Here is a 217357-nt window from a genome sequence, read left to right as displayed (position 1 = left end):
TCTCAGTGGGAGTGTGCTCCTCCGAGGTAGGCGTCTCAGTGGGAGTGTGCTCCTCCGAGGTAGGCGTCTCAGTGGGAGTGTGCTCCTCCGAGGTAGGCGTCTCAGTGGGACTGTGCTCCTCCGTGTTGGTGCAGTCATACTCGGTGCAAGGCAAGGTCACAGTGGTGAAAGAGGTCTGTGTGCACTCTTCGCAGTCCTCCTCCTCGGTGGTGGTAGGCTGGGGCTCCGGGGTAGTAGTGTGCTGCTCCTCGGTGGTGGTGGTGTGAGGAGTGCTGGTCTCTGGCTCCTCGGTAGGGGTCTGCTCCTCGGTGGTGGTGCATGGAGTGCTGGTCTCGGGCTCCTCGGTAGGTGTCTGCTCCTCGGTGGTAGTGCATGGAGTGCTGGTCTCGGGCTCCTCGGTAGGTGTCTCCTCCTCGGTGGTGGTGCAAGGCTCGCTTGTTGAGCCATGCTCCTCCTCTGTGGTGGTGGTGGTTGTGCAGGGCTCCTCCGTGGGGGAAGGCTCGTGGGTGGCCGTGTAGGTGATGCAGGAGCAGACGGACGAGACCTTGTGGACATCGTGGTGGCAGTTGACGTACTGTGTGGGAATGGCCTCGGGGGCGGTAGTGGTGCCGGCGAGGAATTCGAAGCAGAAGTCGACGCCCATGTCTGCAATGTCTTCGCGGACCATGTTGCGGTAGCAGTTGTTCTGGCTGCAGTCTGGCCACTCGGTGGCGGAGGCCAGGCCAGCGGCCATGGCGACGAGAGCGAAGGACTTCATGGTGGATGAAACGACAGGCGCCAAAGGGGTCTGCAGAAACGAAACGAAACAGCGACAGATATTCAAAGGGGTTCAGGAGAATGTGATCCAAGAAAGACCGAACCCTTTATGAAGCGAGTGTTGGTGCGGTATCTGGGTACCCAAGCGAATGTATGAGGGACAAGAGAGAAGGAGATGCACACACAAGTCGGACAGCAATGAGCCTGGACCAACAAGAGGAGTAAGAGGCCGCAGGAATAGTCTACTGATGCAGGATGGCTCGTCTTTCTTATAATGGCACTGGTCGACCGTCGTGGTGCTTGCAGCCAAGCGCTGTCCAGCCTCGGGCTTCCCCATCGAGCATCGATCCCTCGTCCAAGGTGTGGCCGGGTCGTACGTGCGTATACGACATGTCAGGCATAATGATCAGGTGCGGGAATACGTAGCCCCCCCTTGCGCAGTAAAAACAATATTGCTCTGGTCGGTAGCGACGGTAGGTTCATCCTGTTCTGACAACAGGGCCGGCGGTTTCGACTGAGCGGTAGGTCGACCCCCTGATTGGCCACCGGGAGCCCCTGCGTTGCGTTGGCGCCGGCCGGGGCTCCAGTGGTGGAGCCGCCCCAGCGAGCCGCGCTGACTGGCCCCTGGCGCAATCTGTCAGTCCCCAGTCTTTGTTCCGCCTGTGCCCCTTTGTCGCTGGTGCTACGGATATGTACTCCGGAGAGTTTGTTTGACTGGAGCCATTGGTGCTGGTGTTTAGGCGCCATGGGACCAAGATCAGCGCCCTTCTCCATCCAGACCGGACGTCCCTCGCATGCAAGACAACAAAGCTTCCAGTGCCAGCCGCCCTGAGGTACGGGCGCTTCGCACGATGAGCATTGCAGCGGGAGGCCAGGGCCAATTGCTGGCTCTGTGCCGTTCAGTGCGAGCTTAATATGGCATCAGTGACAATGTCAGGCAGGCAGACAGACAGACAGATAGATCCAGCTTCGGCCGATGAAAGGCTCGTGCGCCAAGGGCAGTTGTGGCACCCACTCATTGGGGGTTGAGTCCTGGGACTGGGGCAATGGGCAGCTTTTCTTTTGCCACATGCATCTACTGCATGTAGCCGGTGTAATAATAAAGACAATAGCCATTGGATCGATCCGTGTCCGCTACCACTTATTACACTTTACGCACCATTTGCGCATCATGCAGAGCCGGGCTCGTGTTGCACTGACGGGTGGCAGGGTCACACAACTCCTCACAACCACCGCAGGGCCGCAATCTCTGTGCGCTCCTCGACTCGGCTGCGCACAGGCAGACCGGATGGTTGCTTCTCATATCCGTACCCATTGGCCTTTTTCTTGCAATTCGCAAGCCATCAAGGATGCATGCGACCCCCGACGCCGTGGAAACTCCCAGTCTCTTCAAGTCGTGTTGGGACGGACTCGCGCAGACTGCCCGCTATTGCACTACTATTCCGTACCTCGACCCGACATGAGATCCCCCAGTGCAGTGAGCCAGATCGATCGAGAGCTCATCCTCCACACCACAACCCTTTGCTTGCTGGCTGCAAGACTAGTACCTGCAACCCAATGCCTCACCACCTCGCTCCTCGCGTCCGCTTTCGTGAAGAGTGCGAGTTGGGAGGCCATGCACTGACCGAGGCAGGGATGGAGCCTCCACCTGACGATCCGGCCATTCTGCCGAGCCCGTCTAAAAACAGGTTCCTGAGTCCTTGCTTGACTCAAAATCGTCCACGTACAGAGGTCATTATTCTCCGTCGTGCCTTTCTTGTGGGGCACGAAAGGGGGCTATCCCACTGCACCTACGCAGGCGGCGCTGCGCTGCTGCCCTGTTTCTCTCCAGGTCAAGACATTTCGATACGAGACATATGGAGACAGCCGGTTGATTGACACGATCAACGATGCACGGTTGTGGGAAATGCAGGGCTAACTAACAATGCATGAAAAGAAACTATTAACCATTTGACATACGGACGGCACTGTGCTTTGGTAATTACAGCCAGGTAGCATGCATGAAGCAAAGTGCGGGCACTCGAGCCAATATTGACATGGGTCACCCACTGTTCACTCCCGGTGGTCGCAGCTGCGCATTCCAGCAGGCCAGAAACTACCGAGACAAAGACTGACAGATAAAGGGGCCGCATTCCAGTGACTTCTTGAGCTAAAGAGGACCTTGCTTGTGAGGCGATAAGGTTCTCGCCATGTGGCCCCAATGGCACGTGGCACCGCCCAGAATCCGCCCGTCTCGCCCGACCAGACTTTTTTTCCCTCTGGCGTGAAACATGTCCGCTTGTACCGATGAGGTCTAACGTTGACGTCTTCCGGGGTCCATCCGATCCTTTGCTTGCATCGATCGTCGTTGAGAGCGCCAGAGTGACTAGCACTGCAGAGTATTGATTGAGTGACGCAACAATTATCAGTTGTCTTCCGTTTTGCGGTGCTCCGTTATCGTGCAGTGGTGAATACGAGAGTCTTGGCCCATGGCTGCCGGATGGCTGTGCAGTAGTAATACCAGACGTGACGGACATTGGCCGGGGGGCGATTGGTGAGGCAGGCCTATTTCCATATGCATAATACGCGGGACCATGCTTATAATCCCCGGCCTGGGCTTCGTGCATAAAAGCTCCTGTGAATACTCAATGACCTACTTATGAGGTGGATGGCCGCGTCCATCGCTGACGGCACATTCTACGCGGATTGCTTCTCTTCTTCTAGCAGTCAGCCGTCGTGACAAAAGTTCTCGGGGATCGGCGGTTGGCCGCCAGCCGAACGAAAACAAATGTGACCGCGTAGCGGCGTGTCCAACTGCAAGCTGGGTCCCTGGTGCTTGTGGGGAATACTGCCCTCCATCAACGTCGCCGGATGTTTCACCCACTGGTGATTGACCTGACATGTTGAACACGGGGAGGCATATATTATACTCAGAAATTTTCGTCAACATACAGCGATATTGAGGGCGTTATTTATACAATCGGGGCCGTATTTCTGGTGTTGGAATATTGCTACAGTATTTGGATACAGTGGCGCAAATTCGCAATGCGAGATGGTCAGGGTCAGGGAGAGTGGCTCAGCCCCAAGAGATTCTTGGCACCCATTCCTTGGTATTTTCTTTCGGGGACAGTGCACGATCCTTCATCATGTTCTCGGGTCCAAATTAGCCACAGGGTAGGTCAGAGGTCGTTCCTTATGAAGAACGCCGGTGTGTCAAACTGTCAACAGTGGAAGTAGTCTTTCAGCAGCTGGCACGTGCTCGCATTTATGTGGCTTGTCTCGCTCATCGCCGCCCATTCTCGGTATGCGTCGATGGCTGAACCATATCGTCGTCAACGTCATGGTTCAATTAAGTAATGTGGCCTTATTCAGGCCGTTTCTTCGTGGTATCCGTAGTCCACTCTCTGGTCACATGCATTGACAAGGGAAGGCCGTTATAAGAGGTCTCTAGACTCCTTGTCTTTATGTGCCATTCCACAGCCATATTCGCCTCGTCGATGCATCGGACTAACTCATCATTAAGCATTTCTTGGAATCCGCGGATCAAGTCCCCGTCGGGCACTGGGTTGGATCCCAGCACTACGCAACTTCCTCGCAGTGCCGATAATTGTGCACCCTTGAAAGCCAGGCTGTTCTCCGCATCCATCACGATTTCCACAATCTTGCCGTTGCCCGTGGCAAGCCGTCGAGCCCCTGCGGCCACCAGTCTACGGATGGAACTATTGTCAGACACGTGAAGCAGTGCATCGTACAGAACAGTCACCCCTTTGTTGTTGACAGCGTTCAGCACGGCTTGCAACTGACCGGCCCTCGCCAGTTCTGCCAGCATCGGTCGCAGACCTTTCTTTGCCTTGATCTGATAGTGCAGTAATGTCTCTCCCGTGGAGTCGCAGACGCAAGCATCGGCTCCATACTGCAAGAGAAGCCGCAGTCCCGGCACACTGCCTCGTGTCAATATGGCTTTCATGAGGCAGGTTCGCATCTCGTCGTCTGAGTCCTGCGCATTGGGATTCGCGCCATAGCGGAGCAACAGCTCCAAGCATTTGACTCGATTCGCACGGATGCAGTGCAGGATCGGGACGTGGAGCTCACGCGGCAAATCGGCTTCAAAACGATACCCATTGGGATCAACGCCGGCTGCCAACAAAGCACTGACTTTGTCGTGCGTTGTGAGAAACTGAAGTCCGGCTTCAACATGATCATCATCAGTCGCACCGTCTTGGAGGGCATAAACAAGTGGAGACTTGCCAGCGAGTATCAAACCGTTGAGGTCCACACGCTGCGCGACATCCAAGAGGATCTCCAACAGGGCATTCCGTGTGATCGATGTCGTCTTGAAGAGAGCGAGCAGGAATTTCTCAGCAGCGTCCCGGAGACGCGGAACACTAATGTCTATTATGGTATTGCCCGTGAGTAAGTCGGTGGATGTGTGTATTGGCAGGCCTAGCATCCGGCCAGGCATCTGCCAATACCGCCCGATGCACACGAAGTTCTTCCAGCGAAAGTGCAGTAGCGAGTACAGCCGCATGGTCCGCGGAGTGTCTTGATGGGATGGAACTTGGAATGGGCTTATTGAAACGAGGGGAGGGTCCAGTGGCCGATGTCCTTGGAAGTGGCAAGTGACCAGTGGCCGGTGTCTTTGGTCGATCGCCCAGTCGAGACCGTCACTTTGGTCTTTTGCTGAGCTTGCGAGCACGCGGAGAGGATCGTTGCCCTCAAAGATGGACCACCATAGGGCGCTACACTTGTCGTCCAGGGCCATGTCGCGCGAGAGGGCTATATAGTTTGCTTTCGCATACGAGCGAAGACCCCAGAGGTCAGACTGCGCACTGCTGTACCCTAGAGCGCTGCCGACCACAACGGCCATGTTTAGGGTGTGGGTGAATGATCCATCCTCCTTACACTTGGGCCCGTACATGGACATGAGCCGCCGCCCGAGACCGCTGCTTTGCGCAACTGGCTGGGCTGTCACGTGGAACACTCCTCTCTGTGGCCCGTCGGCGGATTTCCTCCTCAGAGAAGCCAAGTCGGCCAATGCAGGCATGTTGAGGTATGTCAGGCACACCATGGCCACCCGCTCCTCAGCCTGCTCGTATTGAAAGTGCATCGCCGAGGCGAGCTCGTTGTGCGGCAGCCCGCACAGGTGCAAGGCAACAGTCGGATGGATGAGGCGGACCTGTCCGTCTTCCGGATCTGTCTCGAGCAGGTAGCGCCCAAACTGCCAGCAAAAGTCGGCGGGAATCTTGCTCGAATGCAAAGGCCTCCATTTAGTGTCGCCGGGAATGACGTTCGCCGCTATCCTGAGCTCCTTGAATGCCAACGGTGGTTCGGCGGCAGTCACCAGCTCGAGCACCGCGCGCGCCTTGCCACCCTCCGTCTCTGCGAGGTGCACCAAGGCCCTCGCGTAGATCTCAGAGAGCTCCTCGTGTAGTCTGGCTAGCGCGCTCGTGAGCTCGAGATGCGAGTGCTCCAGATCTTCGCGCAAGAGTCGCAATTGTAGGCTGAGCCACAGGAACATATCCTGCCACCCGGCAAGGAGCTGTTTTTGAATGAGATCCTTGGCGTCACCCAAATCCAGACCCCGGGACTCCCACATGGCAAGCTCACTTGCAATATACTCTTTCGCTTCCGCTGTGCGATCCGTGTCCTCGATCATGACAGTAACAAACGGGCTAAGCAGGGTATCACTGGCCGTACGAAGCTCTTTCCAATTTAGATGCGAGGAGCAAAGCAGGAGGACTCTTCGTGTGGCCGCGAGACGCTTGAGTTCTCGGAAAATGGTGTGCACCTCGCTGGATGCACAGTTGCCCAGACCGTCGAGGATGATGAAGAGCTTGCATTCCAGTGGGACGACGGCAATGAGCAAGTCTATGCAAGAGTCGTCGGACAGCTTCACCGTTTCGAGTCCACCAAACTTCTGCAGATGGGCATCCAACGCAGGCTCCACCACCTTGCTATGCAAGATCTGATATGCAATGTTTCCCAGGATGCTGGTGGCGGTGACGGCGGTCTTGACGCCCTTACGCCAGAAGTAATGTGCAATCGCGGAATCTCCAGTCGAGCTGGCCTTTTCAACGCGGAACAGATCCATCACAAGGGAGGCCAGTATAACAGACTTGCCAGATCCAAGTTTGCCTGTCACCCATAACGTACGTGAGGCTGAGGACTCTTGCCATTGTCTGTATTCGTCCCTCTGCAGCATCCACGTTGAGGTACCCTTTTCACAATAGTACCGTAGATCGAGCGTGTGCTTGATATCGCCTTTGCTAATCGTCTTTGTCACTTTGTGCTTCCACAGATCCCGACTGCCCTGTGTACTGACTAGGTCCATGCCCTTGAGTCGACCCATTATCTGCCCCAACCTGCTTTTGGTATCCTTGTGACCTTCTTGGCTGAGACTGATGGCCTGGGTGTTGGCGGCTTCGCTGATGGCGGACGCAATGGACTGCAGATCCTTCTCCAGAGGCCCAAACCTTGTATCGAACGTCGAGCCGAGCGCAGACATCAACTGTGAGGGCGCCGACTTGTGGGCGTACCGGATGACTTCGGTGCAGATGGCAATCAAGCCAGACAAGTATTGGAAAGCAAGTGCCTTGAGTCGTGGGTCTGCGGGGAACAGTACGTGGTAACTATCGTTGGCATGTGTGAAGCGCCCAATCCGCGACAGCATCTCGGAGAGTTTATCGTAGAAGAACATCAAGGTCAATGAAACCTAGTGCAGTCAGTAAATCTCTCTTGAAAGAGCACAGTAGTCACGCACTCACATCGATAGCAACACGAAGTGCCCCCCATGCACCGCTCACGGCCATGTTCTGCGCGCCCCCGACGAAGACATCGCCTACAGAGGCAAAATCCTTGATCCGTTCGAGACATTGTCCGCAGCGTCTCGCCCACTGGTACGAGTTGACCGGCTGTTTCTTGGCGATGCTGTGCGCAACTTCTTGAATCGCCGCGTGGATGTCGGCGGCGTCGAGCCACCCGTCGCGGTGCAAAGCTTGCTCAAAGTCGCGGTGCAAGTCCCCATTGTACTTTCGCAGCACGCTGCTGAAGCCCTCTAGAGCCTGCTGGTAGCCCTCGCGAGCTGCGTCGACCCCCAGTTGTACTCTGGCCGCGCTGCTGGACAAGGCGAGAATTCGAGGGGCGCCCACGCGGCTCACAGCAGAACTCGACGCCATGGTGGCATGCGAGGCGAGCGCCGATGGAAGTGGTTGGGCCGCCCATCATGGCCGATGGACAGTTGGCACGGAAGAGGGAGGGCGGGGAAATGCGCCTCAGCTCAGGTCGAGGCATTCTGCACTTTGAGGTGCATGTGGGTGGCGCAAGGCTCAAGCCGGGGGAGGGCACGGTAGAGGAGGGTCTTTCCTCGAGGCTGCTCAAACTTCACAGTATTGACTCATCGAGTGCGCGACCTGTGGAAACATGAAGCTTGGAGCAAATAACCGTAGCAATTGATCTCCCCGAAAAACTAACTATGCTCGATGTACAGAACCGACAGAAGAGCCTTTCATGACTTCTTTCCTGGCTTTTCCACAGGGTATTTCTCCAATGCCTCGTACCAAAGCAGCGCACTGCCGATGAAGAAGGCAGCAGACGCCCAAAGCAGGGTGAGCTCGCCCTGGTACTCGCACCAGCTCGCGGTGCAGTACCCCAACGATGCTGACAGCGTCCAGCCGACGGAGCCGATCATGTTCCAAAAGCCAATGTGCCATCCGAGGACGCGCGGCGCCGGGGTGTACCAGTTGGGCTGCGTCTCGAGCATGTAGAGGGCGGAGGAAAAGATGAAGAGAATTCCACCGACAAGGTACGTCAGCCAGTATATTCCCCTGGCCACGCCGAGACTCATGTTTTCGTAAATACCTGGCAGTGCGCAGATGCCTGAGACATAGAAGATGGTGGCACCAAGAGAGAGGGATGTCGAGGCGACGAAGCCAATCTCGCGAATGTAGTGCGTCTTGAGCTCGTACCAGGATGGCCACCACCTCCATCGCATTTCCGACGAAAAACCATTCGCGGAGCTTTTCTCCCCGCGGCGGCGTTGGTGATGGTGATGACAACCGACGGGATCTTGCTGGGCTAGCATCATACCACCGTGAGGGGTGCTGTGTCCATCCTGGTCCATTTCGTGGAGCGCCTGATGGAGAGCCCATCCAAAGCAACCAGTCTTGTCCTCATTGCAAGCCTCGAAGACGAGAAGGACAGCCCCTATCTGGAAAAGGGTGGCCCCAACAAAAGCCATTATGCCGCCCGCAATGGTCGATTCACCAGGGAACTCGTAGCGGGAATCGACCAGAGGGAGCCAGTAGAAGAGACCGCAGACAATGAAGAGGAGGCAACCAACGGTGAAGGAGACGGCGACGAGGTACGAGACATCCCAGTAGGGGCACTCGGTGGCCATGCGACGTAGGCCTCGGAGGACGGCTCGCAGCGTAGCCGTGTGAGCAGCGCCGCCCTTTTGCTCTTTGCGATCGATGAGGAGGGTATGTCGTCCTGCAGGGAGCGTGAAGATAAAATGTCAGCTTGCTTCTTCAGGTTAAGCGATGTGTTGGCGACTCTTGCGCAGCACAAACCTTTTCTGTTGTCTCGCGAGCGCCAGCGGATATGGGTTCCGGGGATGAAGATGTCGGCACCTGGGACAGCCTCTCCGGCTGTGGGCTTCCAGTCCTTCTGGGCGGACTTTTTGACGCGAAAACGAGCGTCGGTCGGATTGAAGAAGGAAAGGGGACCGTTGATAGTTCGGTCGTCAACCTGGAGGTTCGCGTCGCTTGAGAAGGGAGCCGGGCGACCAGGCGAGGCGAAGGCCTTATTCCGCGGCATACTGCAGCAGAAACGATTGCGACCGCAGATTTGACGGTATGGTAGAAGAATGAGACGGGCAAGTAAAAATGTCTGCTACTCGCGTTTGCCAGTTGTCTTCACGTGAAGCAGTGGCTCATGGCGGTCGGCTTGCCAGGGACTCTAGGCGATTCTCGCGCAATTCGTCGTTCCAGCATCGTCAGCGCCGTTGATTGCCAGGAAATACTGCTGTGGCCCCCGTCCCAGTCTTCGGTGTAAACAAGTGTTCTCGATCATGCATGTGACCATGGAAGGACGTCAAGAATCGAGGAAAAGGTTGAGGCCTCGGACACGTCATAATTGGAAATCGGCACGTTGCCGCGTTGCGGAGTCAGACTGGAGCATTGGAGACCCCGGACTCGAGGCCATCACCAAGAGTTATCGGATGACGTAGGTTTCACCAAATCTATCATTTTCGTAAAAGACGATGCTCAGCCCCCCAGCTCAGGGCGCCTGGCTCTCCGCCCACGCCGCGCGTTTGCGGTAAATGTCGTGTCGAAACGTCTGCTTCAGCTCAGCGATCGCCTGCCCATCCACCGGCAGCTTGGCCTGCATAGCGCCTACGCCGCACAAATCATTCTTGCGGTCGATGAACCATGCAAACGTAAGCCCACCACCCCAGCTCAGCGTGTGTTTGCCGTACCAACCCTCGACGTCCTCCAGCGTGAGCAGGCCACTGAGGCCGTGGCCTGCCTCGACATCGAGCGCGGTGCCGACTCGGGTGAAGGGGCCCAGCGGCGTGGAGGACACGGCTTCGAAGGACGTGGCGGCAGCTGGCGAGAGGTGGTTTTCAAACATGTCGTCGACCGTGGCTGGTTTGAGGAGTTTGCCGTCATTGGCGAGGATCGACTGCAGGAGCTTGAGATAACCGGGCGCCGTCATGAACAGCCCATGCCCCCCAAAATCTCCCTTGGACCACCTGTTCAAGTCACCGCTGCCACCGAGGACCGCTCGTCCTAGACAATGCGGATCGTCGGGGTTCAAGTCGACAAGGCGCTCGCGCAGCTTCTCATCTAGGACAGGGTAAAACTGTGCATCTGTGATGCCCAAGGGCGCAAACATGCGCTCGTGCATACGTTCACACAGCGTCTTGCCCGTGGCCCTCTCCACGATGCGGCCAGCCCAGTCAAGCCCGGGCCCGTACATCCACCCTTCGCCAGGCTGATATCGTAACGGGTACGAAAAGCTCTCCTCGACACGGAGTTTTGCGTCGTCCCCAGAAGCAGCGGGCCTCGAGACAAACTTGTCGTGCCAGCGAGCGAGATCAGCATCGGCAAACTGGTAGTTGAGCCCCGCACTGTGCGTCAGCAGCATCTCCAAAGTGATGGGGTTCCTCTGGGGTTCCATCACAGGCTCGTCATCGTCAGACCACCCGGTGAGGACCTGCTTGTTTGCAAGCTCGGGCGCCAAGGCAGACACATCGGCCCGGAGGGTGAGCAGCCCATCCTCGACGCACTGCAGCGCGGCGATGGCCGTCAAGAGCTTGGTCGCGGACGCGAGGTACAGCACGTCGTCCGATTGGTGTGGGCGCTTCTCGCCCGAGAGAAGCGTGCGTTCGCCAAACAGCTGCTCGTAAACGAAGCGGTCTTGAGCATCGGTGGCACTCAATAGGGCACCGTTTATTTTGCCTGCTTCGATCGCTGCCGGAATGCTAGTGTCAATGCCATCGGTGGCCATGGTGCAGGTGAAACGTGAGCGAAATCGTGACGACATGTCGAGTGAGCTGCCACGTTAATGATGGGTTGTATTCCACGAGAAGGTAAGCGTTGCAGCGATGGGGTTTTATTGTACGGGGTAGATACGGCTAACTCGCGGCATTTCTTTGGATTTTTGGACTCTGCCATTAGCGAGTCGGAGAGCCAGTATTGCGAGGCAATTGATAAATATATATGCAATGAAGCAGAAATGGATATCTAGCGTCGGGGTTTATTATTTACCATGGCCGGGACATGGCTCACAATTTCAGAACCTGGAATGTCAGCCGCAAGACGCATTCGAAACCGTTGCAAGACCAAAGTCACTCACCATGTCGTACCAGCCGCCCCCTCCAAAGTTGCATGGGCTGGGACCGAGATTCTTGAAGCCAACACTCTCATAGAATTGTAGAAGGTGGTCATGCGCGATGATGGCGACGCAGTCGGCCTTTTGGTCCAAGTTCCTCAGGTACTCGAGGTACTTGTTCAGCAGGGACCGACCGAGACCTTTCTTTTGGTGCTCTGCGACGATGACCAGACCATGGACGCCGATGCCACTTCCATTCGCGTCGTTGCCAATCACCAGGCCATCGTCAGCTTTGACGACTTTCCGCGAGCCGTCCCAGTTTTGAGGCATTTCCATAGAGCCATCGGTGACTCGATCTGAGGTGATTCTGGTGGCTATCACGTGTCCAACGAGCTCGTCATGGTCGTTTTCCTTGATGAAAAGCCCGAGACAGAGTTCAGACGATACAGCCAGGCGGTATTTGAACTTTAGAGAACGAGTGTGAGTGTGAGTGTTTCTCGGGTCACCATGGCTCACGCCTCGGCAATGTTGAACTGACCTTTTCCTCAGAGCATCGCTCTGGCTCTGGGAAGGTGGACTCGACGCGAACGCAAGCATCCACATCCCCGACCGTCAGAGGCCTGACAAAGGCCGTTTTGTCGCTGAGGCCAGGAAAATTGACAGTCTCCATCGTTGCGCTTCAGGCCTGTTGTTGAGCGAGCCAGCAAGATCGGTGCTTTGGAGGTATAGTGGCGCGCTTAGCTAATTGTGACACCGAGGACTAGAAATTTCAACACCTGCTCCAAGGCGTTGCTGTGCAGGTAAACTTACTGTGGAAGAACGATTGTCATATATTGAAAAAGTGTGAGAAAACAGAAGCATGTAACTATCTGTTGACGTTCGTGACGATGCCTACCCTATGTCTTCCCGATTCCCTCGGACGCAGCCCCTCTTTAGATCACGTGCCCACCTACTTGCGCTACACAGCCTCCCCTGAACAGGGTCTGCCGGCCAGCTGCTCTCTTCCAAAAGGTTGGAATTTGGAGCCACAAAAATTACTCCAGCTCCAAGATGCAACCGATTTATGGCGAAGGACATACCTGACTTCTGAAAACCCCACGCAATAGACAGTGTAAATATCCCCAACCCGGGAACATACGCTGTGTCGCGCTCGCGTGGCAAGCAGCCAGGCGAATCGCGTCTCAGCGCGAGAATGAGGGAAAAGAGGAAGACCGATGGGAAAGCTCACTCTTCGGACGAGTCTGAGGCCGAGGATGAGCTTGCCTCAGGTTAGTCCGCAAGATGCGTTGAGCCTTTTTCTATTGGCGTTCGTTTAGCTAACGAGCAGACGCCGTGGTTCTGCACAAACTGTTCGACCGCATGGTCGTGCTGTACCCCGACAACACTGTCATCAAATCAGGGGATCGCAACCTACTCGGAGAAGCAGAGGCGCTGAAGACGGCCGCGCGCTTGGGTGCCTGTGCCCACTGTACACGAGGCATACACAGCGCCAGACGGACGAGTGAACACATGCATGGAGTATGTCCCAGGGGAGTCCCTCGACAAGCAGTGGCCGAACATGTCTGCTGACGAGAGAATCGACATTGCGCACCAGCTACGGGCGATTCTCGAAAGAATGAGATCCGTGGACCCGCCTCGTCATCTCATCAGTGCCTGTGACGGGACCGAGATCCGAGACTCGCGTGTGTACTTTACGTATCATGCGTCCGCTTGTCGTGACGAGCATGCTTTTAATGAGTACTTGTTGTCGTCTCTAGAACCTTCCACGCCGCCACCGGTGCGGGAAGCGCTCTCTCGAGGATGACGGACGAACCATCGGATTGTTCTGTCCCACTGCGATCTCGCGCCACGGAACATCATCGTGCAAGAAGGGAAGATCGCCGGACTGGTGGACTGGGAAGACAGCGGATGGTACCCATAGTATTGGGAATACGTCAAGTTCTTTAAACGCCCTTCAACCCACGAGTGGAGACGGTACGCCGAGCATATATTTCCAGAATTCTACCACGACGAACTGATACAGTACTTTGCCATGTCGAGGTGGCAGAGCTCTTAGCCAGCATTTTCTTGAATATGACTGAGACAACTAGAGCTTCTCTTATCCATGCCATTTGCCATGTTCGGCTTGCCATTCGCAGTTGTCCTCGCGTATCCCGAGACGCTGTACTGGCCAAGTGATCAGTAACAGAATCTCAAATACATACGTGAGATTATTTTGATTCCCGATGGAGCTATTGCCGCAAAGTCGTTTGGGTTTTTGCTAGCGAGTCCAAATGACTACAAGAGATCGTCCACGACGTAGTCCCAAAGTGGCACTTCACTCATGTTTGTGATCTTGCGCCTGATCAATGCCGTCTAAGCCCTGGCCATGACGGCATGTGTGTGGGGTCTGGGTTTTGGGGAAGTGGGGATTGCTTCGGGTGATCGACACGATGAACGATTCAAGGTAACTCAAACTGCAATTGTGGAAGGCATATATATCCCCCCCTTCCAAGACGAAAGAAAAAATCCGACTGCACTATGAGAGCGGCCCTTTTGGATGAGCCAGAACAAGATACTTATGTTTCCATTGGAGCGCAATGTTCAGATATCTACCAGGCTCTGACCTCGTCATGTCTGTCCCTGCCAAGCTTTGGAAGTGTGGGGTATAGCTTGCTGCGATGGAGGAGGGGATGGACAACATTTCACCATGAACTATAGCATTTCTCTTGAGGTACAATAGCTAACCTCAGACCCCAAAATGCAACTGTGTGCGTAGGTAATTAACCCCGTCACATGGTAATCCCCGAATTTCGAGGGTAGAAATCCAGGAACCAGAGAACTATGACGGCATGGCTGGCCGTTCTCGAACATTGAAGCGCGGAGCATCTGGTCCGCCACCGCTGATTCGCCAATGGAACAAACCAAAACTACCTACCGAAAACGTCAGGTACCTGGCACGTCATCTATGCGTAGCTCGGCTACCATCGTCATCAGCTCACCTGGTCCAGAGTACAATTCTCATTTATTTCTTCTCCCTTTTCTTGAACTGCACTCCTACCTCCCACACTCACTCCCCACACCTCATCACACCAACATATCAACACCACCTCCGTCACCATGATCTCCTCCAGAGTCGCTTCTCGCACCGCCCGCCAGACGGCGATGCGCTCCACGCGCCTGCCCTACCGCCAGCCTGTTCGCTTCCAGTCGACCGCCTCCTCCTCCTCCTCCTCCTCCTCTGGTGGCCCCTCCTCCAGCGGACACCTCGCAGCTGGTCTGGCCGGCGGTGTCATTGGCGCTGGCGTCTTCTACTCCCTCTACACCTTCACCCCCGCCGGACGCACTGCTTCCACCATCAACAAGACCGCCAAGGAGGCGAACAAGAAGTACAACGAGGCTGCGCAGAAACTGCAGGAGAAGACCCCCAACGCCGACCAGGCCGTCGACTCGATCAAGCAGTTTGCATACTCCTACGTTGCCTGGATCCCTGGAGGTCGCGCCTACGTGGACACTGCCTTTAATGACTGGGAAAAGGTCCGCCAGAACCACAAGGAAGAGGCGGACAAGCTTGTTAGCGATGCGTACAAGCAGTTTCAGGATATTGCCAAGTCCGGGCTGAGCCTCGAGACGGCGTCCAAGGCCTATGAGGTTCTGGCTGGCCTCGCTAAGAAGGTCGCCGACCTCTCGGGTGATGCCTTTGCCGACATCCTCGACAACCACCCCCAGGTCAAGGAGAAGCTCGGCAGCAATGTCGACCAGCTTAAGCGCATGGGTGATGAGTATGGGCCCGAGGCTAAGAAGCAGGTGGACGAGACATGGAGGCAGCTCAAGGACATTGTCGCTGGTGGCGTCAGTGTCAGCAGCCTCGACAAGGCACGCCAGTTGATTGACGACAAGGTCAAGCAGGTGAAGAAACTGGGTGACGAGGCCTGGAACAAGGCCTACGAGCAGGCCAAGCCTACCCTGGACAAAAACCCCAAGGTCAAGGAGATTATCGAGAACAACGCCGATGCGCTGAAGCAGGGCAACGCCAAGGAGCTCTTCGAGAAGGCCAAGTCATCCATTGACTCGGGCAACGTCGACGACCTCAAGAAATACGTCGACAGTGCCGTCAGCAAGGCCAAGGACACAGCCTCGACGGGTTCTGGCGGTGGCGTCTGGGGCGAGGTGGGGAAGTACGTCAAGATGATTCCGCAGGCCGACGAGATCTTCCCCAAGCTCAAGCAGCTCAGCGAGGTGGCCGAGAACCACAAGGAGGAGGGCGAGAAACTGTTGCGTGAGACGGCTGAGGACCTCAAGAAGCTTCTCGAGGAGAAGTCGAAGAAGGGCGAGGAGATTGTCGAGAAGGCCAAGAAGGACGCCAAATGAGAAGCGCGTCCTGAAGATTAGACTACTGTACTCTACAAATTAGCATCGGCCGGCGTTGGTGGAATACAAACTGGTATTTTGTCAGAATGAAGAGTTCATCTGTCTAATGGTCCTCTCTTTTCAGCTTGGATGTGGCTTCCCTAGCAGTAGTGCGCATAATTTTGTTACGCTAGATCTTGTGGATGACATCTGTACAGACGCGAAATACAGCAACCCCTTTTCAACGCCCATGATTCTTAGTTCCCAAGGCTGATGTAGATATCACCCCCATTGTCCCAACCGTAGCACCCTCCCTCAGGGTTACCATTCAGCCAGCCCGTGCCAGAATCGGGGTTGACGTCCGGCGTGCATCTGAGCAGGTCATAGGAGCCCGACTCCCCACACTCGCTCAGACCATTCTTGCACTGAAACGAGCACCAATCCATATCAGCCAGACAACCTGCCACACGAACTGACTGTGGGTTGCCATTCATGTTGACAAGTCGACTGACATTGATCGTCGCCGACCCTGGCCAGCCATTGCCCGTAGTAGCCTCGCCCCAGGTGTTGAAGATCTGACCCCAGCGGGAGAGTGTCGTCTGGCGGTTGTTGAGCGTAGCGTAGGCGAGCGTGATGCCGCTGGCGACAGAGATGGTGACGGAGCTGCCAGAGCCGGGGAGGGAGTAGGAGATTTTGGGGCGGCGGACGTTCATAAAGGAGGACTGGTAGTCGCCGTTGGCAAAGTCCCACAAGATGAGGGTCATGGGCACGCCGCCCGTGTTGGTGAACCGGAACCTGTTGGGTCCGTCGTCGCCGATCCAGATGTAGCCGTTGTTCCAAAAGGGGTTGTCGCCCATGCCGGCCATGCCAATGTTGTTCATGTGCAGGCAGTCCTCGAAGGACAGGCCGGCCACAGGGGCGTTGCAATCGGCTGCTTGTAGGGAGAAAGTGCTGTTTCTACAGGCGGTCTTAGCAATGGACGGGGGGGTTGGTGGGTAGCAGCGATTTTCTGATCGTACCTGGAAGAAACGGAAACCGGTGTAGTGGCAACGAAGCCTGCCAAAGAGGCCAAAGATAGGAGACCAGAGAGCAACATTGTAATGAGTGAGGGGTGACGGAAAGTAAAGAGTGACAGTCAATGGAGTAGATCCAGCAGTTCAAAAAGTTGGTAAGAGGCTTGCCAGAGCGCATGGCTCTCCAGCAACTCTTACAGCATCAAGTCTCTCGTTCTTTATACATTCCCTTGGAGCACCTGGTTACTTCTGAACAGTCTGAGAATGATACACGAGCGAGTGCCCCTGTCTCGTGCATATTCCTATTGCATTCCACGCCAAGCTTCCTTTCAATACTTCGGCAAGGACCCTAGTTCTGAGGAAACGTTACCATGTTCCTTACGTGAAGCCTACATCCAAACTCTAAACCAGGCAAAATTCCTTTGGAATGCTTGGAAGGCTTGGGAAGTCCACGAGAAACGTTGTTGAGTGACTATGCGCGTGGACTGCAGGCAGAGACGGCGGTAATTTCCGGGTGGTAAGGGGTCGATCCTTCGACGCTGTCAGGTCCATACAGCAAGCACATATCTGGCACGCCCAGCCGAGGTATTCATGCACGATAAGAACTGACAACCTAAAAGGGCCGGAGCTCAGCAGCCTGTCGAGCGTGGGGGGTACCAATCAATAATATATCGAACCCTGCCAGGGGTCGAATCTGACAGAACAAAAAACTTGCTCAGGATCTACCGTATCCGGCCGCTACCGAGCACCAGCACCAGCTCCATGTAAGTGGTATGACTGGAGACCATATATGAATTCAAAGCCTTGAAATTCATATACACATCTGTGCAGAGAGCTTCGTTGATCGCTTCAAGTACTGGTTACAACCATCTTGTCAGCCTTGACGTTCAATCCGATATCAGGGCCGGATCACAACGCTCTTCCGCAGTCTAGATACAAGAAGCCGAAAGGTGTATTCCAACAGGAAGATTGCCAGGGGGGCTAATGGAGAGGGGGGCTAAGGCACACTTGAGGTGCTTAGTACGGCCGAATGCCAAGAGATTAGATTATTCTGGTTGCACGCCACTGTCGCATGGTTCCCAGGGCATTCCGTGGCCACTCAGGTTGATGGTCTTCTTTGGCTGATAATAGGGTACAATACTGTACTATAAAGACGTTCTCGGTTGCTCGCCGTAAGGTCATCTTGACTCCCTAGACCACGAGCCTCTCCTTTCTCCCTACGCCCCGACTTGACGGCCCATCTCCATTTCACTTGCCTCCAGTCTTCATCGCCATGTTCAATAGTTTCCTTCCTTCCGTCATGGTTGTGGCCATACTCACGCCCGGAGCCATATCCAACTTGATGATCAACAATTATTGCGGAGCCGGTGTCAGCATGGTCAAGTCCAAGTATGGAAGCTGTGACCACGGGCCCGATGGCCGTTGCATTAGAGACGGTGGAGTTCCATGGTATCTCCCCCGGGGGACTGGGCAGTCCATCCTCAGTCACGCCTGGGACGGCGAAGCGGTCAGTCTGAAGCTGTCCAAGGACGGTAGTCCGCCTGGTGTGCTCCAGTTCGAGTACTCGCAGACCTTTGGCGAGTGGGGGGGTATCTGGTGGGATCTGAGCGACCTCGACGGGAGCGGCCATGGCCTAGTCGGCACCCCGTTCCGGAACGACAATGTGGGCGTCACACCGACGGGCAGCGGCTCTGGCCAAGGGACATGCGTCAAAATTCGCTGCAGCGCTGGCAGCGTCTGCCTCGACAGCTATCAGCATCCGGACGATCCCAACACCAAATACTGTCCTCTCGATACGGGCGACATGTGGCTTGATCTGTGCATGCCGCCGGATCTGTTCTACCAGCAGAGAGTTTTGGTTCTGGATGAGAAGAACAAGAAGAACTTGACGGATACCAAGCCGCCGCCGAGCTTGGAGGATTGGGCTGGGCCGGGCGGGGATCATGCCCGTCGGGATGCTGGCTACAGGATGTATTTCGAGTCCTAGATGCTTCTTTGGGTTGAATCTGTAACATTTCCAGCTTCCAATGTGGGGATGTCCCCTCATGATCTTTAGAGATCTCAGTCCGATTTTTTCCTTGCATTGATGTCTCGTGTGTAGTAGGTCCTTAGAGGTCACGTAGTCCAAAGGGGTGTACTACTGAGCCACCAGCTTTGCACAATGACCAGCATGACGCTGAGAAGCAACCCCAAAAAGTAATCGATTGACTCGAGTAAATTCAATATCTGTTCAACGCGTCTCTTCATATTTGCTATCCATGGCATGAGTGCGCACCTCTTCAGTCTCGGGGAACTCGGGATATTCAGAGTATCTGGCGCCCCTAGTGACCATGATAGTGATTCACCGGCTTCTCAGAAGCGACCCACTGCATTCAATGCAGTGTGGAAGATCTTGGGTAGCCAACGCCACGCCAGAACAGGCACATGGGCCTGACCACTGAACTGACACAAAATCAAGATCTCCAACTTCCCTTGCGTTTTCTCTCTGTCACATACTCTTTCCAGACATATCGATCTACCAGAAGTCACTGACAGTTGAGCAGAAAGAGGTGCGTCACCGGCATTCCATTCACGAGTACTGCAAGAGACCTTAAACTCGCGACCCGTGTAGGTGTGTCGAAGGGTCCGAGTCCAGACTGCTAGTTTCTCGTCGTCTTTGCCAGTCTTGAACTCGTCATGACCTGTTCTGCTTCAGCTCGTCACGACTGTCAACTCCCAACTGTCACCAGGAAGTACAAAGGCTCCTTGCCATGAGCTGGCATGACATTTCGAGTCGAGCAGACCCCCTATGGGCTCTTCTCCTTCCGCTCTTCCTGTTCTCTGTTCTGGCGGTCGTCGGCGTCTTGACTACCCTGTTCCTAGCCAAAGTGGCTTTTTCGAGCGTAGACCTTGGTCTAGTCTCTGCAAGGATAATCTCTCCGAGACAGTTCTCTATCGTTGTCAATGGGTGCATGAGGCCTAGAGATAAGTACGCATCTCCATACATTCGGGGATTGGAGGCTACTTCCAGGCCGGATGAGACGAGTCGTGGTTTCGTCGATCAGGGGCCAGGGACCATAATGCCTGATTAATAAGGGCAGATAGTTGTCAAGGCGGTGGGTGGACTACCTTGGGATTACACACCATGACCGATTCGGATCCGCGACTCCGCGTACCTAGTCGTAGAGGCGCGAGAAGCCGCAGATTCAAACCAGCCTAGTCAAGTCGAGGATCCGCCGTCTTTTCACTTATCAGTCTATGACAGCAACCGGGGACCAATCAGCGGCCGTACAGCTGCCATGTACGTATCTGTGGAGATTGATGACGAAGTTGAATCGCGGGCGGCGCTCGAGAACTTTTCTGTCTCGAACATTTTTTGAGTTTGGACGCGGATGTGGGTATCATTGACATCAACCACTTTTTCCACGGCCCGTCCGTGAGCCCAGTCCGATCAATGCCTGAAGGCTCTGTCTGATGCAGGTGGATTACATTCTCTGTCGCGAGCCGGCAGTCTAGCGCCGTCTCTCCTCGTGGTGTTAGCGGACCGAACGCGAACAGACGCTGGCCTCCCTCCGTGACTCCGATGACGAGGCAGATGCAATGACGCCAGTGCTCGGTGGACGGCAGGCGGCCTGAGAGAGATATAAGTGTCAATGGCGACCCATTGTCCAATCTCCTGGTGTATTCCTCCATCACTCTACAGACCGCGTTGAACACTCTACCAACCAAAACACCCGAACACCACCATCACCCACCATGGCCGAAAACACCAACTACGAATTCAAGGGATGGGTCGGCGAGGACCCCTCGGCGGCCGAGGGCAACATGAAGTGGAAGACCTTTGAGCCCAAGCCCTGGGAGGAGACAGACGTGGATATCAAGATCACACACTCTGGCATCTGCGGCTCAGACCTTCACACCATCAGCTCCGGATGGGTACGCCCCCCCTCTCCCCTTTCCTACCTCCCTCTGTGCGACAGACATGATGGCTAACAAAGAGACAGGGCCCCGCTGACTACCCCTGCGTCGTCGGCCACGAGATTGTCGGCGTTGCCGTGCGCGTCGGCTCCCAGGCCGAGGGTGGCATCAAGGTGGGCGACGTCGTGGGCGTGGGCGCGCAGAACGACTCGTGCCTGGGCCGCGACGGACCCTGCGACGCCTGCGACAACAACTCCGAGCAGTACTGCAGTGGCAACGTCGGCACCTACAACTCCAAGCACCGCAACGGCGGCAAGTCCATGGGCGGCTACGCCCTCTACCACCGCTGCCCCTCGCACTTTGTCATCAAGATCCCTGACGGCCTCGCCCCCGAGGCCGCCGCCCCCATGCTCTGCGGCGGTGTGACCGTCTACTCCCCCCTCAAGCACTTTGGCTGCGGGCCCGGTAAGAAGGTTGGCGTCGTCGGTGTCGGTGGCCTCGGTCACTTTGCCGTCCTCTTCGCCAAGGCCCTCGGCGCGGACGAGGTCGTGGGCATCTCGCGCAAGGCCGACAAGAAGGACGACGCTCTCGCCCTTGGCTGCGACGACTACATTGCCACCTCCGAGGATGACGGTTGGGAGACCAAGAACAAGAGCCGCTTCGACCTCATCATCTCCACCGTCTCCTCCCCCAAGGTCCCCTTCACCGGGTACATTGGCATGCTCAAGATGGACGGCACCATGGTCCAGGTCGGTGCCCCCGAGGAGGCCTTGCCTCTGCACGCCTTCTCCCTCATCCCCGGGCGCAGGCGTCTTGCCGGCTCCATGATTGGCAGCCCCTCGGACATTCGCGCCATGTTCCAGCTCGCCGCCGACAAGAACGTCAAGCCCTGGATCGAGCAGCGGCCCATGAGCGAGGCCAACCAAGCTATCATTGACTTTTCCGCCGGCAAGCCGCGTTTCCGCTACGTCCTCGTCAATTAAGGGGCAGGGCAGATAGGGGGGGAATGTTGTACATACTTGGAAATGGAGGAGTGAATGAGAGATGAATGCAATAGAAAGAAAGAAATTGCACGACTTCGTTTTATACCTGCTGCCCGTATCTGCATCCGCTGCTCACGTTATCAAGTTGGTCAGCTTCATCTTCCTGCGCGACGCTTCCTCCGCCTCAATATCCTCAAACACCTTGTCCATCTTCCGCAAATCCTCGTCTCGCAGCGCCGCCTCATGACTGCATGCTGCGCCATCCTTGTTGGCCCTGCCCTTCGGTGCCTCGCCATGTCGTCCCTCTTTCCCCTCCGACGTCTGTCCCTCCTCCGCACAGTCGCGTTGCTGTTGGGCCAGCGCCATCTGGCGATTGCACCATGATTCCACACACTCCCGAAACACGGCAATCACACGCCATCCAGGCCGGTGGAGGAACCTTGGCCGCAGCAGCCCGTCGATCTGGTCGAGGACATAGTCCCTCTTGACGGGGTTCATGCGCTGCTCCTGGTGCAGCAGCTGCAGCGCCTCGGTGAAGCGCCAGCGCAGGTTGGTGCGCGTCATCGGGTCGTCCGGGTGCTCCCAGCTGAAGGAGCGGATGATGTTGTACACGTCCGACGACACCTTGTCCCGGTTGGACGGGGACCGATTGCGCGAGATCATCATGGCCGTCCACATCTGATGGGTGATTGGTGGCATGGGAGGAGAGACAGAGAGCCATGGCGCGTCCCGTCGCCGCTCTTTATACGGCTCTGGTGAGTTGTGACGGCGCCCTCCCCCCTCCTTGGGAGAAGGGCGGCAGACGGTGCCAGTCAATCACCTGTGCCACGTAGGGTCTGTGTAGCTACCGCATGCAGGTCGGGCCAGCAGACGGTGGAGGCTTGAAGGACGCGCCGACATCGCCCTGGCTCATGGACGAGCAAATCAACGTGAAAAGGTATGCCCGCTCGGTAAACTGGTTTCTATTATCGTTGTCTCCCCCCATCTGGTGCCGCCCTTGAGCGTTTTCCGCTCCCATCACGGCCCCTAGGCACCGTTCCTCCGCCGCCCGCCCCTCGTACTCTTCTCCACGTGCGCCTTGAGCACCTTGCGCGTCTCCACCAGACTTCGCTTCTGCTTGCTCTTGGCCTTGCCCAGCGTCATGAGGAAGTTCTTCTTGCGCGCCTTCTCCTTGTTGCTCGTGCTCTTACCCGCCGCCTCCTTCTTCGACTTGTTGATGGCCTGTGTCGACTTGTGCTCGTTGCGGTCTGGGCGGCCCTCCTTGGCCAGCGCCACACGCTCCTCCTTGGTCAGCTTGCGCAGCTTGGCCGGCGCCTCGATCTGCTCCGCCGTGAGGCCGTCGTCCTGGTGTCGGCTCGCGTTCGCGTCGTCCTTCTTGCGGTTGCGGCCCATGGCTCTGTCGACTGCAGCCGCCGCCCGGAGCTCCTGAAGCTTGGCGAGATCGGCGGGCGTGAGGATCGTCGTCGTGGCCAGCTTGGACAGCCGCTGCTCCTCCGCCTTGTCCTCTTCCTTCTGACCGCCGTTCTCTTGATCAACGCCATCCTCCTCGCCAGCCTTGCGCTTCTTGGGCGCAGGCGCCTCCTCCTCGTCATCGCTCACGTTGATCCAGCCACCCGAGTCGCTGCTATCGTCCGAGTCGACCTCCCACCCGTCATCTTCGCTGGCCACATCCTCCTCGTCACTGTCCGCGTCCTCGGGCAAGCCCTTCTCGACACGTTTGCGCTTCTTCTCCTCCTCCTTCCATTTTTCCAAGAGGTCAAGGCCTTCAATCTCGCCCGTGTCCTCATGACCGAATTTCCGGATCAGCAGTGACCCGTCCTTGAGTGCAATGGTGGCATCCTTGCCACGGTCCTTCTTCTTCAGCAACTCCGGATCCACCTCGCGGAACAGCGACAGCAGACCCTTGGCCGCCATCATCACGCCCTTGTCCTTGCTCTTGCGGTATTGTATCAGATCCTGGAGAAGTGTCTCGGTCATGGCCAGCGGTTGTCGCGCGCAGATCTCGCGGATCGAGTTGAGACCCGCCGCGGCCACCTCGTTCGCGGCCGCTTCTGACACGAACTCGTTGGCAATCTTCTGTATCAGTGGCTCGAGCGCGTCGGGCGGCACGAGGTTGTGCGTGCCCTGCGCTAGCGACGCCAGGAACGACGTGACGGACTGCTGCCTCGGCGTAAGGAACTTGATGAACCACGAATACAGCGTCACCACAGTGAGCTTGTGCAGACCGATCAGGCGGGTCACCAGCTGCAGGACCAGTAGTTTGGTGTCCAGGCTGAGCTTGTTCTTGGTGCTCTGCAGATGTCTCGAGAAGAGCTCCTCGGCAAAGCTCTGCGGGTCGTGCAGCAGATGGAGCGCGGAGAAGTTGAGGGGATGCGGCTTGTGCTTCTTCTGCTCCTGCTTGTGGAGCTTGTCCACGGCCTTGCTATACTGCTTCTTTTGCTTCCTGCTTTTCTTGTTGATTGTCATCTGATGCTTGATCTTGGATAGGTCAACGTCGTCGTCGCTCTCCTCGTCCTCGAGCTCTTCGCGCTCCTTGTCGCCACCGAGGAAGAAGCGCACGCCGCCGACGACGACCTTTTCGTTCTCGGACAAGCACGCCTCCTTCATCACGTCGACGGGCTTGGCGTCTGTCCAGATCTGGCGCTTCCATAGCTCACGCGTCAGCTTGATGGCCCAGATGGCGCGCGGTGACGCGCGGTCGGCGGTCACGAGGTTGTAGAGGACGGTCTGGATCGTGCGGTTGAGGGGGTGGTTGATGGAGCGCGCGTTGGAGTTGCGCATGTCGTTGAGGATCTTGGAGAAGAGCTGTGCGCGGAAGGTCTTGCTCGGGGAGGACACGAGGATGGGGAAGAGGCAGGTGAGGACGTTGGCCGTGTCAATGATCTCCTTGCGTCGCAGAATGATCAAACTCCCCACCAGCTTCTCTCGTAGCTCGGAGCCCAGGACGGCGTGGTGTAGCGATAGCATCGTCTTCAGATCATCGGGAAAGGTAGCCGTCGCCTCGGGGTAGCAGTCGGCAACGTGCGCAATCAGGTTGACCAAGTTCTCGAAATGCTCCGTCGCTTCGGCCGTCGCCGTGGTCGGCGCTACGAGGAAAATCTCACGCTGTGACTCGTACTGGTCCCATTGTCTTCGAAAGTCGTCCACGTACGACTTGGGATCGCGACGGATCTTGTTCTGCAGACTCGGGCTGCAAAAGTGTCAGTGGCGAGCTCACTCTGGAAGTGTTCGTCGTCGTGAGACTCACAAATCGGCATCGATCTTCTCGAGCGCCGCAACCTTGCGTTTCGGCATGCTGGGCAAGGGCTGGATTGAAAATGTACGACTTCTGGAGAGCCGTGAATGGGGATGTTGATGGCGGGGAGCGCAGTGGGAAGGAAGCACCAAGGTGGTGGAGGTTGGGATTTTTTTAGCGGGGCTGATAAGATACGGCAATCGATAGCGCTGTGGGATTCTTCGATTCACTCCTCGAATTCCGGTATTGTTGAAGCTTCCCCTGGATCATTGATCACTGGGAATCAATGGCAACAACGTCAATGATAGCCATCAAACAAACATAAAAAAGCTTTGGGAGCCAATTGCGCTCAGTGCTGCACTTGTGAGCTTGGTGACGAAACTTAGAACTACCACATGCTTCTCAACGCCTTCAGCAATCTACATAAGAGACAGGAAGTTTTGCGTCCATCACATTGCTTCTTTTACACCTACTCGGTCTGTAGTTGCGTAACACAACAATAAGCGGCACAGTATTCGAGTGAGACATGGGCCGGGAAAAACAAACCACCTTAGGTGCTTTGACTTGTTGCCAACCAAGCACTATGACAAACCCGAAGGGATTATCCATTCGCTTCCCCTTGATACTTTAACGATACCAGGACCCTGGACTCGGGTAGTCCACAGTGGACGAGGTCCGCCTTCCAAGCGCGTCAACCAATCAGAGAACCAAAAACCCGACCCTGCGAATGACGGCAACCCAACAGGAAGGATGCTGAACCCTCGTTTGTGCTCTCGTCAGCACCTTCAGCTCCAGTTCAACGCCTTGTGCATGATGCCCCCCAGGTCCTTCTCGACACCCGAGTTCTCACCCCACTCACCAGGATGGCTCGGGGACATTGTTACTCTCAGCACATGTACCTTGCAACTTGTGTCTGAACCGCTTTCAATCACCAGCATCTCAGGCTCCAGCTGTCCAAGTGAACATGAACATGGCAGAAGCAACTGGTCCATCGGCAATTAAGGCTGGAGTCGGACGCTCTGGTCCAAAAGTCAAGTCTGGATGTCGCACGTGCAAGTCAGTCCGCGCCAACGCAAAGGACCACAAACCGCGTCCACTGACCAGTACGACAGGATCCGCCGGGTGAAATGCGACGAAGGCCGCCCTGCGTGCCACAAGTGCGTCTCAACGGGCAGAAAGTGCGATGGCTACGGGATCTGGGGCGGTGGGAGCAACACACCCACCCACCTCACGGATGGTCGATTGGCCCTGAAGCGAAACCCGTTCCCCCTCTTCGTCGACGCCCCCGGCGAGGATGAGCACTGCTGCTTCGAGTGGTTCCGCTCGCGCACCGCCAAGAAAATCCCGGGGCCCTTTGAACCCGTCTTCTGGGAGACTGTTGTTCTGGGCGCCAGCTTTGAGGAACCTGCCGTGCTTCACGCGGTCCTGGCTCTTGGTTTGGCCCACAAGAAGGAAAGCCTCGAAGGGGACTCTCAGGATGTCGCAACGGACTCCCCCGACGAGGAAGAACAATTCATCTTGCGACACTATAGCGAGTCAATCCGTCAGCTTGCACCGCACTTTGTCAATCAGAGCAGATCGTCCATTCGCGTGGCGCTCATCGCATGCATGGTCTTTGTCTGTCTGGAATTCATCCGTGGCAGGTATCGTACGGGCAACGAGCATTTGAAGAATGGTATGAAACTTCTGGGGCAGCTCGCAGGGCAAAGTGTCGCCATTGACCTGAAGGCACCTCGCGACCCGGCCGACACATGGCTGCTGGAGACGTTTGCGAAACTCAACCTGCAGTCTAATCTGCTGGGCCAGGGCACCCGTTTTCTCCATCAAGTCCAGCAAGGTCTCGATATGTATCCTCTACCCGTGTTGTTCAAGACCATGGGGGATGCAAGGAAGCGTCTGGATTGGCTGCAACATGAGATTGGACAATTGGCTGGCGAGCGGGAACATTGCTCAGAGGCCAGTCCCCAGCCTCTTCAAGTCATGGCATGTAGACAGCAGCTTCTTCTGACCCAGCTTATAGCTTGGAAACACGTCTGCGATGTGTCCAGGTCGTCGTTGCTGGCCTCCATGGGACCAATCGGCCGCATCATGTACACTATCCTGCAGCTGTACTATCACATGGCATTCATCATGGCTAGCACATGTCTGGCTGACACTGAGAATGTTTTCGATCAGCACACAAACGATTTTCTGGAGATTGTCGACCAAGCAATTGCGTTGCATCAGTGCATCGCGTCAGACTGTCTAGGCGACTCCCCCTTTGCGCATAGACCAGATGTAGCGCCTTTCACCTCGGACAAGGGCTGGATACCGCCGTTGTACTTTACAGCAATCAAGTGTCGCGCTCACCGGATCAGGCTGCATGCTGTTCGCTTGCTCAGCACTATACCGAGCAAAGAGGGGATTTGGGATGCCCAATTGGCGGCCACGATAGGGGCTGAGGTTATGCGCCTTGAAGAACAGGTCTTGGATCCAACATTGAAGAACAAGGACAACTTTGCGCCTCATTCGGCGCCCTCTGCTGATGAAGCCAGAAGTTGCTTTGCCCCGTGCGAGTCGAGGTTGAGGCATGTGCAGGTCACGCTGCCCAACGGTCGCCACGACAAGACCTTCATCAGATGCATCCCAGGAACGCGCTATACGGCAAACGACGCTATCTTGCGAGAATACAATCCTATTCAGAAAGCATGGCAAGATGTTCCGGGGTCTGCCAATGTCCCCATCGGGTAGCTGGCGTCGCATTTGCTGGCACTCTATTGGTTCGGTCCGGCCCGAGGGTCCAGGGCATACTGCAAGCTACGAGGTGTAAGACGCTCTGGAATTTGAGATGTCCACTCGTTAGGCAAATGGGAGCTTCAGTTTTGCGAAGCACATCTCCATATAGGGACAGTGACATACTAGGCAGCGATATCCCGGACAACAACGGGCTCTCAGATGATGCCGCCGCCTCTCCCAAGGGCCTATAAGTAGAGGTTCAGCTCTGGACACACAAGCGTCCAGCTTTATCACACGAGACCACTCACTTGCAATTTCATCATGTCTACTGCATTCGACCCTTCCGTCGACATTCCCGCCCTCAATGGCAAGGTCATCCTAATCACAGGCGCCAACGCCGGCCTCGGCAAGCAGGCTGCAATAGACCTAACGAAGCACAGCCCAGCTCTCATCCTCATGACATCGCGCGACGAGTCCCGCGGCCAGGCTGCTCTGGAGCAAGTGAAAGCTACAGCCACAAAGGGTACGAGAGTAGCCTTGGTGCACCTCAATCTGGCAAGCTTTGCATCCATCAAGCAAGCCGCCCAAACTGTCATGTCGCAGACAGACAGGCTGGATGTTCTGAACTTGAATGCCGGCATTCTGGGAGCGCCTGCCGGCCTAACTGAAGAAGGCTATGAAATTACCATGGGCGTGAATCACGTCGGCCACGCCCTTCTTCTCAAGCTTCTTACACCCTTGCTTGAAGCGACCAGCACGTCCACCGGGACCCCCTCCCGAGTCCTGAGCATCAGCTCCGTAGGATGGAAATACCTCGAGCAGCCGGTCATCAATTTCGACGCACTCCATACTCCCGACGCCGGCCTCGCGAGTATGCAGCGCTATATGCAGAGCAAGCTGGCCAACGTTCTATACGCCCGCGAATTTGCCAAGCGCCATCCCACCCTCAAGATTGTGTCCTTGCATCCTGGAGAGGCGGACACCGAACTGTACTCGCGTGAGCCTGGCGACGACTTTGTTGTGTACCTGCAGAAAGAAGTTGCGCCGAAGCACGTGGTGCCACTGAGTGAGGGAGTCAAGCACGAGCTGTGGGCCATGACTGTGGTGGACGAGAAGCTTGACAATGGGGCTTACTACGAACCTATTGGCGTAAAGGGACTCCTGGAGAAGGCGGCGGCTGACAATGAGCTCGCTGCCAAGCTCTGGGACTGGACGGACAAGGAGATAGACGGGCATGGTCTGTAATCATTGTCAGTCGTCTTTGCTGGGATTTGTCACAGATTCATGCCGTTTTGCGAGGTTTGACGGCAGGACAGTGATGCTGAACTTTGCCATACAATTGGCTTATTGGTTCAGACAATTGATTCCTAGTTCTGAATAATGCACTTGGACTTTGTCATGTTCTTTGTCACGTTGTTTTCATCATAGCAGATCGTAGCAACAAAAGGTCTAAGAGCCGCGCCTCAAAGCCAAAGGATGGCTCAGAACTCTGAAGGCCACCAGTTCACGAACAACGATTGACAGAGAATGACAGATCCATGGGCTAATCTCTTGACCATGAATCGTTCTCGATTTAAACTACTACATTGCGAAGGTAATAATCTCACACGGAGCTATTGACATCGCCAAGCCATTCCACTGTAGACCGGCTTATTACCATGTACAAACGATCAACGTCAGAGGAGCCATAATACCTCTCCGAGCCGCCGTCCGTTGCATCCAGAAGCTGGCGCTGGCAATGTAAATGCGGCATCAGCTACGGCTTTGGCGTCACCCTCTACTGCCTGCAGTGCGGGAGACCCTACCGCGGGCGGCCTACCAGGAAGATACGAGCTTCCGCAACGCAGTTTGACTATGCCGCATGGGCAAGGCGCAACAAGTGGCGACGGCTCCAAGCTATTCAAGCCATGGAACCAGGCGTGGTACATCCGGAGATGGAGATCTACAGCATCAGCGCCCGCATCGGTGGCAGGACATCGAGTCCTCCGCCCCTACGACGCGTCGCGGAGGCTCATGAGCGGGCTCGACTGCACAATCTTGCTAGAGGCTCGCATCACTGTGAGAAGGACTGCGATTACCCCAGTCAATGTACTGTGCTAGCTGCGGAACACGCTCAGGAAGCAGGAAAACGCGTGCGCGGCACGACTGGCGCCACACATCCAACTTGTGGCAGCAGCAACTAGTCGAGAGGATGCCGGATCACGAAAATGCGTCTCCCTTCAACTGTCTTGCTCGTTAGACAAAACATAACGTACAGAACAGAACGCAAGCCACAACCATTCTCATTACTATACTTTGCATCATACTTGAACTTGAATATGGATTACCACGTGACCGGACCCGAGTGTCGGTCGACACGAATCCAGGTGTCCCCGCGGTGGATGACGCCCGCGCAAGCCTCCCTGCAGTCACTCGTTGCTCGCAACTCCCATCTGGGAAGAGATTACCTCGTCTTCACAGCTGTCCCACACAAGTAACAGAACCAAAATGCGCGCCCCTTTCAACCCTTACAATAATCAAAGCAAATCGAGAAAAGCAAAAGTGCCTCGATTATTCCTCGGTGAGCTTCGCCTTCTTCTTCTGCTCGACCTTGAGTAGTAGCGCACGGTTGATGTGCGGCAGGACACCACCGTGGGCGATGGTGGCGCGAATGAGGGTATCGAGTTCTTCATCGCCGCGGATAGCGAGCTGGAGGTGGCGAGGCGTGATACGCTTGACCTTGAGATCCTTGGCGGCATTCTAGGAGCACACGTGTTAGCGCTTGGAGGAAAGAGAGGTGGGCCGTGTGCGCCCTCCGGAATGACTTACGCCGGCCAACTCGAGCACCTCAGCTGTCAAGTACTCCAGAACGGCGGTAACGTAGACAGCAGCCTTGGCGCCAACGCGCATTTTGCTCTGGGTGTTCTGCTTGAGGAAACGCTTGACACGACCACAGGGGAACTAGACATCCATATTAGCGGGACTGGTACAGTCTGACGCGTGAGATACGGCCAGAGATGGTCGCCTTCGCCCCGACACTTGGGGTGGGATGGGAAGCGAGTTGGCGCGTCATTGAGCATCGTGTGCCAGAGTGTGAACGCCGCGCTGTCCACTTGATGGACCCCACCCCGCGCACGCCAAAGGACAACCGTCGCCGCCGAGGCCTGCGTTGGGTGACTCAGAGCGAGGAGAGCGAGGACGTAAGACTCGCACCTTTCTTGTCGCTATCCTCCACGTCGACATTGTCGAAGCGGGCGGGACGCAAGGCCTATGGTCGGAGACGTGGTCCAGGCAGCAAATAGGTCGATCTGACTCACCTGCAAACCAGCGCGCTGGGAATGGCTCATCTGCTTCTTGGAACCCTCGGCACCGGTCTTGCCACCAGAGCTCTTGCCGCCCGAGGACTTGCCCTTACCGCCAGGCATGTTGATGAATTCGTCGAGGATCGGGTGGGGAAAAATTCGGGTTGATCGACTCGTGACGTGATCTACGGCGCGACGCAGATGATAAACGCGATAAATCTGTTGGAGCGCGAGGAGTCGGTTGTTTTCGAGTTCGCCTCGTGCAGATACTATGTGGTGATGTTGGTGGCGGGTTGGCTGTTTTGTTTGCGATGCAGTGGAATGGGAGAAAAGCCTTCCAAAGTTGCGCTGGGCAGGCTGGGCGTGCTGCACCTCCCGCAGCAGGGCCCTCAGGCAGTTGCAGCAACCCGGAACGGTCGCCTGATTTGTTGTTGTTTGCTAGGATCGCGCTAGTTCCGCATTCGTTTTAGCGTATTCTGTCGTTGAAGCTGCGCGCTAGACGTGGTTAGGTAAGCTCCAGTCCCCTCGTTGTGTGACGAAGGCAGGTATCAGAAGGTCCAGAGTGACGAAGGGCAACATGGCAGTGCACCAGTCCATCTCTCTCAGGTTTCTGAAAGATTCTGATGGACTGTACTGAGATAGACTCAATCAGTGAATGCAATCTACCAAGCTCAAGACTTCTTGCGCCTGGACCATACTGACCTGACTATTGCCACCTCAACCGGGCGGACGCACCAGCCTGTCCAAGGGATGCTGTGCAACAAACTTGAGAGAGAAAGGTAATGAGCCATGTTTGGTAGCATGCCTCTGCTGCAATGCCATGTCTTGAGAACTTCATTCAGACTGTGGCATGGTTGGCTTGCTGCGACCATATCATCGTGTTCGTCTGAGTTTGAGGTCTCTCTGCAACGCAATTTACCTTCACGTCACGTGCGCCTCAGCCACTCACTGCCCATTGTCAAGCCACAGATGCAGACATCATCAATTCGAGCGTTGGTTATGCATGCCGTGCCCGGCCACCTTCAACAACAGCTCCTGTGAAGGACAGACAAGATGGCTTCGCTAATCACGCGAATACATTGTCGCATCCTGCATCACGGCTCTTTACTCTTCCTCTTCCGCTTCCTTTGTTGTCACTCACGCACGTTCGCTCATTGTGAGCCCACTTCCGCAATGGTTGGCTAGAACAGCGCGTTCGCTCCTCGAGCAGTCGGCGACAAGATCCGCACAATGTCGTCGACGAAACAATGGGAGGCCATCACAACTTCATGATCTACACGTATAGCCCGTTTCCCTTTGCGCAAGATTCCTTGTCCGAGCTCGCTATTTTGAGCAACAAAAACCTGGTCGCTTCAGCTTAGACCCGGCGAGCAAGTCCGCCCTTGTCCGCAGTGTTGGTCTTTGTTGAGATGGTTGTCCCAGAGAGATGGACGTCTGCCGTCCATGTTCTATAGATCACGCGGCTGCTGGCCCCATTGCGCGCTCTTGGATTTCAATACTGTCCTCGCATTACCCGTGTCTACTTCAACTGGACCGACTGTATCATTCCGTGATCTCTCACTATACATTGCATTTAAGATGGCAACCACAAACACAGCCACTCGGCGACAAACATCAGCTCTCCGTGGACGCGTGTATGGGAATGGACTTGGCCATTTTCATAATCTTCAGGAGAATCTTGCAGATGGTCCTGCGCAGCTGCCACAGTTCCTTCCTCGCACTAAATGGCCCCAAGATCACGACGCCGGAGGCGAGCATCGTCATGAGAAACGCTTCCACAAGCGTCGAGTCCATTGGTGGCCCCGTGCTAATCACCCGATTAACGATGAAGGAGCCGCCATTCGTGACAAGGTGCGACGCGCGTATCCCCAACTAGAGCCCATGCCTCCCTTTCAAAATGAGAGGACCCGAGACCCCACAGATCCTCGAAACGACAACTTGCACAAATATGAGGATTCCGTGTGGTTAGATCACGCCGCCATTCTGCATGGCATCCTCATGTACACTATTGGCGATCGACGGCGTCCTTATTACCTGGACAGCTCGGAGATTCATCAGCTCCTCACCACCATTTCCTACGGCATGCATCAGAGCATGGCTTGGCTTGAGGCCTGGTCAATCTGTGGTCCTCCTTCCTCCCGCATGATCAAGCATGATTCCCGGGCCAGCCATCATTTCGCAAAGCAATGGGTGCCCGCGTTCGGCATGGAGATGTTCGAGGGCGCGTTCTGCTTCGGCTCCACGGAACCTGGCTGGGAGCATCAGATGCGTACCCGCATCCACGGAAACCGCTACATTGTGGTTCCCATCTGTCAGTTTGAGATGCACTGGATGATGACCATCTTCGACCGCGAGGCTGGACACTTGTACATCTTTGATGCTGTCGAGGCAGATCGAGAGACTCGTGTCGAGGCTGCTGTGCATAGATGGGCTCAGTTCTGGGATCGTCTGGGGTTTCCCTACCACTTTCAGTACTTTGCGCCCGCCGTCAGCCTTCAGGCTGGCTCCTGGGAGTGCGGTTTGATTGGCATTCATTGGGTAACCAACACCTTGCGGCACCGCGTAGGTGGAACGGAGTACCGCGCTGACGATGACAATATCGTCGTCAAGGACTTTAATCTTCGTGACCACGACCATGCCAATTATCCCCTGGAGACGGCCTCTATCCCGGTCCATGACTGGGTCCCTAACAGTGTGGCTGTGTTCGACGCCCTGCCATTTGGCACGGGATTGTCTCTTGCCAAGTCAGTGGAGTGGATTTGTCTTTATTACAAGATTGTCTGTGCAAATGAGCTCGGTATTCGGGAGGCCAGGAGCTTATTGGAGCCGCATGCTACTTTTGGCCCAGCCCAGCGAAGTGTTCCTGCCAATCCCTTCGAACGATCCGACTCTCTCGTTCCGGCAATGCCCAAGCCTGGTCATAAGAGATACAAGCTCCGTGCAAAGCTGAGCGAGTTGATGACCGGCTTCGGTGGTAAAACCTTTGGTCATCCTAAGACTGCCGTTGCGCTCGCCACGGCCAACGCCAAATATTGGGAAACATGCAACAGGAGCAATGCCTTCCCGCTGGACGCAGGTACAGCCACGGCGTACACCGTGTGCGGCGTGAACGAACAAGGAGCCCTAGAGATTCGACATATACTTGACGTCGAAGTCGACGGAGAGAGTTCGCAAATCTCGACGCCCGCTTTGACCGCGGCATTCTCCAACTGGGTAGCCCAGGTGGCACACGACAACCCTTCCCCTGTAGACGCTCAAGTCCATTCGGGACAAGGGAATAGATTCCCTCCCGCGAGAACGTGCAAGCGCACGCGTGACAGCGGTGATACCGGTGGAGTTGGTAGTTCAAGTGAACACCGGCCAGCCAAACGGCTTCGCCGAGCACCTGTCAAGGCCTGAGTGTCGTTGGCCATAGTTCAACGAGTAAATGCTCAAGAAGTCTTGGGCGGTTGAGCAGAGGTAGGTTCGTGGTGCCTTGGGCCAACTGGCATCGGTGAGACACCACCAAGGTGAGAAAGTTGCGACCAAGGATGGGCAATGTGTTTCGTCATCGTACTACGTTGTATTAATCTACGTTACAGATCTCATAATAATTCTCCGTTTCATTCCTTGGCCTGTTTTCACAAAAGTGCTGTATCGCCCTTGTTGGGTGGAATTCCACGCCCTCTTCGCTTTGCCGACCATATCATGTCCCATCACAGCCGACCAGGTGTGATAGCACCGCCCACTGCTCTCCTCGAGCCACTGGCCACCACTTTCTCTGCAAGAAACCAGTTGACCGTCCTATCAAGGCCTTCCTCGAGCTCAATTTTCGGGGCCCAGCCCAGCACTCTCTTCGCTAATCCAATATCAGGTTGTCGCTGCGTCGGGTCATCTTCTCGCTGCGGCAGAAACGTCACGTCGACGCAGTCTGCGTGTCCCATCTTTTCCGCGACCACTCGGGCGACCATGTCCGCAATCAGGCCGATCGGCATCTCGACGTCGCTCCCAATGTTGACCGGTAAGTCGTGGTCGCTATTCATAAGTCGATGCAAGCCCTCGACACAATCCAAGGCATACTGAAAACACCTCGTGGAATTCCCGTCACCATACACAACGATCGAATGGCCCTCCATAGCAGAAGAAATGAAGTTGGGCACGGCCCTCCCGTCATGGAGCTGCATATGCGGCCCATAGGCGTTGAATATCCGCGCAACACGAACTTGGAGTCCGTGCTTGTGATGGTAAGCGTAAGCTAGGGACTCCGCGATGCGTTTCCCTTCGTCGTAGCATGATCTTGGCCCGAAGCAGTTCACGTTGCCTCGATACTGCTCAGACTGAGGGCTTGTCAACGGATCTCCGTATGTTTCTACACATGACTTAGTAGGATGACCTTGTCGCGACGTCTTTACTTCTTGGTGCCTACCTGATGTGCTTGCGATGAGCACGCGAGCGCCACACTTGACACCTAGGTCGAAGATGTTCTTGGTGCCTTGAAAGCAGGTCTCCAATATCTCCACAGGACTCTCTTCGAAACGATCCGGGCTTGCTGGGCAGGCTAGATGGTAGATCTGCTCGACGTGCCCGACGTCTGGCAGTCGTTCTCTGATGTCGCAACTTTTCCAGTGTTAGTCCTGGAACTCGTTCTATTCATGGGCATCGTTGGCATCAAGCGACTTACTGCACGAATGTGAAGCCCAGATGCTGCTCGAAGTGACGGACATTTTTCGCCGAACCCGTCCACAGGTTATCGAATACGACGACTTCCTTGCCCTCTTCCAGCAGCAGCTTGACGAGGTGGTGTCCGAGAAATCCTGCCCCCTATGTGCACACTTTTGTCAACTCTGGCGGATGGTTCGTGTCTGGTGGTGGTACTAACCCCAGTCACGAGAACAGTCATTGTACTTGAGTATGTCGTCAAAAGCGATGCCAGATATTTACACATCGTTCTAACTTTCGAAAATGCGTCTCCCACGGCGTTTTTATATAGCGTCAGGTCCGTCTGAGCCCCTCAACGGGTCTGCATTCCATATCCCAACAGACATCCCCTAGTGCCGTCATCAGCTCTGGATTAGATTCAGATTCGGCGGCATTTACGGTTGAAGCTGGGCCTGTCTTGGCAGCGATCTCCGCGCCTTGCTTTGCTAGCTCTGAGCTGAGTTAATGATGCCCAGTCCACACAGCTGCTGTGATCTGCGCCAAGACTGCGAATGCGCCGCGTCTGACATATTAATCGCCTGGTATATAGGCACGGCATACGCAGATAGGCGTATTGTCTCGAATTTTTTTTCTAGCTCTTCGATCTGGCGCTACATTATTTCGAAATGATAAGGCATCGCACCTGTAAAGTGCGACTGCAGGTGATCGAAAGGCCAATGTTTTGCAAACACTGTGGAGGACATGAAAGCTTCGTAGCGCAAGAGGACGCTCCGTGCGCCCTACGTCATTGTCTCACGCGGGCCTTGGATAGAAGTCTTTGACGGTCTTGGATTACGTGTGGGCAGCAGGTGGCTCAGACATCATTACAAGAAAGTACGTTGGGCCCCTGACCGCAGATTGGAATATGCAGCTTGCTTCTTCTGACTTTGACCGCTTTCAAGCATCGACTCGGGACTTGCCGATGCTTTTTGAAGGTACTATAATTTAATTGCTTCTCAAAGCTACTGAGCCGATCGAGCACACCAGAACCATGAGACGAGACTGATCAACCTTGCTGGAGATGAGTCCAGGGTAGGCAGTAACTAGATCTGCAAAGCATGAGATGGCATAGAACTACCTGGTACTGTGCTCTTGACGTTAGCAACAGCTCAAAACCACATTTCGGTTAAATCAAATTAGCATGACTAAAAATTCCCGTCTTCGTGTAGGCTAAGGCTCTCAGAGGCGAGTGTTTGAATGCCAGTCTTGGTTTTTCGACTTGTGAGTCTGTGACCGCCAGACAGCGAAATTCCCATCCCTGCACGGCTACCGTGACATTCGACACCCCGAGACATGCGCCACGTGGTGCGAGTGGCTTTAGTCTGATGACTGGACTAAGTTCCATGTCCAGCTGAGACTAATTCAAGTTGATCCTTTTTAAAACAAGTGGTCTGGTGGCCAATCCAGTCGGCATCGCGGGCAGACAATCGTCGGTGCGCACGAACAACGGTCGATCAGGGGGTTTGCCATGACGCATTGCCCCGGCGACGATCTCATGGTTTGCGACTACCGTGGTGCTAGCTGATTACAGCAGACTAACCCCTCCGCGGCCGGGCCGTCGCCGGCCGCGTCTGGCGTTGGGACGATTGGGGACACCAATTGACTAGCGGGAGAAACCGCCGCAGCAAACATTGAGATGGTGATACCCAAGACATCGTGGTCAGGAGCACTATCTATCAGAAATCATTGTTAGATCTTGCCAGTGATGGCCGCTTTTGAAACGATTGACTGCTACGTTGCCCACCCTTACATAATGTGGCGCGCACGATCCAGTCTGCTGCACTGAGCTGGAGCAAGTCAGGCACTATTTCGCCACACATGTTTGCTTGCCAGGAAGAAGGACGTGACTGCGAGAGTGACAAACCCATTTTATATTTTGGGCAGTGCATACACAATTATGGCTCGTGTACTGTAGAACCCTGTGATGTTGAGTCTCTTTCCGTAGCACGCCAGGTATCGTGAAACGCATAAACATAGTGTTACCACGAGAGCTTCTCATTGTTTCAGCTCGACAAGCCATCAAGACGCCCGTGCTGAAGTGATGGGTGTAGAAAGTTTTATTACAAAACATTACGCGCAGCAAACCTTGGCAAGATTTCAAGCACGTTAGATAGAGCCACGGCTGGCGAAGTCGAGACTTTCCCATTCTACATTCCATATCATTGCTGGTGGTTGCTTTGTGCGCCACATTCATGAACAGGGCATCGATAAGTGTACTCCGTACAATCACCGGTGAAACTTGTAATGTCCAAAAACCCCTTTACGACGTGCTCATAGAAAGCCACAGAGTGATTATAATTATTGGTACCCATGTTTGCCCGCCGTAGGTAATATGCTACGTAATGTGACGAAGAGGCCCCTGAAGATGGAGTCTCCACCGGGTACTCGGCGGTGGCCTCGGCACTGTGCAGAGCACTGTACCAGACAGGTGCATCCCCACTTCTCCTGCCCCTCGGCACCGAAAGTTCAACGTGATGAGTGCAGTCTCCCCCTGGCGAGCAGCTGCCTCCTGGACCCGAGCCTTCAACGACAAGAGCTAGTTCAGAAGCTCAGTGGGATCGATTGCGCAGATACTGCATGAGTCTACTTGTGAGTCGAACCGGGATCTGATGCGTCGACATGCAACCGCATATGCAGGCTTGATCTCGCCGGATGATGTGCGGTTTCGCATGTTTGATGGACCGTGCATCCAAGGGCACTTGCACACTGTCCTCCGTCATCCCGTTCATCAGCAATAAGTTGAGATCCACGGACGAGACCTCCTTACTTTACCGCACAGCTCAACAGGTGAGTAACATGCGCTCGTAATAAGGGTCGTGGTCCGCGCGCGTCTGATGAGGTCCAACCATTTATTGTCAGCTGATTGAACCGACGGCTGGACGGTTTGCAGCGGACCAGTGCAGACGTCTGGCGACGGGACAGTGGAAAGGCGCTTTGACCAGGCACTTTCAGTTGAACCCCTAATTCCATTCGTGACTGGACTTGGGTACTTGGGTGGCACCTTATTTTGCATCAGGGCCTGACTGGCACCTAACTAGAGTCCCGCCCGGTGCGTGTCTCCCCTGTAGGCGGAACCCCCGCCGGGGTCATTGGCAGGCGGATGCCACTGAAATCTGCGCCCAACTGAAAGCGCCCCCACCGTAATTAGTGCAGTGTGAGCTGCTCCCCTTTCCTTCCTGGACCCTGGAAGCCAATCACAGGGCCCCTCTCCTCTCCTGCTCCCCTCCAGAGTCCAGCCCAGCTCAAGCTTCGAGCGTTCTGAATTATCCCAGGCCTGGCTGGCTGGCTGGCAGTGAAGGAAGGCCCCAGCGCCTCAATTTTCCCAACGCCAGGCCTCTCCCGTCCAGTCCATCCCTTTCCTCATCGCTCGCCTGCCAGTCCCCTTCTCTTTTCTCTTCATCACGAACCGCTCCCCCATCCTCCTCCCTCCCGCCTATTCTCTCCTCAACCGACTCTCACGACACACGAGTCGGGTCCGACCTTTGCAGACGGACAGACCACGCAAAGGATTCCACGTGACGACGAACACCAGGGCTCTCCCCTCTCCCGCCCGTCCATCCACACCTACCTACCTAGATCCTGATACCCTTCTCGCTCCTCAAAAGGCTCGACCTGATTTGCTAGACTAGCCACCGCACCGCCACAGACATCGGCATCTCCAACAACCGCAAGCCGTACGCCAAACAACCTGCCAACCGACCATTCACACACCAGCAGCAGCAACCTGGCTGTCGACGTGACCTGCCTCACCCACGCCACTGTTGCCGTTGCCGCCCTCTTGCGACTGCGTCGTGACTTGATCGCGAGAGCCTGGACTGCGTCTGGCGTCTTGCAACGACTTTCAAGCTCTGCCTTTTGGCTCACGATTCCCACCACTCGACCATCGTACCGGCCGCGCGAGATTGTGGAGTATACAGCTATATCGATTTAGTTTGACGCCGCGGTCTACACTTCGAATTCGAAGAAAAAGTTGGAACACGGCTATATTGCTCTGGTCGTCACAGCACGATTTTGGATTGTCGCTTGACTACTTACTACTACTACTTACTTGTTGCTGGGACGTCTCTGCCGCATCGTACACCGCTCCAGCTGTGGAAACACTGCCACTGTCCATGTGGTGGACCGGCCCGAGCGACTCCATTTACCATTTTTGATCCGCCCGCGCGATATTCCTACGTACCCTCAAAGCCACCTTTTCCTCCAGCCATCTCGACCAACCGCACAGAAATCTTGTCCTACAGCGATGGCACAACCACCCCAGGATATCGGCTACCTCGACTACGGTACGCCCGCAAACCGTTCCCCCGGCACGCGCCATAACTTTGGCCCCTTTGGTGGCCATTCGCTCTCTCGTCAGGCGCAGCGACCTTTTGATGCGCCCCTGGGATCATCTGCCTTGTACGGCGCGCCCGACAGGAATGGCTCCTTCCACCGCGGTGGCATGGAAACGATGTCCGGCAACATCCCAAGCTATCTCCTTGATAGCCACAGCCCGCAACCAGGATGGAACTACAACGGTGCCGGCGTCGCGACAGTCAACGGTGCTGTGAATGGACCCAGCAGGCAGCGCAGCGTCAATCGGCGGGCCGCCCTGCCCCAGGTGTGTTTTCTCCTGCTCAAGCCCATTTTTCCCTTGCCCTTGCTGACCCAAATTGTAGACCTGGACAGATCCAAACATGGGACCATCTGGCAACATGCAAGGCTTTCCCACTGGCCTTCCTAACAGCCCCATGATGAATAACGGCCTCAGAATCGACCATCTCGGCTCGCACGCTTCGCAAAGTGACCTCCGATCCTCCCCATCTGACCCCGAGTCACTCATTCCGACGGCCATCGTCATCAAGAACATTCCCTTCGCCGTGCGAAAGGAGACCCTGGCGTCGATTATGCTCGAAATGCAACTGCCGCAGCCATATGCCTTCAACTACCACTTCGATAATGGTGTTTTCCGCGGTCTTGCATTCGCAAACTTTCAGTCGGCCGAGGACACGCGGGCGGTGATTGAGGCCCTGAATGGCATGGATGTGCATGGCCGGAAACTACGCGTGGAATACAAGAAGATGCTGCCCGAAGCAGAGCGTGAGCGCATCGAGCGCGAGAAGAGGGAAAGACGTGGTCAACTCGAGGAGCAACACCGCGCCCCCATGCTGCACCAACAGAGCTCGATCCAGTCGCTAGGCGCACTGTCACAGAGCCAAGGGCGAGCAGGGTCGCACATTGGCAGGCCTTCCTCTCGTCGTGACATAAGCGGACCCAACCAGGTGGGAGATGTGGACCTCAACGACCCCCAAACCCTCGACTTCTACACCGAGCTGGCCATGTTCAAGCGGGATGAGACACGCGAGGTGCTCGTCTTCCCCACTGGCATGGCCCCCGAACACCGCCGCTCGATCCACATCCTCGCACACCACATGGGTCTCGAGCATCAGTCCATGGGCGAAGCAGACTCGCGTCAGCTTACGGTGCTGAAGCGTCAGCCTTCGCCCACCATCAATGCTCCCATGGCAGCCAACCCTCTCGACATCCACAAACGTGGTCTCAGCCGCGCGGCCACTTTCGACTTCGCCGCCGACCGCGAGCACCGCGGGGCCAGCAACAATTACTCGCACATGATGGGCCGCCAGAACCCGACGTTGGAGATCCCTGACAGCCCAGACGCCACGGCCATTCCCAACAACCTGCGTGCAGCCAAGAGTTTCGCTGATCTCAGATCGTTCACGCCAAGCCCTTCGCAGGCTTCCTCCAGCTACCTAGCTCCTGGAGCCAGTCTCGGAGGCGGCTCAGCCCGCTTCGGTGACTACATGAGCGCTGGTGGTCACCCTGGCCATGCAGGAACTCCCACCGGTCGAGAAAATGGCAATTCGTTGATAGGCGGTCTCAACAGCCTCAACCTTGGAGGCTTTGACGGAAACAGTCTTCAAGCCCAAGCACGGAACACCGCCGGTGCCATTGGCAGCCAGCGCCCTGGCGCAAGCGGAAGCAACAACACGAAGAACGCTCCCGACAGGCAGCCACGCAACCCCGAGTGGGAGAACTCGACAGGGTTTGGCGCTCGTCGAGCCAACGGGCACATGGCTCGCGGTAGCGGTATGTGTCATCTTGACTCGCTTCCTTGCAGCTTGACTAACTTCTTTCCAGATTCGTCCGACAGCGGTGCCCGCATCGGTGCTACTTCAACCGGCTCGTCGAGGTACCACTAAGCACTACGTTGCACCCGTCTTGATTTCCTTTTTTTTGTGCGATTTGACGCATTCCTGCATCTGTACAATTGTTTATGGCGACCGCACGCAAGGCTCACGGACCGCTCACCAGCGGAGAGGCGCCACGCTCTGTTTGCGGTCAGGCCCTGTTTTGACGACGATGACGACGCTACATGGATGAGATGAAGGGTCTGAGGAGAGCGCGGAACGTGTTCTCGTCGGCCTGGGGTAGAGAGACATCTGCCCGAATACCCCTTATTTGGAGAAGAAGTATGGGACAAAGCAATTTTTTTGAAACGCCATATCCTTTGACGATGAACGACGCTTTCACGACCTTACGTCTAGACAACAGCGACACCGGCTATACTACTTGCATCCCACACACCTGTGGCGGCCAGGGGGGAGGCAACAACACACCGCGTCTGACCAGGACGACGACGACAGATTGCCGTCTTGCCACCTTTGGTAATAGCGGCAACGCGGATGGCTATGGATTAGGGCAGCGGCCCGACAGCGGATGGATCGCATCGATATCCTTTTTCTGACATTTTGCTGCGGGGAGGAGGGAGCTAGAAGCGAGGATCATATGGGGTGGCGCCAGCAGTGCTGCTGAGAAGACGGCGTGCGCTCGAAACCAGAAGAGGAGGAAGAAGATGAAGCGGGAAGAAGAAAACGAACCGAAAAGTGTTGCAATGTTTGGGCTGCATCATTTCTGCCATCAGTCACCGTGGAGAGACTGGCTAGAGTCTCTCATGGGGCTGATGTAGATTTCCCAGTGGGAAACCTGGGTGGCGTTGGTTGGGAGGTCAGCATATGCTTGGTTGGACTGCTTTTATTTCCTTTGCTATTTTACCTGGGGCGAGGAAGGAAAGGCCGTGGCGAGAGCTGCATAGTGCGAGAGTAGATCGGTTGTGTTTGGACTATGACTAGCTTGAATATGCACAGTAATTGAGGTTGAGCTTGGGTTGGAAGTTGAAGTGCGTCCTGTCACGAATAGATCATGTTTCTTGGCTTACCATTGCTTCGGACATTCATCAAGTACGTATGTCTTCCCCCACCCTTCATCAATAGTGATACTGACCAGGCAGCTCATGTCTCTCCGAGGCCCGCACACTACCTTGCATCTCATGCGGACGGTTCATGTTCTCCACCATCATCTCGTGCTGACCAGGCACCGCCACCGCCGGATACACCGTCTGGGCAGGAAAGGGATGGATCTGCTGCCCAGCAAGCTCTCTCCGGATCCCCTCACCCCCGAGCTCCAGCTTGTCCTGCTGCGTCTCGACAACCTTGTACACCGACTCAGTCTTCTTGCCTGTCCCACCTGCCGCGGGCACGGCGGGCACGACGCTGACTTGCGAGTAGGAGGGCGGTTGTTGTTGTTGTTGCTGCTGTTGTTGCTGCTCCTCCTCCTCGGAAGACACCTGCTTGCGCCGCCGCGGACGCATGCAAAGCCAGATGCCCACACCGACGAGGGCGAGCACGAGTGGCACGCCAACACCGAGACCGGCCCCGAGAGCAGTGTTGTTGACGCCGCCGCCGCCATCCTCTTCTTTGCTGGCGTCGGGCTCGGCTGTGTTGTCGACCCACAAGATGGACGTGCGGCTGACGATGACTACAAGACACAAAAGAGGATGAGCCAAAAGTACTATTTCCATCTTTCTCGCTAATCCCCCCTACGAAATTTGCAGAGCAACCGCCAGGGGCAAGGCGAGCAGCAGGGACAACTCACCCCTGGAGATGGACGCGCCGTCGTCCTCCGGTTCGCGCGTCTGCGTGGCCACCGTCGTGTCCGTGGACGTCTCCACGACCTGTCCTTCCTCGCCCTCGCTCCCCTCCGCCGTCTCCTCAGCCGCAGTCGTCTTGGTGGCCTCCTCCTTCTCCTCCTCCTCCTCCGTCGCCGTGGTGGTCGCCTCCGTGGCCTCGGGACCCGTGGCCGCCGTGTACCACCCCTCGATAAAGTCCTGCGTGTACCCCTTGCCGCGGCAGTAGCTAGCGTAGTAGCTGCGCATGCTGCTGACGTCCTTTGTCAAGTCGCCCGCCGAGCAGCTCGTGCTCGCGCAGTTGTTAATGTGCTCGCTGACGAGGGTGAGGGAGTCGTCCTCTGTGGCACAGTAGCAGTCCTCTTCGTAGGGGTCGCCGCACTGGAGGGCGGCGCCAATGTCCTTTCTTGCGCCATAAGGTTGCTGCACGCAGTACTGGACGCAGCGGTGGGCGGCGTAGGGGATGTCTCTGCTGAGGGTGACGGTCTGGCCGAGGGCGGCGGGCAGCAGGGCCAGGAGAAGAGGTACGTAGACGGCGATGGAGGGCATCTTGTCTTGTATACGCGGGTGGTCACTCGCGGTCAATTTGTTTTGGAGTGTGATCCGTGAAGTAGCCTGTGATCACAGCAGCCAGCAGCTGCACGAGCTACATATATAGGATTGTCGAACAGCAACGCATGTCCAGCGCGGAGGAGGGAAGAAAGAGACCGATTCCGCTCTCCGTGTCTGCAGCAATCCTCTCATTTCCGCAACAAGGCCATTATCCCACGTCTCTACACTTGAAAGGGACTTAAGCGCCGCGATGCCTGCCAGCTGAAATGCACCTAGACCGCCCTCGCGCCAAGAGATTGACTGCCGTTGGACGGGCGGGTTCAGCCGCACGTATAGCGCGTGTCGCATCGACCAGGATTGCCGCGATCTTCTTTGATTGTCTACATTTGAACTACCGTAGGCGGCTACGTAGATACCTTGATAACAGCCTTGCCAAAGTGCTGTCCATCCCGGACAAAGGCAAAGGCGTCCTTGGCCTCGTCAAACGTAAATGTCTTGCTCACAATGGGCTTGATGCCCTTTTTCGCGTAAAAGCCCAGCATCTCCTCGAACCGCTCCCTGGGCCCGTTGAGCATGCCCTTGAGGGTGACGTTCCTTCGGAGCGCGAGGACGTTGATGTTGAGCCGGTTGACCTCGTCGCCGCTGTCCTCCTTGCCGGACAGGTAGCCGATGCAGGAGATGAGGCCGCCAAAGGCGACGCAGTCAAACGACTTGCGCAACGTCTTGGCGCCGCCCGTCTCGAAGATAATGTCCGCGCCCGCGCCATCGGTGGCCTTCATCACGGCCTCCTGCCACTCCCAGTGCGTGCGGTAGTTGACCGTCGTGCCCGCGCCCAGGTCTTTGGTGGCGCGCGCGAGCTTCTCGTCGGACGAGGAGGTGACAATGGTGTTGAGCCCCGCCGCGCGCGCAATCTGCAGACCGGCGACCGACACGCCACCTGTGCCCTGGACGAGGAGCGTCGGCTTCTTGGTGTCCGAGGAGGACGAATCGGCGGACACATCGAGGTACTGCCCGAGGGGGTTAAAGGTGTTGATCGACATCCACGCCGTCACCGCCGCAATGGGCAGCGTGCTGGCCTCCTCGTCGCTGAGGTAGTCGGGGCACTTGACCAGGCCCTCGCCGTCGAACACGCGGTACTCGGCCAGGACGCCGCTCAAGGGGAAGCCCAGGCCGGAGGCCATATCGGACTCCTTGACCTGGCCCTTGATGTGCGTCTGGTTGAAGATGGAGAGGACGCGGTCTCCTTCCTGGAACCGGGACGACTTGGACGAGACAATGACGCCTGCCATGTCGGAGCAGGGCACCAGGGAGGAGGACTGCGTCAGAGACTGGTGGTGGCCGTAGTCGCCCGAGACGACTGCAATGACATTAGAATGATGCTCTTTGCAGAACAAGATACAGACTCACCCTCAATGTCGCGGTAGTTGAGGCTCACAGCGCGGACCTTGACGAGCACCTCGCCCTGCTCGAGGTCGCCCGGCATGGGGGCCTCGCCCATCTTCAGCTTGTCCACGCCATCGAGTTCCGTCGTCCACTGCTTGTAGGTAGGCGCCATGGTGAAGAATCTCTTCAAGCTTTGCATGTACTGGGTTCGGAGTCGTCGCAAGTTGCTGGGAGGGGCCTTTTATGATGGATGGATGAGATATGTAAAGAGTGACGTCTATGATAGATCCACTCCGGTGGGTTCGACTAGCAAATGTTCGTTCTCCACGTTGAATGGCACTACACTGCAAATGCCGAGGGACGAAAACGCGCAATTAAGTTTGCAGTCAAAGGCGTAGTGTGGTGAGTGTGGGTGTGAGGTGTCGAGAGGCGTGACCATCGGCGAGGAAATCCCGACGAGGCAAGTTTTGGCCCGGAAGCTTTCAAGGTGCCACGCTGCAAGAAACCTTATCGTCTCGACAGCTGCCGTCGCATCACAATGCAAGCAGCAAGCTCATGTCGTCGCCATCGGCACATGTCCCCTTTTCCCGAAATGAAAAATGTCCGCAGACCATTCATATGCCACTCTTTTTCCCAAGTCTGAAGGTTGCGCCATGGTCAAGCTCAACCCCCCTCGTCATTAATAATACTCCACACCCAACTCTTTCTAGTCCATCCTCCCCTTCCCATTCTCCATCCCCTTGCCGCCGGGCACAGCCCTTGCGCGCTCCTCCTCGGCACCGGCCACGCCCATCCTCCTGGCAATCGGCCCAAAGACCCAGTTCTGCACCACGGCCAGCTCCCCAATCATCCACTCGAGGCGCCACCCGACGAGCGGCACGCATGCGCCCACCATGGCGTCCATGAGAAAGTGGTTCGCCGTGGTGACAATGGTCAGCAGCATCATGGCCGGCCAGACGGGCGCCAGCACCCGCACCAGCGTGTGCGGCGCGAACCGGTACAGCGAGACGGCGAAGAAGAGCGCCGTGCCAAAGTGCAGGCTCGGCATGGCCGCAATCGTCAGCTGGAACCGGTTGTTCTGCCACGGGTTGTCGTTTGGGTTGACCTTGGGGTGCAGAATGTCCACAAAGCCATACTCCTCCGGCAGCAGACGCGGCGGGCTGCACCGCCAGAGGGTGACAATGACGAATGCGACCGCATTGTCCATGGCAATCGTCCGTCGGATGCGCTGGTAGGTCGGGAACGGTAGGTAGGTGTACGTGTACACGAGGAACGCGATGCCGACGCAGATGTGCGAGTGGTAGATGTTGCCGAGCACGGACATCCAGTCGGGGTAGTTGCTGAGGAAGAAGCGCTGCACGCTGAGCTCGACGTCGATGCCCAGCAGCTGCTCGATCGAGAGGACGGCGAGGGCGTGCTGCTTCGCCCGCTCGAACACGGACGCATTTTCGGCAATGAGTCGCGCGGACACAGCTCGTAGCCCTTGGTACACCCTGCTCTCCTGTCAGCATCTGTCTGTTGGCTGCAAGCTTGCTGGTTGGCCTAGCAAGGTCTCCTCGGCTGGGGCCATGAACAAAACCCACCAGTATGTCAAGTTCCAGTACCAGATCTCTGGCAAAAAGGGGTATTTCCTCCAGAACCTGCGCAGCAGTTCCCACACAATGTTTCGCTGTTGACCGACGTCCACCGCGCTCAGCGACGGGGACGAGGAGAGACTGCTCGATTGCGTGGACGGCTCGCCATTTTCGTGTACCAGCGGTCGGTTCTCCACGTCGATCGGGGAGCGGCTGTCACGACGTCGGTTGATGAGGCACCCCGCGGTGAAAAGACAGACAATGACTGTGCGTGTTAGCCTTTTGGCTTTTCGAGCCCAGCGTCCCGACCGGGGCATGTAAGTCCATACCTATAGGCTCAAGGATCGTCTTGCTCAGGATGGACATGATGAGCGTAGAAAGGAGCGAATTGACCTCAGCAACAACACGGTCGCGTGAGTACGTAGTATTACAGTACTTGGTATGAAGACGAAGGGAATCAAGTCGAAAGCAAAAAAGACTGTCCGGGATGTGGAGAACCGAAAGGGGACTGGGACTGGAAGAACTCAAAGAAGGGGAGGGCTGCATAGAGGGAAGGCACGCGAGCAGCAGTCAATTAGGTATTGGCGACCGACTGCGCCAGGGACGAGACACTCCCAGCCAGCCATATCCGCCCAGCGCAAAGGCTAACACTACGTGCCCACGAGACGAATCCAGGGCGACATGGAGGCCTGGTCACGCATCGCGCGTTGCAGCATGCAGCCGGCGTAGCCGAGAGAGCGTGAAGTGAAATCCGATTCTGGAGTCCTGGGCTGGCAAAAGGTAGCTCTTTTCCGTTTTGGACGAGTACTTGAATTGTAATGGCGGCTCCGCTGGCAACCACCAGCAATCAGTCGGTCATCGGGGATTACTACCGCGCCGACGCGACCAACGTTAAAATGGTGCTTTGAAGCAGACTGGAGGAGGCACGAGGTCGCGTGTCTGCCTCCCTGAGGCTCAGGCACAGCCGCTAGCGGACCCGGCTTACCTCATCGCTCCATCGGATTAGCGCACTGTAACACCCGGGCAGCCCCCACATGATCGTCATCGTGACAGCCACAATTTCACAACCACCAGCCTGCACTGCATGGTGACACTTCATCAAGCATCAGACAGACGTCTCTCATTCATTCGCTACTACACGTATCAAATACAGCTCAGTGCTCACATCCCCCCCTCACTTCTCCAATCACCGTACGAGGTCAGGAATCTCTCCAACTCGTGACACTCTCCTCTGCTATCGAAAACAAACATGGACCCAAAGCAAAGGGGTGGCTCTCTCCCGGGCCTCCCCCCACATGAGCCGAGAAAACAGAAGGCAGAACAAGACAAGAGCGCGCGCCATGCCATGTGAACCCGTTCGCGTGCTAACAAACAGCCAATACTATGTGCGTGAGTTGGTATGATATACATCATTCAGTCATCGACCCCAGGCTGGTCGGGGGGATCGTGTCCCACAACGAGCCAGCCATGGGACGCCCTCTTCTTCCCTAGTGAAACAGCGGCAGAAACAATCCAAGTCGCCGTACGCCGGCTCATATATGTATGTCGTAGTAAACCAAGCCGCGATGCAATGGTCACATCGTCATTATGCTCAGATCATTCGTAGTGACCCATGGCCGCAAACTTGTGCAGGATGTTGTCCGACGTCCGCACAATCCAGTCCAACTTGTTCTTGTCCACATTCGCCAGGAACGGGTCGATCGGATACCCGGGCTGGATGCCGCTGCTCAGCGCCTGCATGCGCGTCACGAGCAGCTGCATCGTCTGCTTGCCGCTGCGGGCTACGTCGCGGTATGGTTGCGCGTTCCAGTCCTGTCGCCCTGTTAGATGGCTTTCTTGTTCGCCTGTCGCGAGCACCGCAGAAACTTACGTGGTTGTGAATGTCATTGTCAAACGACCGGATGGCCATCTCGATCCAATCCACTTCCTCCTTCAGGAGCGCGTTGGGCTTGATGTCCTTGGAGATCGTAGCAATCATGACAAGAAGCATCAGCGGTGGCAGGTTCTCAAACTTGGAAGGCGGGTAGCGAGACATAGTCCGCTTGAAGATGAGATCCTCATGCCCGCTCTGGATCCATTGGATCACTGCGTCCTGTAGGCGATCCTCCTGGATGAGTTGGTCGATGCGACGGCTGCGCTGCTGGAGATCCTGGTCGGCTTGCGCCTCGGGCCGGTTCAGTTGACTGGCCAGAGTGCTTGCAATCGCCGACACGCTGTGCTGCGAGCCGGCCAGCTGCTCAGACTGCGCGTGAGAGCCGGGAGGGCTGGTCACGAATTGCCCGCCGCGGGCGTACTGGGGGGAGCCAGCGTAGGTGTGCGCGTGGCTCGGGGCCTGGCTGGGCGCATAGCTGGATTGCTGGCTGGGCAGCATGGGCCCCGGCTGGCCGTGAACGCCACCGCCGTAGCTCTGTTGAGGACCTGGCATGCCAGGATGACCCTGCGGCCCTGGGAGGCCGGGAAGCTCGTGCACGGGGGTTTGCTTGAGCTTCAGAATTTCAGCCTGCAACGCCGACTGCGACGATGCCATTTGCGAGATCATGTCCGCCATCTGCTGCACGTGCGTCTTCAGCTGATCAATCTTATGCGAGTCAGCAGCACGCTGTGCCTTGAGGTGCTCGTATTGCTCGTGGTACTGCTGGCGCAGGTCGGTCGACATCTGCTTTGTCGATTGAGTGACGGCGTTGGTGAGCGTCGGCGCGAGGCGCTGCGTGAGCGAGGCCACCACCTCCTGCTGCACGGCTTGCGCAACATGCGGTCCAATGCGATCGGTTACGCTCTGCACAAAGTCATTCGCGCGGAGAGACCGGTTGACAGCTTGCGGCAGAGTGTTCTGGATCTCCTTGTGGACAGCCTTGGCGACATTGGGCTGGAGCTTGTGGTCCAGCAGCTCCGTCACAGCCCGGCCAGCAGTCTCGCCAATCGCAGGGATGACCTGCTCGGTGAACTGGTGGTGAATGAGTGCCTGCAGCACCTTCTGGGTGTTGTCGTTCAGAACCTCGGACACCATGTCCAGTAGCTTGCGCTGGTGTTCATTGAAGCTCACGTCGCGCTCGCGAGCACTGTCGTCGATCTGGGTCTGCAGGCCCTTGAGAGAGCCCTTGAGAGCGTCGGCCAGGCCTGCTGTGATGCGTGTCTCCATGCTGGCGACGGCGCTGTTGAGTGCTTCGTTGGACATGCCTGAGCCGTTTCCACCCTTGCCTGCATTGGGACCACTCGATGCTCCATTCGTTGTGGCGTCCCCCTGGTTGTTCGCGGCAGCCGCGGCAGCAGCAGCAGCGCCCTTCTTCTTACGAGGCTTGCGCTCTGGCTTCTCGGGTTGATTCTCCTTGACCGGGGGCGCCGCGGGCATCTCCACGTCCTTGGGCTCCGGCTTGTTCTTGGTGGAGGTGTCAGGATCAACAGAAGTGTCGACGGACGGAACGGGGGCAGCCGTCGTGTCCTTGGCCCCACGATTGCCGTTGCGAATGGGGACAGGCGTCTCCTTGACTTCGGCTTCCATGGCCTGGGGTGTCTTCAGCTTGGAGACGGTGACGATACCTTCACTAACCGCATCGACAGGGGCGAGCACCTTGTTGTCCTTGGACCAGCCGAGGTCACGTTGCTTGATTAACAGGCAGGCGACTCCCTTGGAGTGCATGGCGTACAGCTCGAACAAGGCGGCCTCGTCAGTGTCCTGCGCTATGGCGGGCTGCGGCAGGATGTCGAGACTGCGGAGGACTCCCCGGTTCTCAAAGGAGTACTCGCGGACTCCACTAATGACAGCAGTACTATCCGGCTGAGGGATGGAGGAGTCTTGCGCAACAAGGCGTTCAATGTATTCCGCCTGCGACATGCTCTTGAGGTTGTACTTGGGCGCCGACAGATGGGCAAAGTAGACCGAGTTGCGGGTTGGGTGGCCGATGATAATCATGCCAGAGGCGGCGTGGTACATGACACTGCACACCGCATCCGACTCCTTGCTGTGCGGCAGGTTGAACTCTTGCACTGGTTTACCCAGCGCGAGGTCCCACAGCTGCAGCGTGTGGTTCTGCTTCATGCCAACAATCATGTAACGCAAAGCACAGCGCTTCTGGTAAGGGCGCTGCTTGTCGAGCAGCAGGACTGAGGTCGGCCACGCCTTCTCGCCCTCGGGTGTGCTGCCCAGTGTCATCAGGGGATCCCGGACCTCCATGGACGTGTGCTCAGGCACAGGGTGGCGAGGGTCGCTGCCGCTCTTCGTCGCGGTCAAGTCACGAACATCCCAGAACTTGACTCGGCCGGACTTGTCTAGCGAGACGACCACGGAATCATCCTGACTGAAGGTGAAGTCCTTGCCGGCCTTACCGGTGTTGATCTTGAGCGAGCACTGCGACAGCAACTTCTCCGTGTCGACAACGCGGTCGTGGCCTGGCTTGAAAAGGTTGTTCTGCATGATGTAGGAGGGCCAGACAAAGTTGATGGTCTTGCCACGGCCAACGGCGAAGAAGCCGGGGTGGCTGGTAGAAGCCCGCGCGCGAGTCTTGAGCACGCCGCCGGGGGTGTCACCCTCCGACGAGCTCATGGGCGGCAAGGCAAAGCCGTATTGCTCGAGGTGCGCATCTTCGGTATGGTCCTTCTCTCCGTCTCTGATCTGCACCCAGTAGACGGTGCCACTGATGCCGGTACCAATGATGGCTTCGCGGTAGGTGCCCTCATAGTCAGCGGGTGTCACCGACATGGCCACGTTGAATATGCGGTCCTTGGTGTCGGTGAAGACCTTGGCGTCCTTCCCATCCTCCTGGCGGATGATGCGCAGACCGCCCTGCTTGGACATGCCGTAGGTCATGTAATTGGGCGAGGCAGTGTACAGGTTGCGGTCGATCTGGTCAAACTCCTTTTTAAGACGGGCGACATCCATAACAGCTTCATAGCGAAACTCTGGACGTGGTTCGGCAGTGCCCGCTAGGAGACTGACCGAGATCCATGGCTTCATGGGGAAGTTGAAGACCTTGACAGGTGGCTCCTCTCTCTCCTCGATGACCACAATCTCCTCCTGGTCTGCGCTCTCCCAGCTGTCCGCCACACCTTGGGCCGTCTCGTCGACAATCTCGCGAACAGTGTCGGCCACCTCACGGGGCAGCGTCTGGTCAAGGGCGCCCTCGTTCTCGCTCTTGTCGAGCTCGTCCTGCAGTTCGCGAGCTACGTTGCGGGCGTTGCGATTGAACTCGGCATCAGAGTCGGCGTTGAGCATTCTGTCGAGCTCGTCGGCGATTTCAGCCTCGGAACGCTCATGCTCGGCCTTGTTCAACGCCTCGCGAGCGTCGCGGTCTGCCTTGGGGCCAAGATCAGTGACAGCTTCCGAGACAGTTTCCTTGTGCTCGGGCGCGCCATGACGCTCGAATTCCATCGACGTCGGAGTTGGCTTGGAGACGGACGCAGACTGGTGAGAGTGAAGTGACGAAGTGCGGTTCGCCTTATGACGGTGAAGGTCTTGGGGGCTCATGGCAGGGCTTCGGTGATCGTGGTGGCTCTCATTTGCTCCACGCTGAGAACCATGATGCTGGGAGCCAGCCGGGGAGGAGTGGTCCTTCATGAGGACCTGGAAGGGCTGACCAGCCACAGAGGCGGACGCAGAGTGGGCGGCAGCACTGCCGTGGGGAGACGACTTTTGTGCCAAGGTTCCCATCAACTGCTGATAGAGCTCGACATTGCCAGGGTCATCCGACTTCTGTTGCTGCTGAGGGTGATGTTGCTCGTTGCCATAGCCTTGTCCGTACGTCTGGGCCTGGTACTGCTTGGCAGCAGCGTACGCATCGACCGAAGTTTGCTGGGAGAATTGAGACAAGAACTCGCGAGTGTGCTCGCCTAAATCGGGAGACTGCGGGGTGTCGTTGTTCGATCGTGACGTCTCGGCCATCATCGGCTGTTCATTCTGGCTCGGCTTGGGGCGATTGAGCAGATTGAGGAGATACGACCTCGTCTCAGGCGGCGGCGAGCCTCCACTGCCAAAGGGGTTGGCTTGGGGCTGTTGCTGCTGCTGCTGCTGCTGCTGCTGCTGCTGCTGTTGGGCAGGCTGAGACTGCTGAGGAGGCGACTGGACATGCTGCTGCTGAGCATGCTGCGAGTGTTGCTGCTCGTGAGGTCGGGGAGCAGGCGACTCAGAGTCATGAGCACCACGCATCAGCGCGGCGAGCAAGCCTTTAGGGTCAGCCGCTGCGGGTGCAGGCTGATGAATACGGTGCTGGTACTCGGCATGCGATTCATGAGCCTGCTGTGGCTGCATCTGGTATTGATGCGATTGCGGCGGTTGCTGCTGATACCCTAGGTAGTGCTGATTCTGATTTTGGTTCTGGTTTGAGTTTTGCTGATAGGTCTGTTGGTAGCTTTGCTGCGGCGGCGACAGTGGTGCGTGATGCTGATGGTGGTGCGGCTGATGCTCGACAGCAGGCGAATGCTGCTGCGACGACTGGGCCGGCTGGGACCCAATGGGCGGCTGCGGCTGCTGCTGCTGTGTCTGCAATGGCTGCTGGGCCTGTTGATCACGGGCACCAGAGCCGCTGAACTTGAGAAGGTTCAGCAAGTTTGATGTGCGATCGGCGCCGTTGGACGCCATGTTGCTGTGCTGGTTGTTGTTTACGGGCGGCGTGGGCGCCGGCGGCAAATGGTCCATCGCAGGGACAGCCGCTAGAAGGTAATGAGAAGCAGTCTCTGGGAGATGAAGGAACTGCTTTGAGGAAGGAGATTTTCTTTGTGCAGGGATGGAGGAAGAGATGAGGTTGGGAGAGGCCAGAGAGGTAAGGTAGATGGAAGGAAGGAAAAGTCGGTGGTGGGTGCAGCAAGGCTAGGCCAGACCGCAAGCTGCAGCGCGCTGGACAGTGGAGGCGCTGGCTGGCAGTTCAGACAAGCGTAGCAGCCCAACTCGAAACCGAGTGGAGAAGTGCCTGTGATGTGGCGCCCGATCAGCCAGTCATGACGTCTCTGATTGGGTGGAGCCCCAGAGTTGCTGCAGTGCCAGCGTGAACATGACCGTAAAGCGGTCACTGAAAAGTTGATGGATGCTGGACAGGGAGAAGAGAGTGAGGACTTGGGTATGAGTTCGCAACAAACTACTGGGCGATGAGGAGAAGATCATACTCAAGTCTTTGCCGTGATGACTGTGGCAACAGCTTCAAGGCAAGGTGCATGCATGCCACTGTTGATGGAAAGCTGACGGTATCGATAAGGATCCATGCAGCCCTGTTCCTTATCTTAGCGCAGCCGTCCGCCCCCCCCGTCCACTGTCATTCGATCCGACCCCACCCCCAATGAGGCAGGCGGTGAAAGCTCCCAGCAGCAGTCTGCCATCATCATGTCTCAGTCCGGAATTTGGGGACCCTGCGACGATATCCTACACCTTCACACGCGCGCGCGACGTCCATGCATTTCCAGCGTTCGCACTGACGGGTCTCACTTGACATTCTGTTTCTCTAGGAGCGTGGTCGAAGTGTAAAAACGCACCAGATCATCAACATGTTCTGCCTCCGAAGGTACAGTAGCACAGCGCACCCCGTTCTACCTTGCCTCTGTACAAACATTGTTAGGTACTGACCTATTCTTCCTTTCTCCAGTTGGCTCCCACTCCTCTTCATTCCGACAAACGCATCGCCCGCATTCATCCTGCTCTTCTTCATCGGAACCTACTTCCTCAACCGCCCATGCGTCTACTGCTCGCTGCTCCTCCTCATCCTCTTCTGCACCTCGTGCGTCTGGTCGGACCAATGCCTCTTTGACCGCGATACATCGCAGTGGTTCCATCCACGACCGGGCAGCAGCGCCGACATGGGCGCGTCGAGTCCTTACCTTGGACACGAAACTATCCTGCCTGCCGTGGTCGGCGGCGCGCTGCGCAAGATGCAGGCCGAGCGCGCGGCAAGGTGGACGGGTCTGGGAGCAGAGTGGTTGAGAAATCTACTGGGAAAGAGGGAATGGACCGTCGATTGCATGGGAGTGAACATACAGCTCTGACGGAGGGGCGTGGTGTTCACGAAGAAGAGACGTATGAAGGAATGAATGAGCAGCGTCATGATTACTCACGGCCGGAAACGTGCAGGTTGAGAGTGTCATAAAACTGTGTTCGATTTTTTCTGGCAACAGTCTAATTACTGGTTCATTGACTCATCCATATAGTGCCCAATCAACGCCAAAGATCCCATTTCGATATGCGGAAAGAAAAAAACACGCTCATAGCTCAACCTCCTGCTCCCCTTCCTCTTCCTGTTCCCTGTCGATGTTCGGGTCAGCTTCACCCACAACCGGCTCAGGGGCTTGATCTAAATCGCCCTCTGGTGCGACAGACGCGCCAGCAACGTCGGGAACTGCCTCAACCCCCTCAACACGAATATCCGAAAAATTCACAATTGTTGTTTCTTCCAGGGCCGAAGCTTGAGGCGCCGTTACAGTACTGGTTTCGAAGGCAGTCTCGGTAACGGTCTCATATACCTTGACAATCTCATGTGTCGACACAGTCTTGACCTCCTCGTGCCCCAGCGACTCAACGCTTGCCTGAGTCGCAGCTGCTGTTTGGGTCACTGTCACGGTAGCCATTGTGCCACTATCCAGCATACTTTGTGTAGCAGCTGCTGTGACCGTCACTGTAGCTGGGCCTTGGTTGATAGGTCTCTCAGGCATGACGACGGCCGGCATTTCCCTCTTCGCCATGACGGGGAAGTTGTCGAAGCTAGCCGCGCTGCTTCCGCCCCGCAACGCGAGGACGAGGACCAGAACACTCATTAGCAGAATGGCCACATTCTTCGAGTCACGAAGCATGACCTTGGTCGCCTCCAATATCAGCTCTGGCAGAGAGTCGTCCCGGCTAGCCGACTGCCTGCGGTCTCGGTACCGAGCGTACTCGTCCGCTACAGGTGGCGGTGGTGGTGTCTGGTGATGATGATGATGGTGCTGCTGCTGATGGTCATGGCGTTGCGTGTATTCGGGTGAGAGTCGGGGTTGCTCGACCACAGCAATGGGGTGGGCAACAGGCTGTGGCGAGGGCGGGGGCTGCTCGACCACAGCAATGGGGTGGGCAACAGGCTCCGGTGAGTGTCCGTAGATCTCTCGCAGACGCTCGTCGTGTTGCCTTTGTTGTTCATCCGCGCTTGGCGGCGCAGGGCTTTCCGTAACCCTGATCTCTGGCACAGGCGAAGACGGAACTTCGTGGTGCACCTCTGTTGGTTCCTCGACATACTCGTGAACCTCTTCTTCGATGTGCTCTTGCTCGGGCATGCACTCCGGCTCCGCTTCCGCCTGGACCTCGACCTCCTCCTCCTCCTCTTCTTCTTCGAGCTGCTCCTGATGCAACTCCAGGGCCTGCTGCTGCTCGTCATCCAGGCGTGCCATCTCCTCTTGGATGTCGCTCTCAACAATTGGCTCAATCTCCACATCAACCCGCTCCATTTCTTTCCAACAAGCCTCCCACGCACCAGCTTTGACAAGTCCGTTGCTCGCGTATACTTTGACGCGGAACACCTTGTCAGCACCAAGAGCGTCGAAGCGAATCTCGGAACGACAAGTATTGCACCAGTGCTTCTTCTCCATAGAGCTCCGAGATTGACGGTGTGAGTCTTCAAAGACACCTTCGTCGTCCTCTTCCTCCGAGCTTTCCTCTAAAATTGTCGTTTCGTTCGCAGGCCCCAGATAATGACCACACTCGAGGATCCGTGCCCTTCTCCTAAGAGGCAGCTCGAGCGCTTCGAGTAGTCGTTCCTCGAGAATCTCAAAGTCATTCTGTGGATGCGGCAGAAGGATGCCACGCTCGCAGGTAGTGTCGCCCATGCGATCCTGGAGCTGTCGCCATGCTTGCTTGAGGCGCTTACTGCCCTCACTCAGCTGCTCGCTGGACGCCTGCTCGAGCACGTCACCCCAGCCCCAACGCAGCGGCAAGAGGGTGACATGCAAGAGAACGAGAGGTGGCGTGGCCCGCCTGAACCTTGGAGGCGTCCTCTTGGGGGAGTACTGCGCACTTGGCGAACCAAGCCTCGAGCCCGAGGGGATGGGAGTCCTGCGGCTGGAGCGACTTGAGCCGATCACACTTTGAGCTGGCGAGGACATCTGTATTGCTTTGACAGACGATGGAGATCTGAACGGTGGGCGGGGCGTCCCCCGTACTGTTGGGATAAAAATTTCGTCTTGGTCATCCGTCTCGTAGTGGGAGAAGTCAGACATGCGATGCGTGCGCGTCCGATGCGTGACATTTTCGCTGATCTCGCGATGCTGGCGATGATCCTCCCCTGAGGTAGAGCCCACTGAGCTTCGGGGGCTGTGGTCGCTGAAGACGTCGTCCTCGTGTTCGTTGTGAGAGCTGTCGGCATTCTCCTCGGGTACAGGCTCGTCGTCGTTCTCAATGGACTGGATCACCGAGTCGCCGCATTGACTGGCTGAGCGATCCATGATTGAGTTTTCGTGATCCTCGAAATGATCAGGGTCCGGCTGGCTTGCCGTATCCAATTCGCGTTCGCCCTCGGCGTTGCCTGTGGCGGGAGCCTCGGGTGCTTGATCGATACCAGGGGCAGTTGATGCAGCATCTTCCGTTACGGGAGCCTGCTCTGGTTGCTCATCTAGGATGGGGGCAGCGACTTCCGCAGTTGTATCAACGGAGGCAGCGACAGTGTCATCGTCTTCATCAATGGTTGATGCTGTAGGCTCCTCGGCTGGTAGCGCGTTGCTGTCTTCCGCCGACGCTAGGGTGGACTCGGCAGCTTTCTCAGTGTCTTCCTCTACAACTTCAGGGGCGGTTTCGACGATGGCCTCCGGTTCCTCCTCATGGGAGGCGACTTGAATAGATTCTGTCGTTTCCTCCGATGTGGGCTCAGCCGCAGGTTCCTCAATAACTTCAGGGCCAACATCAGCGTCGGCTACTGACTTCTCTTCGTCAGGGGCGACCTGAACAGATTCCAATTTGTGTCCCGATGTGGGCTCAGCCGTAGGTTCCTCGACGGCGGGCTCTGGCTCGTCCTCATTCGAGGCGACCTGAGCAGCATCCGTCGTTTCCTCCAATGCAGGCTCAGCGACGGGCTCTGACTCCTCTTCCTTGGAGGCGACCTGTACAGACTCTGTGGTTTCTTCCGATGTGGGCTCTGCCGCAGGCTCCTCTACCGCTGCTGATAGAGGCTCTTCGTGTTGTGCGACCTCGGCAGAAGGCTCGGGAAGCTCCCCTTCTTGATGGGCAGACCTACCAGCCGCAACGTCTTCTTCGACCGCAGACTCGTCGGAGATACTGGCAGGCTCGGGGATTGATTCCTCAATGGGCTCATGCACTGATGTATCAGCTTCAAGCGCCACCTCCTTGGAAACATCAGCCTCCTCCGCCTCCTTGGGAACATGAGTCTCCTCCACCTCTTTGGGAAGCTGAGTGTCCACCGCCTCCTCCTCTACACAAGTTGGCGCGTCATCATTCGCAGCCGCCGAAATGTCGAGTGTCTCCATCGCTGCTTCATCAGCGGGGACCTCGACGACATCGACGACGGGCGAAGGGACGCTCTCGACAATGTGCGCTTCGGCCTCCTTGGCCTCTTGGGCCGATTGTCTGGCGGCTTTTTCCTCCGGACCTTCGACGAGTGCGGCCCAAGAGTCTTCAAAATCATCGCCTTCTTGCTCGTGACCCTCGACCTCAGACACAAGCTCGAGGAAGGGCTCATGGGCGTCGTCAACGACACTCTCGGCATTGCCCGTCAGGTCCTCGCGCACGAGAGAATGTGCGTCTGACACCCTAGCACTGGCCGTCATGGCGTCCTCTTCGTCATCGGAGGGTGGGGGAGGTGATCGTCTCCTAGGTCCATTGCTCACGTAGCACAATGCATCTGAAGGACGAACTCCCATATCTCGAGCCCCAGGTACATACGGCACTTTGGAGTAGTTTTGGCTCGAGGCTCTACTATTGGAGACGTAGCTCTCCGTGAAGTCAGATTCATCGTCATCGCTGCGATGGATCTGGTCGACGATGTTGCGGGCAGCAGCATGGATCAGAGCTTCAGTTCGACCCGAGGCTCGTCGGTGGAGAGAGGAGGATGAATGCTCTGACGTGGTGGAATGATCGCCTAGGACACTGTCATCGAGCGCCGATTGATCCTGAGACTCCGAGTACCTTGACTCTCCGCGGCTGGAATCGGTGCCGTTGGAGTCTCGTCGAGAGTATGAGTCGTCAGTGGCGTCATAGGAGGCGCCAGATTCTCGTCTGGAAACGTTGTCCTCTGTGTAGTTTGCCTCATGCAGGCTGTCTCTGCTCCTCTTCAAAGAGTCGAACGAGTCCCTGCGAGAGTCTAGTGACTCTCGTCGCGAGCTCGATGCACTTGTATTCTTTTTATCCCCCAGCTCCTCCAACATGCTGTCCAAGCGAGCTTCGACGCTCTTCTCGTCATTCTCGGCGCTCGCATCCTCGTTGACGAGGGTGCTGGCCTTGGTCAGGTTCGACTCGGTCGCACCGTTTGCAAAGTCTCGAATGTCGCTGTCGTCAATGGGTGTAGGCTGGTCTTCGTGGATCGTGAAGTCGTTGGCGGCAGCTGCTGCGGCCCTGCCTCGCTTGTTGCGGCGGGCCATTGTAAGACTTGTCTGTGGAGATGAATATCAAAAGGTATCAACGCGGGGAAAGGAATGCTGGAGCAGAATAGCAATGCTGGCGGGTTTTTCTTGTTGGAATGTGGCATTTGCATGCCTTCGTGGCACTGCATGGTTGGGCGGTGGAGGAGTACCTTTTGTTTACGCTGTTGTCAGGGCAACGGCAATCTCCTCGACATCCGGGATCAGGGGGTGACGAATGACGACAGAGGTCTCACTCAGGCCAGCGTCTACCGAGACTATTCTGTAGCAATCGTTTTGGCCGTCGCTAGTCTTTGCTAGTAGTAGCTATTGTTCTTCGGCTCTCCCGTCAGCCTGTGGTTTTCTCAGTCAATGATGCCACCATCACCTTCGCTCGTTCATCAATTGCCGTTGTTCGCCTGCCTAGACGCAGCAGGTTACCCTACGCTCTGTCCCACAAGTGCTCGATCGCCGTCATGAGAAGCTCCCTCGCTCAAAACTTAAATGATCTAGTTCTGTATGGCATCGCTTCAATCATCCAATGACTTTGGTCCGTATGCTCTTGAATATGAGCTGTTGGCGTGGTGGCTGAGACACACCCACCAAAATTACTGTGCATCACCTTTGTACAAAACACTATGCATCTCACTCAACAAGTCTGCTTTGAACGCCCCAAACAAACATATGCAGTACTCCACCTCAGTTGCGAGTCTGTCCCTTCGACTTAAGCACAGGGACAAGTTTATAACAACACACTGTCCGCCTGACCAAAACGAACATCAGGCCAGGAACAGTGTGCAGTTGTTCAATGATCGTGGGGGCGTTCGGATGCAAGCGGTGTCGAACGACTATCTCGAGTTGTCTCCGGCTCCAAATATTGATCTATACCAGAAGAATCTGGTAGCATTCTTCACAAAGCCCGCTTTCGTGAGCCGGCCAGAGTGGATAAGCTGTTGTACATGTTAGGAGAACTGAAAGCACGCGACAAGCATGCATTTCCATGATCGATGGTGCGTGGAAAGTATCAAGTTAATTGTAAAGAACCCGTCGTGGATTGGAATGTGGGCGGGTTTGGCTACGTACATTCTACATGTAACTTACAGCTGGAATGGAGCATCAATTGGTGGCATCAGGCGAAGCCGTGAAACATTGATCTACAGGGACCGACTGGAATGCAGACCGAGACACGGGGCGATCGATGCCACTGTTGATCGACACGGCAAGCGGACAAATACTTTGACAGCAGTTTAGTGCACAAGACAGTGAAGAATGGATGCTGAGGTAGTACTTGGTAGGTGATATGATTTCATTTGCCTCGTGTCCCATATACACACTGGTCATTTCCTTTCTATGTTCATCATCAGGCTTGACACCATACATTGGAGACGTTTACAAGTCCTCGCAGTAGTCGACGGTGGTGGTGGTGGTGACGGTCTCGGTGGGCGTGGGAGCCGTGGTGACGGCCGAGGTGATGCCCCAGCACGAGCACGCGGAGGAGTACTCAGGAGGGTCGTCGCAGGACGAGGCGTAGGCGGGGATGTCGGTGGGCAGGACGGTCTCGGCGCGGTACTCGAGGGCAGCGGCCTCACGCTTGAACTTGGCGGGCTCGTCGGCGTCGACGGTGACGGTGACGGTGGTGGTCCTGTGGGTTGTGCTGTTAGCATCTCTTGTGTGGCCCCTTAGGGATTACTCGCTCGCTCGCTAGCTCAGCCAGCGGCGGGACGGGCGTGGAGGAGCGTACTCAGCCTCGGGCATGACGGTGGCGGTCATGAAGCTGGAGCAGTCGGCCATGCGGGACTCGATGGGGGTGAGACCGGCACGGGTACCAGTGACCTGACGAGCGCAGTTGTTGGCGTTGCAGCCACGCTTCTCGACAAGGCCAGCCATGGCGGCGGCGACGAAAGACAGGACAACGGCGGCCTTCATCTTGACAGACAGTTGTAGTGGAGGAATTGGGAAGCTGGAGGAGTGACTGTGAGATGGTAACAAGGTCGGCGAGTGAAGAGGAAGAGAAGGGAAAGGGGGGCTGGAAGGGCTGCAGGCTGCAACGTCGCTACTTATACAACATGGCACGATATTTCATTACCACTGCCTTGCCGTTCAGGAACAGTTGGGAGGACGGGATGGGGTAAGCTCTCGGCGTCCGTCTGCTATGCACGCAAGCACCCATGCATGCGCTGAGCCTGCTGGCGAATGCTCATACCATGCCCACATTAGCCCATTGCACCTCGCACAGGCCCTGCCACGTCCGGCCCGCCGGGCAGTAAAGATCTCAGCCAAAGGAACAAACGGTGGTGCATCCACCTATCATGTTGGCCATTCGCCGCATGAGGCAGGCCAAGGGTCCTGCGCAGGTCGGGGCTGGGGAGGAGGGGGGCGAGGGTGAGGGTGGGAACATTTTTGCCAGGTCCTTCTGCGTCTCTGCAGCGACTGCACGCAGCGAGCGAGGATCAGAACAGGCGGCGGAAGCGAAGGTGCAAAGGGGACCGAGCGATTGCGCCTCGTGAGAAATCCTGGTCGACCTCCTACCCCCTGTCTATCTGGCGGGGACTTTGGTAGTGGAACCTTGGCCTTGCGCTCCATCCCTGCTGCTCGCATCTCGGATTTAGCCTAGGCCAGAGAAACGACGGACAGCCTTGACAACGTGCTCGCCGTGTCGTCGATTGAATGGTCTGCTGGAGGGGACGTCGATGGGATGGTTCATGGATGCTGGCATTGTGTTGCCCGTGGTCATTTTACAGAGTGGCTCTCTCGATAAACCTATTAATGGTGGGGTTTGTCTAATCAGGAACTTGTTCTCCAAGCGTGCCTGGAATGAAGGAATGAAGGAATGAAGGAAAACGTGGCTGCGGATAGCCTGCTAGCCCTCGCGCTGGAGAGCACCGTGGCGCTCATGGTGTCCGCCGCAGCCCGCATTGTCTAGCGTCGGTCCTGGCTGTCTCGGTTTGAGGAATGGGAGCCTTTCTTTGTGCCTGGAAGGCGGGGAAGCAATCGTCCACGGCTGTTGTTGAGACGAGAGAAGCTTATTTCCAGGGCCTCGTGAACTCCCGGCGCCGGTTATTCTGCCCAGGTGCGGATGTTGAAGCCAACAAATTCAGGCGCCATCGGTACCTCGCCAGGAGTGCAGGACAGCCGACAAGATGGCGGAACAGCGAGGAGGACCACTGTACACGGTACACAGGCACAGGCCGAGCTGCCGCGCCCAGAGATCCCATGGCCTTGTTGATAAATGATAGACACCCCGGTGACGCTTGTCGTTCTTGGCCGCATTGGGTGCCTTGGCTGGCAGTTTAGCCTCTACCAGTAAGCCCGGTCTTTTCGCCATGAGAAGCGGCAATGGCTGAATTGAACCGTCCATCAACCCGTCCTGAGTGTCGATTCGTGGGACAAATGGGCACAGTTCTTTGCGTGAACAATGGCTACCCAGCAAGTCTTCTTGGGCTCAGCCTTGGATTCGAGGCCCTACCGGGACGGACAGTGCAGTCCCTCCAGTGCGCCAGTCGAGCGACAGGCGGGCAGATCTAGAACAGGCACTCACCGACTCCACCGCGAACCGCCCAGCGCATGCATCACCAAATCGGGCAGGCTGGAATCGTCGCTTTCCGCCGCCGAGGACGGGCTTGTAAGCAGCAAGTGGTGGTGGGTACCGGCCCAACCGACCATCTTGCACGTGGCCCTGGACGACGTCTTCTGCTTCCGCGCTGGCGCTGCTGCTCGTGCCCAGAGACGAGGACCTTTTGCGGGCTAGCCACCTGCTCTCTTGGGGGAGTCCTCGCCGCCACTATTTGCGTGTTGCAGATAAACAGGTCCTTGCCAAATTGTCAGTATGGGCAGGTTGTTGAAGAATAATGCGGGTGGTTCGAATCAGGCGACGATCTTGCCAGGTCTTCGGTGAGACCTGGCTTCTCCACCCGTTGGGTCATCAATAATAACATTGGCCATTCATATGTAGAGTTGCACTGCTTGAAGATCCAGCGAGATGCCAGGTCTCATTTTGCCGGCGGATATGGACGACTGCGTCCTACGTGTAGCAGGACGCCACACGGACGGCTTCCACGAGGAACGGCTCGGCCACTACTCATTAATTGGACCTCCCCATTGTCGTAATTGTTCTGTTGCCAAGTCGCTCTGTGAACGGTGAACGTCTTGCCTGTGGACGACAACCCAGCTGCACTCAGCTCTAAGCGCTCGTCCGCAATTGGTCCCATCGCCAGCGACCGTCGTCAATACCAAGCTCGGGGAAACGCGCGACGCAACGAAGCTGCATCGATTCGCGCAGGACACCTCCACCCACCACAAGCTCTCCCCTCATACGCGGCCCATCGCAGAGGTTTTTATCCAGGAACAAGCGACAGGCAGATAATTACCGGCTCCCCCGCACTTTAGACAATGCTGCTCTCGGCTTAATTGCGCCCGATTACTGATTTCCCCGTGGGGTTTATCCTTCTTTGACGGCTCGCCAGTCCTCGTCCTTTGTCTTGCCAATTGCCGATGCCATTCGTACCAAAGCAAGCCGACGAAGACAGACCTGTAAAAGTCTTGACGACCCCAAGCAGACGGGCGGGTGGGTTGTGATAGCTGGGATCGTCCGGCCAAGAAGCCGGATCGGCGGTGATAAGCTCAAGCGCGTCTGACCTTCCAGATCGAGAGAGGCTTTTTGGAGCCCGGGTGGGAAAGATATATACCCAGCACACGAGCCGCTATCTGCTGGTATCGCCCGGCGCCGTGGGCGACCCCTCGATCAACGCGTGAGCCTTATGAACCATATCTGGTTCAGTTGTGCTCTCAATCTTGCGGCACCCTTTGTACCTCATCTTCTTCGATCCGTCCGTCCGTCGCCCCCGCCTTCATCACTTCCCAAACTTCGGGCATCCTTGATCGTAGCACTGTCCTCGCGAATGATACTGCAAAGCGCCTTTGGTGTTGTGAGAGTTCCTCTTCTGCGTTGACTGCAGGCCCGCAGGGTGACCCAACGTCGCCAATTACAGTCCTGGCTCTGCTTCACTCCTAGGAAGATGAGCATGTGAGTGCATGCCACATTGGCAACAAGGTGGCTTGACTCTTAAGAGGCCGGTAGGTGATTCCGATTCCCGACGCTATTGCGACAACTTGACCATTTCGATGAATGGTCATGTTCAGCATTGCACACCGTCATAACACATTAGCCCTTTGGAGAGCATGCGGCGGTGAGAGCTGTGGTATCCGAGACTGCTTATTGGCAATCGAACACTGTCAGAGAGAGACCCAGAGCAGCTCTGGGTCCTGCTAGTCGGAACGCCATTTCTGGGCGCCCAGATGAGAGCTTGTTGCCATCGTGGTCGGACCGACGTCTTGGGAGACAATGGAGTCTGGGGTCAGGCTATCCACCGTCCGGGGTAGATGATCCCCACGACCCTCAAGTTCTCCAGGTGATGTGATGGCTAGGCGCCGAAATTCGACACTCTCTTTTCAGCCATTCAGGACTGATGGGCCCACGCCAATCTCAAGCCCATAGTTGTGGTCGATTGATAGTCGACGTTGATCGGCCCGATTCCCATCTTTAGCATCCTTCGGCTGGTCGCTCGGCGAGCGCAAGGGGAAGCATGAAAGGACCAAGATGGAGATGGTCGAAGAATCGGTCCTTTTGAATGCTACTTGTTGTCAGCTGAGGCTGCTGAGCTCAATATCCCGCACCGGGCTTGCAGCATTTCTGGGGCCCCGTAGTACCATACCACACTATCGCAGCCCAGATTACAGAGTAATTGTGATGTTAAATCAGGTTGATTCAACATACCGAGCAGCAATGCATCAGGTAATAAGTTTGGTGGGTTTTGCGATGTAGTAGAGTTGTGGGCGGCAAAACGCCGCACAATATAGAACTGAACGAGAGGCGGGCGCCCAGTAGTTGTTCACCAGCCTCATATCCTCAGCTGAGCCGCATCGGGCAGACAAGAATATTGATCTGCGCAAAAGAGGCTCAGAAAGCTCCAGATGAAGTGCAATGGAGCGACACAGTCCGCCTGTTCAGCCCTGTGGCATTGTATTGAAAGTGCACAAGTACGCCGCGGCCAGAAGGGCAGCATGCACAAACGCGCGCTTCCCCAGCATCGAGATTCCCGCCGCCCGTCTTCCGCCATTCTGATCAAGCAAGCGACGGGCCCTTTCAGAAGCGAACCTCATGAACTCAAATCAGGGCTGGGCAAGCACTCGCTCTGATTCGATTCGAGAGCTGTGTCCCTGTCTCAGCGTATGGCAATTAGCTCACCTTGCGGCCCGAGCCTCGCCTCCGTGGTAGTCTATCCCTATTGATAGACATAGCAGAGCCTGTGCACATGGTGGCAGTGCCGGCTGGGTCGTGCTTATTGTTGGCTGACGGCTCCATTTGTCTCCGGCACATACAAGCGAAGCGAGATGTTGCTACGTACGTGACAATGGATATATCGGTGGTTAACCATCTGCTGCGCCTCGCCCAGAAAGTCTGACATGGGCGCATCAAGCATGTTGCTGATGCGTGGGTGAAGCAGCCCGTCCTGCACGACGCACGCATCGTGGCCCCCCCAGGCGCTCGCCTGCGCTCATGCTGACAAGTGTTGGTCTGTGTTCTGTTCTGCCGAGGCCGTGTCAGCTTTCATTTCCCATGATCTGGCGTGAACTTCCTTCATGCTTGTTCGTGACACCTAGACTAGCTCTCCAGCTGGCGACCAACAAGAAACTCGAAAGTCAAACCAGGCAGCTCCCATCAAGAGGGCAGTCTTCTGTCGAGCTGCGGTACACTGCAGCTACCCATCCATTCAGCTCAGCAGCATCCTGACAAGAACCCCTCTTTGGCACATCGCCATCTCGAAAAGTCGCGGCTGCCTGCATCTCCCAACTGGCGACACTTCCGATACGACGAACAGGGCACCGAACACAACCGGCACGATGAGGCCACTAGGGGGCTTCATCGTTGCTCTCACATTCAACGTGGGCGCGACATGGGCAGCCGAGATTAGGCATCTCGACGGCATCCACCGCGTCGAGAAGAAGGCGGAAACCACAGCGCGAGCACATCTCCCCTCTGCTGATGCTGTCGTCGACAAGCGTGCCAAAGACAATGGCGAGGATATTTGCGGAACAAGCATGAAGCTGTGCCCCGAGTCCATGAAAGGCGGCTGCTGTCCAGAGAACTACTCGTGCGGTGTGTCGAGCTGCTATGCCACGACCAAGGGGCCGTCGACCTGTGGCACGCTCGTGGGATGGTATGCTTGCGACCAGGTCTACGGTGGAGGGTGTTGTCCTGACGGGTATCTCTGTCAGACGGCGGACAATTGCATCCCGCCCTCGGGGTCGGCATACACTCTAGACTGTCCCGCGAGTCACTACCTGTGCCCAGAGAGCATGAGCTACGGATGTTGTCCCGATGGCATGGGCTGCGCCGTCAACCAGTGCTACTCGATCGAGTCGAGCACGGTCACAGAGGCGGTCACGGTGACGACAACGGAAGATGGGGAGAGGCGGGTGTTCACGACGCGGCAGACAACGGTAGAGACCCCAGCAGCCCCAACGAGGTTGCCCGAGGTGGACGCCGGCGATGATGACGAGCAGTTTATCCTCAAGGTCTTCCCATCTGTCATCGCCAAGCAGACGGCCGCACCACAGGAAGACGACGACGACAATAGCAGCGGCGGTCTCACACAAGGCCAGCTTGCCGGCATCGTGACGGGTGCCGTTGTCTTCCTCATCGTCGTCATCGTCGTCGCCTTCATCATCATCCGTCACCTCAACAAGGTGGTCGCAGCCGTCGCATCCTCCGGCTCCCACCCATCCAACCCGCGGCCCGTGATGAAGCAGTTCCGCCCGACCGACTCGGAGATTGACGCCCTCAGCGTCGATCCGCTCATACTGTCCCCCCGCGTGGCCGCCGTCGCTAAGAATGCAGCCACCACCACCTGGTCGCCGGACGCGCTGAGCTCCACGGACCCGACGCCCAGTTCCTTCAACGGCGCCTACGTGCCCGTGAGTACGAGTCAGAGCCGGCACACGAGCTTTGATAGCCAGGGCAACGTGAGCTCGTACTTTGACGCCATCCCGGGGAGGAATTCTCGATTTAGCACGCAGACTTGGAATCCGCAGCAGTCTGCGGACACCAAGGCTCCATTGTCGAGCGGGAATACGGCCAGCGGCGATTCCTCCGGGACCTATATGCATGTGCGGCATTGGTCCCATGCTTCGGAGGAGGAGGAGGATGTGTCCGATGCGCGCAACGTCTGCGCAGCGGCGGGAACATTGGGGGTACCAGCGGCACCGGCGCCGCCGTCATTGCTCACCGAGCTCGAGGCCAAGTCGGTGGTGCCCGAGCTTGTGGGCTCTCCGACAGGCGAGTACAGACGACGCAGCAGCGGGAGCAACGTGTCCATCTCGGGCATGCTGTCCCGACATTCATCGTCGAACCATCAACGACTTCGCAGCGAGAGCACGGCCGTCACGACAGCGACAGGAGGTCTGGACGTCGTGGATGAGGAGACCAATTCGCCGACAAACATTGCCCGACAGCAGCAACAGGAGCAGACTGGGCAAGACGTCCAACGGCCAGGGTCAGCCCTAAGCTGGCAGCAGGGCGACGATCAGGGCCATGCACGGGCCGGATAAGTATCATGGCGGGGAGGGGAGGATGTGATTGGTATTATTGCAAGCCGGAGTTTTGGATTAGATACCTCAGTCTTTGGAAGGGGGTTGGGCAGCATACGCAACATATACAGGGCGTTGGGCATTAGTCGCTGGTTCACGCAGGATTCAGTCAAGATGGAGCTTGCGAGCAGTTTCTGTATCATTCGAAAGGCAACTAGTTAACTATCGGAATGGCTTCTTCGACCGCCGATTCAAGCAGGATGCGAGTTTTGTGAATCTCGCGGTCACGTAGTCGTGTCTCATTCAACAAGGATGCGCGTCTCCGTTTTTTTGCTGCCACCGACATTGTGCTGCACCCTCCAAACAGAACTAATCGTCATCTCCGCAGTTGGCAGAGAGCGCGGCGCGTGTTGGCCTCCTTGGTGGTGGTGGTGATGGCCTCCCGGTAGTCGTGCACGGTGCGCGACGGGGAGGCACAGCGTGTGCCTGGCCAAAGGCATGGACTAGATCTCTTCTCTAGAGTCAAGACGCATGCACGCACAACACGTTGCACGATCAGTCTCGACTCCTGGATCAAGTCGACCCCCTCAGCCGAACACAATCGCCATGCCCATGTCCCGGCTCACCCGCCTCCACAGATCGCCGCTGCGCCTCTCCTTCATCATCTCCTCTTGCTGCAGGATGATGGCTTCAATCTCCTGCTCGTCCGCGCGGCGCCAGACCTCCTGGACAATGCACCAAGCCCGCTGAATGTTCGTCATCCCCTGGACCCTGTCAATCGCCGTAAAGGTTTGCCGGGCAAGATCCCGATCGTCGAGGTCTGTGGCCTCGCAGGCTGCGACGAAGAGTGGCCACAGCAGCGCGCTCATGGGGCCGTCGCCCGTGACTGTGCCGATGCAATGCGTCAAGCTCAGATGGGCGTGGTGCTGCACGAGGGCGTGGGAGCGGGGGTGCTCGTAGATGGTGCGGTAGAGGTAGACAAAGGCCGAGTGACGGTAGGCGAGGGCGTTGTTGAGGATGCTCTGCAGACGGGCCCTTTCGGATGGCGAGTTGGACTCGGGCGGAGGCGCGGGCTGCCAGTGCTTGAGGGCGACCTGGATGGCGGAGCCGGTTGTCTCGAGCTCGGTGCGGAGGACGGCCACCTTGGACAGCTGGCCTTGTGCCTGCGCGGCGTCGAGCTCGTCCTTGAGGCTGCCGAGGTTGGAGAGTCGATGGATGATGGGCCAGAGGGTCGTGGCCATGCCGAGCAGCGTGTCGACGGAGCCGACGGGGCTCGTTGCGCCATTGGAGTCGAGAGGGGGCAAGGGAGACAGAGACCCGCGACCCGGTGCCGTGGACAGGGGAGCTGTGCCGAAGGACAGAGCGGCAATGACGTCGTAGAACTTGAACGCCCTCTCGAGGAAGACGCCTGTTGGGTCGGTGCTGGCCTCGCGGTTGTTGATGATGGACATGGCGCCCTTGAGGTGGCCGTCCACAATATTTGATCTCTCCTTCTGCACGAGCTGTTGAGGTATGTCAGTCGAAATTCCTTTGTGGCTTTCGCCACACGGCATGTCCCCGAGAGTACTCACAACTTCATAGTAGACAAGGAGCATGATGGCCGCCAGCAGCTCATTCTTGTTCTTACCGCCCCCGTTCTCAATCAACCGCGCCAGCTCCTGGATGGCCCTCCCGTGGAAATAGTCACTCCTCTCCTCGTTCGCCACGCCCCTGAACTCCAAGTGCGCACTCGCCAGGGCATATATCGCGTCCATCACCGCCGGGCTGCCGTAGCTGAGGGGCAGAACAAGCTGCTGGAAGGGGTTTCCATTCTCCTCTCGGAAAACGATCAGGTGCGAGAGGACGTTGCAGAAGTGGTCCACCAGCTGGCGTCGGTTCGTGCGCTGAGAAAATTCGGCGAAGGGGCTGCAGAATTCAAGACGAGGTGAGGGATATGAATCCCGCGGGTGCCTACTTGTTGGGGCCACCGCAGTGGAAAACGAGTGTCGCCGCACGATTTCCTCCACGTCCTCGTCGTCAAAGGTCGCGGTTGTCATGGGCGAGAAGACGGCGGTATCCGTCGGGGTCCATGGGAAGATGCCCAGCGAGCTCAAGCTCGTCTCGTCCGCCGTCTCGGCTCCCCACTTTGGCAGCTCCTGCGGTTGCTGTTCCCACTGCGTCACGGCCAGGTCAGTCTGCGACAGCTCGTCGCATGCCGTGTCAATTGACAGTGTCTGCTCGCGCTTCCTTCGCTGACGCGGGCGGACTGGTTCGTAGACGCATGGTTCGCCGCGTTCGTCGCAGCGTGAGCAATTCGGTCGGATCTCGTCACACTTCTTCTTCTTCTCCTTGCAATAATTACATCCTGGAGTGGTGTTACTCTTTGCTGCTGCCTGGGCTTGTGCGTGCTGGGGGCTTGTGAGGAAAATTGGGGTTGCCTGGCCGAGGAAAAGAGTGGTGGGGGGTAGTTAAAGTTCTCTTCCTGAGCAACGTACGTACCTGCTCGCGATCGTTTCTTGGGAACCTTTGGAGGCGCGACGCGTGTGTAGAGCAACATGGTCACTGTTCGCCCGTGGTGGTTTTGTTTTCTTCTCGTTTGACGTGGCCAGGCTTGTCTCGCTGGGTGTCTCAGGTCGTCTTGGCCTCAGCCGAATAGCGGTATTTGATTCGTATCGTCAAGGTCGCGAGTCGGTCGGTTGGTCAGTCGGTGCAGGCCTGTCGCGGTGTAGAGGAAGAGATGATCATGCCAAGTTGGTAAATCCAAGATGATGTGAGACGTGGAAGAAAATGAGGAGGGCCCTTTCGATGAAAACGGCGGTCGAGTCCCCTTTGGTCGTTGGCTCCGAATATACATCAAACGGGCAGCCATGGGGAGGGGGGCGTCATGCCTTGGCCTCCAGTTTCCGTCTCCAGGTTCCAGTCCCATTTCCCCATCCCGTGAGCCCATCGTGACCCTCCCAGTCCCTAATATGGAGACCGGCACTCCACTGTCGAGCCCCAGTCACTAGACTAGTCTGGCCCAGGCCCCAAAGAGCGCTCCAGTTTCTGTGCCGACACGAGACCACAGGTACTCGTGTACGTACCAAGGACCGGCAATCGCATGGACGAGTGTCATGCCCCAAGCCAGCCGTAAGATCGCCAAGCCCCAGCTTCTCTGGCTCGCGAATCGAAGCGTTCGCGCAGGTTCTCCTCCCCAGCTTAGTCTAGTCTATGTCTAGTAGATGTTGCGGGGTCGGTCCTCACTACGTAGTACTGTAATTAAGCCACGGCGAACGCAAACATTTGGAAAACCCTCCGTGCTCCAGTACCTAGTCTACGTTAGTGGCTTCAGCGGAGAATGGCTAGAACCTTGGGTCGTCGTCTAGCGGCTCTAGCACGCTTCAGCGCACACATGGCCTCCCATGTCCTACAAGCGCGCCAATCAGAGCCCGCAGGCAAAGCTGGGGATGACATCAAATTGAGCCATCGGTATGCAAAGAATCTTGTGATTCCATCCCTTGGTTCCCTACGCCCCAAATTTGGCGGCGCATACCTTTCATTGACGCTGATTCAGGAGCCATGTGACGGTTCGGGCATTGACGACCTGTGCTTAGCCATCTATTTATTTATCTGTTTAGGCCACTTTCAGGATTTCAGTCTCTCGGAGCTATCGAAGCTTCTGGCTGCGAGATCAAATGAGCGATGACAGATACATTCGACAAGCCTCGGCTTACGATCGTGACTCGACTCGGACTCACAACTGAGTCTGCATGAGACCAGGGCCAATACAGTTAACGGCCTTCCGTGCCCCACACACGGGGTGCCGCTGCACATTACTCATGCTTCTCGGTGCGTTCGCACGCATCGCTCGCTCTGCCATCCAAACAATACCGGCACCGCCATCATCCGTGCGGACGCACGCTCCTCGTTTTTCTTGTTTCACCCATGCAGGTCTTGCTGACTCGGTCAGACAACCATGCTGGAAAACCTGGGGAAAGTGGGGATCCCCAGCTCCGTCTGTTTCTGTGGTTGCGGGCGGCAGGTGTCAACTGTCAAGCACGGTCTAGATTTCTTGGTACGCATTGTGATGATGTCAAGTGGTTACCGAGAACGAAGTACCTATGAGATGCTTGGTTCTCCTCGTCGAGGGCCCTGGTGAGGGTGGTCTACATATAGTCTTGCTTCTATAGACGTCAGCTGTTCATCCATGTCCACTTTCGTTCATTTTGACCAAGCATAGTCTCGTTCATGCGCTGAACCAAAAAAAAAGTCATGACCGATGATCTGATCCACGCTGTGGCCACAAAGCAAAAGGCCGTCAAGTACCGACACAAGTACTACCATGTGGCAGGGACCAATTGCATGTATGTATGTAGGTACGTTATCGTAGGTACGTAATGACATGATGATGCCACGGTCCCGGGTAGTCGGATGCGACCATCTCCAGACCGGAACTATCAAGTGAAGGGCTCTCGTCTTCCTCAAGGCAGAGAGAGCCTTGCCAAACACAAGTCTGTCGACTGCTTTCGGCGCAACATGCTCGCAGCCTCGCAGGCGAGTGAGTAGAACTGTGCGAGCTGTACGGAGTACTAATGACTGCGTAAGCGCAGCGCTACCCGAATCCTGACTTGTCCGGGTAATTAAAATACAAGAAGCAATACAATAGTTAATAGAAATTATAATTTGACGAATCAGGAGGGAAGAAGCCAGTCCAGTCGACTCTGAGCGACACCAACAGCGCGTAATTAAAAGCTGTGAGCCGGACAACATGTTGGTCCAAGTCCTGAGCCAATAGACTAGTTTTAGCAATTATTTTGAGATGGTGATGGGCAATGAGCGTCTAGTCGTCCCACCCACGCAATAGAGCCTGATGTGGGCGGCGACCGGACCGGACTCAGGCTGGGCACGGGTGCCCCAATCTCCATTCGCTGCGTCTGTTGGCGTCCAGATGTCCTGGACCGCTGTTGGTCTTTCTCCCTTGAGTCCCATGCCTCACCAGCTTTTTGCGCCACCCACCTCACCTGCCTCGAGTTGCGACCAACGCCTGGCCTTGTCAGCATCCAGGTGTTTGGGGGCACACTCAGCTGTGTACTCGGTCGATGTATGCAGTTCCTTTGCAACCACTCGCTCGAAGAGTGCCTTCGGACTTTGTTCATAGATCGACGACGGCGCATTCCATCTTGTGGTCTCGAGCGACATAGCATCCCTTGCTTGTCTGTCTGAAGTTCCGTACGCCCAACCCACCCCACACACGCCGTCGCTGCACCGTACCACCAGAGGTACCGACCGACCTTGCCTTGCCTCCCGTAAACAACTTAATTACTCCAAACTTGACTCGCGGAAAATCCGAGGCCATGATCAAGTCATGGCCACATCGAAACTACATACAGACAAGTCCGACAACCTCAGCCCCAGCGCGCCGCCCCCGCCGAAACAAATCCGCTTCGTCAACACCCAGGGCGAGCCGGCCAACAAGCGCAGGCGCATCAATGCCGCCTGCCGCACCTGCCACCGCCGCAAGACGAGATGCCTTGGCGAACGACCGACCTGCTCGACATGCGAAAAGTCCGGACACAAATGCCAGGGCTATCCAGAAGAGGGCAAGGCCCCCGATTTCAAGGGCGATCTGAGCGATGAAGACGCAGAAGAAGGCGGCAAGGCCGATGTCAAGGTTGTGAAGAAGGCCAAGGGCGCGAACGCCACCAGGGCAGCCGCCTCGACCACGACGCCCGCGACGACGGCCAAGAGCAGCAGGTCATCGACAGCAGCATCAGCCTCCAGAACCAGCAAGAAACCAGCTGCTGCAATGCCAGCCCCGGTTCCAAGCGCGACCGACGCGTCCGACGCCAACACGAAACCTGACCGTCCGACGACCACCCATCGTGTCAACGTCAACGCCAATGTCAACAGCAACGGGCTCACTTCTCCAGCTCCAAAGGGGTTGGCGAGTCCCAATAACACGGGACGAGCCCAGACTTTCCTGTCGCACACGCCAGACCCCGACTCGCCCACCATGCGGCGCAATTCACAGGCCAACAGCCATCGCGTGCCGTACTTTCGCTACTTTGGTCCTACAGCCATCGTACCCGGGTTCAAGCAGATGGTGGTCTCCGTCAAGGACCGGCGTCGCTCTACAAACGGATCGCTTTCCATCAGCTCTCCCTTATCGCAACCTAGCGGCATCGTGGGAAGCGCCGCCGCCGACAGCGATGTCATCGTCGAGGACCCGCCAGTTTACGACCCCAAAGACCCAGTCCCCGTGCACGCCCTCATACTCAACCTGACCAAGCTCTTTTTTGTCCATCTCGGATGCAATTATCCATTCCTTAAACAAAGCAAGTTCCTCAACCTGGTCAAGGAAAAGAGGGCCGAGCCCATCCTCGTGGACGCAGTGTGTGCCTTGGCTGCCAGATTCTCAGATTCACACATCTTGACGGGCGGGAATAACAAGATGCCCCGGACTGAGAGAGGACACGTCTTTGCTCAGCGGGCCAAGCAAGCCACCGTGGACACCTTTCCTTGTCCGACGGTCGCGGCCGTGCAGGCTTGTCTGCTCATGGCCTACGAGGGGTTCGGCGCGAACCAGGATAGCGCGCTATGGATGTATCTCGGGCTGGCCATCCGGATGGCTGTGGATCTGGGCCTGCAGAAACGGATAGGAATACTCTACCAAGGCGAGAATGACCCGTGGAACGTGCAGCGGAGGGCTACCGAGTCGGCAAGCCCAGAGCTCACCATGGCGCAACCTGATACGCCGTCGCACGAGGAGCAGCGAGAGCTGGAACAGGAGCGCATCGACACATTTTGGTCCGTCTTCTTTCTGGACCGAGTCATCTCCTCCGGCACGGGGCGGCCCGTCACTCTGCGGGACGAAGACTTCGAGCTCGCCTTCCCCAAGCTGAAACTACATCCCAATGTGCGGTGGCCCAGTCCGTTTCCGGCGTTGATTGAGATCGTTCATCTCTACGGCCGGGTGTCTGACGTCTTGAACAACATCCACGACGCGTCCGATCTGACGCAGGACAAGTGGCAGAAGCTCATGGCCATGGAGAGCCGGCTCACCAAGGTGTACAAGGGATGGGATGCGCGGCTGCAGTTCAACGTGGGCAACTTCAAGGCATATCTGGGCATCGGGCAAGGCACGACGTTCATCCTGCTGCATTTCTGGTTCCACGCCCTGTTCATCATACTACATCAGCCGACCCTGCTCACGCCCTTTGGCGAACTGCGGAGCGAGCTGCAGCTTCTGCGTGATAGCCGCGAGCTCAGCATGAGCAGCGCCAAGACGATCTGCGACATTTTATCCTTTGCCGACTTGATCGACCCTAAGAGCTTCATCGGGAACCCATTCACGAGCCAACCCATGTACATAGCCGCCTGCGCGTTTCTCATGGAGTCGAGTGCCACCGCATCACAAGCACCCTCGCCCGTGCGGGAATCATCACCGCCTGAGCCTGCGCAGGCGCCGCCGTCGGGCAAAACGCAACGAGAGCACAGCCACGACAATGGCAAAAAGTCGAGACATTCCCTTCTGGCGTCGGCAGCGAACCAGAATTACCAGCGATGCTACCAGTCCCTCGAGAATCTGCATACGTACTGGGGCGGTGTCAAGTATATTCTCACGGCGCTCGACCAGAAAGCCAAGGGGATATGGGATTGCGAGACCTACACCACAGAGGAGTTTGAGAGCACGAAGCCGAAGCAAGGGGGCTTTGAGGTTGGGCAACTCCCTTTCGAAGACCATTCCTCCCCCAGTAGGACGGGCCCGCCCATTGGGTGGGCGCTGGCTGGCACGGCCAACTCGCCCAACTCAAGCTTGACGCTGATGTATCAGAACACACATTCGCACGCGAGCGCGTTGGAAGATGGGCGTTCCGGGGCCATGTATCCGCCCGCCATACCTCATAACACAACGTCCGCGGTACGGTCATCGCCTCGAAATCACCCTTCGTCCCTGCGACAGTCGAATTTGAATACCCTTTTAGAGGCCGCGCATGATACCGCATACATTGGGCCGAATCAACCGTCCAGCTCCTTTGAGTACGGTGCCTCACCCTCCGTGGCCGATGTGGCCGCCCGCCAAGGGTATTACCAGGACGCCGCGACTCATACTAGTCATAATCACGGCAGCAGCGGCAGCAGCAGCACCAATAACAACAATGTGTACTGGGGTGGAACATCGGGAAACATGGACGCCATCACCTTTAACAGCCAGGACATTGACATTGGCGCCCTGGGCCTGCAGCAGCCCGATCTCATGGGGGGTTGGCTGGACTATATCCCCGGGGATGTGCTCGGTCTATTCGACAACCAGGATATGGAGCATGGACCCGCTCCCTGAAGCTTTGATGTTTAACGAGTTTGTCTGTGTCGCACTGCATGGCGTTTAGGACGGTAAAAAGATACACAAGCCAGGGGGCACGGAATGCTTTCTTGGAAAGGTAACGGCGTATCAAATAGACCGGCATGACGGAGTTGGGACTACACATATATGAACCAGCACTCATAATCAAAGACATGGCTTGAAATTGCCGACTTTTTCGGACTTTCTTCCTACTCTCTTCACTGCTGCTGCATACTTCGCCCCATCTGCCTCGAGTGCTGTAGCATGACGGCGTCGGCCACGGTCAACGCAGCCATGGCCTCGACGATGGGCACGGCCCTGGGCACGACGCACGGGTCGTGTCGCCCCTTGGCGGCCAGAACACCCTCGCCCGTCCCGTCGTACTTGGCCGTGGTCTGGTCTTGCGAGATGGTAGCCGGGGGCTTGAAGGCGACGCGGAAGACGATGGGCATGCCGTTCGAGATGCCGCCCTGGATACCGCCCGAGTGGTTCGTCCTGGTCTTGAGCTTGGACTTGGGCAGGCCACCGGTCAGCCGCGACGTCTCCTCGGCCGAGAGCGTGTCGGGGACGAAGAAGGGGTCGTTGTGGACGGAGCCTTTCATGGCGGCGCCGGCGAAGCCCGAGCCAATCTCGAAGCCCTTGACGGCGGGGATGGACATGATGGCGTGGGCGAGGGTGGCCTCGAGCTTGTCGAAGCAGGGCTCGCCCAGGCCGCTGGGGGCGTTGCGGATGATGCAGGTGACGGTGCCGCCGGTCGAGTCGTGGGCGTCGCGCAGCTCGGCGACGTGGTCCTCCATCTTGCGGCAAATGTCCGGGTGGGGGCAGCGGACGGGGAGGAACTCGTCGACGCGGTCGCGGGTCAGGGTGGGCTCGAGGGCGAGGAAGGAGGGATCGGAGGAGAGGGCGTCGGCGGGGGAGTCAAAGAGGTTGATGGGGCCGACGGACGAGACAAAGGCGACAATCTCGACGCCGTAGGTCTGGCGGAGCCACTTCTCGGCCACGGTGCCGGCGGCGACGCGGGCAATGGTCTCGCGGGCGGAGCTGCGGCCGCCGCCCGAGCTGGCCTTGATGCCGTACTTTTCGAGGTAGGTCCAGTCGGCGTGGCTGGGGCGGGGGAAGAGGTCGATCGTCTTGTCGCCGTAGTCCTTGGGGCGCTGGTCCTCATTGGGCACGGTAAGGAGGATCGGGGTGCCAAGGGTGCGGCCATGCTCGGTGCCCGAGTGGATGGTCACGCGATCCTTCTCATCGCGGGGCGTCGTGATGCTCGACTGGCCGGGGCGGCGGCGGTTGAGCTGGGGCTGGATGTCCTCCTCGACGAGGGGCAGATTGGGCGGGCAGTTTTCGATGATGACCGACACGGATTTTCCGTGGGACTCGCCGGCCCTGGTGTGGTCAGCGATCAATGGATTGAGATTCAGACAGTGTAGAGCTCACGTGGTGACCTTGAAGATGTGGCCAAAGGACGACATGGTGGCGATTGGCGTGTAGATGACTGTTGCAAAGGTGAGGAAATAGATGATGCCGATGTCGCGCGAGAATTTTGGTGGGGGAGGGGCACCACTTGGTGTACGGCACTTACTCCTTCAGGTAGGGAACTTGCAGGGTAAAGATATAGCCATGAGCATCTTGGAGACTATCTGCTGACTATACGCAGTACGTACATGATACTTATCCTGGTGTTACTGTGTGAGTACGCTCAGCATGGTCGTTGATTGGGACGACCAGCCATAATTGATCCTTCTTCGCCGTCACAGCGTGCTTGGTCCGGTAAAGACTTCGACGCAGGGTCCGCGTTTCGGCGGGCAGGAAATGCAGACAGCGACCACGTAGCCTACCATAGGTAATTAGTGTCAACGTAGTCGACTCAGCTGTGTTAAACAAGCAATAAATGTGCACTCATACGAAATATCAGAAACAATTGATCTCAAGTTTGATTGACATCCAGAGTGAAGCCTCTCAGCATGACAATAAGATGCTTGATGTGGCTGTGCACTTGATATGTGGCTGAGCGAACTGTGGCGGACGATGCAAGGCTGAGACTCAAATTTCCGATTCATATTCTCAAGATCAAAGACAACTCGGTGTATTATCTATCCTACTTCGCCAGAGAAACCGTCTTTCGTTAGCGTTTTGTTTTATCTGTACTCATAATTGTAATGATGTTTGCGTTTCCTGCTGGTGCCTCTCGCACTCTTCGCTATACTGGCCTCTCTATCAAGCGCACCATCTTCACCTCATCAACACCATCTTCGCCCTCAAGCAAAGTGCAGATATACACTCTCTTGTCCCCATCTGCAACGTACAACCTATCTGTGGAGAACTATCTCATGAAGGCGACGCCTCCCGACTCAACCATTCTGATCCTCTTCATCAATCGACCCAGCATCGTCATTGGCCGGAATCAGAATCCCTGGCTGGAGACCAACCTCAACGAGTTGCATCAGGCCCCAAGTCATGTCCAGCTGGTCAGAAGACGGAGTGGAGGCGGTGCCGTATTTCACGACCAAGGCAACGTGAATTGGAGCGTCATCCACCCACCCAAGCACTTTGACCGGAACAAACACGCGGAGATGGTGGTGCGGGCGTTGCACTCCCTGGGGAAGATATCGGCTCGGGTCAACGAGCGACATGATATTGTTATTGATGCACCCCACCACAGCCAGAACAAGACATTCAAGATCTCCGGGAGCGCCTACAAGCTCACGCGCCTGCGCGCCATCCATCACGGGACCTGCCTGGTCAACTCTCCTCACCTCGCACGGATAGGACCTTTTCTGCGTTCACCAGCGGAAAAGTACATTCAAGCACTTGGATCTGCCAGCGTGAGGAGCCCAATCACCAATGTCGATGTCTCCATCGAGCCATTCCTCGCGGCGGTCAAAGATGAGTTTACCAAGATGTACGGTCTGCCCGATGTCGCGTTCACGGACCGAGCCGAAGAAGGCATGGCTGTGGCAGATGTACAGAAATCTTGGGAAGAGCTAGAGTCAACTGAATGGACCTTTGGTCAGACGCCCAAGTTCACTTTCTCGACACATCCCACAGAGAACGACACTCGGCCCAGGGATGGCGTGCCAGGCAAGACGAAGATATGGTTCATGGCGAATAAGGGCGTCATCGACCAGTTTCAGATAGATGACGTGGAGCAAGCAGCGTTCAAGGGTATCAGGCTCTACGAACCCTCGCGTTCTTCGTGGGCAGAGAGGCTTCGCCAGACTGGCCTAGACGCGCGAGAGGCGCAGGTCATGGGCGACTGGCTGAAGGGCATGTTGGGAGGTGGCGTCTTTGAGAGGCTGAGCCCACCAAAATACGAACATTCGCCTTGATCTGACAGAGAGCAGGACACAAGGAAATCAACGAGCTCGAGCCACTAGTTTTCTAGTTCAGCTGATCATTATCGCTACTTGGCTGCGCGGACAGTACGTCTTGAGTGAGGCATAGAAGGGTGGCTTAGGCCTGTGCACAGTGCGGTGCAACCTGGTCTCACTTGAGGTGTGCCATTTGAGACAAAGCCCAATTTCGATGATTGCAGGCAGCCACTTGATAGGTTAGCCTTTCCTGTGGGAGGTGCGTCAAAGGAGAGGCTGAGCTGAGCGTCCCTGAACAAGGAATGGGTGCATGTCCCTTTGGCACTCGCTCAGAGCTGATGTCGATGATCAATTGACTTGTGGTCGTCCACTTGTGAAATTACCATTTGGGCGAGTGCGACGAAGCTCTCCAACGCTACAACAGGTGTCAGTATGACTGGATGTTGTGGCTAGATATGCAATGGTCATGTTGAATACCGTTGCGATCCATGGATATCTTGGTTCCGTAAGGACCAACCAGTCTGTCTTGGAAATATTCTTCAAGTTGAGAATTGCCGACACTGTCGACCGGTCTCTTCTTCGGGCGACGCGGTTGCCAACATCTCTTCAATACGTGTGCCAACTTCTCCAGCTCTTAATTACCCCAAAGATCGCTTTTCCCCTCGTCGAATCAGATGTCTAGCCTTAGCACAGTCCCCCGGAAGCAACCGATCCTGAACAGAGCCACTGGCCAAGTCCTTGCACTTTTTTTTGCCCATCAAGCCACCCTAGACCATGTCTCCAAATTGTCAGACGCTGGGATTTTTGCGGGCCGAAAGCCAGAGCGCTATCTGCGATAAGTCAATGGTGAAGCACGGTATCCTCGAGCCACGCAACCACAAGCTCCATGACTTCAGAGGCAGTAGTTAACCCATACTCGCGTTGCGTACGTAGTACACACACGAATCAAACCCTACCAAGCGCGTTTCCCAGGCAGGTTCACACAGATTCAGAAAGGCCTTTCAAATCCATTCTCTTGCCTTTATGGGAATCTTCCTAGCATAAGGGCGACGTGTACCGCATTACCCCCTTACACAATGGAAAGAGTGCACTTGCGCTTCAACAAGTTACTCGCCTGCGCCGCAAACATAGTGACACAGTTCATGAGGAGAATGAATCCTATGCAAAGGTACTGTACACCAAGGCAATGTTTTATCCTAAGAAGCCATCGTGGTGCCCGCTACTATAAGGTCCAAGGAGCTACTCGTTAGGACTCTTGGGTCCGAGCTGTATGACTACTCAGGTTTGTATCAAGCCGCAGTCGGCACACGCGCGCTCGACATTGTCTTATTAATATAGTTTCGAGGGGTTGAACCACCGAGATAAGCTACTAGGCTAGTTACCACGGCCTGTGGTGACTGCCACCCGAAGGCCACTGACATTTGGATAGCGCTGGCGGTAGTGGCGGACTACCTGGTACGCTTGTGCAAAAGATAACCACGGGAATGCAAATAAACCGCGAGGGCTTGCGGTAGATTGCGACACGCTCGCGTGCTGACTTGCATGGCTAAGGAGCCTCTGCGATATCGTGCCTTTTCGACAAATTTAACTTCGGTGCTAGTCCAATAGATTGCCAGAGCACAAGACAGAACAACGCCAGTATAAAAACGCCATAGCGCGAGCCAGGCAGAAAACAGCGAGAATTTGAAAACGCTATCTTGGATTTCAGTTTCCTGTATCTCATCGCTCATCAAATGTTGTACGTGCCTTGGGTTTTGAGATGGCGACCCAACTCCTGAAGTTCCGATGGGGATACGTACTCCGTAATTTCGCTACGCGTCGACAGAACAGGCTGCGGAGGAGCCCCAGAACTGTGCAGCTGCAGTGGAATCCACTAATCCAATCAGAGAAGCTGCCGTGGCACATAGTACCACAGCTTGACCCGCCACCTTCCGTCCATCAGCCCCGGCGACTGGACTGGACTGGACTTTGATAATTGACAATGGCTTATCGGCCATTGTTCGATAATGCCGCAGCATGAGTGCCCAGGGCTTGATGGTTGGGAACCTCAGTTCCGCTTAAAAGCCCTTTTGTGAGCGGTTCAACAATATGCACGACACGAATTAGTTGCCCTTCCGACGACAAATGTCTCATGCAGCGAGCAGACGTTCATCATGATCGGTCTAATTATTTTACTATCCGTACACGCAGATAGCTGCAAGAGTTCACACTGTTGGAAGATCCACTCCAATGCAGCGACTGTCAACGTCAAGACGAATCATGCACACGATTGGCTTTGGAGATCTGCAGCGGAGCCCAAACACAGCGTCCGCACTGTCCCATCGCTCGCCTGGGCCTTCAACCCACAGCTGGGCTGCCGAGCCAAGCCAGCCAAGCGCCTGGCGCCAAGACACCGTCCACCATCACTTGTCCGTTGCGTCGCAATGACGCTATCGCTGCTGCACTGCACAGACATGGTCCAGTCGAGACTTTACCGCGATGCCTTGCAAGCATCGTCGACACATTAGCTGATGTGGGCGAGCGGATATCATGCACCTCGATTGAGCCCAAGGCGTTAATAATTGTCGGGCAGCTGTTCAAAGATAGTGTAGGTCTCATTGGCAGTCGTCCCGCAGATGCTGGGGTGAGAGGCAGGTACCGCTGCCGAGCTTAGACCTGTTCGCCAGTTTCACTCGCTCATTGGACAGATGACGGTGCAGCATCTACCTGCGGAAATCGCTCTTCGCCCGCTAGCTAATTACGTCGCTCCAGTGGCCGTCCCGCCGCCGCCCGCCTGTTCGCCTCCAGTCTGCGGCTGGTCTTCCCACCACCACCCAGTGCCCACCACCACCATCCATCGTCCGACTTGTATCACGCACGATTCAACCACCTCCCATCGCCGATACCCCGTCCCTCGTCTCCAGACAAACAGCTCGTCGTCGCATCTTCCACTCAACATCCTCCCCCGTTCTCACCAACACAGAAGAACCTCATGATGGCCGCCTGAACACCCCATCGCCCCGCCTGGCTGGCTTTTGACAAAACGCCGTTGGTTTGTCGCGTTATCGTCACTTGCAGCATGTCGAACCACGACGCAACACTCTCTACCATAGATTCGCAGTTGCGCCTCCAGCCTCTCCAACCATGGAACCGCCCCAGCACCATCGGCGAGCCTCACCGCCACCGGCCTCATCGCCCGCAAACTCCACCACCACGATGCAGCAGCCAAAGCCCAACAATCCTGCCCCGCATAACCGCCCACTCTTCGCACACATTCCACCCTCATCTATGCTACCCTCGCGGACAAACCACAGCACGCCCATCACATCGCCGGGCTTGTTCAGCCCTACACTGACCAGGCACAATACACAGCCGCCGACGTCGTGGTCCGAATCGAATTCGCCTGGTCCGGGTGCCGACCCCATCGCTCCTTATCTGCATCCGCTGCAGACCTACAAAGTGAGAGAGTAAGTTTGGGCGCCTTTGTGTAAAATAACATGGGCTGACCAAGAAAGAACGACCAAAGCGCTCATCGAATCCGACAACATCACCGGCCGCAAGCTCATTAATCAATATGAGGTCATCGAAGAGATCGGCCGTGGCATGCACGGCAAAGTCAAGTTGGCACGCAACATCGAAACGGGCGATAATGTTGCGATTAAGATCATCCCGCGCTTCTCTAAGAAACGTCGTCTCGGTAAAGTCACCGCCATGTCGCCGCAGGACAAGACCAAGAAAGAGATTGCCATTCTCAAGAAAATCCGACACCCCAACGTCGTCGCCCTTCTTGAGGTCATTGACGATCCCGAGCTGAAGAAGATTTACATGGTCCTCGAGCACGCCGAGCTCGGAGAAGTCGTTTGGAGAAAAAAGGGACTGCCTCACATCTGCCAATATGAGCGTCGGCGCGCAGAGAGGGAGGCTCGCGGCGACACCCGCACCGTCGAGGAGGAGAGATACGATCAGATTCTGGAGCAGCGGCAGATACTCAAAGAGTACAAGCGCGCACGAATGGCTCAGCACTACAGTGGACCGACCGATTACTGGAGCAACGAGTATGGTGCCGCGGACGAACCAAGCAGCAGCTTTGGCCAGTCTTCGCGCATCATGTCCCGTGAAGACTTCGCTGTCAGCGATGGCCCTCCGTCCCGGCCTGGGTCTCGCCAACCTTCAAGAGGCCCGTCACGTTCCCACTCTCTTGCCTCTGTCGCTCGACCCCCCTCCGAACTAGACGAGGAAGTTGACTGGGAAGAGAACATGGAGACCCCCGGACCGATTCGGTCCAACCCCAATTCTCATACGGCTCTCGATGGCATGATGTACGTGCCACAGCTTGAGGAGCATCACTTTCGTGGTCGTTCACCGAGCATGGCCGACTCCATCATCTCCCACATGTCGTCAGTCGACATGTTCCAACCCACGCATGATGCCTTTGCCGACGATTTCTCCTATGTTCCTTGTTTCACCATGGATCTAGCACGCTCAGCGTTCCGTGACACGCTCCTGGGCCTTGAGTATTTGCACTACCAAGGCGTTGTGCACCGCGACATCAAGCCAGCGAATCTGCTCTGGAGCAAGGACCATCGTGTCAAGATTTCAGACTTTGGTGTCTCCTACTTTGGTCGACCAATCCGAGATGGCGAGTTGGATGAGCCAGTGTCCGAGTCGGAGGCTAAAGACTTTGACGATGATGTCGAACTGTCAAAGACTGTCGGCACGCCGGCCTTCTTTGCGCCCGAGCTGTGTTACACTGACGAGGGCAGAGATCATCAGCCTAAGGTCTCGGAGCAGATTGATGTCTGGTCACTTGGCGTCACACTGTATTGCTTGATCTTCGCTCGCATCCCCTTCCTCGCCGAGGATGAGTTTCAAATGTTTCGCAAAATCGCCACAGAGGAGGTGTACATACCTCATCGCAGACTGAAGCCCGTCGACCCGTCAACGTCACCCGTTGGAACTTCGCTGTACAAGAGACACAACGTCCACCCCTATCGCAACGACAACGACCTGGAGTATGAGCAAGTCGATCCCCTCTTATGGGACCTTCTCCGCCGCATGCTCACAAAGAATCCCGAACAGCGTATCAAGCTGAGAGACATCAAACGGCACCAGTGGGTGATGCAGGGCATTGAGAACCCTGTGGGATGGCTCGACGACACTGATCCGGGTCGTCCCTCGTCAGGCCGAAAGATTGAGATCAACGACCAGGATGTGTCGGACGCCGTTGTCCCTCTCACCTTCCTGGAGCGATTGTCACGCAAGGCTGGTAACATTGGCAAGGCTGTGACCAAAGCCATCCACCCGTTGGTCGATCGCAGTGACAGCAAGTCACGTCGTCGAGCCAACAGTAGCGTTGCCAGCTCTGCCGGGGATAGCATGGTGAACGGACCGCCCTCGCAGCATCCCGGTTCAGACCGTCGCCGAAGTGTGCTGCCCGACGACTATTTTTTAGGCGCCGCCGCAAGGGAGCTCTATCCTGGCGCAGAGCCCGTTGATTACGATCCGATGGCTACTGTGCTGCCTCCCCTGGAAAAGGCAAACGCTATGCATGCGGTCTCCGCAGCCCTTCAGGACACACCCCGGACGATGCTACGACATGCACGGTCACTTAGCAAACCAAACGAACAGGTCAAAGACCGGCGCTCAAGGAACTTAGAGCCTCACACCACTCCCTCGACACCACTGCGCGGCAGCGGAGGGCTCGATGAAGATTCTGACTATCTGGCAGGGGAGCTACGCTGGCCTCGCACTCTCAACATCGAAGACGAGGATAATTCCCGGTCTCGCTCTGTTGACAGGGGTCTCTTTGGAGCTGCTGACAAACGTGGCTCCGCGCAAGTCGGTGTGTCGCAAGCAGTTGCGTCTGGCGATATCCAGCGTCCGGCTGTCCACGGCCATCCGCGACAGATGCGCTCTGTGGACCTTGGCAAAGCGCGCAACCGCCTCAGTCTTGCGTCGCCTCTGTCGTCTGCCATGTACACCGATGAGATCAGTGAGCCGAATCTGAACAGTGAGCCCGCAAAGTCGCCCAGCAAACCACCACTACAGCGCAAGCACACGAACTCGAATCCTGAATCCTTTGTGAACTCGCAAGGGTTCTTCCATCTGGGACAGGAGGACGATATGCAGCAGTCCACGGGTACGCTGAAGCACATTGACCCCGCAAGCGTACCGCACACGCCCTCGCCAGACAGCGGTGGCTGGGATCATCATCATTCTGCCGTGGGGGGCGACATGACCAAGGACACGAAGTCATCCAGCACAGACTCCATGGATTGCGTGGGGACCCCGTGCACCGTGCTCAGCGAAGTGGCGGGCCCGGTTTCGGAACCACCCGCACACCAGAAGCGCCATTCCGAGCACTTTCAGTCGGACCCGTCCTTGCCAGCCTTGCTCAGCGGCGCGAGCTCCGTGTCGGCGGACATGGAGGCAGAGCTGCTCGGTCGGCCGGGGGTTGTCAGCAACAGACCATCTCTATTGGAGACAACCGACTCCATGACACCGCCTCTAGAGGGGAAAGAAGGTGATGAGCTTGCTGTGAGTCACGTATTTGGGCATCCACCCGCCATGGCCAGTGGCTCTCTGACGCTCCGTCTTGACCCGGCGGATGACGAGAGTCACCACGACGATTACGATCATGAACGAGATGACGACGGCAGTGGGAGCGACGACGAGATCCTTCTCATGGCGTCACGGAAGAAGCAAGCCCCTGCCTCCACTAGTACGGTATCGCGCGGGCTGCCTGCGGAGCCGAAACGGCGCGATACCAACATCAGCACGACGAGCGTTGAGACGGCGCGTCCGCCGCCCACGACGAATGACGAGCACGCAGCAGACGGTGCATGAGTGTTCAGAGGGAGGATGATACACGATCGCATGACGAGTTCAAGGAAACACATACACCTCTCCACTGCACCGAAAATTTACTGCACAATGTATATAATATCTAGACCTCGGCGAAGGTCCATATGGGAGGTGATCTGCTTTTCCGATGCTTCTGGAGTCGTACGCCCGCATAGCATGGACGTTTGGAAGTTGTGGGGGGTGCTTTATCTGGTAGATGGTGTCTGTCTAGCGTGGAGAGGCATTTTGTATCCGATTTTGTTTTCTTTTTGCACAAGCACGAGCAGCACGGTGTGTAATGGAGCAGCGGTGGGAGAGGGGAAGGATTTCCGACTTCGCATAGCAACATGAAGACGAATTGACAGGCATTTTGCATTGTCACTGTTGTTCCATTGATGTCTACCTTGACTTATCCCTTGACGAGCGAGGCGACGTCCTTCCACGCCCATATGACTCGGTCCTTGGCCACGACGTAGCCCTTGGCCCCACCAATCCCAATGATAAAGGCAATCAGAACAACGATGGCATTGAGGGCCATGTTCAAGAGCGCGGACGCAACCGGCTTCCCCTTTTCCATGTCGGCGATGATGCCATCGAGCGTCTCGGCCATGCTGTCCCTGGAGAAGACCTCGCGCACGCGGTTCAGGCCCTGCTCGCCCATGGTCCTGAGCAGGCCGTCGTTTTGACCGTCGAGGGCGGTGGCCATGACGTCCGTCCAGGCGGCCACGTCGGTCGTGGGGCGCAGCCAGCCCGTCTTGCCGTCCACCACGGACTCGCGCGGTCCGCCGGTCGTGGCGGCCAGGACGGGGAGTTTGGCCTTCATGGCTTCGAGGGGGACGATGCCAAAGTGCTCGCCGGCGGGGGTGTAGAGGAGCAGCCTGGCGTGGCGCAGCAGGGACGTCTTGGTGTCGGAGGGCACGGAGGGGAGGAAGAGGACGGGGGCGTCGTCGGCGGGGGTCGCCTGCGCGAGGGAGTCCGTGGCGGTGACGGTGGTGTGGCCGAGCGAGAGGCTGTCGCAGAGGGAGCGTAGCTCGGATAAGTACTGTACATTCTCGTCGATTCGAGGGTCGTAGCCGCCGGCGAGGACGAGGCGGACGTTTTTGCGCTGGGCCAGCCCGGCAAAGGCCTTTATGGCGAGGGCAATGTCCTTTTTGCGCTCGAAGCGGTTGATGCTCAGCAGGAGCTTTTCGCCGTCGAGGGCATTGCGCACCGCCTTGTTGCTTGTGGAGGAGGAGGAGGAGGAGGAGGCCGCAGACAGGTCGACGCAGGGGTAGACGGTGCGCAGTGTCGTGCTGGCGGCGAGCGTGGGCCATGTCTGCGCGACAATGGACTTTGTGAACTCGGAGTTGACGGCGGTGCTGGCGGCGAACTGCATGGTCCATTCCTCGAGCTTGTCGAAGGGGACGCGGTACAGGCGCTTGAGGGCACTGGTGTCGCGGCCGGAGGCGAGGAGGAGGTCGGGGAAGTGGCAGTAGAAGAGGATGGGGGCGGCGGGGCAGAGGTAGGTGAGCAGGGGGAGGCCGGCGGAGAGCTGGTCGACGATGATAGCGCGGGGTGCGAGGCGGAGGAGCTCGCCGGTCAGGGCGATCTGGAGGAGGAGCTGGATGTGGCGGAGGATGGCGCAGAGGATGATGAGGCGGGAGAAGACGGACATGGGGATGAGGCGGGAGGCGCGCACGCGGACGTCGAGGGTGCCATCGCGACACTCGTCGAAGCAGTGGCCTGGGTCGCAGTGGTTGGTGAAGATGACGACCTTGTGGCCTCGCGCCTGCAGGCCGACGGCGGCGTCGACGATGAGACGCTCTGCGCCGCCGATGCCTAGATCCGGGTGGAAGAAGACAACGGTGCCCTGTTCGTGGTTCGAGGCGGAGACAGCCGCCTGGGCTGGAGCTGGGACTCGGGTGAGGGTAGCGGATGGATTGGATGCCCGCCCCCGGGGCTGCTTGCGGGCCATGATGGCTGGCGGTGGTGGGGGGAAAGGGCTGCGAAGGAGTGAGGAGGGTGAGGATGGTGGAGGAACGTTTCTGTTGATGTTGGAGATTGGAGTGTGGTGTGGGGGCTGCGCATGCAGTCCCTGCAGGGATTAGGAGGTCCTCAGCTTTCCATCAGGTAAGGAAGGTAATTAGGTACTTTCGGCTTACCGTATGCGGGGCGAAGGATGGGCTGGAGCTGATACGCAAGGCGAAACTCTCATCACTCTATGTAGCTCTCGAGGAACAGTTGTTCGTTTGTTGAATTTTTGATATGGAGAAGAGGTCATTGTCGTCTCAACGATGCATCTGATCATGCGGCTGCATGTCTTTATCACCTCACCTCAGCCGTGAAGCGACGAGAGGGTACTGTAGGGCATAGGGTAGCCTATTTTCAGCTACTCCTCACCCACCGAGAGCGAAGCGCATCTTACTTTATCATCTTCAACTTCACTTCACTCCACCTTGACTGATCGTGCATCCTGATCTCCGCCTTCACCATGGCGACACAACTCATCCATCAGTCCTCCACATCGCACGTCGCACAGTCGTCACCGCATCCGTACTGCTGGCACCCATAGCAGTCGTCTTGGCAGCCACCCTCGCCCTTGTTGGCGACGACGCCCAGGTATGACGATGCGTCCTCGCTCGGGTCGCAGTCCTTGGGTTCGCAGAAGCATTGCTCCTCGCTCGTAGGGCCTGACTTGTCAGTACCAGCGCAGCAGCAGCCGTTGTCATCGTCATCATCTGGGTCGTCTGGGTCGTTGGGGTCGCCGCCACCACCACCGCCGGAACAGAAGCCTATGCAGGGGATCTTGATTGGGGGCGGAGATTCGATGCCGGGAGTATCGCAGAGTAGGTTACAGACGTCGCCGCATCCCGACTCACAGGTTGGCTTGGGCCTGCCGGAGCGAGCTGGGTGGGACGATTCGGCGAGCGTTGGGTCGGGTGCCTCCTCGAGTGCCGTGCGGCTCGATGCTGGTGTAGAACCAGATGACGGTGTTGTCGTCGTCGTTATCGTCCGTCTGCGTCCACGGAATGTTGGAGAAGTGGATGATGCTGGTCGTGAGGGCCGGCACGGTGATGACTACCGTCGTCGTGATGGTCGTGTAGACCGCGTTGCCGTCCTCTGTCGAGACGGGCCAGACCTTCTGCACACCCTCCGTCATGGGCGGCAGGGAGATGGTGGTGAAGGACTCGAGCACGAGGGGCGGCAGCACAAAGGTATGGGGCGGGAAACACTGCATCGGCTGGTCTGGGTTCTCATGGATAGACGCGTTGATTTAGACGTAGTTGTAGTCTCCGCCCTGATCACGATGGCCAGGACGGCGCGTCGCATGCTATATTGGTACAGCAACGACCGCGCCGTGGCGGCGACGCTAGGGACCTTTCTGGGGGTGGGCACGACAGAGAAGGGCGGGCAATTCGCCCCGAATGACCCGGCCCAGCTGCAGAACTTCCAAGGTATGGCGGGAGAATCCTAGGATATAAGGGGCACGTGCTGACAAGTCCGTGCAGACTGGCTGGTGGATGTGGTGACCTTTGCCGAGGGTGGCTTCGCGTCCTTTGGCTACAGTGAGGCCTGGCTGATGAAGGGCGACAGCCTCCAGCAGCGCAAGACGCTCGACGACTGGGTCCAGACATGTCCGTCACGCCGGGCGCGCTTGTCGAGAGGCACTTTTCCCGCCGCACGATCCTGCTGCACGAGATGATGCACGCTGTCCGGCAGGGCAAGTCGCCCAATCTCGCCAGTGAGTGTGCTTATCCATAAAAGGAAGAGAGAGAGGGAGAGGTCGTGCTGACTGAAGACCAAGACAATTCGAACGAGTGCTCTCGAATGAGGACGATGGGGGCTTTCTGCGGTGAGCCCGGCCTGCGTGACGGCCATGGTCGTGGCCATGAACTTTCTGGGCCGGGGCTTGACGGCGGGCCAGGATCCGTGGTCGTTCTGGACGGGCAGTGCGATGACGCCGAGCGACGCGAACGAGTGGTTCCAGAAGAAGAAGAAGTCTTGAGGTGCTGGGCGAGCAAAGGCGCACTTGGCTGTCCGTCCATCACTAGGTAGGCAGGACACGTGGATGGTTCGGAGTGAGACGTGGTGCTGTCAACGACTACTAGCGGTATTGATATATCCATCCATGAACGCGACTCGATGGAACACGATGTCAAACTTGTGCAGATGATGATGTGAACCCTGATTGATGATGTGATCAAGTAAAGTAGGTATCTCAACGCCGTGCCGAGGCATCGCCACATCTTCCCCACGGGCGAGTCGGGAGACAGTCGTGAGACATGTGTAATCAGTCGCACCTCACATCACAAATTGTCTACCACACTCCTCCTCTTCACCTCTTCACTCACCCTCGCCTCGCCTCACCTCACCTCGCCTCCCCTCGCCTCACTAGAATGTCTCTCTTCACCATCCCCATACCCGCGCTGGGCACCGCGTATCCCGGCGGCGCAATCACATGCACGACACCCGCGCCCAAGGTCTACCTGCTCACCTTCGTGTCGCCCCCCGACAACCGCCTCACGACGCCCGTCCTCAAGGCGCTCCTCTCCGCTCTCGACGTCCTCGAGTTTGGCGGCCACGCGCCCGGCGTCGTCGTCACCACGAGCGGCATCCAAAAGTTCTACTCCAACGGCCTGGATCTCGCCCACGCCGCCGAGACCGACGGCTACTGGCCTCTGCTCTACGCCGTCTGGGCGCGTTTCCTCACCTACCCCATGCCCACCGTCGCCTGGATGAACGGCCACGCCTTTGCCGGCGGCCTCATGCTCGCCACGAGCCACGACTACCGCCTCGCGCCCTCGCCGCGTGGCTTCCTCTGCCTCAACGAGCTGCTCTTTGGCGCGCCCCTCAAGCCCGCCATGGCCGCCATCTTCCGCCACAAGCTCCCGTCGGCCACGTACCGGACTCTCGTGCTCGAGGCGAAGCGCTTCAACGCCGACGAGGCCCTGGCCGCGGGCATCGTCGACGGCGTCGCGACGGGGCTAGATGACGTGCTGGGCTTCATTGCGCAGAGGGAGTTGGCGGAGAAGCCCAAATCGGGTGTCTACGGCATCCTCAAGGGCGAGATGTACAAGGATCTCCTGCAGATGCTCTCGGGACCGGGCCTGGAGGCGGAGGAGGCGCGGTTCGACGCCGACCAGGCCCGCAACGCGGAGAGGAGGGAGTTTGGCAGGGTCTGGTATGAGCAGTGGGAGAAGGAGGACAAGGCAAAGCTGTAGTCTGTACTGAATAACTCGAATTCACATGGGGTATCATGGTATCCTAACCCACTACTCCTACACTAAGAAATGTATCACCACGACTACATACAATGCATAGCTCAGCCCTCCATGGGTCGCGGCGCCTGGACGCTGAGCTCGCTCCGCTCCGCCAGACTCTCCCTCTCGGCGTCGAGGACAGCCCTCCTCTTGGCCTCAATGTCCTCCCTCTTGACCACCCGTCGGAGACCCTCGCTCGCCTGCAGCAGGCCGTCGATGCTGATGGCGTGCTCCGTCATGTGGTGCCCAATGTACGTGTACGCCGCCGCCGCCGTCTGGCACTGGACCAAATTGCCCTCGTTGAGCTTGAGCAGCGCCAGCGCCACCTGGAAGAGGAACGTGCTGCCGTCCTGCGTGCACAGCACCACGTCCCACACCCGGAACAGCGCCTCGGCGCAGAGGCAGTCGGTGAAGACGGACAGGAACCACTGAAAGGTCATCGTCTCGAGCTCCACCCCCAGGGAATCGAGGTGCGCCGACAGACGCGGCAGCACCACGCCCACGTACTGCCGCAGCACCTGCTGGTCCGCCCGCGACGACGCGAGCGACTGGTCGTAGTACCCCGGCGGCAGGATGTTCTCCACAATCGTCGCCAGCACCCAGAACGCGTCCTCGGCCGACGGCATCACCAGCAGCAGGTTCGCCGTGATCAGGTTCATCCCCTGGCAGTAGCCCACGTGCTTGTTGCGCCGCGCGTATGCCACCAGCACCTCCTTGAGCTTCGGCACACCCGGCCCGACCCGGAAGAAGATGTTGTCCGTCAGCGTCCGGTAAATATCCATGCCAATCTGGCTCACCACCGTCGGGTCATCACCCGACCGGTCCTGCGCCACCAGATCCTCATAGTACCCCGGGATCCGCAGCGCCGTCGCCCCGGAGCACTCGGACCAGATCTTGGGCCGGTACGCCACCGGTATGCCCCCCAGCACGAGGCCCTTGAACTCGTTCCACTTGTTGCGCCCAATCTTGCCCTTGTTGCCAAGGTCCGAGATGCCAATCATCTCCCCGTCCGCCACGCGCGTCTCCGGGAGGATCACCGCGGGGCGCTCGTACCGCGCCTCGGCGGCCGCCTGCGCGGCCGCCACGGCAGCGGCGCCCTCCCGCCTGCGCTCCGCCCGCACCTTGCGCAGAAAGTCGTTCCACAGCGGCGTCTTCTTCTGCTGCGTCGCGTCGTGCAGGTCGTTGAGCTGCTGCAGCAGGTGCCGCACAGGTTCGCGGTCCTCCTTGAGCTCGTCCTGGCCCGCGTCGCTCGTCTCGGGCGGCGGCGGCAGCGTCACCTGGCTGCTGACCGCCACCGTCGTGTTGGCCGACGGCAGCAGGCCATGGTCCGTCGGCGTGATGGACGGGGACCGTGTCGTGTCCGCCTGCGACTCGTTGGGCGTCTCGGGGGCTTCCAGCACTTCCAGGTTCGGCGCGCCCACGCTCGGGGTGTGACTGAGCAGCTCCGTGGGGAATGTCGCGATCTTGAGGTAATCCTGCCACCGTTTCGAGCGAGCCTCGGTGGCCTTGTCCTTGTCCTTGTCCTCCGCACTCACCGGGCTGGCCGGTGCCCCCTCGCTCGAGACGCTTCCCTTGGGGCTGGGCAGGCCTTCGTCCAGCATGTTGGGCGATATGCCGTTTCGTCCGCTGAGAAGCATCTCCGTGCGACTGTCTGCGCGCGTGTGTCGCGCTGCCTCTCGCTGCCGCTTCTTCCGCCGTTGATCGTAGATGAAGCCAAACCGATCGGTCGGCACGTCTTTGCTGCCATATAGGTTGTACAGCGTCGCCAGGGCTGGTGGCTGTGATTCCGGCGGGAGGATGGCGTCCATCTCAACCGGCCCGTAGCTTTCCTGTCGCGCAGCATCGGGCGGACTGTTGACCATTGTCTCCCACATCTCCTGAGCCGGGGTTTTGGTCGTGGCTTGCGGCTGCGCTGACGGCACAGGTGTCGAGCGTCGCATCGCCATCAGCGCCTTGGGCCCTCCGGCCACAGAAGAGGATCGGTGGGAGGGCGATGGGCGTGCCGTGGCCGCCACCGGCCGCGTCGATGCCTCTCTGGTATCTGCGCTGACCGCTCTCCCTCTTGTCTCTGCTTCACGACCACTGATGGCGCCGCCAGCGACGAGCCTCAGGGCAAGGCTAGCCAGCGACCCGGACGCCTTCCGGTCCGGTAGATTGGCTGAATGTGTACTGGACGGCCGTGACGTCGTGCTCGAGGTGGCATGGGCCGTAGGTGGCGTGAACAAGTCGTCGGCAAGGCCGGGCCTTCGATCCAGACTCGACGACGACCGGATGCCCCCCACCGTCTGCGATCCCTCGCTCGGCAGGATGCTGCTGCTGTTCCCTCGACTCTTCTTGGCTGTATTCGTGCCCCACAGGAAATCTTTCCATCCCTTGGCCGTCCCCCGGCTATCCTTTCTGTCGTTCGATGCTCGGATGGTAGAATCACCACCAGCCAGCCGCGTCTCTCGATGCGCATCCGTCGTCATGGTATCGTGCATGGCATCGCTCATCATGCTGCTGAGGCCGCTATCCACCCTGCTCCTTGGTGTATCGTCATGCCTGGCATTGTCCTCCATCACGCGCAGTCTCGTCTCCAACTCGAGGTTGGACAGCCCGCATTCTCGGATGATGCGTCGCAGTGCCTTTTCGCGGTCGTCGGCACGTCGCCGCAGCGCGGTGATTTGCGCGTCGCGTTGGGCCAGGTCCTCGGCAATCTGACGCACAAGACTGACCGCCCCTTGTCGCGCAATGAGCCGCTCAATGAGTCCATCGTCGGCCCGGTGCAGGGCACCCGGTACCCTTGTCACCGGCTCCTCCTCGAAGAGATCTCTTCGTCTCGAAGTGCTCGACAGACCTCCCGTCAAGCTGTCCACGATACTTTCGCTCCTCGCGCCTCGATTCTCCTGCGTCGCCGTCTTGACCCTCTCTTCTTCTTCCTGTTCCCGCGCCCCCTCCTGGTCGTTTCGTGCATCGAAGCTGTCTGTGCTGTGATCCTTGAACGTACTGTAGACCGACAGCGCGGGCGTCGACCCTTGGAAGCGGCTGGCACCCGGCGACTCGGGCGAGAAGCTCGGGAAGCTTGTCAGGGACTTGTCGCTGGGTGCTATGCTGCTCGCCGAGGACGACGGCTGCCGTGACGTGAGGCGCGCGCGGCTGATCTGGCGCCCTTGACGGACGGTCGCGGACCGGTGGGAGCGAAGGGACGTCGTGCTGTGGGTCGAGGTTGATCGCTCGAGCTGCCCGAGGGGGTCCATGGCAGCTGTTCCCGACCGTCTCGTGGCACAGCGTTGCGGCGGACGCAGCGATAGCGTGATGGTCGGATAATTAATTAAATTGAAGTACGGTAGCTGGCGAGCTGCTGGACTGGACTGGACTGGACTGGGCTGGACTCTGAAGGGCGGAGCTGGTTTTGTGGCTGAAGCTTCGAGTCGTCGATGACGGACACGCTGTGGCGTACAGTGTGGCGCTACGCAGCCCACCGCACCTTTTGCTCCGGAGAGGTAGGTACGTCCTTGAGGTACGCACCCTGAGAGCTGAGGATCGCAGTGCTCCACGACGTACTATCAGTAGGTACTCTGTAGTGTTTGTCCAAACCAAACGGAAGAAATCGCGTGCTTGGGCACATGTACGAAAAGTACAAAACCATCACGGGAGCGCCAACGTAGCGCGTGAACGAAGCTAGGAAGCTAACTGCAACGGCCAATGATCGCACGGTGAGGGAGGGAGGGAGGGAGAGAGGGAGGGAGGCAGCTACAAGTGTCCATTCCAACCTATGAGGCTGGATGAAGGCCTGGAATGAGGTTGATTGAAAATTCAAAATTAGCAGAAACGCCATGCTGTAGAGCTCATGTATGTATAACTCCCTCGAAAGATCACGCTTGCCGTCCTTGACCCAGCCCTTCAACGCCACTTTACCAAATGCCTAATCCATTCCACCTTCGTATGTCACACATTATTCCTCCTCGCCCCCAAGTAGGGGCACAATGTCAGCCTCCGTAAGCTTGCGCAATATGTCGTCCTGTGCCAGTGCCTTCTTGGTGGACATTTCCAGGCCGTCCAGCATTCTGAGCTTCTTGCACCTAGCAGCAAACGCAATATGGTGCACTCTCCGCCTCATCTTCATCTCCATAATCAAACGACCTGCAAATGCAGCGTCCTTCTGTGCATCGGCCTCGGGCAAGACAAACGGGTCGTGCCGGCCTTCCGAGGAGAGCGAGCACAGTGGCACATAGAATCCCTGGGTGAAAGGGTTGTCTCGGGTGTCCACGTGCGTCAGGTGCGGGAACATGGAGACCAGCTCTTCCATAACTCTGGCATCCTTGATCTGATTCCCTGCCACCAGTAGCTTCTTCAATCTCGGAATGAAGGCGAGGCACTGAATGTCGGGGATCGAGTTGAAGTTGAGATTCACGCTCCTCAGATTCGGCATCAGCTGGCCCAGGTTGCCGGGCAGGAACTGCAGCCCGCAGCTAGCCAGCTCCAAGAGCTGAAGGTTGAGCATGTCCACCCGCGGCGCAAAGGCACCTATAAAGTTGCCAGACAGGTAGAGCTTCCGTACTTCGTTGGCAGCGGTCAAGAAACTCATGTCGATTGGCTGCTCCCCTTGCTGTTCCCGGAGCGAGAGGCTGTCCAGTCTCCGCGTGACGTCGCAGCCCCGAACATCACCGAACCGGTTGCTATCGGCATGGAAAAGTGTGAGATTCGGCACGTTCGTCAAGTCAATGGACGCGACCTGGTTGTGACTGATGTCTAGATGCTTCAGGCCCGGGACGACACTCTTGAACTCCAACTGGCGCAGGCAGTTCCTGGCAAGCTTGACATGAGCTAAAGCAGGGGCCCAATGCAAGTTGCGCGCCCACATGATGCTGTTCCCTTCGAGGTCGACCTCGGTGACCCGTGCGAGCTGGCACCGCGCAAAATCGGCCTCCTCAATCTCGTTGTCCCGAGCGCGAAGAGACAGCAAGCCTGCGTGTTTATCGAGGTCGTTGATGCTCTTGAGGTGATTCTTGTCGGCTTTGATGCTGCGCAGGTGATGCAGATTGCGGAGTCCAGACAGGCTTCGGAGATCATTTTGGGAGCAGTCAACATACTGCAGGTTGGGTAGATGATCCCAGCTCGTCAGTTCCGTGAGCCGGTTGCCGCAGACCTTGAGCTCCCTCACCGTGGCCGGGATCCCGGCAAGGTTCGAGAGGGCATTCTGGGAAACGTCGAGCTTCACGAGCCTGGGGCAGAATTCATCCAGCTGGTGTATACTTGCGATATCCATGCCGCTCAGGTCTAGCTCGGTCAGCTCCTCCCAGTACGACTCTTGCGGCTCGGCTTGTGCAAGCTTCTCTACAAGTGTCCTGAGGCTGATTGACATGGTCGGCTGCGCGTCATTGCCCGTCTTGAAATGCCGGTCGCCCATCACATAGCTGACCTCGAATCCGAACGACTGGTCATTCTTATGATGGAAGGTAAAGTCGGATAGAGGACTCAGCGAGAGTTTGCCAACGTTGCTTCCAATGATCGCCTCGTCCTCTCGCCGGAGGGACAATGCGTTGTGGCGCACCCTGTCGAGGCCGCTCCCATGGATAGGCGTTTGGTTCAGGACAAGGCTGACGTTGGCATGAGCACCGTCAGGCGTAGGATAATGATGGCTGACGAGACTCTGCTCCGCGACGAGGCTAAGCTGCTGATTCGAAAGTCGGACTTCCGATTGGTGATGAGGAAGTTCCACGGTGCTATCTTCGTCCTGCTCATCGATTCGTGACGCTGGCCGGAAGGTAACCTTGGGCCGTGCTGGCGTAGAGCTGTCGGGTGCTCGAAGCTGCCCCATGTTTGCAACGGTGCTTTCCTTACGTGGCGAGGCCAGATTGAGATGGTCCAGCTCGCGCACTGCGTCCACTGACAGGTCGGGAATACTGGCAAACGGATCGTCCTCGCTATCGCTTTGTGGTACTGGAGCGCATGTCTCTTGAACAAAGCCCTTCTCCTTGACCCACACATTATTCCCCTTGTCCAGACGCATACTTCCAACTCGGTCACCTATGAGGTGCGAGACGCTTTCAGGCACAATGGTTCTCCTGGTGTCAGAACCGCGCGAGGAGCCTGTTCGATAAGAGCCGTTGCTGTGGAGGTCGAATCCAAACGAGTTGTACGACTGCGCCGAGTAGCGAGTATTGGGGTTGGTCGAGATACGCACATTTGGTATGTCGCTCACGATCGCATCCGCGAATGATGGCACCATTGGTAGACGATATGCTCCGTAACTGTCTTGCTCATTGCCAGATCCCTGGCTCCGCGGACTCAGCAGCTCGCGTGAACCAGGGGAGGATGGCTCGTTCGATACGAGCTCATCCATGTCACTAGTCGCCTCCTTGTAGCGTCTCAACCGGGCGGCGATTTCAGGTGTTTGTTCAGCAAAGACATTGCGCCGCGATGGCAGTGGTTCACCTCGACTGGGCGGGCGGGAGAATGGCTCTCGTTCCGACTCTGAGCCCGACTCATAAGCCACACTCTCGTCGCCATGAACTTGGTTTCTAATGGCAGCCATGATCCTTGTGGCTTCATCGAGGAAGTCCTGCGTTCTCTCCTGATGCGTCCGTCTCCTCTTGGGAGTGGACACCTTTTCAGGAGATGTGCGCGGTCGTTTACCCCCAAACTCCACATTGGATTGACTTGACAGCGTCCCGGCACGCTCTCGCCGACGTCGAACGAAGATCCCTGATCCTTCGCTTGATGATGAGCCTGGTCGCGTGAGATGCACCTGTTTCCGCATGTACCCGTGTGATAAACCATCGTCGGTCGGCTTGTGGGCTGAGGACTGCTGGTCTAGCATAGGGGATCGGAGCGAGGTCGTGAACTTGTAGCCGTCCAGCTTACCCGACCCAAAGTCCTCGGGACTCGAGCTGTCGCGCATCTGTGACTGTTTTGCCGGGGTCCGGATGTGAGCCGGCCGTTTCACTGGTTCGATCCCCTCCTCAACCTCGGACGGTTCGTGAGCAGAAGATGTATACGGTGTCCCCTCCTCAAATTGACTGATACGTCGGAGTAACGTCTTGTTGGTATAGGTGTCGTAAGGCCCAAAAAGCTTCAAAGGGCTACCGGGCGCCCTATAGTGAAGCGGACTGAGACCGTGTGACACATCGACGGCTTGGTGCTGTTCACGGTTATCAGTGTCGGACAGCTCTTCGTGCTGGGGAGACATTGTGTGTTCGCCTTGGCCCAGTTGACCCCCCTCATTGTAAGACACAGAATCACGGGGCTGAAGTGAGCCCGAATCTTCGGTTTGCGGCTGATCCCCGTAGGACGCCCCGCTGTCGAATGTGAAGCTGTCACCGTTGTTTTCCATCTCTGGCTGTTGTCGACTTTTGCAGGACATGGTGAACCTGCTCAGCGGTGTCGAGTTCATGATAATGTTGGAATCGTTGGGGTCAAAGTGCGAGGATTGATTATCGAATTGTAGAGATTGGTTAGGAGCTGACGTTGTGCCTTGGTCAGTGTTGGCAGAGGACCGGGCGGCGCCGAGCTCAGAGACATCTTCAGCGATGGTCACCTCGCGCTGTGTGAGTTCTGCGCCGTCGTGGTGTTTGAGAATGCCTGCGGAAGAATCCCTGGCAAATCTCCGATTCTCCTTGTACAGGGCGCTGTCCTGATTGAGGCGGAGTCTTTCCAACCTTTGTGTGAGGTCATGATGCCCCAGTGTCTGCAAGGAACTGGCCAAGCGCCGAGGTGGGTGGCTGGGCCTAGATGTGTATCTAGATTTAGACCCAGGTAGGACACGAGGAGTGAATTGCAATTGACCTGTTGCGTCCTTCTCCACGCCCAATTTTATCTCGCTGAAGCTCTCATTGCTGTCGTTGTGGCCACTATTATTGGCACGCATGTTCCTGCCAGCAGATGATGCAGTGAAGCAGCTCGCGTCCCTGTAAATCCTGACCTCGGGCACCATGGCCTTTGTACGTCCTGCCGCGAGGCTCAAGGACGGTGAGTGTGTATTCTCGTGGTAGGAACTACTAGGGCACGAAGCATTCTGTCGCTTCGGTCGTCGAGGACTGGGACTTGGCGAAGCGAGGCGGTCAAAATCGGGGCTTTCGCATTCCTCCTGCTCCATCTTGAAAACTTCCTCTGCGAGATCATAGCTGGCTCGACGATTTTCATAAGTGGCGGGACTTGTCTCTGGTTCCACAGCGGCTGGGCTCATTGCAATGTTCTCGTCGTTGTCCGCAAAGTCAGCAGGAGGGGGGTTGAACATGTCCTGCAAGCCGTTGGCTGCAGATGAGAACAGATCACGCTGCTCGCCATATTGCAAGCCACCCAGGACCAAGCGACGCTTCCACTCCGGTGTTTGGTTTGACGCTGCGGCAACACGCTCCTCCCCAAGGCCTGGATGGCGGACCACTGATCCATCGGAGGCCGAAGAGTCGCGGCGACTGCCTCTTCTCACGCTGCCGCCAAAGCTCCTCTGGCTCCCTCGAGAAGAGAATGTAGGTGACTTGTTGTTCATCATGAGTATACTGCTGCGCCTGTTCGAGTCATTGGCGCTCTCTTCTCTGAGCACGTGATTGTCAGAGTTGAAGTCGGCCACAGCAGTGTCCTTGGTCTTGTTCGCATTGGAGAATCGGACGGAACCCGCTGCCTTGTCCTGCTGAGGGCTCCTTAAGCTGTGTCGCGACTCGAGCTTTGTGCGTCCAGAGACCCCCAGCGGCGCATCGCGGCCATCTCTGGTTGGGCTATCGATGTTTTCGTGATCGGATGGCAGTTCTCCGTTGGAAAGAGGCGACGAAGGCCAATCCTCGTCAAGGGACTCGAGCCAAGCAGCATGCGAGGCACTGGGAAGTGTTGCTATCATGTCGACTGCGTGTTTTCGGGTTTGACGCCTTGGTGAATGGGGCGCTTTGGCTCGCCGGCGTGCTCGTGCGACGCGGTGCTCTGGTAAAGGATTGGACGCGACTGCCCTCTCAGCTAGGGATGTATGTTATGAGGTCGAATCAGAATCCCATCAGAAAGGGAACGACGGACGAGTCAGGTCGCTCGCGGCGCGCGAAGTTGGCTCGTAGACTGTCGGCTCATATGGTGATCGCAGTGCAGTCGCTGCTATACATTATGCTGCTCCTGGGGCTGCGTAGTGAGATAGTCACGGATAATGTCGGACAATATGCAGTCAATCCTTTAGGACCAAAAGATACTTGTGGCTGGGAGTTGATTCAGGTGGAGGGATGTCTTTAATGTGGCAACAGATTTTGTTGACAACGATCGTGGTGACGCGACAAATGCGCCTGTATTGACGTGGATCATTGTGCGCTGCGGCAATCCTGGCGGGGCTTCCCTGGCACTGCGCCAAAACAAATGCAAAACAGATCGGCGCGTCGTCCTGCCAACCGGAATAGTGGGGTGCCGCAATCGCAAGGTACGTAGTTACTGTCGGAGGTCCTAGGCTACCCTGCACGCCAGCAAGCTCGAGCTGTATCATCGCTCTCAAGTTCACTATTCCGGGTTGAGAGGCCGGGCTTTCCAAGCAATGACAAGTACTCGCAATGGTCCTCGAGGAGTCCCGTTGGGTTTTGTTGACGGTCTATACGTACCTTGATGGTACCGATTCTACTCAAGTCGGTTTGGTTCCTTTCTCCACAACCTCTTGTTCCGCTTGAATAACCGACGACGAACGCCAAAATCCTGTTCATCCGAGAGCATCTATGGAATTTTACCTAACACACGTATTTCCAGCTAGTCGATGAACGGCAAATACTAGCGTATTCGAGTATCGTCTTTGTGTCAGGTAAAACCTTAGGATTACAGAGTACTTTGTGACGAGCTGTCGGTGCAGCTAATAGTTCCCAATGGACGAAAAAAAGCTAAAAAGCAATCCCCAACAATCGAGGCTTGCTTAACAATTGGTTCATGTCGCTATCGCTCTCGGCATGTTAATGTCTGCCGTTGTTTCGTTGAATTGAAAGCAACAGTGTAGCCATGAGCCATGATGCTGAACGGCCACTGGACAGATTCTGCATCTCCAGACCCCCGGTCACTGGACCACTAAGACCCCGCAAACCGGCCTTGTGGACGCTGATGTGGCTGTTGTGCAACAATGACAGTACCACCGGCACGTTCTTACGTACTGTACAGCAAACATCGCCAGCCTCCAGGGCACTCCCAGTGATCGGGACTACTCCGTAGTTGCTCCTCCACATGCAAGGGCCGAGTCTAGTTGCTGCTAAGACATTTGGTGCTCGCGACCGCAAGTACCTTAGCAGACGCACAGACCGCCTCCCTCACCGAGTGCTGCATGAGCCAGTGATCAAAGTTGATCGTTGCATTTGCTAGCTGGGGGGAGATCCCACCTTGCCAACTTTCCTTCATCTTCCTCCACGCACGCACCTCCAAAATACTGCCCACCTGCATCTCCCCACGAATCAATCCAAGCTGGTCTCCCACGCACACTTCAGTCCAGACTATCTACCAGATGTGCTGCTCACCTCATGTCCAGCTCGAATCACGTTCCTGAAAATGACGCACACGCTGTATCGTTGACCCGCGCACGTTCCGTTGATAGTGCCACTGCGTCCGAGGGTACAGATAGTGATGCTCCATTGGCGGACCAGTACGCCGCACCATGCCCACGTCTTGGTGCCCCTGAGGATCTACCACCCCACGACTCCGATTCTGCATCAGAACCTGTATCCTTGCATGCAAAGAACGATAAGACTGTCCGTCCTGTCGCTGCGTCTCGGCCCTCCGGTCCGTCGCTACTAGCTCAGGCCCTGGCCACCGCCCGCGGGATACCCAAACCACAACCACAACCCTCGCACCCTGTAGAGAACGGGGGAGCAGGAAGCGCAGACGTTTCGAAGCATAGTGCCGACATAGCGAGAACTCACCCCACCAACGGCTCGACCGATAAGCCCAGCGACGCACGCGCATCGCAACATGGCGATAAGGACAATCCCAAACCCCGCCCTTCCCAAATAACGCCTGCCTTGACCATGGCGACACAGACCGCAGCGCCTGCGACGGTGATCATTCCTGGTCGTGATGCTGCGAGTGTACCCTCAACCATGGGTCTCCCGGCAATGTTGTCGGGCTCAGAGTTCACTGACATGCTGTCGGAGACGCGCAGAGCCGTTGACCAGGGCCGTCGCAGATCCTCGACATCTCTCGACGTCGATCGCAAAGGTTCTGTCCTGGATCGGACGTCCATGTTCCCACAGCCAACAAGCGCGGACACATCTAAGACACCGACTAGGACCAGCTACTTGACAAGCGATCATGTGGCACCTCGGCCGCCGGTTTCCGAACACCGACATACGGTTGGCCCGGAGAAGACAGAAAAGATATGGTCCATCGGGACCGGTGAGGACTCGGAAGAGGGCGGATTGGTCGAGAAATCGGTCGCTGAGGCGATGGCGGGCGTGGAGCACAACGCGCGCAGCAGAAAGGCTAGCTACAGCCTTCGATTTTTCAAGGAAGGTCTGCCGCCAGGTGATAAGGTTCGCCGCCGCGATACCAAGAGCAGCACCAGGGAGAAGCTAGCTTCCACCTCAGAGGAGAGCCCACAGAAACAGCAACCATCTCGATCGCCTTGCGAACATCACCGTCCACCACAAACGCCACTCAATCTCGAGGAGCCGCCCCTATCCAGCTCGGTCTCGATGCCCCAAACGGCAGCGTCATCCAGCTTGACAGACTATTTCAGTCTTGGTTCTCAACAGCCAACTGTGGGCGAAGACAACGAGACTGCAGCGTCTACAGACCGGCCACAAGCAAAGCGACACCCGACTGAAGAGGGAACATTGGAAAAGGCTCCTTCATCGTTGGCCGGGGAGAGGATTCCGGAACATACTGCTGATTCGGAAACCTGTCATCAGGAAGAATCGGATCGGGATCCAGATGCAGATGAATCTGGTGAAGAGAAGATTTCCTCTGCTGTTTTCGTACCGCACCATGACAAGCCTCGTCCTAGCGATGTTGACAGCTCCAAAGGGGTCTATTCAAAGCCAAGATCGTTGTCTCAAGACGAGACAAATCCCTGGTTGGTGAAAGCCGATGAACCGGAGCCAGAGCTTGTTGATAAGGATGAGGTGTCGAGCCATATCTCAAAATATCGCTCCCGTGAGAGTCTTGTGGCTAACCGCGACGATATCTCATCGGTTCTGTCCGAGGATGTAGCTGTTGAAGGCGATCACGAAATGTCCAATCAGCTGGCGCAAGCTTTCGCTCGGACCGGACTCGTTCAGCAGGATGATACCAACAATCGTCCTTCCCATTCCCCGCAGCCACTCGAAGCCATCGAACTGATTCCTTACAAACACCAAGTTGGAGGGCACACTACACTGTGGCGCTTTTCGCGTAGAGCTGTATGCAAGCAATTAAACAATCGCGAGAATGAGTTCTACGAAATCATCGAGCGTTACCATCGTGACCTCTTACCCTTCCTGCCTCGGTATGCTACGTACTGCAAATTTTTATTCTATGTTGCTGACGTTGGCCCAGGTATATCGGCGTGTTGAACGTGACGCTTCAGAAGCAACCACGACGCAGGAGCACATCTAAAAAGGAAGAAGCCTCTGCCGCTGAGCGCAAGAAAGCCAAAGAGACCATCAACGAGGATGAGACTTCACAAGCCAAGGCTCCGACTGAAGAAGGCAAACCGCCAGGTAGGACGGCGCGAGTTGTCAGCCACTCGATGGGCCGTAGCAGCAGCATGCAGATACCGACAGTGTCATTCGACAACAATCGGCATATTCTTCCTCGCAACCTCCTGCAACCTGAAGTGACCGGCGAAGCATATCGTCGACGCAGCATCTCCACAACGAGGGCTGCAAGCGCGGCCCCTGAACTCACGCTGGATGCCCCCACGACTCGGCCGCACATGGACGAGCGCCCGAACAGCTGGGGCGCGACGACTGTCAACAAGCGGTTGCGGAACGAAGTATTCAATGACGCCTTTCTGAAAGAACCTGTTGAGGTGCACAGGCACAGACCACCGCACCAACGGTCCATTCCTCGCACAACTTTGCAGCGGCTACTTCGGTCGAGTAATTCCGATCCCAATCTGGCACAAGAAAGAACGACATCACCTGCTCCCCAAGCCGAGCAGCTAACAGGACACAATGGTACCCATCACAACGGTCTGCACACGCCGCAAACACCGCCTAGCCTGCACGGATACACGCACAGCGATCTCGGGCCCCGCCATGATCTCTTCGCCGATGGATACAGCGCGGATGGTGTCGAGGTGAAAGATTTGAGCGGGACTAGTGCGCCGGAGTCTGAAGCCTTCAAATGCAGCCCCTTGGCAGTGAAACGGAAACGCAGATATTCGGCGGGAGGGTTGAGACGGAAGCCGCAAGATGTACAGGAATCTCGGGGCAACCTGAAGTACTTTGAAGAAGCCGATGACGCGGGGCACAAGCTCGACGGGGAGGGCATGACTTGGAAAGATTTGCAGAAATCGAATGAAGCGACAGGCCACGTCATCGCCACCATCGAGCAGATTGCCGAGTCCGGGACAGTGGAAGAAAGCTCGGGACTTGACGACATGACAGCCTCAGAGGAAGTCATTGAGAGAGTCCCGAGGCCGGTCAACCCCAAGGAAGCAAAGTGTCAACGTGATCGAGTGGAATACTTCCTGTTACTAGAAGACCTCACGGCTGGTATGAAGCGTCCGTGCATGATGGATCTCAAAATGGGCACACGGCAATACGGTGTCGATGCTTCACCAAAGAAGCAACAATCCCAACGGGAAAAATGCCGCACTACGACGTCAGGAGAACTGGGTGTACGGATATGTGGTCTTCAAGTGTGGAACGCGCAAACCGAATCCTACGACTTTCAAGACAAGTACTTTGGGCGTCGCCTCGAGGTTGGCGATGAGTTCCAGGCTGCGCTTCAGAAGTTCCTATACAATGGTGTCGACCTGCACAGTGTGCTGAGACACATTCCAGTGGTTCTGAAGAAGCTGGCGCGCCTGGAGCAAGTCGTCAAAGGCATCCGGGGTTACCGGTTCTACGCGGCTAGTTTGCTAATGTTTTACGACGGGGATGTCGCCTCGGACGATGCGACGGATAACGACACGGCCAACGACTCTATGACCGATGCGGCGACGGATACGGAGGAGACGTCGCGACACAAGAAGAGAAACAAGCGGGAGATTGATTTCAAGGTTGCAGACTTTGCCAACAGCCTGACGCCCTTTGATCAAGCCAAGGAGATGAAGTGCCCACCGAGGAACCCAAATGAACCGGATGTGGGATTTTTGAAAGGACTCAGGACTTTGAGGATTTATTTTCTACGTATTCAGCGTGACGTACGGGCAGAGCTCGGGCTGGGCCTGCTGCGGAGGACCGATTCTAGCTTGCCCGAGAGTGCGGTCACACTGGACGACGACTTTGACGACGGACTTGCCAGCGACTAAGCACTCATCGAAAACAATGTTTCTCGTACCGGCGAATAGCGGCAGGTAGTCCGCCATGACCATGTTTTATTGGATGGAGTCTGGCTTTTCTCAAGGGATCGGCACGAGATCAAACGGATGGACGGGAAGTACGGGCAACATTCGGGATCTGGAGTTATATGGCGCTGGCGCAAGCATACAGCTGTGCTGGATCAGTATGGCAATGTCCTCATACCCGGTGACTGGCGTTCAGGAAAAGAGGATTGTTTCATGCAAATTTTACGAGTTTGAACACTATCTAGATAATTAGAACCCTAAGCGTATCGTCTGCCACAATTTCGACCAATACCCAAGTGTAATATCCTCATTATTGCACAAGCAATGTCAAACTCGACGTCTGATCCCGCTAAAGGAAGTGAGCTTGTGCATGGTGCCGAGGTGAGCTCAAGGTGATAAGCCCTGTCCCATATTCGAGACCAGCTTCACCTGTACTTGGTTAGTTACTCCGAACCTAGCTTTCACTTCTACAAGCAGCGTCTTTTGCATCGTGCTGATGGCTCATTCTCGCGAGAAAAGCAGCTCCATCGAGAGTTGGAGGCATCTCGTGCCTTCTGAGCACGAGCGAACAGATCCGTTTAGCGAGCTTGAAACCCTCCGACCGGCCACAAGACTTGTAGGGCGACACGCATCGACAGAAATTGCCGCTGACTGACGACTACAGACATACTCCCGCGACTTCAGCAGCGGGGACCATGAGCATAGCCAACATGCCACCATTGCCTCGTTTCATCAAGATACCTCATCCATACAGAGTCGCCCCCCCTCTCGCATCTCCACGACCATCCGCCAAGCAGTGACCCCCGTCTTTGGGAAGGTTGCCGTCAAGCGCGCGGCGACTGTCCTGGGCACCATACGCGAACATGGCGAGCACGGCACGCGTAAACGAGACATGCTCAGGGGGCTTCTCCGGGGAAACAAGCGAAAGAGAAGTGAGAGTCCCGACGAAGAAGTGCTGAGTGGGCAGTTCACAAAAGGGTTGTCTCTTGCGCAAGATGGCCAGCGAAGGAGAATGAATGTGTTGTTTGTCGGCGGGAAGGCGGTTGGCCAAACGAGCCTATTGTTGTGAGTTGGACATTCTCTCCCTCAATCGATCTGTCCTCAGGCCAAGTCGGATGCTAAAAGTTGACAGCCGAGCGCGCTATGGCTATTTTCCAGATGTATGTTGATTCTCAAGTCGTTGCCGGTGACTGCTGACATGGACAAACTGTAGGCCATTGCCATCACACGGACTTGCTACGAAGTCTACGCAGCTGGCAGAGAATACTATGACAGACCTGTCACGTTGGAGATGTAGGATACCTCTGGCGCACCGGATCTGAGCACTGTGCGACGGTTGAGCTACATGGCTTGGGACGCGGTCGTTCTGTGCTTTGACGTGGCAGACAAGATTGGACTGTACAGTATCGTCAGATGGGTAAGTTCAGAATGTCCCTTTTATGCAGCAGGTCTCGAGACTGATCCGAATGTTCCTGTCCAGTGGCGGTGTGCCGTGCACGAGGGCTTCGCCTCCTCAAGCCGATACCCTCCGCTGCTGCATCTTGTGGGGATGAAATGCGACAAGCGCAGCGTCGAGGAGGGCTTGTCTGATACTCGCACGGCGAATCTGGCCGCCTTTCCCACGTGTTGCGTTGAGGTGGAAGAGGCAACATGGCAAGCTCGACGGATCGGGGCAGATCGCTACCTCGAGTGCTCGGCACTGACAGGAGAGGGTGTGAAGAGTGTCGTGGATGAGCTCGGTCGAGAAGTGGTGAGAAGAGACCGCGAGCGAAATGAGACAGATGGCCTCGTTGTGACGAAGAAGAGGAGGCCGTAAGGCCTATGTATTCCTACTCCGTAGTACGTAGGTGTGAGTGACTAAAATTGTGGGTGTATAACTCACAGGCGGGGCGCCAAGAAGCAACTATTCAGACCTCTTAAATACCTACATCTTCATAAAAGTGCGTAGCGACGGCTCTTGAGTTCACTTCCAGAGGATGCCTCCATATGCGCGCCTGTGCTTCAAGGAATGAGAAATAGCTCAGATCTTCAGCACTCTGCTCTTCAACCACGTTTACCCGATCAATTGGGAATGCGGACCTGCGCTGCTCTGTCGGCTTCACACATTCAAATGGGATAATAGCTCTCCGATTATGTCAATTGCGATCGACCGATCAATCTAGGACCGACCATCTCTGCGGACAAAGCACCAAACGCACCCGAAGCCGGTTATCTCTGAAAAGGACAATGATGAAATCTCGACGCGGCCTCTTGCTGGCCACAATCGGGCTTGGAGTTGCAGCCGTATCAGTTCAGCTCACCACATCGAAGCACGTCCATGTATCTCATGTGCTGCTCCAGGTTCTGGTCATTCTCGTGGTAGCTGCACCTGTGGTGAGAACGCCTGCAAACCCAGGGCTGGATGTGGCTGACACCACCAGATTCGCCATTTTGCTGTGTCCCGCCAAAGGGCACGCACGACCATTGAATGGAAGCCAGCAGCTCATCAGCGCGTCGGCGATGAGTACTATCTTTTCGTGCTTGGCTCCGGTGGTCATACCAAGGAGATGCTCATGATGATGGACGACGGACAAACCAACCTTGCCAGAACACACAGGCGGTACATGGTCTCTCGTGGCGATGACATGTCACTGCATCACTTGGAAGAGTTTGAGAGTCGCGTGAGGCTCGAGTACGACGCTGCAGAGACGGGCACATATGATGTTCGCACCGTGACCAGAGCACGCAGGGTGCACCAGCCCCTTGCCACGACTCCCTTCTCTGCATTGGTGAGCCTATGCAATATCATTTTTGAAGTCTTGCTTTCGTCCCCATCAGCAGGAACGCAGAAATACCCGACAATCATCTTTTCAAACGGCCCGGCAAATGGCCTCTTTGTGGCTCTGGCGGTCCATTTCTTGAAGATGGCCTACGCCATTCCCGAGGGCAAATGCGCCTTTGTGTACATCGAGTCGTGGGCGAGAATATCAACGCTCAGTTTGACGGGGAAACTGTTGCATTATACAGGAATGGCCGATGGATTCGCGGTGCAACACGAGCCGGTCGCGCTGCGCTATGGGGTGACCAACGTCGGTCCTTTGGTGTTCAACTGCCGCCGCGAAGTGTAGCGGCCTTCTTTTATACATGATTATCATACAAGCCCTGTACAGTATCCGTCTACGCGCCTTGAGGCAGCTGCGCTGGGGTGTCCACAGCAGCATCCACCTCCACCTCTGGCGCTCCACGATCGTCCGCGTCTTCCATCCCGTTGTCCTCCAACATGTCGTCCTTTGAACTCGCCCTGAGCTCGGCCTGCTTGGCAGCCCAGACCTTCCAGTTCTCAAACTCGTTGTTTTCCAGCTTCATGGCAATGTCTCTCCTGTCAAGACCAAAGTAGGCACCGACGTGCCGCGCTTCCTCGAGGGTAACACGGCGCGCAATCTCTTCCTCTTGGCGCAGACGGTAGAATTCCCGCCTCGTCACATCGTAGGCCTTTTCCTGCGTCATCCCTTCCACATCCATTCGATATAGCATTCGCTGAACGACAGACTCTCCCGAGAGAGGAATACCAGGCTGCCGTAAGCCTTTGCTCCAATCCGTCTTTTGATAGTCCTTGCCGTCCAACTCAACGATCATCCTCGGCCGTGCTAGCTCCCATGGGTGGTCCTTGTAGAACAGCCTTCGTAGCGCGTCCTCGGGATACACAATCTCTTGGGGTTTGTAGTATTGCTTATTGCTCGTACTGTCGACCACATGGCGGGGTCGGACTGTGCGGACAAGTGTCTCGGACGGAGGTGTCGAGCGAAGGACATCGTACCAGGGAGGTCGGGCTGCGCCCTTGTCGGTGCTGAGCAGGTTGGTTTTCAGCAGGTCGTTCTTTGCGCGCCAGACATTGGCTGGGCGGAGTTGACGGGCGCCCATAGCCCCGGTTTTTGAATTGATCGAGGAAGGATGTAGGGCAGGATCAGCGTAGGCGCGCAGTTCGCGTCGTTGAGTGTTGCGGCGAACCAAGAACTCCAAGGCCTGGATGGAAATTTGGCGTTGAAGGGACTTGGCGGATCGGATTGGAGCATGGTGGTCTTTCTGTGGGCCAGGCGCGGTCCGACACGACGACCACGCAGGGTAGGCATATCCGCGCACAGTGATTAAGCACGCGCCAAACCTCACCAAGAAATTTCCCTACTCACCAGCTCTCTCCAAATCGTCACTCGCCAGTGCGAAGCCAAGCTCAAGAACAGCACGCCTGCCGCCAATCCCGAGACGGCCTTGCAGAAGATGACCAAAGACTCATGAAAGTCTCCGGTCGAGTGGATGGCACCGTCTGCAGCGCCGTGTTGTCCAGAAACCGCTCGGCCGCCGCCAACGCCGTTGCGAGCTTGACTGGCGAAAGAATATCGTCCTCGAGCATCGACCGACGCCTATTCTGCACAGCGCACGGTGCCAGTGTGTCCAAGCAAGCATGCCAAGGGAGCGCAAAGCCTGGGCCGAACTTCTTCTGCTCGAAAACTGCCAAATGGTTGCACTCGACTTTCATTCCCTACGACAGCGTTCAGACCTCGTCCCAGCAGCGGAAACGAAAACCGTACAGCACTGCTGCTGCCTCGCAAACCACCACACCCGCCCCTTACAATGCCGCATACCTCCCAGTGCGCGACAAAGCCGTACTCCAGTCGTATGTCCCCTCCGAAAACACAGGCACCGTCGACCAATACTTTGACTACTATCGCGATCCCTACCGCCGAGGCTACGCTCAGCCTGATGGACCCAAGTTACGCATCTCCGAGTCGAAGCACGATGTATCCTATCCCGGGAGAGAGGACATCTGCAGCCCCTCTGAGGGCACCGCGACAAAGTTGGAACATCTCTGCAAGGCTATCCGCCTCCAGATGCGCCACCCCAGCCGCAACACACACGCCGCCATACACAAAGCCTACCGTCAGCTCCCGGAGCCGCGAATGCTGAACTTCACCGGCCAATGGCGGGCGCGTCTCCTCAAAGTCATGGGCACGCCACGCAGGCGCGACATGGAGTCCATGCTCCGCTATTTTGGGCTCATAGCCGATATCAAGTCTGCCGGCCTGACCCTCCGCCGCTCGCAATGGAACTATGCCCTTTCGTTTGCGACAAAGTACACGTCGAAAGCTGGAAAGAGAGAGATGGACAGTGCGCTGAGGATGTGGAGGGAGATGGAGCGCGACGCCCAGATACCAGGCAATGAGGTCACGTTCAACATACTCTTTGACGTGGCTGCCAAGGCGGGCAACTTCCTTCTGGCTGAGATGGTCTATGCCGAGATGGACAAGCGAGGCTTGGAGTTCAACAGGTATCACCATGTCAGCCTCATATTCTACTTTGGCCTCAAGCTCGACTCCTACGGCATTAGAGCAGCCTACAAAGACATGGTGGAGTCGGGGGAAATGGTCGACACAGTCGCGCTGAATGCAGTCATTTCAGGTCTGCTCCGCTCTGGCGAAGAGACGGCAGCAGAGGAGACATACCAGAGGATGAAGAGCGGTAACACACCCGCCGCCTCCGAAATGCCACCTCGAGACTACATGATGGACAAGGTCGTCACCAAGGTCCTGATGATGTTCTCCAAGTTGGGCAAGCACCACCCCCCGCTACGCAAGTCGTTGCAGACGAATGTGCAGTTGGCGCCGAATCTCCGAACATATCGGCTCTTTGTCGAGCATTACGCCATCAAAGTGGGTGATTTGCGGAAAGTGGCGCAGTTTCTCGACGAGATGAAGTTTCTCAAGATCCCGATACACCCCACAGTGTTCCTGGCCTTGTTCAAGGGATTCTTCGTTCACGGTGGCTTTGAGGGGTCGGATTGGAGCGAGAAGCGTCTCCACAACGTCCTGTCTGCTCTGTACACGGCCAGCGACGACAATGCACGGAGCTTCAGAATAGAGCAGTGGCTGGTGATATGGGCTCTCCGCGCGGTGAAGAAATGCTGTTCGAATGCCGAAGCAGTGGAGATGACCTACGCTGAGCTCGAGTCGCGTTGGGCGGTGCCCCCGGAGCGCATCACTTTCATGCAGTCCTTTGCGGAGAGCGTTGTGGAAGGGCGAGACCTGCAGTCTCAGGACGCAGAAGTTGAGAGCAGTCTCCACAGAGGATTCCACCGCCAAAGCCCGGAGTTGTCTGAATAGCCATGTGGCGGGGGCGTGTATATGTTGCGAACAAGCGTGCTTTGCGTGTATCGATAGGACTATTGTAGCACCCTGTGTAAACATACCCTCTGTATATATGCTTTTGAGAATACACGTCATTATGATATTCGAGAATGATGGAGATATTTTGAGCACGAGGTTCGAGGCACAAATGAAATTGTAAAGGCAGCTGCCCTAGTCTATTTGCTTGGAGTACATGTCCATATCCTATAGTCTTTGTGGCCGACTCGTCGCTTAAGCCTTGTAGCTCTGGTAGACTGCGAACTCGTTAGCAATTTCTCCTTGCTGATAGTGAAACATCAAGCAGAGCGAGTCTGAACTCCCGAACATGGAAGCGAAGCCGTGCGAGAGACCTCGAGATCCTAGGGAAGTGCATGCAGACAGACGTACCGGCAATGCCGAACGGGGCGAAGAAGCCAGTGGCCATGAACGACCAGTATCCCAGACCAAACCACTTGCTCTTGGGGTTGAAGGGGATGTTAGTGTAGGGGCCCTCGGGATAGTGGTAGGGCGAGGACATGCGGGCGCGCGTGGCGTGGAAGCCGCGGCGGGATACGAGGGATGTAGTCGTCTTGGTGGCGGCGCGAGAGAGCATCTGGTATTGGTTAGTCAATGCGTCGAGAAACTAATTTGAAAGTTGCGTAGAGTCGCTGAACATACCTTGACGGTTGTGAGATTGGTGCTGGTGGTGATTTGACAGCTGGGGACCGAAGTTTGGAGTAGTGATGGCCTCAGCCGATTTCTCGGGTGAAGTCGAACGGCAGGACTGCCACGTGACCTACATCGAGCCGAGCGCTGCTTAGTAAGATTAACTCCTACGGACGAGGCTGGCTGCGACGTCGGATAATTGGAGTATAGAGCACTGACCGCTTTAGTCGAAGCACTGGAGCTGCAGTAACTTTTTTTTTCTGCCGCTGTGCGTCTGCAAAGCAGCCCACTTGTTGCTGGCTGGCTCTGGATTCTTAGCATCGTGATCGCTCTACATATCCTTCCCGATCGGCCACCAGAGCCGCCATTGCTGTACACAACTTCCATGTGTACTGTGCCCATGCGACGCGCGTGAAGTTATTTGGCAAGACGAACCCTTTCACGCTCTCAAAAAGCCGAAAGCGCACTCAACAAAACCTCTACCAAGCCACCGTGCCGACGTTGCGATGGACGAGCTGTTCGACGTTTTCGAGGGCAAAGCCGATGCCAACAGCGCAAGCGAAGATGAATCACCCAATCCTTCCAACCATCGCAACCGCGGCGGCAGTAAGAAGCGGAAAATGGACGAAGCAATGAACTCTACTGTCGAAAAGACCAAGGCCAATCCAACAAAGGGTGGCACAGCGACCGACACAGAAATGGCGGATGGGACAGAAGCCGACGAGGAGGATGAAGACGACGACGATCAAGAGGATTCGTCGCAAGACGCCGGGGAGGACGAAGAAGACGGCGCAGATAGCCAGCAGGATAAGAAGCGGCGCAAAAAGGAAGATGCGCAGGGGCCAGTGTTGACGGACACTTTCAATACCGCGCAGTCTCGAGAGGTCGCAGGTGCGGCCACGCTGCTGGCCCAGGACTCGTCTCTGGTACTATCACACAATATCCAGCATCAAGTGGCGTTGCCGCCTGACCTGGACTACGAATACGTCCCACTGTCTGAGCACAAGAGCCCCGAGGAGCCAGCGCGCACGTGGAACTTCAAGTTGGATCCGTTCCAGAGCTTGTCTGTTGCATCGATAGAACGAGACGAAAGTGTCCTCGTATCCGCGCACACGTCTGCTGGTAAAACCGTGGTGGCGGAATACGCCGTGGCCCAGTGCCTCAAGCGCAACCAGCGAGTCATCTACACCAGCCCCATCAAAGCGCTGAGCAACCAGAAATACCGCGACTTTGAGGCAATCTTTGGCGATGTGGGCCTGATGACTGGTGACGTGACCATCAACCCCACAGCATCCTGCCTTGTTATGACCACGGAGATTCTACGCTCCATGCTGTACCGTGGCTCTGAGATCATGCGCGAGGTCGCCTGGGTGGTGTTTGATGAGATCCACTATATGCGCGACAAGACGCGTGGTGTTGTCTGGGAGGAAACGATCATTATGCTGCCCGACAAGGTGCGGTACGTGTTCCTGTCAGCGACGATTCCCAACGCCTTCCAGTTCGCCGAATGGATCGCCAAGATACACCACCAAGCTTGCCATGTCGTCTACACGGATTTCCGACCGACACCACTCCAGAATTACTTCTTTCCAATGGGTGGTGCGGGCGCAAGAATGGTTGTTGACGAAAAGGGCAACTTCAACGAGAGCAATTTCAACACAGTCATGAAAGAGGTTGAGGAGAAGAAGGGCGCTGAATCGAACGATGCCAACGCAAAATTGAAGGGCAAGGGCAAGAACAAGAAGACAAGCAAAGGCGGTAAAGACGACGGTACGGACATCAATCGCCTCATTAAGATGACCATCCGGAAAGAGATGAATCCTGTCATTGTGTTCAACTTCAGCAAGCGCGAGTGTGAGGATCTCGCGCTCAAGGTGTCCAAGATGGGCTTCAACGACGACTCGGAAAAGGGCATGGTACGCAAGGTGTTCAGCAGCGCCATTGACAGCTTGTCCGAGCAGGATCGCGAGCTGCCACAAATCTCGAACCTCTTGCCACTGCTGGAGCGTGGTATCGGCGTGCACCACTCCGGACTCCTCCCCATCCTCAAAGAGACCATTGAGATTCTCTTCCAGGAGTCACTGATCAAGGTCCTGTTCGCCACCGAGACCTTTTCCATCGGACTCAACATGCCGGCCAAGACCGTCGTATTCTCTCAAGTCACCAAGTGGGACGGCGTTAAGCGCAGGCCGATTACTTGTTCCGAGTATATCCAAATGGCAGGTCGTGCAGGTCGTCGTGGTCTCGACGCTCGTGGTTTGGTCATCATGATGATCGGCGACAAGCTCGAGCCCGATACTGCCAAGGAGATTGTGACAGGGCAACAGGACCGATTGAACTCCGCATTCTACCTGGGGTACAATATGATTCTCAACCTCCTTCGTATCGAGGCTATCTCGCCCGAGTACATGCTCGAGCGGTGTTTCCACCAGTTCCAGAACGCTGCGAGCGTACCGTCCTTGGAAAAGGAACTCATGGCGCTGCAGCAGGAGAGAGATGGGCTGGTGATCCCAGATGAGACGACCATCAAGGACTACTACCAAATCCGCAACCAGTTGAATCAATTCACCGAGGACATGCGGCACGTCATCCAACATCCCCATCATTGTATGGATTTCTTGCAGCCCGGTCGCCTCGTCAAAATCTACAACCCCAAAACATCAACCGAGGGAGTATTGGGCGGCGTGGACTTTGGCTGGGGCGTCGTGGTGAACACTACGGAACGCAAAGATCCAAAGATGGGCGAACCTGCCTACCCGCCTCAGGAGAGCCGCATCGTTGACGTGCTTTTGGGTGTGTCGAAAAGCAGCTCACCGGTCTCTGAGGGTGAGCAGCCGGGCCCAGATGGTCTGCCCGTCAACCTGCTGCCCAGCGCGAACGACGACGACGTCAGGTACGAGGTGGTGCCCTGCCTGCTCACCTGCCTTCAGTCCATCGGTCAGATTCGCATCTTCATGCCCAAGGATGGTCTGCGCTCCAACGCCAACAAGGAGGAGGTGCGCAAGTCGCTGTTGGAGGTTCGGCGCCGGTTCGAAGGCGACGGCGTCCCGACCCTCGATCCGCTCGAGAACATGGAGATTGTGGACGAGTCCTTCCGCAAGCTCCTGCGCAAGATCGAGGTCCTCGAGTCGCGTCTCTTGGCCAACCCACTGCATCTGTCTCCCGCCCTGCCATCGCTGTGGGACCAGTATAGTGAAAAGGTCGCCCTTTCGGACAAGATCAAGGAGAAGAAGAAGGCCATTGTCAAGGCCCACAGCATTGCCCAAATGGACGAGCTCAAGTCCCGAAAACGCGTCCTTCGCCGACTTGGCTTCATCAACGATGCGGAAGTTGTTCAGCTCAAGGCCCGAGTTGCCTGTGAGATTTCATCTACCGAGGGCCACGAGCTTCTGCTCTCCGAGCTCCTGTTCGACCGCTTCTTCAACGAGCTCACCCCGGAGCACTGCGCCGCCGTCCTGAGCTGCTTCATCTTCGACGAGAAGCTCGAGACAGCCTCCCTCAAGGAGGAGCTGCAGAAGCCCTACCGGGAGATACAGGCCAAAGCCCGTCTGGTGGCCAAGGTCAGCCAGGAGTGCAAGCTGGACGTCAACGAGGAGGACTACGCTGCGAGTCTCAAGTGGCAGCTCATGGAGACCGTGAATGCGTGGGCTCAAGGCCGGCCGTTCGCCGAGATCTGGTAAGTGCTGTTCATACGCATCGTCTAACCCAACATGTAGCTGACAATGTCTAGTAAAATGGCCAACGTGTACGAGGGGTCACTGATCCGCCTGTTCCGTCGCCTTGAAGAATTGCTTCGCCAGATGGGCGAGGCCGCCAAGGTGATGGGCAACGATGACCTGACCAAGAAGTTCGAGGAGAGCTTGAACAAGGTTCGGAGGGACATTGTCGCCGCGCAGAGTCTGTATCTTTAACAGCGTGTATTTCATGGATGGCCACTCGTGCGTTTGTCATTGCCGGCGTTGGGATGGATCAGGCTGATATGGCCACTGATATATAACACGAAATCTGACTGGGAATATCCAGACATGACCACACTGCGGAACTAACTACGCGCCGAACAGGGTGTCTCGATGATTGCACAACATTAGATTATTGTGTCTTGTCTCTTTATTGAGTGCCTAGTTCACGGCCGTTTGTCAATACGTGTCGGCCGAGAGCATCATGATGAAGCCCGTCAGCAATCCCAGCATAGCGCCGGCGACGACAAAGGCCGCCCATCTCTCGGGCCATATATCTTGTTGTCTGACAGCCCAGGCGACGCATCCAAGCGGCCAGAAGAAGCCCATGGCCATGGCCACCCAGTGCCCCTCGCTGAGCCCATGGTCGTCAGCCACCTGCAAATTGGCTGGATCACTGGCATTCGAGTCGATCCAGGCATCTTCCATTGTGCGGAGCGAATCGGGGCTTGGAGGCGACGACCGCGATACATGGTTGAGGGACTGAAATTGCGTACGCAGCGTGGCGACCTCGGATGTCGTAAAACCTTGGCTTAGGAAGCGGTCGAAACCACGAGGGCGTGGCCGCGTGGAGGGAACTGGTGTGGAACGACTCGTCGCTGTCGCAACGGGCGGCTTGTCTGCACCTCGAGCTTCTGCCTCGAGTTCCTCCGGGGTGAGGGCATCTCCCAAACCACAGCTGATGTATGTCCTGTGCACAGGTTCGCCGACCTTCCGCTTGCCCTTTGGATCATGGTCGCGCTGGGTGTCTTCGCTGTCGGGCACGGAGGTGGGTGTGATACAGGAGCTCAGAGCGGCCGTGTCGGGTAGCAGGCGGCCTTGGTGTATGAGGCGAAGGCGGGATTGCGTGTTGAGGCGCTCACGCAAGATACGCTTCAGAGACAATGGCGTCGCATTGTGCGGTTCAGGAACGTCGAGATCAAGATCGGGATGTGACGTTGAGAAACGAACAGTCAATCGTAGAGGGCTAGTCATCGAAGCTACATCTTTGGACTTGAATGAGTTCTGTGGAGGTACGCGTAGCTTGCGAGAGAACGAGGTCTGATTTGAAGCGATCAAGCTGTTTAGCAGAAGTTGTAGGTCTTGCCTTCAAGTCAACAAGTCGCAAGTGAAGGTGGGAGCTGTTGGTACCTGTGCGCAGCAGTGCCTCACCGCCCGCCCTGCGACCGTCATCGCCTGGCAGAATCCCCCGACTATCAACATTTCTACTGCGCCCCATCTCCTACCGTGGATATCTAAATTGTAGCCAAAAGGCACAAATGCAAGCATGATACTACGGAGGTCCCACTTGCTGAAATGCTTCTACTGCGGGAAGCAATCAGACTTCCGCTTTGATGGCACGCAACATCACTTTACGTGCAAACACTGTGATGCGCCAAACCATCTGGACAAGGTAGCAAACATACTTACATAGAAGTGCCTCCTTGCATGTGCGCAGGCTGACAACGAGCCAGAATGGGCAGATCACCGACCCCCCGACCGCTATCGAGGACGACAGCGCGTACACAAGCACTGTCTTTACCTCTACCTCACCGATGAGTGACAAATCCTCCGCAGACATCTTCTGCGCCACGTGCCAGAAGAACCAGCATCTCTTCGTCACATCGCTGGCCCAGTACACGTCGAGCGATCCTTCAAACGACAGCGACTTTGGACTAGACAAGGAGTATTATCGATTTCGCAGGGGACTCGAGAAACGCTATCCGCAGGTGTGCGAATCTTGTGCGAAGAATGTCGAACGGAAGATTAGGAACGCCGAGTACACAGCCAAGACTGACCACCTCAGGAAGATGACGGAGAAGGGCCGGCAGGTCAGAACAATCTACGCACAGAGAACGTGGTTAGACTATATCGATGCGCTGGGTCGTTGGCTTTGGCGGGTAGGCCTAGGCTCGCAGGTATTTTGGCACCTCTTGGGGTCATTGGAACTCCTGGCGCAGAGTCCTGATGGAATGTCGAATCCAGACGGGGACGGTTGGCTCAAACATGGTGCCAGTGCTGTTGTCGAGCAAGTGCGAGACCCCCTCGGCAACGGCGTGCTTCTTCAAGCCAGCTTAGCCACCAGCCTTGCGTCCGCATGGTGGAATCCCAAGTTTGTCCAAGTGAGTCGGGGCTTCACGAGACAACTGTCAGGACTTGGCCACTGGTACTTTTTCCAAGCTCTCATATGCGGCATGCGATTTGTGCTGCCGCTCTCGGACGTCAGCTCGCAAAACCGCAGTGCCCAGCTCTGCATACACCTCGCGCTGGCCAGCTTGACGATATTTTTCAGCATTCTGGCTCCAAGGTGCATAAGAACAGATATGACACCAATCTTTGGACAGCATAAGCCGCCCCTGGCACCGACTAGTCAACCAACGTGGGTCGAACATGAGGGACGCGAGGCCAGCCAATCCTTCGCCGAGACACTAGGCGCAGCTCTCGAGGAGACACCCAGAAGCGCTTTACCTCCGGACGTGGACATGTCTGCCATTCGCGAGTCATCTCCCTTCGCAGCGAGCCCATCACGGCGGGGGTTGGTAGATGAATTTCAGGACGAAGATGCAATGGAATGGACACCAACAAACGCACAAGCCTTACCGAGAGCCCTGAGGGAGTCCCCTCGTGGCAATCAGCCTGCTTTCGGCGCCGCTCCAACGCAAGAGGGGAGTCGCCCATTCTACTTCAAAGTGCCTGAGGCGCCATCATGCCCCGCCAAAAAGGCGCGCCTTCCTGCTCACCAGCCTGTCATTTGGGGCTCCAGCGGTGGAAATGAGTGGACGCAGAACAAGGGCGTCGAGGCGACTTCAAGGGCAAGTCCAATGGTCAGCACGGCCGAGCAACAATACACCCAGACGAAAACGAATCGAACAAATGTAGACTTTGCGAATCCGAGATGGCATGCGCCGAGGCAAGGCGACGCGGAGGATGGCGAGCTGGCGGATCTTCTTGTTAAAGGCTTCAGCCTTGAGCCGGGGAAGAAAGGCGCAGGAACTAGTACGAGGTCATGGCTCGGATTTTGAGTTGATTGTAGCAGGGACGGATTGATGTATCACAAAGGGGTCCCTGATCGGTCAATATCGGCTTGACGACCTGGTTTTATAGCATGAGAGCGCGGTGTTCAGAGACGATGCATATATTTTGGGAAGACCTGGTATAGCTAAGAGCTGGTTCAATAGATTTATTGTCAGATGGCTGATGAAATAACGCACTTCCACTGCTCCAAAACTGTATTATCCCCACGTGGAGGAACTGAACGTCACCAACGGAGAATATTTGGAACGAGCACTGTTTGCAACCGTGTGTTTCTGAGAGCCAAGGGCACACACGTACGCGAAGCAGGATTTTCCTTGGAAAAAAAAAAAAAAAAAGAAACCGCTGAACGGCTGGCGGATCTCTCCCGCCGGGAATTGAACCCGGGTCTCAAGCGTGACAAGCTTGCATACTGACCACTATACTACGGAAGATGAGCGGTTGTGAACAACCGTTGTAGTGAGGCGCTGTGAAAAATACTCTAGTTTCACTTTATATATAGCCAAATAAAATTTTCCCATTTTCAGCACAAATTCACCACATTGCTCGAGCACTCTGCGCATGAACCAGTTAACAAGAAACAAGGCATCATCATTACGAAACGAGACCAGAAGGGAGAATCACAAGTGTCATCTCCGCCCTCCCGTGAATGACATTAACCAATGTATCTGTACATGTAAATGCTCAGGCGCCGCTAGCAGATATGCACGCCTCTCCACCGTTCGCATCTTTGTAAGTACTATGAAACAGGCCGGATGCAGCCTCCAGAATTTCTACCGTGCGTGACAACCAAGCTCGCTCATGTCATCTCGGACAGTGAAAAGTAGGTAGGTAGGAAGGCAGCCAACGTTACCTCGCAAACACCTTGATCACGCCGTCACCTCCTCCGCTCACAACCCACTTTCCATCCTGGCTCCAGACCACAGAGCAGACACCTTCGCCTCGCATAAGCCGGTGCGCCGTCATTTCCTGTATACAAGTGCGCTTCTCGAGGTTCCAGAAGCGAAGCGACGCGTCGTGACCGCCAGAGACAAGCTCAAGGCCGTCCGGGGACAGCGAAAGGGAGGATATCGCGTCGGGGTGGGCTAGCATGTTGTAGGTACATTGACCTGCGAGCAAAGGTTAGCTGAGTATATTCCTGAATCGCACACGGTGCGTACCACTGTTCGCATCGAAGAACCGGACGAAACGGTCTTCGTGGCCGGTAATGATCGTGCCCTCGACGCCAGAGCGGCCCCCTCCGGTGGGACCACCCGCGTTGTTGTCATCGTCAGACATGCCGCTATGTGCCTGGTCCAATCCAACAGTTGTAGCGACAATAGTGTTGACGCCAGTACGCTTAGACCCATCATATGTCTCCATGCTGTCCATATAGCCCAATTGCTCACCTGTCCTTGTGTCGTAAACCATGACGGCAGCATCCGAGTAGGACACGATGAATGACTCGGCAGAGTTTCCTAGCGGTGAGATTGCTGTGGGACTGGCCGTGGACCCGTCGGGACGGACAATGTTGTGAATCAGCGTGTGGTTAAAGGGCGAATTGGATGCCATGGTAGGCTGCGGTGTGCTGGAGAAGCCGCTTCCTGAGCTCATTGAGTTTCCACGGACGCGCCCGCCACGACCACTGACACCCCGATTCGCGCCAGGCTGCGGGGAGCCAAGTTGAGGAGGGCCCGTCACGGACCATAGTCGCACGGAGCCGTCAGCCGCACCGGATACCAGCAGCATGCGGTCGGCCGACCCATGAGGACTCGAGGCGCCAAACACAGAACCAAGCGTGGCTGGCAAGACGCACAGAGCCCAGACTGCGTCCGTGTGGCCCTCCAGCGTCGCCTTGGGGTCCACCCGTCCTCGCTCCCAGACGCGGATCGTCGCATCTTGCCCACCGGAGAAGATCCAGCCATCACCTTGTGCGCGACCGCCCGCTGTGAAGTTGGGAGCGGGAGACCACGACGCCAGGCAAAGAACAGCACCTGAATGGCCACGGTGGGTAAAATTGGCCGTCACATCGAGATCAGACGCGGAATTCCAAGAACCATGTCCGTCAAGTCGTGGGATGTGGAAGCGTTTGATCATGCTGTCATCGCCTGCCGTGCAGATCTCTGGCTCGCCAGGACTGCCGCCACCAGAGAATATGACAGTCCGAACGGCATTTAGGTGACCACGAAGACCGTACCGCAGCTTGAAGTTGCCAGTTTCAGCCTTTTGGGACATGTTTGATTCGTGCCCAGCACTGAGCCGTCGCGACATGGAGCTCTTGCGCCTGTGTTGGCCAGGAGCCTTGTTGGGAGATTTGGGCGGATTCTCAGCGTTCGGGAAGACATCTGTGTCAGGTCGAGTGGACGGTATTTGAGTGCTGCCAGGTTCGGGAAACGTGCCCTCTGGAAATTCCCAGCCCTCAATGTCAGCCGAATGTTTGATATTGCGCTTGTCTTTGTCCTCTGGCGCCTGCGTAGCTGAGCCAGTGTCTGCATGTTCATCCACCGCGCGTGTGGTGACAGAAACCGGGCCGTTCCAATCGTTTTGGGTGCTGGACTCGACGTTGTAGACGGGGGCGGGCTGGTTGTCGTTCCCGGAGCGCGTCATGGGCTGCGCTTGAGCATCGTTTCTTGAAGCAAAGGCGTTCGGGTTCTGCTTGGAGGCAGCGTTTGTACCGTGGTTCACAGCTTGCTGCTGCTGCAATTGCTGTTGGGTTTGCTGTCGCTCTACATCTTTCATGTAGTTCTGGGGCCGTTGATGCGCAGGATACTGCCGTTCCATGGGCTGGCCACCGGGGACAGACCCGAAATCTACCTCGCGCAGATCCTCAATAATCGGAAGCTGTGGTGACTCACGAGGCGGCTGTGGGTTCGCGGGCGTGATCATAAGGTACATGAATTCGTTTTGGCATTGGTCGAGGAAATTCTTGAGGTCCTGGCGTTGGCCCTCGTCGTCGGGTCGATCCAGTTCAACATCCTCAACACCGGGGATGACATGGGTTTCGGCAGTGGCTGCACTCTTATCAATAGAGCTCACTTTTGGAATTCGAGGGATCAACACGTACATTTGAGCTTAGCCTCAATCTGGGCAGCGCGATCGTTCTTTGCCGCAGCATCGGCGTGGGCAGCATCCTCGCCCTTGATCTGTGCCGTCTGTTCCTTCACCTTGCGTTCGAGTATGTGCACATATTTGCGCAGGGCCTTCTGGGTGGCGTCTGCTCGGCGCGCCTGACCCTCGAGATGTGCGATCCGCCCTCTCATCTCCTGCCTCTCAATCTCCCAGGCATTGCGGTCGCGCTCGTGACGGTGCCATTCTGTCTGCAAGAACCGCATGACGCCTTGCAGGGTGTACTCCGTGGCCGGGGGCTGGTTATGCCCGTGGCCGACCATCTGTGACCCCATTCCGTCCATGGCGCCCACACCGTTGCCAGTGATCGGGACCATTGCGATGCCTTTCAAACAAATGCACAATCACGCGGCGTCATACCCCGTCGATGGCTTGCGCAGAGGAATAGAGAAATTGATGATTGGAGAAGAGCGATCGTAGACGCGCGAGGTTTGTCGCGTTTCTCGTGTGGTCGCGGGCGATACCCCAGATCAAAGCTGGAATTCGTGGTCGCGAGACGGGTGCAGCTTGATGGCTAAAGGCGATAGCTGCTGGGGACGGGGTAAATGATCGACTCGGCCGGACTAAACAATCGGGATGCGTGCAATTCTCTGGTCACAATGTTGAGGTCATAGTCGTTAAGTTAGGGGTCGTCAAAGAAGCTTCGTTCGCAATCAATATCACGCTTAGGTTGACAACGTTGATCCCGCGAATAGTGCAACTCCTGGAAACCGCAGCAGGTTGCTCCGATGTTTTGCCAGGTTGTCTATAGACACCTACCCTGAACAATGAGTCCCGCAATGCACATAGCACTTCATTCTTGAAAGTGATCCCTGGGTTTGATTGCATCCTGGATACTTTAAACGAGAAATTTTTTCTTGAAGTTTGGTGTTAGTCACACGGGAATCGCAAGCCGCCGGCGTATGTCTTGTCTGGGTTTTCACAAATCACGGCGCAAAAAGGTCTCAACACGAGGGACAAAATCCAACCCGCGACCTTCATGTTAAGAGCTTCCTCTCGGCACAGACAAAACTTTCGTCCTGCACTATATCTAGGGAACACGCAACGGCATTTCGTGCCCAAGTTCCGAGTATGACAATTACTAGGTGCCACAAGGCCGCAGTCCCAGTCAGGCACACGTCAGTGTCGTGTCACGCGACACCTGACATGCACCTCACTACGTGATCCGCGATTCGTGGTCACATCAACACCCCTTATCTCGTCCGTGTGCTTGGTCGCGATGACCGGATCAAGCTACCACGCGTCAGTGGCAATCCTGAACAGTTCAACTCGACTGAAAATAGCACGAAAACCCTTGAGCGATATTTGAGCGCAGCTGCTGCACGTTGGTCATTCCAGAATCGGATTGCAACTGCGTACATCAAGACATTTTGAACGAGCCAACCGCGTGAATAAAAAACCACGATCATTTCTCCCCAGAACAAAGTGGATGAAGTGGAGGAAAAAGCCCAAAGCAAGCACAGGTGGGATTCATAAAACCGAGCACCACTTGCCACGATCTCACGAGGCCTCTTCTATTGTTTTCGGCTTTTTCGCCACTTCTAATGCCTTCGCATCTTGACTTTGGCGGGACAGAGCAATTGAGAGAGAAAGTGTGCTCGGATCGGAAATTCGCCTGTTCCGTCACGAAGAACACATGCGCTACTCACTATTTCAGCTTCCTGTTGATTTCGTTTCGGCGCTGCATGTCAAATCAACTCTCCTAGATTCGTCGTGCGGCTTTGAAGTTGTGCCTCAAGAAGAACAGATTGTTGCCAGAATTTGATTGCATTGATGACCTGTCCCGGTATCAGGGACGGTCGCTCTTCTCTTCATTTGTGGCTTCTTCGGACGAACCCATAGTCACGCAAGATCAACTCCTCAAGAAGTACACAATTGTGGTCATTCTGAGCTTGCGCTGCGTTGCTTGTGCCTCAGCATCGCAAGCCCGACCAAGTCGACATGGAGGACCCTTTATGGTCTCGTCTCGCCGTGACCGAGCGAAACATCATTTCATCCACATAGTTGCCCTGGTTACACACTTCTATGGCAGCTCTCTTGGTCAGTGCTAATTAAAGTACACGCACACTCGTGCTGAAGGTCCAGATTCCGCCAGAGCGAGATCTGCGACGTCAGTGAGATTATTCCGCAGGATGGCGTTCTTTTTGCTGGAGATTGACTTTGCAAATGCGGCCCGCAGGGAGACAAGGTGGGTGCCAGAAGGAGTCCTTCACATGTGACATTTCCCCGAGTAAGGTTGGCGCAGTAGTTTTGCTCGATCGCTGCCACGTTGCCCGATTTTGAGGACTGCTAAGACTGTCGAAAGAAAGCTCCTTTAGATCAACGTGCCCTGGCCACAGTATGTTGCGTAAACCTTACTTTAAAGCTCATCATCAACCTTGAAGTTACCCGGGTTGTGCTGTCATGCTCGTGGGCTAGCGTGCAGCATGATAGCCACTGTCAAGATGGACGCAGACACTGTTTGCCTGTCTGACGTAAGGTTGCAATGAAAGGTGTCAACGAGTCCAGGAGAGATCCTGGATCCAGATTCTAGACCCTGCAACACTATAGTGGACCACAGTGCTACGCCAAAGGCTGTCAACGACGGTAACAACTGCCAAGCGAGGGTAAACGTGGAGGGGAGCCATCGCCATGTGTCGACATCGTACAGACACACGCTACTTATTCATAGTTTATACGTACCCAGAACTCACATGCTGTGAACTGGTGCATTGCATGGATTTCATGCGAGGAACTAAGCTATACATCAAACAGAAACAACTATCTGAACTTCTAGGTGAGGACGAGAAGGCAAAAGGTGCACACGCACAAGTTCACAAGGCGCCAGATGCCCCGGAAACATGCAGTAACAAAGATGTCGGAAAGTCATGCTCTATCTATACAGCTGGACTTCTAATACAGTCTAGCCGGATGGGGTGTTGGTGCATCGGCCGGATTGCGGGTTGACATTCCTCAGACAAAGCTTCATTGACAGCTTTCAAAGTTTAACGCGGAGCTTTTAACCACATTCAGGGTCCACAGCAAGGCTGGCACAGACAGGACTATTTAGCTTTTTGCATTGAATTGGCTCGTCAAGCTCAGCATACTCACATGCCCAGGAGGTCCAGCTCCTCAACTTCAGGACACAGTCAACTGCGATGCATACAAATGAAAGTGCAGCATCCTAGGGACAGAACGGATTGATCAAGGCCTTCGCTGTGTGATAAATTGAAAACGGAGAGCGCTGCTGTGCCGAGAAGCGAGCTGTGAGTCCCACTTACCCCTTCAATTCCTGCAACGCTATGCCATATTCAGGATGTCGGAGACACCAGCACTTACAAGGCTTGACTGTGGCTGGCCCGGCTTAGGCTTGCTGAGGGCCTGCGGCAGGATGTGTATAAGTCGGCTGATTAAGGTTCACGAGGGTGCCGTTGTAACTTTAAGTTTTCGCGGGCACAAACTCAATCTCTTATAAGGACTGGACCCAGCCAGGGGATACAATTGATCTTGGGCAAGCGCATCTTGACATGGAATTGGATCTGGAGTATGTTGCCCTCTGCACATGTACTCTCCGCCTCACGTCGCCACTGCGAAGGGACAACAATGGCAGGCACATTGTATGCGTGGTCGATATAGATTGATGGAGGAGTAGTTCTCGTCTCATTACATGTGACAATGTGGGCTGGGGACACTCGATTGTCGTTAGGATCTCGGTACAGAAAGAGAAAGAAACGAGACACCTCTAAATGCACTCTTCTTCCCCACCGGATGAACCTTACGGTATGTTCGAACGGAAAGCTGGGAGTGGGTAGATATTTCCTATCAAATGGTCAGACGGGTTGAGCTTGTCATGACTGAGGACCGAGCAAGACGAGCAAGACGAGCTTGAGGGGCCGGTGGCCTGTAGTAAGCGCTGAGTGTGATCTGTTTCCATGAGAAGGGCTGAAACGCTGAATCTCTGACTGGTTCAAGGTCACAGCACCGCAACAGGTGGCCGATTCTCGAGTGGTCTCGATTTCTCGAGAATCGAATCGGCTTCCAAGGACTGTGCAGGGTGGCACTAGACGAATATACCAAGATGGCTTTCAAGCCACTGGGCGGGGCCCAGACGGTGACAATGGACGCGGATGAGGATATAAGCAAATCTCCAGACGCTATTGCCTGGCCAACAGAATTTCAGCATTGGACCTTTCCGGGTACACAGGTAAAGTAGTAACTTTGCACGCCGCGGATTATACTTTGGGTTCCGTTCCAGACCTCTTCAGCTGACTGCCCCGAAGCAAACTTGTCCGGGAGGATGCGAAGGGGACAATCCCATACCGATCTTCTTTCGCTGTGCAGCTTTGCGCTAATACATCATAGATTTCTGCAACCGGTCGAACAGAAGCATGCTGCCTGGTGGTTGTCACACGGGGAGAAGGGAGGGTAGGGTGCGAGCTGAGATCTATAAGTTCAGAAGCACCCAACCGTCGATGTAGATGGGAAGCCAATCAGTTCCCAGTCGATTTATTTCAATAATTCACATTCACGATGAAGAGCTTCAATCTCCCCCCGGAGGCCCCATTTGGCGGGATGCCATCATGGACTCGCCATATTATCGTCACGACCTTTGGCGAGTTCTGTGGAACCTTTTTGTTTCTCTTCCTCTCCTTCTGTGGAGCACAGACAGCGTTGGACACAAATGATCCTTTGGATCCTGAAGCACCACTCCTCCCATACAGTCTCATGTACATTTCTGCCTCCTTCGGCGTATCCCTAGCCCTCACAGTATGGGTGTTCTTCCGGGCCACGGGAGGAATGTTCAATCCCGCTGTGAGTATCTGTCTCGAATCCGTGAAACTATCTCGTGCTGAACGGCCAAGGTCACTTGGGCACTGATGCTAGCTAGAGTGGTGAAGCCAATAGCCGGTCTTGCCATCATTGCCACACAGCTCGTGGCAGCAATCGCGGCATCCGCCGTGGTCTCAGCCATCCTTCCGGGTCCCTTTTCTGTGGGAAACAAGCTGGACATCGGAACGAGCATCGCTCAGGGTCTTTTCCTCGAGATGTTCATCACTACACCGCTTGTGCTGGCGGTGCTCTTCCTTGCCGTCGAGAAGCATCATGGCACCTATCTCGCACCTGTGGCAATCGGTCTGGCAGCTTTCATCGCGCACATTGTAGGGACTCGCTACACAGGGACCTCAATCAACCCAGCGCGCTCCTTTGGCCCAGCTGTCATCACCAGCTTCCCAAGCTACCACTGGATCTTCTGGCTGGGCCCTATACTCGGGTCAACTCTCGCCTTTGCGGTGTATGAGATACTCAAATGGTGCCGCTATGAGTACGCCAACCCAGGACAAGACGCTATTGATCTCGAGGAGGCTGCGAGGGCACTTGAAGCTGCCAAGCTTGCTCACCAGACCTCGGGAACTGCGAGCCATGCTTCCCGGGCATCCCCACAAAACGAGCACCAGTGATGAAGGCTAGGTACGGCATTGGTGATTATTGCACTGTAAGTTTATGACCCGGATATCACAAGCACCGATGCTAACCTATTCCATCAGGTGGGCTTGAAGTGCCCCTTGACAGGTGCTTTCAACAACAGCCATTAGCACCCGTAACGTCGTGGACGAGGCCAGGAGGACCGTCTAATGAGTCGCCGCGCCCTTGAGTCGAACGGTGATCATGCCGTTGACATTTGTCATGCCAGCTTTGATTCTCCAAGAGAGTAGAGGTCAAAATTTATTGTAGGACTTTCCAGAGATAGTGTTCTTACTTGTAATTCACATACAGTATGAGTCAAGGTCAATGCCAGTCTGCCTCCATTCTTAATGGAGTTCACATTGAGGGCGTGGACTTGCTTAAACTATGCCAATAATGTGGTGAGACCTGTAGCAATGAAGCTTGGAGCAGACTGACATGTCCGCCGTGGTGGATAGGAAAAAGGTGAACACCGACAATTTTCACAAAGGGCAAACCCAAAGGCTTTCTTAGATAGAAAAAGTCCCGAAACTCAGACGACCTGTCTACACCGGCAATTCGACCTTCCTAAACGGGGGCATTCTGGTTCTCAACCCGCTTGATGTTGATGCAGGGCGGCGGAGATGTTGCCGAATCTACGTGCTATCAATCGCTTTCACTCCAGTGGGCCGGCATATGCATGTCATGTCATGGGCCTCAGACAAGACCATATGACAGCCCCTGCATTTGAAACCCCGCATTCTTCAGACGGACTGCCGGATTGAGGCTTGACCATTGAACGGATCTAGCCGTGGAATCTCGGATGATAGGAAGAACTATGATCGAACCGACTTGAGTCTTTCCTGGTTCTCAGCACTTTCACCACTATATGAATATGTTCTGCCTTCAATTGCTATCAAGGGCAACCGTCTCAAGGCCCGATGAGGTCCGATCCCCTGCGCCTTCACACCTGTAGTTCCAAGATCCCGTGTCTTTATGTTACATGTACAAGAGGCTCAGTCTTGCTTGGAGCTGAAGCAAACCCTGCTCTTCCAAGCCCACGCTCTCTCCGACAAGCTTTGTCGTCGGCCCGTATCTAATGCATCGGACACAGGTGACACGCAAAATGACAGGGTATCTCACTAACTCTCCGCCATCTTCGTATTTAAGTTGCCACATCAACCCCACCTTCACGGACACGCTGCAGCCGAAGCGGCACATTATTGGGCATGAAACAATAGCCCCAACTCCTGCTACCTCTTGATTTTCAACCCCTGTCGGCTGATGGGAAGAAACCCAAACTGGGTGGCTTCACTGTCTGAACTGCCATATTGGGCCACGTGTAGTAGAGTATTTGCTGTCAACTCATCGCTATCGCCCTGTTTTCTGCACGTCGAATCAGGCTGAACGCAGTCTCATGCAATAAGAGTACTTGTATACCATCATACAGCCAAGACCGCGCTTCCTCGCAAAGGCTCCTGCCAAATGTAGTTCACCGATCGTGGAGTATCGCACTGACATCGAACCCCCAGCATTATCACAGCCTCCTCGCGTGACTGAATCTCTGCACTCGATTCGTCCCAGTCACCATGAAGCTGCTGGCAATGCCGAACCAGATCTCCTTCTACTCATAGACGCTGTAAGGGATAGACGTACATGTGACAGCTGGATGATGGTCGGGAACGTCCGATCCAGTTTGAATCGCGCTATCAAAGCTATGTTCCCATTTCGGTATTGCTACTAAAGCAGCCGGACTTGCGGCGTTGGGCTGTTTTCCGAGGGGGTGAGCTTGCATGAAGTGCTGCAGCATGTCCCCTAATGAGATGGCCTTTGCAGCAGACGCAGACTTGTTACAGTCGGCAATTATGCGGGTGCCCCTGGCTGTCTGTGTAGATACGTACCTCATATGCAAGGAGGACACCATATGAATGGCAAGATTTGTCTAACCCTTGGCGTGCAGCACTGCGGCTGCCGATACTTTGGATTGGCCGTGGCGAAGAAGATATCAATGAGCACGAAAGTATCCGCACGAATGGTTTTTACCGAACGGGCGGAAGATGTATGCTCGATATCCCCGCCGGTAGATGTTTCAAGGAGGAGCGGAACGTGGCACGACCCTCGGAGAAATTCCAGGGCTGGTTTACATATCAGGTACTTTCCTGCCATGCGTCAATGTAGACTGATCTTCATCTCCAAGAATTCCCCGGTTTGAAGTTAGATTAGCTTCATAATGGTTCCATTTTGGATGCATCTGCTCTTCGTGACGACACTGCCCACGGCTCTTTGCCAAAGGACACCGGATGTCACAGCGGTCTTGGAAGAATATCCCATTTGCGCTGTATGTAAGACCCTTCGAAAGACGCGAACCTTGACTGACCTGCTTCAAAAGCGAGGTTGTGTTGTTGATGCATTCTTCGCGGGCATATGTGGGCCAACAGACTGGCTGTGTATTTGCACAAACCAGGATTTCCAAGGGCTGGCCATGTCTTGCGTCGCAGGATCATGCACCATCCCGGAAGCCCTGAGTATGGCTCTTTATGTCCTCTGTTCGAAAACTACTGACGAGAAAGACGCCCAGAACATCACAGCAACCAATTGCTTCGCTCCTGTCCGGGACACTTCCTATCAGCACGTGGTTCTGACTATCGCCATGGTCATAATGTCCACCGCGTTCCTCTCTATTCGATTCTTCAACAAGCTTTTTCTACGAACTGGATTTGGACTTGACGACTACCTTATACTAGCTAGCTTTCTGGTCACTATTCCCTCTGCCTATATCACGCTTGCTGGTACAACGAAGCACGGTCTCGGGAGAGACATCTGGACAGTCTCCCATGAGAACATCAACACCATGCTGAAGTATTTCTATAGCTCGGTGAGCCTTTACTTCTTAGAGGCCGGTCTCATCAAGCTGAGCTTCATCGCCTTCTACTTGCGCATCTTCCCGCGAAAGCAAACGCAGCATCTCTTATGGGGCACTTTTTGGTTCACAGCCATTTGGACTCTGGTCTATATCATCGTCGCCATCTTTCAATGTCGACCTATACGCTACTTTTGGCTGCAATGGGACGGCTTGCATGAAGGCAAGTGCATAAATGGCAACAGGCTCGCATGGTCCCACGCAGCGATCAACATTACGCTTGATCTGTGGATGCTCGCCATCCCCCTATGGGAGTTGCGATCCTTGCAGCTACATTGGAAGAAGAAGGTCGGCGTGGCGATCATGTTTTGTGTTGGAACTTTGTAAGTGTCCTAACTACTGTCAATGGCCCTTTCCTAATGAATCCGAACAGTGTCACTGTCGTGAGCATCATGCGATTGAAGAGTCTTGTGCATTTTGCTGCCACGATCAACGCCACTTGGGAGATCCACGGTGTTTCCTTTTGGTCGACTATTGAAGTTTGTGTTGGCATTGCGTGCGCTTGCCTACCGAGTGTGCGTCTGCTCCTCGTCAAAGTCTTTCCTGTGCTTTCTGGCACGAGGCGTGTCACGGCGTATTACGAGGACCAAAGCGGTGGAAGCGCTAAAAATGGTCGGGGAAGCAGGGGCCTTGCCATCGTCATCGCAGATCAAGAGAGACTCAGGAGCATTCCATCCTCGGCGAGCTCAGCTGGGAGATCGTGGGTAGATTCCAAAAGGGGCGTTGTTTACCACCCGAAATCCACCGTCCAGTACAGTGAGAATGATGAGGTGAGCTTGGTACCAATGGTCCATTTGGACAGCAATGGGAGACGAAGGTGTTAGTAAAGGAGCATAAAAGTGGAAGATGAACGGTTATATGAAGCCCTCAGTCACGTAAACGACTTCAACTCTTGAGTAAATCCTGGACACATATACAAAAGGTGCGTCTTTTGAAGACGCTGCTCCCTCCTTCCGTCGTCCAATGATCAAAAAGACACGCCATGGACGCCTCGAGTTCTCCTCGCGTCTGCTCCAATTGACAGAGAGAGGGGGACATCGTCATGTGGATGATACAAGTGCTTTATTGGGGCGTTCTACAAGGTGAAGAAGGACTGATGGCTCATGGCGAATCAATGTTCGAGACACTCAGACAAATGCTGGTAAGAGTTACAATGACATTGGAATTCGACAAAACTTAATACCTCCTTTGCAATTTGAGTAACGGGGGCTCCATCGACAATGATCTGAGACTCTGGACACGACCGTATTTTGAGCGATTGAATGAAAAAAAGCGCATCTTGCTCCCCGGAATAGTTTAAGAATCCTCCTTGATAATGAGAGCAGGTTCATACTGGCTGACAGGCGTGTCATCTGTCGTTCCATTCCAACAGTACCGGTCAAAGCACTGGCTGCAGTCTCGAGGCGGATCTTCCCCTGCCTTCCACCAGCTTCGACTCATGATGGCACAAGCGACACACGTGGGCCACTCAGCGTCAATGGTCCCGTTCCCTTGGTTTGCACCGTTGAAGCCATTGAGAATGATCGCGTCGCGCTCATTCTCTGAGTAGACAAGATCAAAGGTTGATACGTTGCTATACGTCGTATACGGAGCATTCGGGATATAGAAGATGAGGGGCGGAACAGTTTGATTATTAGTGAGGGTGAAATTGGTGGCATTGCAGCCAAAGAGCGTAGGGCGCCGGTTGAGGCCCAGGTTGATGAAGGTCTCTGCGGAAGGCACCGGAGGAAACAAGGTGTTGTTCCCAATGTCCGACATTGACCGGCTGTACGATGCCCGCATGGAGGTCCCATTGGGCCAGTTCGTCTCAGTATCAGCAGAGGAGTCAATGGCGAATATGATATCGACGGCCCGCACTGGTTGGATCAATGGATGCAGCGGTATGTTCTGACCATCCTCGCCACCGTCGACAAGAGCCAGCTGGTCCTCGTCGGCATTTGAGTTATTCTTAGTCGGGTTCCATTCAAAGAAAGGATTAGGCTCGTAGTTTGCAATGTCATTCTCCTGTTCGTTGAAGTTTTGGAGAAGCTCTTCGATCGCGTTGGCCACGAATGATGCGATAAAGCTTTCATTCCCAGCGCTTCTAAAATTGGCGAGCAGAGCCACGTTGAAAAGAGAAGAAGATGTGCCCATCACGAAACCTAGCTGATCAAATCCCCGAACGCAGTCCCCTCTGGAAGATATGGTGCCATTGGTGAAGTTGGAGGCAAGCCATTCAAGGGGCACAAATCCGTACGTGGTGGGATCCCATGATCCAAGCTCAAAGGGATTGAACTCGTATATAGTCGCATTCGGGGCTGCGACAATCTCGCCAGTCCTCCTGCCATCTGCAATGAGTATCGGGTAAGGCGTTGAGCCATTCTCGAAGTTGGAGGTGTTCGCAATGGAGGAAAAGGTATATGCTTCCCCTCCGTCCGGCGTTCCAATAAGCTGGTAGGATAGTGCACGACCCCAATAGTCCGTAATCGAGGTCTCCCAACCGTCTGCTTTGCTGTCGACCGCTTCCAGCATATCTTTCCAGTAGCTGACCGTATTCAGGATTCCGATGCCACCTTTCTCCGGTCCCCTGAAGATGGATCGATCAAATTCCCAAAGGCCTGTACCTTTTCGCCCTTGCTGAAGGGAGTGTATGGTAGAAAAGTTGTTGGCGAAAATGGATCCGAGTAGCCACCCGCCCCCGGACAAACCTGCGAGGTAAGTTGTGGACTGTAGCAGGCCACCGACACTTGAGTTTTCATTGTCGCGAGAGTCAGCAGCAGAGATGAAGCCAGCCCCATTCATGAGAGCTCGATAACCACCACCAGAGACTGCAATGCCAATGTTTGGGATGGCGGTGAAGTTATCCCCAGCCTGACGAAAGAACGATGTAACATTGAAATCGGTGATGTTGGACTTCTCAAGAAACCGACGCATTGGTGCTACGGTTTTATTTCGGCGAAGGGATAGCCATTGTGCCTCGTCATCGGAGAGGTTGTTGGCAAGACGGACTGTTGGTCTCGCCCTGGGACAGTCAACCACCTCTGGTGCATACCCGCCGCTCGGGGAGTTTGGGAGAGCACGTTCGACCAACAGCCCCTGCATAGACTGACTAACCTGGATGACCAGGGAGCTGAAGAGCAAACAGAGAAGGGCAATTGGCATCATTGCGGGAAAGATGAGAATTTGCCCCTGTTGTGGAGGACAAGCACGTCTAGCAAGGATGGTTTGGACGTCTCGGACTGCAGCATGAGCCGCTCCCGTGACCTTGTACACATTTCTAAGGACCCGGAACCCGCGGATGTGTGACGACAGAGTATGAGAGCATGACGAAGGCATGGGGCTCAGGTTTGGCTAAACCTTACGGTCGGCCGTAGCCGGCAAAGGCTGCCGAAATCAAGAATGCAAATCTTCATCAGGTGAGAGCTGGGCCTTGTCCCATCTACTTCGGCATGGAGGAGTGACCATGCGAGCGGTACAAGCGACACAAGAAGTCGAGAAACACCGACTCCGCTATTGCTTACTTGCTCTTGACAGAATATATCGTGGTAGTGAAACGTGACGAAACATTCTCTCAATTAAAAAAGAAGGGCTTCCGGTCTTTCCGTATTGAATGCATTGCCTCGCACTTGTGGTGCCGTTTACGATGAATGCAGGTAAACAAACATCCACGGCAGCGCAAGTGTTGAAGAGGAGGAAGAGCTGCAGGAGCATTGGGTCCAATTCCACTCTGCTAGACGGCAGGTACCTATAGGGCACTATGACGACACCTTCCTTCTACCCCACCTTACCCTGCACGGAATTGGGTCCTGGACTCCTGGCACTCGCTCACATTCCTCATTCCGCTGCGGATGAAATTGATCTTCGCAACAACCAAGCAATCCAACAACCAAGGCATCATAGCACACTTCTTCTGAACGCAAACATGTCTGGACGCATCCCAACATCGAGCTCGGTCATCGAGTCGGCCGTCATTGAGGCGCCTTTCAGCAACGTTTGGCACTTGCTCAAGCTTCAGGACTTTGCCAAATTTTACAATGCTTTGGACAAGAGCGAGTGGGTCAAGGGCGCATCGCCAGACACTGACATTGTCAAATGGAGCTTCAAGGATGGAACCGTCCTCGAGGTGAAGCAGGAGGAGCACTCTGTATGGCCATTCACTCTGCGAACCCGCCAACCTGGCACTGACTTTTGCACAGACAATCGACCACTACATCACTTACAGTGTCATTTCGTCCCAGCCCGCCATTAGCTACTCATCGGTCGTCAGCACAGTCAGGGCCTATCCCATTACTTCCGGCAGCCAGGCGGGCCACACCTTTGTCACCTGGAGCGGCAACTTCTCAAGTGACGCCGATGCTGGTAGGTTCACATGTCCCTTACACGATCTGCCACTCACAATACAATCAAAGGTGTCATTGAGGATGCTAAATTCAAGCGGCGCGAAGCCCTTGCGGATCTCGCCAAGGCCGTCTCGAAGAAGTAAGGTAACGCGGGAATGCAAAGACCGTGTCTCGCAAACCGTCCTACTCGAGAACACGCGCGTACAGGTATTGCGAATGAGCATGCTCGTCTTTTAAGGCTCCCATGCCTTCAGCTAATAGTTGAGTCATTATCAATTCACGAAACTAATTTCAACCGCTTCCAGAAAGCATGACCTGCAATGATATGCTGCATTGTTACGCGTGATAGTGCTGTCCCTTGGCGACGTCTTGCGAGATGCAGTGCTACGGTCACCATTCTATTTCTTTTCTTTGCTGCGGACCTTGTTTGGTAAACCTCGTCGTCTCCCTCGAATGAACAACCCCCTCGTTGGAAGCACAACCATTGCCAACGACAATCGCCAGGTTGCTCACCGCGAATTGTCCGACGGACTCGGTCGCGCCCTTCTCCGCCACTTGGGCTTTCGCCTGTGGACTTCGTACATTAGGGCGTGAAGCCACATTGGGAGTCATGGAAACGAGACTGACGGCAGCATGCACGACACCTATCTTCTCAAAACTTACACATGGATCTATCGCAGTGTTCAATGCGAGGGCTCCGGAGCCTGCAAAGGACCTGGATGTGGGCCTACAGATCCCAGACGAGCTGCAAGTAATACGAGCCATGGTCGCCAGAACCATGGTGACCGGTCGCGAAGATACAGTGCGTGGTCGTTAGTTATCTGTCCCTGCAGTAATGTGGCACTGGCTCCGATAAACGGACTGAGGATGAGGAGAAGTTGGCTGCTCTGTGAATTGACGCTGTGGATCGACCCACGATATCCTCCGGCAGTAAGCGCCGAAGCGCAGTCATGCAGCTCTACCAACCTGTCTATTACGAGCTGCGACTGGACATCTCAAATAAAAATTCTTGTTCAATTCTTCTCGCCTTCTACCTTTCCGTGTACCAAATACCCTCGACATGTCTCAAAAGGTCTTCATCGTTACCGGCGCCAGCAAGGGATTGGGCGCAGCCATTACCCAGCGACTGCTCGTCCAATCTCACAAGGTTGTCGTTGTCGCAAGATCTGAAGAGCCATTGAAGGCACTCAAAAGATCATACCCTGACCAGGTGGAGTACGTCGCAGGCGATATGACATATACAACGGTATCAAATATATCATTCCCATTTCACCAAACGACGGGAATATGTTGACTGAAACTCGATAGATTGCTGGCAGAATCGTCGACGCTGCGGTCAAGGCCTTCGGCCAGGTTGATGGCCTCATTATCAACCACAGCGTACTTTCTCCTCAGAGACTTGCAGATGTCCCGCTTGATCAATTCCGACACATTTACGACATCAACGTTTTCAGCCAACTTGCAATTGTAAGGCACCTTGAAGGCTTTTGTGGGATCGTGGAAAGGGCTGACGCCTAAAAGGCACAAGCAGCCCTCGCCGAGATAAGAAAGAGCAAAGGGACCATCCTTTCGGTATCGTCTGGCGCTGTGAACATGTCCTTTGCCGCGTGGGGATCCTACGCTTCTTCCAAGTCAGCCGTCAATGCCCTCTCTGCTCATCTTGCGGTCGAGGAGCCAGACATCACCACCATTGCCATTGACCCAGGCCTGATGGACACCGACATGCAAGCTACGATCCGCTCTGAAGGCAAAACCAGCATGAGCCAATCTCAGCACGACATGTTTGTCGGATTCCTTGATCAAGGCGCTCTTATGAAGCCAGAGCAGCCAGGCAATGTGATCGCCGCGTTCGTGGCTGAGCCTTCAAAGGAGCTCAGTGGCAGGTTCTTGTCGTAAGTACCGCCGAATCCTGAGTGATGGCCAGATAATGACTATAGCGCAGCTGGAATGCGGGAGATCTGGCCAAGTACCAGTAAAGGCGTCGCACACACAGCTCCCAGACTGGCCGATCTGCTTTCTGAGGCTCTTTGTCAGCAACCGCTGCCCATGCGGCATCGCCCCTACGACAGCTTGCGAGAAGAAGAGTGCACATACACAGTGGCTCAAGGGGCGCTCGTTTATGTGCGAGACATACTTTGGCAATTGTCTTGCCGCTGGCGCCTCTGTCGTGGCAGGGGCGAGCATTGCGCAAGACATGCAAGCTTCCGAGTGGGCTTTTTGCATGCCGGTCACTTTGCAGAAAAAGCACACAATCAATCGAGGTTCAATCAAGATCTTTGACATGTAGAGTATTTGTCATAAAAATATGGCAAGGAGTGACGAATTGTTGAGATCTCGTGACGTTGAATAGTTGTGGAAGGAGCAGCGAGTACGGCAATTCCAGGATATCGTGATAAAGTGTAAGCGAACATCCAAGTACAAGGATGCTTTAGAGAGTTACAGTCTACACTGTCATTCTGATCACTGTTGAATCAAGGACTATCGTGGACAAATACCCTGGCGGCCGTTGCCGTCAAGCTCAACGTGACAATTGTTGATACCCCGGGTAGGCAAGACGCAACCCCCTTCGGGCCAAGATCGCGTGCCGCGTCACGACTCACTGCGCCACGCGCGCAAGTGCGCTAAGAATCTTGCATGTTGGAAGTTTTGAATGACCGCCGCTTGCAGGTACAGGAACCGCCCTTCCAATTGCCGCGCGGGACCAGAAGCTGGGGGAAGCTGCATCCTGCGTGTCGGCGAGATATCTGATTACCTTACCATGAAAAAGGCTGAGCAAGATCAAACCTCCGACAAGGAGGGCAAGTTCGACAAGTGGGGAAGGTCTTTGTACGTATGAACATGTCCGTCTTTGATGACACGACTGAGCCTTTCACCGCGCGCAACGAATGAGGTGCTTGGCTAATCGACGCATCAAGACAAAAGCAGTTTGGAAAGGGAGAAATTGCGCTGAAACATGCCATCGGCCTTGGCCGCCAGCCGAATGTTGTTCCCGTCACATCCCCAGTCATCGACGGACCGCCCCGCCCCGTCGAAGTTGGGTGGCATCCTGTCGCGGGCCCTGCTGGGAAATGGTTTGCTGAAGACACGAGTCTGGGCAAGATTATCACGCAGAAGGTCAATGAGTACCCAGATCCCACGCAGCACTGGGCCGTGCTCGTGGGTGACTATGCCCATCAGCTGTGGATGGTGAGTATCACGCTCGACTCCGGGCACCGTCTTGCAGGCAGCACGTTGCTAATCTGGCACAACGGTATCTAGGACGAAAACTTTCATGTGATATATATCAATGAAGAGTTCAAGCGCGATGAATGGAGAACATTCAGAGTTGGGGACACGCGCTTCAACGATGACGCAATCCGTCGAACTGGTATGCGTTGAAGCCAAAAGATGGCCTTTTGAAATGTAGCCATGAATTCCTAACCGAAACAAAGCCGAAATGGTTATAGAGAGTATCAGAGAGGCTCAGCCAGCATATAACGTCATTACCAACAATTGCCAGACATATGCATTGCAGCTTCTCGACGCCATCGATGTCAGCGTGGAGAAAGAATTCGGTACTACGCGCGCCGTATTCGAGAGGATGTTTGGCCGCGGTAAGGTTATAGATCTATTCTCCGACACGGAGGCACCCCCGACGCATGAGAGACCTGTCACGCCTGCGAAATTGGCACGCTCAGACACGATATCAATGGCCCAACAGGTGATGAACGACAACACGGACCAATTGGGCGTCGACGGGGAGTTGAAGCAGAGCAACAGGCAGAAAAGCAGGAACAGAGAAGCATCTACTACACCGCCGGATGGGTCAAAGGAGACAAAAAAGCCCAAACGCAAGATGTTTTCCTTCTTCAAACGAAGTTAATATACACGAGATGCGGCTGCGAAAAAATCCAAATGCTCGGCGTGTGAGGCTGTAGATCCCCCATTTGCCACGCACGACGTCAAGAACACCTGGACCTCCCATCCTTCTTGGTCTTCCAAATGGCGCAATTGCCGAGTCGAATGAGCTCCACCATGAAATCACACATGGTCTGCGCGTAGTCAATATCGTCTGCGGAAAGATTGCCCAGTGGTATGCTGCGGATGACTCCCACGGCCATTGTGAGATGTTCAAGATCGGAGTCGGCTCGTTCTCCCAACGGATGGATGAGGATGTTGACGAACAAGGACATGGCGGCTATGGGCGCATAAAAGGCGATGTGCCTAGAGACAGGTCAGTCGCGTGGTATCAGCGTGTTCAAATCGCCTCACCAGAAAGCTTCTTCTCCCAATCTGTTGATTGGTTCTTTCAAAAAGATGATCGTTGAGCGTCCAGCTTCCAAAGTAAGTTCACTACTCGAATGAGCTACGCTATGCAAGTCTTCTGGCATTTTTGCCCGCTCGACTAGAGCAGCGCCACATCTCCGCACCGTCGCATGTATCAAGGTCAAAGTATACCGATACTCTAACTGAAGATTTATATGTTGGAGAGTCCCGGAAGGGCTGGCGTCAGCTGTAACGGCAGCTGGTTCGAGCGGGTGGGCAAGCGTGGGCCTCATATCTGGAGGGACAGACAGACGCCAACTCTCGAGTTCGTCGTCCAGGTGGCGGAGCTGGAGCAAATGTTGAGTGTCCGGGATGCCAAAGGCTCCGGGGGCGTAGAGGAAGCGATAGACTTGTTCCTTGAAGATACTGAGTCGAAGCTCATGAATGCTAGTAATGTGTTGCCCTGAACTAGTTTGGTCGTCCCTCTGTGGCAGCGTCATGTCACAATAATCACCCACGAGAAGAGGCGGCTTTCCAGAGCGTAGTGCGATGTCCTTGTCGAGCGCATAGCACACCCAAAATAGAGCTCTGGTATGGCGGCGGGCGCGATCGGCTAGGAGGTCCTCGGCAGACATGGCCATGCTCGGTGGAGGGAGATTTCCTCCCAATTCACAGACCATACGACAGGGCAGAGAATGTAACATGCTGGCCATCTTCCAATATCCCCTCGATATTCGGAACATTTGCTGCGATGAGTGTGAGTTTTCACCGTAGGGCTGACAAACTAGGCTGTGCTCACCAGCATTAGATGTGCCTGCAGGCTTTCAAGGCTTGGTCTTTTTGCGACAAGCGCCAAAGCTGCCTCTGCTTTGCAAGCAGACGTCTGCCCCTTCTCAATGGCGGGATCGTCTCTGATTGCTGTGGGTCGAGCTGTGACAGAAATCAAGGCCCAAACACATGCTTGGCTAGAGATTCTTGCTTCCATAGAAGATTTATCGCAGTCGAGGGTGTGCGCCAAGCGTACAGTGTCCATGAACAAGACTGGATCAACGACATTGAAAATGAATCGAGATCTTGATTTGAGGAAAAGGTCAAGAGCCACGTGTGTTATTCGCACGTCTGGGAGGCTGCTAATAGATCTTTGGCAGATTTCGGAAGATGGCCTTGCTGTGTTGGATAGAACGACGTCTGATTTCAAGGTGAGGAGGTAAAGTTTGGGCAGCGCACCAGGTTGACCCGTTCTTGAAGATATCCATCTCTGTCCAGTTTCCGACACAATCGGGATGCCACTAAAGTACCAGTTCACTCCAGTGTACTTTTCATCAACGTCGAAAGAGCCCAAACTGGTGTTAGAAAAAAACAAGCTGGTGTTCGGGGAGATGGCAGCAGTTGACGGCAGGTCTAATTCCTGCGATTGTTCAGGGGCGGACGGCGCGGCAAGACCGACAAGAGGCTCGCTGTGTCCGGCTGGAAGAGGACAAGAGCTGGTTTCTATGGCTTCTGGTGATGATTGATTTGCATGATGTTGATCCTGCGAAGATCTTTGCGCGAGCTGTTCCTCAAGGTGACTAATTCGGCGCAACAACGCGTGTGCATCTTCACCTGAGATGCTAATTGCAGGACGTTAGCTCATCATCACCGTGGCTGAGCACGCGGCATAACTCACGCGGACTTCCTCTTCTTCTCACTGAAGAAAGTGCAAGGGACGTCGCGATGCTTGCACCACTCGCAAGGCGCATTTGGAACAGGAATCGTGCATTGGGTCTAGATAGTAGAATAACATGAGCATTAGTGCATTTGTTGCCAATCCGATCCAAACGCGAAATTATACCTTTCGCTTGTAACAGACATCGCACGCCCGCCGGGAAGGCATCACAGGACGTGGTGACCGCACATATGCGTGGTCATGCGTACATGCTCATGCGGTCGGATATTCGGCGTCCGTGGAAAGAACATGCGAGTTGATCGTGCGAGAGGGCGCAAACAATGGGACGAGGGGTGAGGAAATGGAAGACGCTAACGTCGGCAGGCGAGACCCATGCAGCTAGAGTGGAGTTCGACGGAGAGCGGACGCCGCTTACATAAGACCCCCAAAGCCTCTCTATTGGTCAATTGTACAATTGTACAATTGTACTCTGTACGGAGTACGGACTCTCTCTTCGTGATGAAGCCATGACAAGACTACGCTTCCATGAGCCTTTGAGGCGTTCGCCAAAGCTGAGGGAGAGAGCCGGCATCGACTATGTGGAAAATGCCGCACCACGGCGCATCACGGGCTAGATTACGAACACTACACTCATTCTACTCCCGCGCAAACTTCAACATCCACACGTCACCCAGCCTCTCATTGTCTTCGCTGAGCCCGCCATGAACAATGAGTGTGGGGGCCTCGCCGTCATTCTGGGAGATATCGGCGTCGAACCACCCGCGAGGTGCAGGTGCCGCCTCGCCGGCGATTGAAGGCTCGATCTTCTGCCAGGTGGCCCCCTCAATGTCCCAGGCCCACACGTCGCCCAGCATCTTGCCCGCGCCTGCATGACCAAGAGAGCTCGGATTACGCTCGCCGAACAAGGAGATGAGGTACTTGGACTCGACTGCCAGCAGTGCCGCGACACTCCTTGGTTCAGGGCCTTGGGCATTGTCTGCAGTGTAATTGATCGCAGCCCACTTGTTTTGACCAACATCCAGGATATCGAGAGCACCGCCCTGCTCGGTCTTGCCATCAAATCCTCCTACACGATAGATTTTGCCTCCGACATGGGCGATTGAAGTGCCACCTCTCGTAGGCTCCGGGGCCGAAGCCAGCTCGCGCCAGCTCTTTTCCTGAACATCAAACGCCCACATGTCCGAGAGCCTGCCCGTCTCAGGACACCCAGCATGAACGTAGATCGTTCTGTTGCCGTCTGATGTGATCGCATGGTAGCTCCTACCAACGGGAAAGGGAGCCTGGGAATCCGTCGGCTTGATAAGCTGCCAGGTGTTTTCTGTCGTGCCATATTCCCACAATGCCCCGTCCTCTTCGACAGGGTGCATCTCAATGCCTCCGCGGCCTGAGAAGAGGTAGATTTTGTGTCCGATGGTGGCGCTTGGGCTGCCGACGCGAGGGCAAGGTGCAGTGCCTGAACCGGCTTCCACCGTCTTCAGCGCCGGCTGCTTGACGCCCAAGATGTCGAACAAGTTGTCAACAGGCTTTCTTGGTGCCAACTCGCCACCAAAAACGTAGATCTTAGGGCCGACAACAGAGACCGCCTGCGAGGATCGACGAAGGCGATCTGCTGAAGCCAGCTGCGTCCACTGTGCGTTCGTGATGGCCATGATTGCTTGCGATTGCGGGAAGCAGGAATTCAAAGACAGAAGTGAATGGACTAATGAAAAAAAAAAAAAAAAAGATAACTGAAGAGGCTATCTACACCGTAATAAATACCTGGTAGCCACAAAGTCCACGGAGGCCGACTTCCGCTTACACAACCGAGACTACTGTCATCATCACGAACTCAACGAGCCTAGCTTCGGAAGCGACCTCTGAGTGGTTTCAGGCCAGCGAACATTCACCAATGGGTCAGTGGCACCGGGATCGGCAACTTGCAGTTTCTTTTCCAACTCCAGTCCAAGGTAGCCATGGCACCGTGTTTTTCCACACACCGCTTACGTGCAGATACTCGGTTGGATATTCGTACTAACGACGCACTGCGTGGCAAAAGGGAATGGGACTCTAACCGACGACTTGTTGCCTCAGCGTTGCTTCGTTTTGCAACAGAAACAGTCTCCTCTAGCTTTGGTGCTTCTGCAGGTCGAATCCTTTGCCTGCGAGCTCAAACCCCGCAAGCTGAACAGACTCGCAACAGACCAAACGAGATCAACAGGGCTGAACTGACATCCGTCAATGAAACCCAACAGAAGGCGCAGATTTTCCTCCTCACGTACTCAGCCACAGCAGGTCATTTCTCACTTACAGGTTCACTTTCTCGACATTGGCCCTTTGCTCCAGCATCAGGGGCACAGGTTCACAGCGCCTCGAAAAGGTCTAGCCAGAAGCAGACCCTTGCAACAAAGCACGGGCTCATGCCTTTTACAATGACAAATCTCACAACACAAAGTCCCATGTCGATTCTACCAATTACTCGAGGAGCAACCCAGCTGCTTTCGCGTTTCCGCACAAGGCGGTGACCGGTTCAAATGTTGGCGCCCCCACTGTCTACTGACGTAGTAGCACCCTCCCGTTATCGAGCCGTCAAGCAATGCATTATCCACTGAACTTGAGTCGCTGCTTCTCCTGGGTCTGCTGGGTCTGACTGTAGCTTGAAGGAGGAAAGGAGGCATCTTCTCCGACACGACACTATTTGGGTTCTCGGATTTTGTGCCGTTTGTGTCCAGCAAAAACGATGAGAATTCGTCTTCGACTGTTCCTTGGAAGATCACTGAATGTAAATTTGTTTTGAGGAGTCGCTGATCAAGTTGAACAATACCACCCTGCGTGGAGAGAAAGAAAGATGGGAAGATACTGTCCGACCCTGGCTACGAGCAGTTCATGGAGCAAGAGCACGAAGAGCACGAAAAGCACGAAGACAGTGTCGCATCCTTTCGGTGCGCGATTTGGAACCGTCTTCTGTCCACTAATGGGTTCACTTGCGCTGAATGGTCGAGTGTATCTAGTCAATAGCTCACTTGCTCGTCTAATCTTAATAATTTGATGTATCTGGCCAATGGAGATGGCTTAGGCTTCCCAAATGTGCAAGTCCTCGGGTCCTCGGCCGTCTATAGCGTGTACAAATACCTGGGGTTGTGCTCTCCCATTTCGTTAATCTCCTCCTCTGTCTTCCCCTCCATTCTCCAGTCCTCGAGGCCAGCAAGCTTGCGCTTGTTCTTGTTCCTCAGGTGGAAGTAAATCGTGGTATGAACGGCAATGGCGAAGACAAGCATGCCAATGGCGGCGCTGTAACCGGGGATGTATCGGGGGCTGTACTCGTCGGTGTAGAGGAATGGCGCAGGGACACCTGCGGCATTGCCGATGGTGATGAAGATGCCGCTGGCAAAGGCGCGCTTGCCGTACCGAGGCTGGTTGACAGTGATCCAGGCCATGCCTGAGCCAGAACAGGTCCAGAGGCCGGCCGAGACGAAGAAGCAGCCAACAAAGCTCATGGCTACGGACTGGTGCGCGAGAAGAAGGGCGTACCCGATGATCATGACGACTGCACCTCCTATGCAGAAGATCCCTCTCTGCTGGATGCGGTCGCTGTACATGGCAGCGGTGAGGTAGGTGCCAAAGCCCAGGATGTAGACCGGGATGGTGAGGGCGTTGATCTCAGCGTCGCCCCAGTCGTCCTGGCCCATGTCCCGGATGATGGTGGGCAAGAATACGCTAAAGCTGTAGAGCACCGAGTGGCTGCAGAACTGGGCGAAGGACAGGGCCCAAATCTTCCAATCCTTGATTCCGGCAATGACATCTTCCTTGTGCATGTGTTGGCCGGACGCTGTCTGCCCAATCTCCTGCTGACGCAGGAGGACGAGATTTTGACGGTCTTCAGCAGACAGAAAGCTTGCTGTCTCGGGGTCGTTGGGTAGAATCCAGAGAACAAGCGGCGCCGTCACGACGGTGGAAATGCCGTTGATGGTAATAATCCAGCGCCAGGCGCGCCATCCGGCCGTGCCCTCGCCGCCATTGTCCATCTGGCCGATGCCGTAGGCGACGAGGCCACCGACAGCACCAGAGATGGCCGAGATGGAGTAGAAGTAGGCATTGCGAAGAGAGATATGCCTCTTGGTGTAAAACGTGGTCAAGTATAGCATGATGCCAGGGAACAGACCTGCCTCGAACAGACCAAGCAGCAGGCGGCAGGCGATGAGAGCGCCGTAGCTGTCGACGAAGCCAGTGAACGTGGCGACAAGGCCCCAAAAAAAGATGAGGCCTGCCAGGTACCGCGCAGGCTTCATCCTCTTGATGATGAGGTTGGATGGCGTCTCGAATAGGCAGTAGGTGACAAAGAGAATCGAAACGGCGAGCTGAAACTGGTTGCTGCCCTTGGTCATGCCCAGGTCCTCCTCGATGCCGAAGAGACGCGCATTTCCGATACCGACTGTCAAGGGTCAGCTTCAGGTGAGAGACGGTGTAGGGGCTGCTGACTCACCTCGGTCCATGAAGTTCATGAGATAGATCCAGCAGCAGATGGGGATGATGCGCCGGTCAAGTTTCGTTATCAGGCGCTTCTCCGTCTCCTCGCCAACGAGACGAGGGGGTGGGGCATGCTCGACCGACGTGGACGCATCTTTGATCGAGCCTGTGGACGATTTCTCGGTGTGGACGGCGTCCACCATGGTATCGACTTCGGGGGCCATGGCTGCGGTTGGAAAATGAGAAGATGAACGGCGAGAGCAGAAGGTGTGAGCGTGCCGAGTCGGCCAGCTAGGATCGGCGGCCTGCGCAGCTTATATGTGGTCAACTGCCAGCAGCGCGCGCGTGAGTGTGGGCTTTCGGGCCAAAGGACAAAACCCCAGATTACCCCAGGACTCCAGGAGGGGGAAATGCCCTTATCTTACTGCCAAGGATTAAGCTTGTCTCGTCTCATTTGCCCAGGCCCGGCAGGATGACACAAATCAGGCCGCGTCTTGTGGTGATAGGTCCAATGAAGGCCCGGATCCGTCATGAGTGCTACTCTAAGGCCCGTGCGGAGTGTGAAGCAAGGGCTGCCGTTGGGCGGCTTGTGCCACGACTCACGAGTGTCTGGGTACCGTGTAAGCGTGTATGCGATGGACCCAGCTTATAGCCTATAAGCTATTGGGTCCTCGAGCCGATCGCTGCCTAGTCCAGGCAGCGGGCTGCGTAAGTGGAGCTACCTACCGCGACCGGAACCGAGCTCGGTAGATCGATGGCGCCAATGAGCGCAGAAAAATTACACACGCTACGTATCTCCTCTGCTATATAGGAGTCTTAGAGCGCAGTCTCTGGCCATCTTTGGCTTTCCATACGATTTGAGCTCAATGTATTATGTGAGCCGTAAGTAGACAGCAAGAGGTTCGGCAGTTCCAACGTCCAGCCCTGAGCTTAGATTCAAGGTTGATCTGTTGCTTGTTCAATTGGCTCAGAAGTCAGCTTCCATCCTTCTAGCCTCTATTGGGCGCTTCCCCGCGCTGAGTGCCTCCGCAGTGCCTCCGCACCAAAATACGTAGCCAGCGGGCCAAGTACCCAATTCGCCGAGTCAGGCTCCGCTAAGCCTTATCCAGGCAATGGTCCGGTGGAGTTTGCAGCCTGTATCTAGGCTGCAAGCCAGGCTCAACTTCCTCTGGTCCGATGGATGCGTACTTGTAGATCTAGCTGACTTGGCTACCCTATTAGAGAGAGAAGTCGAGCGCTCTTAAGCCTGTGTCTAGATGCCCTGCATGGTGGCGTCTTGGATAAATTGATACCCTCGATCAGCCACGCGGCTGGCACTTGGAGATTACATGCTTTCGTCCGAAGTGAATTGAGCGCGTCATGTCAGAGAGGAGACGATTGGGCGAGAATGGGATGTTCTTGGATTTGGCTTGTAACAAGCCAATGTGCCTCCATTGGTGCAAAAATATGCACAGAACCCCGAGCCCATCAGGGTGCCTCAGCCAGGGGGAAAAGCCATGGTTTGCCATTTACCCTGTAACGGCCTACAGACAAAGAGTTACTAAAGGTTAATCCTTACGGATGGAGGATTCGTAAATAACTCGAATTCGAACTATAAAGGCTGTGAAATCGGTGGCAAACCATCAGTTAAGCGGTTCCACCACTCCAGACGAGAGTGAAACCAATAGCGTGGACATTCAGTCACATCAGTCCGCAGCCAGGCGCGTTATGACGCCCAGATGTGTTTTCTCCATCCATTTGCCCGATATTGCCTTTTCCCAGCCGGTCTTGGAATCAGCCATAGATCCATTAGCCTCCACTGGCTACCTTGCTCTTTGACTGGCACTTCTTCTGGATATCCACTGTAGAGTCGCCATTTGTCCTACAGGTCTAGTTGGTATCGATGATTCGTCCGAACAGATTCACCGTACCGTAGAAACAGGAGCGGCACTGGAATTAGGGCCAGAGCAATGAATCCGAGGGTCGAGTTTCCCCAGCCGAGACCCAAAGTACGATATAGGGGCGGCCCGGCCAGAGGGAGGAAGGCGCCTAGGATAGATCGCAGAACTGCCAAGGCAGCCAATGCAGACGCGGCATACAGGGTGTATGCATCCACGAGGTACGTTTGAACCGACATCTGGGATATGATTTAGTTAAAATGAATACCACAGCCCAAAAAAAATAAAAAAGTAGCAAATACCAAGGATAGGTTAAGGCCCACGCCCAAAAGAGAGGTGGCACATATAGGAACTATCCAGTGGACCTGGTAGAGGACAGTCCAGCCATACATGAACAAGCAGGCTGGTATGCAAAGCGCCGCTGGTACCATGAGTGGAAGACGATACTCCGGCTTGGGATCTTTGCCTTGGCTCATTCTCGAGAGGACTCGATCGGAAGCGAAGCCGAAGATCATGTTTCCAATGAGGAGACCAACAGCTATGCCAAGGTATGCGAGACCGATCTCGCCGATAGAGAAGTCGTACATGTCGCCAAAAACGGTGGGTATTGTGACAAAAAGGAGGAACTGGTATGAGTAAACGACTGCAATGAAGATTGAAAACAGGAGTACGATGGGTGAGCGGAACAGAAGAATGAACGGACGTCGTATACACCGGAGGATACGCTCTCGTTGGCCAAGACCGTCGCTGAGGCTTGATTTCAAGGAATTGTTCCCAGTCTGGCGTCTGAGCCGGTCCACCTTCCGCTGAAGTATCACAGGAGGATACGTCTCCGGTACGACGATAAAGAAGAGCAGTGTGGTAGCTGCACCCTGCCCGGCAATGATTGTCAGTCACAGCAGGACGTCGCGGGCTGTGGGCGGTGTGCTCTTGAACGCTGGGGCCACGTACCACAATCGCAACTATCCAGAACACCCATCGCCAGCCCTTCAGCTCGGTTACGGTGCCTCCAAGCACAGGTCCAATCGCTGGACCCATCAGAGGTCCAAAAGTCCACGCAGCCATGGCTCGGCCGCGCTCTTCTTGAACAAAGAGGTCGCCCACCGTCGCACCCCCGACTGTCAATACTGCCGACGCCTCCATTCCCGCCAACAACCTGAAGATAATCAGGGTCCCGAGGTTCGGGCTCGCCGCGCAGCCCACGGTGAACAAGGTGAACAGAACATTTGTGACATGGTAAGGGATGAGACGGCCATGGAGTTCGGACATGGGTGCAACAAGAAGTGGTCCAAGGGCCAGTCCAACGTTATACACGCTTACAATCAAAGGGCCGAGTATTTCACTGTCCTGATCGAATTCAAGCACAGCCTTGCTCACTCCTGGCGCAGCAATTGACGAGCCAAGGGCACTAAGGGCGTAATTAATAAATGGCATATGGAACGTAACGATGGGCCTGAAACATACACAATAAAGCTCATGGCCGCGAGGACAAGCACAATGAGCCATTTCCTTGACGCTGGCCAGTTGACCGCCATTGTGGGATCATTTGGACCTTCGAAATCGACCAAGACGTCCGTTTGCTGGGTTGTGTCTCGCAAGTCAATGTCCCCCAGGCCGAGAGTCTCGCGGTCTCGGGGCATTGTGCTTTTGATGAAGGGAATGACTTGAGATTTCCACGTAAGTTGCCGGTGAGGTGAGCAGAAAGCGGTAGAGGGGACGAAGGCTTGCGGGCTTTGGTTAACAGTACGACCAGGCACGTCATTAGCACACTAAAAATCTTTCACTGTACTATCCGCTCTGGGAAGGTAAATGAGCTGGCAATATGCACGGTTTGATGCATACAGGCATTTATCGCCTTGTATCGGGCAGCAATTGACCGGAAATGACAGGAATCGACACTACACTATGAGCTATCTTCGGCACAGTCATTCAGACTTGTTGCTTGATGCGGTCATCTTCTGCCTTGGAAGGCCTTGAATATCTTTTAATAATATACTTCTATAGCTTAGCTCGAGACTCTGAGATTGCAGCCCAATCTGATCTCGTGAACAACGTGTACTTGGGTGACCCCGGACGCAGCCAAAAGATCTGATCACGCTCTCCTTGTGGAACCTGGGACCCCAGAGTATCAGGATCGACGCCTTCAAGCTTGAGCGGCTCCTTCTTCTGCTTATAATTGTCCGTAACCATGGCTCCCACTGCTTCTCGGAGCCTGAGAAAAACTGGAACAGCGTAAGGAGGTAGCTCCGATCGCAGTCGTGCCGTTAGCCTCGTCCAGTCAATCAGCTCGGGATGGACGGAGTCTTTGAGTATAATGGCAGCGCAGCCAGCTTTGCCATCGTGTCCTGGGATTCTTACGCCGTACACATTCGACTCTGCAATGTCAGGGTCCGAGTTCAAGATTTGCGACACCTCTGTTGTCGACACATTCTCCCCCTTCCAGCGATATGTGTCTCCTTGAAAAATCTGTCAGCTCCAAAAGTCAAAGGCAGGAAGCAATTTGACACATACCAAGTCGGTCAAGGAAATACCAGTGACCATTGTCATCGCGACGCAGGGAATCCCCTGTCCTGAAGAACACGTCTCCCCGCTTCAAGACGTTGTGCACCAGCTTCTTCGCAGTCGCGTCTTCAGCCTGCCGGTAGCCAGACCACGCCGACTTGGACGACAGTTGGACTAGGATCTCTCCACCTTGATCGTACGGCAGCCTCTTGGCAAGTCCAGTCCTTGGACACCGACGGATGTCTCCTGTTTCGGCATCAGTTTCCACTGCAACGTAGGAATCGCGGCCTCTCCTCCTCAAGAGCCAACCGTGGTGGCCCACAGCTCCAAGCCCGAAGCCACCACCACGATAGTGATTGAAGAGTGCCAAGGGGCCTTCCGTGCTGGCATAGAACTCGCCAATGGCAGACACGCCAAATCGCTCCTGGTAGTAGAACAGACGCGTTAAAATCCGGTACTCGTCTCGATCAGATCTGAGAATGTTACCTGGAATTTTTCCCACAAGTCGGGACTAAGCCCATTCCCCCACACCAACCGTACTTTGTGCTTCCGATCTTTGGGCAACACAGGGGCCGACAGGAGATAGCGTATCAGCTCGCCAAATAGTAGATGTTAGACAATCTGAGGCGCTTTGTCAAGGGAAGACCTACCATAGACAAATATTGTTGCGTTGCTCTCGATGATATCGTCCCAGAAGCCTTTCAGTGAGAATTTGGGGGCGATGGCAATGGAGATGCCACTCATCAAATCGTTCATTGCAGCAAGACCTCCTGTCCCATGGTAGAGTGGTATACAGTAATAAGTTCGATCACCACCGAGTCCTGGGGCTTGTCCAAAAGTCTTTGGAAACAGCGAGGCAGAGGGATAGTTACGTGCAGACGTAAGTGGGAAGGCTTTGGGTAAGCCAGTCGTTCCACTTGTGCAACTTAGATGAATGATCAAGAAACATATGGGCAAGCTTGGGGCTTACCTTGTGTACATGAGGGCTAGTGGGTGTATCTGTGGGTCCCCCAACCAGTCTACTCGCGGTGTCTGCGTCGACGTTTCGGCAATGCTGTTTGTGACACTTCCTGCAAGCTCCAAACTCACGACGCCCATGTCTTTCAACTGTTGCTCGGTGTCGTGTATTCTGCCCGTGCAACCTGAATCAGAGCTGTGCAATAGAAGACGACAGTCAGACAAGCGGACACAATGAATTAAGGCGTCAGAAGCCAAGTTGTAGTTGATCAACGCCGGAGCGGCCCCTATGGACAAAAGGCCCATCCACATAAGGGGTAACTCTGGCGAATTGATCATGTAGATTGCAACGTACTCCGAGGGCTTGACCTGCAGTCCCTTGAAGTAATTGCCGTACTGGCAAACCCGCTCGTAGGCCTGCATCCATGTGTACTCGACCTCGCGAGACCAAATGCAAGGTGCTTCTTGCAGCCTCTGCGCGGCATCAGCAAAAAGAAAGAAGCCAGAGGCCTTATTCCGACGTACTGAGCCCTCCATTAGATGAGTCGTGATCAAACATTTCGATCAGGATCGCTTACTTGCGTCGGAAAGATTTTTTTCGGCCTTTCGTACTCGGTACAGCTGGTTCAAGTCCTTTGAGAGATGCAACTTGGCATCGGCGTATGCTGCTCCTGCAGTAATGCCAGCGACTGCCAGGAGCGCTTGGCTCACTGGCCGTTTGTGAGTCTATGTCGTCGCATCCGGGAAGTTGCAGACTGAAAGCAAAGCTGCACGTACCTAAGGGGCCATCCATTACAGATGTTGTCGAGCTGTCGACCTTTTGCTGAAAACTGTGATCGAGCGATTTGGCGTGCGAGACGCATTTCCAAGACCGCAAGCTCAAAGGCAAGTCAGGATCAAGCTTGGGACTTCACGAGGGTGCCAAGTCACACGTAACGGAATCCAGCACACCACGGTGGGTTGCACCACTAGCCCTGTCGATCAAGTCACAAGCCGTGTTCCTGCCCGGCATATGCCGCCGGCCAATATATTTATGCCGGTGAATCCTCCGCTGACATGCATGAACGAGACGGCACACGTACCTCTAGCTGCATGGTGGCGGGGTCCATGTCACCTTCCTTGTCCGGGTATCTGCGCGATGACTTCGTACTGTGGCATTCAATTCCATATTGTTTCGCTCGCTTGGAAAGGAGGATACCTACATACATCAGAGGGGCAGCATCATTCCCCCTTTCGGAACTGCGTATCTTAGAACTTGTAGGATTAGCGCCAGGCGTGTATGTCCCAACATACATGCATGTACGGATGCGAGGAGTTGGATGTCTGCAAGGGTCAGAAGTTCATTGTGCCAGGCCGCTTTCTATTGGTGCTTCTGGAGAACCAGTAAACCATGGTACTTTAGATTCTCAGATTGATACTATGGGGCCACGCTCACCCCAAGCCGACGCCCTGCCGAGGAATCATGCATCCATTGGCCTCGCTTGAAAGCGAACGAATCCTACAACCTTACCTATCGATGACTTCAGTGGCCAATGTGTCAATAAAATCATCTCACACGAGTATTCTGGAACATCTCCAGCTGTCACTTTGCGATGCCCTTCTCAAGAAGAATCCCGGCGTCGTTGTCTCACTGGCTTTCGGCGTGACGGAAAGTATCGTGGTATAGTGGGGTCCGGTATTTATCATTTCCTCGTGGGGTTAGGTTTTCTATTGAAGCTTGCGCATGGTTTCGACCCGCTATATGCACCCGGCAATATTTTCAGCAAGTTTGCCGCAGGAGCGAGTCTAGCGGGAGAATAGCCAGGGGCTACCGAGGGGAGTGAGGAGGTTCTTCGCGCATAGCTCGGGTAGAGAGAAACTTAAGAGATGTGTAACGGGAGTGATGAACTTGCAGGATTGCTAAAAGGTAAAAGGTGACTAGAGATATGCATTGGACTGTTGTTTTGAAATAGTACACTGGTGGAATTACGCCTCTAGACCCAGTGCTACGTATGAGTTTTCCAGGCTGCCCTTGTGGCTCCCTAACACTTCCGTCACTGCCCTTCGACGTCTCGGCTAAGGGAAGCATCAGTCGGACGATCGTCTGATGATTCGGACGACCTAGCGCAGAGATTCCAAAATCTAGACTAGGCTTCCGCGGTCCACCCCTGTAGGCTGCAATCTGCAATGCAGCATCATGATGATCCCTGTCGACGGATCGTCGGAACTTTAGCGACGGGCCGTCATCGGGTTCAAGTTCTAAATTTCAATATGATCCAATAATTCAAAGCTGCCGCAGGAGGGGTAAGTTGGCATGACCCACTGCATGTATCTGTAGTCTCGGACTCGGGCCCGGCATTACATGTGAATATTCTTGTCACTTTTGAACTCGGGGCCTAGGAGCTTCTCCTGCAGCACGGCACTTCTTGCAGGGTCTTGGCAAGTCGGCGACTTCCTTTACCCCACGTATTGCTTGCTAGGTTCGGACCTAGCCTAGTAAAAGCTAGCTCGTACTCTGGAGAATTGTGGGATGGAGAAAATCTTGTCGCGCTCAAGATCGGGCATTGCAGAACGTGCAGAACGGGTACAATCTGATTTGGCACGCGTCTAATAATTCGGTTGTGGCTTTTGAAAGAAGTACTGACCTGTGCCTTTGTGTTGAAACTAATAATAGTACGATTCGACAGGCCGAACGGAGTGTTGCTGCCCTAGTGTCGCCTCGTTCCTGGCATTCTCGTCTAGGTCTGTCCATTCTTCTTAATCAACCCAATCAGCCCCCCTTGCAGGTACGCTCCGTAGGAGATGCTCTCGTTACACATGCCTTGCTCCTCGGAAGCCTCGTCCTTGTCGGCGGCTTTCCAAGGCTGCACAGTGTCATCCCAACCCAAATTCACGAAGAAAGGCAAGGACTGTCGCTCTGCATTCTGCCACTTGACGCGATGGACGGGTGCAGGATAATGATCATTAGTGATGTGGGCCATGTAGCCACCACAGTTGACCAGAAACCCAGTGTCATCCGGCTCAATGTCAAGCCAGCCCTGAGCGGTCTTGACCTGCAGGTTCTGCACATCCGACTGGTACAAAACGGTGATGAGCGACACATCCTTGTGCCACTCGAAGCTAAGCTTCGTGCCGTCGTCGGCCGTTTTGATTGCCGGTGCGGGGTAGTTCTCCAGGTAGGGGTAGCGGATGAGAACGACAGACGACAGAGTCGTGTCTCGCTGGAAGTGCTGGACGAAAAAGTTCTCCTCCTTGCCCAATGCCAATGCATACCCTCGAAGGAGCGCCTCGGAAACGCGGAAAACGTCCCAGTAGTACTTCTCGGCAAAGGACCGAAATCCAGGGTGCCTCTCCTCAGATGGCCAAACGTTGACCTCGTGCATTGGCGTCTTGTTTTTGATGCGTGGGTGATCAGGCCCGAATGAAGGGTTGAGGTAGCAAAGTGACTCCACAGCCTTCTTTCCCGGGATAGGGAGAGAGTATCCTGCGCGGACCTGGGACTCATTCTTCTCGTTATAAGCCCGTATGGCCAGCTGCCACTTCTCCTCATCGCTAATGGTCTGGTGAAATTTGGCAGTCTCGCGAGAGAGCCATGGAAGGTCAACACCGTGGTTGACAGCGTAGAAGAAGCCGGTGTCGCGCGTGGCTGCGTCGATAGCTCGCGCTACCTGGGCTTTTTTTTTGCCATCATCACCAAACAGAGGCGATATGTCAATTCGAGGAACGTTGGCAGTGGGGAGAGAACCCATTTCGAAACTGGTTTAATGGAAAGAGTCGAATCTGCAAAAGCTCCTGGCAGTTCTGTGTCTGGCGCCTTTGCTTTAAGCGTGAGTAGATTCACGGGTCGGAGAGGACTTGTGACTTCTTTATCCACCAACACAATGGTTCATGTTGATACGACCCCTCAGTAGCTTCCAGATCCAAGTGTACCCTATCACTCGTTCACTCGCTCACGGATTCCCAGACCCAGAAATAAAAAATGACGTTGCATTCATGCTGGTTCATGGTGTGCACGCACACGCCCCTTCTCAAGTTGCTTGCATCCATCGTGCGCAGGTGCCTCATCTTGCCTCCAACAAGAAGCCGCGAAGGCACCAAAAGCCGCTAATGCATGAATCGACTTCTAGAATTAGGCCAGTGCTGACAGAGAACACACGCATGATGTTCAGTGGCCCAGGACGGCGCATCTTGATTGGAATAGACGGATACGTAGATCAAGAGTCTAGGCACAGTCTATCTGTCAAGACCTTCTCTTAGCCATGGGTAGGAAAATGTGGCTTGCGGCGCCAAGAAAACGACATCAGTTAGGGTAAAAAGATAACACCTGCCAAAAGCAGTGTTGTCTGCGGCTTCAGTGACTGGAATTAGCTGCAACGGGCTCTCCGTACATGCGTGTTGACTTTGATTGCAGACAGCAGACAGCAGGATCGACTTGGGCCCCGCGTGATCCATCAAGTTGTTTGTGATCCTCGCGAATAGGATTCAAGCATCGTCCACGAGTGGTTGCTCTCTCCAAACGACATGGCGCGGCTCGGATCCGGCCATGGTCAAATGAGAAGGCCCAGTCACTTCAGTGGATACGTGGTTCGGAAGGACCTTGATCCATATATAGATGAATGTGGTACAGGCAAGCTTCCGGATATAACGACCAGAGAACCAACGGAGCACTTTACAATATCATCAGTATCCTTGTTTGGAATCATGGCCGTTCCAACACAAACAGGTGGCGAGGTGTCCTTGCCCAAGTGAGGAATTCGCACTCATATTATAAGTCTGTGCAGCAACTAATTGTCTTTAGGACGCACAAACTCCAAAGTTCTATTGCCATTAAAGTACTTGCAAAGAACTCCAACGGAGTTTGTGAAGACTCGCATTATCCCCAGCCTGATTCCCAGCCATTGAACATGACACCTGAATGTTGGGTCATGGCTGGAACGCCAGAGATCTGGGCCGAAGTAGCTCAAGAGATCTATGAAAGATGCGACTTGAGTGGCCTGAGTAGGGACCCCACACGCTACCAAATGGCTTCAAAGGGGGAAAATACCAATCACGGCAACTACGAACAGAGAAAAGCTATATTCTCAAAGGCTTCGCTTGCCAGTCTGAAGCAAGTCTGCTCAGTCAGGGCGTTGACGCCAGAGGCTCTGATCCTCTTTGGTGCTCATCAAACCTTGAAGGGTCTCGGAGGTGGCTCTACCACTGTCTCTGCTTCTTTGTTTCCCCAATGCAACGAGAGCTCGTGGCAATATGCCTGGACTGCCCTCACCTCCATGGTGGATCACACTACCCGGAACATCCAGACAGTGGATGCAGCCTTGGTAAAAAACGCGACTCCTTTCCCACGGTTCTCGTGCGACGGTCCTGACATGGAGCTTGTGGAGGCAGAGCGTCTCGTGAAGTCGGGCCTCCTTGACATTGTTGTCGTCTTTGAATATGGCAGAGAGAACGCACTGCTGCCCCATTTTCCACTCATTCTTGGAGTCAACATCAAGGACCAAGCCTGGGAGCTTACAATCGGATATGACCATTCTCTATTTGACGCAATAGTCATTGAAAGTATTCTGAGTGCGTTCCACACAGTCTTGATGGCTACGACCATGCCATCGCAACTTGTCAAGAATATTGAGCTCCTGTCTTGTGAACAAGAGGCTCGTTTGACTGAATGGAACAATACCGATGGCAAGTATCCATCTCAGAAACGGCTCAATCATCTTTTTGAAGACATTGCAACACAGCAAGGGGACAAAGTTGCGCTCATCTACGGCGAAAAGCGAATCACGTATGACGCTCTGAATGTGCGCGCCAACGGCCTCGCTCAGCAGATCTCTTCTCTCAGCGTCCTGCCCGAGCAACTTATTGTTTTGTTCCTCGAAAAAAGCGACATGATGATCGCAACCATCCTGGGAGTGTGGAAATCTGGCGCAGCCCACGTGCCTGTTGACCCTGCCTACCCGGATGAGCGTGTCCGCTTCGTGCTCAACGATACGCAGGCTCGGGTCATCGTTGCAAGTCGGCGTTATACCAAGCGGCTGAGGGAAAATGTTGTCGAGGACAGGGAAATTCGCATCTACGTCATCGAGGATTTACTGGCAGCCGTTGACCAAACAACAAGGACGTCCGCAGGCTGCACCAACATTGCACCCCCCACTCCCCTCACAAGCAAACAGTTGGCGTATGTCACCTATACTTCTGGCACCACCGGGCTCCCAAAAGGTATATACAAGGAGCACACCAGTGTTGTCAATAGCATCACGGATCTGGCGGGTCGATATGGCATTGCCGGAGCTAACGATGAAGTTGTCTTGCTCTTCTCCGCCTACGTCTTTGAGCCCTTTGTGCGACAAATGTTGATGGCACTGACTACGGGTAACACACTCGCTATCATCAGCGACGAGGAAAAATTCGACCCAGACACTCTGCTTCCATTCATCAAAAGCAACCATGTCACTTACCTCAACGGGACGGCGTCGGTGCTGTTGGAGTACGACTTCTCGTCATGTGCATCGCTGAAGCGCATTGTCTTGGTCGGCGAAACACTCACCGATGCGCGTTATCAGGCGCTCAGACAGCGATTCCGAGGCTGTATACTCAGCGAATATGGATTCACCGAGTCGGCTTTCGTCACCGCGTTGAAATCATTTGATTTTAATTCTCAAAGAACAGACATGAGCCTGGGGCGACCTGTGCGGAACGTCAAGTGCTACATTCTCGGCCCAAGCCTGAAAAAGGTGCCAATTGGAGTACCAGGAGAACTATACGTGGGCGGCCTGGGCATTTCACGTGGCTACATGAATCGCCCAGAGCTCACAAGACAGAAGTTCCTGCTCAATCCCTTTCAGACGGCTCAAGAAAAGGGCATGGGCGTCAATGGCCTGATGTACAAGACCGGGGACTTGGCACGCTGGCTCTCCAACGGTGAAGTTGAGTATCTAGGCCGCGCCGACTTTCAGATCAAACTTCGCGGGATTCGGATCGAGCCTGGGGAGATCGAATCGAACATTGCGACGTATCCCGGTGTCCGGGCCAGTGTCGTCGTGTCAAAGAAGCTGCTTAGCCAAGGAAAAGAAACCAGCCAGGATCACTTGGTCGGATATTATGTCTGCGAGCAGGATCCAGTGTCAGAAGCCGATCTGATTTTCTTTTTGGAAACCAAACTTCCACGGTACATGATCCCTACGCGATTGGTTATGCTACAAACCATTCCCGTCACTGTCAACGGCAAGGCTGATCTGCGTGCGTTGCCTGCGGTCGAAGTCGAGGCAGGCTCAAACGGCTCGTCAGAAGAGCACCTCGACGAGCTCGAGGCACGCTTGGCCCAGGTATGGAGTGAAACACTACGAGTGGACCTGTCTTCCATTCGCTCGGACTCGAGCTTTTTCCGCCTTGGGGGACATAGTATCACATGCATTCAATTGATCGCGAGAGTGAGGCGACAACTGAAACGCCCGATCACTCTCGAACAGGTCTTTCGGACAAAGACGCTTGCGAACATGGCAAAGCTCTTGCGTACTCAGAAACGAGACTCGCAATCAGTGTCCAACGGAGCCAAGAGCCAGCCGCACACGAACGGTGTCAACGGGGCTGCAGACAAGGGTACATCAAGAGGGATCGTCCACTGTCGTCAGTACGCTGCCAATAGTTTACAGCAAGGCTTTGTATACCACTCCCTCAAGCTGGGGAAGACCGATGCATACATCATGCACTCTATTCTCCACTATGGGATCACCTTGGATGCTGACAGATACCGAGATGCCTGGCGAGCAGTGCAGAGACGGAATCCAGCGTTGAGAGTTCACTTTACCTGGAAAGACGCCGTTCTACAACTGATCGAGCCCAGCCTTGGCTTGGATTGGCGTATCGTTGATTTGAGTAGCCAAAGAGGTGACGAGAGCAACCGAGCCCTTCTCCATCGCCTGCAACAATCGGATCTCGACGAGTCTTACCAGCTAGATAAAGGACCTCTATTCCGTGTCTACCAAGTCTGCTTGCCGGATGGAAAGCAGACGTTCATTCTCAGTTGTCATCATGCAATAATGGACGGTTGGAGCTTGCCGCTTCTTTTCGATCAGGTGCACGAGGCATACCTCAACAACAATACTGATCAAGGGTGCTCATCCAAAGAGAATACGGCTTATATCCGATGCCAGAAGTACCTCGAAGAGCACAGAGATGATCATCTGGAGTTTTGGCAAACTCAGATTGGCATGATCGAGGAGCGCTGCGATATGAATTCTCTCCTGAACGAAGCCAGCCGTTACAAAGTGCCGCTGGCAGATTACGACGAAATTTCGGAACAGAGGCAGCAGTCCGTTGAGCTTCCTTGGGGAGACACAAAGAACAGTAGCACCAAGCAAGAGCTTGACAATCATGGGATCACTCTTCATACCCTCCTCCAACTTGTTTGGCATTTAGTTCTACATTCCTATGGAGGAGGTACTCATACCATTACAGGAACGACATCTTCTGGGCGCCATTTGCCAGTGGAGGGCATCGAAGATGCTATTGGACTTTTCATCAACACACTACCCTTGATCGTCGACCATGGCTACATTGGCAGTCAGAACATGACTGTTCTTGAAGCCCTGGTCTATGTCCAAGAAAAAGCCAACGAGATGAATCTCCGCAGCAACGCTGAGCTTGGGCGTTTGCTGAAGGCTGATTTGAAGCATGGTTTGTTTGACTCACTCTTCGTGCTTGAGAACTACCCCAATCTGGACACGGACCGGGAAATCCACCGCCAACAATTGCGGTATACGATTGAGGGCGGGTTGGAAAAGCTCAGCTACCCACTTGCAGCGATTGCCAGGGAGGTTGCCAATGACAGCTGCTCCTTCACCTTGTGCTATGCTGGCGAACTGTTCTCCGACGAGAGCGTCCATACACTCTTGCAGACGGTTCGGGACGTATTTGAATGTGTGTCAAAGAACCTCCACATGGATGTGGGCAGCTTTGAGTTTCTATCAGACAAGGAACGAACCAAACTCGACCAATGGAATGCCACGGAGTGCGAGTATCCAAACGCAACGTTGCATGCTTTGTTCGAAGTCGAAGCCCAACGAAAACCAGACAAGGTGGCCGTTGTGTACGAAGACCAGCGGTTGACATACCGAGAGCTGAATAGTCGCGCAAACTCATTGGCGTATGAACTTCTCCAGAGGGTACCTGTCCAACCAAATAAAATCATTGCCCTGGTCATGCAAAAGAGCGAGCACATGATCACCAATATCTTGGCAATCTGGAAGACAGGCGGTGCCTACGTGCCGATTGACCCTGCCTACCCGGACGATCGTATCCAATACATCCTGCAAGACACGGGAGCTCTGGCAGTCATCACTGACGTCCAGTATGTGGAGCGCATGCGTCGAGTAGCGCGACATGATGTTCTGGTGCTGGAGTCTGATTTTGGTTCCCGCCTCGAACAAGCTGCCCTTCATCCAGCTATAGCAAGCAGCCCTGCAGATTTGGCATACATCATGTACACTTCTGGGACCACCGGGAGGCCGAAAGGTGTCATGGTGGAGCATCATGGTGTTGTGAATTTGTGTGCCTCGCTCAGCAAGATATTTGGCTTACAAGATACCGACGACGAAGTCATCCTGTCATTCTCCAATTACGTCTTTGATCACTTCGTTGAGCAGATGACGGATGCATTGCTCAACGGCCAGACCCTCGTGGTGCTCAATGACGATATGAGAGGCGACAAGGAAAGGTTATACAGGTATATTGAAACTAACCGCGTCACTTACCTCTCTGGCACGCCATCGGTCATATCCATGTACGAGTTCGACAGATTTGCATCATACTTGAGACGCATCGACTGTGTTGGCGAGGCATTCAGTGAGCCAGTCTTTGAGAAAATTCGCAGCACGTTCTCGGGACTCATCATCAACGGCTACGGGCCGACCGAGGTGTCTATCACAACAAATAAGCGGCTTTATCCGTTCCCAGAGCGACGTACCGACAAGAGTATTGGGCAACAGATTGCGAATAGTACCAGCTACGTTGTTGATGGTCAGATGAAACGTGTCCCCATCGGTGCTGTGGGTGAGCTCTACCTCGGCGGCGACGGAGTTGCTCGGGGCTATCACAACCGGTCCGATCTAACAGCGGAGAGGTTTCCAATGAACCCTTTCCAGAATGAGATCGAGAAAGCTCAATGTCGCAATGGACGTCTGTATAAGACCGGGGACTTGGTCCGATGGATCGGCGAAGGCGAAATTGAGTATCTGGGACGCAATGACTTCCAGGTCAAGATCCGAGGTCAGCGTATCGAGCTCGGGGAAATTGAGGCAGTACTCTCATCCTATCCCGAGGTCGACCAATCTGTAGTTCTAGCAAAGAGCAGCGAAACAGATGGCCAGAATCAGCTCCTTGGTTACTTTGTATCTGCTGGGTCATTATCCACTCGAGCAATCCGTCGATTCATGCTTGGGCGACTTCCGGACTACATGGTTCCCGCCAAACTCGTGAGGATCGACAAGGTTCCGGTCACAGTAAGCGGAAAGCTTGACTCTAAGGCTCTCCCAGTACCGAAAGAGGCAGACCAGGATGAGATAATTGCGCCCCGTACCGAAATCGAGCAGATATTGGCCAATATCTGGTCTGAGCTCCTGGAAATACCCCTAGCAACCATTGGCATATACAGCGATTTTTTCGGGCTAGGCGGCGACAGCCTCAAGAGCACCAGGTTCTCCTTTGCTGCGACCACGGCGCTGGGTGTCTCAGTCACTGTGCGTGACTTATTCAGCCATCCGACCATTGAGGCAATGTCAAACTGGGTTGTTCGAGGCTCGGATGGCCACAGTGACGTTGCAAGCCTGCAAGGCCATGCTCTCAACAATCTTCCCATCTCACCGGCTCAGGAACGGCTCATTTTTCTTCACGAGTTCAATACGGATGGCCGTGCTCAGAACGGAGCGTACAACGTTCCCTTCCATCTCCGCCTCCGAGACGACGTTGTCACTGACGCCTTCCAGCAGGCAATTCATGACGTGGTTGCGAGACATGAAGCACTCAGAACATTATTTAAGTGCTCCAACTCTCAATACCGCCAAGAAATTATTGATCAAAATACGGCCAAATATCGTCTAAAGATGGAAACCTTGACCGACCTCTCGCCGTCTGAGATGGAAGTCCAAATGGCTCTGTTCGACACGCACAGCTTCAGCATCGGCAGTGAGCTCCCCATCCGCGTGCAATTCTACCAGCCATCAAACGCGGGTGGAAGCTTGCCGACATTCCTTAGCATTCTGTTCCACCATCTGGCGTTCGATTCTTGGTCTTGGGACATATTCGAGAGAGATCTTCAAGTCCTATACTCCGCTCGGTGCGGGAGTCCAAGCCCCAGCAGCCTGCCGATCCTACGTGTTCAATACAAGGAGTATGCTGTGGAGCATCAGAAAATACTCACTTTTGATAAACGGTGTTCTCTCGAGAGCTATTGGCTCCAAAAGCTAGCCGACCTTGAGCCTCTGCGGCTTGTGACGGATCGTCCTCGTCCCTCTCAGTTCGACTTCTCCGGGAGTGATGTCCGGATCAATGTCGAACAAGAAACAGTCATCAAGTTGAGAGAGCTCGCAAAACGTGAGGGCACAACGCTGTATACGGTGGTATTGTCGGCCTTCATGTTGCTTGTCAACGTCTACACCAACCAACAGGACATTACCATCGGAATACCAATGTCCCATCGCATGCACCCCGACTTCGGATCTTCAATTGGGTTTTTTGTTAATCTACTCCCTCTACGCGTGCAAGTAGCGCAAAAGAACTTCTGTCAACTTGTCAGAGATGTACGGAAAGCGCTTCTGGATTCCCATGTCCATCAAGATCTTCCTTTCCAAGAAATCACTAAGCTTCTTGAGCATCGGCACGACCCAAGTCGCCACCCTCTCGTCCAGCTGGTCTTCAACTGGGAGGCTGCCGCGGAGAGAGGTGGACCCGAAGACAGTTTAATGACTGAATACTGTCCCTCCAATCCTCTTCCCTCTGCGGCCAAATTTGACCTGAACGTGTCCGTCAAAGAAACCAAAGGTTTGCTGAATGTCAACTTCAACTACCCTACGGCTTTGTTCGACGCAGATACTATCGAAGGATTTATTGGGACATTCATTCACATTCTCAAGGAAGTTGCCTTCATGGATGCTGAAAGTCGACTGGACAGGCTGCCTGCTTTCGAGCCGACGTTCCACATGAACGGACATCTGGGGGGCAACATGGTCGAAAACCAGTCTGGGTGCTCTTCACTTGTGGAGCTATTCGAACTTCAAGTCGAGCTTCGTCCAGATGACATAGCAGTCGTGAGCAGTGCCGGCATCTTCACCTATGCCGAGGTGAATAGGAGAGCGAACCAGCTCGCACGGTTGATCACTTCCTCCTATGTACTCAAGAGAGACGATCGAATAGCTCTTCTCATGGGCAAGGACATCGACATGGTCATCTCGATTCTGGCTGTTTGGAAATCTGGTGCTGCATACATCCCTCTGGATCCAAGCTATCCGCCACAACGAATTGCTCTTATTCTCCAGGAGTCAAATCCACGGGCCCTTCTGACGAAAACGGACAATTATTTTGAGCTTCAAACACCGTGCAAAGTCCCAGTTCTTGTTATTGACGAAGCGGGGATCCAGGAGAGACTCAAGGAGATTTCTGAGAACTATTCTTCAGTATCTCTGCGCAGGCCTTCGGACATGGCCTACATTATCTTTACCTCGGGGACGACTGGGAAGCCAAAGGGTGTCATTGTCGAGCACGGGAGCGTCATTCAATTCCGCAATGCTCTTCTTGAACGATATTTTTCCGGCAATACAGGGTCACAAGCGGTTCTGTTCCTTTCCAACTACGTCTTTGACTTCTCCCTTGAGCAATTGTCGCTGTCTATACTTAGCGGCAACAAGCTGGTCATTCCGCCCGAGGAGGGCGTAACGCATGAAGCGTTCTACGAGCTTGCCACGGAGCAACAGCTGTCCTACGTGAGTGGAACTCCATCAGTGCTGCAGCAGATCTGTCTTTCGCGACTTCCACATCTCCGAATGATTACCTCCGCAGGCGAGGAGCTCCAGCGCAACCAATACGATACCATGCGCGCTCAGTTCAAGGGTATCATCAACAACGCTTATGGCATCACGGAAACGACGGTGTACAACATTGTCACCACTTTCAATGACACGGAGCCGTTCACAAAGGCGCTTTGTGATTCACTGCCGGGGACTGAGCTTTTTGTGCTCAATGACCGTCTCCAGGAACTTCCAGCTGATGCTGTTGGTGAACTCCACATTGGAGGGCAGTGTCTTGCACGCGGTTACCTTAATCAAGACACTCTCACAAATGACCGGTTCATTCATCATCCATTCAAGCGCCTCCCAGAGAGCAGTGGCATGCGACAAGAGAGGCTGTACAAGACGGGAGACTTGGTACGGAAACGTCGTTCGGGCTTTCTCGAATATTTGGGAAGACGTGACCAGCAAGTGAAGTTGCGCGGTTTTCGGATCGAGCTTTCCGAAATCAGGGAGAGTGTTCTTTCCATCCCCCAAGTCAAGGACTCGGCTGTAATTGCCCTCTACGATGAAACCGAGTCGAGTTCCCGCGTTGCGAAGGGTCTCGCCTGCTACTACACCGTCGAGAACGACAAGGACCTGTCATCTTTGGAGATACACACAGCGCTCCTATCGAGGCTTCCATCATTCATGGTTCCAGGGCAATTACATCAGGTCCAGGGGTCACTTCCGGTGACAGTAAATGGCAAGATAGACGTGTCTCGTCTGGCCCAGACAAGGAAACCACAGAGCATCAAGTCAACCACCGCACCACGGAATGACCTTGAGAAAACCCTCTGTCAGCTTTGGGCTTCACTTTTGAACATCAGCCACTGTGGAATTGACGACGATCTTTTTGCATTGGGCGGGGACAGCATCTCATCCCTTCGGCTTGTCGGAGATGTGCACAGCACGCTCGGTCGCAAAATCACCGTCAAGGACATTTTCCTCCACAGGACGGTTCGCGCCTTGAGCGAAAATGTTCTCTCAGCTCAGCCTGCAGCCGAACTCAACGGTTATTACACGAACAAGCCAAGCCGCAGCGCTACAGGCGACGCCCCTCTGACACCTATCCAGCGATGGTTCCAGAGAAAGGATTTACAGCATCCTGAGTTTTGGAATCACTGTTTCACTATAAGGACACCTATTCTCTCTGTGGATCAATTGCAAAACGCGTTGAAGCTGCTTCAAGATCGACATGATGTTCTTCGAATGCGGCTGAAACCAGAGGATGGAAACAACGTGCAGAGCTTCCCACCCGACTGTCAGGAGCCCGATATCTCTGTTCTTGATGCCTCAAGTTTTGAAAGCACAGAGGCTTTGAGCGAGGTACTGGGAAAAATAAACTCACGCCTTGATCTTTACGAGGGACCATTATACGCGATGGCTTACATCCCCGGTCTCGAGGACGGTTCAGCGCGTATTTGGTGCGCTTTTCACCATCTCATCATGGACACAGTGAGCTGGAACATAATCTGCACCGACCTGGAAGCATTGTATCATGGGAAAGGCCTAGGTCTGAAAGGTGGCAATGTTCAGGAGTGGGCACTAGCACTTGCCGAGTACAACATGACCCTTGCTGAAAAAGCGTACTGGAACATGGCTCGGAGGAAAATGACGGAAGGTTTCAAAAAGCTTCCTCAATTTTCTCAGTCTCGATTCCAGCGGGCATGGAAGATGACGAGTCGGGACACAGCCTCCCTCACGCGACTTGCTTCGGTCCTCGACACCTCTATGCACGATATTCTACTGGTGGCAGTCAGCCGCGGCTTGCAGGACACGACACAGCATTCACCAGGTTTTATCGCAATTGAATCGCACGGCCGTGAGGAGATTTTCGGGGCATCTTTGGACGTGAGTCGGGCAGTTGGCTGGTTCACCAGCATGTACCCCTTCGAAATTCCGGTGGTAGATGATCTGGTCCAGGGCATCATCGACGTCAAGACCCGTGCTTCACAGGTACCCCGCAATGGCATTGCTTATGGGCCTATCTTCGGCTATGATCAAGATTCTCTTCCACTGGTCTCCTTCAATTATCTAGGTCGCTTGGGCAAGCGAAAGATGAATGCCAGCGAGTGGATGTTGGTCCACGAAGAGGGATATCCTCAAGGGCTTTGCACCAGCCCCGCCGACGCAAACAAAAGTGGCTCAATGATTGACTTGACTTTTTCTATTCAGAACGACCAGCTGACAGCCGAGGTTGACTGTGGTTGGGGTCAGGAGGCTTTGAAGCAGCTCACACTTTCGATCCAACAGACATTGACTGAGCTGACTACGACCAGCCCTCAGGACCCTGCGGCTGCTGTCAGACCACAGAACACCCATCATTCTGGATACACTCCCTATTTCATCTTTGAGGGCGAGTCCAGGTCCGGGCGGCCTCTTTTCCTTCTACCGCCAGGCGAGGGGGGCGCAGAAAGCTATTTCCGCAACGTTATTCAAAGTTTGCCAGAGCGAAACATGGTGGCTTTTAACAACTATTATCGCGAGCACAAAGACCTCGACACGATTGAGCAGCTCGCTGAGTACTATCTCTCACTTATAAGAGACGTTCAACCCGAAGGTCCTTACGACATCCTGGGATGGAGCTTTGGTGGTATCATCGGGCTCGAAGTGGCAGCTCGGTTGATCGATGGAGGGGAGAGCATACGCATGCTTGGCCTAATTGACCCATTCTTTGATATCACTTCGGCCACAAAGGCCATCGACCACAAGGGCACCATTCTGGACCCGATCTACGATGTTTACCAGCCGCCAACAAATGCGTTCCAGGCCGTCGAAGAGCGCGCAGAGCACATTGTCCTTTTCAAGGCTACCACATATGATGAGAAGCACCAGTCTGCCCCCGAGCGACAGCTTTTCAAGTGGTACGCAGCTAGTCCAGCAAACAATCTGGACAAGTACGTTCAAATGAGCCGCGTGCAAATGGTGCGGATGGGCGGAACACACTTTTCATGGGTTTGGAAGGAGGACGATGTGGAATCAATTTGTTCCAGGCTGAGATACTGAACACTCTTCCTTAGGTACAATCCGATATCCGCAAACTCGTCGTTGAGGGTGATTTTCTTTTGTTTTTGTTTTTTCTATGCTTGGACGTAGTTTCGGGGCGCCATATGCGCGAATACGGTCAACCATCACGTATCAGGTAGTGTATTTAGTGAGCCAGGGGGAATTTTGATTCCTATTTGTCTTTTCTGATATACCTGATATGTCTATGAGGCGACTCTTACATCTCTCTCCCTGGCACATGCCGCATCCACGTTAATTATTTGCTGAGTTGCGCAGTGGACTACACCTCCAATAAATGGGAGGGCCCTCACATGGAGTGGTCTGACTATCCAATCGGGGCATAGCTTTTGGAACAACTCGACTGCTTCTCTGTCTCTCTTCGTCACCAAACTGTGGAAGAATCAGTCCTCCATTGACGAAGTGGAAACTATCATAGTTCGTTGCCGGGACATCGTACGCCCACGATCCGAGACAACCAGGTTCTAGCTCGTTGAAGATATGAATCGCAAAGCGCCTGCCTTTGGCGTCAGTGGACTGCTCTAGTATGGCCTTGTTCTCTTCAAATACCTTCCACCACGCCCTTGGAGTGCCTGCATACGGTCTTGAGAGGACGACCACGCCTGGTCGGATACAGTTGACCTCGGCGTCAATGTGCACGTCTGTCGCATCTATATCTGCCTTACCGGGCATCCAGATAATATATCGACTCCGGGCAAGCGATGGAACTCGACTTCGACGTCTTATCGTCATACGCCAGGGTTTCGATTGTCGTTCAGGATGTTGCTTTCAGTTGCTAGCAGCGTTCCCTAGCCGTCAACCACAATCCCACCCCCTTCAGGACAGGCCTTGTCCCACTCTCTTCAAGACAGATTTTGAAGTCGAGCCTCGTCACCGGAGACGGACATGTGTCCCCTGCAATAACGTTCTCGGCAAATTCAACATTCTCTCCTGAATCTCCTTCTCGCTCAACTGCGGTCAATCGAGCTCAGCGAGCGCGAACCCCGCATCCTTTTCTTGTTTCATAAACCCCCACTCGGTGTGACCGAAGTTGAGGGAAAATTTGGTTTGTGACTTTTGCTTAGCTTGGCTCACGTGTTGGAGCTCCCGCACGTAGATCGGCTCGGTGTCTCGAACCCAGAGGTTTTTTGTGGTTATGGGAATAACGGTGACATTGCCCAGGCTGCCAGAGTGATCGTCGTTTACCCGGACCACCGCAGCGTGCGCCTCAGCTGTATCTTCCGGGCGAGTGTATAGCCGGACAGGCTCAAAGCTAGATATGGCGGCAGCCAGGCGACTAATGTCTTGGCAGGCGGTTTCGTGGTACTTGGCCAATGCTTGACTTGGCCGGAAATCCCAGTATCGTGCTGATATGACGGCAAAAATTGCCGGTGTAAAGGGAACGGCGGGTCATGCTATTAAAGCTTGTTTTTTGTTTAGCCAAGGTATTATCAACAGAATATCGACGTCTTGAGCGAGCCCTAGGAGGTTTGTGACGGGACTTGACGATTCCAGAGATAGATACAAGACTCGCTAGGTGTGAAGGAGGTAGGAGAGGTTGAACCGTTGAGGCCTAAAGTATGCATCTCCAATAGTGCTTTTTTGGCATGACTGATTTTGTAAGTACAGGATATTTATTACAATATTTACGTGCGGACTGACTCCTAAGGCGTAGGCTGCGAAGTCAAAACGTTGATGTGAGAGCGGAACTCGGCTCCCCGCGGATTGTCGACTTCGCACCCGCGGAGCCCGGGTAGCGGATACTAAGGAGTTAAGCTTTATTAAAGTAGGTAGTGCCCCGTAATCTAGATTCGCTCCACTAGTCCCATGGTTCGAATCGCTGTTGAGGGTAATTCCTCGGATAGTGTCTTACACCGAGATCCGGTGTGAACAAGGGAGCGGGGTTGGGTACGCAATACACCGCCACCCCGAAGTAATTAAATTCTCACCTACACGTGTGTGAAAGATATGAGAGACGTGGATTTTGGCTAATACTACATATATTGAAAATTCAGAATAGTCCGATGAAATTCTCTAGCTCATGAGCACGCTGTCTCCAGAAAATCCGAAAGACTTGGATCGTAGCTGAGGCGGCTAGGCGGACCGAACAGCGGCGATCATGCATGCGCCCTTTTTCGGAAACAAATCCAGTCGGGATAGGTACTGAACTTGAAGTCAGCGCAGATGCGAGGATGAAATCTCGTTTATTGTGAAAGCGGAATGAGGCACGGTTCAGGCAGGTCAAGTGTCTACTAGGCAGAACGTGGGGTCTCGATTTAAGCATCACGGAACACCGCCTCCCGAGATCTATGCAGGGGATCTGTGACCCCCATGGGGACGTCTCCACTCAAAGATCTTAGGCTATTTAGATTTCGGAGTACTCAATACGGCACTGGGGTCTTCTCCAATTCAAGGTTCGCCAACCTGGCCGAGTTCTGCGACTTGGCAACGCAATAGCTTATGACAAATTGACAATAGCAGCATACCTTGGAAGCACGCACAGCGCATCCGGCTCGGCAGCAGCAGAGACGACTGCACATCACTGGAGACAGACGATTCAAGACCACAAGGCCATCATGTTGAGCGGAAGATCGGGATAGGCAGTCAGTATTGGCTGATTGCAGAGCCCAGCTTCATGTGAGCTCGCAATGCAGTCTTTATCGGGAAATAAGCAACACCAGGACACCGGCGCAAGTGAACCTGGGACCCACGCTTATAAACACCCGTCTGCCCTATCTTCCTGATACTTGAACTCACCCATGCACTAGACGAGCTTCTCCACTAGCAACCGCCTCATCTTCGATCAAGCACCATGCGCTCTGCACCTTTGGCCAGCGCCCTGGCTCTAGGGGCTCTTGTGCCATCTTCAGGCGCTGTTCCCACTGCGATCGTCTCTCGAGATTCTTCCAATCCATTCGTCGGCCGCAAGCTCTCTATCAATCACTCCTATGCAGCCAGCCTCGAAGCTACATTTGATTCCTTTATTGAAGAAGGCGACGAGCTCAATGCCCGCAAGACCCGAACTGTTCAGGGACTAGGGACATTCCAATGGGCGCCTGCCATTAGTCTCCTTGCAAGTCTGGACGCTGCGATCTCAGCTGCCCGTGCAGAGCAGAACCAAGGCGGCGTCCCGCAGGTGGTGGGACTTGTTCTGTACAACCTCCCGGACCGTGATTGCAGCGCTGGCGAAAGCGCTGGCGAACTGTCGGGAGAAGACGGCCTACGCCGCTACAAGAATGAATATGTGGATGGCTGGGCAGAGAGACTGAGCCGAGCCTCTGACTTGACATTCGCCGTCGTTGTGGAGCCTGATGCTGTTGGGAACATGGTAACGAACCAAGGCGTGCCGCTCTGCGCCGAGGCCAAACCCATCTACGAAGAAGGCATTGCGTACGCCATTTCCAAGTTGCAGCTTCCCAACGTCAATCTCTATCTTGATGCGTCTCATGGAGGTTGGCTTGGCTGGCCTGATAACCTTGTCCTGGGTGAGTAACGTCTTGTGTGATTCTGGTACTTGATGCTGACACTCGAGAAGCTGCGCAGCAGTTCAAGGACATTGTCGATCGTGCAGGAAACAACGCCACTATTCGTGGATTTTCCACCAACGTCTCGAACTACAACCCATTCAAGGCCACTGTTCGTGAAGACTACACTGAGTGGAGCCCGTCATGGGATGAGGATCATTACACATCTTCCCTTGCGCCTTATCTGGAGGAGTTGGATCTGCCTACACGGTTCATCGTGGATCAAAGCCGTGTACATCTCCCAGGCGCCCGGGAGGAATGGGGTGAGTGGTGCAACGTGGCGCCTGCCGGACTTGGCGCACCGCAAAAGACAGACCTGGAGAATCCATACATTGACAGCCTCGTATGGGTCAAGCCCCCAGGCGAGAGTGATGGCCGATGTGGGCTCGAGGGAGCCCCCGCTGCTGGCCAGTGGTTCAATGAGTACGTACAGATGCTGGTGGAGAATGCGCATGAGGACGTGCAGCCTGCCGACTCTCTTGAAAGGGTTACGAAGTCCTGGTGGCCTCAGATTTAGCATAGTACACGAAGCAAGAGGGGCATTGTTTTGGCGTGCCCCTGGAAAAGTCGTTCTGTATATATTCCACACAATGATCCTTCCTTATCCTTGGTCACTGAGGGTTTGCAGAACAAAGAGCCTCATACAGCTCAATGTGGGGGATCATGGTGACTTCAGTGGTAGTCGACTTTACGTTTTGACGGACAATCTCATAGACGAGGTGAAGGGATACAAGAATATGCTATGAATCCCGTCGACACCCACCGTCTGGTCTTCGATTCCGATTTGAGACGCCAGTGCATTCAATCAAGGATGTGAACGAGACTTCAGCACTTAAATCGCTCAGTAAACAAATAGTGACGCCACTCAGAACCCCTCTGCCCTTACAAACACGCAGAGCGCGGCAGGGCATCTTTGCTCACAAGATCTTCGCTGGGACTTTGACACTGCACCACTTTCCGCAAAATGACGCACAGGCAGTGCCAGAGCGAGTGAAGTTGTCGGGGACGGTTGCCAAGCCCTCACTGGGAGTGCATTAACCACGGCAGAGTCCTTTCTCTCTCGTATCGCAGTCCATGCTGCTACGCGTACTGGACTTAGCCAGGCCTTCCTCAACAACGCGTCTTACGTGTCGCTCCTCAGACAGCCGGCCTACGTCCGAGCATCTCTTCGAGCCCTCATTCACTCGCCACGCGCCATGGTGCTTGTTTGGGAAGCACCGAGTGTTGGCCAAGCCCCGATACATGGCCAGGAGCATCTAGTCGCCGAGTTGTTCGCTACGCAGTAGATGTGTGTGGCTCTCCAGGCATGGTCGGTACGGGATCAGATGCGGATGGAAGGGGGCGGCGGGAGAACATATCGCCGCCGTCAGCGACCGAGGTATTCAATCTACGTGATGAAGCTTCGTCCTTGGCGTCTATGAGGGCGTTATATGCGTTGGGTGTGAATGTGGTGTGTCCCGGTGCGACGAATCGGAATCGACGTGGCAGGGCGAGGCTATGAATGCTGGCGTAAAAGCTGTTGAACTCCACGTACAGCCCGCCCTCCGTGGAGGCGTCGAAGAGGTTGTCTGAGCACAGGAGATGATGACGCGATCCTCAATAGCGCCGTGGATCAAGCCGCTCAGGCTCCTGCTCGGCGGGTCGGGCTGGCGAAGCTCACGGTCAGTGGCAAGCCATTGGTGTCGGGCTGTCGGGCTGCCAGAGGAAGTTGTGGATCATGCCACGCTCCGCTTTGGTGGTATCGAGCCCGAGGCCTCGGTGGTGCTGTCTGCCTGCTGCGTTGCAGTCGTGATGGCTAGTAGCGTCAAGATCATGACAATTGATCATTGTCGACTTCATTTTGAGACGCGTCTATCTCGCCACGCATGTCATAGACACATGACGCGTCGGCCGGTGTTTGCTCGCGCGTGGGTGTATGAGATCATGGCGGATACCGCGGTCGCCTGGATTGTGCGTGCACTGCAACATAGCCCTCTGTAGGAAATTGTTGTGCAGAACGGCTCAGCGTTCGGAATCGAAAATGCTGTCTTCCATGGTGTATGAGCCGTTTTCGTATCGTTGGCGATGATAGTCGTAGGTCGAAGCTGACTCGCATTCAGTCGGGCGCGCAGGTGGTGAGTCGTGTCGCGGTCGTCACCATCATGATTTCGTTGTTTCCGTAGTGCGAGCAAGGCCTGTCACCTACCCTGAACAGAACCTATCGGCCTCCTGCGGTTGCACCTTGCACTCTTGAATTCATGACACTCCCGTTGGTTAGTTCTAATAAAGTCTATTCTATTGATTCGAGTTTCTATTCAGGATAATACACCTAACTAATGTCGACAAATGCTCACTCGTCTTGGTCAATGGTCCATAGGTGATATCCACTCACCAGAAAATCTATTTGACCGCAGCGTGGAAACGCATGACAGCTCCAAGATCTGCCATATGGTGCAATCAAGACAACTCAAGAATACGTCAACAATTCCATACACACCAGACAATAGACCAATCTAGGCGAAAAGCGCATTACTCTATCAATTAGATCCGCGGGTTCAAGGCCAACGGAATCATGAATTGACGCCGAGGGTAAACAAGCAGCTAGCCACGATATATCTATCCTTGTCGCTATTCGTCTAAGATATTACGGGAGGATGAATGTTCGCGGAGGCTGCAGTCCGAAACTGAATATTAATTAATTAATGACCAGACGAAACGCGGCCTGCGTCGATGGGGACTCGGGGAGGCGGACTATTTATTTCCTAATTCGGACAGCTCTTCACGGAGGGGCTTCCGTTCCCTCAGATGAGATGGACCCCATATCCACCAATCACCACCCGGATCGTCAACCTCCGTTTCCCCGTGTGGCCTGAAACACTATGACACACGCGATACGTCTCAAGACAGCGACTAACAATTTATATTAAACACATGCGTTTCGTCTGTTCATGGCGGCAGTGTAGTCGTTTATATAAGTGTTGTTCGTAGTGGTTTGAATCATTTCATCACTTCTTCTCAAATCTGGCAATCTCTACCTTGTTTCCCATCGCCTTCGGTTTCTGGCAAATCGTTCTCCCACAATGCGTTACCTCGCCTCTATTCTTTCGACCGCTGCTGTCGCAGCTGCGCACGGCTATGTTGAGTCGGCCATTATTGGTGGCGAAACATACGAGTTCTACAACCCCAACACAGACCCATACATGAGCCCGAAGCCCGAGCGCATCTCGCGCTCGATACCCGGCAACGGCCCCGTCGAGGACGTCACGAGCATCGATATCCAGTGCAATGGCTGGTCTGCTGGTGGTGTCGAGGGCAGTGAGCCTGCACCTCTCCACGCCAAGGTCGCGGCCGGCTCAGAGGTGACCCTGTTCTGGACATTGTGGCCCGCCTCACACATGGGCCCTGTCATAACATACATGGCCAAGTGCCCCGACACTGGATGTCAAGATTACCAGCCTGGAGACGACGCAGTGTGGTTCAAAATTCAGGAGGATGGTCGCGAGGGCACCTCTCAGAACTGGGCATCGGTGGGTTGATCACAGAATGAGCATGGAGTACGGTGTACTAATAAGCTGCAGGATGTCATTGTTCAGGCGAACAATGATGGAGTCAAGTACACTATTCCCGAGTGCATTGAGCCTGGCTACTACCTCGTTCGTCACGAAGTCGTTGCTCTACACGCAGCTTGGCAGTACCCAGGCGCCCAGTTCTACCCTGGCTGTCACCAGCTCGAGGTCACGGGAGGAGGCAGCGCCTCGCCAAGCGACCTCGTCAGCATCCCTGGTGCGTACGCTGGCACCGACCCCGGTATCACATATGATGCGTACCAGGCGTCGGAGTATGTGATCCCTGGTCCGGATGTGTTCACATGCTAGATTGGCGTTTGGAATTTGGATTGTCTTCATATACTTGACGGCGATGAACATGCTTGACCACAAGGACACTTATGCTCTAAGCGTGACTACCTTCATTTGGCGACCACCCGTGCATTTTATCTCCAGTTCATTTCCAGCACGGAACTTTGCTCAATGTCCCACCACCAAGGGGCTCAATTTTGCTTGGGAGCTTGCCGTCGACTACTTGAAACCCAAATCGGAGGCAGAAACACAAGTATAACGTGACCTGTGGCACGTTCACGTAAGCTTGAAGCCCGACCCACGTAGCCTCTGGGACACGCTATCCGGATCATACCTAGCCGCGGCGGCCTGTAGTTTCTCGACAGCGTCTTCCCCAAAGGAGGATATCACGTCCTGGCTGCTGTGCGCGTAGTTCAGATAGCACCATCCCCAGTTCACACCAAGCTTCTCGGCGTAATCGTCCAGATCCTGCATGTACGCAGTGAGAAGAGGCAGTGCCCGTTCCTCAGCTTCACGACCATGAACAACAAAAGTAAGCAAGAACATAATGCCATTGCCCTCACTGATGTGGCTTTCAAGACCCATGACGTTGCCGCCGTTTGCCACGCCCTTCTCGACAATGGATTTGGTGATGGGCTGGAACATGCAGAGTGTGTTGAGACCGGTCTCCTGAGATGGCGCGAATTTCTCCAGCTCAGCGTTCAGTTTGATGAATTTTTCGACCGCGTAGTTTATTGGGCGAGCGTCGTTCTCAAAGGATGCGACGAGCCAGATACTATTGTGTGCTTCTCTTAGCGGGTTGCTGATGTCAAAACGAGGAATGACAGAGTGATAGACATACCGGAAACCAGCTGGCTGGCCCGACCCCAGCTCATTGGCGACAGCAGAGAGAGTGCCGACCTTGGTCGTACCATCGTAGCCGCCTGCCACAGCGTAGTACCCGTCAAAAGCCCTTGGCTTCACTGTTGCACGCGTGTTCTCGATGGCGGCATTGAGTATAGTGCCCCCAAGAACAGCAGGCAGGTATACCCGGTAGACAATAGAAGAGCTGCTCTCGTCCTTGTAAGCATTGTCCGTGAAGTCAACGAGAGCATCGATGACTGCCGGACCCGAAGATAATTCGTAGAAAAGATTGCCACCCCAGACGACAGGGTTTGATGGATCAGCGTAATCGATGGGGTACATGTCGAAACTGGTGATAAGCCCTAGATTGCCAGTGCCACCCTTGAGGGCTTACCAGAGACCTGTATTGCTGTCCTTGTTGGCATTGACAATATTTCCATTGGCGAGCACAACCTCAAAGTTGGCAACAGCATCACAGGCCATGCCATGAGACGCGGAGTAGAATGAGTTCCCGCCGGCGCGTCCACCGGCAACAGTGACGCCGTAGGGCACTAGTTCGTCGTAGACAGTTCCCAGTAGCCGCCGGGCTGAATGGACGCAAGCTTGGTGTCTGGGTTCCATGTCGTGGCATTCATGTTCCCTAGAAACCGGTGACTCCGGTCAGCAAGCGTCGAGTGTAACGCACTGGGCTTGACAACGTACCAAAGTCGATAGTGACTACATGTTCAACACCATTGGAAAAGGTATGGGCACCATGTCCTCCACCAGGGACGCCAGAAGGGCAACCGCCAGCGACAAGAATTTTGATTATTTCGGATGCGTCATCTGCGCTGGAAGGCTTAACCATGCACCAGGGTGGCAATGCGGCACTGACAGACCAGTATGTGTCCAGGCGATCCTCGTATGCGCTCGAGTCAGGAAAGTAAACCTTTCCCTTGAGTTTGTCGGCCTTGTGCAGTTCCAGGCACTATGCAATCCCGGTCAGCATCATTGAAGCAGCATTAACAGAGCACCAGCACTCGGCTCCGAAACCGCTTCGGGAAAATTGGGTGGTGGGGGTGGAGTTTGGGGAGTGACTAACACAGCGAGACACGCAGCCGCTGGCAGCCGAGAGAGACTGAGGGCTTTGGTAAGCACAAGCCTAATACTTGACCTCATTTTCACAGATCCTGCCAGACACCGTCTCGAAGGGAAATTGGACTATGGAAAACGACGAAGGAAAATTTGCTTGACAATGATTCTTTTATTGACGCTGAATAGGGCTTGACTTTAAGAAAAGAATGAAGAAAACACCCAGTCTGATTGGTCGGTATGAATCCCCAGAATCACTATTCTCGACCGCGTTATTTCGCTTAAGAATGTCCGCGCATACGCAGCGCCTACCGGATAGAGAGCCTGCTCCGGAGTTGTTGGTCATGATTTGACCACAGGCATACAAGATAACATATGCATATACATGTAGGTTACGGATACAAGGGCAAGGTCACGCGGATGCGCGATACTTGCTCCAGTCCCAAGAGCCCCGGCCTTATCACACCCGCCCATGCTACGCAATCAGACTTTATCTGATGACATTGCACTTGCGAAGTTTCAATCCTTTACTTTAAGGCTTGACCAACAGCACCAAGCGGTCCGAGTGTTGTCGGTTCAGGGATAACCAAACGCTTGGGTATGAGTGGACGGAGCTGGTGGGAATGGGTGTTACCAAGACCCTGTCATCACCCCAACGCATTTAATTCCATGCAGGAGCACCAAAACGCCATGTCCTCAACGACGAAATGCTCTTTGTATAGCATACCTCGTTTGAATCATCGCTGACGTTCCGGCTTTTCTGATTTTGGCTTGGGTATGTGTTGAGCTAACTGAAACTTTCTGACATAACGTTAATAGGACGCCAACTGACAATCATGTAGCTTATATCCATGGCTACTGTTGGCCTTTGTGTTCGTCGGTCAACCTTTGAAGGCGCCAATGACGACAGCACTTACCGTTCTTCTTATAGACATGTTTGCCGCAGGCGCAGGCGGAGTACATGGCTGGGAAATTGATATCCCAACATACAACATCTATCTTATGGTGTGTACATCAGCATTTTACTTTTTTCCGCTTCTATTTAGTGTAAGAGCCTATCGATAAATAGAGCATCCGGCTGACGAATATTATAGGACGTGTATCTTGGCGCAGCAATATACATCGTAGGTGGCAGCGTCACGAAGGTGTCGTTGTTGTTTTCTATCTCCGTCTGTCGACGCAGACGTGGTTCAAGACATCCGTGTGGGCTACTTTGGTTTTCATCATTGGATATACCATCGGCATCTTTTTTGCGCTCGTCTTCGCGTGTGAGCCTACGATGCCACCGTCATGTCGGGGGCCGGACTTCATTTTCGAACGGCTGCCTGATTTGTTGCAAGGCGCTATAGTCACTTCTGTGATCCGAGTGTCCATTCTGCCGTAAATGCTCACCAGCGTGGATCAAACATGGGTCATTTCGTGGGCCTCTGTCTGGATGTGAGCGCAAATTTCATTCGATCCCCCTTGAAGAAATACTAGCTGACACATCCATTTCTAGTTTGTAGTATCGTCGAAGCGAACCTGTTCATTGTCTGCGGCGCGCTACCGACTATTCGAAAGTTCCTCAAACATGTTGCACCCACTAATATGTATGTAATTAGTTGACACAGTTGGCAGTGCGTTATCTAATATCCCACCGTACCCACTCTCATTGGCGAGACCCGATACACTCGAAGCTCAAAAGCAACGAAAGACGTCAAGAGCATGCCGGAAACAATTGCGCTACGAGCAATCGAATCAATGACTACGAAGCACGTGGGCGCAAAACAGAATCATTACTCCCAATTCGAAAACATCGATAACGGCTTTGTCCATAGACGCGGAGATACGATAATGTTGTCGAAATACTCCATCTCTGGCCGAATGGCTGATGGCAGTGGAGAAGAACAACATTGGGTAGATGACAGCTCTGAGAAAGCTATTAAGGAGAGTCGGCGAATCCCGCGGTCACAAACCATTACCGCAGATTATTATTGAAACTCGGCAATGTTTACGCGTATCCTAATTGCCGAGGTGCGCCCAGACTCCAGAGCACGTCAGCACGTAGAGCACGGAAAACTATAGAAGCCTCACGGGCTTGCGACCTATGGATCCGGACACGAGACTACAAATTTGAAAAATAGATACAAGGGCCACACAAAATAACATTGGGGGCCGATGACAGTGGTAGTGAGTACCGCAGAAGGTCAGGGGCTGTTCTTCGCATCAAATCGATGACTACTTAATACAATGTTTGAGGAGCTCAAGCTGCGCCTTGATATCGTCTCGAAGGGAATCTCCCACGTAGATATCAAAGTGGCCATATCCTTCCAAGTAATTCATCTGTTTCGGCTCTAAAGCCTTGTTGAAGGCATCCATCTGGGACGCTGTTGAAACAAGGACGTCATTGCCTGTGATGACAAACAGGAGCGGTGTGAGGAAGATCCTATGGATCATTGCCTCACCGTCGAAACTGAGTATTTGCAGTTAAGTCTGGAGATGACGTAGTCTTCCCACTTGCTTCCAAAATCATTTTGCTGAACCATTAGGTCGTAGGTATTCTTGGTTGAGAACATGGCGTCTGTTTTAGACGGATCAGCAGACCCTCGATCGGGCGCAATCAGTGGTACAGTAGAACAACCATGATCGGAAGTGATCCGTTTTCTGTCCTCTAGTAGCTCCGGAATGAATGCGATGTTTGAACGCACGAGGCCGAGCGCTCGCGTCACGGGAACAGCTATCCGACGAGAACCTCATGCGAGTGGCGGCGCGGCTCGGCGATAGCGACGAGGACATCCGACGGGTGGCCGTCTAATTACTTATTACTGGAATAAGGATTCGTGTTGGGATTGTAGCTCCGTATCTAGACGCCCCGTATATATTGTTACTAAATAGTAACTCGATAGGTAACGTCTATTGGCTCACGACGACCGAAGAATCTTATTTATAACTCAACCAAATGGCACCGGCTCACTTTCCTGGCAAATCAGAGCGCTTTATAAACCTGACTTAGGATATTAGAACAGAGTTTGGTATTCCTCGAATAGTTCCGGCTATCACTAGACCCGTCGACTATTTATCAGGATAGTGAGTCGCATGGAGCCTTAGAAGTTCCTTTTTATCTTGCTATCATAGCATAGTGTAGGAGGAGTGTGCGGAGATACAGGCTGTTGTAGGCTAGGCCCAGGTGGCCAGGAAGAGGTACGTCCCGTCCTCATCGTTGTCCTTGGCTTAAACCCCCAGAACAACATAGCTTGGTACGGACAGGCGGTTATGACACTCCATATACGTTAATCCAGTAACTCATCACATTAATATCAAGTCTCTTATATTATATCACTTATCGAACTTACTCGGTCCTAGAATCAGGTTTAGTTAGTGGGGCTCCGTCTGAAGGAATACTCTTATTCCCGTAGGATTTCTCTTATCTAGAACTATTTTCGGATATTACGTCACATCGATGTAAAGACTCTCTTGGCGAATCCTTTAGAGGAGTTACCGACCCAGAATATAGTCACAAAGCCAGATAATATACTATTTCATCGAATGATGTTCTGCAAGCCATGCCTCCACGGTGCGATCATAGAGTGGGTTCACTGAAGTTGATAAGCATTGGATCGTGATCAAGTCGTGTGTTATCAAGACTGGTGCTAGACAACTTGTCTACTTAAACCAGCCGCACCTTTCAACGTGTCTCAAAACAAACGCCTAATCTAACATTGTAACTATTCAGTTCAAGTCTCTCCAAATATCAAAACACAACACTCTACTATCCTTCCACATTATCACGACCATCAAAGACAATGAAGCCCGTCATTGCTTCTACGCTTCTCATCGGCACCGCCCTTGCCCAATACACCGGCCAGATCAAGGTCGTCGACGACAGTTGCCCCATGTTCGTTGCCGGGGAGAAGGGGAAAACTGTACAGTGGAACGCCCCAGCTGGCACTATCTGTGCCGATATTTCAGACATCTGCCCCGAGGGCAAGTGCTTTGTAGCCCTTCAGGCCGTCGGCACAGGTGTCAATACTGGCATGCCTGACAAGATGGCAGCCTGCCCTGGAAGCGACTGCTCCGCTGATTGCACAACCTGGGACCTCAACAAAGGAAGCAGTGACTTCACGCTGGACTGCGCTGAATTTACGGGCGAGCACTACTTCTATTTGGGATACTGAGTACTCAAGTTCAGACAGAACATGGTATTGGCCACAATAGCTTTCACACTAGGGAAAGAAGTATAGGTTTTAAGGGTAAACCTATCAAAGCTGGAACTCAGGCCTATTGAGATATTACATAAGAAAACTAACGATGTCTGATTAATATGAGTCTCGTTATTATTCTGTCTTAGTTTATAGGGCAAGAGATATACCATACGTGATTGCTGCTATACATTAAATCGATTCGTAAAAATCGATTTGAATATTGGCTCTTCTGCGCGAACTAGCGAGGTCCTAGTAATTAGTTTAAAGAATGGCTCTCGACGGAAGGTTCTCGCACTACACAGACTCCTTACTTATTCATCCGCAGGAACCCGCGGCTTACTATTTAATTAATTCAGTCGCTCGTGTTTTATAGATTATTTCCTAAGTGATGCAGGATTGCAGCTCGTCAGCGAACTCCAATGCACGCACAAACCCAAGTCGCTTAACTTCGTCGAAGCAGCGAGCTTTGGATTGACTTTTGGAACTGCCCATCAGTCTCTGCACCACCGACTTGATATCAAACCTAACGAGAACGTTGGAATACTGATCGTATGTGAGAATTTTCCACGCATTGCTAGTAAGGGGAAAAAGTTATTGAAATTTGGCTAACGTCCCATTGAGCAAATCAGATCAATGGCGGCGGAGTGGGCAGTGCTGCTATCCAGCTAGCACGCAACGTCTTGAACCTGCCAGCAGTGGTTGCTACAGAGTCGCGGCAAAAGACTAAGAAATCTTTCAATCGGATGGGCGCCACTCATGTCGTCAACCACCAGCATGATCTTGTGGTACAAATCAAAGCCATGAACCGGGACGTCCCGATCAAGTATGACAATGCAAAGTGTCAGATTATCCGCTGTGCCCTTTGCTGATTACTCTGAGCAGATATGTCTACATCCTGGCAAAGACTGGGCAGTATGTTAATGCCATTGCCAACATCTGCGCGCCGTTTGGCAAGGCGTGCGCCATTTTCCAGGCTACATCAGCCTTTACGGGACCAAGTCCATGTCCAGGTCAATGACGTTCTCCTGGGACTGGCTCGGCTCTGCGGCGTATCATCGCACCGATGTTGAAGGGTACCACGACATGTTCACAGCCTTGTCGCGTCCAATGAATGAACGAAGGCTTTTCCCAACTATTGGCAAGCGATACAAGTTGACTCTGGCAGGGCTAAAGGAATCCCATCGTCAAATCGAGTCAAATGCCACCGTGGGCAAGATTGGCCTCCGTGTGAACGAGCCCGGTGAAGGTGTTCCCTTTTCATGAGGTCTCACGCGTTAGCAAGGTACTGATAGCAAGAAGCGGACGCCATTGCTCGTGACAGATTAAAGATACATTAGATTGATATTCCTTAGTTGAACTTTAGTACATCTTTGTGCAGGAAACATCTAACTTATTTGGCCCTCGCGCATGAGAAGTCTAGAATAGCACTATGCCTTGGCTACGGAGTGAACAGGATATGACCCCAGTATGGGGTTACTGATACTGTGACGATTCGCGACTAAATACTTATAAATGACCAATGCCCGGCCCCAGCCTGATTCCACAAACTCCTTCAAACTCCACGCCTCAATCAATTTATCTCGACCTTTAAACATTTTACGCTTTTCAAAGACGATCCAAGCAACGTACTCGTAGATTTTCAGCATGCCTCGAGTTGTCAGTCAGATCTCCGGTGCCCAGCGGGAGACGGATGGCCCGTCTACACCCGCCCAGAGATTCTTCAAGCAATACGTCGACACCGTTCATTCTAGAGGCTATGATAGCGGCTTCGGCCTCGAGTTCTACTAGGAGAACGTGATCTTTCACAACCAAAACAACGCACTCTATCACGGAGGAGGTGAGTTGTGGGCTTAGATGAAGAAACTGTTTGGGATATTCGAACGAATCCATCACGACTGGATCCATCTTCTGGAGATTGAACGCTATGATGGGACGAGCCAGATTTAAACCCAGAATATTCGCAACCTATGGGTTCAGGGAAACAAGGACAAGATGCCCCAAGTCAGCATCTCTTTTACGAGGATTGCCATCATCGGAAAGAGCGACGACGAGAAGACTTCAAAGGGGTTTCATCTCAAAAAGATCTGGCTTTATTGGTATACTGCTCTTCTTTTACCCTTTCTTCCAAATGAAACTGTGGTGTTCAAGACGGAGAACGTCTTATATGCGAATGCGGGATAGACTGATGGTCAGAAATTCAGTAGCTACTAACAGAAAGCTGCTACAATATTTACCGGAACTCGATTTTAGCTCAGAACATCAGAAAGCTAAAGTATCCCGATAGCAATCGATAAAGTGTTTCGTCATGCCTATTCCACTACAGTTATTTGAATCAGACGTCAAGCGGCATTTTAAGCAGTTGAGCCTTAGTGGCTCTCGGTACGTAGAACGCTATAGAGCTGTACGTAGTATGGTCGGCTTCTTTGTAATTTCTCCGACAGTTCAAAGGCCTCGGCCGTACGGAAAGGGCTTCACGAGGGTACGCAGATCCGTGGTTGCCAACTAAGTCCCCGCCTCTGCCGAAGTGGGGCGGCCGCGGGCTATCCCCCGTTAGGAGTGGGTCTTAGATCCACTCTGTGCGGGCTCACGGTGGGGCGCAGGATGACCCCACCCGGAATGACCGGACGGAGGAGTCAGGAGACACGACCGACACAGGTGATTAGAAATTGAGCGTAGAATTGATTACTATACATACGGCGAGCTATAATAACAATTGTGTTTTCATGTACATTTGCTCTCTATCCATACATACTTCCAGATACATCAGCCCCTCCCAAATGTGAATCTGCAGTACAAAGTATTTTTCAGCAACCGTGCATCGGCCACCCGAAATGAGCCCGGCGGTCATGACGACTTGAAGTGGGTTCTGACCTCGTCTACCTTGGTCTACGGAGCGAAAGGTGCTATGTAGGTCGACGCGCAATTGACCTCTGATCCTTCGCGTGGACTTCTGGACTGGGTTGTTGCAAGCGGGTACAACATCACACACGTTTACGTCACTCATGGCCACGGTGGCCATTTCCTCGGCAGCACACCTATTCTGGAGTGGTTCTCAAATGCGATTCTAGTCGCGACCCCCGAAGTCGTGGCCAGAATGGAATTCGAGACTACACCAGAGCGTCTGAACGGTCTGTGGAAAAAGCTACTCTCTAACCAGATTCCTCGGACACTGAAGATGGCCCAGCCTCTTTCCAGAGACTATTTTGAACTGGTAGGCGAAAGCCTTGAAGTTGTCAGGACTAGCAACACCAACACAGACGAGAGGAAAACGCTTTAGGTCCCGTCCATCTGTTACTGGCGATGCCGTGCACGCAAACACCGACCCGCACTTGGGCGAGTCGGAAATGGCCGCCAAACGCAGTCAATGGATTGTTGCGCTGGACAAGATAGCCGCACTTGGATCTGAGCATGTTGTGGGTGGACACAGCGATCCGGGCAAGGGTTTCGGGCCTGAAGCGATCTAGGACACAAAGACGGACGTACTTGGAAAACGTCGACAATCTTAGTCCTGATGCTAGTACGACAAAAAAACTTTATGAGCGCATGTTAAAGATATATCCCGGGCGCCTGAACCTAGGATCTTTCTGGATCGGTGCTGTTTTAATGAAGCAGTGGTAACTTAACTAATTATATGATAATTAAGCAATGCACCTGTAGCTCGCCTACTCGTGACCGCCCTGAGCGCCGACGCAGTTCAAACTATGGTCTAGCCCTCTAGGGGAAGGAGAAGCAGTCTCCACCGCGACGCGTTGCGCTCCCATCGAGTCACCCTAGTTCGTACGTATACCCACGACATCATCTAACCTGGCTTCTCAAGTCGGGCTACTCGTCACCGACATTTGTCTACATACTTCCTGACTCATTCACGCAACTTTCTCAGCATACTTGATCTTCTTCTGCTTTGCACGTGATTCGCTTTGCACGTGAGCCAGACATGAGCTGGTGCCCGCGGCGGACGGTGTCGCGGCGTGTTTTTTCGCGACGATCGTATTTCTGAATTTTCACCTAATTCGTCACGAAAACCCCGCCCATCAAATACGCCCTGCTCCACGACATCGGCTCTAGAGATTGAGTAAAAGTATGTTGATGGCGTGTAAACCTTGAGCGACTATCGACCGGGAGGTTATCATCCCATCCAAATCGACGACCGACTTCACAAGCAATACCGAATTGTACACAAGCTTCGTCACGGCACTTTCTCAACGGCCTGGCTCGCTCTGGACGAAAATTCATCGACCTATGTCGCTATTTAGGTCAGCACCGAAGACGCAAACAGGCGAGAGGTGGATTTCTTATCCCAGCCTACAACAGGAGTCGCTGCCCTCAAAGCTCCCTGCAGACAAGATGTCGATACTCCCCGTTGTCCTTGACTGTTTCAGTCTCGATGGCCCCAACGGAAGCCACCCATGATTTGTAACACTCCCAGCAAGATGCAGCCTGATGGATGCGAAAGAGGCATTTGACACGAAATTATTCCAGCTGGATGTTGCCCGGTCCTTAGCTGCCCAGCTTGCCATGGCGGTTTCCCTTGTTCACTCTCAGAGTTATGCCCATGGAGGTATGTGTTCCGTTTCTATTCTCGATTAGGCTAATAGCCGCGTGTCTTAGACCTTCACCATGGCAATCTGCTGCTCCAACTACCGTCTTTACTGAACAAACTCTCAGTAAAGCAGTTGTATACCAATTTTGAGCCCCCAGTGCTAGAGCCAGTTGTAAGTGTCGATGACAAAGCGAGTTTTGCAGCAACTGGAATTCTTTTGCACGCCGTCTCTCTTGTATGGCTCGGTGTTCCAAGCGATGAGGTCACCACGAAGGAAGCGAAGCTGTTGCGCGGCGATTTTGGTGTCGCTTTTCGCCCCTCTAGAAAATCGCGCTTCCAATTCCACACGCCACTCGTGATCCGTCCGCTCGAGGCGCTTTTTGAACCGGCGATGCCGCTTTCCTTTCATTCGGATATATGGAGTCTCGGTTGCGTCATCTTCGAGTTACTTGCCCATAGGTCCCTGATTGACGGAATACTCACGAACCAGGACGGGATTAATGCGCAGCAAGTCCACTTACAAGGGCCTCTGCTATCTGAGTGATGTAATAAGTGGGAGCAGCGATCCAAATGGTTTGCCGAGGAGTGGCGCCCACTCAGCAACGAACGTGACGTATGGACGTGGAATAGGCGATTTGAGCAATGGATACAGGAGCCGAGGCAATGGTATGGTATGGTCACTATTGACGAAGAGGAGAAATATTCCCCGGATGAAGCGATTGGCTTTGCGAGCGCTCGAGGAGTCTGAAGGCTTCGGCAATCGATTGGTCAGCTTTACATATATCTATCTAGGTTTCGGAGGTTGAGCGAATCAACCCCACCTAGATATTGCCTACCAACCTCAGTCCAGGCGCTCCTTAATGCTACTACCATGGGAAACACCACCGTCGCCAACAATTCACATTTCATTTATGCTAAATGTCATGCTCACCGCCATGTTCCCGCCTCCACCGGTGCGGATTATCCCCAAAGCGAGACCTGTCCAAGGGTCAATAACATCGACTCCATCGCCAGCTCCGGCAAAGATCCATCCCATATGCGAGACACGAGACCCGTCTCAAAAGTATGCAATCGGGTTGTTAAGCAATCTCTGATTTGTCAAGATGCGGTTCTTGGCCACGTCAAAGGCGTACAGATCCCTGTTACCGAAAGCACTCTTCTGCGAAAAGGGTTTGAAATCGGAGGCACCGGTTCCAGGGGGAGATATGACTTGTTTATGTTCACTGTCCGCTATAGAAACCCCGTTAGTACTGCCGCTGGTGATGTGAACGATCTAAGGTCTCATAGTCTTCACGTCAACACGATAGACCGTGGGCTTTGTGGGGTTAGCAAAAGGGACAATCTCGCGACCTTAGAAAGCCGATTAAAGTCTGATCTAAGCTAGAAAGGCTGAGTGAAATCACATAGCCAGACTTGGAATCTGTCAACCAACAATTTCCGTCGCGGTCAATGTCCAATTTGTTGAACCCCTGGAACGGCTGCTGGCAGAAGTCGTTTAGCAGAACCTCCTTCTTGAGAGTCTTGGAGTCGATCTTGAAAAGTTGACCAATCTCGTTGGGACCGCCATTTGTAACAACGTACATCTGCTCGTTGTAGATGACACAGCCGTGGGCGTTGATACTGGGGGGAGTGGGGGCCAGTGGTGATCTTGCGCAACTCATTGGTAGCTGTATCCAACATGTACTGCCATGAGTGAACGCCGTTTTTTCCACCAGGAGGGGGGGAGGGGGCAATCGACAAAGAAAAGTTGCTTTGTTTCATTTCTGAAACAAAGGGTCTCGTGTGTCTCACAGGAAAGTGTCTGTAAATGGTTGACTTCTCCATCGAGACCAATAATGTCGAAAATCTTCTTGTCGTAGGCGATAAACTGAGTTCAATTGAGGAAATTTTGCTATCAATCAGTTAAGAAGCTTCTATTGGAGAAAACTAGCGTTGGATCAACGCGTCTGTCAAATCCCCATCCGACGTGACGCTCTCATAGGGAGCATCAAAGACCGAGCGATTGAAAGAGCCCGGTAAGACAGCAAGCCCATTATACCCTGATAAGAGTAAAGTGCCCAGTGTTTCTGGTCAAATTCTGGAGGCAGGCTATGGAACAAACCTTGGACCAGGGAGAACGCAGCCATCAATAGATATGCGGCTGTCATGATAGCTGGGTCAAGGCGGTGATGATCTCAGTCTATGGCAGTTCTGAGATCGGACTGGGTTGGTAATGACATATGACTTATACGGAAACGACAGCGCCGTTCCGAAGTCGGACCGTCCAGTGGACCTTTCAGCCGTGATATCCAATCCCACAGCCCCCGGATTGAGGTAGCAAGATCACTTCGATAATCTGGAGATCCCGTGGAGAAGCGTGGGATTCGGCTTGTAAGTTGCTGCTCTGCACAAATTACCCCGTACTAACTTCCGTGTACATTGACTTGACGGTTGTGGAGTCAATCCTCTGTCGGATACCCCCGTAGAATAGTCATGGGTGCTGGAGGTCTCCGCAAAAGTCTAGCCAAAGTTCATGCCCAAGCTGTCCGATGAGTTTCATAGTCGTTGTTCCGGCTGACATTCGCTGGTTTCCAACTGGATCGCGACAAGGGCAGAAAAATGAAATGGTCCCATAGACGCCCATAATTTCCACACGGAGATTCAAGGTGGCCGAAGTTCTCGTTATTTGAGTATGTTGTCGCGAGACTACACAAAGAATAAGATCGAGCGAGGGGAGGGGTGTTTTCAAGAAACAATGTCCTTCTATCATAATTGGCTGCCGTTAATTTGGTTCTGTTTGATAAAATTCAACGCGCTACCAGCCCTCAGCCACTCAATTTGGTGGCTGTGATAAGAATGATTCAATAAAGCCGTCCATGTAGATCCGCTTGCGGTTCGGACTTGCATCGTGAACTGCTTACTCGACTGCAGCTTCTTGCCATCGACTCCCAGCAATGTGATCACGTCAGCCTCCTGGATTATGCCGTAGTCCGCGTGACCATCAAACGTCGGGAGCAGCATGCCTTGCTTCTTGAGATTGGTCTCGTGGATACGAGCAAAGCTCCTGACGATAACAGCTGTGCCGTCCAGCAAACGCGGCTCTAGAATGGCATGCTCGCGTGAGCTCCCCTCGCCATAGTTGTTGTCTCTAATGATACACCACTTGAGACCCTTGTTCTTCATTCTCCTGGCAGCCTCGTGGATCATCTTCATTTACCCGTCAGCGGGATCCTTGGTCTTGCCAATCATATCGAGAATGGTATTGTCTGGGAGAAAGCTATTCGAGGCTCCCAGCACCATGTTGTGGCTGATGTTGGTGAGATGGCCGCGATAGTTGTACCAAGGGCCGTCCGGGGAGATTCGATCAGTTGCACACTTTCCAGCAACCTTATTAACAAGAACCTGCATCTCTCTGGCCCGGCCATTCTTCCAAGCTGGAAAGGGCTCGAGAAGCCCAAGTCGTTCACTGTTCTCGTCAATTTCAACCCTATACTGGTCTGCATTCCCCAGTACAGGTGACTGGTACATGTCATTGCTAGCGACAAATGCGTCCGGAAGCTCCTCAGCGGTAGGAGGGGTGAAGCGGAAGTCGGTCATAACGCCAGACTCGCCAACGACCGTGATTAAATCGGTGCTTGGGTTGGAAGACAGGTCGCCAGCGTAAGCAAAAGCAGTGAAGATCTCGGGAGATGTGACGAATGAGTATGTGGCGGGGTTGCCGTCACGGCGACTAGTAGAATTTTGGTTGAAGCTGGAGATGACCGAGCACTTCTCTTTCTTTCCGACATCTTCGCAGTCTCATTGCCAGACACAGGGTCCGCATGAATTGCTGAGAACGATGGCGCCGGCATCTCGAAGACCATCCAAGATTCCCGCATCCTGGGCCATGGCCCGGATTTGCTCGCTGTTATGTGTCAGGCCCAGTGACTGTCAGACCAATCACTGCCCTGATTGGTCAGGCTGCACATTCGGCCCACAGCTGCCCTCAAAAGGCAGCATCTTCGCGCTATCGCGTTCTTCCTCTTTTCATAGCATCAGCATCTTCCTCAGATAGAGAATTCATCTTCTTCCTTATCTCCTGATCTGTTGATTATTATACTCGCTCCCTGGGCTGACCAATGAGGGTGTCTTGGGACGTGACATACCAGCTTTTTTGGCCTGTTGGACAAGATTTTGAACTTTCTCGAGATCTTCGCAGGAGCTGTTGGACTGCCGACCATGCTGTGGCTGGTGTTGGAAGGCCAGGAGCTCTCTTGGATGTGGGCTTTGAACTGTGGCAGCGAGTGGTGTAGGTCAGGCGTGAAAGGGCCGTTGATGTGCGGCTCAAGAGTGGTCAGGTCGTTGTGGATCACTTCATCGCAGTATTGGTTGCTGTCCTCATCGGCTGTGAGCAGTGACTCTTTGAACGACTCAGCGTAACGGGCAACGCTGTCGCGCCTAGTGGCCGAGAGATAACGACCCGTGGATTCCGAGTACGGGAAGATGCATGATGACGACCCGACTTCGGCAGACGTGTTGCATATGGCGGCCATGGCTGTAGCATCCAGAGTTCGAACGCCAGGCCCGATGAGCTCGAGGATCTTCCCCTTGCCTCCCGAGACAGATAGGATCCCAGCCAGCTTGCAGATGATGTCCCTGGACAACCTCCGACTCTGGAGATCGCCATTGATGCAAATACTAATGACATTTGGGCAGACCAGTTCTCACGGCAGACTAGCCATGGCATCAACAGCGTCCGAGCCGACGACTCCGATTCCAAGCATCTCCATGCCACTAGCGTTCGGTGTATGTGATTCGGTGCCGATCACTAGCCCTCCGGGTTTTAGCTAACCCTAGTGTCTCCGGCCTCAACATTTTCTTCCCTACCATCGTCAAAGGTTTCAACCTTGGCCACCGCACCATTACCCTTTTTCTGACTGCCCCGCCTTACCTTGTGGCCACCTCCACAACTTTCTTCACTGTATGTTTTAGCGACAGAACAGGCGATCGTGGATGCCACATCTCTATTCCTCAAGCTGTGGCCTGTGTCGGGTTCATTATCTCTAATTCTCCCTTGACCAACGCGGCACGCTATGTGGCTGCCGTTTTCTACATCTGCGGTTGTTTCTCATCTAACGCCATCGTGTTCAGCTGGGCCAGTGCCACTTTGAATCAAAGGCCCGAGGAGAGAGCATGTGCCACAGCTATCACCAACCTTCTCAGTCAATTTGGGAATATCTGGAGTCCCTACTTCTTCCCGACAAGCGACACCCCGCGCTTTGTCATGGCTAATATCCTCACGATGTCGTTCTCTACCCTTTCGGTAGGTATTTGCGTTATTATGAAATGGATGTTAACTGGAGCTAATATGAAGCTTGTTGCTAAGGAAAATGGCAGTGGCGTATTTAGGCTGTAGGCCCAGGAAACTCAATGAATAATTACACCTCCATTAGCAAAACTTGCTCTAGGGACCCCTGCTGTTCGTAGATGCACACGACCAAGTTTGACGATAATGATTACGTAGAATACCTGCCACAATCAGTTCAGGACACAACGGCGGGTTAGTTGACGGCAGATAGCTTAGAAAGTCAGCCAAGGGTTACGAAGTCCTATATTGTGACAGCAGAATTTACCGCGAGACGGTACAACTTTTGGGCGCCCTTTATTAGCCGGACGCGCGTTTTGGAACTGTGGATAACCTCGTTCGAGAGCGTGTTTGTTGTTTGCGGATTGTGGGTGCAAAGATGGATATGAAATCTTTCAATGTCTCTCTCGCGCGAACTGAGTTTAATCATACTGCCTGGGTGGCCGGGTTAAATTGTTGCTGCGCATATATCCAGTCGTCTTCGTGGCTGGAACCTATCTGCAGGATACCTGGGAGTTGTTCTGTTGTGGTGACGAGGTCATCACCCGGCCCGCTGTACTTGAGCAGGACCCCTACCGGTGCCGTTTATTGTAATAGTCCCGTTGCTCGGGCATTTTGCTGAGTGCTGGATGCAGTTCCAGAGGGTGGGAAACCATATGCCACACCCCTTGCAGGCGCTGTTGGGATCTGTTCACCCGCCCGAGCAACTGTTGACCGCTTTCTCAACCGGGTTGATATTGCACACGGCACAGTTTGTGGAACACCCGGAGAGTTGCGCGGCACAGGTGCAGGTAACCACATCCATGCGGCTTGCATGGCTCGTATTACAGTTTGTAGCAGCCCAATCGATTAGAGAAGTCGACAGCAAGAGTAGAAAGGCCGCCTTGATTTGCATTGTTGCGGAATTGTATTGAATTTTTTGCAGTTATGGGATAGAAAATGTTCAGGATTATGAATTTATTAAGAATGTTCAGGACTTTTGATTATCTTAGCAGAGGGAGAGTTCGGGCTGCTCGACAGGATTTCACTGCCTTTATAGGTATATGAAGTCGCTTTGGTTATACATTTCCCAATCTTCAGAAGCCGAGACTCGGAAACTACTTGAGAAGATGTAGCGCTCCCCCAACCCCCCAAACCCCCCTCATCCCTTATAGGGGGTTACGGACAAATGCATCATAAAGCCTTAAGCTCGTAGTTATGAGTTAGTCCTTGGGGCCATTAGTTGGAAAAAACTGCTATAGTCTAAGGAATGTAATCAGTATAGTTTTACTAGTAACTAGAGGCTTGGGAAGTATATTATAATATGGTCATCATATTACTCAGCCCCTGCTATGAAAGCAAAGTGATCCAACTTATCGGAGATCAGTGCATCGTCACGATCAGTGCTAAGGGTGACGTCCTCCCATCGGTCCATCACTATGGCTTCCTGTTGTCTTTTGATCTTCCACCATCGAAGTGAATCCGAACCTAGGGCAATGCGTGAAGACCAGACTCTACCAGCCGCCATACCCTCGCTTTTGACAACGTCAGCCATTGCCCTTGCGACCTTGACAGGGTCTCCCGGAGGCATTCCCCATTCGGACATATCCTGTGAGGCACTTTTAAACCCTGGCACGTATGCATCGATGGGACTCTTGTCTTTTTTGTCCTGCTCCGACGCGACTTTGTCCTTCTCGCGCGGTTCGAAGAAGCGGGTGACAACACCGCCGCACTCAAAGGCCACGCAGCGGATGCCGAGAGAGGATACCTCTTTATGCAGCGATTCGGCGAAGGAGCTGTTTGTCCACTTTGTCATGTTGTAGTACGTCGTGTAGGGCATGTTGCCCCAGAGTTGGTTTGAAGCCGTGAAGGTGATTGTCCCTGATCCCTGTTGGCGGAAGAATGGGAGGATGGCCCTCGTCATGTGAAGCTGACCGATGACGTTGGTTTGGAAGATGCGTTCTGCGTCGTCATCGCTGCATTTGCGCAAAACACCAGAGTCAGCTGATGAGATCTGATCTCAAAGATGGACATGGCTTACCTAACATCCTCGAAGGGGGCGAGCAAGAATGTTCCGGCATTGTTGACAAGAACATCGATATGTCCAAATATCTGCCAGGCCTCCTTGACTTTGCTCGCAATGATCTTAGAACCAGACGTCATGTCGAGCTCAAGAAGCGACACATTCTCCGAAGCGCGATCGGCCATCTGATCGACTTGGCGGTTGCCAGCGATCACTTTGTCGCCTCGACTGATGATTTCCTCGACGAGTGCAGCACCAATTCCAGACGAGGCTCCTGTCACAAGCCACACAAGAGGTGCCATTATCGCGAAATGTAGTGCCTCAAGCGAACAAATGGATGTGAAGGACGAGAAATTGAGGTCGGGATTTGACTAAAGAGGCAGTGAGAATATGTAAAATAGAATCGTAAACTTCCTGGCTAGAAAAAATCGATCCGTGACTACTCCGTAGAGTCTCTTAAATACCAAACCGGACACATGTGTGGGTTCCTATACCGGGATCCTACCTAGGCAAACAGATCAAATAGAAAGGCTCGTCCGCGCACGAAAAATCCGATTGATAAACAAGGCAAGGGATTTATCGACAATTTCTGGAGTCTTTCAAATCAGAGTCTTTCAAATTAAACATACTCATTAGTAATGCGACAACGAGATGCCTCCGACGGTCACTGACAAGCCTGGCGACCAGCGACAACATTTCAGCTGAAGGTGGAGCACGTCGTCTCGATTCGCGATTCCGTCCGCGGATCAATTCGCCCGTCGTCCGTGAGTCCGCGGACAAATTCGCTCATCCGCGCCAATTCGCAACTCTGAGAAACTCTCCCTCTGCCAGCAACACTTCGACCGCGCACAGTGGCTTGGAAGGCTATCCATCCGAACGTAGCAAACATGGTGTGTGGCTCCCCGAGGACGTCTGCGTCTGTGTCTGCATCCAGGTCATCGACCTCGACGCCGACACGTAAGACCATGCGGAAAGGGACGCACAGCTGCATGGAATGCAAGTATTCCCTCTCACGCCCAACTGCTCTGGGACGCCAGCTCACGGACATTTGTCTAGGTCGCCGTCGGAAGATTCGATGCGACTCGCTGCCAGGAGCTTCAGTCTGTTTCAATTGCAAATCTCGTCGCACACCATGCATAAGCCAGAGCGGGGATGGCTCGAGACTGCCCTTGCGTCAGCGCTTAGGATCCGACTCTCCGGTAAATCGCAGCAGCGAGTCCCCTTCGTGGGCTGCGAGGAGTCAAAGCGTCCCACAGGCTCCAGACGTTCTAGAAAACAGTGTCGTAGATCAGCGAGCACCATTCCTCGCGGTTCTGGGCCCTTCTGGAGTAAGTCCCCCATGCTAGTATACAGTTGTACGTTCAGCAGATTTGACGACGCAGCACAGCTCTCTAACCCCCCCCAGACGGACGATCCCCATACGTTATCTCGGCCTCTAGCCAGGGACAGCAATATGTCTTACTCGACAGCAGGTGACCGTAGGTCATCTCGTGGCTCCAGCACATTACATGAGCCACTTCCACCCGACCAGGGGAAAAGTACTTGCGAGACAGTACGTGCAGAATTACCGTCCTACGATTCTATCATGAAAGTTGCATTGGCCCACAGAGGCTGGTGGGTTCGAATACACAAGGCTGTTCGTGGCATGCTTGACGACACGATTGAATCTTTTCCAGACTTCGTCAGGCGAGCCTACACGAGCAATCGGCCTACAGAACTGGGTAAGATGGCGATTGCGTTTGCCTTCGCTTCCGATGTTAATGGGTTCAATATCTACAACTTGGTCGACCGCCTCGTTGTCTCTGACATGACGTATATGTCTACTGTGGAAGGGTTAGAATGCCTGATCTTGCTGGCCATTCTCTATGCGGACGAGGGCCAGCCCAGAAGATCATGGATGATCTATCGCAGAGGAGTAGTGGTCGCGCATTTAACGGTGAATCAACGTCCTGTTCCTGAAACAAGTGTTAGAAGCTAATGATGACAAAGGACCTGTACCAGGCTGGCCTCCGATCCACTGCCATGAGACGGCTCTGGTTGTCTATCTACCAAGCGGACCGCATGATGAGCATGTTCCTAGGGCTACCGTACGGCTTCGTCGACATGCACCATCAGCAAATCTTAGAGGTGACGACCGAAAACGATGACTTGGATTCGACGATGGCTATCCGCTGTGCGATAATAGCCGGAAAGGTCATTGATCGAAACCACTCGCGAAAAAAAGCTTCCATCTCCAGGACATTGGAGCTGGACGAGGAGATGAATGAGCTCGCAATGTCTTTCCCAAAAACCTGGTGGGAGCTTCATAACCGGGTCCAAGCCGATGGGCACGATTTCGACAAAACCCATGTCCGGCTGCATCAGCAACTCTTCTTCTTCCACCTGCGACTTTACATTTACCTGCCGTTTCTCATGGGCTCGGAAGAAAACTCCCCGTACGGCGAAATCATACGCGTCGCCAGCATGGAGGCTGCACGACAGCTGCTGAGACGCTACCTAGGTCTATGGAGTGACGCGGAGGGGCTAAGTCCGTCTGAGTGCAAGCTAGTGGACTTTATGGCATTTACCGGCGCCATTGTCCTACTCCTAGGTTGCTCAAGCCTCTCCGGCCGGGGGATATCGAGTGATGGGAATGATATCGAGGCTGTGCTGTCTTTGATTCGGTGCTTGCAACGCCAGGAGAATCAAGAAAACTGTCCCATCGCGTCACAATGTCGAAAGACGCTTACCGTACTGCTTTCGAGATCGAGCACGGACGAAGAAGTCCGCATTCCGTTCTTTGGCACAGTCGTTAAAAAAGGCGACCAAACCGGAGAGCAGACCGCCCAAGCTAGTCAAGGCTTTGTAAGAAACTCGAACGCGGGTGATAGTCATGCTTTACCTACTAGCCAACTATCCTCGTCGACGACTGTTGCTAACCCTACTACCACGAGTGAAGACCTAGCGATACCAAGTGTTGCGTATTCAGAGGGACCGTGGGGGGTAGAACAACCCGGCTCTATGCTAGAACTTGGCGTCTTGTCTTATCTAGAGGATACGTCGGTAGATTTTGATATGGGTTGGGAATTTATTGTAGATCTCGATAGCTTCTAACTTAGTTTAGAATTTGATAAGAGTTAATACTGATCGAACCGACTAGTTGACATAATATTTATAGTTCCACCGATCTTTAGGCTTTAGGGAGTTTTTAGCTTTTATTCTTCCTACTTCATAAAAAGTCCCTTATTAAAAAGGATAACTTATTAAGTTACTTGTATTATAATTATATAAATATTGTATATTTTTATATCTAAATTTTAATTTTATTATAATTAAGTATACTAAAGAAAAATATCAAATAACTTTAGCCGAAGTACAGAGCTTGTTATTTCTTCTTAAATATTTGATACTCTAAAGCTCTTAATTTTAATATTTCTTCTTAGTTATATATATTTTATATTTTATACAAAATGATGATTATTATTTAAATATTATTAAGCTATTTAATTAATTCAAACTACCTTTTTTTTATGATAAACACAAGATTTAATTAAGAAAGAAATAAGGTTATAAATAATTCAAATATAATTTTTCTATCTACTTATGATATAAAGGTCGACTCAAATAATTAATAAGTATATAAAAAATGAAGACATTTTTATTGACCATAGTAATAAATCATACGCTCTTATAAATACCGTATAAAAGGTAGCTAGGCTATCTAATCTACATATTCCTAGGAGAAAATTAAGTAAAACCCTTGGTATAATAAAGTTTCTTATTCTCCTTTCATCTAATATTTGTTAGGTATATTAAAAGTTTAAAAATGATTATAATACTTAAAAGTTACTTAGAGTTAGAAATTCGTATAACCGCGGAGCAATGAATAAATCTAGAGTATTCTCATAATAAACCTAGATTATTCTCATAATAAACCTAGAGTATTCTCATAATAAACCTAGAGTAGCGTAATCCACAAGCGAGTGCACCACCCAAGCGAGTGCACCACCCAAGCGAGTGCACCACCCAAGCGAGTGCACCACTTTCCACCACAGCATATTACCTTATAGCAAGACACCGAATTCCTCTATAACACAGAATACCTATATCTTTATACGAAAGTAGGATTATTTTTACTATTGAATATCTCTAAAAAGATCTAAAACTTAGCCTTAGGGCCGTAGTAAGGATCTACGAAGTTAATTATATAACCTTTATGCGACGACGCGCTAGTCGCACGGCCTAACGCGATATTAGGCCTAATTTAATAAATTTAATTAAATTAGAAAAAAGGGTTATTATTTAATATATTATTAAGCTAGCTACGTAATTATTTCTTCCTAGATTACGCGGTATTAAAGAAATAGCTAACTATCTACTACGCGTACGCGACGCGCTACCTATCGGGAAGAACTAGGTGTATAACTTCGTTAAGCGTTAGCTAGAGCTTTATACTCGCTAGTCTCGTAGATACGATTATTAGAGGGCTAAATACGAAGATCCGAAACTTATTAACGAGTAGTTTAATCTAGTACGGAATATAAAGGCTAAGCATGGGATCCTAGATAAAGATACCTATAACTTCGATAAGACCGGCTCTATAATAGGTATAATCTTCGTAGGTATAGTCGTCACGATATCCGATAGCTATATAAGGGCTAAATTAGCCTAGCTTAATAATCGGGAGTGGTTAATTATAATCTAAGGCGTTAGCGCGGCCGGTTAGGCTATCCCGTTATTTATTATCCTCGCCGTAAAATACTATCTCGCTAATTAGTACTAAGAGTATAATCTTCTAGCCGACTAGCGTATCGTAATAACCGATAATAGCTAGACTATTAATAAGGTCGGTCTAGATTAGATTAAATACTTCGGTTATTATATAGCGCCTCGTACGAAAGGTAAGTATCGGCTCTTAATCCTTAACGGCTATAAAAGCTACTACTCGATCGAATTCGAACTCTATTATAAGTAATATAATATTATCACGCTCTATATACCTATATATTCCTCTTATATCCTTTAGCCGCTAGATATTAGTTACTTTAGCCTACTAAAGTAAGCGTACGGCCGGTAGGTTAAGGATCTAATATATATATATATTATATATATTAGCAAGCTCGAGTTCCTCTACGCCTTCCGTATAGCTTACTTTACCTCTATAACCGAGAAGAATATATAAGGAGGCTTTATAAGGGCCGGCCTTATACTATACGACCCTTTATTTAAGGGTTCTCTTAAAGCTTCATATACGACTACGAATACTAACGCCCCCGGTGACTCTCCTTAAGATTAAGTAGCCTTAGGTCCCGAAGACGCTATAGAATACGCACGAGGCTAGCTCGTAATTAGAGTATATTAAGAATCGAATCTCTACTTATTAGAATAGCTCTCCGACCTTAATAATAGCTACCTTAGACTAACTTAAGAAGGGGGTAAGAGCTATTATATATCGGGTGGCTCTCTTAGAGGTAGAGACCTCTATATTTCGTAAGGCTAATAAGGCACTAAGTAAGCGCTAAAGAGTAAAAAAAAACACGCGTATAGCTTAGAGGATTACTTAATATATAAGATATATAAGATCTAGTAGATTAGAAAGATCTAGATAAGTATATAAGAAAAGAAGAGCGCTAAGGTAAAGGGAGGGGAGGGACCGCTCGTGCGAAGCTTCTACGCTATAGTAATTACGGCGGGACTGGCTATAACGTACGAACCTATCAGAATACTATAGAAAGGTCTGATATCTCTAATTCGGATATGGTTATAGTAGTTAGTTAATTTTATAGTGGTTAATTGAATAAATTATTTATATTCTGGTGGAAAGTAGTGTACTCGCTTAGGTGGTGCACTCGCTTGTGGATTACGTTATTCTTATTTATAAAGTGTAGTAATAGTAAGAATAAGCTAACTCCAAGGGCTTTATAAAACTTGCTCTATTTAATTAAACTATTTCTGTTACCTCGTATTTACGGCTTAGGCCGGGGCGACTAGTGCTTTTGAAGTCACTACCTCCCATAGTAGTTGCGTGAATAGTGCATAGTCCACTACTGCACCAAAGCTACAGGAAGTTAGATATTTCGTTATGCTCGCGTTTAATGCACTGTTTGACTTGCCCATAACATTTCGCGGCGTCGCGCAACTTTTCAGCCAGCGTCATGACGCACATTAGATCGAGACTCCCGAAAACTGGTTGCTGGCGCAGCTCATCCCAAGCCTGAATCGGCGTAACGTCCTCCTGGCCGGAAAAGGTCGGGGATAGGATGAGCAGGCGATTGAGAATACTCGCCGGAGCATCCTCCACTGGCAAAAGAGATGACCGGTTCGGGGGCGGGGAAGACGACAGACTCAGGAGCTGGGAGGTGACTGTTAGAGCGTGGCCGGAGGGCTCGTTTGGTCTGGTGTGGTCGCCATGGACATGCGTTAGGCAAGGCTCCTCGACCCTGTAATTATGAATAAGCTCGTCTTCGATGCGGTATACGGGAAGATTGATTAGAGCTAGGTAATGCATACTTGAGGACGAATCTCATGCCGAGCGTGGCTAGGTCAATGTCGCAGACTCTGGACGACATGGAGACAGTGTCATCGGACGAAAAACTGAGGGGAGATAGAGAGGAGATGATTGTGGAACCCTGTGGCCAATCCGGATGACTGTGAAGCAGGCTTCCGTCCGGCGATGTGAATGGTTGATCAATTCCTGCGCAAGAGCCGGCTGCATTGTTTTGAGACAAGCACTTGATACCCGTGGTCGCTATACCATTTCGTGCAAGGAGTGACAACAAGGTCTGCAGCTGGTGCTCGAGATCCTGCTTCTCCTTTGACATCTGGCACTCACGCCATCTTGACTTGGCAATATCTTCTTCTAATGCCTTAACGTACCGCGTCTTGCGCTGGCGATAAATACTGACATTGTGACATTAGCCCGCAGTGTTCTGCATGTCGTGGTGGTTATGAGAATCATTGGGGAGCGGAAACGCACTGCTGGGCGCGGCGAACCTGCTGCCGCCTTTTCTCAACGCTCTCTTCCTTGGATCGACCCGACGGATTGAACATGCGAAAGATGGGGCCCTTAGATGGCATCTTGAGTTAGCTGCAAGAAGCGCGTGTCGCGTAATGACGAAATGTCAGAGGAGTCTGCGTCGACGGTGAGGAAAGTCGTAGGTAAGTACGTCAACATAAAGGTAATCAGCAAAGCAAGGGTCTGTTTGCGGGGGTCGGTCGCTTGTCAGACCATGCCAGTTCGTGTTTCATGTCCTCTCCTGACTGCCCCTTGATTACAATTCCAATATTTCCCCATTCGGAACCCTTGCTAGCCTCCCGATTTGGAATTTTTGATGAAGTTATCCTTTGAAGTTACAGAAGCGATGAGTCTCAAGTCTCGTCACAGCCGTACTCCGTATAAGTTAATATAAAGGCTTCCGTGTTCTCCCATGTAATTTCATTCGGACGAAGGGCATCTACTCATCAAAGCATATACTTCTCTTTCTCTACTCCGTACTCCACCCCTGACAACTGGCTTGTCTCAATTTCGACTATCACAATTCACTCAGATCAAAATCATGCATTTGCCATCTACCCTCGCCTTTAGCTGTGGCCTGCTCCATGCTCAGCTAGTGGTCGCACATCCTGCCAAATCCTGCGAAATGAGGCGTCAGGCAATCTACATCAGTACCAATGAAGAAGAGAACATGGTACTTTCCGTCCCTATTGACGAGCAAGGTATGCTTGGAGAAGGTTCGACGACTGCGACCGGCGGCGCTGGCGCAGTCAGTATCGATGGATCCACGGACGAACCGGCTGGCGTTGACCCTCTGGTCTCCCAATCTGCTCTGACCGTTGCAGGCATGGTGAGTAGTACTCCAAACAGCCGCCTCTAGAGCGCCGCCTGACACGGTTTAGAATATCTTCGCTGTCAACGCGGGATCCAACACAGTCTCCATGTTCTCCATTGACAAAGCCGACCCCACGAAGCTGACCCTGATCGGCCAGCCCGTCGAGGTGCCAGGCGAGTTCCCCAACACCGTGGCGGCCTCAATGAAGAACCGTCTTGTATGTGTCGGGGCGACCGGTGCCACGGCCGGTGTGTCTTGTGCCCACTTCGACCGGAAGAACGGCATTGGAGCTATGGATGCTCCACGTCCGTTCGATCTTGGACAAACGACGCCGCCTGTTGGCCCCACAAACACCGTCTCGCACGTCTTCTTCTCCGAAGACGAGAGCACTCTCTTCACCACCGTCAAAGGTGACCCGCCGGCGAACAATACTGGCTTTTTGGCTGCCTTTCCTGTTCATCCATCATGCCGTGGCGGCACTGTTGGCCTGCAAGGTGTCATGTCTTCCCCAGACGACACACTTGTTCTCTTTGGCTCCACCGCCATTCCCGGATCAACCGACATCTTCGTTACCGACGCCTCTTTCGGCGCCACTGTTCTGTCGATCGGCACTGACATGCAGGCTACCACCAAAGGACGCAGTGCTGTAGATGGTCAATCCGCGACGTGCTGGGCTACCATCTCACCGGCCAGCAAAACCGCTTTTGTGACGGATGTTGGTGTGAACCGCATTGTCGAGATGTCCATCGAGGACGCTTCTATCCTCAACGAGATTGACCTAAGCGCCAACGGCCAACCTGGCATGATTGATCTCACGGCCGTCGGTCAGATGATCTACGCCCTCGCTCCCGGCAACAGCGGAAAAGAGCCAACGATCGTGGTAGTCAATGCAGTTACCCGGGAGATGGTGCAGGAGAAAGCGCTGGGAAAAATGGGGGCGACCAATAGGGTGCAAGGATTAGCTGCGCTAAGGGTATAAATACTGTATAATAGTGAGCTGGCCTTGGCGTGTAGGTCATGAAGACCTGGGGGTCGCGCCAGTCTATCTTGCCATTCTTACCCGTCCCGAAATTGTTGGAGACGGTCACTTCCAGGTCTTTTCGTTGTCGGATTTCTCTTGGAAATTGGCCATACCAGCTTCGCTGTCTTCGCTGCGCAGAGAGCCGTCAACACCTCTACCAGCTGTGTCGGGCATGGCATCGTGATTATCATGATTGAAATTATCAAGTCGCCATCATCCTCATTGTCTAACTCGTGACTAGAAGCTTTCTGTTGGCTCCGGGGGGCAATGACTTTCCGCAGCTGCTTCATTACCTCGGTAGCCTCGCCCGTGTGTTTCTTGTCACCGTGTCGAATTTCGAAAATCGTCTCCTGGGCTTGGAGCCGCTAATCATCGAGAGCACATCCGCGCTCGCACGCTCCTCGCCTATGAAGATAGAGACAGTAAGTGCAAGCAACTAGTCAGTACTAAGCCAGTTTTACTTGTTAATAAGAACGAGCCTGGCTGGGTCACGACAACACACGTCTTCGCAGACACTGTCAGCCATCTCACACAGTATGCTCTCAACGCCACCAACATGATGACTCGTTCAAGTTCGAAAGCAGCCTGCCAAAGGGGTAGACCAAATCTTGATGTTGGACTATGCGAGTCACAACTTCATTAGGTAGGGTCACGCAAGTGCAAGACTTCGGTATCAACGATGTTGGCTATGACAACAGTCATAGACTCAACTGTCTGTTGGTATGTCTGGAGCAGTACGGGAATCTGCCATTCCCGCCTTGAAGAGCCAAGTGAACTTTCTAGGAAAGTTAGTGCGAAATGGCAAAACTGCGTAGAATGTAGTGTTGATTAGTATAAGTGGCAGATTATGCAAGGATAGCTAGTTTATCAAAGCCTCTTGTCACCTTCCTAGTTACCATGGATCAGAGACAAGAAGAGCTCTCTCAACGCCTATACAATCCACCTTCCTTGGGAGAATAGGAAGTTCGACCTAACTTTGTCCCAACGAGACCAAAAAATCAACTTCCTGGCTATGACAGCGCATCCCTTCAGCCAGTGCCGAAGAATTGGAAGAGAGAAAAGCACTGAGAGGAAATGTCTGGAAGTGTTATGTGACCATCATATATGTCTCTCATTGATGATCTATCGCATAATGCCTCGCCAACTGGGAGAAGCCACAGAGTGGCACATAGCCAGCTGGGTCAGGGCACTATCTCACGTACCTAATTCTAACTAAAAGAGTGACATTTCCGAGGGCAGCCCTGGAAGCAAAAGAAAAGAGATCCCACCGACCATCCCAGTTTTTATGTTTTGTCTTCTGCGATGTCCTATACTCCCCGTTCATACAGTCTTTGTGTCCTGCCTGGCTTGTGCTTGAATTTAGTAGCACTGGCTGTACCAGTCGTTGATGTAGTTGCAAGTAGTGCCAGAGGCGCAGGTGGTGCAGCCACTGAAGCCGTTGCCGCCGCACTGAGCCCACTGGGGAGTCGTGCAGCCGCCAGGGGGGTTGGTGGGCCCAGAGCCCTCAGAGGTGGTCGTGGTCGAGGTAGTCGAGGCGGTCGTAGTCGACGAGGGCGGGGGGTTGGAGTCGTCGTCGGTAGTGGAGCCAATGGGGCCGAACTTGATGTTGGACCAGGTCACGTAGCTGCGTTCATGTTAGAGGATGGTCCATTCTCAAGGATAGGAGGTACTGGGGCGCTTTTAACAAGACTCACCTGTCGGGATAGTTGGCAATGACCTCAGAAGGAACGCCGGAGTCGGCGGGACAGTCGCCGCGGAGGTTGCCAGGCTGGCTCGGGTCACTATCACGGGGGTAGAGGCCGTCGAGCCAGAGCATGTTGGCGTAGTTCTATGGTTGGATATTTGTCAGGTCAGTGTTCTCAAGATGTTAGGGGATTCATTCGGAGTTACTCACGTCAGCCCAGATAGACATGACCAGGACCAAAGGCGTCGCGAGAGCCTCTTGCATAGCGCTCCAGCCACCGAGTTCCTCGTAGCGAGAGCGGGTATCAAAGACGTCGTAGACGTTGTCGCAGAAGTCAGCGTTAATTTCATTGCTGTCGGGGAGACCGTCGAAAGCCGGTGTCGGGACCTCAACGGTGTTGTCGTTCTGGACGAAGAACTGACGCATATTGCCGTTGAGCTCAAACTGTGTAACAACGCTTCTTCATGTCAGCATGTTCGCATTTTCCAGAAAGGAGTATATTGACGTACGTGAAGGGCTGGCTAGTGTCGACACTCTTGCCCTCACCGTAGAAGCCGGTGCGGCCGAGGCGGTAGGGGTTGTAGTCGCAGCCGTCGGCATCACACTTGCCACCGTAACGATCGTCAGAGTAGGTACCACCGCACGAGGTAGTCTCGCAAACATGGTATTCGTTGAAACCAGTCTCGCAAGAGTGGGGGGTCAGGGCGTAGGAGTGAGAGTTGGATTCCCTAATCGCAATGTTAGTCACTGGCTAAGAGGGTTCTGAAACTCCATACCAAATATCAATCTCAGCGCAGCAAGCGCCAAGCTCACCAACACCGCTGTTGGCGTCGGTATCGGACGCCATCCAGCCGTCGTAGTTGCCCTGGCCGCCGATGAACTTGAGATCACGGGCGCACTGGGCGTCGCAGTAGCCGGTACCGTACTTGGCGCCAGCCTCATTGACGGGGTAGCTGCTCATGCCGCCGTCGGCCTCCATGGCGACAAAGTACAGAGCGCTGTTCATGCCGCAGGGGACAGTGGAAAGGTCGACGTCAAAGGAGAGCTCATTGCCAAGGAGGTTGAACATCTGGTATGTGTCGGTGTCCTGCATCAGGTAGAGACGAGATCCAATGTTGGTGCCATAGGCGTGCGTGGTGACAAAGTCAAGAGTGAGAGCGTCGCCGCTGGTGCTGGCGCCGTAGGTGCTGCCGTAGTTGGCACCCTCCAGAGCGCACTCCTCAGCACATTCGGTGTTGCTGGTGCAGACTCCAGTCCACTCGTTTCCGTCGTAGCAGTTCGCGAGGCTGCTGTCATGAATCCAACGCCAGTTGGCGTCGATGACGACCTCGCCGTCGACCTGCTGGCAGCCAGAGCCAGTGCACTGGGTCCAGGTCATGGAAGGATGGACTTCGGGAGTGTCAGATCCGACCTTCTGGGCCGTAGCCACAGAGAGGAGGGAGAGAGCCGCGAGAGTAAGCATGGTGAATCGGTGATGTCGGACTTGTCGGAGTGTGTGGGATGATCAGAAGCAATGTCGAAAGAACGTCGGGGACCTCTTTACTTATACCTGACCCCCTCAAGGCAACTGCGGATGAATTTTCCCAAGCCCGTCTGGGCAAGCCCATCCTTGAGGCTTAGCATCCTGCCGAAAGGGGCCGCTCAGTCCGCCCACACAGTGGCCATGGTCTCGCTCGTCGCAACTCGCAGCCCCGGTCGTTACAAGCGAGCCCCAATATGAGACCCAGCTATGGAGATGCAACGGTCCGTCACGCAAAGCGCCGCGTGCCTTGGCCAAGGAATCTACAAAACATGTTTCGGTCAGGTGCCTCCGAGGGCGGAAAGCTGATTCTTGGTCCGATGTGGGGTGCTTTGAGGACGAGGCATGCGGAGAACAGAACTACACCTCTCGGGCCCCTCCCCCGCGAGCTTCACATCCGGCCCGGGATCTCCAGAGAGCGCGACCCCCGGAGGGGATTGCGTCCGTGGCCACCAGATGTTTCTTGGAGTAAACAGATGTCGGCATCTCCACAAGCTAAGATCTGACCAAAGCTACACGATCCACCTAAGCCGCATGAAAGCGGGGTGCGGGGGAGGGGATAGAGGCCGAAAGCGGGGGACAGCGGAGGGTCATCGTCCGCGATGCGCCACGCAGAGATGCTCATACTACCACGCTCTCCGGAACCGAAGAATCGATCCGCCACTTTAGCGCAGAAGCTTCCTTGTGTGGAGACGTCGACGGTTGGCGAGAAGGATCCGGATAGATTAATGAAGACGTCCCACTCGTCAGTGCCCGGATTCAAGGGGCGTTTTGCCGCACGCCACCGGACGTGAGAAGATAGTCTCACGAGACGCGTCTCTTCGGACGTTCGGGAGGCGACCCTTCATTTTTAGTAAGTTTAATTAACAACAAGATCTCCGCAATAATGATCACATGGCCATATTGTTTACTTCGGTCGGCGACGAAAATGTGAGGGGGGCAGTCCGGTTGTATGGACTGACTAAGCAGGCAAACATACCTGAGAAACAACATGATTCCCTTGTGCTACATAGTAAAGAGAATTATATAAGCATCGAACTTATACATCCCGCTTTCTATCGACTCTTGATCGTAGACGCAGTTGAAAGAAGTTTCATTTCTTTACCACAGTGGGCGGGGAGGCCAGCGACAGATGGTATCGATCTCATCCGTGCCACTCAGTGTCGCGAGTGCGACTCCGTTCTCAACCCACGAAGTGACCGTTTGCCAGATGGTTTGCGGCCATCTGCCGCCAGGCTGATTAGATTTTCTCCCACAGTGAGCTCCGCCCGTGACAAGGTACACGCGGTAGAAGTTATCAACCGCTGTAACGCTTTCCTGGTAGCTCATGTAGGGGAACATGACAGTGCGGGCAGAGTCGTAGTAGTGAATCGACGAGCCGGTTGGAATCAAATCATCTTGCTCCCCATGCACATGGATGACCTTGCCGCAAGCAGGGTGGAAATCCCCAGGATCGGGATACGTGGCATGAAGGGAATCCGCGTACTTGTTCATGCGATATACCGTCCACTCCTTGAGAGTGTCGTAGGTGATAGTGTCGAGTCTATCCAGGTTCCTTGCGGCCTGGAGTTCTAGGTAGCGCGCCACCCACTCGACACCAAGGGAGCTGATGCTGAATCCCAAGGCGTCAGAATCTCCGCCGTATGCGGTGACAGCATCGTTGAAACTTGCACCTAGCTGGTAGCTGATATACGAGCGGCGTCCCCAGAATCGTGAAGACCACCCAATGAACAGCAAATTATATGTGACGTTCGGGTCTAGACTAGCTACCGGGTAGATAGAATAGAAGTCGGTTTATGAACTGAGTACACTAGGATATCGTTGACTTAAGCGGTCGGGTTATAGTCTATATGCGAGATAGTAGATCTTACGTAGATAATTATATTTATAGCTAAGGAGCTGGTAGAGACTGAATGTAGTAAAGCTAAGTTTCTTATATACTAAGGTGATTATTATCCTCAAAAACAATCCGTCTGTTTGTTCGCGGTGATTCGCGATAATCGTAGTAATCGTAGAAGCGATTATTTATATAAGTAATAATCGTGCTATAAGTAGTAGGAAAAAGTAAGGCGTGCCTAGAAGCACGTAAAGGCCGTATATTAGGTTATAATATAGTGCCCCTCCTCTTTAGATCTTATCCCTAAGATTATTTAAACGCCTATCCCCGTTCTATTAATTTTAGTAAGTTTTCTTATTCTATTTCTCTCGCTATATCTAGCTATATTACTAAGCGCGCGTAGAAATCGTCCGTCGACGCTAAAGAGCGTAAGATCCGATTTCTTAAAACTATTTTCGCGTTGATACACTTTGGAGGTTGTGTGGCCATTCAACCAAGATGCATCTGCGCTGTGTGTTGTCAGACCGAAAGGGGTCGGACCGCGGTGACTAAGCAAAGAGGGGTCTGGAGATGGCTGTAATGAAGGAATCAGCACACAGCACGATCGAGAAGAGCACGATCGAACACACAGTTGAAGGCCTTAAAATCAGCCTCTTGATCATCAATTCAAATAGCCTTTTCTAGGCCCCAAAAAGACCTACTATTTCCTCGATTATGAACACTTGCACACATACACACTAACTCGGGCCGTGCCTCCACCAAAGCGGTCACGTGTCCGACATGTGTAGGTGTCACGTGCTAGTCACGTACACGCACAGGTACGATAGCGATAAGATAGTATTAACAACGCCGCAGCCAATCAGGCTGCGCGCACACGATCCGAGGAGTAGCCGCGCCATGCCTATTTAGGCTAGCCGACTGGCTACCTAAGGACGTTTAAATTAATTATCCTTTTCTACTTATTTAATCTACCTTTAGTTTATTAGAGTAATAGTAATTCTTAACTCCCTTATTAATTAAATAACCTTAAATAATTACTCGATTAATCGTAGGAAGTTCCCTAGTATTTTATAGCTATTCGTTCCCCTTATATTCTATCGCGCGCTTATTAAATTAGCGCTAAAGGGCTATAATAAATAGTATAATAACTTCCTCTACCTATACTATAATTAGGCTAATCTTCCCTATAAAGGATCAGCCTTATAGTACCTTATCGCGTAGAGCCTTAATTAACGCGCGACTAAGCCGCTAATTATACTACGACCGTACTAATTATACTATAATCGCGGCTATTAATTAGTAAAAAAACACGCGCGTGTTATAATAAAGGTAAATTAAACCGCGTACTTCTTAACAAAAGTAAGGCATAGTATATACGTTATTATAAGAGGCATGTATAATTAAGTATAATATTATAAAGAGAGCCCTTACCTATATCGCGGGAATTATTTACATTCGCGTATTCCTTAGAAGTCTAAAAATTAATATAACGGTAAAAGAATAACTATCTTAATCTTTACCTTACTTTACTAAGTAATACTAATCGGCTAGATTTATTTAAGGAGTGTTGTGGGCTAAGCCCTGTTGGAACAACTTGGTAGCTCAGATTAAGTCTATCTAACGATAAGGTAGGAAAAGAGAAAGAGGAGGGAATTTACGGTCCCCCTTTCTTATGAAGACCCTGCGAGGTCTGTGCGTCCTCGTGGGCACGCGTCACGTGCCTGGGTGAACTAGGCCAGGTCTTATACCCAGCTACTAGCGACTAGTAGAACCGTAATATTACCCCCTTACTAACTCCAGGCCAGCCTACGGTAGCCCGTCGGGATAGCTACGGGGTGCCTTACCGCTAGGAGTATATCCTAGGTTTTCGTATATAATAATTCGTACTCCGGGTGGATCCGCGGTTTCTCGTAGTACCCCGCGCGGTATGGTTACGTCCTATATATACACCCGTTAGCCTCGCGAAATAAGGCTGAGGTAAAGGTAATGTAAGCTAACCTTAGATAAATCTAAGGGCGGCTATAATAATATCGGCCGTGGCCTTCCCTACCTATTATTTTTTCTCTCCTTTAGCCTTATTTCTCGATACCGGTATATGCCTTTAATAGCCTACGGTAGCCCCGCGATACCTCTACGACCTCCCTACTAACCCTATACGTAGCGCGCTATAGTTAATTAGCCCGCCGGCCCCGGTGAGTTAATCCTATACGCGCGTAGTCCTTGCGTGCCGCCTACGGCCACTCTAAGAGCCTTACTAACGTCGTAGAACGATCAAATCTTTATCGCCCCTACCGCCCCTACCGCCGCCGCCGCCGCCCCTAGTAAGGACTCCGAAGCTAGAGCGACAACGTATAGCTAACGCATACACGCAGTGGCCTCCGGTAAGAAAGGCGCCGCCAAGGGCCCTCGTGGCTCTAAGCGCCCCCGCGCCGTATATTATAACACCCTAGGGTGCGAGTCTCTAGCGAGGACCGTACTAACCCGCTAAAATAGTCCTCCTAGTCCCCCCCTCCCTCGCCGCCGCTAGGCAAGAAGCTAGCGCCCCTAGGCCGCCGCCGTAAGCTCCTGTATATATAACTACGTAGTAAATATAAGGACTCTACTTATACGCTCTAGATACGCCCGCTACCTCCGCGCCCTCGTAGGCGACCCCTCCGCCGCGCCCTACCGTAGCGTTAAGAGTAAGTTATCCTACGACCTCCGTGCGGCCCGCCGGCTAACTCGCGTAGATTCCGGTGGCAGGAAGTGCTACTATTATACTAATATTAAGCACGAGTATATCCTTATAAGTTTTGTATTTCTTAAAAATCCAGACGCCGCCACCTTATATTACTAACGCCTACATTCTGTAGCTCGCTCCTAAGGCCGTCCCTGCCGCCCTAGAGTTCCTTGCCGTTGCTGCTGCCGCTAAAGCCACGGGCGTCGTTCCGGGCGATAGGTCCGACGTTAGTCCGCTACGCACCCGTAAAGAGAACGTATACTAATGGGTTAGGAATTACGTAAAAGGTCTATCGCCGGCGAGCGTGCGCTACGCGCGCTACGCTAGTATCCTCGGGCCGCCCCCGACGCTACCTACGGCCATACCGGCCTCGAGGCTATAGTGCGCTCGCTCTACGAGCACTTTGTGAGTTTGCTATAGCCCCCCTATGAGTTATCGACTAATTTCCTAGAAACTTCCTATCGTCGAGGGTAGTAGCCCTCTTAATAAGGAGCCCGAGACCGAAGAGGAGGAAGCGGCCCCTATAGCCTAGATACGGTATCGTTACGGTTTAGGTATAGAGGACCCCTCGGGGCTGATTTTTATTTTTTAATTTTTTAAGAAAAGTTCTAGTATACGGTCTCCCTACGGTAGCCCGGCTAATCGGCTGCGGCCGTAAGGCCTTAAATAACTTCCTCCCCCCCCCCCTATCTATAAGTCGAGTATAAATATCGTAAAATTAGTCGTATCTGGGGCGGAAAGCCTGCGTATCTATTACGACCTCGCCGTATTCTAGCTAGGACTATCGTGAAAATCCGCGGGTCCGTGAATTTCCTCGAATTCGTTAAGCGCGGCCGTATCTTTAAGGCTTAATAGCGGCTCTTAGGTTAGTTCGGAATAGCCCTTCTACTTCACTAAGTATTCCCTCCGTGACCCGCGGCCTTGCCGCTTAGTTTATATATAAAGGATACGTTTAACTAGCTATTCCTATTATTCGTCGACTAAGATTATAAGAGGTTAGGTATCGTCGGTCTGTTAACCGGCTACTAGACCCGGGCCCGCCCTCCGTAGTTAGTCGATATAAAAACACAGGTAGATCGCAAAGGGAACACCGAGCTCGACTACTAAGGGGCTAATAACCTTAGTAACTTCGTATTTATAATATAAGGCGTCGAGCTTCTTACTTAGTCTTGCCGTGCGGTAATTCGCTATTTTTAGCCATACCTTATCACTAACCTCGAACCGTTCGGTAGGTCGCCGGTGCGAGTTAGCCGCGTCCTCGGCGCGTTATTGCGCGGCAGCGATAGCCGTCTATATAAACTCTATCACCCTTCCTAGCTAGGAGATAAAGTCCCTCGTAGCGAGCTCGGGGGAACTTTGTAGCTCGCTTGCCTTACTATCCGGCACCTGAATCGCTAATAGTTCCTAGCCGTGTTCGTAGAAGAAGGGGCTGACCGTTATAGTAGCGTTCTTCCTACTATTAAGCGCTAATATCGCTATAGGCAGCTAGTCCGACTAGTTCGATTAGGCCTAATCGATATAATAACGAAAGTATGCCTAGATCTCCTGGTTATTCCTCTCCGAGATCCTATCCGTCTAGGGGTAGTAGGCGGTGCTTAGTCGCTACGTAACCCTTATAAGTCGGTAGAGGCTCTTCTAGAATCTTCCGGTCTAGTTTATCCCTCTATCACTAACGATAGATATCGGTATCCCGTGGTACCGGTAGTAGTACGTAAGGAAACGCTACGCACACGCCTCGGTAGTTATACTACTTATCGCCTCGAGCGTCACCGCCTTCGTTAGCCTGTCCGTGATAACCTAAAGGTACTACGCCTTATCTAAACCCGACTCGGGCAGGCTTATAATAAAGTCTATTACGAGGTCGCTACGTGGTCGCTCTAGGATAGGCAAGGGCTTAAGGAGGCCTTGCTTTGCCTCTCTTTAAATATAGTTCCGGCCGTAAGTATCGCACGCTATAATAAACCTACGTATAAGCTTCGTTATACCTAGCTAGAAGAACTTCCTTGCTATTATTTCGTAAGTAATATCCCGTCCGGGGTGGCCGACCGATAGAGCCTCGTGAATCTTCTATACTAATTAATCACGTAGCCTATCTATATCGTCTATACCGTCCCCGGGAGCGCCCCCCGGAACCTAGATCTTATCTCGGAATAGCAATCGCCGGCTAGAATTAATCTAGTATTCCGCGATCTAGACCTTAAGTCCTAGGCGAGCGGGGAAGCGGCGCTCTCGTTACGATACCGCTCGGTATACTATCTAGTAGACCTTATCCTAGCGGATAGTTTCGTCCTAGAGGTTCGCTAAGGCTTTATCGGCGGAGAAGATATTAGTTCCCTCCGCGAGCGGTAAAGGGCTAGTATCTTCGATACTCCCTAGTGTCCTTATAAGCGGGTTTTCTAGTAAAGAGCCTCTAGGAAATATCTCCCGGAAGCGGCCGAGCGTGCGAGGATTATCTTCTCCCGCGGGAATATCTTATTTATAGCGACTTAGCGCGTCGGGCGTAGCGGCTTTATACCCCGGGCGATAGCGTAGCTAGAAATTATATTCTTAAAGCTCTATAGCCTAGCGTACTTGCCTCTCGTTAAGCTATCGCTTCGTAAGGAAGTATATAAGGTTCTTATAGTCCGTGAGTATCGCAAAGGACTCGTAGCTTCTTAGCTCCGCCCTCTATACTCTTAAGCTATATATAATAGCTAAGAGTTCCTTATTATAGATCTCGTAGTTATACTTAGCTAGCGAGAGCTTCTTCGAGTTATATACGATAACGCGGCGATTCCCCTGCGAGTCTAGCTAGGTTAGGGTCGCTCTTATAGCCTATCCTAACGAGTCGGTCTCTAGCTAGGTTTCCCGCTTAGTATCGAAGTATTATAGGACTAAGGCTTCGTAAAGCCTATGCTTTAGTTCCGAGAACGCTATATCTTCTCCCTCCGACTAGATAAAAGGAACTCCTTTCTTCGTAAGTGTTACTAACGGGATCGCCGTATCGGAGAAGTGGTCTATAAAGCCGCGGTAATAATTCACGAAGCCTAAGAAGCTCTATACTCCCTTTACCGTCGTAAGCGCCTCTTATTCGCGTATAGCTCGCAGCTTCTCTAGGTCGTAAGATACTCCCTTCTCGGCCTCTACCACGTAGCTAAGGTAGTTCACCTTCTTCGCGGCAAACGCGCTCTTCTTAGGGTCGAGTGACAGCCCTATATCGGCGAGCGCCTTAAGTACTCGCCGTACCTTCGTAAGGTAGTCGCTCTTCGATCCGTTCGAGTAAATCAAGATATCGTCGATGTATATAGTTACGAAGTCCCTTAAGAACTCTCGGAGGACGCCGTTAATTCGCCGCTAAAATATAGTAAGGGCGCCGCTTAGCCCGAACGGGTATATAATCTACTCGAATAGCCTATATCTCGTTCGGAACGCTATCTTCTCCTCGTGACCCTAGGCTATCCGGATCTTATAAAAAGCAGCTATTACGTCGAGCTTCGTGAACTACTTTACTACGGATAAGCTGCGGAGTGTCTCCGAGATTAATAGGAGTGGGTATCTATCCTTTTTCGTGATTGTATTTAATACTTAATAATCGCAGTAGAATCGGATTCCGCCGCCTAGCTTCTTCACAAAAAGCACCGGTACTAACGCGGGGGAGCTACTAGCCCGCACGAAACCCTTATCGAGTAAGTCTTAAAGTACCTTCCGTAGTACTAGGAGTTCCTCTCTCGATATCTTATAGAGTAATCCCTATAGTAGGGGCGCTTCGTTCCCGCTACTATCCCGCACTAGGTATACTTCGTGGTCCACGCTTAGTCGGTATAGGGGTAGTTCTATCGCGTGATCTAGCGAGAATAACTTCGGGAAATCTCGTAAGATATCGGCCGGCACGAAGTCCCTAGGGTCTACCGGCGTCTTCGGTACGAGTACGTCCTCTATGTCTTTTAACGAGATCGCGCTAATAGCCGGGTCCCTTAGTTTACGTTATCGTGCTCGCTGGTATTCCGCTACGAAGACGCTCCCCGATATAAGTTTCGCCACTCGTACCGCCTATACTCTACGGGGTTCTTACTCCCTAACTAGGCGGACCGCTAGCCCTATATGGCCGTGCTAGAGCTGCTTTCTCCTAGCGTTATAGCTAGTCTTATTACGTGCTATCCACGGGTTGCCTAGAAATAGGTCTTAGCTAAGACCTGGTACTACGTAAGTAAAGACTTCTTCTTTAAAGCTATAGATCTCTGTTATTAGTATTACGACCCCGCTATTTTTTCCTTACTTTATCTCTTCGGAGTATCCCCTTAAGGGGCGGGAATACTCTTCTACTAGCGGGAGGCTAAGTCTCGTTATAAGGTCTTCGCTTATAACTATATAATAGTTATAGCTAGAGTCTATTAAGGCCTTCGTAACGTGAACGCTATTTATTCGTACTTATATATTTAACGAAGAACTACTTAATAGACTCTTAAACCTCTTCTAACGAGTAATCTTAGCTCTCGTGGGCCCCGACGCCTAACTTCGCTTCGGGGCTATACTTTTCCCGCCGTAGTATCCGGCTCTTCGTTATCCTCGTTATCGCTATAAGACTCCTGCGAGACCGCGGCGACCCTTAGAGACGGGCACTCCCGTTTAATATAGCCCTCCTAGCTATAAGACTAGCACGTAATTAGCTTCCGCACCCGGACTTCGGAGGCGCAGCTACCTCGCTATAACAAGCGGTTAACGCCGCTTATTCGGACGTCGCCGTCGCTATCCCTAGGGGTGTACGCGTGGTTCGCCTCGGGTGCGGCCCTCCTACGGGGGAACTACGTCCTCGCGCCCTTATCGGCACTTTCGAGCTTCTACGTAACCCCTTATACCCTAGTGACCTAAGCGCTATAGTTATCTAGGAGATCCACGGGGACGAGTATAATACGGAGTCGCTAGCTTATCGCACCCGATAGGAAGGCGAGGCGGGCGCTATCGGTCTAGAGGCCGCCGCCGGCTTCCGCTAGAATACGCTCGAACTTAAGTAAGAAGGCCGCGAAGGACTATACCTCGCTCTACTTAAGGTTACGTAGGGTCTCCATAGCGCGTGCGCTCTAGTTCGGATCCGCGTAATACCGATCGAGGTAGGCTAAGAACTTATAGGGGTCCTAGTCGGCCTATGCCCCTGCTTTATAGCAGGCCCGTACGACACGCTACGCGTTAGTGTCTAGGCAGCTATTAATAAAGTACTAGCGTTCTCGCTGCGAGTCGAAATAGTTCTAGTCTAGCTCGAGCTTATCCTTTATCTAGACTCTCTAGAGGTCGTAGTCCTTAGTATTACCCGAGAACTTTAGAGGGTTCGCTAGTAGCTTCCTTATAGGGTGGCCGCTAGGTCTTCGCTCGGGGGGCGCCTCGGTCGGAATATTAGCCTAAGTTACCTCGTCGGGCACTATATCGATAACGACGGGGGGGACGGGCATAGGATATTTAGGCGTGTCTTATTCGGGAGCCTGTGAAAGGGTAGGCGTTACGAGCCTACTATAAATAAGCTACGAAAGCTCTACGATCCGCTCTTATATCGGCCGGAGCGAGGTATTTACTTACTCGGTAACTTATACAATTACCTACGAGGGTATATCGAATATTTATTCGTCGGATTTCGTAGCTCGTGCTATACGAATACGCTACGTTATTAGATAGATCGTTAGATATATTATAGGCTAAGCCCTATTAGAATAACTTAGTAGCTTAGATTAAGTCTATCTAACGATAAGGTAGGAAAAGAGAAAGAGGAGGGAATTTACGGTCCCCCTTTCTTATGAAGACCCTGCGAGGTCTGTGCGTCCTCGTGGGCACGCGTCACGTGCCTGGGTGAACTAGGCCAGGTCTTATACCTAGCTACTAGCGACTAGTAGAACCGTAACAAGGAGGGTCTAAATACTAACTAGTCTTATAAAGAGATAGATCTAGAGATAGAGAGAGCTTACGCTATCACAGCGGGTCAAGAGCGGGGACCCACCCTGCACCTAGTAGTCACGTGAACTCGCGCCTGCCTTTGCATTTTATCGCGATCCCGACCGTCTTCTGTTATAGCTCTTCGAGCTATATCTTATATATAGAGCCTGCCCTACCCAAGGAGTACCTATCCGTAGTAATAGACTAGATCAGCCTAACCGAGTATTCCCTATCCTACCTACCGATCGACCCCCCCCCTAATATTATATAGCTCCTACCTATAGGACGCTAAATATAATAACCTCCCGCCCGACGCCTCTAGAGTTACTTTAGGATACGCGCGCTTTCGTAGATACTATAGCTAATAACCCTTCTAAATAGTTTTACTTTTATTAATAAGTATACGCCTATATAGAATCCTAAGATACTTAGATTACGAACCTTACCGATTATATAGCTATATTAGATAAGAAAATAACTACCCTCGAAACTAAGATTATCGAGGAAAGCGCGGCTAACTAGAACCTTCTTACTTAGATAAAGGATAAGGATATATAGATTATCGAGGTAACTATAACCGCCCGACTCGCTTAATAAGCTAGCTTACCGACCGTACGAGTAATCACTCTAGAGGCTTTAGGAACCCCCCCCGTTAAAGAGGTTATAGCTCCTTACTTAGGAACGACTCCGCTACTTACTACCGGATCTACTACCTCCTCCCGATTATCTAAGAAACTTCCCGACCTTAATAAGTTTAAAGAATCCCGCTCCGATCTTTACTATTTCTTATATTAAATCTATATAAAAATAATAGCTAACGCCGACTAATTCTTTACTATTACGAGCTAGTTAATATATATAGCTAGTAGGCTTACCGGGAAGGTATATATTTTAATTCTCCCCCGCACTATCTTTAGAATCCTATAGTTTAGCGACTACCCCGAACTCCTAACTTATCTCGAAAACGCGTTCGGCGACCCTAACCGCGTCTAGAACGCCTAGAACCGCCTATACTAGCTCCGCTAGAGGTACTAAGACTTTAGCACGTATTTCTCGGAGTTCTAACGCCTTACTTTAGAGGGAGAAATAGCTAATAGTAATCTAAAGCTACTATTATTCTAAAGAATATCCCGTGAACTATAGGATATATTACTTTATAACCCGCCCCCTAGCCGGGAGTTTTACTAATACGCTAACTACCTTTAGACTCTAGATAACCGATACCGCTAATACTAGTAATAAATCTAACGTAGCTAACCCCCGAGACCGGCTTTATACTAAAACTAGAGATAAACCTCCCCGCGTAAGGGATATAGCCCTTTAAACTATAGCCCTTTACGCCGCACGGTACCCGCCGCTATAACCGCTAATAATACTATAGACCTAAGTAACTAACGCTAACTATAGGGCCCGAACTAGAAGGAAAACAATATCTACTTCTACTATAGCTCCGATAGTTATTATATTCGAGATTACTAGAAGCTAGATACTAGACGTACTTAAGCCCGATTTACCGCTTTAAATAGCGAAGACCTATCCCTTATTAGATCCCTTAACTCTCCCGCGCTAGATAGTCGGAGGTTAATACCCTCCCTAGATTATATAGAAAATAAAGTAAGCCTACCCTAAGTTATTAGTAGGTACTAGTAGAACGTATAACTATTATCTCCGAGAAAACCGCTTAAAGAACGCTTTAAATCTCCTCGGCTGTTATATATAGCGTGCCGATTAAGGAGGAATATAACTGTCACAGCTAGTCAAGAGCGGGGACCCACCCTGCACCTGGCAGTCACGTGAACTCGCGCCTGCCTTTGCATTTTGTCGCGATCCCGACCGTCTTCTGTTGTAGCTCTTCGAGCTACGTCTTGTACATAGAGCCTGCCCTACCTAAGGAGTGCCTATCCGTAGCAATAGACCAGATCAGCCTGACCGAGTATTCCCCGTCCTACCTACCGACCGAC

At 54.0% G+C, this 217357-nt stretch overlaps 60 protein-coding genes across 60 annotated transcripts; 27 read left to right on the top strand and 33 right to left on the bottom strand.

The window, feature by feature from the left end:
• On the bottom strand, positions 1–757 carry J7T54_005329 (uncharacterized protein; the record flags this gene model as incomplete). The annotated part of the gene is made up of 1 exon (XM_051506277.1): positions 1–757. A coding segment is annotated over one exon (757 nt), but the record flags the coding sequence as incomplete, so codon positions are not given.
• A 9254-nt stretch (positions 758–10011) lies between these two features.
• Positions 10012–12238, bottom strand: J7T54_005327 (uncharacterized protein; the record flags this gene model as incomplete). The annotated part of the gene is made up of 4 exons (XM_051506274.1): positions 10012–11290; positions 11526–11536; positions 11593–12033; positions 12107–12238. The coding sequence occupies 4 exons, from the start codon at positions 12236–12238 to the stop codon at positions 10012–10014; spliced, it is 1863 nt and encodes a 620-aa protein (XP_051362472.1).
• Positions 12239–14667: 2429 nt separating this feature from the next.
• Positions 14668–15918, top strand: J7T54_005326 (uncharacterized protein; the record flags this gene model as incomplete). Its single annotated transcript, XM_051506273.1, has 1 exon — positions 14668–15918. The coding sequence occupies one exon, from the start codon at positions 14668–14670 to the stop codon at positions 15916–15918; it is 1251 nt and encodes a 416-aa protein (XP_051362471.1).
• A 236-nt stretch (positions 15919–16154) lies between these two features.
• On the bottom strand, positions 16155–16993 carry J7T54_005325 (uncharacterized protein; the record flags this gene model as incomplete). Its single annotated transcript, XM_051506272.1, has 3 exons — positions 16155–16322; positions 16371–16854; positions 16917–16993. 3 exons carry the CDS (start codon positions 16991–16993, stop codon positions 16155–16157), a joined length of 729 nt encoding a protein of 242 aa, XP_051362470.1.
• A 1190-nt stretch (positions 16994–18183) lies between these two features.
• J7T54_005324 (uncharacterized protein) lies at positions 18184–18897 on the top strand (the record flags this gene model as incomplete). The annotated part of the gene is made up of 1 exon (XM_051506271.1): positions 18184–18897. The coding sequence occupies one exon, from the start codon at positions 18184–18186 to the stop codon at positions 18895–18897; it is 714 nt and encodes a 237-aa protein (XP_051362469.1).
• Positions 18898–20645: 1748 nt separating this feature from the next.
• Positions 20646–21790, top strand: J7T54_005323 (formaldehyde dehydrogenase-like protein; the record flags this gene model as incomplete). Its single annotated transcript, XM_051506270.1, has 2 exons — positions 20646–20825; positions 20894–21790. 2 exons carry the CDS (start codon positions 20646–20648, stop codon positions 21788–21790), a joined length of 1077 nt encoding a protein of 358 aa, XP_051362468.1.
• Positions 21791–21922: 132 nt separating this feature from the next.
• On the bottom strand, positions 21923–22468 carry J7T54_005322 (uncharacterized protein; the record flags this gene model as incomplete). The annotated part of the gene is made up of 1 exon (XM_051506269.1): positions 21923–22468. One exon carries the CDS (start codon positions 22466–22468, stop codon positions 21923–21925), a length of 546 nt encoding a protein of 181 aa, XP_051362467.1.
• Positions 22469–22816: 348 nt separating this feature from the next.
• Positions 22817–25084, bottom strand: J7T54_005321 (Protein sda1; the record flags this gene model as incomplete). The annotated part of the gene is made up of 2 exons (XM_051506268.1): positions 22817–24980; positions 25038–25084. The coding sequence occupies 2 exons, from the start codon at positions 25082–25084 to the stop codon at positions 22817–22819; spliced, it is 2211 nt and encodes a 736-aa protein (XP_051362466.1).
• Positions 25085–26066: 982 nt separating this feature from the next.
• J7T54_005320 (uncharacterized protein) lies at positions 26067–27755 on the top strand (the record flags this gene model as incomplete). Its single annotated transcript, XM_051506267.1, has 1 exon — positions 26067–27755. The coding sequence occupies one exon, from the start codon at positions 26067–26069 to the stop codon at positions 27753–27755; it is 1689 nt and encodes a 562-aa protein (XP_051362465.1).
• A 306-nt stretch (positions 27756–28061) lies between these two features.
• On the top strand, positions 28062–28985 carry J7T54_005319 (uncharacterized protein; the record flags this gene model as incomplete). Its single annotated transcript, XM_051506266.1, has 1 exon — positions 28062–28985. The coding sequence occupies one exon, from the start codon at positions 28062–28064 to the stop codon at positions 28983–28985; it is 924 nt and encodes a 307-aa protein (XP_051362464.1).
• A 1305-nt stretch (positions 28986–30290) lies between these two features.
• J7T54_005318 (Histone H2A.Z) lies at positions 30291–31144 on the bottom strand (the record flags this gene model as incomplete). Its single annotated transcript, XM_051506264.1, has 3 exons — positions 30291–30479; positions 30549–30680; positions 31037–31144. The coding sequence occupies 3 exons, from the start codon at positions 31142–31144 to the stop codon at positions 30291–30293; spliced, it is 429 nt and encodes a 142-aa protein (XP_051362463.1).
• Positions 31145–32902: 1758 nt separating this feature from the next.
• J7T54_005317 (uncharacterized protein) lies at positions 32903–34420 on the top strand (the record flags this gene model as incomplete). The annotated part of the gene is made up of 1 exon (XM_051506263.1): positions 32903–34420. One exon carries the CDS (start codon positions 32903–32905, stop codon positions 34418–34420), a length of 1518 nt encoding a protein of 505 aa, XP_051362462.1.
• Positions 34421–34716: 296 nt separating this feature from the next.
• Positions 34717–35900, bottom strand: J7T54_005316 (uncharacterized protein; the record flags this gene model as incomplete). Its single annotated transcript, XM_051506262.1, has 4 exons — positions 34717–35369; positions 35427–35617; positions 35682–35821; positions 35880–35900. 4 exons carry the CDS (start codon positions 35898–35900, stop codon positions 34717–34719), a joined length of 1005 nt encoding a protein of 334 aa, XP_051362461.1.
• Positions 35901–39941: 4041 nt separating this feature from the next.
• J7T54_005315 (RNA-binding post-transcriptional regulator-like protein) lies at positions 39942–41898 on the top strand (the record flags this gene model as incomplete). Its single annotated transcript, XM_051506261.1, has 3 exons — positions 39942–40298; positions 40357–41785; positions 41837–41898. 3 exons carry the CDS (start codon positions 39942–39944, stop codon positions 41896–41898), a joined length of 1848 nt encoding a protein of 615 aa, XP_051362460.1.
• A 1064-nt stretch (positions 41899–42962) lies between these two features.
• On the bottom strand, positions 42963–45768 carry J7T54_005314 (Zinc-type alcohol dehydrogenase-like protein -like protein; the record flags this gene model as incomplete). The annotated part of the gene is made up of 4 exons (XM_051506260.1): positions 42963–43513; positions 43631–44276; positions 44630–45570; positions 45621–45768. The coding sequence occupies 4 exons, from the start codon at positions 45766–45768 to the stop codon at positions 42963–42965; spliced, it is 2286 nt and encodes a 761-aa protein (XP_051362459.1).
• A 534-nt stretch (positions 45769–46302) lies between these two features.
• Positions 46303–47536, bottom strand: J7T54_005313 (uncharacterized protein; the record flags this gene model as incomplete). The annotated part of the gene is made up of 3 exons (XM_051506259.1): positions 46303–47089; positions 47180–47435; positions 47500–47536. The coding sequence occupies 3 exons, from the start codon at positions 47534–47536 to the stop codon at positions 46303–46305; spliced, it is 1080 nt and encodes a 359-aa protein (XP_051362458.1).
• A 1230-nt stretch (positions 47537–48766) lies between these two features.
• Positions 48767–53741, bottom strand: J7T54_005312 (uncharacterized protein; the record flags this gene model as incomplete). Its single annotated transcript, XM_051506258.1, has 2 exons — positions 48767–48982; positions 49041–53741. The coding sequence occupies 2 exons, from the start codon at positions 53739–53741 to the stop codon at positions 48767–48769; spliced, it is 4917 nt and encodes a 1638-aa protein (XP_051362457.1).
• Positions 53742–54637: 896 nt separating this feature from the next.
• J7T54_005311 (bladder cancer-related bc10) lies at positions 54638–55132 on the top strand (the record flags this gene model as incomplete). Its single annotated transcript, XM_051506257.1, has 2 exons — positions 54638–54654; positions 54736–55132. The coding sequence occupies 2 exons, from the start codon at positions 54638–54640 to the stop codon at positions 55130–55132; spliced, it is 414 nt and encodes a 137-aa protein (XP_051362456.1).
• Positions 55133–55348: 216 nt separating this feature from the next.
• J7T54_005310 (uncharacterized protein) lies at positions 55349–59698 on the bottom strand (the record flags this gene model as incomplete). Its single annotated transcript, XM_051506256.1, has 1 exon — positions 55349–59698. One exon carries the CDS (start codon positions 59696–59698, stop codon positions 55349–55351), a length of 4350 nt encoding a protein of 1449 aa, XP_051362455.1.
• A 1368-nt stretch (positions 59699–61066) lies between these two features.
• On the bottom strand, positions 61067–61603 carry J7T54_005309 (uncharacterized protein; the record flags this gene model as incomplete). The annotated part of the gene is made up of 2 exons (XM_051506255.1): positions 61067–61319; positions 61419–61603. 2 exons carry the CDS (start codon positions 61601–61603, stop codon positions 61067–61069), a joined length of 438 nt encoding a protein of 145 aa, XP_051362454.1.
• Positions 61604–66577: 4974 nt separating this feature from the next.
• J7T54_005308 (uncharacterized protein) lies at positions 66578–68284 on the top strand (the record flags this gene model as incomplete). Its single annotated transcript, XM_051506253.1, has 1 exon — positions 66578–68284. One exon carries the CDS (start codon positions 66578–66580, stop codon positions 68282–68284), a length of 1707 nt encoding a protein of 568 aa, XP_051362453.1.
• Positions 68285–68850: 566 nt separating this feature from the next.
• Positions 68851–70799, bottom strand: J7T54_005307 (Sterol regulatory element-binding protein-like protein; the record flags this gene model as incomplete). The annotated part of the gene is made up of 3 exons (XM_051506252.1): positions 68851–69765; positions 69835–70607; positions 70742–70799. The coding sequence occupies 3 exons, from the start codon at positions 70797–70799 to the stop codon at positions 68851–68853; spliced, it is 1746 nt and encodes a 581-aa protein (XP_051362452.1).
• A 2787-nt stretch (positions 70800–73586) lies between these two features.
• Positions 73587–76562, top strand: J7T54_005306 (putative transcriptional regulatory protein-like protein; the record flags this gene model as incomplete). Its single annotated transcript, XM_051506251.1, has 1 exon — positions 73587–76562. One exon carries the CDS (start codon positions 73587–73589, stop codon positions 76560–76562), a length of 2976 nt encoding a protein of 991 aa, XP_051362451.1.
• A 221-nt stretch (positions 76563–76783) lies between these two features.
• J7T54_005305 (Chorismate synthase-like protein) lies at positions 76784–78034 on the bottom strand (the record flags this gene model as incomplete). The annotated part of the gene is made up of 2 exons (XM_051506250.1): positions 76784–77948; positions 78000–78034. 2 exons carry the CDS (start codon positions 78032–78034, stop codon positions 76784–76786), a joined length of 1200 nt encoding a protein of 399 aa, XP_051362450.1.
• Positions 78035–78892: 858 nt separating this feature from the next.
• On the top strand, positions 78893–79891 carry J7T54_005304 (putative lipoate-protein ligase A; the record flags this gene model as incomplete). The annotated part of the gene is made up of 1 exon (XM_051506249.1): positions 78893–79891. One exon carries the CDS (start codon positions 78893–78895, stop codon positions 79889–79891), a length of 999 nt encoding a protein of 332 aa, XP_051362449.1.
• A 3105-nt stretch (positions 79892–82996) lies between these two features.
• On the top strand, positions 82997–86698 carry J7T54_005303 (Serine/threonine-protein kinase-like protein; the record flags this gene model as incomplete). The annotated part of the gene is made up of 2 exons (XM_051506248.1): positions 82997–83319; positions 83368–86698. 2 exons carry the CDS (start codon positions 82997–82999, stop codon positions 86696–86698), a joined length of 3654 nt encoding a protein of 1217 aa, XP_051362448.1.
• Positions 86699–87104: 406 nt separating this feature from the next.
• Positions 87105–88649, bottom strand: J7T54_005302 (6-mannosyltransferase alg-like protein; the record flags this gene model as incomplete). The annotated part of the gene is made up of 1 exon (XM_051506247.1): positions 87105–88649. The coding sequence occupies one exon, from the start codon at positions 88647–88649 to the stop codon at positions 87105–87107; it is 1545 nt and encodes a 514-aa protein (XP_051362447.1).
• A 536-nt stretch (positions 88650–89185) lies between these two features.
• On the bottom strand, positions 89186–89912 carry J7T54_005301 (class 5 chitinase 1; the record flags this gene model as incomplete). Its single annotated transcript, XM_051506246.1, has 2 exons — positions 89186–89479; positions 89592–89912. The coding sequence occupies 2 exons, from the start codon at positions 89910–89912 to the stop codon at positions 89186–89188; spliced, it is 615 nt and encodes a 204-aa protein (XP_051362446.1).
• A 69-nt stretch (positions 89913–89981) lies between these two features.
• J7T54_005300 (uncharacterized protein) lies at positions 89982–91896 on the top strand (the record flags this gene model as incomplete). Its single annotated transcript, XM_051506245.1, has 4 exons — positions 89982–90129; positions 90184–90309; positions 90480–90726; positions 91071–91896. 4 exons carry the CDS (start codon positions 89982–89984, stop codon positions 91894–91896), a joined length of 1347 nt encoding a protein of 448 aa, XP_051362445.1.
• Positions 91897–91997: 101 nt separating this feature from the next.
• J7T54_005299 (TBC domain-containing protein-like protein) lies at positions 91998–95171 on the bottom strand (the record flags this gene model as incomplete). The annotated part of the gene is made up of 1 exon (XM_051506244.1): positions 91998–95171. The coding sequence occupies one exon, from the start codon at positions 95169–95171 to the stop codon at positions 91998–92000; it is 3174 nt and encodes a 1057-aa protein (XP_051362444.1).
• Positions 95172–95869: 698 nt separating this feature from the next.
• J7T54_005298 (Septation initiation network scaffold protein-like protein) lies at positions 95870–100750 on the bottom strand (the record flags this gene model as incomplete). The annotated part of the gene is made up of 1 exon (XM_051506242.1): positions 95870–100750. The coding sequence occupies one exon, from the start codon at positions 100748–100750 to the stop codon at positions 95870–95872; it is 4881 nt and encodes a 1626-aa protein (XP_051362443.1).
• Positions 100751–102953: 2203 nt separating this feature from the next.
• J7T54_005297 (putative inositol polyphosphate kinase-like protein) lies at positions 102954–106312 on the top strand (the record flags this gene model as incomplete). The annotated part of the gene is made up of 2 exons (XM_051506241.1): positions 102954–104338; positions 104389–106312. 2 exons carry the CDS (start codon positions 102954–102956, stop codon positions 106310–106312), a joined length of 3309 nt encoding a protein of 1102 aa, XP_051362442.1.
• A 360-nt stretch (positions 106313–106672) lies between these two features.
• On the top strand, positions 106673–109455 carry J7T54_005296 (Ras like; the record flags this gene model as incomplete). Its single annotated transcript, XM_051506240.1, has 8 exons — positions 106673–106729; positions 107013–107280; positions 107481–107508; positions 107562–107641; positions 107734–107765; positions 107829–108098; positions 108769–109116; positions 109177–109455. 8 exons carry the CDS (start codon positions 106673–106675, stop codon positions 109453–109455), a joined length of 1362 nt encoding a protein of 453 aa, XP_051362441.1.
• A 49-nt stretch (positions 109456–109504) lies between these two features.
• J7T54_005295 (uncharacterized protein) lies at positions 109505–110248 on the bottom strand (the record flags this gene model as incomplete). Its single annotated transcript, XM_051506239.1, has 1 exon — positions 109505–110248. The coding sequence occupies one exon, from the start codon at positions 110246–110248 to the stop codon at positions 109505–109507; it is 744 nt and encodes a 247-aa protein (XP_051362440.1).
• A 368-nt stretch (positions 110249–110616) lies between these two features.
• On the top strand, positions 110617–112482 carry J7T54_005294 (Pentatricopeptide repeat-containing protein-like protein; the record flags this gene model as incomplete). The annotated part of the gene is made up of 1 exon (XM_051506238.1): positions 110617–112482. The coding sequence occupies one exon, from the start codon at positions 110617–110619 to the stop codon at positions 112480–112482; it is 1866 nt and encodes a 621-aa protein (XP_051362439.1).
• A 255-nt stretch (positions 112483–112737) lies between these two features.
• J7T54_005293 (cytochrome-c oxidase chain VIIc) lies at positions 112738–113098 on the bottom strand (the record flags this gene model as incomplete). Its single annotated transcript, XM_051506237.1, has 2 exons — positions 112738–112760; positions 112894–113098. 2 exons carry the CDS (start codon positions 113096–113098, stop codon positions 112738–112740), a joined length of 228 nt encoding a protein of 75 aa, XP_051362438.1.
• Positions 113099–113657: 559 nt separating this feature from the next.
• On the top strand, positions 113658–117062 carry J7T54_005292 (ATP-dependent RNA helicase DOB1; the record flags this gene model as incomplete). The annotated part of the gene is made up of 2 exons (XM_051506236.1): positions 113658–116827; positions 116882–117062. The coding sequence occupies 2 exons, from the start codon at positions 113658–113660 to the stop codon at positions 117060–117062; spliced, it is 3351 nt and encodes a 1116-aa protein (XP_051362437.1).
• Positions 117063–117287: 225 nt separating this feature from the next.
• J7T54_005291 (uncharacterized protein) lies at positions 117288–118082 on the bottom strand (the record flags this gene model as incomplete). Its single annotated transcript, XM_051506235.1, has 1 exon — positions 117288–118082. One exon carries the CDS (start codon positions 118080–118082, stop codon positions 117288–117290), a length of 795 nt encoding a protein of 264 aa, XP_051362436.1.
• Positions 118083–118642: 560 nt separating this feature from the next.
• On the top strand, positions 118643–120109 carry J7T54_005290 (Integral inner nuclear membrane protein-like protein; the record flags this gene model as incomplete). The annotated part of the gene is made up of 1 exon (XM_051506234.1): positions 118643–120109. The coding sequence occupies one exon, from the start codon at positions 118643–118645 to the stop codon at positions 120107–120109; it is 1467 nt and encodes a 488-aa protein (XP_051362435.1).
• Positions 120110–120968: 859 nt separating this feature from the next.
• On the bottom strand, positions 120969–123541 carry J7T54_005289 (Striatin-like protein; the record flags this gene model as incomplete). Its single annotated transcript, XM_051506233.1, has 3 exons — positions 120969–121228; positions 121280–123109; positions 123163–123541. 3 exons carry the CDS (start codon positions 123539–123541, stop codon positions 120969–120971), a joined length of 2469 nt encoding a protein of 822 aa, XP_051362434.1.
• Positions 123542–127733: 4192 nt separating this feature from the next.
• J7T54_005288 (Aquaporin-1) lies at positions 127734–128662 on the top strand (the record flags this gene model as incomplete). Its single annotated transcript, XM_051506231.1, has 2 exons — positions 127734–128015; positions 128102–128662. 2 exons carry the CDS (start codon positions 127734–127736, stop codon positions 128660–128662), a joined length of 843 nt encoding a protein of 280 aa, XP_051362433.1.
• Positions 128663–132861: 4199 nt separating this feature from the next.
• On the bottom strand, positions 132862–134478 carry J7T54_005287 (uncharacterized protein; the record flags this gene model as incomplete). The annotated part of the gene is made up of 1 exon (XM_051506230.1): positions 132862–134478. One exon carries the CDS (start codon positions 134476–134478, stop codon positions 132862–132864), a length of 1617 nt encoding a protein of 538 aa, XP_051362432.1.
• A 988-nt stretch (positions 134479–135466) lies between these two features.
• Positions 135467–136027, top strand: J7T54_005286 (uncharacterized protein; the record flags this gene model as incomplete). Its single annotated transcript, XM_051506229.1, has 3 exons — positions 135467–135688; positions 135741–135903; positions 135954–136027. The coding sequence occupies 3 exons, from the start codon at positions 135467–135469 to the stop codon at positions 136025–136027; spliced, it is 459 nt and encodes a 152-aa protein (XP_051362431.1).
• A 917-nt stretch (positions 136028–136944) lies between these two features.
• J7T54_005285 (uncharacterized protein) lies at positions 136945–139746 on the top strand (the record flags this gene model as incomplete). The annotated part of the gene is made up of 7 exons (XM_051506228.1): positions 136945–137130; positions 137193–137351; positions 137406–137776; positions 138552–138710; positions 138800–139070; positions 139143–139251; positions 139331–139746. The coding sequence occupies 7 exons, from the start codon at positions 136945–136947 to the stop codon at positions 139744–139746; spliced, it is 1671 nt and encodes a 556-aa protein (XP_051362430.1).
• Positions 139747–139825: 79 nt separating this feature from the next.
• Positions 139826–140770, bottom strand: J7T54_005284 (C6 zinc finger domain-containing protein; the record flags this gene model as incomplete). The annotated part of the gene is made up of 2 exons (XM_051506227.1): positions 139826–140087; positions 140439–140770. 2 exons carry the CDS (start codon positions 140768–140770, stop codon positions 139826–139828), a joined length of 594 nt encoding a protein of 197 aa, XP_051362429.1.
• A 1660-nt stretch (positions 140771–142430) lies between these two features.
• On the bottom strand, positions 142431–143444 carry J7T54_005283 (Kelch repeat protein; the record flags this gene model as incomplete). The annotated part of the gene is made up of 1 exon (XM_051506226.1): positions 142431–143444. One exon carries the CDS (start codon positions 143442–143444, stop codon positions 142431–142433), a length of 1014 nt encoding a protein of 337 aa, XP_051362428.1.
• A 1440-nt stretch (positions 143445–144884) lies between these two features.
• J7T54_005282 (putative transporter C1002.16c-like protein 8) lies at positions 144885–146462 on the bottom strand (the record flags this gene model as incomplete). The annotated part of the gene is made up of 2 exons (XM_051506225.1): positions 144885–146203; positions 146255–146462. The coding sequence occupies 2 exons, from the start codon at positions 146460–146462 to the stop codon at positions 144885–144887; spliced, it is 1527 nt and encodes a 508-aa protein (XP_051362427.1).
• Positions 146463–148997: 2535 nt separating this feature from the next.
• J7T54_005281 (CefM protein) lies at positions 148998–149510 on the top strand (the record flags this gene model as incomplete). The annotated part of the gene is made up of 1 exon (XM_051506224.1): positions 148998–149510. The coding sequence occupies one exon, from the start codon at positions 148998–149000 to the stop codon at positions 149508–149510; it is 513 nt and encodes a 170-aa protein (XP_051362426.1).
• A 603-nt stretch (positions 149511–150113) lies between these two features.
• On the bottom strand, positions 150114–151373 carry J7T54_005280 (Isopenicillin N epimerase component-like protein; the record flags this gene model as incomplete). The annotated part of the gene is made up of 3 exons (XM_051506223.1): positions 150114–150571; positions 150627–151103; positions 151268–151373. 3 exons carry the CDS (start codon positions 151371–151373, stop codon positions 150114–150116), a joined length of 1041 nt encoding a protein of 346 aa, XP_051362425.1.
• A 2918-nt stretch (positions 151374–154291) lies between these two features.
• J7T54_005279 (Isopenicillin N synthase) lies at positions 154292–155302 on the bottom strand (the record flags this gene model as incomplete). The annotated part of the gene is made up of 1 exon (XM_051506222.1): positions 154292–155302. The coding sequence occupies one exon, from the start codon at positions 155300–155302 to the stop codon at positions 154292–154294; it is 1011 nt and encodes a 336-aa protein (XP_051362424.1).
• A 1272-nt stretch (positions 155303–156574) lies between these two features.
• On the top strand, positions 156575–168136 carry J7T54_005278 (N-(5-amino-5-carboxypentanoyl)-L-cysteinyl-D-valine synthase; the record flags this gene model as incomplete). The annotated part of the gene is made up of 5 exons (XM_051506220.1): positions 156575–158872; positions 159017–159146; positions 160005–167484; positions 167938–168028; positions 168080–168136. 5 exons carry the CDS (start codon positions 156575–156577, stop codon positions 168134–168136), a joined length of 10056 nt encoding a protein of 3351 aa, XP_051362423.1.
• A 2266-nt stretch (positions 168137–170402) lies between these two features.
• On the top strand, positions 170403–171631 carry J7T54_005277 (uncharacterized protein; the record flags this gene model as incomplete). Its single annotated transcript, XM_051506219.1, has 2 exons — positions 170403–171075; positions 171123–171631. 2 exons carry the CDS (start codon positions 170403–170405, stop codon positions 171629–171631), a joined length of 1182 nt encoding a protein of 393 aa, XP_051362422.1.
• A 2542-nt stretch (positions 171632–174173) lies between these two features.
• J7T54_005276 (Polysaccharide monooxygenase Cel61a-like protein) lies at positions 174174–174968 on the top strand (the record flags this gene model as incomplete). Its single annotated transcript, XM_051506218.1, has 2 exons — positions 174174–174620; positions 174672–174968. The coding sequence occupies 2 exons, from the start codon at positions 174174–174176 to the stop codon at positions 174966–174968; spliced, it is 744 nt and encodes a 247-aa protein (XP_051362421.1).
• Positions 174969–175226: 258 nt separating this feature from the next.
• On the bottom strand, positions 175227–176414 carry J7T54_005275 (uncharacterized protein; the record flags this gene model as incomplete). The annotated part of the gene is made up of 3 exons (XM_051506217.1): positions 175227–175725; positions 175792–176142; positions 176188–176414. The coding sequence occupies 3 exons, from the start codon at positions 176412–176414 to the stop codon at positions 175227–175229; spliced, it is 1077 nt and encodes a 358-aa protein (XP_051362420.1).
• A 4232-nt stretch (positions 176415–180646) lies between these two features.
• J7T54_005274 (high-affinity glucose transporter) lies at positions 180647–181018 on the top strand (the record flags this gene model as incomplete). The annotated part of the gene is made up of 1 exon (XM_051506216.1): positions 180647–181018. One exon carries the CDS (start codon positions 180647–180649, stop codon positions 181016–181018), a length of 372 nt encoding a protein of 123 aa, XP_051362419.1.
• Positions 181019–186642: 5624 nt separating this feature from the next.
• J7T54_005273 (uncharacterized protein) lies at positions 186643–190333 on the bottom strand (the record flags this gene model as incomplete). The annotated part of the gene is made up of 8 exons (XM_051506215.1): positions 186643–186815; positions 187018–187205; positions 187377–187386; positions 187687–187737; positions 188486–188712; positions 188782–189341; positions 189710–190199; positions 190272–190333. The coding sequence occupies 8 exons, from the start codon at positions 190331–190333 to the stop codon at positions 186643–186645; spliced, it is 1761 nt and encodes a 586-aa protein (XP_051362418.1).
• A 1890-nt stretch (positions 190334–192223) lies between these two features.
• On the bottom strand, positions 192224–193095 carry J7T54_005272 (uncharacterized protein; the record flags this gene model as incomplete). Its single annotated transcript, XM_051506214.1, has 2 exons — positions 192224–192863; positions 192929–193095. 2 exons carry the CDS (start codon positions 193093–193095, stop codon positions 192224–192226), a joined length of 807 nt encoding a protein of 268 aa, XP_051362417.1.
• Positions 193096–198947: 5852 nt separating this feature from the next.
• Positions 198948–199939, bottom strand: J7T54_005271 (uncharacterized protein; the record flags this gene model as incomplete). Its single annotated transcript, XM_051506213.1, has 4 exons — positions 198948–199329; positions 199400–199583; positions 199644–199789; positions 199866–199939. The coding sequence occupies 4 exons, from the start codon at positions 199937–199939 to the stop codon at positions 198948–198950; spliced, it is 786 nt and encodes a 261-aa protein (XP_051362416.1).
• Positions 199940–200529: 590 nt separating this feature from the next.
• J7T54_005270 (uncharacterized protein) lies at positions 200530–201697 on the top strand (the record flags this gene model as incomplete). Its single annotated transcript, XM_051506212.1, has 2 exons — positions 200530–200733; positions 200786–201697. The coding sequence occupies 2 exons, from the start codon at positions 200530–200532 to the stop codon at positions 201695–201697; spliced, it is 1116 nt and encodes a 371-aa protein (XP_051362415.1).
• Positions 201698–203098: 1401 nt separating this feature from the next.
• Positions 203099–204885, bottom strand: J7T54_005269 (Exoglucanase-like protein; the record flags this gene model as incomplete). Its single annotated transcript, XM_051506211.1, has 5 exons — positions 203099–203363; positions 203434–203567; positions 203634–203883; positions 203933–204151; positions 204200–204885. The coding sequence occupies 5 exons, from the start codon at positions 204883–204885 to the stop codon at positions 203099–203101; spliced, it is 1554 nt and encodes a 517-aa protein (XP_051362414.1).
• Between the last annotated feature and the right edge of the window lie 12472 nt (positions 204886–217357).

The sequence above is a fragment of the Emericellopsis cladophorae genome (genome assembly GCF_022114955.1).
Source record: "Emericellopsis cladophorae strain MUM 19.33 chromosome Unknown NODE_20_length_315653_cov_120_781897, whole genome shotgun sequence".
Lineage (NCBI taxonomy): Eukaryota > Fungi > Ascomycota > Sordariomycetes > Hypocreales > Bionectriaceae > Emericellopsis > Emericellopsis cladophorae.
This window is presented reverse-complemented; position numbering and strand designations above follow the sequence as displayed.